The following is a 231,156-nucleotide window of genomic DNA, read 5'->3' on the forward strand; positions in this document are numbered from 1 at the left end:
CTTCTTTGCCTAATGGAGTCCGGGGACTGAGTGCCAGGGCTAAAATAATAAGAGAAACACAAATATGATAGGGTTTGAGTCTGAGCTAATCGACCATGTAGGCTGGATGCTCTCAAAACTAGATTGAAAACAGAGTAAGGTCAGTTTACAGTAAATGCATGCATGTCTGTTTGTATTTAACCCTGTATGTTATACCAGTGCCAGTGGAACAGCCCTAATCAGGTGGGAGGGCAGAGGACATGTTCAAGGCAAAAGTGTTATTTAAAAGTTATTCTTGCTTGACACATCAAAGTGAACACTGTGTTAAAGGAAAACACACTGAGCTTGTTTGCCACCAGAGGCGTGCATTTTAAAGGTCCAGCATGTAGAATATAGGGGGATATATTGGCAGAAATAGGACATAATATAATATTATAGAATAGAATATGTATGTTTTCTTAAGTGTATAATCACATCTGCAGCAAGCCAAATAGTGTAGGAGAACCAGACTTTTTTTTTTTTTTTAAGTGAAATTGCTCTAGTTAGTGTTTTTTTTACTGGTTTTGATCACTGGTTCCATTCGTTTTGAGAGACCTTGGTGGATAAGTCAGCTCCCAGAAAAAATCTCCTGAACAGTAAACAGTGAAGGAATCCTAGCCAGGATAAGTTTTAGCTGGTTACAATTTGCAGTTCTCACCAACAAGTGCCACTAAATCCCCCTAAATCTTACACACCACTCCTTTAAATGATATAGTGAATGATTATGCTGCATTTAAAACAGTCTGATAGTTTTATGAGATACTACTTTGAAGCAGGTTAATTGGACAACATAAGTGGATGCAAATGTTTAGAAAGAACTCAAATCAAACATTAAGTGATTAGTTTGTGTGTAAGTGTAGCCTGTGTGTTTGTCCATGTCCTTTTGTGTGTGTGAGTCCTTTAGGAGTTGGCCTTGTCTCATCCTTCCATGTAGTGTCCAAGGATTTTCAGGCTGAAGGACTCTGCAGTTTATTTAGATGGTTCATGGGTGTTCATTTATCCTCACAGCTGTCCATAGATAGAGATAATATTCCATACTCAGTTTGTCACTGGGGATAGATTTTTGGACTTGTGATCTTTATGTACTGTAAATGCAAACATGTATCTGCATGGTGATAATCCATGCCCACTTATTTTACATCCATCAATGATGTCCACAATCGCTGTATTATATCACTATACGTTATCTGCAGATGCTTTCAGCTTTGTGCGGCACATATCAACGTAGATACAAACATGACCGTAAATGTATCTGACTTCAGATGTTGAAATTGAATTAGAGTTGATGCTAAGTGACTTATAGCCAATCTAATGACTACACTCTCTCAGGGGCCATGAGGACACAGAAAGAAACTTAAAAGGACAAAACACAATCCACAAGGGTGCATACACACAAACACACACAGATACACCAGCTGAGCTCAGCGTCACACATCAAGGTGACCTACTTTGTGCGTGTGTTTGTGCATATTGCATGCAATGTGTGCATGAAAAGGCACAAGGTGAGAGTGCAGCGCTGTAAAGGTTTTCATAGACAAGTGCATCAGTGAGGAATAGAGAAGTGTAATGAAACAGAATCTGTTTGAAAATATGAAAAGCCAATGTTCTGTCAAAACACATCCCATCATCTATTCATGGAGGAAAGACTGGAAATAAATTTTATATCAAGGTAGTTAGATGACGAGATGGAAGAGACACGAAATCACTGAAAATGATTTACCATATGAGAATATGAAAAATGAGGTATGTGACGCTTTAACTAAAATCCTGATTTATACATAAAATGTCAGTGTAGATGTGCACTGTCAAAATGAAACAATACATCTTACATGCATGATGAATGCATAATGAGCTCACATACTCTAGATAAGATGCGAGCATATTTCACAATATACACTTCCCATAGTATAAATAGTTTAGCATAGATTTGGCAAAAGCTGTTATTCATTCAAATCTTAAATTGAAATCCTACGACCCCTGTGTCCAAAAATGAGGACATCACATTTTGGGATTGCTGAATTTTTTACTTCATACTACTTGACTTAGACCTGTTGTCCTAATTTGTGGAGACCTTTTGGTGCCTTCTAGTGGTAGAAAAAGCACAATACATTAATCCATATTAAAACAATTTGGCCATCTTTGCCAATTCAACCTTCAATGATTCTGACACAAAAGTGAACAAGATACAGAACCTGATCAAATTTTAGGGTTGAAACCTGTTTTTTTTATGCTTAATATGGTATGAAAAATGTGAGCAGAAGTAGCAAGCTAAGATGCTGTTAATTAGGAAGTTTGAGGACATTAGGCATTAGACTTTTTTTTTACTGTATTATTACAGTTTCACACAGGCCAATTAGGCAAGACAAACTGTTCCTATGGACCAAGGACATTCCTAGTTTGGAATATGCAGCAAGGAAGTTACAGAGCTACAAAATGAGCGAAACACAAATAATTTTTTCTTTTTTTTTTTTTTTGTATATATTTTGTTAGGTTTGAAACAAACAGTTTTGAACAGTTTTAGACTTTAAAAGTGACCCCTAACCCACAGTATCACAAAACATTTAACAAATGTTGCACTGTTTGCAATTTGCCTTTGTATAAAGTGCTCAGGCATTGAAATAATCAGTTAAATACTTTATTATAGGCCTACACTTATGACTATAAAAAGTAAACCCATTGTCCCCATATGAAGATATCATTTTCTGAAAAGTACTAACTGTTCAAAGTCAATGCTTAATTTTTCATACTTATCAGGTGCTTATAATCACAAATAGTTAGACAAAATAAAAAATGCAATGGTATGCAATGCATACCAAATGCATACCAAACAAAAGCTGGAGTTTCAGGTTATGGCTCTGAAAATCCACAGACGGAGACTCTAATTTTCGATGATGAACAACTTAAAAATGACTATGCAAACCCAAAATAAGTTAAAATAAACAGATAACCAATACGCAAACCAGTTAACATCGAAATAATATCATCAACTATGGATGTAGTCCATATCATGCTTATTATCATTTATTTTGAACTTTTAGCTATAATATATTGTTATTATTGTTTGTTGTTACAAAGATACATAGTAAATTGTCACACAAAATGTGCACTCCATTTTGTAATTTTGTTATGGCAAATTTGCTATAGCTACCATGGCTAGCTGTAGGTGTATGCCTCTGAAATCTGAGTTCTCTGAGTCAGTAGACTTGTGCTGTGTCAATGGTAAAATTCAAGACGCTGATCGCATGTCAACAGTGAATCACAAACAGAACATCCACTGTCTACTGAATAAAATTAGACCAAAGAAATATGTCTCTCCATCTGCACACTGATACACATCCAGAGGTTTCTGCCTCCTGATACATCACGCACTTACTGGTTTATCCTGTGCAAACCTGTTTGGTAAACACTAACACTATCGGAGCACTAACAGAATTTTCCATTGTTTTCATATTGTGAAGTCCTCTGTAGAGAGAGTTATGGTAAATTAAATCTGTGAAATGAGGCCTGTTATGACCAATATTGTTCTTGTGTTAACACAGAAAAAGGTGTTTGCTAAAACCTGACATTTTCATTATGGCATCTACTCTCATTGCTGTGTCTACTTCAATAAACATTTAATGGAGTCTCTTGAAGTCAAATGAAATTACATTAAAATTAATGAAGCGAGGGTTTGATTTGAGAATAACAGTCATCTTACAACATCTAATAAATCATTCATCCGTAATATTGTCTTGGAAATGAAAGTGAAACCATGGGAATGTTATGACGTAAAACCTCATTGTGCCTCTGCCTCAATTCATCTGGACCATGAAATGGAAGCAGCTAATCAATGATGGATGACTGTGATATTCTGTATAAATACCCTTCAAATTCATTAATAATGTACAGTATTGTACATATGCTCATATATCTGCATACACATTTGCACAAATCACATTGCCATAACTCTGTTGCTTACTGGCCTCTGGTGGTGCATCCTCAATTTAGCACAGCACAGTTTGTAACTTTGAATTGTAGAACTGCTGTCTCCCCCTCCTTCCCTCTGCCACCAAACACAAATCCACCCACACCTGCACGCACACCACACACAGCTTGTACACACAGAGTCTAAGTGCATCATTATCCTAAGTCACATCAAATATTAATGAAGCAGCACTTGACACAGAGATACAGAGACAGAAACAGAATGGAAGATCATATTTGCATAAAAGAGAGAAGTAAAACTGAATGAGGACAGGAGGATGGATAGTTAGTGCCATGCATTCATAATGACTTAACCTCTCTCTGCTGAGGTGCTTGTTGGGGTGCAGTATTTGAAATACAGTGCATGTTGGGGTTATTTAAATGCTGTTTTTAGAGTTAGACTGAATTTGAGAACCAAAGTATACTTGGTGTAGTAGGGAAAGAAGAGCATGGTGCTGTGTCATGTATCTTTTGTCGTGCTGAAACCACAGAAAATCATCACTTAACTCTCCAAGGCTCTGATAAATCCACTTCACGCTACCAGGACCAAACATTGCTGAATAAATATTAAAGAATATACCAAAAATATTGCTAGAGCAAGGCATATTTTCTACGAGTTGGTGGTGGAGACCAAAACTAAGCTAAAAGGATGAATGAATATTGGACATAAATGTATTAGGTGAACATAAACATCAATATAATGCCCAAGCCATAACTTTAGTCTGTATGTCATACATGGTGGCTGTTTATATCCCAGTTTGTTTAGATGTCTTCTGCCCCTCAGTGGCCAAAGGTAATTCTTCTCTAGATTCTACTTCTTCTTCACGTTGCTTTACTGCCTCAGACAGATAGAGACTACTTATTGTATTGTATATTGATGTGTTGAGTAAGCAATAGATTATACAACATATTTTGCTCAATACAGACATAGTAGACTTAAATTATTCATGGTAAAAGGTGTTTCTTAAAAACTCCCATAGAGCGCTTTAAAGTATTATGAAAATACAACAGTGTGTGTGAATTTGAAATATAAATGAAACTGAGTTGAGAGTGAAAATAGTTGTGCCCACCTGAATGTGTTTGATGTATTCTCCAATTCTGACCCAGCATTTGAATTATTTGTACACGAATTAAACTGGAATTTGAAACCTCTTCTTAAAATATAAATTTTTTGGCTTTTTGATAGCACCAGTAGAGATAAAGTAGAAAATGCAACAGGAGAGAGAGGTGGTTGGAATGCAACAAGAGCCCTTGCCCACAGTTTGACCTGGGGGTGCTGCAATTAAATATGCATCTTAACCAGCAGAGCAATCAGGCGCCACCTTCAGACTACAGCATCTAAATTTCAAATATGAAGCGTACAGGTGCATCAAATGCATCTCTCTCTATCATTTTCTGAAAAAAAAAAAGGAAAAACAACAAGAAATTCAGACATTTAATTTAACAGATGTTCGTGCAAATTTTGAAAGCATAATTCAAAGTCAAAGTCAGAAGATAAAATTCAAATTTGTTTGGCAATTCTTTTAACCATACATTTGGGTGTGAATACATATATAGACAGGTGTATGCCATCAAGTGTGCGTGCACCTGTATGCTTAGTCACCGATACTGACTGTGAAATTGTACGTGTGTATGTGACTAAACATAACATGCACATGAACAACTGTCATCTATGATACGAGTCAGTGTGTTTAAAGGTTATGCACATTTCCCTTACTTGATCTATTTATTGTACTAAAATAAGGGAAGTTAACAAACGGAGTTTGAGAGGGACAATGTGTTTCTCTGTGTTCATTTATGTTGAGAGAAGTGTGTGTGTGTGTGTGTGTGTGTGTGTGTGTGTGTGTGTTTGTGTAGGCCATTCCAAGCCCAGCCATCGCCAGAAAGTTGTGTTCAACAACAAATAATCCACAGCACCTGTTTCCACGGAAACACGGACTGGAGTTTGTGGTCATACACAAACACCTTTTGCCCTCCACTCTCTCTCTCTGTTTTGTTTAGTTTGCATCACCACTAATTGACTCAATTTGAATATTCATTTTCTACCTTTTCGAAAAGTGTTGCGAAAGTGACTAATGGCGTGCAGAAGAGAGGAAGGTGACATCCTCATCAGTAACCCAAACTGCATCCACACAACTCTCTTTGTAACACTGATTTTAAGGTGAAATGAGTTGGGAAATAGAGCAGTACCCATGGAAACAAACACTTCCTGCCTACCTACTAAAAAATACTTGAACTGATTTATTCAAATTTAACCAAGGTGAGCAATATCTCTTCAAGATTTCAAAGTTTTTCAAAGAGATCTAGTTTAGTGCAGAGAAGGGCTGTTTTGCATTTGCAAAAGTCTTTGCCGCATTGTTGTGCAGGAATAACTGTCACGCAGCTGTTAGAAATGAAGCTGGTGAAACAAAGAAGACGTCAACATGCCATTTGCAAGCCATGGACCCTTGGCTACCCACGACATGTTTTGGCAAAGAAAATTAGAAAATGAGAGATGACAAAAAAAAGTGACTAAATGAGAGCAGAAACATAACAAAGACAGATACACAGAGAAAGGGCATAGGGTTCAGTGTGTGGTTTGATGAACATGAAAATTAAGATCACAACCCAGGTATAGACACATACGGATTAAAGAGCACTCTCTACATCCAAATGCAGGGATAAATTTTAGAAGAATGATGATTAATCCCCCAGTAGAATTTCAGAGACTTTGAGAAATTAAGTCAAGGAGTGCTGACATTGCTCTGTCTTGTCGCAGCCCAGCACCTTAACTTGGCTTTGCATTTAATTTTGTTACCAATCACAAATCCTCTTTTGGACAAACATCTTTTTTCTGTCAATATATGGAACTTTGTACCAACATAACTGATTAATCATGAGTGGGATAATTTTAAACCCACAGCGAAACAGTTTTTAAAGAGGGATCAGTCATGAATGATCTGGGCTATTCGTATTCTCCATTTAGGGAGGGAGCTAGTTTACTGGGAATCCACATCAAAATGGAAGGGGATCATGTGTTCAGCTCACTTGGACATGGAGGTCTTCATCAGGCATTACAAATACTGTAATAAGTTTTTAATATGATAAAAAGACATAAACTTCTGTCTGTTGAAATAACTCTTCAGTGAGAGCCAGAAAAACAACATCAACTTAAAAAAAAGACTTATTTCTGTCACACATTCAGAGCATGTAGATGATTTAGAGTCTGGGGGGAAATTGCCTGCACATGGTTCTCAACATGGAGGTGGCTTAGCTGGCGGCTTGCAACTAAAAGGGCTAACTCAGTAAACAGCACTAACAGCGGCAACAGTGCTGACAGAGCTAACATTGTTAATCTGGGGGAAACAGAGATGTGTACTATGTTTCCGCAACAACGCAGTCTCATTAGCAGTGGTGACTGCCCTATGTGTGCAGTGTAGAGTAGCAGCGATTAGTTGGCCAGTGTTACACTCACAGGGACCTAAATGCAGTAAATCACATTCACGACCAGCACGGCAACCACAACCCCCATACAGAGAGGCTCTGATTGAACAGACAGGAAACTGTGTCTCATGTTCTGCTCAGGACACAATTACACCACTGTAGTTTTAATGCTGTGTTGCTAAATTATTATTCTGAGTGTTGCATAACTTACGGTTAAAGACAATACTCACATGCCCAATGCACATTAAAGTAGTTTTTTCTTCCTTCAATAATTCTTCCTGTTCACACTTTTAAATACCCCATGCTTCCAGTGTGTGTATTATGGGGGATAAAGTCCACACCCAATTTTTTATGCAGAAGGACACTCCAGTGTTGTTATTTTTCAAAGTAATATGAATAGCCTACAGAGGTCTGGGTTAATCAGAAAGAGTGGATATCTTAAGTTACTTTTCCCCCCTTTTCCTCGATGTTATTTCCTTGCTGAGCCACAGTGAAGTGATGTAAACAGAAAAAAATACGTCTTACTAAAAACAGTGTAAATATGACCAGGAAAAAACAATTACAGCAAACAAAAACTGTTTCTGTGTGTAATGGATACACTCAACGATTGTTCTAAGAAAGACTTGTAAAATTGTAAACCTTTCCTTTAAGTATTATTTGGTAAGAAATTGTTTCATATTTGTCCACCAGATGGACCTATTGCACTGTGGAAAAGCTGGTCTGTGTGTTGGACCAAAGTCAAACAAAGTCCAGTGTAATGGATAACTCAGAAGGAAGCAGGTGTAACCACTGTTTCCTAAAGTTTTTATAAGCTCAACAAAGCCACAGCAAGACAACAAAAAATGTCTTCTAAACCCATATCCGCTTCCCTGCAGTACTGTAATCTTGTTAGTGTGATGTGAGGATGCTGGTGTCGCTCTCTTTGTCCTCACTGCAGAGGATTCGGTGCAGCTTCAGGTGGGTCACTGCTACACTCCTACAGGGACAGAAATGATCAAGGCATCTGATTGTAAAGAAATGTGACAAATTAACCCTTGTTTTTTTTTTTTACTATCTCTCTCAATGAATCCTCCATCCCATCAACCTGTGCCAGACTAATCAGCATAATGAATTCCTCCAGCATGCCTGGCTTAATGGAATCAATTACTTGTAGAAGAAGAAAAGATCTGGCAAGAAAACAACCGGCACAGAATAATTTACCTGGATGGTTACAGAGAGAACATTAAGGCAAACCTACATAGCTTGTCTGAGTATTTATGCAGAAAAACCGATGATAAACTATCATTTGTTTTCTTTGTTATTAGAGTGAAAGACAGAATTAAGTGAAGGGAGAGAGAGGAGATAATAGGGAGAGCATAAGGAGGGGATGTGACAAACCCATCTGTTTTTACGTGTGTGTGTGCAACCGTTGAGTCTTGTTTCCCTTCCATGACTGTGTTCATAATGTGTGTACATTTCTACATTAATGAGCAGACTGGAGATTTTCATTAAGGCCCCATTAGTACCTCTTTTTCCCTCTGGGCCCCATCCCACTACTGTGCTCTCATTCATTCTGATGCAATAACCATAAAGAGGCAGACAGAGTGGCAGCAGACATGGCTCCCTGTCACAGGAATTCAGTAAACTGTGATATATTTGGCATTTTTTTTTTTTTTTTAGAATAAATTGACTCTTTTGAACTCAAACATCAAATGTTTTTTTCATTTTTTTGGTGGGATTAAAAACATCAGCTTGCAATGAAGAAAAGTGGTGAGATGTAAATTATGAAGTGTAATTGCTCATGAAAAAAACATTTATGCATTAGGCATTTTAAATCAAGAACTTAATGTCTGAATAATCTAAAACAAACAGATACAGGATTGCATCCTGGTCTTTTCCTAACTGACATCTATGTAGTAGCTTGGCTATCATCCACAAATTGCTGACAAGCATGGCTGGGCAAACTTTTAAAAACCTTTCAAGCAGGCCTGCTATCAAACCAGAGCGCTCTTCAAAACACTGTGAGTGTTGCAACTCCCCAGCAAGTCAACTGGCAGCAGATTTTATCTTGGGGAACTATGTTTTCAATCTTGGTCTTTCCAATCCAGTGCGCATTTCAGACAGATGAGCAGTTTGAAAAAAAATTTTGGCTGGTGTAAAAAAAAAAAAAAAAATCTTTTGAACATCACTAAAAATAACAAGCGTGTTTCACCACAGGGGTTTACAGTTCAGAGTGGATGTTGCTGTGTTTTCATTACAGAACATTAGAGGGCAGTGGCTTTACATAAAGCACCAAAGCTGCCTCCACATCAACTCAAACCTTTTTAAACACATTTGCGAGGTAGAAAGCACACAGTAGTTAGTATTAACTCTCTGTGCAGCCTGCTGTGTGTTTCACCTTTATGCCGCCTTGACCTTATTTGCTGCATAATTTTACTACTCAACATATGCTCACTTAGTGCTGAAACTTTCAAGAAGATGGAGAAAAAATAGTCCTCTAGTGCCTTTGGGAGTAAAAAAGGAAAGACAAGATGGACAAATTGTCTATGTCTGTGCTACCTGTTCAAAGTCAAGTTGAGTAAAACATTACCTGTCAGAGAATTTAGGAAAGAGGGGAATACAAGAGAGGGGGAGGAAATAGGGTGTGTAAACCCAAATAGAGGTGTAGGAATGTCAGCGGTGGACGACAAATCGTGTTGGGGTGTTAAGACAAATATTGCTTGAAAAAGAACAATGTCCGCTCACAGAAAACAGAGCACCATACAAAGGTGATCGCATTGCCTGTTGCTGTGGACCTTTGTAACAAAGTACAGTACTATTAAACCCAAATTCTGCAGCATTATCTTAAGAAATCACAGTGGTCCTCAATTGACATAAAAAAAAAAGGAAAAGAAAAGAAAACTGTCAGGGGAGTCTGTCTAGACATGCCTCACATTTGATCAGTGGCTGCTTTCAGTCAAACCCATTCTCAGAATCAGGATTAGGATGAATCCCACTGTTGCATTTGCATTGTTATGCGCCCACATTATGCTGTGCCCAGATTCCTGCTGAAACATGTGGCATGACGACAGAACAAATATAAAACGTACAAAAGAACAGGAGCTGTGTCGAAATTCATTGCTACCATAAACAGTTTTTGTGAATGTAGGAAGTGACAAGTTGGAAAAAAAGTAACTGAATAGATTTTTCACACACTTACATACTTTGAGCTTATTCTAAAATACGTGATACGTGAAAAAGGCAAGCACTGTAGTGTATCCAAGATTAACTGTGCTGTTATGTTGAAATAAAATGGCTTTTGCATTTCCCCTTGCTTTCATAACCTCTGCTTAAAGATATGGTGGGAAAAGTGGCTTATTACAAGGCAATGGTGGTGGTGGACGGTGGTCACCATAGTGTAATTGCTGCCCCCTCACTGGCCCTCCTGGGAGAAATAATTGGTCACATTACTTGAAAAGGTTGTGGCACGGTCATTTTTTAAATACTTTTTTTAGCGATAGTAGTCATATGTTATAAAACTAGACAACATAAAGCATCCATCAGTACCAGCAGCGTCATTCCGAACTTGTAAAATACTGCCGGCTTGACAGTGCTTTTAATGTAAGATTGCAACGGCAAAAGCCATCCTGTGTGAAACGCTGCTGGATAGCATCAAGCGAAAATGTGGCCAAACAGAACCAGTCACGGTGTTATTATATGCTGGCGGATGGCTGGACAGCACTTGCCACGTCTGCAAGATATAAGCAGACAGGAGGCATCCCTTGAGAACACAGCTAGAAGGAACCTGTTGTGTCCACATGATATGCCGTTGGATGGCGTCAGGTTGAAATGCTGCTGGTAACAACATACTTCAAGGAATGCGAGGATACTGTACCTATTAGGCAGGTGGTTGGGGTGGTGTATGGGCTCAACAAATCCTGGACTTTCATGCAGGAGTCTGGTGTTGGCTTCCTGTCTGAATGTGATGTGTTTTTTTTCCTACATCTTTTTTCCCTAACTGTAACCATCAGTGCCAGCATGTGAGTTTGTGCATTGGTTGCCATGTGCTTTCGCTGCCTAAACATAACGTGCAGTGCCATCCCACCATGTGGTTGTGTTGACATTATGGTAATGGCATTCCATAACGTAAAGAGCAGACACAGAGGGATACCTAGAATTTAATTTGTAGATGGGGAAGTCCACTGCAAAGAGGCAACATGTGACAACTTGGGATGAGAACGTGTTGAGCGTTGTCAAGTGATTTATTAACCACTGGTAAATACAATATTTACAGCTTTACAATGGGTGCCATATCAAAGCACTTATGCTACTTTTCAACACAAGCAGTCTTTAATGAGTCACTTAATCCAGTATTTCTTGATAAGAATAGCCTTGTGCTGTTTTCCACTTTTTATTGAGCCTTTCTACAAAGAGGAGGGGAAAGGCACTGACACACCAACTGCTGACATGATTTGTGTACTAAAACAAATTGTACAGTAGGTGGACACAGTGTAGTGGTTTATCAGTCTTTGAGAGTCAGGCAAAAAGATGCCTGGGGGTGAGAGAACACACTCAGGAGAAGGCATGCTTAGCGGCTTTGACAGATGATTGCTATCAGAGAGCATTCCTACTTGAAACACTTTCAGCAGACATATGAACACACATGACGTTGCACATACATTGAGAAATAAATAATCACATAATTCGTGAAAAAACGCATGCTTAGTTGTTTAAAGGATCCTACGGGTAAGAAATAAGAGCATGAGAGTATTTCAAAAAGTAAGGCAAGGCCAGACAAATGCAACTGAAGATAACAATTTCTTCATTGCATAGCAGTCTTGTCCCTGGCACTGTATGGAACCCAAAGCAGCAAGAGCAGCACGTACTGTACCAGACTCTGAAAACTACAAGAAGTCATTCCAGGACAACTTATCACTCGAAGTCTGAGATCAAAGAATCAACTTGACCCACTCGACCTCCAGCTGTCAGCATGCGACAGTCTTTAGAGGGACAGTGGTATGTGTTTTAAGTACGTGTGTGAAACTCACACTGTCATTAATGTGATTCACCTGCCAATTCAATATCATCCAACTAAAGAGTGGAAATTTCAGAGCTGCAGTTTTGGACCTGGATTTCCTAAAAAGAGACATTTTGAAATTTTACAATAAGTAGCTTCTAAGTTGCATGGATGGAGTTAGTGGTAGCAGAACAATACTGAGATGTTACCACCTGATAAACTTGTCATAACTGATGTGTAAGCAAACGCTTACACACGCTTGTCTGAGGAAGGGCTAATGCCCGAAATGTCACACATGTGGAGGTAATCTAATGCATTGTTATGGGAGCATGCACTAGTGTGCGGACTTTATTTATTCCTTCATAAGCAAATGCTTATATATTTACCCAACCAGCAGGCACAGAGCAACATTAGCATTAATTTGGAGTCATGTTTCTTGCCACTTGAAGCACATGATGTGGCTCTGTTTTAGTCTTTTAGGTGCTAAATGCTTTACTGTGTTTACCTGCTATTCCCTAACCTTACCTATCTGTTTTTTGGTGCTGGACAGGTAGCACACAGGGGATTTATTAAAGCGTTTTTAGCTTAAAACAGCTGCCTAATGAGGCTCGAGATCAGGCTGATGAGAGTGCTGAGAATGAACCAAAAGACTAATGGCCGAAGAACTAAAACAGTGAACTGAAAGATGCTAAAACACTCTGTTGAGTTTAGTGGGTGATAATTCTCTCATTACTACAGGTGACCCCTTTCACACTGCACATAGGGCTTGACTTATTGTTAAAAACATCCATTAGTGGAATTTAGAATGTTCATATTCTGGGTTCAAATGCAAAGTGTATACATGTATTATCTGGGTGGATACGCATGACATGAACATTTTATGCTGAGTAAATAAATCTATTGTCCTTGGCCTTGGGATGAATTCAACATGTGCTGGCATGCATAAGATAAAAGGAGAGGGCAGTGGAGAGAACTGTTAGGAAAAACAAAGAGACATTTCAAGAGCGTGGACAAATGTGTGAGATGGCACATCTAGTGCTCTGCCCACTGATGAGGGCAGAGCACTACCACTCATTTATGTGTTTAGTGTCAAAATATGTCCATCAGATTTTTTTTCTCAAAGTAGAGTCACGATTGTTTTATTTATAATAAACTAAACTGATACTAAGACTAAATTTGTATTTATTTGATCTACATGGGAGGCTCTTGAAACAGGCTATCCAAGTCACTTGTCATTCCTTTCCACATCAGTATATTCCTAAAGATACCAACTCACTGTGTTGAGGCAAGTGCAGGCAAGTGAAGAGGATTGTAACTGATGAAAGGAAATGTCTCTTCAATTGTGCCTTTGTTCATGACAGTTACTAAACTGATAATCATAAAAGCAATGACGCAGGTGAACACACAGAAATATATGGGGGGGATATGTTTGTCCCACTTATGCATTTAAAACAAAATTGGAAAAACCTTGAGAACATCATCACAAAAGCAATTTCTGCACAAATTATGTATACCAGAAAAAAAAACAAAAACAAAAAACTATTCATTTATTTATGACATTGTGAGGACCATAGCTACACAGCCACAATACAGGGACTCACCTCCCTTGTGGGGACGAAAAGCTTATTCCCATAAGGTAAACCATAAAATATAATGGCTCAAGCTTGTTTTTTGGTCAGGGTAATGGTTCTGATTAAACACTATTGGCTATGGTAGCAAAAATCTCCAAAAAATTAAGCATACAGTGTCCTCTCATGGGAAAAAAACAAGTTTGTGTGAGAGTGTGCCTGAAAAGAAAATGTGTGATCGTCCAGCCTTGCCTCAATTTTGCAACTGCTTCCCATGTGTGTACTTAACTTATGTTTTATCACACATTTTATGTCATACTCAGTCACATAAGTCACAGAAGCGACTGCAAAGGGCTGTAATGCCAGTATCATGGAGCTGTGAAGAACAACAATAGAACTTTCTTATCATGGTGGAATTATTTTCTCGGACACGCTCAAAACATTATTTTCTTCCATCCAATTCCTCACAGATAACAGAAGCAAAGAAAAAAAACCCAACAAACTCTTGGACTGTCTGTGCCACTCTGGAAATATTGAGTAAGTTGGCACTTTTAACCATTTTCCTCTTCTTATCTTTCTGTCCGTTTCTGTTCCTCTTCTTGCTGCCTCATGACCGCACAAACCTCCGTCTGAAAGCCCCTCCATCTGAGTGACAGCAGTGAGCTTATTAATGTGTGTGTGAGTCCTTGCCTGTGTGGGTGTGTTTCTGTGGTTCTGTACTTTGGTGCTAGATTGTACATGTATGTGTGTGTGTGTGTGTGTGTGCGTGTGTGCGTGTGCACTGACAGCAGACTTTGAGCAGAACTGGACAGCCCGTCTGTTGCTGATAGGAGAGTTACTCCCCTGACAGTTCCTGAAGGAGGGGGTGCTGATAGAACAAGCCATCTGAGTGACCTTGATCCAACCAAAGAACCTGATGAAAAATAACTTCTTGGAATTGTGACAAACTTGCTGGCCTGTATGATTCACAAGCATATGTGGACTAAAGGCAAAACTGCTTATTAGTCATGGTGTGTGCCTCCTTGCAAGACTGGTTCTCTGGTACACATTAATCATGTTTTGGAAGGTGGTGGCAAATGGATCATGTTAATTAATAGCAAAACCACAAGGCTGTCACTCAAAACACTGATGTTGCATCATATCTAACATGAACGTGCAGGTGTTGGTTCTTCTTTAAAAAAAGTGCTATTAAACCCATATCTTTCACGTCAGAGAGGCACAGTTTGCATCTTAATGTTACTGACACAATGTGCTTGTTGCTACTTGAAACATGTGTCAGTTTGGCACTGGGTTTCATTGAGAAATACTACAAGACCTAAAGAGTAATGCAGAGTGATTGCAAGTCTGTGTATCTGTGTTTGCACACGTGCGCCTGTTTTTTGCAACAAAAGACTATTTAATACCTGTGTCACCCTGAGCACAGCGCAATTAAAATCCAATACTCTCCAGGAGTCCATAACATGCTGGGTTTACTGACAGCGAACAGAGCTCAAATGGCCAACCAAGAAGGGGTGAGGGGTGTTATTTGAAGAGCACAGCAACAAAATGATGGAAAATATGATCACAGGGGTTGCACTGCCAGCAAATGTGAACATCTTTTACATCCATTGACAGGCGGCTGCTGCAAAAACTGCTGTCAGTTCAGCTTCGTAGATATTCAAAAGATATACACAGATGGAAATTCCTTGGAGGGGAATCATGCTGTTTTTTTTATCAGAACCAATAAAACATGGATCGCATGATGAGGTGACACTAAAATAGGCTTGTATAAGCATTTATTTTTTAAGTTTAGAATAGATAACTGACAATGGTGCTGTAATGAGAGTGAAAAGATGAAATATAAGGGCCATATGAAATGTTTTGGGAGTAGTTCAAGATAGGTTAGAATATAACTTCTTAATTGTGTATCTGTTAATAAAATGTTCTATCAGCAGATGATTACTTCACCTAACGTCCAACAAAACCGTATGTAAGAATTGTAAAAGTTTGAACCTGTGTTTTTTGTTTGAGTTAGCTTGGAGTATGTGGAGGAACACAACAGTCAAAAGCTCACTGCAACACTCGTACTGAAATTTCCACAATATCCATCATTTATTACTAACATACACAACAGCCTTACCAAGGCCAGTTGAACAGCTACTAACTTATGATACATGATCAAAATAGATGCCACACATAACTACTTGGGTTGAGAATTAAAATGAAACAGGAGCTCAGAAACGGGAATCTGTTTGTAGCAAGAGCGCCATCCAACGTACTCAGCAAGATGAGGCACTGTCTGATTACATCACATCTCTCATATCTAGGCAACACAGTCATATTAAGATCCATTTCAAAATTTCAGCTGTTAAAAAGATGCCCATTAGTAAAAACAAAGATGACATGATTATAATCAGCCACGTTATGACAAATTCTTAGTAAATTATCATTAAATTTCTTTGCTTCCACTGCAATTAGGTAATTTATTCTCTGATGTAGTCTTTGCTGTCTTCTCACTTTAATGCTAACTTTGACTTTTGACCCAACATTCTCATGCGTTTGCAGAGTTAATTACTTGGACTGTAGTGACCCTTGGATGAACTTTGGTGTTCAACACTAGAGCAAAAGGCCACATGTAACTTCACAGCAACAAGCAGTATGAATGGATCCAAGTAAATCCTTCTTTGTTATTTTTTGTGGCTAGATTGAGCCATGTCACCATACTGACAAAACCACCACAAAACCACTTGTGTTTTAGAGAAACAAAGATCAAGCAGGTTTTTACTGAAGTAGAATAAAATGTGGTCCTGGTGATGGCCTAAGTCTTTCAGCATGGAAGCACAATGGCAATTTTCTTGGTTTAACCCCTGTTGCAAATGATAACATTTAGTAAATGTTCATAAGATGACACTCCAATATATGTGCAGCAGTTGGCTGCCTCTGTATTTGATGTGTGCTGCTTTGAGATGACATTTGTGAGCTGCAGTAAAGAACCAAAAAACATAGTGATGTGCATGTTAAAGGGGTGTCTGACGGTTAACACTAAATTTGAAGCTTTTATTGATGTTTAGTTTTTGTACACTGCATTGTTCAAACAGAATTGACTATATTGATGTGAAACCAGGTCTTGTCAGTAAAATGAAATATTATCCATTACTTAAATATATTTTTATAGAAGTCATTTTACACCATTACGATCAGTATATTATGTTCCATTCAGAAAATGGTGAAAGGGTTGCATTTAAGGGCCCTAACACACCAAGCCGATGATCTACTGTTGGCCAATGTTGGGCCATCACTTGCTTTTGTGATTTCATTAAGCCATTGCTTAATGAAATCACTTTGATTGGCACTGCAGCTCAGCAAACAAGAAGAGAAACAGAAGTAAGGAAAGCAAACAAATGACTTGATGTCAAGAGGGTGTGAAAGAGGGTGTCACCCTAACTTTATATAAGATATTAAGCCATTGATCTGTTTTGCAGGAACAATACCTAATCAGTTGTGTAATTGCCTGCCAGCACATGGTAAAGATCCCTAGTTCTTTTCACACTGAGTTGTGTTGTTAATGTGCTACCTGGCTAACTAGCACCTTGAGTTTGTCCTTTCAGCCTTCTGGTTTCCCTTTTTAATGACCAAAACTGACTACTGCCACATGCTGGTATGGAGAGTTATTTCCCCTTACACAAACACAGAACATGTGCTAGTTGGCCATTAGCTGCAGTCACTGTGTTCAGGTGCAACTTGAGATGACACAACAATTTGCCCCTGTTGCCAGTAGTTCTTTGATGCTGATTTATTGCACCTAGGCAATAACACGCAAAGCACAACCTATGTTGTTGAGTTAGAAGAACAAGACATACATTGGGGTGGGGATTCAATGCTGTGCTGCATGCTTAGCTGATAATTTCAACTTTCAAAGTCTAACACAGTGCTGGAGTGACACTATGTAGCACTGACAATCAAATAGTTGCCTCTAACAAGGGTTTACATTATTTATTTAATATGACATGTTTCCCAAAGTAAAGCCCAGGGACCTTCAGGTGATCCAACCCCAAAACTGTCTTGCAATGTGTGAACCATAAACACAAGACTCTTCAGTGCAACACAATTTTTAGTAAGGGACTGATAATACCCAGAAACTAAAGATTTATTATTCTTTATGTAAATGACTGTAGGCAACAATTAAATCAGTTGGTGAGAATTAATTTACCACAGTGAGTCCATATATCAATGAATACAACAGGGATTTTGCTGCATTCACTTCCTAACTATAAAGTGCTCTGGATTAAAGGCTACTGACAGCCTTGGGAGTAAGTACACTAAAATATACAACTCATCACTTCATCACACTCCTCACCCGAACCTGCGCCCGGGAGCTTTTTCGGTGTCACTGACAGCAAGTGCTGCTGACAGGGTCACTTCTAAACGCCGCCCTGACGGAGGAGGAAACGACTCGGACGGGGAACTTCAGCTTCACTGCCTCACTATTTGTCATAGGCTGTATAAATATGGGATCTCCCCCCTGTGGATCACGCACTTGACCAATTGCGCCGCGAGTCTGATGGGTCATTTGGATTCAGCGATCCTTTGTGGGTAGATGTGGTTACAGTAGGCTAGGTAGTTGCACAGAAAGGTCTGTGCGTGAGTGTGTGCGCGCGTGTGTGTGGATGTGCACTCCTAGAATAGAAAGCCAAAGGAAGAAGAAGAAGGAGAAGGAGAAGAGAGGCGGGATCGGTGTGTGTGTGTGTGCCTTGTTCAAATCCAGGGTGAAGCCAATACATAGTCTGTAACAGATCGATCAGCACTTTGCGCTCCCTTTGAGGATTTTATGGATGTTTGATTAGTGGATGTGATGCCCATATATATCATCGACCGAAAATTTCCCGACACATCTGGTAAGTCGTTCGCGCACCCCGAGCGCTTCTTATAACGCGGTGCCTTTGGTGTGCGTCTCCATCTCTGTGTGTGTTTGTGTATGTGCGTGCGTACGCGCGCCGTTGAGTGCATTATTTTATTTGCGTGTGCCGGCTGGGTGACACGGGGCAGCGTGCACCAGTTGATCATGCCACCCCCCTTGGAATTCCCGACGTGCAACAGGAGATGAGGATCTGGCACGCATTTGACTGCGTCTTGCTCACCGTGTGTGCTGCAGCTGAATATTTTTATCACACGAGTTTAACACCTATTTGCATTTAGTCCTAGCAGAGCACACTCTGATATAATGTCACACAGCTCCTAACCTTAGTTTGTGATTTTGCATACCAGCTAGGGCACTGGTGACGTTTAAAGTTTGGTGTCATGTGCCTTTAAAAGTTATTTTCCCAATTTCATTCATACTGCTATCAGAAAAAAAAAGTTAGGAAAGCAATTTAAGAGGTGGACTTCATTGCAGCTAGATCACAGCACCTTTGGGCATCAAAAAAAAAAAAAAAAAAGATTTTAAAGTGATTTCACTCTTCAGTGTGCAGCTACAGGCCCAGCGCTGAGAATCATATCCCAGAGAAGGTGTTATTTTAAGTTAAAGTAGGCCACATTCCTGTACTTATTCACACACAATTAGGTACATGACATGTTCATGACTCTCATGTATGGAGGTTGTAAAAAAAAGTGACTTTGTGCAAGTATGTGTATGTGTGTGAAGACGCATGGGTGTTTTCAGGCGTCTCGGTGAATGATGGGTTTAATTTTGAGAGAGTTTGTGATGTCTCGCAAGACATGGGGACTGTTTATGTTTCAGATATATCATGACAGAGAAAAAGAGAGTTTTGACATACGTTCCAAAACACACACACACACACACGCACACACACACACACACACACACACAAAACATTATAAAAACCCTGCACACTGAAAAAAGGGCAGTCAGCAGCAGAAATGACAGCAATAACACACACACAAACACACACACACACATCAGACTTTCCTCCCTCACAGAGCAAACATCCTTAAAGGTATCAGTGTCACGCATGTACTATGCTAACAGCTGATCCACCCACAAGCAATGTTGAGACAATAGAATTACTTTTATTTTATGCATGTATGATTCCTATTTCCTCCTGAGCCATGTCAAGAAGCACAGCAATAAGCATTATGTATGAGTGATGCACAGGAGCATGAGACAGACGTACATTAAGTGCTCCATATACATACTCCAACACTATGGGAGGGAGTCACTTAAACATGATTTAGGACCTCTCAGTGTCCAGAGTTTTTTTTTTCACTCTCTCATTTTTGCACATTCCTTCACTCCGTCTTTATGTCCCTTTTCAGTTTTTACACTTTTCATATTATTTCTTGGCATGAATCCTGTCAGGATTAGAGCAAATGATTGTAATAAACAACCTCTCCAACGCTGACATGCACACATGGTTTTACTGGAAACTGCTGTCACAGTGATGTGTTTGCTTGCACAAAAAAAGTTGACGCAAAGTTTCTGCCCCCTCCTGCCGCCAGGCAGAGGGAGGTTGACAGGAAGTTCTTATTAACTCATCAACTTGTGTCATTCCAATGTCTCATCTCCTGTTTTTAGGCATTCAAATGCTCATTTTCTGCCCATATTTTAAGTTGTCTGTTTTAAAGTCACATAATTCAAAAACTGCAAAAAGGAAAGATATCCGTTGTATGCAGGGCCACGACTGTCCTGTAGTCAATCTCATGACCTGGAGTAAAGTTATGCATGCAGCATTGGTGGTGTGGAATTTGATAAGCAGCCTGTAGAGAGCTGTGGTTGGTGTGTACAGTAATGGCCAATTACCAGCCTGGATAATGACGGTAACTGGGGGAGTTTACTTTATGTTTGGCTATTGTTTAGTCATGAAGAAGAATGATAGGGGCTTTGACATTCAGCGTGACTGTGGTTATGTGGGAGAGTGATGCATGTGGATGTTTCTGTGGCTGTTGGCTCCTTCAAAGAGACTTTGTCCTTTGGTCGGGTGGCGCTCTCATCTCAGCTAGCACGCGGAGAGACCCACCCATCTGCACAGATGCCTCATGACACCAGCTTGTAAAAGTGTGTGTAAGAGCATGGCTGGGGCACGCATGTGTGTGTTTGCGTGTAACATGATTGCGTGAGTGTGTGTGTGTGTGTCTTTCAGTTAGGGATTAATTGCCTTCAGAGACAGACTTAACTGCTTGTTACATGAACTTTGTAAAGTTCTCACTTGGCCCCAGAGAAGAAAACAACACAGTGTAGAAAGGAACAGAGGAAAGGTCCCTCTTGTTTTCTGTTCTTTAGAAGTGTGTTTCTTGTTTTTTATTTTTTTATTTTTTGGTCTGGAGTGTACTGTCACTAGAGGGTAAGAACTTTCATTGTTCTCACCTTTTGCTGCAAGGTTTTAAAAAAATACTGTTTGTCTGTTTAGCTCAATGACTTTCCTATCACTGCCAGGTGTCTTTTATATCCCTTACACTCTTTGTATTTTCTTTCCTCGGCTTGTGTCTAAAGTATCTGGAGATTTAACAAAATGTTATCTTTATCTTTATTATTTGTTAAAATTTATATGTTTTTATTGAAAATAGTATGTTGCCAAAGTGCCAGAACTCTCACATTCGAGAAGCTGCAAGCAGCTAATGATTTTTGCTTTATGCCTTCAAAGGTTAATTATAAGAATAGGATTTTTAAATCACGCTGACATGATAAAAAGGCATGTTTTTAGAGACCCTTTGGACTGATTTATTTTTATTAATCTATTCAGTATAGTACACGTTTCTCAGTATCCAAAGTGACACCTAAACATTGCTTGTTTTGTCCCACCGACAGTCCAACACCAAAAATCACACATTTTACATAAATACAAACCACTGAAAAGTAGCACATTCTTATATTTAAAAAGATGTTACCTGCAAATGTTTGACATGTTTGCTTGATTAATGATGATTAATTGATAACCAGGGAATATCTTCCTGTCATCGGAATGGTTTCAGCTGGTTCTTCTTTCCTCAGGTGAGTATATACAGCCGGCAGCTGAAGGAGGAGACCTGAGAATGACAGAGACCAACACCCCCAAGTCGGCTAAGAAGCCCCGTTGGACTTCCCTGGAGGTCGGCCTCATTACTATCGTTTCCTTGCTCTTCATCGTCATTGTCGCCCTCATCATCCTCTTTGCCACACAGAAGACTGGTGAGTGACGAAGAAGGAACAGAGTGAGAAATTTATGAACACAAGTGGCTTCTTGAAAAACAGACTTATGTTGGTAAAAGACCAGCCCCCCCCCCAAAAAAAACAAAAAAACAAGAGTGATCAGAAAAAGTCTATCATGTAATTAAAAACTTTGATTACTTTTATGGGGAAGTACATTCTTTGTTGTTTTCTTCTAACCACAATATTAAGTGAGTCTTTCAGACCTTACGAAGCTTGCCTCTTTTAAACTGTGTACATGCACTGAGTCACTTCCAGCTGACTACTTGTTTAATGACAACCGTGAAGGCGCCTGCTGAAGAGCAGCATTTTGCTCAGGTGAACAGAAGACACCCGAGCTTTAAAGCATAGTGCAAAAGTACAACCACTGATCCAGAAAGAAGGAAGCAGTGTACAAAGGTCCTTTTTAGAGTTTCCTTTGCATTTTCAGGCATTTTTTACAACAGTGTGCACCTCAAAATATTGTGCTATTTCACACTCCATACTTTAAATAATGAAGAATTGTGTGTCTCATATTTTTTCTGTAAATGTTGTCAGTTCACAGTATGAGAATTGGATCATTTAAAATGGAAGCAGTAAAAATCGAACATGCACCCCACAATATGAGGATCACATGGGTTTTTTAATCATTAATATCCTGACTCTGCTTGCTCTACTTAGATATTACTACTTATCTACTTATCTACTTAGATATCACATGTATTAAACTGGTACTGACACAAAGTCTTTGTTATGTAACATGTTGATTTATTAATCCCTCGAAAGTCCAAGGATGACCAATCACTGCGATGTGGTAACAAGCTATCTACTAGTATGACATTAACATAGATAACAAACAGCGTATTTATACATCTACTGATTAATTATTAACAAGTGGAACAACTTGCAAGTTCAGCAGGTCAAGAACACAAAAAACTGTCAAACAACACCGTTCTAATGAATTCTAATGTCATGTGTGTGTGTGTGTTATGTTTTTATTATTTTCTGCAATCTTGTGCTTGATAAATGTGCAAGCTGCTATGTCAGGAAAATGAGAAAGTTTAAATACTTTGTCTATGTTGGACCTATGTGTGCTCTCAACTGTGTGCACACCACATGCATTCTCATGCAATGCATGTGGTAGTGTATTTTTGGTCAAGTGACAGCTCACTGGTGTGTATGCGTCACCTGATGTCAGACTGAATTTGATTAACAGTTTAGCACAGAAATTATTCCTGACATAGTGAAAGCAACACTTCTAAGTAGTTTAGGGTTATTAAGAGAGCAATGGAAAGAGATAAAAGAGAAGAGAAAGAGGAAGGAGACATTGAGTATTTGACATAATGACTGATGACTGAAAAATCCCACTGAATAATGATTTGTTTTGCATTTTCTTATAGATGAGATCTGCACCACAGCTGATTGCACGCAGTCAGGTAAGCGCTGTGTGTTTGTTTGTGTGTGTGTGTTTTTTTTTTATTATCTCATTCGGAAAGCTTTGATTTTTCTCAGAGGAGGACAGAATGTGAAAAGTGAGGCTGCTGCAGAGAAACGGGAATTTCAGATATACTCAGTAAAAATGGCTACTTCAACTGTGAATATGTTGCCTCCAAGTCAAAACAATGATCAAACAAACAGAAACTGTCCTGATCAGCAGAAACATGCTGCAAAGAGTTATTGTTCTCAGATCACCCCTGAAATACTGTATGAGAGGCTGAGAAACTGGTAATGGGTATAAGAATGTATATACAGCTTAAGCATATCCACCAGAATGCATATGTACATCGTGTTTCCAAAACTGGAGTGATATATCATAAAAGGTTTGTTGATTTCTTTAAACTGCAAATGCTTATTGACTACATGCCCAGCAATTTCTGGATCGTCTCTTACTATAAGTTGGCCATTTTAGCATAAACATGTGTCCTGACATTATCTATCTATATCTTTAAATATTTTTGTTTTTTTGCAAATAGACCGCCCCCCACCTCATTAATCATTATCACTTCATTTTCTCTCCTAACAAAATTTTGTGTTCATAGGAGAACAGTTTATTTTCTTGAAAACACTACCATCTATAGTAAAATAAAGATTTTTCCTCTAGTCTCCAGTAACAGACGGCCATTCATTTCTGATGCATTTTTGGGGAACCAATGTCCCAATTCAGTCAGATTTGACAGACAGCCTTGTCACAAGAGATCTCTCAGCTGCCTCATGTAATTTAATTGCAGCTCAGAAAAGTTCACACATTTCCAAGAATGGTGCAGAACTTCACCCAATTAGTGCCGTTACTGCTACTACTGTTTTATTTTAGCCAATGGATTCATATTACATGTTTTTTTTTTTTTTTTTTACATAGATGTGAATGGCATTTTAATGAAGTTAATCATCTTTTAATGAGTTTTTGGGGAAAAATGTGTTATTCCATGCTACTAAAAGAGCATGGGATATTTTGGCAAACATCATAGGGTTAAGGTGGTCCATTTTTTTAGCTGTGATAATTAGATAAGATAAATTCTGCTCTTATATTGAAGGTTATAATATTGTAAACCTAGTTCTATTAGCCAAGGTGAAGCCCTCTACAGGACTCTGTGGGTAATACTCTCCTCCAATCATGAGCATGCATTCACCAACTGAAATTTGAATAAACACAGCCAGGCAATCAGGGTGTGCCTACATAAATGTGTGCAGAACTTACAGTATATAAGGCAGCACATGATGCTGTCCACCATCCTACACCCTCTTTAGCTACTGGTGTAGGGACCCTTAAGTAGAGGGCTCTGCATGTGCTAATAGTACAATATAGGAAAGTTTTTTTCTCACACAGGCTCCTCCCTTTACCGGACTCTATGGGTAGACATTTGACCACTGACAGTGCTTTCACTCTATTTGTCACATTCACCCATTCACAGACACATGTGCGAGGCTACTGCACAAGGTGCCACCTGCTACTGAGTTTTTTAAACACTGATACACACTCACACACCAATGGCACAGCCATTAGGAGCAATTTGTGTTTAGTATTTTGCCCAAGGACACTTTAGACACGCAGACTGGAGGAGCTGGGGATCAAACCTTCTTCCCTCCATCTCTAAAACCAAGGCCACTGCAGCAGAGAAGTAGGTATGAATTGCTTTGAGCCATGCCCTTACCCTGCGGAGGTCGAAGGACAAGCAATAGATACCCTGCACACCACACTGTCAAGGTCATCAAAGAGCATGGGAAATGTAGGTGTATCATGCCCAGAGGGGAGTCAGGTGCAGCACAACAGCTGGCACACACCAACTGTTTCCACCAGTCCTCTGTTGTTTCAAAAAGACAAACAGACCCTGAGGAGGATCGTAGAATCTTATGAATTGATAGAGAATAGACCACAGTGCTGCTGTACATATGTTCTCCACACTGTTCTCATAGTTAATCTCATTGCCTCCCATATTACCATATTTTACACTTCAGTTTTTGTAATGATCAGAAAAAAAAACAAAAAACATGAGCTTAGTGAGCTTTAGACATGCTGGTGGGCCGATTTTTTTACACTTAGTCAAAGCTTGTTTCCCTATTTTTCCAGTGTTTAGCTATGCTAACTGGCTACTGACTGTATAGCCTACAGGCACATATGCATTTGGTATTGATCTTTTCATCTAACTCTATGGATAAAAAGTGAATAAGCATATTTCCCAACTATTAAATGATAAAATGAAAGGCATGGTCTCTGACCTCCCTCAAACACTTGTATGTCCATAGAACTGATTAGAGTACAATTCACTTATGTTATGTCATAATGCAAAGATTTTTAATATAATTTGTGTTGGTTGGTTTTAAACAGCCCTATTTCCTGCAGCATGTTATTGTTTCTCCAGTTTTCAGAACTTGTTTCCTCTCTGTCCCTGCAGCATCTCGCCTCATTGAGAACATGGATACTAGCGTGGACCCTTGTGACAACTTCTACCAGTATGCCTGCGGAGGCTGGCTAAAAAAGAACATCATCCCTGAGACCAGCTCTAGATACAGCACCTTTGACATCTTACGAGACGAACTGGAGGTTATTCTGAAAGGTCAGACACCTACACACATCCACACAAACAAACCCAAATCCACAGTCAGAGAGAAAGACACAGACAGACAGAAGGACTAATTTGTCAAAGCTGTGGAGACCCGTGATACCTGTTTTTATTAAAGTAATAACATTATATCTGGTCCATGATTAAGAGTTGTAAAGCAGCTGAGATTGGTAAGTCTTCTTTTCAGCCCAGTTGCTTTCTAAGAGGACGGAGAACAACTTGATTCAGTAGCTTGAGAATATGAGCTAAAGAGGACTGTCCTTCAGGGACTACCGCTCTATAGATATCACAGATGCCATGGGAGTTTGGCTTCAGTAATACCATGTGAGCAGAGTTTGTCGACAGAGCTGGCATCATCAGTGTGTGTGTGTGTGTGTGTGTGTGTGTGTGTGTGTGTGTGTGTGTGTGTGTGTGTGTGTGTGTGTGTGTACGTGTGTGGACATTGCTTTGAGGCTATTTCTAAAGATGTCAACACAAGATAGTGAGAAAAACCTTAATTGCAAGTGTGTATGTCTGTATGTGTCTCAGGTTTTTAGCCAGCTTTAGCAAGCATTACAGTTCGTGTCCTTGTGGCATGGTTGCTCCAGAGAGGGTCAAGTTACATTGCATATGTGTGAGCGTTTGTGGATTTGTGTGTGTGTGGGTCCATACTTCACCTCAAGTTGTCTGTAAGAAGGCCAGTAGGGTTCTTAGCAGTAGGTGCTAAATCTTCAAGGGGCACAAACTTTCTGCGGACAACTGAAACTCTTCATCTACCATAAATTTACAATTTATATGCCGGCCCCTTCCACTCTACCAACGACAGTGCAGATTGGCTGCAGGAGAAACAGAGGGGAGTGATTCAGAGGGGTGAGAAAGATTGATCCTCAGTGGGAAAGGAAAACCAGGGTTTAAAGTGCAGCCTGTCTTGTGGACTCAGATAATTTGCACCAGCCTCAAGCACTTAATCTGTCCGATCTTGATGGAAAAACACACAATCTTGTGTCTAGGGACATCTTTTTTTTTCTTTTTGTATCTGCCCTGGTGATGACATGCAGATTATGTTCACAAAAACTAACCTGAAGGGTTCTTTATTCATGCAACAATAAAGGAAGCTCTGTATGATATGTGGAGCATAATTATGATTCAGAGATTGTCTACACATGGCTCTCAACATGAAAGTGGCTGAGAGCTCATTTATGCTCAATGTTAGATATAGAGATGGACAGATCCCTCTGTCCATTCTCTGCGCTCATTTCATCCATATGTGTGCCTGTTTTCTGAAAGCTTACAAATGTGGATGAAGTGGAGCAGTAAAACTGAAAATCATGGCGACGGTGTAACAAAATTTAAGCAAAATACGGCCGAGATGAAAAATACATTTAAATAATGGCCGAATGGAGCAAAACAGTAATACATCGTGATATATAGTGAAATTTGTGAAAAGAATTCTCTGTACACATAGGGATATATGGATGCACAGACCTTGGCTGTATACCACGCTCTCTCCATCATCACCTTGTTTGTTGTTGTGAGAAACATTTGACTTTGCCCTTTAGGGTGAATAGATACATCATTTGACATTGATGTATCTATTTTCATGTGTAAATAAGCCTTAAGTTGGTAGTTGATGGTGCTAACAGTGTGAAAAGTGCCATGGCTAAAGACATCTGATGGTTCACTATCCTTCCAAACAATAATGTGTTATGAGCAATAATTGTGAAAAGCTGATGGTGCTAACAGTGTGAAAAGTGCCAACAGCAACAGTGCTGAGCGAACGGTTCGTACAGCTATCATTGGTAACCATCAGAGCACAGTGCAGAGCTGCGGTGATTAGCTAGCCAGTAGTACACACCCACAGGGACTTACATTCACAAACATGTATGCACAGGTAGACCTTCTACCAACAAAACGAACAGAGAAGTTTGAATTACAACACACACACAGGTAGCTTGCTTTCATTCCCTGCTCAGGACGCCACAACACCACTATATCTTTGCATAGCAAATAGTTATTTGCTGCTATAATAATGCTCTGAATATTATATAGAGTTCCTTTAAATATGCATGATATTAAGCTTTTCACAATTATTGCTCATAACACATTATTGTTTGGAAGGATAGTGAACCATCAGATGTCTTTAGCCATAAAAATGTTAACTTTTTTCTTAAACTTTAAACATTTTTCTTCATGTACTCACAGCTCTCAGTGCCCTCACTTTCCATTTATGTCTTGATTAAACACCCTTTTTCAGATCAATAGAACAGTCATTAGTGTTCAGATATTGCTTTTAATGTAGTCAGCATTCATTTCTGTACCCTTTCTTTGCTCATAGTGGTATCTTTATTCACACTGTGTGGTGTTAAGTACGGTAGTAAATTTTGGGCTGTTATTCCTGATGATTTTCTTGAACATGAGACTGTATGATTTAGAAATTTATGAATGGCTTTTTAACAAACAGGACATGTTGATAAAGAATTATAGGAAAAGGCATATCTGCATGTGTGAGAATTGTCAGAGAAATGATGCATAATAGCTTCTTATTGCATTCAACATTGCTGAGAACTTATAGCCCATCTGTTCTGTTCTGCTCTCTTCCCCTCTGTTCTCATTGGCTAACACCCATAAAAATCACACACGGGGGGGGGGAAAGGAAAATAAACATTGCTAAACTAGGGCTTTTTGTTGCCGTATGTACATTTACGTATATAGCATGTCTCTGTGTAAGTGTGTGCTGTCACTTTACACTACCTTGTTATATTTACTGTGATTGAGCAGATTTATCAGAGATCTCACAGTATTATTTGCTGCCTGTCTTAAAGCAGAGATAGAGAAAAAATACACTTCTGCAACTGATGAGGAAATATTGGGCTAAAGTGCAAAGGTTGATGTTTTAAAATCGTTGGCTTAAGTGCTCTAAATGCTGCATTTATTGCATGAAGGAATAGAGCAGCCAAAGAAGTGGTCTTAATCATTCAATAGCTTAAATCCCCACCAACCGTCAGTGTTATGCTCATCCCTTCGGGGCATTGGGCTTACCAGTCAGAGTTGGAATGCCTCCGACTGTACTGTATACACACATTTTCTGGTTTACTTTGTGTGTGCAAGTCTGTGTGTGTTTTAGAGAGAAATAAAAAGAGAATGCTGTGTATTCAAGATCAGACTTTATATTCCAAAACCAAGGTATGTTTGCATTCTGCTTCCTTGAAAACTTGCAATACTCACTCTCAGATTTTACTTTTTTCATGTAACATGTGACCTCTAATGTCTGGACTGGCTGCTGCCACCTGCTTAGATACCACCGCCCGCTGCTGGACAGATCCCTTTTCCTGTCAACAGCTGCAGGGGCCTGGAAACACCTGGACACTGAAGTGCTCCAGGGCTGCATGACAGCAATAAAAACAACTGTGTGCATGTGTATGTGTGTGAGTAGCTGTGTAGATTTGTGGCTGCTTGTAAATGCCTTGGATTGTTCTCTGCTGCTGTAAAAGGCCATAAATGATTCATAATGGGGATCTGTATACTGATTGTTGCCACCGCTTTGTGTGTATGGGCATGTATGTGCCTGTGTTAGTTTATTTTTCCACCTCCCTATACTCAGGTGTGGCATACTGTGCAATAATGTGCTCAACTGACAGTGAGCATTTTCATTACAAATAACTAGGAGAGAGGTACAACAGGCAGAAGAAGGTAACAGAGAAGATTTTCATACAAACTAAACAAAAAAGTGATTACTGAGTTGAAATTAAGGGCAACAGGAGAGTGATAGAAAAAACAATAGGTGAGATCCACACGAAATGGGGGTTCTGTAGCCGGAGGACAATGGCATAATGAGAGGAGCTTTGAGGATAGGTCAGGAAATGTGAATCAGCATGTGGTAGTCATCTCCAAGCTCTATATGCATACATCCATCTGTGCTTGAGCACATATGTGTGAGCTCACTGCTGTTCTTCTGTACTACACCAGGTGCCTGTTACATGATTCCAGGTCAAAATCTCATTGTACTGAGAAAATTCAAGCAGGAACCGTGCAACACAGGAACCAGCTTAAAGAATTTGTCCAGGAATCACCAAGAGCGTCAAAGCTATCTGTGACGTCAGAAAAGTGTTTAGATGTGAGGTGTTGTCAGGCATACTGCTAACAGAGACTGAATGTCTGTGTTTTTCCTTTGATAACAATAACTGAAAAAGAACTAATGTCAAACAATACTGCCTGCAATGCAACTTTTGAGACAAACAGTTTGTTCACATGACCTCTGTGATATCAAAATTCCACTCAAAACCATTGCACAACACCATAAATACTGTATTTCCCGTAAACATATCAAATAAAGATAGCAGACCAGAGGTTTGAGGCCAAGTAAAATAATATGAATATTAATGCAGAAATTCTTGGCCAACAAAAATATATCGAATAAAAGATCCTGAATCAAATGTTTTTGCCAGCAAGGATGCTTGTGAATAACAGGAAAGACTTCAGACCTCCACCAAGGTAAGAATTTGCCCTGTTGGCTGTTTCACGGCCAACACTGTGCTGGGTACATGACAGAACTTTTATTTTCAGTAAGACTAGCCAAGGGGCATAACTTTGATTGACAACATGGTGCTGAGTCAATGACAGAATTGGTATATGGTGTACAAAGTCTGTCTGGATGGCAGGGCTAGTGGAAAAGTCAGGAGATGACCAAAGTCAATAGTTATATTCTTGCTGTGAACCTGAAAGGACACTGTTGAGCGAGATAACCGTTTTCAGCAACCACTGCAATGATTTTAGCTGACACCATAGTTATAGGATTTGAGATGAGCCGCTGGTTCTGGAGGTATTTCCCCTACTTCTCTTTTGATATTAACCACAGTGTACTTCAACAGCATTTGTTTCTAAGAAATCTGACAAATGTTTTTTTTTTTTTTTTTCCTGGCAGTTAAGTATGGCAGATGACTGTAAGATACCCAATGCAGAAGCCAGTCAGAGGAGCGGATAAGTGCTATAGCAAATACATACTCCCTTTTCATTACCATTTGGGACAAAACTCAATGACACAGTTGCCAAATTCATTGAAAACTAACCCCAAATCTAACAATGTCAAAAGTCTGATTATGTTTATGCAAAAAGTAAAACTAAGCTTTTAGTTCTATATTATTGCAAAATGAACACTGGAAGTTGTAAAAGACCCCTTTCTTTTATTTTTATGAAGACAGACTTCATGCTTATTATAAAAGAATTCAGTTTTTTCACTTTTTTGCTTCTCTACCTTAAATAGTGCCTTTCATTTCACAACTCCAATAAGCATATATGTAAGCATATCCTTATACAATGGTTTGTATAATGTCCTACGTATTAGCGCCCCACGAATGATGTTAGGCACTTAACGTAATGTTACAAAGATTAGATGTAGTAGTAGTATAGTAGTATAGTTACTGTGGGTAGGTTTAGGAAGATATTGTGACAACATGCCTTAAAAGAGTTCACACCAATTGATGACCAGTCTCTTAGAGAAAGTCCTGGCGGTAAGTCCTGTGTTCGTCTTTAGTTCTGTCAGTCCATTAGTCATGTAATTACAGCCTTCTGAAATGCGTGGGTTGTACACGAATTAATGATTTTTTGAGATAGGTATGAATTTTGGTGCATTCATTTTTTACGACAATGCACAAACAGTTCATGAAAACAGTCTTCAATAAAACACCAAAGACCTCAGAATACAGTAAAAGTCAACACTTGTATTGCAAACAAAAATCTGACAACACTGATTATTATAATACATAAACAATGAATCCGTAAATTATTTACAGCTTCATTAAAATAGTTAAGGGAGTTCCTAATGAGCTGTTGTACTGGTTTGAAATTTAATTTTAAACTTCTTCTATTTTTTTGTTGTCAAATATTTTTCCTTTTAATGGGGTACTGCCACTGCAGAAGAAGAAGTAGAGCTAATATCTGATGGAAAAATAGTTTTTGTATACCACACAAAACAGTAAACAGTTTTATTGTTGTTTGATTGACACTCTTTACTCTGATAAAGTCTCAGCCCAGTTCACTTTCAACTTCATTTACAGCCTCTATGTGTAATGTACTCTAAATATATCCTTCATAATGATGAATTGAAGGCAGAACTCTAGCTGAAAACACTGCAAGTGAAATGTCATGTGGAACGAGAGGCAGTCGAGGATAAAATGGCAATGCAGAGAGAAGAAACTCAAAATTTGGATTCTGTATCATGCTGAGTGGTTTGGCTCAAATTGACGTGATGTCTCAAACAAACATCAGGTGGCACAAAATCCATTTTCAAATAAATCCAAACACGCACACACATGGGGAGAGAGAGAGAGAGAGAGAGAGAGAGAGAGAGAGAGAGAGAGAGGATGTGTGTGTGTGAGAGAAAGAGAGTTAGGGGGTAAGCCTTTGCTGTGGTTAAACATAAGCACCAGGCAGTCAGTAATCCAATCACACACACATGATCTGTGCCCTTTTGCAGGAAGCGCCCTGTGAAGGGTCCCTATCTCAGGACTTCATTAAGATTAAATGAGCACATAAATAGTGCACACATGCTAATGAGAAAATGGGTAGATTAGAAAAATGAAAGGGTAGAAAGATATTCAAGTGAAAGGCAGTCATGCAAGGAGTAAAACAAGTCCAAGTGAGGGAAAGAAATGACTCAAAGCAATGAGCAAATGAAAATAATTGCAAAAGACTATGATATAATATTGAATTAAATTAAGAATATTAAAGTTCTGCTAAGTTGGATGAGAGTGGATTTTTCATAAATTATGAACAGAACAGGTGTGTTTAAGACACTGATCTGATGTGACATTAAATTAAATTGGAGATTAACGAAAGGGATAAACCATCTTTTATATACGCTTTGTCTTACTGTCTTTGTTGTGATTGGCCCTGCCAGTAAGTCCCAAAAATGACAAAGAATTGGAAAAAAATCTAATTTCCTTCATCTTTATCTTTTGATCCAACTCATGGTGACATGAGTGATGGACTCAGGGGAGAGTTTCCTGTCAGTTGGCTGTGTAATTCAAGATCCATCCTCTTTCCTGTATTGATCTTGACGCTGCATTGAGATGTGCAGTTTGTTGGTGTGTATCTGTTAATCCTGATCCACACTTTTATAAGAGATCATTTTATAATTGACAGGACAGAATTGTGTGATTGTTTGTCAAAGTCAAATTGTCCTACTTACATGAGACCATTTTAGAAGGGTTCCTTCTTATTGGTAATGGTATTTAAGTTCATACTTTTCTTAAAATACACTTTCCTGCCAAAAGTCAGATGAAAGGGTTGATTAAACAAACAAGCAAACAAAAAAAAAAACTGCCCACGAGCACTTCTAAAGCTCTGTAATTAATATGTTTCATCTGAACAATCTGATCTGATTCACTTCATACGGGGGTTATGTGCTGGACTATTTCTTTGCCAGTAACATTAGCTTCCTGGAGTTCCTGCTTTTTTTCCAAGAAACAGTGCAGCAGATAACTCTCCATCAAACCATGAATTCCCTTTGTTTCACTTGTGTTTTAGTACAGATAAACAAATAAGATACATGAGTTTTAGAGGTGCTGATAGATGGAATTTGTCATCTTTAGACAAAGCCAGGCTAGCTGTGTCCAGTCTTTGTGCTAAGCTAAGCTAACCAGCTGCTGGTTGTAATTACATATTAAATGTGCAGACATGAGAGTGATATCAATTTGTAACACATTCTCTCTCCCAACTAATTAAATATGGCAGTTTGGTCAGTGGTCCTGTGCTTCAAACTACAACACTCTATGTATCCCTCTCAGTTTTGGATATGGTGTCAATTTGTATTAAAAGTAAACTGTCATACTTGTAGGAAACATATAGGTTTTGTTTTTGTGTATTTTAGGTTAAGGCAACAAAACTACTTGGTTAGGTTTAGAAAAAGGATCACAGCTTGGGTTAAAATGAGAGAACTATGCTATTGTTCTGACGGGCCAAAACTCCAAAGTCCTATTAGTCTGAAAAATGTCTCAGTGGACAGAGAAGCAGTTTCTCTGACAGCCCATTATCCCAAAAACAAATGGCCGTCACTTTGAAATCCCATTTCTCTGAAAATACACACACATCCCACAGTTACTTTCAATTTCTCAGTGGCATTTGAGCCACCTATTCCAGGTGTTTTTATTGACCTGTCCCTGGGTGTTTGAAGTCAATAGATATTTTACTAACCATAACCAAGTGGTTTTAGCGCTAAATAAAACCATATTCACCACGGTGTCGTTGACAAATGTAACATAACTGTGGTTTACAAAAACATACAATGCATTTTTTTTTTTTTTGGTGATAAGGTTGTGTAACTGCAGGGATTGTGTATTTTCTGAGAAATGGGACTGCCGAGCAATGGGTGTTTGTTTTTGGGCTAGCAGCCTGTCAGAGAAATTGGCTTTCAGTCTGCTGGGACATTTTTTGGACTAAGGGGGCTTTGGAATTTCAGGCTGTTAGAACAATGGGCAGTTCTCGAAAGGTACTCAGTACATTTGTTTTTAGTAATTAAATAATGTTAAATGAAGCATGTGACCTATGTGAAGCATGTCATGTGATGTATGTGACGTACTTGACACATGAAAAAAAACCCAAAAGTCAACGTTGACCTTTGGTTTCACACCGACACGAATAGATGTGGTAAAAGACCTGTTTGTTTGACAAGTCCACTATCCCTCCCTGCCACCCTACATGGACTTTCTCAGTCTTTATACAACAGCATTCCCGCAGATGGGTTTTTACATTGGAGTTATTTTAAAGTCCAGTGTATCTCATACAGACACTAAAGGGTGTCCTGTGCATCAGAATACGATGCCAATGACCACTGACCAAGCGACTGTATTTGATGACCTGGAAATGAAAACAGGTTGCAATCTTGTCATATTTTTGACTACTTTTATTTAAAAATTTAATTTAAACAAAGTGAACTGTGGCTTAATTTATTCAAGTACATTGTATTGCAAAACAGGCAGAATTAGTTTCAGGCAGATTGAATTAGACATACCTTGTTTGTGTCATGGATTGTCTGGCAAACTGAAAGCCAAATGTAACTTTACCGTAATCCAAGTTTTTGAAGAACTGATACAGTCATTGAGACTGATACATGCATTGTACTGAATCACACATTGTTTGCACAGCTTTGCTAGCTAACTTGGTGGATGTCAACATCTGGCAGCTTTTTGAATGTAAAAGAGAAGCATGCTGCTAAACTAGTTAAAAGGCTACTTATGATTTATAACATTTTCAAACTTGCATTTACAGGAAGTTTACACATGTTTAGATATTTACAACATCTGTTATTTATGATGCAGAAAAAGCAAATAGACACGTTACTCCTATGTAGTCAATGTAATAATCCAAAGACTTTCAGATAATAAGCTACAACATAGCCTATATTTTTTCAGAAGGAGAAAACTGTTGAACCTAAAACAAAAAAGAAAAGACAAAACACAGGGCCAAGAAGTAACTGTTGTACTGTGTACATGTTTTATTTGTTGATTTAGTGTAACCAAGCCAGGTGTTACAGATTTCAAGGGATCATCAAAACCTTACCAAATCTCTCCGTATGCCCAGCTGAATAGGTGTGAAGTTTATTTATTTCGAGATTCAGAGGGCACCACATTTCTACCACTATCACAACAAAACACCTGCATCCACCAAGGGTTTTTTTTTTTAGCAAACAGCAAAATTGCCATGAAGGTCTTAGGTTGAATGTTGATGATTACTCACTCTCATGTTCGATGCCACTGAAAAGCGACAGCACATCCTGAGGGGATGGTTAAACTTTAAAGCTACAATATGCAACTTTGTGCCCAGAGGCAACACAAGGAAAGTGTATTGTTGGTCCCATTCTCCTCCCCCTCAGTTGAGCAAGTTTACACACCAACACTTATCACTCATTTTGATTAGCTGTCTACCTGGAAACACTATCTAGCCTTAGGCTGAGCTAACTGGCGTCCATATGCCCACAACAGGTGTTGAGGAGGCAATGAATGCAGGCAATAAAGCAAGCAATGGCATTCACTCTTGTTTTCAAATGGCCTTTTACTGCCACACCTTCAGCTTTGTTGCTCCTTGGTTTTGTTACACCTTATTTTTGCTTTGACTGCCATGCTCTGAGGTCAGCAGCCGCCCCTTGATTACCACTGCCATGTTAAAAATTCAATTTATAGCAACCAGAGATTAAAATATGCATTGCGTATTGTAATTTGAAGTCTATATGACAGCGTTGACCTCTACAACAAATGACCTAAATAATCTTAGTCACTCAAATGAAAAGATTAATTGCACTGTGACTAATAAAAAGTTCGTGTTTAATCATTTATTCAATCCTTCACAGGAAAGTTTGGCCGCCATGCACAGTACAAAGGAACATTTTATGATTGTGTACTTGTATGGTAGCTATTTTTATGCGCTGCTGGTTCCTGGTCCATCAATTAATCAATGCAACGTGCCAGTGCATTCAATGTTGGATAAAACGTTTGATCTTTTCAAAAGTTGGCAAGTGGACTTGATATGATGTTGCAGAATTGCCAGAATAGTGAACACTGACTGCTCAGTGAAGGAAAGTCAGGATTAAAGTTTCGTTTGATCTCTCTGCAAACCTTAGACACCTTCATAACAAAAATTCCATTTAAATATTGGTCAGTTTTGTGATTACATATACATTTGGTTATTGATCATGCTGTGTTCATATTACCAGCAACACAGCGACAGACTACAAGTCATTTTTGTTGGAAGCAATTGACATGAAGCTGCAAACTGATGCCCGTCACCTGTCACTGCTGGCGGGTTTGAAGCGCTGCAAATGGAAGTTGAGGTGGCCTCCACATTTTTTAGTGCTCTTATGACGCGGTGAGCATCAACTAATCATACGTTATTCTAGCTGTGGTGCTGTGTTATTTAGCTTAGTCAGTTGCTAGCTTTCTGTGTATTGCGGTGCACACAGGGAGGCAACGAGGTGATGCAATGTGATGTTAATGTGGGGCACAGACACAAAAGCACTTTCTTTGACCAAATGCAATCTTAAGATCACGTTCAGTCAAGGTGTGGATAGTAGCAGACACATACAAGTCTGTGAAGACAACTACGTTTACGAGTGCTTAAGAAACACTTCCGCAGCGACTCAGCAATATTGAAACTAGTCACGCTGTTGCTGTGTTGTTAATCGTCTTTACAATTTGGTGTGTACAGTTAGCTTTTGTACATATTGCACATATTATTTAAAAATATAATTGTTTGTTTTCCATTAGTTTTATAGTATTTCTTAACAGCCTTTGGCAGCTTCGAGGTTGATTTTGAGTCTTTTCACTGTAAAGGCCCCAGCGGTAGGACTCAGGGGGAGGTATTGGCTGAAATTAAATGTAATATTCATACGTTTGTTTTTAACAGTTTGAGGCTACCTTCTTCCAGCCTTGACTTTAAAGGTTCAATTACCTAGGGGCTGTGGGTAAGAAAAGCACAGGGACGTCTTCTCGGTTTCTGGCTCGTTTAAATGTCTGTTGCATCAGAAGAACAACTTATCTCAACTGAACACGCAAGAAGCATCTCTCACATCCCTCTGCGTTCTAAACAATCCTTGCCCTCAAAGGGAAGGTGCACCACATTATGTAGTTCCTTTTTTTTTTTTTTACTTTAAGCAGGAGTACCTTAAAACAACATATTGCATACATTTAGCATTATTGAAATTGACTTGGTTGTCTAAATAAATCAGAGAATAAAATAAGATTATCTACCAAATGAAATAAAACTTCACAAAAAATCTCATATTACAATAGTGTATAATCAGCTGAAACTAAGAATACTGAGAAGTTGGTTTTTTGTTACCTTAGAATGAGCCATTTGTATATGTACATAAATCTGCTTACACAGATATTGTTTTTACAATAGCTCTGAAAGAACAAACCAAACACTGGCTCTGGATAGGTTCATTTGTGTTTATGTGTCAGCCACCGTAGTTCTCCTACACCCTTGGCACATGGGAGTTTCATATGTTTGCACTAATTCCATTCATAATGTCATCCTCTTTTTTAAATAAGGCCATACTGTCTGCTTTGTCACTGGTTGCTAGGTATTTCCAGGGTTTTTGTGTTTATTTTTTTGCATCTATTTTTGTTGGCACTTTTTGACACAGGGACAGACAGCATGCCTAAATTAAAATGATGAGATAGAGCTGGATTCTATTTTGGATCCACAAGGATGAAAAAAAAAAATCCACATTGTACCTGAGGTTATTTACAGGCCTTCCTCTTCCCCCTTTATTCCCCTCCTTTATCTCTCTGTCTTTCCTCCATGCTTGCTGTGTTTTGGCTCTATTTGTAGGTGTCCTTGAAAAGACAGTGGAGGGGGAAGCCACTGCTCTCACCAAAGCTAAGACCCTATACAAGTCCTGTACCAATGAGAGTGAGTCAGCATGCATCAGAGATTATTCATTTTTGTATCTTCTACTTTTCTAAAATTAACATTTTTCTTGCAGTCATCAAAGGTTGTGTTTCTCATTCAGTTTATTGCATTGTCAAATCATCGTTAAATACTGCTATAACAATGGTTGCCAATTATTATTTTTAATAAGAAGAATGGTGGTCTTTCAGCTTTACATCATTTTGTGACGCAAACAAAAGCTGTCTTCAAAAGCATTTTGGCTCAGAAGCTACATCAAAATGCCCCAATATTTGCATAGATTAATTACACTCGATAACAAGTACAATATATGAATAAGAAAAACATTATTTTCTTTTTCTTTTCTGAATTTTGATTGATATTAACTAAATTGTACTATTAAAACAGACTTTTGCTAGTTTGTGTCAATGCTTCATTTCAGCTTTAATTGAGCTCAGAGGAGGGGCCCCTTTGCTCGACATGCTACCTGATGTGTTTGAGTGGCCCATTGCTGTGGACAACTGGGAGACCAACTACGGTAAAATATTCTTTTCTACTATCACACACAGCAGACGTCATGTACAGGCAATTTTTTTTCTGACGTTTCCTTGCTTCTCCATTACTCAGGTAAAACATGGAGGTTGGAGAATGTCATTGCCAAGCTGAATGAGAAATATGGAACTCAACTCTTAGTTAACTTTTTTGTCGGCACTGATGACAGGGACTCCAATTCACACATCATTCATGTAGGTGTGCAACTGTAGCCAGAAAGCCCTTCTCTCTCTATCTCTCTCTCTCTCTCTTTCTCTCTCTCTCTCTTTCACAGACCCACATTCATACAGACACTCACACATCATATCCATCCAGCTGGAAAGTCACCACCTACCACTTTCTTCAAATGTGATTTCTTTGGCTAACCGGTATGTGAATAAATATGTTTTCTTTTCTCACTCTTTGCCAGTTTGACCAGCAGACAAACCTCGGCCTCTTGTCCAGAGATTACTACGCGTGCACCGGACCCTATGCAGAGGTAGGCTCAAGGTGTATAGACATGCACACTCAATGTAATATGATTGAGGCTTTCAAGTGATGCACTATGAAAACAGCTCCATGTGTTCATTTTGGCCAGTGTCACTAAGTCTGGGTTCTATGACCACAGGAGTTTGTTCTGGGAAACATGATAACCAACTAATTGTGAGGGCATCAATTGAAACATCAGCATCTGAACCGACTTCTTGTTTAAATTTGTACACTTACATGCATTTACAAGTGTGTTTGTATGAGATAGGTAAAAATGCGCTCTCTGAGGCAGTAAGTGATGATTAAAATCAGAGGCAAAACAGTAGATTTGATGCGTTTCAGAGCAAACATCCCCTGATCTGGTTTTACTTAACAGTTTACTTGGACTTTTGGTTGATATGCAGAAAGCAGCACTTAACTGCACTTAGCTTGAAGCACAGTGTGTGTATGTGTCTCTGTGTGAGTGCAAGGTGTTGCCTCCGATTTTTTGGTCATTGGTTAAAATTCAACTGACCTCCTTTCCTTCCTGTTAAAGTAACTTCAAGATAAAAATCATGAATGAGTGTGTGTTTGACAGGCATGTCGGGCCTATGAGCAGTTCATGATTGACCTGGCGAAGCTGATCCGCACTGACCGCAAACTGGCCATCAATGAAACCCGCATCAGAGAGGAGGTGACACGTGTTATGGACCTGGAGAGGGACATTGCCAACGTAAGCTTGCATTCACACTTTTATCCAACAGAAGCCAACCGATCTTCATTCCCAACTTGCTAAGAAACGATGCTTGGTCAGTTAACAAAAAAAAGGTATCCTTTAGCATATGTGTAAGATGTATCAGGTTGTGTCAGGTTGTATCTGACACTTTGAGCAAATGCAGTCGTATAAAGAGTGAGAAAGTCTGTGCCAGGAATATGGATGGGTAAAAATAACGTAGGACTTTCACCCAGAAGACTGCTGTTTGTGTCCCAGTTCAACAGAGTTATTTTCAAATGTAGCATAAATGTGTGTTGATGTCACATTGACATACTTAATGTTACATTATGTATCTGAGGTATCTGATGGAAATGGATTCTATGGGTACCCATGAGCCTTCCCTTAACAGACATGCCCACTTTATGCTCGTCCTGGATTTTTGATGCTGTTATTTGATCCCTAATAAAGATAATCTGGTAAGAATTGCTTTACCTTGACAGAATTGACTTCTAACTGTTTTGTAATTCAAAATAATGGAATTTAAAACATGCAACTAAACAATGTGACTAATCGTGATTAACAATTGAAATTCTGTGATTAATTGCGCTAAAAATGATTAACCATTTGGCAGTCCTGGTCTCTTGTCTTTGATCTCAGCTTCACACAGTAGGAGGGTTTTGTGAGCAAATCACTTCTGATAGAATGACCTACCTCTCCCCCATTTCTAACCCAAACCTCTCTCCCCTGCGTGTGTCTGTGGCTCCAGTTTGGAACAGCTGCTGCGTAAAGCGAGCAGTTAACCAACCTGATCTTTACACAACAACATTTCTCAGACATCAACAGGTTTCCAGAGTCCACGTGTGTCATTTTGTGCTGGTTCTGTGCTCTCCTCAGTGCCACGCTTCACTTCCCCTCCACTCGGCTGCTGGCTTTTACAAGGCAGTCACACCGTTCAAGTTCTGACATTTACAGACCTGAAGTCCCCTGGGACCTGAAAGATGTTTGTTGCTACTGGACCTGCACTGCTATTGTACACATGTGTCAGGAAATAGGAGGGTTATGTTGTTACAGCAGTCTTGATTTTCTACCTCTCTTTCTTACTCACTCCAAGGCTACTGATACTCCAGAGGATCGTAACAATCCAGTGTTGCTTTACAACAAGATGGAACTGGGTGATTTGAACGCCAACTTCACCCTTGAGGTTGAATCGCGGGTAAATATAGACTCTATCTTTGTCAGAATTTGCTACTCCTCTTTCACCTTCTACTCTTTCTAATACTCCTCTCCTCTTTGTCTGTGCTTAAACTTGAAGGTATTTGACTGGAGTTACTTCACAGCTCAGATAATGGATACAGTCAACATCAGCGTTACTGACACAGAAAAGGTCATAAACTACTCCCCCAACTATTACAGAAGACTCAACCTTATCTTGGCCAAATACAACAAGAGGTGTGTGTCTCTGTTTGTATTTGTATGAGTCTGTAGTTAAACTGAGTGTTTGTTTATGATTGTCTGTTTGTGGGGGCGGAAGTGAACTGCAGTGAAAACAGCTGCTCACCCATTGTAGCTTTGTATGAGTTAGAGGTTTTCTTTGAACATCCTTCCTCTCCTCACAGGGATTTGCAGAACTACATGGTGTGGCGTTTTGCAATGAACATGGTGGTGGGCCTGAGCAGAAGTTACAGGGATACCAGGAAAGCCTTCCGCAAGGTACACTGCCAAGAACATGACACTGCATGCTTACTATAGTCACCATCTTACAGTAATGTTAGCATGTTACAATTGCTAATTAGAATCAAACACAAACTACAGCTGAGACTGATGGCAATGACATTTGGTTTGCAGGTACACTATTGTGTCATAAATCAAAGTACCACCAAAGTAGTACTAAAGTCAGACATGCTAAATTTAGTTTGAATGAAAGTTGCATTATGACATTAGAATGACGATTTCATTTTCTGTGGACGCTAATATTTTGACATTTTACAGAATTGAGTTTTGTTCGCCATACCTCACAACTAAATGCTGTTATTCTTTGTCAAGATCAAGTTGAAATGAAATGTTTCGAAGATGTTGGATTTTGGTTACTTAATTAACAACACAACTTAAAAGCAACCAAATATCAGTGCATCTGTAGTCAGTAACGTTGAATTTTGGTCACTCACTGTTACTACCTAAATTCAAAGCAATAGCATCATCAAACAATGTTGGTGGCCAGCTGGGAAGTTTTCAAAGTCAAAATTTAACCTGCTGGTTGCACCTGATAAAAAGTTAAAGGACCAGTAAATTCATTAAGTCTCTGGGAGAAATTCTGGTCTGTACCAAATTTAATTGCAATCTATCCATCTAATACTATCCATAGTGTCAACTAGTGGTGTTAATCTTCTGGGGTCCATGGATATCTTTGCAAAACTCAATGGCAATCCATTCTGAAATCAAAATATTTCACTCTGGATCAAATGTGCATTTTAAAGCCATGCTGCAGGCTTAACTTGTTGGTATCTATGTGAAAAATCTATGTAAGATTGTTCCTACATTATGCTGTACTACAATTTATTCCATCTTACCATATTAGCTGACATACACACAGCCATGGAGTCTTCAGTTGGGCTCTAAAAATTACAATAAGTCTGCACTCAACTCCATTCATATTCTTCCTCAACATTTATAACTCTCATTCCGATCCCTCTTCATAATCCAAGAATTTCCCTGATGCCCTATTTCCAACAGTCCTAAGTGTTATTGTGATGCATAATTGAGGTGCAAATAAAGAATTGTCATGAGCCTCTTTAACCAACATGCTGACGGCTTTATCCTACATCTGTAATTGATCGGTGCCTCATTACTTTCCCTGCAGGCTCTGTCTGGTACAACGTCAGAGGCGGCAGTGTGGCGACAGTGTGCACTTTACGTCAACAACAACATGGACAATGCTGTTGGACGACTGTATGTGCAGGAGGCCTTCTCTGAAAAGAGCAAAGAACTAGTAAGTCGATTGAATGAAGGCTAAAAAAAGAGAGGAATTCCTATTAGAGTGTATTCTGTGTAACATACGATTGAGTGCTATGCTCTGTTGTTTATTGACACTTGGAACTGCTACCAGAACATAGAGATTAATCTGCATGGTGTGAATCTTGTGTCTCCAGCACAGTACTGTATTCTCTGCTTGCACCCTGAAAGCAGCTGAACAAGGCATCCTTGTTATCATGTCCGCATCATCCACAACGTAAACCTGAGAGCACTTGTGTGTGTGCATATGTGTCACATTGTGAGTCAGATTGTGTGTGCGCTCATGTATATCTGTTGCAACCCTGAGTAGCCTGTACCCACTCTAACATGTGGATTTCACATTGGGTGCTGACTAAATGTGTTTGTGTGTGTGAAAAGTGGCACACAAGTTTGAGAATCAAGACCCTGGTCCCTAAATACATATTCTGTATGTGTGTAAGTGTGTTGACCTGAGCAGCAGCTGGCACACACGCTACACTCCTCACATACCAACCTTCTCTCAGCCACAGCGATATATTTCAGGTATGATCATTGTGGAATGTAACTAAGTACTTTTTCATAAGTACTCCACTTGAGGAGTATAAGAAAGGGTCAAAACATTTTTTTTAAATGTTATGCACTCTCTCTCATTTTGAGATTCTGGGCTATTTTGCCTCCTTAACATGTCTTCTATCAGATTAGTGGAAAGAAAATGTCCAAAATTCACATTGTTTGTTTTTTTAGTGCAGATCTCTGTTGTGTAGATGTGTGCAAATTTTTTTTATTTAATTAGAAAATGACTCATTTGCATATTTAAACATACTATTTCTTAATATAAGCAACCAACTTGTGAAATTTCATGGCGATGCCTATTAGTTAAACAATTTACCTTATTCACCTGTAGTGCCTTTTTTGGCCTAAAAATGTATTGCATTTTACAACAGATCTTTAAAGGCCATTTCAAGATGATTTTTTCCTCATGCTGTGAGTCAGATCTCCATTCTTGTAAAACTTACATACACCGCACTTTCCAGTTTTATTTCTATCTATATTTTGAAGGTTTTTCTAGAAGGGTTTGTTCATATATCATTCATAGCCTGATTTATTTATCATTTCATTCCATAAAGCATTGCAAAATTTGATTTTTTTTTCCCTGACAGTATTTTCTGATTCATGGGGTTATAAAAAGAGAATCCACAAAATTCCCCCTTTAAAAAAGCCTTTGACTATAATTATGGCAAAGATTTCATGTAATGTGGAGCAGTTGGGCCCAAATACAGGTGACGGCAGACACTGGAATTAAAACAGATAACTCAGTATTTCAGGTCAGAGCATGGAAAAAGCAAGCCATGCGATGACCAAAACAAGGATCAAACAGACTAAACTGAATACCAGGACTTAAATACAAACTAGACTGTCGAGGGGATGAAGTGCAGGTGGAGAAAAAGGGCAGAGTAGCTTAGGTGAGGGGAAAGAAGGTGAAGAGGCAGAAGAACAGGCTGGAAGAAACTCTAGAGTAGGGAGGGACTAACAAGGCTGATGCAGCTGTGTAGATGAGTGAACGAGGGGAAGGAACACAGGAGAGGATAACACAGAAAACTGATACCCAAAAACCAAGAAAACACAATAATCTTAATAATAAGCCAACCAAGTAAAAAAAAAAAGACAGGCAAAAAACAGTAAAAAAAAAAAAAAACCAAAAAAACCCCAAGCAAACAAGTAAACAAACAAACAAGAAAATTATCTCAAGAAACTACTAAAATATATTTTCTTTTTTCTGTTACACATATTTGTTAAACATATAATTAAGATAATAATAAATATATTCTTTTCTCTCATTTTTTGATAACAAATTTTCTAGGTTTACTGAATGACTTTGTATGCAAGACTTATACTTGGAGACAGAGTGAATTAAATCAAACTGAATAGCAGGGGATTAGTGCCCATAATGAGTTATCATTACATTTCAAACTCCCATGATACATACAGATTTACTCGGCTCACCATTGTATCTGAACCCTGCTTGTGACCTATGTAAATTATGTTTGAGCATTTCACATGCAAACCGACTTGCATTCTGCAACCACAAACATATATGCATGCACTCAACAAATGCACGCACGCACTCACACATGCACCCACACACACAAACATGCACGCTGAATGCTAAAAGGTTTTCACAAAGGCCTCATCAGGAAGGTCCCTGGCAGTGGTGAACCACGGCGTGTTGTCCGAGTGATCATGGGGTGTGTTAGCGAGGGGTCTGCTGATGTGATGAGACACTGGAATGTGTCTGTCAGCCACTGCGGTCTCAGAGCACGACTGTGGTTGGACCCTAGAAGGATGACCTTTGCTGTCACTGCAGTTTTTTCTATTTCCCCTTCCCGTTTTGCTTTCATTCTTTTAAGTACTTTTTAGGTACTTTTCTGTGAATCTGTTGTTGTTGTAAATTTGACTTTTCATTGTCCTATGACCGTGGTACAGTACATGGTTTGCACAGCATTATACCATCATGGTGGCGTCAGTCAGTCTGTCTCTCTGTGTGCAGACACATTCTTGTAAATACTGCAACTCAGGAGCGATACATTTTAGAAGCATTAAACTTGCACCACAGGCCCCTGCTGAAAACTGAGCCTTGGATGTGGATTTTGGAGCACCTCATGGTGCAAATTTGCATATAAAAACATAAAATATCATTATCATGACACCCCTACAGTGGTGCCAGTATGTTATGTAAAGAAAGTATGCTGACATGGAAATATTTATGCAGTCAAACACATTTATTTGCTAAAAAAGAATAGCATACCTTTGATTTATTTTACTAATTGTGAAACATTAAGCTCAAATACCTCTTTTATAATTTAGAGTTATAAAGCTTGCAAGATATAGAATGTAAATCAGTACAATCAACTACAAGGGCACTTGGAAAGTGCCAACCTCTGGTCACTATGTTGACGAGAAAAGAAAAATCCCTTTTGAATTCTACTAAACACAATTCTGACTGCCATTGCCTCACTTCTCTTTATTCATACATAATTTTTTTTAATCTTTTTATTATTGCTCCAACCGTCATTTTAATCACATAAAACATTATTACTCTACCGGCAATATTACCCGGGGCCACCACACTTCTACACAGAGGGAACCCTAAGTGCCTTTTCACTGATATGCAAATATATAGTGATAAAGCCTGATTTAGTGAAGTGTATTTTTATGACTGTGTTGCACAATATGTTGAGAAAATGTGTGTGTGTGTGTGTGTGTGTGTGTGTGCTTTCTACCGCATCCTCTCTGCAGATGAGAAAAACTCCCACACTGTAAACAATTTGCACCGACAGTTTTTTTTTCATGGTATACATTTGATTGTGAAATATCAGTGACATATTTGTGACTGTTGTTCTCTTTTTTTTCTGTGTGTGTGTTTGTGTGTGTGTGTGTGTGTGTGTGTGTGTGTGTGTGTGTGTGTGTGTGTGTGCGGGGGGGGGCATCAGATGGAGGAGATGATTAAAGACATTCGAGAAGTGTTCATTACTAACCTTGATGACCTGACTTGGATGGATGCAGAGACTAAGAAAGCAGCTGAGGAGAAGGTATTGGTTATAATGAACCGTCTGTCTATGGAATTGTATTGTATTCAGTTCTTTATGTGACGTTGTCAAATTGTCTCCTTTACTTTTCTTTAGGCCAGAGCTATTCGAGAACGGATCGGCTATTCTGACAACATCATGGATGACGGATACCTTAACAATGAGTACAAAGATGTGAGTGTCTGAAAAAGATGCAATTATGAATGTTTTTCTTCTTTCACCAAATCAGTGTAAAAGAACACAGAGCGGGTTCATCATCAGTACTGTGAAAATATCTCTGTGAATTCTTGGCTTTTATGAGATTTTGCTGCAGAATATAGGTCTTGATATATAAGTATAATGATAATATAAGTGTTGATAGCTCTCATCAGGGCTAATCCTCCTGTTTCTTTGGCTGTGTGTTGGTGTTGTAGCTGAGCTACAGTGCAGAGGAGTACTTTGAAAACATCCTGCAGAACCTGGAGTATGTGCAGAAGAAACGCCTGCGGAAACTCAGAGTCAAAGTCAACAAAGAGGAGTAAGATTTTAATGTAATTCAGGGGGCAGGATTAAATCATTGTTTTGCAAACAGGTTTATTCCAGATGTGTGTCTTTTAAAGTTGTAAGTGTTAACTGTAAATCAATAAAGTAAATGCCTTACTTGCATATGGTGTTACACACCATCACGCATTTAGCACAGTGCATTCACATTCTCCCACACAAACTCCTACGCATGCATACAGTTCAGCCTTCCACTAAGCACAGCAGCAATGCTAATATTAGCTCGCTGTTATTAATCAAAGATTTATTTTAATATCTTTCATCAACTCTGAATTGTGCTGCTCTATTGTGCTCCTTCATTCTTGAATTTCACCCTCCTTATCTCCTGCAGGTGGGTAACTGGAGCTGCAGTTGTCAACGCCTTCTACTCATCCAGCAAAAACCAAATTGGTATTTTTACATGTGCACATGCAAACAGACATATGTTGAATTATTCTACATTCTGTAAAGTATTTTAAAGACAAAAATGATTGTTTTTTTTCTGGTGTCAGTATTCCCTGCAGGTATCCTTCAGCCGCCTTTCTTTAGCAAAGGCCAGGCTAAATCTCTCAACTATGGGGGCATCGGCATGGTGATCGGTCACGAGATCACACATGGCTTTGATGACAATGGTATGATTTTCCATACTGCTGCTCTGTGTTTCTCCTAGACACAGTTTTGGCAGATTATAATACTATTTGGATAAAAATATTTCCCTTTCTGTAACTGGTACCACTTCAGAAAGAAAGCATTTTGACACGCGTTTTCTTTGTGCTGCCTCAGATCATTTTTTCACCATACTAATTTTCATTGGGTTACGTGAAGTTACTCAATGTCAGGATTCGTTAAGGCTTATATTCACAACTTCAAGCCATCCAGAAACACAATAGAAATTGATGAAATGCAATGTAAACATGTAGCCTAATTGATATCAGTATTCATCAGAAGATATCAGTATTATTGATGCAGTTTTTCAGTGTTGTCTCTGGTAATAGAGAGATGTCCCAATCCCTTTTTTTTCTTGATGATAAAATCCAACCAGTCAACCTTTCATGCATTCGGCATCTTTTTTTTAGGTCGTAACTATGATAAGGATGGTGACCTGAAGGACTGGTGGACACCGGACTCTACTCAGAGGTTCCTGGATCTGTCAAAGTGCATAGTCAATCAGTATGGCAACTTTTCCTGGGACCTAGCCAATGGACTTCATGTATGTCCTAGCAGAAAATCTTTCTCCTTCTTTTCTCTCAGTTTGTTTTACAGGATCTACATATTCTCAAATATTATCCCAAACATAACTGTTTTTTTTATTTATTTGCTTTCCTGTTACCTTTGCAAGCCTATTCATTTGCACCTTTCAGTTTTGCAGGCTCATATCCTCTCTGCTTCAGGTGCCTTTAATATCTTGTGTTGACATATCTATCCCTCTACCTGTCTTTGTTTCTCCTCCTATGCCCTGTTGCTTTGAACAATGCTTCTTTTATCCCCTGGGAAAATGATTTCTTGTATCCCAAAAGTGGTATCTGTGATTTGCTGAAATACAAAGGATAAATTACCACCTCCCGCTGTCCTTTTTCCCCAGCAATCTTTGTGTTTTCTCTCCTTATGTCCCCTCTCTAGTTAAATGGTAACAATACCCTCGGGGAGAACATTGCTGACAATGGAGGGATACGGCAGGCGTATCAGGTAATGAGCCCAAAAACAAAGGCGGGAACTTGGTTTAAGAGCCCTGGTTTAAAGATGACAGAGGATGGGCTACAAAGTGTGGTTTGATATATAGACAAAGCACAATAAAGTCCCGCCCACACTGGAGGGGAAAACAATTCATTGCTGTCTATTGACTTTGTATTGCATGACGGTGCCTCCTTGTCACGTATATATCTGCTAGCAGACAAATGCCTTACAACTGATGTGTGGAGGGATGCAATACTAACAGTGTGAAGAACCCAGAACTTAACTGAGATGTGAACCGTTGTCTTATTTTAATGTTGCAGGCCTATAAGAACTATGTGCAGGAGCATGGAGAGGAACCACCACTGCCTGGCATTGACCTTTCCCACGACCAACTCTTCTTTTTAAACTTTGCACAGGTAGTTGATGGATGGATGGATGGATGGATGGATGGATGGATGGATTAGCTGATTGATTGAATTACCAGCCCATTCTCATTCTGAACTCATAAAATAGAGCAACTCTGTCAGTGCTTTTGGGGTAAGTGCACAACATCAAAAGGCACCTTTTGTGTCGCATGAAATGCCACTGGACACCATCAGCTGAGAACGCAGCTGGACAGATCTGGTTGTGGTTTCATTATGCACCGGTCGAAATGTGCACAGGCATCATCACTTGACAGAACTGGACAGAACCTGCCGGGTGTACATGATTATGCACCAAGGACGGCATCAGGCTGTCCGTAACGATGTAATATACGGAGCACGAGGGCACCTACAGGGCAGGCTGGAGGTTCGGTGGATGGTTCCAGCAAACAACAGACTTTCATGTGGGAGTCAGGTGTTCGCTTCCTGTTGACTGTGTATTTTTTCCTACGCCCTACCATGTACCCCATTCCCTAAACCTAACCATCCATGCTAGCATGTGAGTATGTTGATGTTCTGATGTGGGTTGCCATGTGCTGTTGTTGCCTAAACATAAGCGCAGGTAGCATCATCCCACCACGTGCAATTATTGACATCACGGTAATGGCATTCCAGAACGTAAAGAGCAGATGAGACAGATATCTAACTCATAATATGTAGACACAGATGTACACTGACAAACTGACAAGGATGAGAACGCATTGGGTTTACAGTAATGGATGGATGGAATGTTGGATGGATGGATGGATGGATGAATTGAGAGATGGGGTGATTAAACAGATGGATTATTTATGTAAATAATATTAGTCTAATGCAGTGTGTTCTCATCTCTCCTATTCTTTTTCAGGTGTGGTGTGGAACACACCGACCAGAGCAAGCTGTTAATTCCATTAAAGTAGATGTACACAGTCCAGGGAAATTCCGGTAAATTCAAAGGCAAACTTTTTCTCTTACATTATTCAGCCATGTGGGCAAAGGCCAGGAAACATATTACAGTAGTAGCTAACATTTTGAACCCTTGATAAAATGACATTCTAATTTCAAGTAACCTTCTAATACAGCAACTTTAACCCCAACCAACAATCTATTCTGTACAGGGTACTGGGCTCCCTTCAGAATTTCCCAGAATTTGCCAAAGCATTCAGCTGCAACAAGAGCAGCTACATGGTCCCCGACAACATCTGCCGTGTGTGGTGATCCACAGACCTCTGGGATGGGGACTGTTCTGACGTAGGTCGTCCCTGTCCTCCTGCAGTACCTCTCCCCACTGACTGTTGGAGCACTCGTGGGGGGCTACAGGGAAGTGGAAACTCCCCTTAGCTCTTTACTGGATGGACCAGGGCTGGTGGACTGACACTGCAGTATCCACTTCCTCCAAGGAAAGCAGTGGACTATACCCTCATGGACAGACGGAGCACTGTACCTCCGACTCTTGATACTGTAGTTCATTCAATCAGCGTGATTATTCTGCTACTCACCGGATACAATCACTTCTTGTGTTTTTATTTTTCCTCTTCGTTTTCATCTTGTTTTACTCATCATTTGTGAGTCTGCCAATGTATGTGTGAGCATGTGTGTGTGTGTGTGTGAGAGAGAGAGAGAGAGAGTGTTTCAGTCAAAATACTGTACAAGTAGTTGGCAAGAGAGGGGCAGACAGACAAATGTGCAAATCCACTGGCAGATGAATACCACCTACTCACTCACACTCATACACATGTAACAGGGCTGAACCACTGTACTGTATGTGGGACTGAGCTGTATGCCTCTCATCAAACCTCAGCTGGTTTCAGCCTCCATCTATGTGCTGATACACTCTACTCTATTCATAATATACTCTTTGTTAATACTTAGAACTAGATTAGGTAAATTATTACAGAAAATCAGAATTTATTTTGCTGAATAAACCAGTAAATATTTATCTGTAATCACATATTACACAATACTGTTCTATATTTAATAATAATGACTTAACTGCAGTTGAGAGGCAGCTGTCGTTTATTAGCAGTATGTCAAATAAACCCAAATATTTTTTTTGCCTTTAAAACGACAGCTGGTCATGAATCATTGAGCTGACAATCGACAGCCATTAGACCCTTTTTATACATTCACTGAGCCTCTTGTGTGTTTTTTTGAGGATGTACGTCTCTATGTGTTTTCGAGTCTTTTTAAAGGGAAACTCTGCCGATTTTCAACCAGCTCTGTGTCACTGCAGTGCGTGAATTGTCTTCAGATGAGCACTGCGTTTGTCAAATCTGGTTGAAATTCAGCAAAGTTTCCCTTGATCGCTACCTACTCTTTGTCTAGCAAATTGGTATGCCTTACATTATCTGTTTTGCTGCTGTGTCTGAGAGTCTGTGTCTGTGTGTTTGTATTTGCAAGAGAACAAAGGATAAGAAAATGTATCATTAAAGCAATAGTTTGCCTTTTTTTTTAACATTTACACTTATTTGCTTTCTTGACGAGATTTGAAAAAATCGATACCGCTCTCTTGTCTTTATGCAACAGCCAGCAGCAGGTTAGTTTGGCTCAACATAAAGACTGGAAACAATTAGCCTAGCTCTATCTAAAGGTAAAAGAATGTGCCAGCATGCATCTACAAAGCTCACCAAATCCACAATACTTCTCATTTTGTTAATCTTTACAAAAAAACAAAGTGTGAAAACAACTAGATGGGGTTTTGCAGGGTTTAATGATACAGCAATGGAGCAAACTGCTTGGCCACTATGAAAATTCAAAACCTAGCGTACTTCTAAGGGAGCAGTTACTGCATATAGAATCTCTACCAGCAGCCTGGTGTCATTTAACTACAGATAAAACAAACATGATATAACATGTTAATTGGTTAGGTTTAAATGTGCTGAAAGGCAGATTTCGACAGAACCAGCTTGCCTTTTCCCCCCTGTTTCCAGTTTTTATGTTAAGCTCAACTATATTTATATTTAACAGACTTATATGAGTGGTATCAATGAATAAGTGTATTTCACTAAATGTTGAACTTTTCAAAAAGGATCTCTCAGTTTGATCTTCACTTAATCAAGTGCACCATGTCCCATCTTTTTTTATGACTTTTAACACATTGAAGAAAAAGTCAGTTGACAGAAGATGATAAAATTAAGCTTTCAAAGAACTTGTGTATTTCTGTGGGTTAAGTCTGCTGAAAATCGCTGAAATTAGTGAAATCTAATTTTTTAACAGTGCAAGCATTTTTCTAAATGCAGAAGGTATCAAGTCACTGGATCACAGTTTAATGTTTCCTGTTTTTAATGGCTTTATTTTTTACTTAGTACAGAAAGTATAGCTGAGCCTGTAACACAAGGTTGGTAATTGTGGTTTTTTTTTGCCTTTGCTTATGGCTATGAATGATGCACCATGATCATGTAAACCACTTCTTCAGACAGTATACAACACCCCCCACATCCAGCCTTTATCCATTGTTGTTTCCCCATATTCTGGTCTTTTCATTGTTTGTGCAAGCTTCCTATGTCTCTGTCACCGTTGCTCACTCCCTCAGGCTTTCTTTCTCTCTGCCTCTCTCTCTCTCACACTTCACCTGTAAAAAGACAGATATACCTCAGTTGCCTGTATTTAGATACTTTATAATACTGACTGATAATCATCTTGAGAAGCATTTTTTTCTTTTAAAATAAATCTTGAAATAACACGGTGAGCCTGCAGGTGACTGTGGTCCTACAAGGTTTGCTTGTGTATGTGTTGTTTTAGCATCGGAATCAGGTTTGTATTTCACTGCGACCTCTTGAATCAAATACAAAGAAATGTTACATTACATCATAAGTAATTATTTTTGGCATAGAGCCTCAAAATGTGAAACACTTTTAATGCACTGTATAGCAAGGTGAGTGTACAGAATTTCTTGGTGCTTCTCATTTTTTTTTCTGGAGTTAGGAGGCTTTACATATAGAAATCTTATACATCAAAGTAGAAATTCAGCAGCATTTTCCTTTGGTCCTTTTTCTCAAACGCTCTCTGTGATGTTTTTAAAGACGGTTAAACTTTAGAGAGATATTCCTTTTCACCTATACAGTAACAGCTAACTTTAGGAGGCTATTAGGAATATGGGGGTTTAGTTTTATTTTGTAATTTCCACAGAGACAGGAAAAAAAGAAGAAAAAAAAAACAAAGTTAATTTAAATGCAACATTAGTGCGAACTCTTTCCCCACTAATTGGAGCTATAAGCATTGGGGGAGCAGAGGCTAATGTGAGAAGTTAGTCAAAGGCACGATGCAAACAAATGAATGTGCGATATCTTTATGGCTGCTCCCAGGCTGCCCACTGGTAAATATACCCCATGCTGCAATGAACCAACGAGCACATTTCCTTGCATGAGGAAGGCTTGTACCTAGGGCTGAAACTGGAGAGGCAAACACTCAGGGATACAGGGAATAAGAAAAAAGACACATCAAGAAGTCCAGAGGTTAAAAAAATAAAAGCCAAAGATAGTCATAACACATGGGATGTACAGGCCAAGGGTGCCAAATATATCCACACTCCACAAGATGTTACTGTAAAATCTGACAAGTTGATCGGACTTAAAAAAATCTTGGAAACAAAATGCCTTGAAAACGAAAAGCACATATAACTCTAAATCTTAATTCATGTTTACTTTATATTAAAGTGTTATGTTTACTTTAAATGTGTCTGCTTTTACTTAATTTCTAAGTGTTAGCAACTTCAGTAATTAGTCTGTCTTAACTTTAAAGAAAGGAGATTTGCACCTGAAATGCTGAAAGCATCAGGAAATAACGGTGCCGGTAACCACGTAATATAGGAAGTGTGAATGCACTTACAGGGTGGACCGGTGGGGAGGTTGATGGGTCCCACAAACAACCGACTTTTGTGGGGGAGTCTGGAGTTCACTTCCCATATGCATGTGTGTGTGTGTGTGTTGACATCATCGTAATGACATACCGGAACATCATAGGTTGATGCGGCAAGGATACCTAAAATGTCATAGATTGACGCAGAAGGTCACTGATGTGAGTTTGGAGTTAGAACGTGTTGTTTTTCAAGACAATCGGTTTCCTGGAATTTTTAAGTAAAATTTACTTGTCATATTTTACAGTGCACCAATATGGTAGAGTCAAATAGGCCAGCTTCTCTTCGAGACTGCATTTCCTAAAACTTTTCAAATGTTCACTTCATTTTAAGTATGTTAAGTAGAAAAAAAGCCTGTGCTGTTGTCTGTGAGCACATTTCCGCCTGTCTGAGACTCATTCAAGTATTGATTTCAGCTGAATATCAGTTGCAATCTCTTATATACTTCCTGGGTCCCCCTTTGCTTTCGGTGGCTGGTGACACTTAGATTACTGAAGTTTCACAACACCCACTTTCCTCGTGCTCTCACCCTCCCTGTCATTAGCAGCTAAGCTCGCTATCATCACAGCTAGCATTACAACACCTCAGCATGTTCCTGGGAGGCGGAACAGAGTGTTTTGCATTTTGTACACTATAGACGGGGTTGGTTTTAGCTTGAAGTAACATAGTGTATGGGAGATTTTTGGAGCTTTTAAACTTCATAATGATAAACACAACTTGACTAAAAATATATTTGGCAGAGGAAAAAACTTCATAAACACCTTTGCACTTTAAGCCTTCAATCTTGAGGGCAGTTTTAAGAAAGTCACCCGTGTTAGAACTCCTTTTGTTTTTGCTCAATACAAAGTTCTGCTCCCCTCTGTTGCCCTCTGGTCATAAAACGACTCAGTTTTCCTTCGTGTGCCCTTTGGGCGACCCTAACAGTGGGTCCAGTGGTATGTGTGTATGTGTGAGTGGGGGCGGGCATTCAGCCTCTGGAATGCTCACCAGTGTGTGTGTGTGTGTGTGTGTGTGTGTGTGTGTGTGTGGCAGTGTTTGTGGTGTCTGAGGTGTATGAAAAGGGAGTGCAAAACAGTTTTATGTATGCTTGTGCACATGCACCACATGCACAACTCAAAGAACAAAAGTAAACGTGCATAAACACACAAATACGTTCAAATAATGTATTAGGATCATAAGTAAGACAGTGGCGAGGTAGGCAATTAGAGTGGGCACCGTGCTATTGCACACTTGATTTGATAAGAGCTCTTACTGTGAAGTGCACTCTCACTGTGCTGTCTTTGTTAAAGGCCTGTGATAACCAACCATTTCTGATTTTTGAGAGGCTGAATTGGCTGTAAAAGGTTTTAATTGCTTTAATACTGCTACTCTTTTAGGCACTGGTATGAAAGAAAATAATTATTCTGTCCTATGCCATTTGAATGTCTCACCATTGAAGGTCTCTTGATTCAATACATAAATTAAGCGACTTCTTCCACTAAAAAGCATGTTGCTTTTACTTACTGAGCACACAGGCAACAGGAGAAAATGGTGCACCTTTGAATGTCTTTTTTTGAGCCTTTTCAAGGATTTATGTATTTTAAATTAGTTATGTACTATGCATTACAAATGCTGTTATAACCACAAGCAATGCAGTAACCCTTACAGATTTACAGTAAAAATGCAACCTGTTAATATACGAAGAGAGAGGCTGAAATAACCACCTGTTCAAAGCATAAATTTAACAGTCATGTGTAGTAACTAATGAATCCTAGAAATAACAAGTTCACTTGATCTATCTCAGATAACACACAGGATATCTCTGTCACAAGGGCATAATGCGCTCCCTCCATAATTAATGTAAAACAGTGACATCCTGTGGTTAGTCATCATACCTGTGCCATTCAGCTTAGCCTGTGGGGACCGATTTAAGAGTAGCACAAACATTTGCTTACATCAAAAAGACAACATCCAGTCTATTTTAAGCATTACAGATTATTTTGTTCCTTCAAATAGCAAATATAAACAACATGCTCATTCCTGCATTGAATCTTATTTCTTCTTGGCTTTCTCTCAAGACATAGGTACTGACAGCTCATTGGAACCATTAATATTTTAGCAATCTGGAGAAAGCCATTCATGCTTTTTCTTCTCCTCACGTTTTGTTCAGGCTACAGCAGTGCACCTACCTTTTCCTTTCCAATCTCTCCCCCACAATAAAGGTGCATCAATCCCTCAAATCCCAATAAGTCAAGCTTTTATCTAAGACTTTTAGAAGTTTTATCAAGCCAGCAAACGGCTTTAATGAATCAAAACATTCATCTAGAAATCCAATCTTGAATGGGGGTATTGTACAGTTACAGAGACTGCCGCACTAAAGTAACCATCGATCCTCCGTTAGCAGCAGGCAGGTGAAAGATCAGTTTCATTACTTTTACATCTTAGTGCAGTCAGTGGCAGTGTAGACTGTGCAATTCTAATTACTGCTTCAAGTTCAGCACTGGCATGAAGGTCACAGCACTTAATTGGTTCGGCTGATTTAACACTTTTTATGTCACAATGGGAAATGCCATTTCTCTTTGACATGCAGAACTCTGCTGGGCTGCTTTAGGTTACAGGCTTCATTTTGATGCTCTTGTTAGGCCAAATAATCCATAAGCACAGCAGATCAGAGGCATCTTGCATCATTACAAACTGTTATATACAAAGACAGCTGCTTAAAATGATGAGTCACTCGTTAAGAATTACAATAAAGGCATAAACTGCCAGATGTTTTTTGGGGAAATGGCTTTTTAAAGAGAGACGTGCGATCTTGGGCTGTTTTTAATGACTTGAACACAGACTTTTATACTTAAATCTTCTGACCTCTGGACTGGCTCATGTAGTTGCTATGTAGACAACAAATCACGTCACTGAAATTGTGGCTTTTGGGATCTGGATTTATTTTAAGGTTTCATTGATTTTTTTTTTTTTTTTTTAAATGCAGTTGGATCTGGCCTAAAGCTACTGTTATAACCAAGTTGAGGATTCCCTATGAGACAGAGAACAGCATCACGTTCACATGCAAGGGCCTTTCTGTGGCCCCAACAAGTGTAAGACCAAAATAGACCTGATTTTGCCCGAAAAACCCTTGGGCTTTGAACGACCTGCTGTAGCCCGGGTTACTGCATGACCATGTCTAATCTAATCATCACTGGTAGAGCTAACACTATTGCTGTTACCAATTTTGCTGCCACTGTTAAAACATGGAAACTTGAATAATTTTATAGCACATATTTGTTAAGGTATACTATGCAGGATTGTCGGTCACTGTTACTAGATGCTCGTCAGCGACTGAAAGTAGAAGCCAACACCTTACTCCACTATTTTTTGCATTTTTTCAGCGCTGTGTATCGTCAGCTTCTTTTCCGCTCACTACGTTTACATGTACAGTCAAGTCAAGCTACAGTTATAGCTCGATCAGGCCATTTCATTGGACACCTGTCCTTGTCCCAGTACACAAGCACCTTGGAAGAATCGATTGATTGTCTGTCTCCGCCATGGTAGGTGGCTATATGCTCCCTTTCAGCTAGATGCTTTTGGACCTTTTTCCAGTTGGACTATTACATCACATACCAAACAATTTAGCAAGTATCAGCGGAGTTGCATGTTGAGTGGTGGATAGCTTTTTGGTGGTGTACATTTTGTACATACTCTGTGCTTTACGTTTGACCTTTGTCTTTTTTTTTCATCCCTTCTTCTTCTTCTTGTTTTGTTTTACGGCTTTCATCACCAAATTTATTCTGTTTGACTTCTGGGTCAAAGCCCTACGTGGGGACTGCGAAGCAAAGAACACCTAGGCCAGCTCAGATCTGGTTGAGGCGTATACATGAAGGAGTAAATCGACCCCCAATCTTATGTGTGCTGGTCCAAATTAAAAAAAATTAGCTTTCAGTCGGACTTACATGTTTATATGTATTTTAAAAGTCCAGTTTTAGTCAGACTGTCACAAAAAACCCTGCTAACACCTGCTAACACTGTTGTGTAGCAGTTCAAAATGAGGACCCAAATGCAAAAAGAAGAACCAAACTAATCTTAAAACCAAAAAGGATGGGGTGCCTGTTGGCTCAGTGGATAAAGCGGCGCCCCGTGTACAGAGGCTGTGTCCTTGCCACAGCGGCCGCAGGTTTGACTCCAGCCTCAGCCCTTTGCTGCATGTCTCCCTCTCTCTCTTTCTCTCCCTTTCATGCTCACACTGTCCTGTCAATTAAAGGCAATAAAAGCCCCCCAAAAAATCTTTAAAAAAAACCCAAAAAAACCCCAAAAAGGATGAAACAAGTAACACAGGAATGACCTCAAGGAACAAATCTAAAACTGAACATTAGAGACAAAGCAACAGAGCACAGAGCAATGCTATAAACACAGGGATGAACACAATGATGAACACAGCGATGAAAACAGACAAACTGACAAAGGACAAAGAGAAAGACACAGGTGTGTATATATATATTTACAGGGAGCTAATCAATACAACAATACACAGCTGGAGTATGCGGGCATGGGTAAAAGGAAGGACACAGTGATTGGCGAACAACAAGGGTGTGGCAAGGAAGGGAAGCAAACAAGACTAATACAGAACAGGTATGCAGGAAAGACTCTGGGAACAGAGAAGGACTAATGAGACAGAGAGAAGAAAGGTGTGATAGAAAACAGGCAGGAAGTAAAACAAGAAGTAACACATGAGGAGCTTGACTTTCAAAGTAAAATGGAATATAAACTAAATGGATGAATACATCAAACAAAGAAAACCACAACACTTAACAAAAACCCAGAATTGTGACAAACATCTGGATTTTTAATGCCATGGGAAAGTGATTGGCATTCATACCCAGGTCAACTGACTGTGCAGTGATCACAGATAATTATCGCCTCTGGCTCAGATCGGCATTGATGGAAACACAACACCCTGGTGAATGTGTTAATTTTAGCCCCTGCAATGACATGCAGTCACTAATAACTGTCCATCCCCATATAAGCACCGCTAAAACATTTATCCAAGTTAGTCTGCACCAAATTTGAAAGAGGGACTGAAAAATTAAGTAATAAAGAGAAGAAACCACTGTAACATTTTGACAGACCTCAAGCCATATGCTTTCTAATGTTTATATGTTCTTTGGCCTGTCTGTGATTTTGTACGTATCTGCTGCAGAGCTGTGTACAGTATACAGCTTTGCCCTACTGGCAAAGGGAAAGCAGTCAATAGCTTATTTTTAGCAGGTTTACCTATGTTTACGAAACCTGCATGCATGTGCTAACTTTGGTGGAAAAGCTTCTGCTTACGGTTTGGCACCTGGTTGCTACCTTTTAAGAATGCCCTGACCTCACCTGAGAACTGTGGGGGTCACATGCTCATAAGCTGCCCAAACACAGAAACTAAGATTAAAATAACAAATACAGGCAAAGGGCCGAGTCTCTGCATATAAATACACCTCCACACACTAAGAGAGGGTCATTAGTGATGATTAAGATGGATAACTTCTGTATGAGTCCATGCATTGTTGTTTTAGGAGTACATCTTTCAGTTTTTCAGTTTTCATGTTTAAAACAGCTGTTAGTGTGCACAGATTCCATGTATAATAATTCATTAATTGTTTTCACTACACCATGTCATTCTCTAAGCAGTGTGGATATAAACATGAAATCCAAATTGTAACACATAATGTTAATGTACCACACCTGGAAGACATCTTATTCAGCACCATGTGGCGTGCCTGCAAAATGTTCTATTTTGAGGACAGAGATGCCAAATTGAGGCTGGGAATGCCAGGGCAGGGTGTGTGTGTGTGTGTCTTGGCGAGTGGCAGTGAGAGGTACTGTTTGCTGTTGTTGAAGTAAACAGATTGAGCATGTTATCAGCCTAAAGACATAATTATTCTACCAGTTACAACCTGATGCATCTGACGTGTGTGTTAAATATGAGCTTCAGTGTGCATGTGTAAGAGTGAGAGTGACTTTAACATGTTTGCCTGCATTGGGCATGTGTGTGCAAGTGTTCATCACATGTGTTTCTACTAACCCCATCGCATTGCTGTGGTGCAGAAAGTTTCCATCTCAACCTCGTTACACTGTCGGGCTGATGTTTGCATCTGGTGCACATGTTCGACATGACACCACAGCATTATTTGGCCTGCGCAGCATCATAAGGCTTATACCTCTGGCTTACTGGAGAGTGGATGTGGCACAACCTGCAGTAACAACCAGACAATCTAATTCCCTGTTATTAAATGCAGACTTGAAAATGCTCTTTAAAGCTGACAACGCTATTATTACAGATTTGGAGGCTCAGTTGTAATGGCAAGTTATGAACTGACATGTCAAGCAAACAATAGTTGTTTGATTGCTTTGAGCTGGACTCCAAATGCTGAAATCTTAGAGGATGAGCTTAATTCGGCTTCCATCTTTGGCTCTGCAATATTCCAAAAGTAAAACAGTTCATCAAGGGATTACATTTGATAAAACAAATTATGAATAAATAGTCCCCCTAGGCCATCTATGCACATAACAATTAAAAGTGTTAAAGAAAGTGCAGCTCCCCACCTAATTTTCTCGCCGTTGTTTCTCTCTTTACATCCTGTGAGAGTGGGGAACTTTTCAGGAAAAAAAAAAGACAGACTTGTGGTAGCCATGGCAACGACATTGCCAGTCCTAACACTCAATATTTCTGATGCCCAACAGTGTGACATGAATACACAGAGGATGCAAATATGCGGACACACACACACACACACACACACACACACACACACACAAACACACACACACACACTCAGGTAAATCCATCCCTCATTTTACTACCCTGTAGTTATGAAACACTGTCGTATTTCTACTTTATCTCAGAAAAGGCTCTGCTGAGTTGAGTGCAGCAGCCTCAGTACACAAAAACTGGAATGTATCACATCTGACATTGTTCATAGAAATTAGTGGGTGTTCTCATTATGACATCTACTCTAGTTAATGGATTTCAATCTGCAATGCCTAAAAGAGTTATAAATGACAATTTGATGCATTAATTCAAAGGGGAGGAAACCCCCAGAAAATGTCTTTATTTGATTAATCCATAACACGACAGACAGATATTCATAACAAAGGAAACTTCACAGCTAAACATCATTACCACTGAACCATGGAAGATATCCATAGCTCACTTTTATACCAGCCTTTCCACATCTGCGAAAACAGCTGACAGTATGTGTCTTAAAGAGAATTTATATCAAAATATAGAGATGAGCTTTTTGTCCCTACGTCCCCTGGAAAGAAGACTTCATTCTGTGATGAATTCAGTTTCTTCCTTGCACAGTTCTTTTCTGCCAAGAAAGAAAATTAAAACCCATTAGCAGTGAAGGGACTGAAAAAAAAAAAGTTTAGCAAGTAGGCATGTTAACATTTGCTAATTTGCACTAAACACAGAAAAAGTACAACTGAAGCTGATGGAAATGTCACTTTGACCTGGTGTTGGTGCTAAACAAAAAATTAAGGGATTACCCAAGGTAGAAAGAATTCACCCTGAGTGAGACAATAGTTTCTGTACCCATTTCATGGCAATCCATTTAGCTGTCAAAGGTTTGACAAAAATCAAAAGTGTCAGCCTTGTGGTAGAAACATAAATGTCATTTCCATGTCGGTCCATCTAATAGTTAAGATATATCGATAGCTTCACAGACTGACCTTTACCAGAGCCACATCTTTTGATGTGAAGGACACACCAACTGTATATTCCATACACTGATACAAATACATGCATATTATATTAATACTATACTAAGACAAAATTATGTACCCAAACAAACATGAAGACAAAGTAGACAACTGCTGTGCAGCCAAGGATCCATCCGATCATCAGCAGAAGAGGGAAGAGTTTGCGGGATGAAGCTGAGAGACAAATATAGAAACAATAGCAAAGTGTTTGTTGGGTGTGGAAAGATTTATTGCATGAAACTCTGGATCTTTCTTTGCCTCATATTTAGTGGGTGGAATGTGGGTTTCTTACCTCTCTCGGACATGGCACCTCTCTCTGCTCTAATCTCTTTGTTGTGATAGGTGCAACGCCAGACTCCATGCTGTGATGAGTTGACGCTGGCATCCGGCAGGGAAGAGTGGAACAAATCTGGTGGACTTGGATTTAAATCCATCCTTAGCCCTTCTACGGTCCTAATCTAACTTGAGCCTGTTCACTTCTCCTCAACATTCACAAAAAGCATTATTTTAATGACAGAAATATACTTTTTTTTCTCATCTTTTGGAGGTGAGGCCATTCTCGTCACATACTTTTCTCTGTGGACCTGGTCCCAGCTGTGCTGGGCCCTGTGCTCCTCTTCCTGTATTCCCCTGGAGAAACTGATGCAGCTGGGGCTGAAAACTTTGTCTCAAAGGGTTTACTGGGTCTTATTCAGTTAGGTCAATACTATGGGTCTATATCAGTACAGAAACAAAAAGGTACAACAGGATCTGATTAAAATTTTTATGTTTAAAGTTTTATTAGGGCAATGCTAAAATGTCTTGTGTAAATGTAACTTGTCTTTATTTAAGACATGTCTTTTCTAGCTACTTATTGGAGTGGGAACCATGTGCAAGCTATAAATTAACAGTTGACTTCTTCTCATTCCAATGCCTCTAGATGGGAAGGCACTTCTTGTTCTGTACAAGAGAACAGTTCAAGTATAGTAATGTTAAGATAAGGAATGCACAATAATATTGGCACGTCATCAGTATCAGCAGATAGTGGTTTTAAAATGAAATAAAAGTTGTCCAACAACCGAGATATTTTTATATATAGACTGACGCTAGCTAGTGAGCACGCTAGCAGATATCTCTGCAACACAATGCATCGACCTTTTGACAAAACATCAAAGAATTTACTTCTTCACATTCTGATGATAATATAGGTTCATGTTTTAATGTTTTAAACAAAAATTCAGGCCGTGTCTTTGCACATTTACACATTTAAAGGCAAGGGCAACAGAGGGCAGAGGACAGGAAAGTAATTACTGAAGACTCTTCCAGAACCAACAAAGTCTGAGGAAGGAAGAGAGCGATCAGGTGGTCTACAAAGTGGAGGACGCAGGAAGAATGAGTGGACAGGAAGAAAGAGAGAACTGAGAGAAGAGGGCTCTCATGGCATAATTGGATGAACACTTGTCACTGACAGAGCCTGCTCCTGAAAATGACAGCTCTCTCTTTCTCCCTCTAACCCCTCTCATCTTGTACAGGCCACTTAAATCTATCCCTGCTGCTAATTGAACATCTACACAAGCATGCTCATATAGCCCCTCATTAGTTTGGTGAGGTTCAAGAGACATAGGGTGAAATTGATTGCATGATTCCACTGAATCGCCCAACCTCTGCTATAACTGGAGAGTGTGGTCACTCAGGAGGTTTGTATGATCTTTCAGAATAATGGCATTAATGAAAGAAAAGCTGTATCTTATTCAAAAAAGTACAGTGTCATCATGTTAAGCTAGATGGATACTCAGGAAGCGCAGTCTTCTGCAAAAGCCAAATGCCATATCTTGCAATGTGAAAAATAATAAATGAAGCTGCTCTGTGATTCAGGTGTGCTTCAAAATATAGTAACTTTTTCCTCAGCCAGTGTTACACCTGTACTCCATGTTTCATGAAAATCAGGCCTTTTTTTCTGTTGTCCTGCTGACAAACAGACAAACAGAACTGCAAACATAACCTTCTTGGCGGAGGTAATCAGAGAAAGTACAATTGCATCATCTATTTTGAAACTGTTGTCTTGGGCCATCTGAATGAACACACCAGGGTTTTGCTCCATTATGGTGTTAGCTCCAAATTACTGTACCCTGTATCCTCTCCCTTCAATAACAAACTAATTTTCTCCTCCTGCTCAGACACAATCTGATCCGCCTCCCATGTGGCAATGATTTCTGTATATCAAATGCATCGTCCTCCACTTTCTTCCTTCGGTGTGGCGAGAAATAACTTGCTACCACTGATGCTTGAAGTAAGCATCCATCCCTTGTTACTGAGTTCTGGTATTGGTTTGTGTTTTAACAGAAAATAGAATAAGACAGTTAATTTGTAGTATGACTTTTGGATTGGCCTTTGTTTCATCAACAACAGAAAGAGCATTTGATATAAAGGTCACAAACTCTCCAAAGGACATTGTGATTTTTGGCTCTAAATACATTCATCACTTGTATCTGGCTTTATTAACATGCTATGTCTCTTGTGTTACCTAATGAATGTTGTTTATACTTTGTCCTTCATTTGGATTTCCCTCGCTGCTCTCCTATCTACCAAGTGATGCATATCTGTGTGCTGCTCCTCTGCTGCCTCGCTGGGATTATCCATGGGGTTTATGGTGGGGAGCCGTGCCAGCTGATGGTAAATTCCATTTCAGGTAGCGTTTATCAGGCAGGAGATGTAGTGATTGGGGGTCTGTTCCCTGTTCACGTGAAGGCACCGCAGCCTGAGCTGGATTTTCGGATTGAAAAGGTTAATGCCTCCTGTGAAATGTAAGATTTTGAAGAATTCAATATTTTCTTATGTTGAACATGTTCAGCTGAACTAAGTCTGTGCTTAATACACTCTTTTATCATGTGTCTTGATTTCTGATGCTCATCTCTTTTGCTGTTATTTTCCTGTTTCTCCCCTGCTGCAGTTTTAACCAGCGAGCTTATCGCTGGCTTCAGGCTATGATCTTTGCAGTGGAGGAAATTAACAATAACCCAGACCTCCTACCCAACTTCACCCTCGGCTATCTGGCAGCTGATACTTGCCTCGCAGAGAGCACTACTCTGTTAGCAGCCATGGCTATGGTAACTGGACAGGAAGTTCATTTGGCAAACTCAGAATGTGGATCTGTGCCTACAGTGCCTGTTATTGTTGGCGATGCACGCACTTCAGCTTCCATTGTTGTGGCAAACACTCTTGGGGTGTTTGATGTACCCATGGTGAGGATGTGTTGCGAACATAATGATGATTCATGTGGTTGTTAGTTTTGTTGCAAATTATTTCTAATACCGTATCACAGTGCCATATGTCTCTATTCTCTTCTTGGACATTTGTGTTTGGGCTGCAAAGTGCTGCCTGGAAGAAGCTCATTGATTCAAACCCCAATAGGTCTATTTTTGGCTATCTGTTTTCAGTTTCCACGTTCTCTCTGTGTTAACATCTGTCTCTTATGGTTGCTCCTGTTGTCTTCCAAATCAGAGACATACATATTTGGTATTAGACATGTTTCCACAATAACCTTTGACAAAAGGAAAAGCTTTAAAAAATAGAGCTGATTCTTAGGCACTCCTTGACAGCTCCTTACTGCTCATAGACGGGGAGATGGGATCAAATGCAGAGGATTACATTTATTTCTGGTACTACTTGAATATGAGTTAACTCCTTTTTCTTTTTTTATATACTCATTGTCTTTCACTGAACAAATATTTCTTGTCTGTCTGTCAAAAAAACACTCTTGTTCTTCACAGGTGAGCTACTTAGCCTCCTGTATGTGTTTGAGTGATAAGAGGAGGTACCCGCTGTTCTTCCGCACAATGCCCAGTGATGCTGCACAAGCTTGGGCCATGGCTGAACTGCTGCAACTCATGGGTTGGACTTGGGTGGGGTTGGTGTCTGCGGATGATGATTATGGCAGATTTGGGATTCAAATGTTAATGGAAGCACTCGAGGGAACTGAAGTGTGTGTTGATTACCATGAAGTGATTCCAAAGGTACTGTAATGCCACATTTTGAAAGTGTCACTATATATTTCCCATCCTCCTGTCTCATTCCCTCCCTTACAATAATGTCTCATTTCTACAGCTCTCACTTTGATTTTTAATACCTGTCATTTTCATTCCAAGAACTACCCAAAGATGAAAATGCAAAGGATTGTTGAAACCATCCAGAAATCAACTGCCAGAGCTGTGGTGACATTTCTTATAGATCAGGATGCCAAGGTAATGTAGTCATGATTTAGGCTTTCATTTTCACATCATTTAGGCATAGTACAAATATTATGAAGACTAGATGCATCCACTGAGGTACTCAGAATCTGTTTCTGTTCTTTTTGCTAGGCTTTGTTTGAGGAAGTAGTCCTTCAGAACGTAACAGATAAGCAATGGATTGCAAATGAAGCTTGGATTACATATAGTATTGTCTCCACCCCTCGCAACATCCCCTCGTTGGCTGGGACTATAGGATTTGCTATGCGGAAGGCTGATATCCCTGGAGTGGGAGCCTTTCTTACTCGCTTAAATCCAAGCCTGAGTTCACCTGATTCTGACCCTTTCATAAAGGAACTCTGGGAAGCACTGTTTGGATGCTCTCTTAGTGCTGCCCATGGGGGGACAATGTGTTCAGGCTCAGAGGTCATAGGTGATCGTTTAACACATTTCTTGAAATATTTTTAATAGTCTTTTAAATTTAAACCTAGTGGTTTATTGGATTATCTTTCTCTGTGTTGAGTGACTTCCAGGTGTTGGGGAGAGTTTGTACACAGATGTGTCCCAGCCAAGAATCACTTACAATGTCTACAAGGCTGTGTACGCTATCGCTCATGCAATAAAAGATATGCTGGCCTGTGAACCTGGAAGAGGTCCCTTCCTGCAGGGCCGGTGTCCTGATGTCCGGAGGCTGCAGCCTGTACAAGTAGATAAAATTCTACTATCTTTAGATGCCAATAATGTTATCATTTTCAGAGGTAACATGAACCACCCTTTTTTTCTTTCTCAGATAGCCCACTATCTACGAGAAGTGAACTTCACAACACCTTTAAAGGAATGGATGAACTTTGATGAGAACGGAGACCCGCCTGCCTCATACGATATCATCAACTGGCATGTGACACCTCAGGGAACAATAGAGTTTGTCAATGTTGGCCATTTTGTGTCATCCCAAGGGTCAGATGGCCAGTTTCACATTGACATGGACAGAGTGGTGTGGGGAGAAAGCAACAAACATAAGTTGTGTATTTTTGCTGCTTTTTCCCACTATAAGTCTCTCTTTTAACCACTCACAAACTGTCTTAGTTTCTGAATGCTCAGAAAATGATGAAATATTTCTATAACATTACTGATTATGTGATTCTAGGTGCCTGTGTCTGTGTGTAGCAGTCCGTGTCCTCCTGGTACGAGGAAAGCTGTGCAGAGAGGGAGACCTGTGTGCTGCTTTGACTGTCTGCCCTGTGCAGAGGGAGAAATTAGCAACCAAACAGGTGCTTTTTTTGTCTTCATTTATTTGTTTGAACAAAAAGACATTAGTTATCGAACATGTGTTTTTTTCGGTCTGCATTTAAGCAATCAGTGGGGCTGCCAAGCACTTACACAAGATTATTTAACTCTTACTCATCAACTCAGGAATCTGAGGTTAAGGTAAATAAAAGCTGTGACTTAATACTCAACTCTTATGTACCACTTAACATTAAATAGAAGAGAATCTTGTTGGAAAGTCAATCAAATGATGCATAGAGACACAACATGATGATAAGGAGACACAAAACAACCACATAGAGTCGTAAATGAGTTGCAAGACAAATTAACATCTACAGAGAAACATGAACTAGTCACAAAGAGATGCAAAAAAATACAAAAGTTATGGAAAACAACCAAAAGGACACTCAAAACAAATATCAAAAGATGCAAAAGAGAAGTGGAAGGCCTTTTATATGTCTATGCCAAGGGTCCCACCTTCTGAAAATCTGTTTATACTCAATATTTATCTGTGAAAAACAATAATAACACATCTGCTTTCTCTCTTTGTCTTCCTTAGGATCACTGGAGTGCATACGGTGTCCTAAGCGCTTCTGGTCCAGCTCAAACCGAACAGTGTGTGTTCGCCAGCAGGTGGATTTCCTTTCTTACAGTGACACCATGGGAATTGTCCTCACAGTCATCTCAGCTATCGGGGCAGCACTGACAGCTGCCACATTTGCCACCTTCCTCTACCACCGACACACGCCTTTGGTAAAGTATAGCACCATCCCTCATGATGCCAAACTGCATTTTAAAGTATTACATTGCAGTTTCATCATACTGAGAGATAATGCTGTAATGATTTTGCAGTCTCCTGAACCATTAACATCATAATAAAAAAAGAAACCATGTCCAATACCATGCTGTAATTTATCTCTGGTCCTCCTTACACTGAAATCCCTCCCCTGCCTTAAGGTGCGAGCCAACAACTCAGAAGTGAGCTTCATGCTCCTGCTGTCACTCAAGTTGTGCTTCTTATGTTCACTGGCTTTCATTGGAGAACCAGTGGCTTGGTCCTGCAAGTTGAGACACACGCTTTTTGGAATCAGCTTTGTGCTATGTATCTCCTGTCTGCTGAGCCGCACCGTGGTGGTCCTGGTGGCCTTTCGTTCCACGCTGCCAGGTGAGAACCTGATGCGTTATGTGGGTCCTGCTCAGCAGCGGTTTGGCATCTCCATCTGCACCCTTTTACAGGTAATTCTGTGTTTAACCTTTTGAAAGCAACATCACTTTTTGTTTGCTGCTTTCAAATGCTTTTCAGAGGAATTTAAACCTTTGAACTCTGACACATAACATGGGGGAAATGGCAATGAGCAACTTGGTAATAAGTATTCCACAAAAGGCAAGAAATTAGTATTTTGAGTTTTAGTATTATAGTTATGATTTTTTTTTAAAAGACTAGGGAAAAATTTGTAGGAAAAAAAGAAAAAAAAAGCTAGGAGAAAACTGTTTATATACATACACACAAACACACACACACACACACACACACACACACACACACATATATATATATATATATATATATATATATATATATATATATATATATATATATATATATATATATATATATATATATATATATATAATTATCAGAATTACATACTAAAAACTTATGTTACAAATATTATTATATATATTTTTAGAACTTTCCCTGTTCGTTCTCTTAACTTTCTTTGGGCTTTTGGACCTGCACTTCTGTAGTCGTTCAACCACTCAAACTGCTTTCACACTGCAAGTCACATACAACCATTTGCACACACATTCACCTCAGTTTTTGAAACATTCACATGCATGCATACACTGACAAAACAGCCTTTGGGAGCAATTCAGAGTTCAGTATCTTGTTCAAGGATACTTTGACATGTTGACTGGAAGGGCCAGGGACTGAAATGCAACCTTCTGATTAATGAATAACCCTAAACACAGCCACTCCTTGTGTGTGTGAACTGGTGAACGTGGCAAGAATTAAACAGAAGATCTTCACACTGTATTGAAGGCTCACAGTAATTTTTAATCGTGCAACATTTCGATCTAACAGAGATCTTCGTCAGGCACTTTCAAACCATCATCACAAAGCAGAGCAAGCAATATAAAGACACAAACACATCAATCTACCAGGTGATTGCAATCTGCTTGATTGAGAGACAGTTATTCTCAGGTTTAAACAATTAGGTCAATCAGATCAGAGCTGGCTGGCACTCTTTGACACTCCTACATGGGGAACATAACATGTGTCCATGAACACAAACCAAAAACAAAAATACTCCACATAAAGTATAGTATTGCTCTGCCTCAGACAATGATTTGAAAATTCCTGACAAAGATTTCTGTTACATTGCACAATTAAAACTTACTGGAAGCTTTTAAAACAGTGTACAGATCCTCTATTTGATTCTTTCTTTTTTTTTTGATCCAGCACCTGTAAAAGTTTTTTGGACTTGCATGCCCTCCACCCTGCTTGAATTCATGACATGTAGTGTAAAAGTGCTTTGAGTAATCCACTCACTAAGGCACTGTGCAAGTCCATTCATCATGTTATTCATGAGGGACTTATGTGTGACACATACATATATGTCTATTTTTTCACACACACCTCCATATGAGGACAAGGTCAGTTATACAAATAGAGATTCCGTGTCTTGTTCTAGATCCTGCAGGTTGCAAACTGCTTATATGTCCTAATATGCCTGAATTCTCATTTTCTTTGTATTCTAAACAAATCTGCCCAAACTTATTTTCCCAGGTGTTGATCTGTGTGCTGTGGCTGACCCTGGCTCCTCCTCAGCCTGCAGAAAGAGACATTGTGGACCACTGGGGACCCAAGATCATTCTTGAATGTGCGATGGGCTCTGTGGTGGGCTTCTCATTGGTTCTAGGCTACATTGGCCTGCTGGCCTGTCTCAGCCTCCTCTTGGCCTTTCTAGCAAGGAAACTCCCTGATAACTTTAATGAGGCCAAACTGATCACCTTCAGCATGCTGATCTTCTGTGCTGTCTGGGTGGCCTTTGTGCCCGCCTACATTAGCTCTCCAGGGAAGTACACTGTTGCAGTGGAGATTTTTGCCATCCTGGCCTCAAGTTATGGCCTTCTATTCTGTATCTTTGCCCCAAAGTGTTTTATCATACTTCTGAGGCCTGAGAAAAACACTAAAAAACAACTGATGGCAAGATAGTGGGGAATACCAGTGGCTCAGAGTCAATAGATAAAGGCATAAAAGACTTCAAATGAAAATAAAAACTGAATTGGCATCAAGTTTGGAATGCTGTATCGTGTCTATTATAAAATCCACAACAACAGAAACAAAAGAAGGAAAGATGCAATGAATAAATAAATATTATTGAAATTAATAATATTCAATGTCATTTATATTCAAATATTGTCACTTTTTTCTGTGCTCATTTTATCTGTACATAACTATCTAAGCTATTAAATGTTGCTGCTGAATGAGCTGCAGCCAAATATCTGCATAAACAGAAATAAACATATCATCATACTATCATCTCATGAGCTGGTGTGATGCCACCCTGACAGCCCATCAAAGACATTCACTCATCAAACAGTGAGTGTATGAGTGTTTGTGTTGCACACTGTGATAATTGTTTGCTCTCACAGATATTATTCCTTGTGAGAAACTCTGCATCGCTGTCTCTCCATTGCACTCTGTCAACACATTTCTTATCTGTCCTCCCTTTTTAGAACATCATAGATCTGGCGCCTAATTAGATTAGCATAGTGACTCATACGATATCAAAAAAAGCCATCGTCACTATGGCTACTTCAATTTCGGGGGAATTTTAAGACTTTCATATAATTCCCTGCCCTGTATAACGTAGAAAGCCACATGGGCACCAGTGAATGGTGCTATTGTGGCAAAGACCATTAGTTTCAGCCCAGTTTCTATAGAGCCCATCTATTCTGTGATACTGGCCCTCGCTACATAATGGGTAAAAGAAAATTGGAGAAAAGCTACCTGAAAGAGTGGGTTTCAAAAGAAAAAAAAAATACAGAAAGCTAGGCTTCTGGTGAAAGAGATGCCATCATCATGAAAATACCTTTTAGGCCGTGGTATAAATCTGCGCAAGACATAATTCACTCACTCAACACTGCGCCATTACATAATGATTATGCAAAGTCACTGATATGGTCATTTCCTCACCTAACTCTCTGCAGTGCTGCATAATGTACGTTGTACGTAGGCCGTTTTAACAAACTTGAGTTTCTCGCCAGTTAATCTGCAAGGTATCCCGGTTTTGACTCATGTTTGAGCTACTGACTGAAATACTCACACAAGACAGAGAAAAGTTGAAGAGGTTAATCTGAAATTACTAAAATGGCAGGTGAAGTCCTTCCAACTCAGTCCTCTCCTTGTCCACCACTTCTGACTTGATGTCCTATGCCTATTTCAAATATTACACATTATTGCAAGCTATAACACCTGCATAACAAAGCAAAAGACATAATGTAATCCAAACCTATGCAGACTTAATATCATTTTACATGTTTCACCAAACATTTGCATGTCTTGTCATATTTTTGAGACCTTTCCCCTTGTTTGATTGACTCATTTTCAGTATTTATGACTGATGAATCAGAAATCCAGGCAAGAGACATCTGACATCATCATACCCCTGCCGGCTATGTTTGCTTTAAAACTCAAAAATAAAACTGATGCTTGTCAAACTGAAACTGACACATAATGCTAGTTTTGCAATTGTGATGTATCCCCTGAATTGTTGATTTTAGTTTCAAACACTTCAAGATTAGGTGGGAGGAAAAAGGTCTCAAATAGTTGTCAAGTACAAGTCAAGTGGATTGTCAATAGCACTAACTGAAAGATGGTTAACAGAATATTTGCTGAACCACTCTACAAACAGCTTCCCCCAAACTGAATATTAACTTAAGTGACACTTCTCTTCACCCCAAGATATCGTATCACAACTTCATGTTCATGACGCAGCGTATTACTTATCTAATCTCTGTCTTTGATGAGGTAAACCCCCATGTATCCAAACATCTGGTCAGCATTTGGCAAGTGAAAAAAACTCACTGATGACAAGTCATGTCCTCATTACATTTCACAGTTAGTTTCTCTCCTGTGTTTACATCTATGCTTTCATCAAACCCATGTTATCACCTACCTCAATTATTTTTTATCAAAATTTCCAGGAATGAATTTCTGAGAATTCTGTACGTATTCTCCACACTCACTCACGTTTTAATATATTTTTTCACAGCCGTGCACATTTCATTTTAAGTCTGTGTGCCTGTAATTTGAATGCACATTCATTTTATTGAAGAAATTGTCACACAGTATCTCCTCATTCAAATGATCTAACACTCGATAGGGGATGATCTATTCTGGTTTCCTTAATTAAATCAGGCAAATAGTGCGTGGATCTGAAGGATTACTCTTTGAAATGAAACAAAGACAGCCTGTGCACTATGAGAAGAAATCAATCGGCTGTCCTTTAGTCATTGAAATTTATTATGGTGAGGAGAGGAAGGACGAGAGTTAAAAATGCAAAGACGAAGAAGAATGAAGGTTGGAAATAAATGTAAATCGAGTAATACAGTGTCAATAAAGCTTTCCATCTGCCCCTCCCTACATCTTTCCCTCCTGTCTGTCCCTGATGGACGTCAGCGACCCAATGTCTCTCCATCCTCCAATTTATTCTTCTGCCTTGGGAGGAACAACAGATCAATCAGCGGTGGATAATCAATGTTAGCCTGAGAGCAGATGTGGAGAGCTGGAAAAATGTCTGACATTTTAGTTTGTTATTGTAGGGAACAGCCAGGCGTGATGTTTATATGTAAAGGCCTCTGGAGTATGAGGGTTTAATTAACCAATGACAGCTGGGATTTCCACAGAGCATACCTCAGAGACCCTGGGCCTCATCATTCTATCTCAGGTCAAATCAGCATGGACACTGCTGCCAAATTCAATTCAGTGCTAGCAATGAACTGTCCTTCACATTACTATTGAGAGCTTCAAAGAGGTGTCATATAGCTGGAAAAAAAAACAACAAAAAAACATTTGATTTGAGAACAGTATTGTGTTTTTGTAAAGTGTTTGACTGATTTTTTTCGTATTACAGACAAAAAAGCCTATAGGGGGTTTGGTTTGGTTTGATTTTTTTTTTTTTTATTTTGAACATGTAAAAAAGAAAATAAAGAAAATATTATACAAAAACAGACAGACAAAAAACAAAGGTATATTGACCAAATACAAAATGACTCACTTCACATATTCATAAAGGAGTGAGAAGAAGTGAAAGCTAATCCTTCCGCATAAGTCACTGCATATAGGATATCATCGCTTTTTATGGTTATGGACTGTTTTTGTATTGTTACTGTAATTATACTGCCCATTTTTATTTCTGCACCACTCACCAGAAATAAAGTTAAAAAAAAGATTTTAACTAAAGCAAAGATGAGAAAAGGAAAGTGATCTGATATAAAGGTAAATTGTAAGGACATTAGAGAAGGTTCTTGGTTAGGATTACGGTGTGTAGTTGTGCATTTCCCGATGACAGAAGGCAGCATTAATAGCACACTACCACCATCTAGCGGTAGAATGTTACTGTTCATACAGTACAGGACAGGAGGCCTATGAACTGTCTCTGCAACCACTCAGTAATCACCCCCTAAATCACATATTTTAACATGAAATTATATCATTTACACACACACACACACACACACACACACACATATATGTAAAAGAAGTGCATAAAATCTACATTGAATAAAAATGATCTAAAATTTTCCTGTGGCAGCTTTCGACATCAGGTGTTTCCATGTGTTCTTTTCTGGCCTTAGTAGGATAATGTAGCACTTTGGTGCAAAGATACAGCCCAGCAGTCCATAACTGGAAGCCAATATAGCAAACACCTCTGTGGCTGTGGAGTACTTCCCTGGAGAACTAATGTAGGCAGGCACAAAGGCTATCCACACTGCACAAAAAATGAGCATGCTGAATGTGATGAGCCAGGCCTCATTGAAGTTGTCTGGCAGTTTCCTTGCCAGGAAGGCCAAGAGAAGGCAGAGGCAGGCCAGCAAGCCAATGTAGCCCAGGACAAGAGCGAATGCTACGGGTGAACCTTCGTCACACAACAGAATGACAATAAAGCTCTTACGTGGGAACAATCGGCGTGGGCTGGGTGGAGCGACAACCAGCCACACTATGCAGATGATTACCTGCATTAAAAGAAATATGTCTTATTCAAACATTTGAACAAATGCTCCCCTAACAATTAAAAGCAAATAAACAGTCTGCAGTCCTTACCTGGACCAGTGTACACAAGGTAATGATTGCCTTTTGCTGTGCAGGTCCAAACCATTTCATCACATTACTGCCTGGAAGTGTAGCCTTAAAGGCCATTAACACAACTATAGTTTTCCCTAGGATACAAGAGATGCAGAGGACAAATGTGATGCCAAATGCTGTGTGTCGCAGCATGCAGGACCACTCTGAGGGCCGGCCAATGAACGTCAGAGAACACAGGAAACACAAAGTTAAGGAAAAGAGCAGCAGGAAGCTCAGCTCAGAGTTATTGGACTTGACAATCGGAGTGGTTCTGTGATAGGAGAATATGAAGGCCACAACACAGGTGCAGAAAGAGCCAATGAGAGAAATAGCCGTCAAGGTGATGCCCATGGTGTCGCTAAAGGAGAGGAATTCCACCTGTTTGGGGATACAGGCTGTCCTCTCATCATTAGACCAGAAGTCTGTCAGACAGCGCACACACTCTATGGCATCTAACGGAAAGACAAGAAGGTGTTAGCTGCTATACTGTGGCATTACCACTGCGACTGTGGGTCAGATGATCAAACATAATGTAAGAAAGTAGCCTTTCCTCCTCACCAGTCTGATTGCTAATCTCTCCCGCTGCGCAAACCACACAATCATGGCAGCAGATAGGGAAGTTAGGTCTGATTGCCTTCCTGGTACCTGGGGGACAAATGCTGCTGCACACTGACAAGGGAATCTAAGCAAAAGAGGAAATGCATACTACACTGGTCACAAAACATGTCACATAATGAAAAACTTATTTCAGAAAATGCATTTCACAAAACACTATTTTATTATATACAGATCCATACTTGTGTTTGGTTGCCGTTCCATACAATGACACCTTCCTGTATCTGGAGTTTTTGCTTTCCAACTTTAGTAGTCTCATCGAATTTTCCAATTGTGACAAACTCCATATCTCCGTTTGGATTTAGTTGCCAGTTTACTAGGTCATACATGGCTGTAGGGTCGCCATTTTCATCAAACTTGGTTTCATCACCAAATGAGTTCAAATATTCCACCTGTTTTATGTAATGAAGCAGCTAAGGGAAGAAAGTGCATATCTTGTAGTATAAATTCTATCAATAATATTCTTGCATCACTAACTTTTATCTGAATTAATGGAAAATCTGGAGTTGTACCTGCCATGGCTGTATACTGTCTACATCTGGACAGGTCTGCAGATGAAATGGCCCTTTTCCTTTCACACAGCTTCTCATAGCCTCGAGTGCATGGGCAATGGCATACACAGCCTTATAGACATTGTAGGAAATCCTCAGCTGTGACACATCTGAATAGATGTTCTTCACACTCCCTAGCTCTTCAGCCCCAGAGCATGGAGATTTACCTCCACCATTATGTTCTTGACCTTCATTCTGCACACCCAGGCTGCACTGAAACACTTCTTCCCAGAATGGTATCAGGAAGGGATCTGCAAGGGCATCAGTGCTCGAAGGATGCAAGCGAAGCAGAAAGTCTTGCAATCCAGGGATGTGTGCTCGCCGAATGGCAAATCCCATAGAACCCTGGAGGATGTGGTGATGCTTTTTGGGGGTGGAGAGGACAGCAGCTGTGCTCCAAGCTTCACTTGCCAGCCACTGTATCCCAGTGAGCCCCTGTCTAAATTAAAGATATATGAAGATGACATTTTCATAAATTCAAACCCAATACACCAGTATCAACAAAAACCAACAATACATAGTGGGTTTTCATCAGCGATGCATCGATGCTGTGGATAGTAAGCAGAAACAAACCTCCATGCACAGAAATTGATTTTTTTTTTTTTTTTAATGGTAAGTTCTGCTTCAAAGCCCTTTCAGATGGTTCTCTCTTCAAGACCAAAGTTATTTGCATTTACTGTCGATGTGAAGTGAGTTACCACCGGAGTACATTGAGTCTCAAATACCACTTGCTGGCCAAGCCCACAGCTGATACACAGAGCCGTCTTCCCCCTCACCACAGGCAGACCATGTTGGATAGTTTATGCAGGTAGCCAGACAATGGGACACTGAACATAAAGTCAGCACACTGATAGTGCACGCAACATGTTTGCAATGGCCAGGAGGCCCCAGTTGAGTATCAGAGTATGTGCCCTGCATCGCACAAAGTCTCCAACTGGCCATTACAGTTTCCATACAGAAATGCTGGAGTTTCTCTTTCAGCATATTTTTTAAGCATTCAGTACCTTTGAGGTTATTCTAGGGAATATTCTAGAGAGTAATTTTTCTGGATTGTTGCAATAATAATATATGTACATTTGCATAAGGTAAGCATATTTATCCACTCCCATATTGATAAGTGCACAAAAAAAAAATCTTCAAGGTACATTTAAAACAGACTAAAAATGTGCCATTAATTTACGATTAATCGCGAGTTAACTATGGACAATCAAGCGATCAATCGTGATTAAATATTTTAGTCGATTGACGGCCCTAATTAAAATACTATAGTGTTGGGGCGCCTGGTGGGTCAGTGAATAGAGTGGCACCCCATGTGCAGAAGCTGTGTCCTCACTGCAGTGGCTGCTGGTTCGAGACCAGCCTCAGCCCTTTGCTGCATGTCTCCCCCTCTCTCTCTACCCCTTTCACGCTCACACTGTCCTATCAATTAAAGGCAATAAAAGCCCAAAAAATAATCTTTAAAAAAAATTTAAAAATACTACAGTGTTGTGGAAAATTCCAAACTTAAGTGTCATGCCTGAGAGCTTCATCAAACAGTGCTGATGCATCTTGTTCCACAGCAAACACTAGAATCACCCGAGCTCCAGAGGAGTGGATCTTGGAAATGATAGATGAAATGGCGGTCTGTGCTCGGTTCTTAGGGATGATCTCATGAAGGGCAATGCAAGCACCTAACATTCTCACCTAAAAGAGCAACAGGGGAATACATGACAACTTACTTCAAATTATGTTTATGGCGTGTTCAATAAGTTACACATTAAAAATTACAAATTGTCAGTTTATTCTTATTAAATTCATAATCTCAATTTGTGTGTCACCCACCTCATTGGCAAAGATGTTTGCCCCACCATGACCATATGCATCATCCCCTGCTATCACACCCACCCAAGTCCAGCCAAAATGCTTGACAAGTTGAACTAATGCATCTACCTAAGGACAGAGAGAGAAAGAGTTATTTCTGTTGTTTCAGAAATTAAAATGTGGACATTTTTTATGTCTAGAGGTAATGGCACATTGGGAGTAATCTGATTCAGTATCTGCTGCCTCTAACCTGGAAGAAGTCACTGGGCATGGTCCTTAAAAATGCAGGAAACTCCTTTTTATCGCTGAGACAGGCACAGCTGGAGAAATAACTTACCTGCGGGGAAGAAAACACACTTTGTAATTTCATTTTATGATGTACATTGTCCAGCATTAAATGTGTCTTTAATCATTTGGTTGGCCTTAACTTCCAGTACCCAAAGGATAAAGCCACTATGGTGTGGTACACAGTTGTTGAGTAGCTATGACTGATTACCTGTGGCACATGAAAGACTCCCAGAAAATGGGCCACTACGAGAGACTGAGTAGAGCCTCCATCTCCTATCACTACTGGTACAGTCCCATAACAGGTGCCTTTACTCTGTGTTTGTCCTTCAACCCCTGAATCCTTCTCACTCCCCACTAACTCCATGGCGCCCCTCAGAGCTTGATGGGGTGTACTACATGAATCATAGATCTTGTAGCCCAGCGTGATGTTGGGAAGTAGTTTGCCATCTCTGTTGATTTCCTCAATGGCAAAGATCATCGTTTGCATCCAACGAAATGTCCGGAAGTTAAATCTGTAGGAAGAGAACATGTCTTGAAGCACAGTTTGAAGCATTTGCAGTTTTCAATGCAATCATGAGTGCGAAACCTTGTTAAAAAGAAAGAACTTTGATTTGTGCCATATGTAGCCATGTCAGCAGAGATAATAAAGTTACCTAGTGCACTGTGCAGGAGGAGGTGTCGAGCTGAAGGAGACACTGGGCTCCAGCACCATGTCATGAAGGGAGAAGAGTCCCCCCAAGATGATGTCCCCCTTTTTCTCAAGAACAGGCAGGGACTTAGACCCTGGTATTATTGTGCATTGTTGGCTCTCTTCTTGGTGGGTCTTGATGGGACAAATCACACACCATAGGAGACTCAAAAACACAAGCCCAGTCCTTTTCAAAGACAGATTGGACTCTGCTGATCTCATCCAAAAATGACTCATCCTTATTCTATTTTAAGACCCTTGATAGCTAATACATGTTTACACTAGTTCAAGTAATATTTGTTTGGATAACCCAAAGAAACAGTGAAGAATGAGCCAAGTAAGCAAACTGTAAACTGACAAAGCACCAAAAAAATTGTCAGTTGTTGGTAAAAAGCAAGCGCTAAGACAGAGAAAATAACACATTATGACCCAATTGAGATAACACAGTTTAGTACTGCAATAGTTCTAGTAAATTTGGATACAAAAGTCACTGGTAACGTAAACAATTTGTTAGAAAAAAAAATTATATGATTAACCTAAACCTATATTACAAGGTAATGTTCATTTAATGTCTCCCGAGTTCTGCATCTTCATTGCAATAGCAATGCACTGACAAGCTATCCAGTCCTGAGCGTCAAATGGGAGATGATGCCCTGTATCTTATATATGCTACCTGCCACATAACACAACTGTCAATTTGACCTAATTTCCCCCGGGCCTGTGATCAATGGAAAAATAACCCTCCTGTTTCACAGTAACAACAATAACAAAGAACTGGAAAAAAGCACTGACCATAATGGAGAAAGACGTGAGCTGTGTCATGTCACCATGTCATGCCTGAATAGGCCTCAACTCATCCTTCAGTGATTTGAAGTGGCAGGCAGTAGATCTTCATGGTTGTATCAGAACCTTATATGTATTGCTCACTGTGATAAAGTGAAAGAGGTACAGAAAATGTTTACATACGGTGCACACAAATAATGTAAGTGTATTACACTAGAGTATTAACTGAAATATAGTGCAACTTTTAAGTGGTAACATTATTTGTTTCATGGAAACAATAATTTCTTTCTTTTTTTTTTTTTTTTACTTAATGTTTAAGTGCTTTTATAGACTACTGTCCCTATTTCTGTGTATTTCTCAGTCTTGCATCCAAACTTCTTGGATGGGGTTAAACAGGTTTCGTGTAGTGAAATCAATGAGTCATTAGGTTGTTGTGCATATCATTATCAGGACAAACCCTGCAGGCTACAAAACAAAGCAGCACAGAGTGTGTAGCAAAGAGAATTTACATGCTCTTTGTTGTGCTGCCTCGGGTCACATATGTGTCCGTATTCACCTAATATGTCCCTGTGTGACTCTCAGAAGAGGAAGGACAGTGTTGCCCTAAGACAGAGTGCTGAGCTTTATGATACAGTTGTTTCTTTTTCTTTTAAGTTAGCCTTTAACAAGATCTTAGACTCAAGGGATTCTATGCTCTCAGAGGAAAGGGGTCGGCCTCGTGGTTTCTGACAACAAGCTGATTAGAATTGAACAATAAGGAAACTGCAATTGTATCAGAGTTGTCCTCACAGGGCAATTCAAGATAATTAAAACCCCTGAGTATTGGATGCTTCCCTGTATTCTATTATGCCCTTGAATGTGCAGTCTGGCAATAGACAGAAAGACAGACAGAAAAATGAAAAACAAGAAGAAAGACAGTCACATAGATAGAACAGTGAGAATAGCAGTTTAACAGTGATAAAAACAGTCAACATAATATGTTTGAACGCAACAAACATATCATATCACATGAGTTCAAACATAATATGTTTGAACTCAACACCCCTGCTAAATACCATATTATGGTATTTAGCAGGGGTGAGACAATGAATGGGGAGAAAGTGAAGACAGTCTGTCAGAAGACAGATGAGAGTCGGCAGGAATAAGAAAAAGAAATGCAAATCATACAGACAAATCAAGGGGTTCAAAGACAGAATCAGGAGTCATTTCAATACAATACTTTTTGTGGATTAAAATATCTCAGGTTTATTTTTGAAATAAGTCAATTCTGTTCAAGTTTGATGGACAAGATTCCATACACTGTGTGTTGATGGTGAAATATAGACAGTAAAGGATGGCCCACATATTCTTTTGTCATGAAGCTGCACAGTTCAAAGCTTAAGTACCTGCTTGGTTCCTTAAAGTGTGTCAGGACAAAATAGGCCATAATAAAAATAATCTCCACCAAGAACATTTGGTATAGTTTTCAGAGTGAGTGTTATGATAATTTCCCATGCAGGTGTAGGACTGCCACAGCTGTTTTACAAGTTTTACAAAATGCTGAACTGAGGTCTTACTGAGTATATTTAAATGCACACTAATATTCCAATATTATTCAGAGACATAAAAAAATATATGGATTTAAAATAGATCATGTAAATAGCATATTCTGGATATTCCAAATTAGACCTTATTTCTAAATGTAGCAGGAAATGTGGGATCAGGTCAGCTCTTTGCGTCATCATGGATGCATTATACACAAATCAACTTGTCAACAGTTTTAAGGTTGTGGTAGAGATGCATTCCCAAAAGCCCACATTAATGGTCATAAGAAGGCAAACATATACTTTTAAACATTAGAAAAGACTTGGATGTTAACAAAACATATATCAAACCACTAACGTTTTCAAGAAGGTGTTTGAAAGATGAAAGACAGACGCCATGTTTACATTATTCAATAAGTCTATTACTGGTGGAAAGCTTTGAAAAAATCTTGGCCCAAGTGACAGCCGTTCCACTTTTCCATATTTTGATGTGATATATGACATTTTAGGGCACATGAATTGAAGTATGTACAACAGCATGTCAACTGGAATTTTAGTGGAATATTCATTTTCATTAGCCGTGTAAACAGTTAAATAAGAATATTATATTTCTTGGAATAAAGGCAACAATTCGGATATTTTGCCCGTGTGAGCATAGTCAGTATTACTGTCAAACCTTTTTGCCTCTACAGCCTTATGCTACTAATCTAGGCCTAATTTTGTCAAACCTTTTTATGGGAAATGCTACAAATAAAAATAAGAAAAGACCTGATTAAAGTTTTGGGATGTTCATATGGAAAGGTAGCATGACACATATGTGTCTATGTCTATGCTTGTTTGTGAACTTGTACAGTTTGACAGTTGTGTGTGAACTTGTTCAATAATAACATGCACTGAAGCAGAACACACACCGATTGGGGAACACTTAAGGTTGTTATTGTGCATATTCTGGAGGGGAAGTGGCATTATGGCATCATCCTAAACCTGCCAATTTACCTTTTACCCAGGGGGTTTAGGGAGAACAAGGGGATAGCTGGGCAAGCAAAGACAAGCAAGTGTTTTCGACAAGACTGATGACATCTGGGCCTGAGGCTGTGAAACAGGAGCTCACCAGGTGTTATGTTGGAAATTAATTAATTTTGATGTTTAATGGATGGTGAACTCAGCTCTTTCAAAACAAGCTGCTTACATTAATTAACAAGACTACAGCAGACTCACTATTCAGTATCAGCTATGCTAACTACTTTGATATTGGAAAAAAGCAAAATCTTTAGGATCTTTTAATGAGACAAATAGCATGTCAGAGCCTAATCCTAATGCTATAATTCTCCATCACATGGTGCTTATCGAAAACACAAATGGTTTTCCCCAGAGTTTCTTCAGATAGTTCACTCATTATGAGAGATTAGAGAAAAATATTTAGGTAGCAGTTCATTGGGTTATAAAGGGGTCAACATTCTAATTTTGGAGGCAGCAATCTTGATGCTTTATTAAAGTTTTGATGTTTCTTGGCCTGATTTACAATCGTCACTCACAGAATTCAGTTGTAACTCTGAGTTGTAACTCTAAGATAATATGTAATTTTAATGGAGTTTACAGTGAATGGGCTGACCGCATAGGGTCTGGATGATCATCAGTCCGCAATTTAGATCCCACGTAGACTGTATGACATATATAATTTCTCTACTGTAATAATTGGTTATCAGAGGACAGCAGCAATTTTGCTATTGGTTTTGTGTGGGCAGCCTAGAGTTTGGCTTGCCTGTGGGTGAGTGGCATTAGGTAAGGGCTCGGGGACCTGGGGCCAGGCCTGGGGATGGGAACATTCTGGAGGTTGGCCTGGGGCTGCAGAGTTAAGGTGAAGGGTTGAGAGCCAAGCCCGGACACAGGAGATGGTCATGTCCACCAAGTGTCAGCATACAACCATGGCAATGACTGGATGATTTTTTTGCTGAGCCACAAGCGAGTGAGTCAGTCAGTCAGTCAGGCATTACGTTTACATGCACAGTTAATTCCAGCTATGGTTATAGCTCAATTAGGCTATTTTCATTGTCCAAGTATACAAGCATTGTGGGAGATTCTCTTCATTGACTGAAATATGTCCAACTCTGCCACTGAAGGTAGCCAGTTGCTATTTCTGGTTGACCTATTAAATCACACACCAAACATGTTAGCAAGCACCAAATAGGTTGCATGTCGAACAGTGAAACCATGCATAACTTTGTCGGTGCTATACATTTTGTACATACTACTGTACACACTTCTTCATATTCTTTTGTTTTTCCCAGCTGTTGTCTTTGAATTTATACTTTTCAACTTAAGGCATGGTAAGGTAATGCAAGTTAAGGTAGATTTATTGGTCATTTTTTGAACAAAAATTAAATGTTATTGGTTCTTGATCCTGCTACATCTTTTAGTTGAAAGTTGAGTCGATTAGAATGAGCAGCCACTATGAAGATTCCATCCAATTGCCTGGTGTTGTTGCTGCTGATGGCATCGTTCAATTTCTGCAGTGCATTTTTTGAACTTGCATCAGAGTCGTTATGCCTCCTAACAATGTCTGCCCATCCAGTGCAACAGCTTGATCCTGGATATTAGGGGTTAATCAGGACTCCATGGAGATGTGCGCAGAGCAGTCCCAGATCCCCTGCTGCTGAGCGAGCCAAAATCACACCGATTGGTGGTACCAATTCTTCTCCCTCTTTTTGTCCGGTTCTTTCAGTTTCATTTCTCCTCTGTGGTCTGACTGGCTTGTTGGTGTATGTTGTCAGTGGGGACCCTCTCGTGGTCTGCTGCATTCAGTCCAAGCACCACACTTGGTATCAAGAAAATAGAAAAATATAGCGAAAAAGTAGCAATGATTTGTGGAGCTACTGGCTGCATCTACATATGCTGCCGTCGCCATAGCAATTGGGTAAAGGCCCAGCAAAGTGACTATTGGTCAGACCTTGAGAAATAAGACTGGTCATTCAGCTGTCCTTTCCTTTAATTTTAATTGCCCTTTGTTGTTTGTTTCTTGCAAATGATCAGATATATTGATGAAATGGAACCTTTATACTTTCATCTATTAGTTTGTATTTATGTATAAATTGATATCCATATTTATATTTGTGTCTTATTATTTTTATGCTTTTTTTCATATATTGGCACTTTTATTATGTGTTCAAGGACACTTTATAAACTGCTTATTACTACTACTACTACTGCTCCTACTAAGAAGAACAGGCGGAAGAAGAAGAAGAAGAAGAAGAAGAAGAAGAAGAAGAAGAAGAAGAAGCATTGCTATAAATAGTAAAATCATGATCTCCAATTTAAGTCCTGCCTTTCAGCAATTACATAGTAATACCAGGAGATGGCAACATTGCCTCTGCTATTGGGATAGTCCATAGTTTACAAGGCAAAGACTTTTCTGTGACTATGTGTGTCCCTGTGTACTTGTAGTAAACACAGTGTGGCAACAAAACAAGGTCACAAGGTAAACAATTAGATTTTATTTATTTATTTTATTTTATTTCATTTTTTTAGAGTTTGGTCAACCTAAAATTATTACTTCTACCACTCTTGGTGGCAGAAGCTGGAGTTTTCAACCATAAATGATAATTGTAACTGTTGTAACCAGAGGGTGGCTAATGTACATGTTATTACAAGTACTAAATCATACCATTGAAAATCTTTGTACATTCTGAATTCCCACCTAACACAAACATCTGAATATTTTTTTTTTTTCAAATCAATACCCCACAAGCTACTAGTGCCCCTGATTTGGAGTCACTCTTTTAGATAATAATATACTTCCAACTTTTTTGTACTAGTTTTGTGAAGGACCCTCCCTCTTTGAACTTGACAATGTTGTCTTGCATAAGCCCAGCTCCATGATATTGGGAAAAGGGTGTAGAACAACATGACCTGGCCAGCTTAAGGTTAAACCTGAATACAGATTTTAAGCTAGGCTGTATCGTCCAACATCCGTGCCAAAACTACTAATACACTTGTGGCTGAATGGGAGAATATCACTGTGTTTAGAGATCCTGTGCGCAGTCCTCACAGGAGAGTGTAGTAGCTGCATGTTGGTGAAGATTCTGAATAATCCAGGTCGTGGTAACCCTGGGTTCAACTGGGCTTGCTTGAGTTTCTTGAGGACATTTCACCTCTTCTTCAGTTCTGACTGGTGGGGAGTCAAAGGCTTTAAACCCTGTGTTCAGAGGTGTTAGGATCACATGTGAGTCATTGACCCACCTGGACAGCATGAAGCATCGTTATGGTTAAGTGGGTCCATGTGTGAATGGTTATTAAGCTGTCTGGGAAGGGGAACTCTGGTCTGTTCTGAACGTGGATGATAAGTGTTGTGGTCCACCTCCTAAGCCACCAGAGGAGGTAGCCTATGATACCATTTATCACCAATTTACAATGCTTTTAGATGAGAGGTGAAAAGTCTTAATGAAACTCAAGCAAGTCCTGTTGCCTACTATAGAAAACTAAACTATAAGTTAGTAAAAGTTGTAGCTTTCACATATTTTGATTGCTTGGTTTATGAAAAAGCAAAAGAAACAGTCCACAAACCTCTACCATAACCTCACTGTTTTGTCACAATCCCAAGTATGGCTGCATCCACTGTTTTCTTCATGGCTCTGTGCTGCGCCATGATGTCGAGTCAGTAAGCCTATCCACCACATGCGGAAGCTCTGAATTCAGTTTATATTTCACTGCAGTATTAGCCTAATGTAAGTTATAGCTGACTATAATGTTAAAAGGGCAATGTTAATCAATTCAACCCTGTTTGCTTCATTGGCTTTTACAGTTTTAAACAAGACCTGGTGTGACAGTAATGACTCACAGAGCATTAAATAAAACTAGAAAATGCATGTGGATGCTTAGAGCTGAAATCAGTTTAAAACCATGGCAGAAAATGTAGAAATATATATTGCTGAAAATGCAGTAATATATTACAAATTGTTAGAAAAAAACTGGCAGAAATTAGAGCTGAACTGCTTTAAACTGAAGAAGCTGTGGGTAAAGTGTGTCAAAGAGTGTCAAAGGAAGAAGTTGATGTTAACTTCTTCTAGTACTAATAGTAGTAGCAGTAGTTGAAGTAGAAATAGAAGTAGTAGAAGTAGCAGTAGTAGTTTTTTGTTCTAGTAGTGGTAGCAGAATAAGTAGTAGTACTTATATTAATACTAGGAGTAGTGATAGTAGCAGTAGTATCAGTTTCAGTACTGGTAGTAGTGGTAGAAGTAGAAGTAGTGGTATTAGTAGTAGTAATAGTAGTTCTAGTACTACTAGTAGTAGCAGTAATGGTAGTAGTAACAGTAGTAGTGGTAGAAGTAGTAGTAGTAGTAATAGTGGTAGCAGTAGTTGTAGTAGAAATAGTAGTAGTTGGAGGTGTTGTAGTAGTACTAATATAGTAGTGGCAGCTGTAGTAGTATAAGTTGTTGTATTAGTACCAGCAGTAGTAATAGCAGTGGTAGTAGAAGTCATAGTATCAGAACTACTACTACCAGTTTGCTAGTAGTAGTAGTGGTGGTAGTAGAAGATGTAGTTGAAGTAGTTGTAGTAGTAGTAGTAGTAGTAGTAGTAGTAGTAGTAGTAGTTGTTGTAGTAATAGTAGAATTTGTTGTGGTTGCAGTAATACCACAGAAACAAACAGGAGCTGATGGAGGTCTGACCTGCTAATCAGAGGCACCTGTGTGTCAGTCTTGAAGTGATGAGTTATTGGCAGATCTGATAAAACACAGAAAAGTACTGCTTGAAAAACACTTGCAACAACAAAAACATTCAGTGATGTTGTTGAAGTGTTCACAGTGTGAACTGAGAGCACCATGAGATGTTACTGAGGAGATCGATATGTCAAATATGTGGATTAACCCTTAGAGGGCTGTTTCATCAAGATGTGACTTGTGTTTAAATGAGCCTAACAAATCAGTTTGTTTGATAAAAACACTCAGAGCTGATCAGAGCCTGAATTTAGCAAAACGTTTCAGAGGAGGAAATTAGTCCAAACTGGACCAAAGTTTTGACACACGGTTGGTTCTTTCAGGACAGAGTGTATAACCATGTTGTTTTACTGTTGTTTTGTCTGCTAACTTGTCTGTGAGAGTCAGTTCATGATAAATAAATCAGATAGTTTAGTTTGTAGATAATTGGTCTCATTTTCTGAGGGTTTTGGGTACAAGTCCCTCCTTTAGGTTTCTCTCAAGTTATATTATATCACAATAACACTGTAAAATGTTTCATAACACACAATTTCATTTATAATTCATTGTGAAGTTACTGTCAAAACTAAAATGTATGGTCTATTTTAAGAATTGACCTGACTAACTGGATGATTTCTGTCAACCTTTCATTGATTCCACTTCACACACAAAAAAACCCAATGCCAAACAAACTTTTTTTCCCTTTTATTTACTATAAAAGTTTGTTGAGGTAAAAGGCAAGAACATGGTCAATAACAGTGTCATATGCTGTCTCGAAGGCATAACCTTATCAAAGCCCTCAATTTCTCCAGTAGAGATCTTAAGGGAATCATGATGCAACAGCTCTGAAAGAGTTTCCAGTGGAACCTGAGAGGACACCTGTGGAGACAGGCTGGAGACACTGTGAACTCTAAAGGGAATTTGTAAGTTTGTTAGAGCACTTGTGAAAGGGAAAAGCCTGAGGTGTAAGTCATGGTCAGGCCTGAGGCATCTGCACTTCACCACATGTGTTCCCACTAAATCAGCCCCCAAAAGACATATCCTCTGGGGAGATCTGAAGTCTTTCATTTAACCAACAAGCATCTCTACAAACACACAAACAACAATTTCTTTTTTAATTAAAGATATCCTAAGAGGCATATCAGCTGACTACTAAATGTCCCTTTGGCTGACAAACAACAATAACACCAAATTAAATATCACACAGTCCAATGCCTCTCTAAATTAGGTGTATCGAATTGTTTATTTTGATGTGTTGTCAAAAGTCTAACTTTTATTACCTCATCCAAATGCAGAACTTCCTAAAAATGATGTAACATGTTGGGGACTCACCTGCATACGTGACAGGACCGTTGTGTATCAGCCAACAATAGATAGAAAGTTGCCTAGATCACTAAGTTTCTCTGAGTGACTATCACTTGGTTTTAAAGTCAGTAAGATGTAGTTCCACATATATGAGAATTACAAACGATGCCTTAAGTGTTTCAATGATGTTTATATCAAGGATTTATGATTTCACGAAACATGGATTAATACACTGAATAAATATCACATTCTGAATCAACTATGTATATAACCTGAATGACTTGTGCTGTCATGTTAAAATAGTAGAGTCTATGCATGTTTTTTTCATGGCTGTGAATTAAAAAAAAAACAACATAACAACAAAATAAGACTATACATGTAATGCAATGTTTAAATTTTATTTTCATTTTCTTGATACATGTTGTAGAAGCGCATAAATTGTGTGAGTGTATATATATATATATATATATATATATATACACACATATATATATATATATATATATATATATATATATATATATATATATATGTTCAATTAAATATGTGTGTGTGTATATATATGTATGTATGTGTATATATATATATATATATATATATATATATATATATATATATATACACACATATTTAATTGAACATGGAGATTCATTCTTGACCATAAGATCACAAACTCAAATATAAGCAGCTGAAAAGGTTTAATTGTTATTATTGGATCTCCCTGAGCCTGTTCCCATTCCAAAAAACATCATTTACTATCACTTTTGCTGTGCTTGCAGCATAAGATTTAAAACCCTGATGCCAAAAGCCACCTTTCGTGTGCACATGATGAGAAAATGGCCAGACAGAACCATTCACAGTGTTGTGCACTTGCTGCAGCAGCACGTCATATGGACGACTGCCGTCAGTTAAAACGACGGTCAGACAGAACCTGTTGTGTATACCACTGGATGGCATCAGGCTGATACACTGCCAATAATGATGTATTATAAGCAACATGAAACATCCTATGGGGCATGTGGGAAGAGTGGTGGATGGATCCAACAAACCCTGGACTTTCATGTGGGATTGTGGTGTTTGTCTAAATATGATGTTTTTTTTTGTTTTTTTTTTACCATGCAGCTCTTTCACCGAATCCTAACCATGTGCTTGTGTTGACATCACGGTAGTGGCACCCCAGAACATCAATAGTGGATTTCAAGAGCGTCATATGTTGATGTGGAAGTTCACTGCAAAGTGGTAATATGTGACGACTTGATATAAGAACATGTTGGCCAAGTACATGAGAAAAAATATCTTCTAAATTACAAGTTTTGATTGGATTCAACACTGCATGTCCTCTGCAGATGTTGCTTATGCTTTACAGCCTGGTGGTAAGTGGAGTACTTGTGATATTTAAAACAAATTTCACCACCCTAAAGTAAAAATCAATGCAATGCCAGTGCTACTTGCACTCTGGTTAACAATTTATTATATGAAAAATACATTAACACTAAAAAGCCTTTCCCACCATAACGTTTTTCGGTTTTCAGAATGATTTTGGTGCCCCCTTCCCCATCATATTCTTTTTTGTATTTTTCTCAGGTTTCAGTAATATTATATAACATTTTGGAATAAAAATACAAATGAGCAGTCCAAAGCTTGAGGCCAGAATAGCAAATATTTCCACAGCAACACTGAACTTCCCAGGAGAGCTGACATACGCTGGGATAAAGGTGATCCATACTGCACAGAATATCAGCATGCTGAAGGTGATAAATTTGGCTTCATTGAAATTATCAGGCAGTTTCCGAGCCAGAAAAGCAAGTATGAAACACAACATGGCCAGAAGTCCTATATACCCAAGTACAGCCCAAAAGCCTACAGCTGAGCCCAGAGCGCACTCTAAGATAATTTTGTCCTTAAAGTCTTTAAAATTCTTGAATGGAAAAGGAGGAGAGATTGTCAACCAGAGGATGCATATGATAACTTGTATTAGAGTGAAACCCAGGACACTGAGTTTCTGCTGTGCAGGCCCAAACCATTTCATCACATTACTACCTGGAAGTGTTGCCCTGAAGGCCATTAACACCACTATAGTTTTCCCCAGAACACATGAGATACACAGAACAAAGGTGATGCCAAATGCTGTGTGTCGCAGCATGCAGGACCACTCAGAGGGCCGACCGATGAAGGTCAGAGAACACAGGAAACACAGAGTCAAGGAGAAGAGCAGCAGGAAGCTCAGCTCAGAGTTGTTGGCCCTGACAATAGGAGTTCTCCTGTATCTGAAGAAAATGAAGGCCACAACAGCAGTGATGCATGTTCCAAATAAGGATGCAGCAGTGAGCAGTGCTCCCATTATCTCCTCATAAGACAGAAACTCTGCCTCCTTCTTTACACAGGCATCTCTTCTCTGATTTGACCAGAACTCAGGGTGACATTGCACACATGTGATAGAATCTGAAAAATAATATGCAAGGAAATGTTAGACTTGTTCAGTATATTTGTCTTTGTTTTGTCTCTATGTCACATCATGTATCCAAGACAGACATGAAAAATTGATTATTCTGATAGTTGCATTGCGTCATTGTGAGTACACTCCCAAGAGATATTATTTATTGATTTGTGGTCAAAATGTTTTCATTTTCTAATTCCAATTTTCAGTCTAGTTCCACATGCACTTCAGTTCACTCTCAATGCGTTATCACTGTTTCAGAGACAACGAGAGATAAATCTCAGCACCTCAGCAGTGAGACCAATATCGCATGATTGGATACCACTAGGGTAAGGTGTGAAAATACAGTAGGCCTTATTGTTATTTGTGTGAATTATCACTTTCATAGTCAGGTATTAGACTTGCTTAGTACATTTCTCTTTGGTTTTGTCTCCATATGGGATCTTTCCCATGAATAAAGGACAGACACTATATGATGATCTTCTAATAAATAGATAGCCATATGACAGCTCCATTGTTCTCTCATTAATGATTTGAATTCTGTGCAGTTAGGGGTTGGGATTACGGTTAGTGCTAAACCCTAAACACAACATATGGTATAAAGCAGAATAATTCACTAGTTTAACCCTTTCGTGATCAATTATTATTGACTCAACCTATGATTTGTATCAATGTGTTCAAGATATTTTTTATTTTATATTTGCCTTTATTTATAATCCCTCAATACTTCAAATTCAAATTACAAAACAGTTTGTTAACATTGCCATGCCAACTTTAAAACCTCTGTTTAGTCTTGCATTTAATTATACATTACCTGTAATGTTGCTTATTTCTCCCTCTGCACATCTTATACAGTCATAGCAGCAGACAGGCTTTCCTTTCTGGAGAACCTTGCGAGTTCCTGCAGGACACTTCTCACTGCAAACTGACACAGGCACCTGCAAGAAAAATATGAACAAGGTCAAAATGTATAGGCATTCACTTTGACAAGATTTTGTCAGTAAGTCTCAAAACTGAACACAAGAGTTGAGTAGCAATGAATAATAACTTACCATATACAATTATGACAATTCAAATAGACTGTAATCAAAAATTACGGTGGCCTACCTGTTGTGAGTTTTTTGCCCAAATTAAAGACTTATTTTGCAGATTTAGCTGTTTGTCTGCAGGTAAAGACGCATCATAAAGACCAACTGTGACAAAGTCAACAATGCCATTTTCTGTTGGCTGCCAGTTTATTATTTCATACTTTGCTGCAGGGTCTCCATTTTCATTAAAGTAAACCTCATCTCCTTCCTTTGTTTTAAAACGAATCTTTTTTATGTGTTGTAAGATCTATGAAGATATGCATTGATATTGATTATTAGTTTAAACAGTTTGTGGGCCTATCAGCACAACAACATGGTCAGACAGATAGCAACAATACATCTATCAAAACATAAAGCATCAAATAAAACAGCTTGTCAATGTGACTAAATGTAAAAACTATAAGTGAAGTCTTTCATGTTTAACTCACCGTATATGGCTCTAGCTGCACCCTGTTGTTACATGTTTTATTACAGCTGAGAATACTATGAAGAGCATGGGCCACAGCATACACTCCTTTATAGACATTGTTAAAGATAGGCATGAGTGACATTTCAGTGAAGCTGTTTTGCACTCCAGTCAGATCTTCATGTCCAGTGCATTCTCTCTGATTCACTGTTGATGACTTTGAATGCTTGAACTTGCATCCAAACAATGTCTCCCAAAACTCTGTAAACAGTTCATTACTAGATGAATTAAGTGGCTTCACATCCAATATGAACTCTCTCATGCCACTGACATGTGCTTTGGGGATGGACAGGCCTATGGCACCATCCAGAATATGATGCTTATCCATGGCTGCAGTTTGGGAATCAGAAATCCAGGCCTCAGTCCCTACCCACTGGTACCCAGTCAAGTTTTGGCGAGACAGCTCGTGTATTAGCAAATCAATGTCCATGTGGGAAAGGAAAGTGACAATTACCTTAGAAGTGGAAGCCTTGATAATGTCAATTATCTTTCTTATTTTGTCTGGTGGATCTGTCCTAAAGAAAGACACAGAGTATTCAAGACAGATTCCCAGCTGCTGGGCTGTTTCTGTGAATGTGGCCATGCCACTGTTGCCATAATCAGCATTTGTTCTAATCGCTCCAACCCAAGTCCAGCCAAAATGCTTGACCAACTGGGCCAGTGCTCTGCTCTGGTAGTAGTCACTGGGTATTGTCCTGAGGAAGGATGGGTACTTGGTTTTATCACTGAGACAAGCACAAGTAGCAAAGTGGCTGATCTAAAAGAAAAGAAAGAAGTGAAGTCCCAATAAAACAAGAATATACACAGCATACTACAATTGAAGCATTAAAGAATAACAATTAGTTACCAAAAATTTAATTTGATTTTTACCAACATTACCCACCATCGGGACATGAAAGGGTCCAATGACAGTAGCTATAGCCATGCAAGGAGAGGAAGAGGTCTCTCCCATAATGGCCTGCACTTGTGCAGGTCTGGTACATGGTTCCTGGGAAGGTGTAGATAACACCTCATTACCATTAATCAAAGCCAGTGTAACCCTCACACCTCTGGCAATTGAGCCACAGACATCATAGATCTTGTAGCCCAGAGAAATGCCAGGCAGTAGGTCTGTACTGTTATTAATCTCCTCTACAGCAAAGCGCATAGCTTGGGCATATTGGAAACCTCTGAAATTCAAACTAGATGCAATATGCGGGAATTAACCAATTTGTCTTTCAAACATACAAATGCGTAGTACATAAAAGCATTTAATGGTATATATACATACAAGAGGGACAATTGAAATCTAAATAGATTTATAATTTACCTGATGCATTGCAGTGACAGTGGTTTGGCCATGTAGGATTCCTTTCTTTCTTTCCAGCTGCTGTGAAACGAGAAGATTCCCCCCAAAGTAATGTCCCCATTCTTAAATAAATGAGGGTTCTCAGGATCTCCTCTCCGCCTGCACACCAACTCCTCAGCTTGAGAGAAACTTGCCACCAACAACAGCTGTAAGAGTGCCCAACCCTGCTCTGGCCACCTCTGTGTGGGCGTCATAATGTCTAAGAGAGTTAAATCACTGGTTGGCATCACATCTACCCTAATGAAAATGAAAAGCTTGCACTGGTATTTATATATTTTGCAGCATCATTAAAGATGATTTAAAAATAACCAACAAAATAAAAAGCCCCAACAACAAACCATCAAATAAAATGGGGAGAGAGAAAGGAGGTGACAAAACAAAATTTGTTTTGGGGGGCCTGACATATTTCAAATGCTTTGCAAATATTTCTCTCTTTTTTTAAAAAAAAAATAAAGATGCATGTTATCAGATATCTGTTAATACAGTTTTTCTGTATAAATGATTTCCCATTTTTACATTCCCATTTTTATATTCTAGGTGAGGTGAAATTTATACTTTTTTTCTCCTGCATGAGTCTTTTCAACTTTTAATGTAAGAGTGGGCCTAACTAATCAGCCTATACTTATTTGGATATAGAAAGAAGAAAGAAACTGTACAGCACATGCTGTTGTAGGCTTCAACTGGCTTCTTTAGACAGACAAGTATTCATTTGGATCTCTTGTGCTCTGTGATTTAAATACGTTTTAACACAATACTTAACTCAAGAAGCTTTGCAACTGTCAGATGTGGTTCTCTTTGTAAACACTGCCACAATCCACATCAATGTATATTCACCATTGTGTCGGCTGATTTAAGCCGTTGATAAGTAAGGTGGAGAAGTGACACACATAAACACATCTATATGATTTAGGGCAAACAGAAACCCACTCATCTATAACCAGTCTGGTTGAGAATAATTAGCAGAGGAGTTTTAATACTTAATAAACTTTATCTTAGATGCAATTGAAGGCTCTAAATCAGAGTTTCCCAAACCTCTGCTTGAGTCCCACTTGTCCTGCAACACAGCTGACTGAAATGATCAGTTGTTATGATCATTAAATTTGACTGTGTTGCAGCAGTGAAAGATCTGCAGGAAACATGGTACTCAAGGAGAGGCTTGGGAAACAATGAAGACAAATGAGAGTGGCAGACAAGGCCCTAACCGTTTCAACTGCATTTTCCTAATATGTTGATATAGTCTCTCTCTCTCTCTCTCTCTCTCTCTCTCTATATATATATATATATATATATGTAAATCAGGGTCTCTACAAACACAACAAGAGTGTACATTTGATTTGATGCAGTGTTTTGACTTTATTTCTTTTCGGTTGATACACATTGTTGAAATGTAAAGTATAAGATTTTATGCTTTTATAGCCATGTCCATACGAAGATGAGTTTAGGTGTATCCGCAAAAGTTTTTTATTGTATGGACATTTCATCCACAAGGAATAGGCGGTTTGGGAGCACAAATATGCTAATTTTTTAAACAAAGTGCTGAAACAAGTGAACAAATCTGAAGACATCAGCCTTGTGTTTGCATGTCTACATCCCATATGCATCTTTCCTGAACCGATGACGCCATAGTTCCACCTCTCCCTTAAGCTGCATGTGCTAACTCCGCCAACAACAACAACAACAACAACAACAACAATGGTGGATTACAGCGTTGTGTTTGTGCTCCAGAAGCTACTGAGCATGACATGGCTTTTACAGCAAAATTCCTGCTTCACACAAATGTCTCCTTTCTAGCTTGATTCGTATTCTCTGCCATCGTCTTCTTCGTATGTTTGTTTACATTGCACAAATTCTATTTGCATGTTCCCTGTCTTATTCTCTGTTTTTGGTGTATTTCTGTGGCAGCGTTACAGCGCTGCTTACAGGCCTGGCATATGTACTACAGCATTTTCAGTGGTTTTGTGTGGACACACATTTCTTGAGACGATTCCGTGTTTACAGAAAACTGTTTTTGTATCAGAGGAGACTTAAGAGGTAACAAACTTATATGAGATCTAACTTTCTAACACCAGGTGCATCTTCATCAGTTATAAACACAACTGTTTTTGTGGTCAAAATCTCAAAACAGACCTTTTTTCATAGATAGTGTGACCTCAGAGCTCATGTTTCCTCAAAAATACTTCATTTTAAGCATATATCTATAAACTAAATAAAGACAGAAAGAAGTAAATAAAGAAAGACAAAAAAAACCAAATCTATTTCCTGCTCTTATTAAACAAATAAATTAAATTGCTCTTGGGTTCCCTTTACCAATTAAATGTTTCCTTGTATTGTCCTCAGGCCTTAATAACATTAAAAAGCATATATTCCATAAGTGGAGGCCAGAATAGCAAATATATCCACAGCTACAGTGAACTTCCCATTTGAGCTGGCATATGTGGGGATATACATGATCCAGACTGCAATAAATATCAGTATGCTGAAAGTGATAAATTTAGCTTCACTGAAATTATCAGGCAGCTTTCTTGCCAAAAAAGCAAGTAGAAAACATAACACAACTAAGAGTCCTATGAAAAATACAATAACACGAAGAAGCCCTTCCCACCATAATGTTTTTCGGTTTTCAGAATGATTTTGGTGCCCCCTTTCCCATCATATTCTTTTTTGTATTCTTCCCAGGTTTCAGTAATATTATATAACATTTTGGGAAAAAAATACAAATGAGCAGTCCAAAGCTTGAGGCCAGAATAGCAAATATTTCCACAGCAACACTGAACTTCCCAGGAGAGCTGACATACGCTGGGATAAAGGTGATCCATACTGCACAGAATATCAGCATGCTGAAGGTGATAAATTTGGCTTCATTGAAATTATCAGGCAGTTTCCGAGCCAGAAAAGCAAGTATGAAACACAACATTGCCAGAAGTCCTATGTACCCAAGCACAGCCCAAAAGCCTACAGCTGAGCCCAGAGCGCACTCTAAGATAATTTTGTTCTTGAAGTCCTTCAAATTCTTGAATGGAAAAGGAGGAGAGATTGTCAACCAGAGGATGCATATGATAACTTGTATTAGAGTGAAACCCAGGACACTGAGTTTCTGCTGTGCAGGCCCAAACCATTTCATCACATTACTACCTGGAAGTGTTGCCCTGAAGGCCATTAACACCACTATAGTTTTCCCCAGAACACATGAGATACACAGAACAAAGGTGATGCCGAAAGCTGTGTGTCGCAGCATGCAGGACCACTCAGAGGGCCGACCGATGAAGGCCAGAGAACACAGGAAACACAGAGTCAAGGAGAAGAGCAGCAGGAAGCTCAGCTCAGAGTTGTTGGCCCTGACAATCGGAGTTCTCCTGTATCTGAAGAAAATGAAGGCCACAACAACAGTGATGCATGTTCCAAAAAATGATGCAGCAGTGAGCAGTACTCCCATAATCTCTTCATAAGACAGAAACTCTGCCTCCTTCTTTACACAGGCATCTCTTCTCTGATTTGACCAGAACTCAGGGTGACATCGCACACATGTGATAGAATCTGAAAAGTGATTTTAAAGCAGGTATTAAGCTTGCTTAGTATATTTGTCTTTGTTTTTGCTCCATATTAGATATTTTCTATGCATAAAGGACAGACACTACATGATTGTCTTCTAATAAATAGATAGCCATATGACGGCTCCATTGCACTATTATTTATGATCAGTTAGGGGTTGGGATTAGGGTTATACTAAACCCTAAACACAACATATAGTGTAAAGAAGAGTCATCCACTAGTTTTATTCATTTAATTTATTTGTTAAATGCATTGCACATATTAAAATGTCATGCTTGTGTATTTATCAAACAACAATTATGATGTGCTGTTCAATAAATAGGATCTTTTTCAATCTTAGTGCATTTATAGTAGGATCAGAGAGAGATGTCAAAATTGTGTGCATGCTCAGATACTACTACGCTGAAGTAACGATATACTGTAAGCTGTTTTACAATTTGAGTGATCTGACCCTTTCGTGATCCATTTTTAATGACTCAACCTATGATTTGTATCAATACGTGTCCAAGATATTCTATGTTAGACTTTTTTATTTTATATTAGCCTTTATTTATAATCCCTCAATACTTCAAATTCAAATTACAAAACAGTTTGTTAACATTGCCATGCCATCTTTAAAACCTTTGTTTAGTCTTGCATTTAATTATACATTACCTGTAATGTTGCTTATTTCTCCCTCTGCACATCTTATACAGTCATAGCAGCAGACAGGCTTTCCTTTCTGGAGAACCTTGCGAGTTCCTGCAGGACACTTCTCACTGCAAACTGACACAGGCACCTGCAAGAAAAATATGACCAGGTCAAAATGTATAGGCATTCACTTTGACAAGATTTTGTCAGTAAGTCTCAAAACTGAACACAAGAGTTGAGTAGCAATGAATAATAACTTACCATATACAATTATGACAATTCAAATAGACTGTAATCAAAAATTACGGTGGCCTACCTGTTGTGAGTTTTTTGCCCAAATTAAAGACTTATTTTGCAGATTTAGCTGTTTGTCTGCAGGTAAAGATGCATCATAAAGACCAACTGTGACAAAGTCAACAATGCCATTTTCTGTTGGCTGCCAGTTTATTATTTCATACTTTGCTGCAGGGTCTCCATTTTCATTAAAGTAAACTTCATCTCCTTCCTTTGTTTTAAAACGAATCTTTTTTATGTGTTGTAAGATCTATGAAGATATGCATTGATATTGAATATTATCTGGCAGTTGCTCTCTGTCTATCATTGCACAACACCATGGTAGACAGATAGCAACAATACATCTATCAAAACATAAAGCATCAAATAAAACAGCTTGTCAATGTGACTAAATGTAAAAACTATAAGTGAAGTCTTTCATGTTTAACTCACCGTATATGGCTCTAGCTGCACCCTGTTGTTACATGTTTTATTACAGCTGAGAATACTATGAAGAGCATGGGCCACAGCATACACTCCTTTATAGACATTGTTAAAGATAGGCATGAGTGACATTTCAGTGAAGCTGTTTTGCACTCCAGTCAGATCTTCATGTCCAGTGCATTCTCTCTGATTCACTGTTGATGACTTTGAATGCTTGAACTTGCAGCCAAATAATGTCTCCCAAAACTCTGTAAACAGTTTATTACTAGATGAATTAAGTGGCTTCACATCCAAAATGAACTCTCTCATGCCACTGACATGTGCTTTGGGGATGGACAGGCCTATGGCACCATCCAGAATATGATGCTTATCCATGGCTGCAGTTTGGGAATCGGAAATCCAGGCCTCAGTCCCTACCCACTGAAATCCAGTCAAATTGTGGTGAGACAATTCTTGTACTAGTATTTTAATATCAGTGGGGTTGAGGAAAGTGACAATCACCTTAGAAGTGGAAGCCTTGATAATGTCAATTATCTTTCTTATTTTGTCTGGTGGATCTGTTCTAAAGAAAGACACAGAGTATTCAAGACAGATTCCCAGCTGCTGGGCAGTTTCTGTGAATGTGGCCATGCCATTATTGCCATAATCATCATTTGTTCTAATCGCTCCAACCCAAGTCCAGCCAAAGTGCTTGACCAACTGGGCCAGGGCTCTGCTCTGGTAGTAGTCACTGGGTATTGTCCTGAGGAAGGATGGGTACTTTGTTTTATCACTGAGACAAGCACAAGTAGCAAAGTGGCTGATCTAAAAGAAAAAAAAAAGAAGTGAAGTCCCAATAAAACAAGAATATACACATTACACTACAATTGAAGCATTACAGAATAACAATTAGTTACCAAAAATTTAATTTGATTTTTACCAACATTACCCACCATTGGGATATGAAAGGGTCCAATGACAGTAGCTATAGCCATGCAAGGAGAGGAAGAGGTCTCTCCCATAATGGCCTGCACTTGGGCAGGTCTGGTACATGGTTCCTGGGAAGGTGTAGATAACACCTCATTACCATTAATCAAAGCCAGTGTAACCCTCACACCTCTGGCAATTGAGCCACAGACATCATAGATCTTGTAGCCCAGAGAAATGCCAGGCAGTAGGTCTGTACTGTTATTAATCTCCTCTACAGCAAAGCGCATAGCTTGGGCATATTGGAAACCTCTGAAATTCAAACTAGATGCAGATGCGGGAATTAACCAATTTGTCCTTCAAACATACAAATGCATAGTACATAAAAACATTTAATGGTATATATACATACAAGAAGGACTATTGAAATCTAAACAGATTTATAATTTACCTGATGCATTGCAGTGACAGTGGTTTGGCCATGTAGGATTCCTTTCTTTCTTTCCAGCTGCTGTGAAACGAGAAGATTCCCCCCAAAGTAATGTCCCCATTCTTAAATAAATGAGGGTTCTCAGGATCTCCTCTCCGCCTGCACACCAACTCCTCAGCTTGAGAGAAACTTGCCGCCAACAACAGCTGTAAGAGTGCCCAACCCTGCTCTGGCCACCTCTGTGTGGGCGTCATAATGTCTAAGAGTTAAATCACTGGTTGACATCACATCTACCCTAATGAAAATGAAAAGCTTGCACTGGTATTTATATATTTTGGAGCATCATTAAAGATGATTTAAAAAGAAAAACAACAACAAAAAAACCCCCAACAACAAACCATCAAATAAGAGGGGGAGAGAGAAAGGCGTTGCCCAAACAAAATTTGGGCCTACCATATTTCAAATACTGCAAATATTTCTCTTTTTTTCATCAAACAAGGACGCATGTCATCAAATATTAGTTAATACAGTTTTTCTGTATAAAAGATTTCTCATTTTTATATTACAGGTGAGGTGAAATTTATACTTTTTTTTCTCCTGCATGAGTCTTTTCAACTTTTAATGTAAGAGTGGGCCTAACTAATCAGCCTATACTTATTTGGATATAGAAAGAAGAAAGAAACTGTACAGCACATGCTGTTGTAGGCTTCAACTGGCTTCTTTAGACAGACAAGTATTCATTTGGATCGCTTGCGCTCTGTGATTTAAATAAGTTTTAACACAATACCTAACTCAAGAAGCTTTGCAACTGTCAGATGTGGTTCTCTTTGTAAACACTGCCACAATCCACATCAATGTACTGTATATTCACCATTGTGGTGGCTGATTTAAGCCGTTGATAAGTAAGGTGGAGAAGTGACACACATAAACACATCTATATGATTTAAGGCAAACAGAAACCCACTCATCTATAACCAGTCTGGTTGAGAATAATTAGCAGAGGAGTTTTAATACTTAATAAACTTTATCTTAGATGCAACTGAAGGCTCTATATCAGTGTTGCCCAAACCTCTGCTTGAGTCCCACTTGTCCTGCAACACAGCTGACCATCAGCTGATCATTTAATTTGGCTGTGTTGCAGCAGTGAGAGATCTGCAGGCAACATGGTACTCAAGGAGAGGCTTGGGAAACAATGAAGACAAATGAGAGTGGCAGACAAGGCCCTAACCGTTTCAATTGCATTTTCCTAATATGTTGATATAGTCTCTGTATTGTGTTCTGCACAACATTTCCTTGTTATTATGTAGTTTACTGAAGAAAAAAAAAATGTATATCTTTTCTATATATTTATATTTATATGTCTTTATATATACACACACACACACATATTATATATATATATATATATATATATATATATATATATATATATATATATATATATATATATATATATATATATACACACACACACCACAGCAAGAGTGCACATTTGATTTGATGCAGTGTTTTCACTTTATTTCTGTTCTGTTGATACACATTGTTGAAATGTAAAGTATAAGATTTTATGTCTTTAAGTTTGTTCCTTATGTTGCCAACACATATATACAGTGATAAAAATATAAACACAAGCTTGAAAAAAAGCCCATTTTTTCATAGATTTAGTGTGACCTCAGAGTTTATTTTTCCTCAAGATTACTTCATTTTAAGCGTATATCTATAAAATAACAAATGACAGAAAGAAAAAAAATCCTTTTACTGCTCTTATTAAACAAATAAATTAAAGGGCTCTTGGGTTCACTTTACCCATTAAATGTTTCCTTGTATTATTCTCAGGCTTTAGTAAAATTATATAGCACTTTGGCAAAAAAATGCAAAACAACATTCCATAACTGGAGGCCAGAATAGCAAATATCTCCACAGCCACAGTGAACTTCCCAGGAGAGCTGGCATATGCTGGGATAAATGTGATCCAGACTGCACAGAATATCAGCATGCTGAAAGTGATGAATTTAGCCTCATTGAAATTATCAGGCAGCTTTCTTGCCAAAAAAGCAAGTACAAAACATAACACAGCTAAGAGTCCTATGTACCCTAACACAGCCCAGAACCCTACAGGAGACCCAAGGGCACACTCTAGAATAATCTTTTCTTTATAGTGGTTCATATTTTTGAAGGGAAAGGGAGGGTTTTTTGTTAGCCAAAGTATGCAAATTACAACCTGCACTAGAGTGAAACCCAGAACACTGAGCCTCTGCTGTGCAGGCCCAAACCATTTCATGACAGTACTGCCTGGAAGTGTCGCCCTGAAGGCCATTAACACCACTATAGTTTTCCCCAGAACACATGAGATACAGAGGACAAAGGTGATGCCAAATGCTGTGTGTCGCAGCATGCAGGACCACTCAGAGGGCCGGCCGATGAAGGTCAGAGAACACAGGAAACAAAGAGTCAAGGAGAAGAGCAGCAGGAAGCTCAGCTCGGAGTTGTTGGCCCTGACAATAGGAGTATGCCTGTAGTGGAAAAAAATCAGGGCTATAGTCGTCGAGAGGCAGGCACCAAAGACCGAAAAAGTGACCAATAGTATACCCATCAATTCCCTGAAGGTGAGGAACTCAATAGCTTTCAAGTCACAGTTATTCCTCTCTTCGTTGGACTTGTACTCAGGAAGGCACTTGTCACATTTCACAGCATCTGGAAGCATAAATATGTTTAGGCTGTACAGCACACACATCTTCAAATAGACCAGTAAAGTGCTGGCTGTGATTTTGCCCAACAGAAACATGATGAGTGCAAGAGTAAAGGCCAGGAATCCTGCTGTCTCACTTGTACTGTTGCTGAACTCCCCGTCAGCACAGGTGATGCAATCAAAACAGCAGATAGGCTTGCCCTTGACGAAAGCCCGGCGGGTCCCTGGCAAACAGCTCTCACTGCAAACAGACCTTGGCACCTGCATCACAGTGACAACATTAAAAATATATTCATTATAACTTCCAGACTCAAATTGCTTTTGGCTACTTTTACTCACATACTAATTATTTATTACTCACAATAAAAAGGAAAAAATGTTACTACATGATATATAAAAATCAACAGAGCTCATTAGGACAGGCCGTCTACATTTACTTACTTCACGATTCTCGCCTGCCCAGATGGCTCCCACACCTACTTTCATCTCAAACTGCTGACCTTCAGGCTGGGAGGCATCGTAGTAACCAATGGTCTCAAAGACAATGTAACCTGTCTCATCCATCTGCCAGTTCACGAGCGCATAACGTGCCACAGGGTCTCCCCACTCATCAAAGAACACATTTTCACCAATCTTGGTAGTGAAATTGACCTGGGTTAGGTAATGCAGCACCTGCAGGAATGTAATGATATTGTTAATTAACAACATGATCATTAATATATACAGATATTTTGATTTCGGCACAGCATTTTGTTTTTACCTGCCATGGTTGGACATTTTCCCTGTCAGCACATGTATTGTTCTCAAAAGGCCCCTGTCCCTCTTTGCACGTATACAGCATGTGCAATGCATGAGCAACAGCATATGTGGCCTTGTAAACATTATTTAACAAACTGGCATCTGAAACATCTGTGAAGCGTGTGTTTGTGTCCCACAGAGACTCCTTCCCAGTGCAGGCTGTGACAGAACCCTCAGCTTGAGTCTCTGCTTGGGGAGAAAGGGTGCAGCCGAACACCATCTCCCACAACTCCACCAGTCCCTGATCTCCTGGTGTGGTGGAGGGCCTGCTGTAAGCCAGGAACTCCTGCAGTCCCGGGATGTGAGCATTAAGTGCTGCGAAGCCAACTGCACCCTGGACAACAGCGTAGTTTACTGTAGAGGCGATATAGCGATAAGTTATCCAGCCCTCACTGCCCACCCACTGCAGGCCTGTCACATTCTGAGCATGCAGCTCTTTAATGAGTATGTCAAGGTCTGTGCCATCAGCAAATGCCACTATAACCTTTGAAGTGGATTTCTTTATAATGTCCACCACCTCTAAGAACCACTTTCTGGGATCAGTTCTGTAAATAGCCACTGAGTACTCAACACATACACCTTCTTTTTCTGCCGCTTCGAGAAAAGTAGCCATGCCACCATTCCCATAGTCACTATTAGTTCTGATAGCCCCGACCCAGGTCCAGCCAAAGTGTTTCACAAGCTTTGCTAAGGCTTTGCTCTGGTAAATGTCACTAGGTATGGTTCGGAAGAAAGAGGGATAGTCTCTTCTGTTGCTAAGACATGCACAAGTGGCTGAATGACTGATCTGCAAGTAAACACAGAAATAGCTTTTTCTCAGTCTTCACATTCAAAATAAAAACATTCTTACATATTACTTCTCATTCAAAAGCACAAATTCATGTGACAGTTAATGTGATGCACGCCCCCCACACTCACCACAGGTATATGGAAAGGTCCCATGGTGCGTGCAATACCTATTGTAGAGGTGGATGTGGTTTCCCCTATGACAGCATGCACATTTGAGAGTTTGTTACAGCTGCCCTCCCCGCTCTCATACCTATTCATCAGGTTTAGCGATGCCCTGATGGAAAGAGGGATACTGGGGCAGGAGTCAAAGATCCTGTAACCCAGTGTCACTCCTGGTAGCAATTCTGAGCTGTTGTTGATCTCCTCTATGGCAAATATCATAGTGTATGCATACTGAAGCTCTCCTGGGTCCAGTCTGAAGAAACAAGGACCGAATTGTGAGAAGTAAAACATGTGAAACACAAAAGTGTTTACACAACACATCATGTAATAACATTTACATTTATATATTTTTTTTCCATCCCTCTCTTACCCCTCACACTGGATTGTTCCCGGGTTGACCTGGAGATCTGGGTTGACACTGACTGGGTTCTGATGAAAGGAGAAAATTCCTCCAATGTTGATGTCTCCCTCCTTAGAAAACTGGGACTGCTCTTTTGTCCCATAAGTCTGACACTCTGGCTTCCCTCCTCTGACAACCAGGAGGGAAAGAAGCAGCAGATCTGCTATCAGCAGCATCGTTGGTCACCTCAGCATTTACCAACCAAGGTCCAAAGATCAAACCGCTCAACTCTGAGCATTTTATAGGGGTCTTCCTCTAACTATCACACAGCCATAGGGCCCCTGTGTACTACCTGTGTGAATTATTTCTGTCCACCAATGGCAGCACTGGTGGTGTGACTGACAGATGGATGGGCCTATTAGAGGGCCTACTACATATGTCCTCCTTGTTTTTATCATAACCAATTTCTTACAATGATATTTTCACAGACCTGTCTCCTTTGGGATATCTGAGCTGTTGTTGTAGACTGAATATTCTTTTTCAGTTTTGAATTTTAATTTCCAGCTAAATAATAAAAACACACACATATAAGACAATGAGTCAACAAAAAGGGGAGATAATTTTTGCTCTGAAATTAGCAGAACTATCCCATCCCCCCAGGGAAGCTAAAACAAATTTTCCAAACAATTCTGCTGAAAATATCCAAAGTTAAACAGCATCTTAGACAGACAGATTTTGATGTTTTGCATGTGTCTGTGTTTCCCCTTTAACTGTACTACATTATTAATATAATGCAATATATTATTTTACCTTTATTTGAAGGTGTGTAGGATTTTGTGGTATCTACTTTTGAGGTTGCAGATTTGAAACTTCTCCCATGTGCCAAGCATGTAGAAGAAATATGGTGCCCAAGAAGAAAATGTGAAATATGTCTCTATCTAAAGCCAGTGTTTGGTTTGTCTGTTCTGGGCTATTGTTGAACAACATGGCAAACTGCACGAAAGACACAATGGTTCTTATTTTTTAGGTGATTATACACTAAGGAAAACATAGTTATTTGGTATTAGAATATTATATACCATGTCTGTCAATACATGTCACCAAACCCTCCACACTGGACCTTTAATACACTTGATAATAATGAATTAATAACTTAGATTCAGGGAAAGTAATGCACTGAATTTGTATTTAAAAACTGCAATCATGGCCAGTCCCTTTGTGCAATAAATAGGTGCACTGTTTACATTAATCAAAGGACTACATATGAACAAGCAAGTAATTTGCATATTGCTAAACTGACAACAGAGACACAACAAGTCTTTATTGGACCATTCTCTGCTCGTGGCTTTTAAGGTCATATTCAATCCATAGCCTTTAATAAATTGTTATAACTTTTCAATACACTCATTTATGGTGACTTGATAAGCTCCTCCCCATCATATCCTTTTTAGTATTTCTCTCTGGTTTTAGCAGTAAAATATAACATTTTGGAGCAAATATACAGAAGAGCAAGCCAAAGCTGGAGGCCAGAATAGCAAATATCTCAACAGCTACAGTGAACTTCCCTGGAGAGCTGACATATGCTGGGATAAAAGTGACCCACACTGCACAGAATATAAGCATGCTGAAAGTGATGAATTTAGCTTCGTTGAAATTATCAGGCAGCTTTCGAGCCAGAAAAGCAAGAATGAAGCATAGCACAGCCAGGAGTCCTATATATCCCAGCACTGCCCAAAATCCTACTGGTGAACCTAAATCACACTCTAGAATAATCCTTTCAGTGGCATAAGCTGTATTTTTGTAGGGGAATGGTGGGGCAAGAGTTAACCACAGCACACAAACTATCAGCTGCAGTGATGTACAGCTGAGAACACTTGTCCTCTGAAGCGGGACAGAACACTGACGAACTGTGTTTGCAGGCCTTTTAGCCTTGAAGGCAATCACTACTGCTATGGTTTTGGCCAAAATACAAGACATGCACAAGGCAAAGGTTATGCCAAAAGCAGTGTGCCGCAGCATGCAGGACCACTCAGAGGGCCGGCCGATAAAGGTCAGAGAACACAGGAAACAAAGAGTCAAGGAGAAGAGCAGCAGGAAGCTCAGCTCAGAGTTACTGGCTTTGACTAGAGGTGTGTGGCGAAAACGAAAGAAGACACATGCCACCAGTAGTGTTAAAGTTGCTCCAAACAATGAAAAAGCACTGAGGAGGGCGCCCATGGTTTCTCCATAAGAAAGGAACTCGATCACCTTTGGTACACACTGGCTGTGATCTTCATTCGACCAGTACTCCAGTGGACATCTTGCACATTCGGCAGAATCTGAATGGAAAACATGATATGCTAAAAAGTTGTCAAGCTGTAAGCTACAAGTTATGAGAGCAGAGCGTAAATTATTTATGGAAAATAAGCACTGGCTCTATTTAAAGGAACACCTCACCCACCAAATGACCGTTTATGTATAACTCATTCCTACTGTGTAACTTTGAAAACATCATGATCTCTGTTAACAAAGATTCCAAAAAGGGCATACATTATTGATTAATTGGAGTAATTAATTGGAGAACTACAAAACTACAAATTTGAACACAATTTGTACAGTATAATACAAGTCTTGCTTATTCAGTCATATGCTCAGTTCTTTCCAAACGGTTGCCATCAGACCTTTCTGAATGGGAATAAAAGCAAATATACATTTCACTTTTAGTCCCAGTCTTTGATTATATCGCATAAGTTGTGAACCAGATGTTTTTATATAGTTTTGCTATTGTTAAGCTTGCCCCCATTTACTCTAATTAATCAACAGTGTTTGCCATTTTGGGATTCATCATTCACCAGAGGTGAACAAGAAGTTTCCTTCACAAATTCAAAAACAGCATGAATAACTGATGTATAAATGGTCATTTTGATTTTGTACAAATATTTCACAATAAATTACAGATAAACTCACTGCTGGAGTTGCTGATCTCTCCAGCAGCACAGGCAATGCAGGAGAAACAGCAGATGGGTTTGCCTTTAATCACAGCCTGCCGGAAACCTGGCAGACAACTCTCACTGCAGACAGACTGTGGCCTCTGAAACAATTCCACAACTCATCAGTTGATCATAGTTTGTTGCATCTGTAATTCAGACTTTATTTGGTTTTATTTAATTAGCATTAGGTTCTTTTTGTAGGGTCTCTAAAAACTCTAGTTGAAGATTTATATCTTGATCTTAAGCATCAATTTATAGAAGCAGACTGGCTCTTGGTATGTCATGTAATATTCTGCCATATATGTAATAAAATGCTGACATGACCTCCTGAACAAAGCAGAATGGAGCTCTTTTTCATGACGTACATGGCTCAGAAAACACTTTGAATATAAAACCTTCACAGTGACTTTTTCATACTTAACACCTTTGATACCTTGGAGGATTCGGCAGCCCATGTTATGTTTACTCCATTCATGGTAAACTGTTTTCCTGTAGGTAGTGAGGCGTCATAGCTCCCTACAGCCACAAACACAGTGTCTCCCGCTTGGTTTCTCTGCCAGTTCACCAGCTCGTAAGTCGCTGCAGGGTCTCCATTTTCATCAAAATACACTCTTTCGCCTGACTGAAGAGTAAAATTTACATCTCGGAGGTGTTTCACAACCTATCAACAGAGAACACTTGTGAATAAAAGGGAATTTTTATTGAAACTATATACATAATTCATGATGGCAGATTCTAACCTGTTTTGGCTCCAAATCATCTCTCCAGATACACATTGAATTTCCCGCTTCATCACTTTGCCCACACTTTAGCATGTTATGTAGACTATGAGCCACAGCATACACAGCCTTATACACATTGTTAGATATCCTGAGCTCTGACACATCGGTGAAAGGATTATTGATGTCCCCTAGTCTCTCAGAGCCAGAGCACTGGGTCTGACCATGAAGACTGGGTTGGAAACTGCAACCAAATGCAGCTTCCCAGAACTCTCTCAGGAGATTATTTTTGGGGTCTTGACTTGGGTGAACCTGCAAAAGAAACTCTTGCAGGCCTGCAATCTTTGTTTTTCTGATGGTGAAGCCCAGAGACCCTGCCAGGATTCCTGAGTACCTCTTTATGGCCAAATGACCTGCTGTAATCCAGGACTCACTGCCCACCCACTGCAGCCCAGTCAAGTTCTGCTTCAGAGCTTCCTCAAGCAGAATGTTCATCTCACCCTGAGCTAGGAAGGCAACTAAAATCTTCGCATTGCCACTTTTGATGACTCTGACCACCCTGGCAATGTGCTCTCTGGGGTCAGTTCTTGAGATGGCCTCTGAGTACTCTATACAGACCCCCTCCTGGTTTGCAGCTGTGATAAATGTTGCCATACCGTTGTTACCATAATCATTGTCGCTTCTAACTGCTCCGACCCATGTCCAGCCAAAGTGCTTTACCAGTTTTGCCAGGGCTCTGCTCTGATAGTGGTCACTGGGGATGGTTCTGAAGAAGGAGGGGTACTCATTTATGTTACTCAGACAAGCACAAGTGGCAAAGTGGCTGATCTAGAAGAAAATGAGGGGAACCAAAGAATATTTACAGAAATTGAGTATTAACCCTCTGAAACTTGGAGTCACATCAGTTTTCCTTGGCTGCTTTTCGATGCCTTTCACAAGTATTTAAACCTTTGAAACCTGAGCATATCAGTTTGATTTTTTTCAAAAATGTGGGAAAAGGCAGTGAGCAACCTGGCATTTATAATTATCAAAATTACACATTTAAAATGATGTTACTGAATTATTACAATTTTTAGGCACCTTTTCTAGGTCATCCCCTTGTTTTATTTTATTTTATTTTATTTTATTTTACAAATTTTCAGGTAGTTTTCTTGTACTTTTTATGAATTTCTTGGTAATTTTTGTGCAGTTTCTTCATTCACTTCTCATTGCCCTCTGCATATGTTATTGAAAGAAATCAGGCCAATTTGTTTTAAATGGTTAAGGCACAAAACATAGGCAAAAGATAATTTGGCCCTTCATCTCACTTATGATCCAGTTTGCATTTGTGCAAACCCTAGAAACCTTAAACCCTAACCTTGGCCATAATACTCCTCATCAGAATTCAGTCTTTGTTGATGGTTACTATATAGTAAGTTGATCATTAGACTGTTCCGCATCACTCCAAACCTTTTGTTAAAAGGAACATGGCAAAATCAGTCAACATGTGAAAACAAATATTAGAAATATTTACCACTGGTATTCGGAAAATCCCTGATATTTGTAGCATCACAATAGTAGAAGAGGACTCAGAGGCTCCAATGATGGCATGAACAGATGACTGTCTGGAGCAGGTTTTTCCCAAAGTCCTTTCCTGCCCATTCATCAGACCCATCACTGCACGCGTTGAAGGTAGTGTTGAAACACAGCTGTCAAATATCTTGTAACCAACTGAGATATTAGGCAGCAGGGAGTTACTATTATTGATCTCCTGGATGGCAAAAATCATTGTTTGGGCAAAACGAAATTCTCTGAAATTGATCCTGAAATCAGAACAGTCCTCATTAACATTTTTACTTCATGTTGCTTTTCATTGATTAAAAAACAAATGAGAATGTACCTGGAGCATTTGATAGGTTCTGGAGTATCTGTGAAGGAGAGCGGAGGCTGTGATATTTTGCTATGGATGGAGAAAGCTCCACCAATAGTGATATCTCCTTCCCGAGATAACAGAGGAAACTCTGGGCTCCCCAGCATCTCACAGAGCACAGTGTCTTCCTCTGCTCCATAGACTCCCACAAAAAACACAAACAGTAACATTACATAGACACAGGCAGACATCTTGTATACAAACAAGCACATACATGCACACACAAACCTGTACTATGTGATGAATTCTTCTATCCCAAGCCAAAACATGTCTTCTTCCAGGGGCAGAGCTTTATACTCTACAGCAGATGATGATGATAGAGATCCTCTCATCAAATTACTAAATGATGATGTCACATCGCTTTGCTATTCTTAATTTGAGATGGTTTACTCTGTGATCATTTCGTCATTATCACTGTGAGTGGAAAATAAAATTGTAGGAACATGTTATGAGGGGGAAGAAACAGCACTGAAACATTTTAGTTGCAAACTGAGGGTATCAAGGGGTTTATATAGAACCTTGAGAGGCTTTTTTGTTTGCAGCTGTTAAGTTGGGAAAAAAAAAGAAAATCTGGCATCAAACTCAATAATCAGGAAAAGATCTGGAAAAACGAAAACGTAAAATGATTCTTATTCAGATAAATATGGGAACCAAAATGTAAGGTATTACATTAATTACATAGTATTTAAAATAAGTTACTGGAGTTTGGATTCTGTTACAGACTTGCAAATAACATTCACTTTTTTTTTTTTTAAATTTTCCATATCCTCAATGCTTCCCAAAACCCAATTAAGTGTTTTAGTTGCTTAACCCTAATAATAATATAACCATAATTCATTTATCATAACCACAATCGTTTTTTATCAATGTAATAGTTCTGCAAATACTGTTGAAAGGGAAATTGTTAATTGGGGCTAAACCTAGTGCAGCACTCTAAATAACTGTATCATATTAAAAGTCTTATTTGATTGAGTTGCATACGTATACACTAAATAGAGGACAACCCAGGTAACAACTGAGCCTAAGTACATCTGAATCTAATTTAGCTCTCAGATGTACTAGACTCCCTGAAATACAGCTTACACTGCTGTATTTTTGATAAAGCAGAGCTTAGCTTGATGAGCTTGATCTAAATTATCCCAGTCTAAGTATGAACAATTATACATTTTTCCATACTAATGCTAAGATCTAAGAAGAACATTTTCTCTCGATTTTTCATCCAACCAACATTTTTTTTTTCTTGTGTGTACTACTACAGTCCCAAGTCTGGCCCTGCTATGTTGGAATGAAACCATGAAAATGTGATCTATATATTTTATATTTTATATTTTATGATATATCTTATGCTTGCTTGTAACTTTTGGATGCAGGTTCAATCCACAGACCACTGATGTGCCCTTGAGCAAGGCGAAAGTGCTCCAGTGCAGCTGTGCACTGCTGGATTCAAGGTGTGCATGTTTGTAACTGGTTGAGTGTGAGCAGAACACTCATGAAAGAGAAAGCCTGGTTTGCAATGACACTTCCATGAATGAAATTGGGATTGAGGTCGTTATTTCATTAGCCTCTGTGTATATTTTGGGGAACTGAAGACGGATAAGTCTGTGTGGGAGAGGTTAGCGCAGTGATACCTACGGCCAAGCATTGAAAAAAAAGCCCATCAGAAGATCCCTTGACAGAGATCTGGGGTAATTCTTCAATATCTTTAAATTCTAAAACTAACCTGTGCAGGGCTGCTGCAACTGGACTTGCATTTTGGCACAGTTAAGTGAGGTCAGCAAACATCAAATGGTTGAAAGTAAGCAATTCATGTATTATATTTATAATGTTTGTTTATTAACTGGCCCCTGGCATTCTGTCAATTTGCAAAAGTGCCCCCCGAGCTAAGCAAGTTGAGCATCCCTGGGTTAGTGTCTAGTTTAAATATCTTTCAAGTATTTTTATGATGACAAAATTGTTTGCGGCATGTTCTTTGATAATTTAATGAATGTGCAAATTATGCTTGTTTGACACCAGTGTACAAGGTGAGGTCATGAAGAGTAGACATCGAGTCTCTACTGTGCAGGCCCTGATGCGACGGCCCCTGCGAAGTGAAATTAAGAGACAGGAGCTCATGAATAGCTTTAAAATGTATTTTTAAATGATTTATATGAAATAAAACTTACTTATTTTTTGTGTTTTTAATTGTATTACTAGAAATGTAAGATTCATTACTTAAATTTAAAAGACAAAGTTCTAGGGCCACTTCAAATTTACATCAAAGCCACAGGCCATAAAATAAAAAAAGGCTGTCATGTCCTTTCATCTGATATTGAGATTTAATCGGATAATGTTTTTCCCATCAGATGTTTCTTTGTATTCAGTTCAGGTTTGAGTATAATAATGAAGCATTTTGGTGCAAATATACAGAGAAGTAGCCCATAACTGGAGACTAAAATAGCAAATATCTCCACAGCTACAGTGAACTTCCCAGGAGAGCTGGCATATGCCGGGATAAATGCTATCCAGACTGCACAGAATATCAGCATGCTGAAAGTGATGAATTTAGCTTCATTGAAATTATTAGGCAGCTTTCTCGCCAAAAAAGCAAGTACAAAACATAACACAGCTAAGAGTCCTATGTATCCTAATACAACCCAGAATCCTACAGGTGATCCTAAAGCACACTCGAGAATAATCTTCTCTTTATAGTGTTTCATATTTTTGAAGGGAAACGGAGGGTTGATTGTCAGCCAAAGTATACAAATAAGAACCTGAATGAAAGTGAAACCCAGAACACTGAGCCTCTGCTGTGCAGGCCCAAACCATTTCATCACATTACTGCCTGGAAGTGTCGCCCTGAAGGCCATTAACACCACTATAGTTTTCCCTAAAACACATGAGATACAGAGGACAAATGTGATGCCAAAGGCTGTGTGTCGCAGCATGCAGGACCACTCAGAGGGCCGGCCGATGAAGGTCAGAGAACACAGGAAACACAGAGTCAAGGAGAAGAGCAGCAGGAAGCTCAGCTCAGAGTTGTTGGCCCTCACCAAGGGAGTGTCCTTATAGATCATTAACACGGTGGCCACAGTTAAAGTTAGGATCACACCAAACAAAGTGAAAAATACAAGTATAATACCCATAACCTCAGTAAAGTAAAGGAACTCAACATTTTTCAGTACACATGCGTCTCTGTTTTGATTGGACCAATATTCTTCAGGACACTTTCTGCAGTCATTTGAATCTGGAATAGAAATATTATCACTTTTATTGGGATTTATTCAGTTATATCCTGAAAACATTTATAAGAGACCGTACTATAATGACCTTTAACATGATACATAGAGTGTGGCAAGCAAACAACGTCAGGTATGTAGAACATATACCTGTGGTGTTGCTGATTTCTCCCTCCGCACATGGTAAACAGTCATAGCAGCAGACAGGCTTTCCTTTCTGATGGACTTTATACGTTCCTGGATGACAGCTGTTACTGCACACTGAAACAGGCAACTGAATCAAAATGACAAAAAAGACAGATGTTAAGTTTAAAAAATAATCTAAGACAAATTATTGTCAAACTGCAGGTCACACATAACATAAATGTGAATTGTGCCATCAGTTATGATATTTGCCTCTGTCTTTTCTCCAGGCCACATTATAGCTTCAGTCTTGAGTACAAACTTCTGTCCAGGAGGTAGCGAGGCATCATAATAGCCGACAGGTTTAAACTGGATTGAGCCGTCTGATCCAAGCTGCCAGTTCACCACCTCATAACGAGCCACAGCTGCTCCAGTACTGTCAAACCACACCTGGTCCCCGTTCTTAATGGTAAAATTCACCTGCTTCAAAGACTCCACTACCTACAGACAAAAAATATTTAGATTTATAAATGAACCAAGCTAAATAACAAATACTTAAGCAACCAGTTCACCTTTTAATGAAGATCAAGTCTATAAAGCGTTTTAAGGCCATCCATAACACATTATGAAGCTTATAAAAGGCTTTATAAAAACTCTCTGTAAATGTTTAGAATCATGAATGACAACTTATGAGAGGTTTAAAAAATTTTACATGTGGTGGACATAATGTAATAGAAGTACAGCACCCAGACCAAAGTGCATGGAAGACAAATCTGATTTCTGTGTTACACAGCGCATTGCAAATACCATAACTTTAGCCAGTTATAAAAACACAGATAACTGCTCCATTGATGATAACAGATTATCAATTCTAGGTTGCTGAAATGGAATAGTGTCTTATACATGACGACAATACAGTATGAAAGGACTCTGTGAGCTATAAGTATAATAACAGCACTGTATAAACTCATTAGCAATCAAATGATACTATAACACAATTATGAGGATTTTGAGCAGTATTTCCTGGCTGCATTTAAAGTGTAAGGCAAACAAAAAAATCACAGTGATTCTCAAAACTATGTTAAGTATTTACTTTCCAAAACACACAGCTTCGTGTTTTAATTAAAACAGACAATGGAACCAAACACAGTGACCAGTGGTATAAAATGGGGGTAATATTGGGCAATCTCTCAGGACAGATGTGAATCAGAGGATGTTGCAAGGTGAGCATGTGAGCTCAGCAAACCTGCACTGAGTAAATGCAAGTTAAAAAAACCTAAAAAAAACAACAACAACAACAAAAAAAACAGAGAATAACCTTTTAGAGACCAAAATCTGTGCAATCTATTTGTGACTTTTCCTGACCAATGGATTAAACTGTGACTGTTCTGATTTTTGTTTCTAAAGAGTTACTCTGTTGTCACTTTGGATTGGAGATATAAGGCATCACACTTACTGAACTTATAATACATTGTGTCCACCACTTATAATACTCTATAAAACCTGTTATAAGATACCATGCATAATCATAAGCATTTATAGTTTAATAATGCCTCATTTATGCATGATAGACGTGACTTTCATATCAGTTCTTTTTACCTGCCAGGGAGTAACCTTTACAGTCTTGTCACACCCCTGACTTTCAGAGCACTTTAGGATGCTATGAAGAGAATGAGCCACAGCATATATGGCTTTGTAGATGTTACTGGAGTATCTCAGCTCTGTCACATCATCATTATAATCTTTGAGCTCAATTAGATCCTGGTTTTCTTTGCACTGTGTTGTCTCTTTTATTGTATTCTTGTTCTCCTTCTTGCACTTAAACTCTGTCTCCCAGAAATCTTTGATCAAAAAATCATCCAGGCCACTGATATTTGCCTTTTGCACAGCAAAACCAAGTGAACCTCCCAGCACACTGAAGCTGGTGGGAGTCACAAGACTATCAGCCGTGATCCAGGCCTCCACACCGACAAACTGCAGGCCTGTGATATTGTGTAGACTCAACTGCTCTAGAAGGTTGTTCATCTCCACGTGGGCCAGGAAACCAACAATGACCCGGGCAGTGCTCCTCCGGATCACTTCTACCACTTTCATGAGTTTTTTTGGGTCTGCCCTGTGAAATCTCTCTGTATACTCTACACACACTCCTTCCTCCTGGGCCGCAGCGAGGAAGATGGCCATGCCATTGTTGCCATAATCGCTGTCACTGTTGACTGCCCCAACCCAGGTCCAGCCAAAGTGCTTGACCAGCTGGGCAAGGGCTCGGCTTTGATAGAGGTCACTTGCAATGGTTCGGAAGAAAGAGGGATACTCTTTCCTGCTACTCAAACACTCACAAGTAGCTGAATGACTTATCTGAGAGTACAGAAAGAAAGAAGAGAAATAAAAAGAGTTTGCATTTGATATACACATTTATACGCACAGACATCGCCCTTACCACTGGTATTTTGAATGGCCCAGTAGTGCGTGACAGCACAATGGTTGAAGAGGATTCTGACTCCCCAATAATAGCATGAACAGCTGATTGACCAGAGCAACTTTTTCCCACACTCCACTCATCACCATTCATCAGGCCCATCACTGTACGCATTGATGATAATGTTGAGCCACAGTTGTCATAAATACGGTATCCGATCGACACATTGGGAAGAGGAAATTCACTTTTGTTTATTTCGTCAATTGTAAAGATCATGGTCTGGGCAAAGCGGAATTCCCGGAGGTTGACACTGAGAGAAAAAGAGCAAAATGCAAACTTGCATAAATTTTAACAGATGTCATGAGGAAGGACTTTTATACAAAGCTCATATTACCTGGAACATGTGAGACGTGTTGGTTTCTCTGTGGAGGAAAGTTGAGGCTGTATGATTTTGCTGTGGATAGAAAAGGCTCCTCCGATCATGACATCTCCTTCTTTCGACAGTAAAGGAAACTCAGGACTCCCCAGAATCTGACAGAAAGGGGCTTCCTCATCTGCTGCCCCAAATGCCAAAAGGAGCCCCATGAAAACCCTCCCTGTTATTTCTTGTAACATTTCCACCATCAGATGCTTATGGGGCAGAGCTACCCAGCCAGGTTGGGTTCGAGGCAGACTTGAATGTGACATTTTATAATCTTAAATAATGGTAGGGCTCACTGGCTTCTTACTAACCAATCAGCGATAAGCGATATGACAGCGTTGATTGGTTCTTGCCGTTCAATTGTGTTTAATTATTATTCACTTACAGCTGCATTTGCTAGTTACTTTGCAGAATTTATGAAATATGATGCATTGTAATCAACAAATTGTCCAACAGTTTAGAAAAAAAGGAAAAAGAACTTATCCAAAGTAATCAATTTATATTAAAATATAACACTCTTAAAGGGGCCATTGTGCACAAGTGGTACCTTTTCGTAAGTATAGTTTGTGGAAAACAGGTTTGAAAACAATTTGAAATCCACTATAATGTTTGGCTTAGGCCCCAAAACACAGTAGGACAGGGGACGGTCTTAAATGATTTTACTTATGAAAACACTTTTGTGGTACACATCAACACATTCTCACCCAAACTCCTCAAATATTGCCACTTGGTCAGTACTGTTAATGTCTACATAGCACAAGGTATCTTCCTGTGTCTGCTGGTGATGTTCTGGTGCAGCATGTCAATTAAGGACTGTTAAATGCATTGTGTCTTCTAAAAAGACACTTTCCTTTTTACGGGAATTGTACAGGTTCTGATTATTAGATAAAACACAATCAGTTAAACACCTACTATTTACTATTATTTCATTGTGCAACACAAGCATATGACACTGTCGGTGTATTGTACAGCTGCAACAGTTGCCGTCTGGCCGCATTGTATATTGACACTGTCTGATGGTACTGCTGCAAGAGGTGCCTTCTAGACCATTGGTGTAACCCTGAAATCACTTACCAAGCAGTGGGATTTGACGACTTTGGAATCAGTATGGGCTGTATACTGTATATATAATATGAACATACCTACCAGTACATCTTGTGTAAAACAATACAACTTGTTTAATAATCATTAAAGTAAAAAAGAGTATAGACATCCTCTTCTGAAAATATGATGCTGCTTTGTGCAATCCATTCTTTGCAAAGTACATCATGGATTAAAAGATTGCGCTACATGAGTTTTGTCACCCACAACACCTCAGTCGATGCACTTCGCAGGCAGTAAATTGACATTTGGAGGGCTTATTTTTTCTTATTTTTGCCCTTTCTTTCAAATATATCTGGACTGGCCAGTAAGATTGAACTTAATAACTATTAAAAGCTGTAAATGTGAAACAATGTGCTTACACAATTATCATCCTCATCCATAAATTACTGTTACGTGATCTGCACATAAACACTTAATTTTCTATAATTTTTCCCTACATGTCACATCATTTTTAGGGAATTCTGGAAAGAGAAATTAAAGTTTCACTTTTGACAGCTGATCAAAATAAACATGTTAACACACTTGAATGGCAAGGCATTGGGCCATGTAATATTTAATTTGTGTTGTTATTTGTCAGCCAAATGGATGTTTAAGATTCAGCTGATATGCCTCTTAGGCTCTATTTAATTAAAAAAGAATTTGTTGTTTGCGTATTTGTAGAGATGCTTGTTAATTAAATGAAACACTTCAGATTTCTCCATAGGATATGTCTTTTGGGGGCTGATTTAGTGGGAACACATGTGGTGAAGTGCAGATGCCTCAGGCTTGACACGACTTACACCTCAGGCTTTTCCCTCTCACAAGTGCTCTAACAAACTAACAAATTCCCTCTAGAGGTCTCCAGCCTGTCTCCACATGTTCTCAGGTTATACTAGAAAGTATGTCAGAGCTGTTGCATCACGATCCCCTTGAGATCTCTACAGGAAAACTTGAGGCCTTTGTCAGACTATGCCCTAGAGCCCGGCATATGACACTTTTATTGAACATGATCTTGCCTTTTAACTCAATCACATTTAATGAATAAAATACAGGTATAGAATTAAAGTTTTTGTGATTTTATTTTTAAAACATGAAAAAACAAAATGGAAGAAAGGACCCAACCATATGGTCTTTGCCTTTTCTCCCTTTTCCTTTTTTTCTCTGAAACAGTGTATTAGCACTATTGCCTACCTGACATGGCCAAAATAATGTAGTTACCCAAACATTCAGTCCCTCCACGTTATTTCACAGCAATTAACTCAAACTCCACTAATCCCTGTGAACTGTCCATGTCCTTACAGTTTTGTCCAATCACTGCAACTTTATCACAAATTTGACTATTCAAAGCAGGTCATATACTTTTTTTCAGTGGAGGTGCTCACAGCATTTTGATCTGCTCAGCCCCTGTGTTTATTATGAGACTACTGCTGTGCCTGTCACACACAGTGACCACTGACCGGGATATCTGGTGGTACCATACGGCTAATGTTACCCAAGATTTAGCAATGGGTTCAATGACTTAGTCAAGCTTTTTTGTTGCTGTGTGAGCAGCACCATAAAAAGTAAATGCACGAGGCCCACCTGCAGCTTACCACGAGAACAGCCCTTTCCCACAGCTGAAGTAGGTGCACTTTGACATCTGTCATTGTGAGGACACAAATAATTTCAAATGCACAATGAAATTTAAGAGACCACTTTAGAACAATGGAAACAGATTATTGTATTGAGAAAATGTTGGAGCTCTTTAACTTCACAAATTATACATCCCAACCACTGTCAAGCTGTTGGAGGCACACCAGGCTCTCTCACACCTGGCGGTGAAGCTGTTGGAGCTACACGGTGGTCTTTCTCCCATCTGATGCCCAATCTAAAGTGGCGTCTTCCTCATCTGTAATGTAGCCTATTCATACTGTTGATCACTGTCTTTACAATCAGGTATCCCATTCCTGTTTCATCATCATGGACCTCCCTGTTGCCCCATTAACATTTGATGGGTAAATCTTACTGGCTCTGATGCAAAATGTTTATTTTATTTTAAATTCATGTCATTATAGACAAACACATACAAAAAAAAAATATTGTAACTTAAACCATAGTTTTTGTTTTTTTAGAAAAGCTGCTGTGAAATCAGGTGTTTCAGGGTGCAACAATGACAAAAGCAGCCCAAGAAATCCTAGGAGGACTGATCATTACATCGTTTCATTTTGTGCAAAAACCATGGACAATAATAAGCACCTTTGAAGAGGAGGATTTCTAAACTTGGCAGCAGGAATTTTCTCCCTTCATCCATAAGCGTAATAATGAGATTGGGCACTGATGTTGGGTGATACTGCCTAACTTATCGTGGCTCAGAGCTTGGATATGCTTGGATCAGAGCTACATGCAGGTTAGGTCAAATTCTTTTATACCAGTCTCTTGTTATCAGCTTGGCTTTATGAAAGAGACCACTGTCATGTTTAAAGAAGGAATGGCTTTGCCCAACTGTATTAAACAACTGCATAAAAATAGTGTGGTGCCCATGTGAGCAAATGTGACTTCAGTCATTAGTGTAGCATCTTCAGTTGTTTACAATGAATGTGCCCTGCTGCAGGCATGCTATGGCATACATGGCAAGCCACATCTGTGCCCCATATATTTCAGAAAAAAAGGTCACCTCATGGAAGGAGAAAGCAATGTGTGGAGGCAATCTTTCTAAATTTTGAGGCTTAAATGAAACTTACAGCAGAATGTCATCTGCAAAGCAATGATAAAAAAAATACCTTTTAAATGACTTATCTCTGTAAGGGGAATAATATGCAAGGCAAACAGAATTGGGCTAAGGACTGAACCTTGGAGAAAACCACAAAACAGATTTTCAGATCAGGAGGCATAGTTGTCAACTGGAAACTCCTATCATAAAGAAAGAAAGAGAATCTCTGCAGGGCTGACTCAGAGACACCAACTAACTGCCTAAGTTGGTGATCAGACTACTATGGTCTTCGAGAACTTTTTTGAAATATGCATGGACAAAAACAAATTTAAGAATTATCAGAGGGGAAACAGGGACCGACAGAGCCAGTGAAATGTTTAAACAGAGATCTAGGTAAGATTTCACAGGAATTGGAGGTAGATTTCATACAGATAACCATGTGTTCTAAGACCCCAAACTTTTTTTTTCAGTTTGGGCACCTCCTTCCTCTCGCCCCACCTTGTAAGTCCCAAAATATTTCACATGCTGTTCCAAATTGTATAAGTATCAGTGCAAGTTTCATTAGGTACATTGGATGCCACCCAGTCGTTGGCTCTATTAGGCAGTATGACAGCCACACAGAGCTGGCCAGAACAGGGTTGGGCACTCTTACAACTGTTGCTGGTGGCATCTTTCTCACAGGCTGAGGAGCCGGTGTGCAGGCAGAGAGGGGATCCTGAGAACCCCCAGCTATCCAAGGATGGGGACATTATGTTGGGAGGAATCTTCTCTTTCCACAGCAGCTGGAAAGATAGACAGGACACCTACATGCACAAACCACTTCCTCTGCAATGCACCAGGTAAATTATACTGTGGAAATCTATTCAATTTTTTAAAATCTTAATAACAGTCAAAAAAAAATTATTCACTGTTGTGTTTATTAATACAGTCACCAACTTCCATTTACTTTGTTATTGTTTCTATTTCATGGATAAATTCCAACTATATCTTCCTGTATCTAGTTTGAATTTCAGAGGTTTCCAGTATGCCCAGGCTATGCTCTTTGCCATAGAGGAGATTAATAACAGTACAGACCTACTGCCTGGCATCTCTCTGGGCTATAAGCTCTATGATGCCTGTGGCTCAACGGCCAGAGGTGTGAGAGTTACACTGACCTTGGCTAATGGGAATGAAGTGGTATCTATACCCTTACAGGAACCATGTACCAGACCAGCTCAAGTGCAGGCCATTATGGGAGAAACCTCTTCCTCTCCTTGCATGGCTATAGCTACTGTCATTGGACCCTTTCATATCCCAATGGTGGGTGAGATTTATAAAATGAAATGTTATTTGTCAAAAAAGAAAAAAGTATTCTGTAGTTCTTCCGGGTGGTCATCACATCATGTGGTTTAACTTACTTCAGCTTTACTTCTAGCTGGCCATATATATCCTTTATACTTCTAATCTTTTTTTTTTTTCTTTTAGATTAGCCACTTTGCAACTTGTGCTTGCCTCAGTGATAAAACCAAATACCCATCCTTCCTCAGGACAATACCCAGTGACTACTACCAGAGCAGAGCCCTGGCCCAGTTGGTCAAGCACTTTGGCTGGACTTGGGTTGGAGCGATTAGAACAAATGATGATTATGGAAATAATGGCATGGCCACATTCACAGAAACTGCCCAGCAGCTGGGAATCTGTCTTGAATACTCTGTGTCTTTCTTTAGAACGGATCCACCAGACAAAATAAGAAAAATAATTGACATTATCAAAGCTTCCACTTCTAAGGTGATTGTCGCCTTCCTCTCCCACATGGATATGGATGTGGTAATACATGAGTTGTCTCACCATAACTTAACAGGGTACCAGTGGGTAGGAAGTGAGGGCTGGATCTTTGATTCACAAACTGCAGCCATGGATAAGCACCATATTCTGGATGGTGCCATAGGCCTGTCCATCCCCAAAGCACATGTCAGTGGCATGAGAGAGTTCATGTTGGATGTGAAGCCACTTAATTCATCTAGTAATAAACTGTTTACAGAGTTTTGGGAAACATTATTTGGCTGCAAGTTCAAGCAGTCAAAGTCATCAGCAGTGAATCAGAGAGAATGCACTGGACATGAAGATCTGACTGGAGTGCAAAACAGCTTCACTGATATGTCGCTCATGCCTATCTTTAACAATGTCTATAAAGGAGTGTATGCTGTGGCCCATGCTCTTCATAGTATTCTCAGCTGTAATGAAACATGTAACAACAAGGTGCAGCTACATCCATATACAGTGAGTTCATGAATAAATCACCAGTCTATCACGGTGTTAAGCTACAAAGTGTATGTCAGATAATGATTGACATGGATGCATATCTTTTTAGATTTTGCAGCACATCAAAAACGTCCATTTTAAAACAAAGGAAGGAGATGAAGTTTACTTTAATGAGAATGGAGACCCAGCAGCCAAGTATGAAATTATAAACTGGCAGCCAACAGAGAAAGGCATTGCTGACTTTGTCACAGTTGGTCTTCACGATGCATCTTTATCTACTGACAAACAGCTGAATCTGCAAAATAATTCCATAATTTGGGCAAAGAACTCACAACAGGTATGCCACCATGTAGTCTCTGTAGCTGATGATTACAGTCTATTTCAGTTACTATAAATTATCATTATGATGCAAACATGAATACATAGATAAAAGCTTAAAAAGATAAAATCTTGTCAAAATGAATGCTAAGACATTTTGCTCACAACTGTTTTGTTCTTGCAGGTGCCTGTGTCAGTTTGCAGTGAGAAGTGTCCTCCAGGAACTCGCAAGGTTCTCCAGAAAGGAAAGCCTGTCTGCTGCTATGACTGTATAAGATGTGCAGAGGGAGAAATAAGCAATATAACAGGTGATGTAAAAATATGTCTGTAAAGTCCATTTTAAAAATGCCATTAAAGAGCTACATCACTCTTTGTTTATTTAGAATATAAATATACAAATCTACAATATTGTTATTTTTTTGTCAGTGGTATTTGAGCATGCAAATATTTTTGGTCTCATCTGTTGAGCTTTTTTTTCTTTCTATTTTTTTTTGACATCTCTCTCTTGCTATAAATGCATTGAGGGTGACTGAAACTCTGTCTGTGCTACTGCACTAAATTTTGACTTTTGAATGACACAGTAGCATGATACCCTTTAAAAAATAATTTCATAATGAACAAATGAACTAAAATGAATGAGATGTAGGATGTCGATCATGTAGAGCCTGCTTTGCATGCACAGAGAAAGTGTAACATGAGGACAAAACCAAAGACAATTGTACGGAGGAGGTCTAATACCTGCTTTAAAATTACTTTCAGATTCTATCACATGTGTGCGATGCCATCCTGAGTTCTGGTCAAATCAGAGAAGAGATGCCTGTGTAAAGAAGGAGGCAGAGTTTCTGTCTTATGAAGAGATAATGGGAGCACTGCTCACTGCTGCATCATTATTTGGAACATGCATCACTGCTGTTGTGGCCTTCATTTTCTTCAGATACAGGAGAACTCCTATTGTCAGGGCCAACAACTCTGAGCTGAGCTTCCTGCTGCTCTTCTCTTTGACTCTGTGTTTCCTGTGTTCTCTGACCTTCATCGGTCGGCCCTCTGAGTGGTCCTGCATGCTGCGACACACAGCTTTCGGCATCACCTTTGTTCTCTGTATCTCATGTGTTCTGGGGAAAACTATAGTGGTGTTAATGGCCTTCAGGGCCACTGTGCCAGGTAGTAATGTGATGAAATGGTTTGGGCCTGCACAGCAGAAACTCAGTGTCCTGGGTTTCACACTCATACAAGTTATCATATGCATCCTCTGGCTGACAATCTCTCCTCCTTTTCCATTCAAGAATTTTAAGGACTTCAAGGACAGAATTATATTACAGTGCGCTCTGGGCTCAGCTGTAGGCTTTTGGGCTGTACTTGGGTACATAGGACTTCTGGCCATGTCATGTTTCATTCTTGCTTTTCTGGCTCGGAAACTGCCTGATAATTTCAATGAAGCCAAATTTATCACCTTCAGCATGCTGATATTCTGTGCAGTATGGATCACCTTTATCCCAGCGTATGTCAGCTCTCCTGGGAAGTTCAGTGTTGCTGTGGAAATATTCGCTATACTGGCTTCCAGCTTTGGACTGCTGATTTGTATTTTTATTCCAAAATGTTACATTATCTTACTGAAACCAGAAAAAAATACAAAAAAGAATATGATGGAGAACACCAAAATCTTTCTGAAAATGTAAAATACTGTGATAGCAAAGGCATTCAAGCAACATCATCTTTTGTACATAATAATTTATAAAATAGATAACACTTTACAATAAGGTACACAAAAAAGAGTAGTTACTAAGGAATTAATAAGGGATAATTGAGTAACTACCTTTTAGTTAATGGTCAGTTCTTGAATGACTCACAATGTCATACAGTAGCTAATTATTAGTTAATGATTAGTTAACTGATATGACTGAGGGAGCTGAATGAGTAACTTACTATTAGTCAATGGTCAGTTCTTGAGAAACTCAGAGTCAAATGCCACACAATAGCTAATCAGAGGTTAATGATTAGTGTACTGATAGTGACAGAGGGAACTGAATGAGTAACTAACTATTAGTTAATGGTCAGTTCTTGAGTAAGTCCCAGTGAAATGTCATACAGCAGCTAATCAATGGGTAATCGGTAGTCAATGAATAATGACTGAGAAAATTTTTACGTCATTCCTTGATAACCCTTAGTAACTTTAGTAAATCCTTAGTAACTACTCTTTTTTGTGTACCTTATTGTAAAGTGTTACCCATTTATCTGAAATTTATTGAAAACTTGTATTGTATTTTCCCAGTATCTAAAATGACAGCACTTTATACAATGTAATATACAGTCATATCAAACAACATATTTTGGTTGGTCTATATTTTTAATGGTGATGTGTATTTTGTTCTTTAATTGAGACTTTGACATTGTTGCTCTGTTTTGGCATTACAGCTCACAGGTACTGCCCTTTAATGGACTTCATGGGTAATACTTTCTAACAATAAGATGCACGCATACGCTCACTGAAGTTTTCACAAATGTAACTGGCCAATCACAATGGGCCTACCCAAGAATGTGCAGACTCCACAGTTAATAATGCAGTCCATGAGACTGTTCACTTCAGTAACAGCGATGTACTAACTGATCGACTTTCTCCCTTCGTAACTTTAGTAAATCCTTAGTAACTACTCTTTGTTGTGTACCTTATTGTAAAGTGTTACTCCACAGTTAATAATGCAGTACATGAGACTGTTCACCTCAGTAACAGCGATTTACTAACTGATCGACTTTCTCCACTGATGGAGTAACAGTTTCAGGAACCTCTGTGCAGTCCAGTCTAATCCAGTCCTACATTCTGTTAGCACAGATGGATCCCTCTACCCGAAGGCCCTGACGCTCTTATGGCACTTGCTGAAGACGGTGTGGGATGGCATTTTGTGTTGCCTTACATACTAGGGCTCCTCACGTATTTGAGTAGATACATCCTGATTGGCTGACTTCGTTTATGAAAATTTCAGGGGGCGGAGGAGTGTAGGACCCATGGAGTCCTTTTTTTTAAATATAACTAAATTAACAATAACCTTCATTGTGACTTTATACATTTTGACTTTTATGGTGGATACTGTCACCATTCTCTGGCGCAACAAACTGTATCCTTTAAAACAAATGTAAAACACCAATGTACACGATCTGCCCATTATCAAATGTATGACCAATAAAGTTAGCAACTAACTTGTTAACATACTAGGGCAGTTTTTCCCAAAACTCTCCTCAAGCACCATTTGTTTTGCATGTTTTAGATCTCTCTCTGCTGCAACACAGCTGATTCCAATGATCAACTTGTCTAGAACTCCTGAACCTGCTGAACAAGCTGATCATTTCATTCAGCTGTGTTGTTGCAGGGAGAGACCTAAAACATACAGGGAAGGAAGTACTCGAGGAGAGGTTTGGCAAATGCTTTATTAGGGTATTTAGCAACTAAATAGTTAGTGGAGACAAAAACAGAGGAAAAAGGATTGGACTTGCATTCATCAGGCGGACACAAACACGCATCCTAACAAATGCCAATATTTACATGTGTCTCCTCACTGTGTAAATACGCCAACACCTGCATCCGAAATAGCCATATCAGCCCTATAAGGTCATAATAGTGTATGTAATGATTGTTGCATTGCTATCAAGTCACCCAAAAAGCAGAACAAAAATAGTCAAAATTAACGTAAGATAGTACTGTTATGGGGCATTTCAGTGAATCCAAAAGCTCTAATTTTCTCAGTTTTACATCATTTTAATTCTGCATTATTTTTCACCATTATTTGCAATATTAACAATAAGTTTTGCCTCATAATGTTAAAATATAAATGTAAGATAGGGAATGCTTTTGCGCAGCACAACTGAATATTCTTATCACATTACACTCTCAGGATAATTAAAAAAGGTGAAGGCCCAAAATTATTTTCTCTCTTTGAGTGTCTCTTTCCTCTCGCTCCACCTTGTAGGTCCCCGGAGATAACACATCACTGTCTTATTACTATTTTTTTATACTGCTCCAAAAATATTTAAATACCAGTGCAAGCTTTTCATTTACATAAAGGTACGTGTGATGCCATGCATGGTTTAACTCTCTTAGACATGATGTCCATGAAGAGGTGGCCAGAGCAGGGCTGGGCACTCTTACAGCTGTTTCTGGTGGTGTCGTATTCTCAGGCTGAGGAGCTGGTGTGCAGGCGGAGAGGAGATCCTGAGAACCCCCAGCTATCCAAGGAGGGGGACATTATATTGGGGGGAATCTTCTCTTTTCACAGCAGCTGGAAAGAAAGACAGGACACCTACATGCACAAACCACTTCCTCTGCAATGCACCAGGTAAATTATATTGTAGCAATGTATTTGGATTAAGTGGGAGTGGGTACCAGTACAAATAAGGTACAAAAAGAGATGTCAAACTAAGTATAAAAAATATATATATATTTATATATTCCATATTATGTGTATTGGTACCATCACATGTTTGCATGCATTATACTACTGTGTCTTTTTCAAGGAAAAATTCAACATTTTTGTACCTGTCTGCTTCTAGTTTGAATTTCAGAGGTTTCCAGTATGCCCAGTCTATGCTTTTTGCAATAGAGGAGATTAATAACAGTACAGACCTACTGCCTGGCATCTCTCTGGGCTATCAGATCTATGATGTCTGTGATTCAATCGCCAGAGGTGTGAGATTTACGCTGGCCTTGGCTAATGGTAATGGACTGCTAACTGTACCCTCCCAGGAACCGTGTGCCAGACCTGCACAAGTGCAGGCCATTGTGGGAGAAACCTCTTCCTCTCCTTGGATGGCTATTGCTACTGTCATAGGACCCTTTCATATCCCACTGGTGGGTAAGAGTGGTAAAAATGAAATCACACTAGTTAAAATATTTGGTAATTCTCAAAAAGGATACTTTAAAATGCCTTCTAAAATAAAAATGCTGCACTGTCTAAATGCTTCATATTTTTCATCTTTATCTGGGGATATATATATATATATATATATATATATATATATATATATATATATATATATATTTTTTTTAATTATTATTTTTTCTTTTAGATCAGCCACTTTGCAACTTGTGCTTGCCTCAGTGATAAAACCAAGTACCCATCCTTCCTCAGGACAATACCCAGTGACTACTACCAGAGCAGAGCCCTGGCCCAGTTGGTCAAGCACTTTGGCTGGACTTGGGTTGGAGCGATTAGAACAAATGATGATTATGGAAATAATGGCATGGCCACATTCACAGAAACTGCCCAGCAGCTGGGAATCTGTCTTGAATACTCTGTGTCTTTCTTTAGAACAGATCCACCAGACAAAATTAGGAAGATAATTGACATTATCAAGACTTCCACTTCTAAGGTAATTGTCGCCTTCCTCAATCACATGGATATGGATGTGCTCATACATGAACTGTCTCACCATAACTTGACTGGGTACCAGTGGGTAGGTAGTGAGAGCTGGATCTCTGACTCCCAAATTGCAGCAATGGATAAGCGACATGTTCTGGATGGTGCCATAGGCCTGTCCATCCCCAAAGTACATGTCAGTGGCATGAGAGAGTTCATATTGGATGTGAAGCCGCTCAATACATCTAGTAATAAACTGTTTACAGAGTTTTGGGAGACATTATTCAGCTGTAAGTTCAAGCAGTCAAAGCCATCAACAGTGAATCAGAAAGAATGTACTGGACATGAAGATCTGACTGGAGTGCAAAACAGCTTCACTGATATGTCGCTCATGCCTATCTTTAACAATGTCTATAAAGGAGTGTATGCTGTGGCCCATGCTCTTCAACGTATGCTCGGCTGTAATAAAACATGTAACAACAAGGTGCAGCTAGATCCATATATGGTGAGTTGAACAACAATGACTTAAAATTGTTTTTGCTTTGTTTTATTTTGTTTTGTTTTTGTCACATTGAAAGGGATTACATTTTACACTCCGAAAAACATTTTTTGAGTCTGTTTATCATTCTGTTGAGCCAACAGGCCTTAAATAGTGCATCAGATAATGACTTACATTTATGCATATCTTTTTAGATGTTACAACATGTAAGAAGGGTTAATTTCAAAACAAAGGACGGAGATGAAGTTTACTTTAATGAAAATGGAGACCCTGCAGCAAAGTATGAAATAATAAACTGGCAGCCAACAGAAAACAACATTGTTGACTTTGTCTCAGTTGGTCTTTATGATGCATCTTTACCTGCAGACAAACATCTGAATCTGCAAAACAAGTCCTTTATATGGTCACAGAACACACAACAGGTAAGCTCCATGTGATCACTGTTACTGTGAATTGTCGACTATTTAAGTTGTTGTAACTGTGTAAACTCTTTGCCATGTTTGGTTTTGATGTTTTGTTCTTGCAGGTGCCTGTGTCAGTTTGCAGTGAAAAGTGTCCTGCAGGAACTCGCAAGGTTCTCCAGAAAGGAAAGCCTGTCTGCTGCTATGACTGTATAAGATGTGCAGAGGGAGAAATAAGCAACATTACAGGTGAAATAACATTTAATGTGATACAAAAGTTTAAATGATGTCATATCAGTTTTAGAAATGTTAGCATAGTTTTGTAATCTGATTTCAAAATAATGTAGTTTTTCAAGCTAACAAAATTAAATATCATTACATCTAAAATTAATTCATGAAATATCCTAAACATATCCATCACATAATTCTGAAGGCAGCTACATAAATGAATGCAGAGTCTTGGAAAGGCATATCAAGGTTATATCCCCAATGTGAAAAATATATAGAACTCAAGTGTATTTAAAATTACTCAGATTTTGTTGTTTACTTGAAAATGAGAAATCTTTGAAAATATTACAGCCACCTGTATTGTTTTCAGCCAAATCATTCCTTGGCTTCATTAGTCATATTCATGGAGGGAGAAAGGAGGGATTGTGGCATATGTTATCCACAGTGGTGTATGTTACTAAGCAATACAAGTCATAAGGTCAGATGTTGTTTCAGTTTGAGTATGCAACACTGAGATCTTTTTTTTTGTTGTTGTTGTTGTTTTAAACCACTATTTTCTATGTAAAGATATAGTGGATCAATGGCGTCCTGAGAAGAGAATAAAGTCACACTGCCTCTGAAAGTGTTTAAGTGTGAGCTTCTCTGTGGTTTGTTGTGGTATGCTAGTCCAGCCCTGTGTGCATGTTAGTGCATGTGTACTGAACTGCTAATTGCAATTGCGCACTGGGTTTAAACAGTGGTTACCACTGATATCTGGACAGCGCCATCGCAGAAACATACTGCCCGCTCTCGGGGTCCCCTGTGGTGAACACCATTAGCTCCGTCAGCACTGTTAATACCGTTTAGTGCTGTTTATGAAGTTAGCACTGGTGAGGACCATTTATACTCCCCTAATGTACAAAAATAGACACGACTGTTTCAAACGTTATAAACGTCACTGCCCTTTTACTTTAATGTGTCGTCTATGATGGCATAGATAAGGCTAATGGATGGCACTAGAGGGCAGGGTCAAAACACAGCAAATGAGGTGACAGGGGAGGAGGCCATTCCTTTAAAAGGAGGCAGCATTGTAGGCAGTGGTGGTCTGTGAAGCCATTAAATACATTGGGACATGTAAAAGGAGACTTCTTTAATTACTTTTACTGTATACTAATATAAATTATTATATATTGCCAATTTGTTCCTTTCTGCTCTTACTTCAACTTTTTTGTCTTCCTCCACAATTTTGTCTCACAATCACAAGCCTTCTTGGATTGACTCAGGTATTACCAAACAGACCAGGCAAACAAAATGATAAGATAGGGCTCTAGCTGGACCACACTGAAAGTGATAAAAGCTAAGCAGGTCACAAGTATGGTCTCTGACCTGTGAGGACCAATATCTTAGAGCCAAATAATTTATGACATGACATGTAGCTGTCATGAGTTTATTCATGTATTTCATGGGAATCATCTATTGTATTGATGCAACAATGGCACAAAAAAGACAAGGCAAGTCTAACACCATAATCTAATTTTTCAGATTCTATCACATGTGTGCGATGCCATCCTGAGTTCTGGTCAAATCAGAGAAGAGATGCCTGTGTAAAGAAGGAGGCAGAGTTTCTGTCTTATGAGGAGATAATGGGAGCACTGCTCATTGCTGCATCCTTATTTGGAACATGCATCACTGCTGTTGTGGCCTTCATTTTCTTCAGATACAGGAGAACTCCTATTGTCAGGGCCAACAACTCTGAGCTGAGCTTCCTGCTGCTCTTCTCCTTGACTCTGTGTTTCCTGTGTTCTCTGACCTTCATCGGTCGGCCCTCTGAGTGGTCCTGCATGCTGCGACACACAGCTTTCGGCATCACCTTTGTTCTCTGTATCTCATGTGTTCTGGGGAAAACTATAGTGGTGTTAATGGCCTTCAGGGCCACTGTGCCAGGTAGTAATGTGATGAAATGGTTTGGGCCTGCACAGCAGAAACTCAGTGTCCTGGGTTTCACACTCATACAAGTTATCATATGCATCCTCTGGCTGACAATCTCTCCTCCTTTTCCATTCAAGAATTTTAAGGACTTCAAGGACAGAATTATATTACAGTGCGCTCTGGGCTCAGCTGTAGGCTTTTGGGCTGTACTTGGGTACATAGGACTTCTGGCCATGTCATGTTTCATTCTTGCTTTTCTGGCTCGGAAACTGCCTGATAATTTCAATGAAGCCAAATTTATCACCTTCAGCATGCTGATATTCTGTGCAGTATGGATCACCTTTATCCCAGCGTATGTCAGCTCTCCTGGGAAGTTCAGTGTTGCTGTGGAAATATTCGCTATACTGGCTTCCAGCTTTGGACTGCTGATTTGTATTTTTATTCCAAAATGTTACATTATCTTACTGAAACCAGAAAAAAATACAAAAAAGAATATGATGGAGAACACCAAAATCTTTCTGAAAATGTAAAATACTGTGATAGCAAAGGCATTCAAGCAACATCATCTTTTGTACATAATAATTTATAAAATAGATAACACTTTACAATAAGGTACACAAAAAAGAGTAGTTACTAAGGAACTAATAAGGGATAATTGAGTAACTACCTTTTAGTTAATGGTCAGTTCTTGAATGACTCACAATGTCATACAGTAGCTAATTATTAGTTAATGATTAGTTAACTGATATGACTGAGGGAGCTGAATGAGTAACTAACCATTAGTCAGTGGTCAGTTCTTGAGAAACTCAGAGTCAAATGCCACGCAACAGCTAATCAGAGGTTAATGATTAGTGTACTGATAGTGACAGAGGGAACTGAATGAGTAACTAACTATTAGTTAATGGTCAGTTCTTGAGTAAGTCCCAGTGAAATGTCATACAGCAGCTAATCAATAGGTAATCGGTAGTCAATGAATAATGACTGAGGAATTTTTTACGTCATTGCTTGATAACCCTTAGTAACTTTAGTAAATCCTTAGTAACTACTCTTTTTTTGTGTACCTTATTGTAAAGTGTTACCCTGAACTTTATTGAAAACTTGTATTGTATTTTCCCAGTATCTAAAATGACAGCACTTTATACAATGTAATATACAGTCATATCAAACAACATATTTTGGTTGGTCTATATTTTTAATGGTGATGTGTATTTTGTTCTTTAATTGAGACTTTGGCATTGTTGCTCTGTTTTGGCATTACAGCTCACAGGTACTGCCCTTTAATGGACTTCATGGGTAATACTTTCTAACAATAAGATGCACGCATACGCTCACTGAAGTTTTCACAAATGTAACTGGCCAATCACAATGGGCCTACCCAAGAATGTGCAGACTCCACAGTTAATAATGCAGTACATGAGACTGTTCACTTCAGTAACAGCGATGTACTAACTGATTGACTTTCTCCCTTCGTAACTTTAGTAAATCCTTAGTAACTACTCTTTTTTTGTGTACCTTATTGTAAAGTGTTACTCCACAGTTAATAATGCAGTACATGAGACTGTTCACCTCAGTAACAGCGATTTACTAACTGATTGACTTTCTCCACTGATGGAGTCACAGTTTCAGGAACCTCTGTGCAGTCCAGTCTAATCCAGTCCTACATTCTGTTAGCACAGATGGATCCCTCTACCCGTAGGCCCTGACGCTCTTATGGCACTTGCTGAATACGGTGTGGGATGGCATTTTGTGTTGCCTTACATACTAGGGCTCCTCACGTATTTGAGTAGATACATCCTGATTGGCTGACTTTGTTTATGAAAATTTCAGGGGGCGGAGGAGTGTACAACCCATGGAGTCCTTCTTTTTAATATAACTAAATTAACAATAACCTTCATTGTGACTTTATACATTTTGACTTTTATGGTGGATACTTTCACCATTCTCTGGCGCAACAAACTGTATCCTTTAAAACAAATGTAAAACACCAATGTACACGATCTGCCCATTATCAAATGTATGACCGATAAAGTTAGCAACTAACTAGTTAACATACTAGGGCAGTTTTTCCCAAAACTCTCCTCAAGCACCATTTGTTTTGCATGTTTTAGATCTCTCTCTGCTGCAACACAGCTGATTCCAATGATCAACTTGTCTAGAACTCCTGAACCTGCTGAACAAGCTGATCATTTCATTCAGCTGTGTTGTTGCAGGGAGAGACCTAAAACATACAGGGAAGGAAGTACTCGAGGAGAGGTTTGGCAAATGCTTTATTAGGGTATTTAGCAACTAAATAGCTAGTGGAGACAAAACAGAGGAAAAAGGATTGGACTTGCATTCATCAGGCGGACACAAACACGCATCCTAACAAATGCCAATATTTACATGTGTCTCCTTACTGTGTAAATACGCCAACACCTGCATCCAGGATAGCCATATAGGCTCTATAAGGTCATAATAGTGTATGTAATGATTGTTGCATTGCTATCAAATCACCCAAAAAGCAGAACAAAAATAGTCAAAATTAACGTATTCTTAAAAAGACTGTACTGTTATGGGGCATTTCAGTGAATCCAAAAGCTCTAATTTTCTCAGTTTTACATCATTTTAATTCTGCATTATTTTTCACCATTATATTGCAATATTAACAATAAGTTTTGCCTCATAATGTTAAAATATAAATGTAAGATAGGGAATGCTTTTGCGCAGCACAACCGAATATTCTTATCACATTACACTCTCAGGATAATTAAAATAGGTGAAGGCCCAAAATTATTTTCTCTCTTTGAGTGTCTCTCTCCTCTCGCTCCACCTTGTAGGTCCCCCGAGATAACACATCACTGTCTTATTACTATTTTTTTATACTGCTCCAAAAATATTTAAATACCAGTGCAAGCTTTTCATTTACATAAAGGTACGTGTGATGCCATGCATGGTTTAACTCTCTTAGACATGATGTCCATGAAGAGGTGGCCAGAGCAGGGCTGGGCACTCTTACAGCTGTTTCTGGTGGTGTCGTATTCTCAGGCTGAGGAGCTGGTGTGCAGGCGGAGAGGAGATCCTGAGAACCCCCAGCTATCCAAGGAGGGGGACATTATATTGGGGGGAATCTTCTCTTTTCACAGCAGCTGGAAAGAAAGACAGGACACCTACATGCACAAACCACTTCCTCTGCAATGCACCAGGTAAATTATATTGTAGCAATGTATTTGGATTAAGTGGGAGTGGGTACCAGTACAAATAAGGTACAAAAAGGGATGTCAAACTAAGTATATATATATATATATATATATATATATATATATATATATATATATATATATATATATATTTTTTTTTTTTTTTTTTTAAATTCCATATTATGTGTATTGGTACCATCACATGTTTGCATGCATTATACTACTGTGTCTTTTCAAGGAAAAATTCAACATTTTTGTACCTGTCTGCTTCTAGTTTGAATTTCAGAGGTTTCCAGTATGCCCAGTCTATGCTTTTTGCAATAGAGGAGATTAATAACAGTACAGACCTACTGCCTGGCATCTCTCTGGGCTATCAGATCTATGATGTCTGTGGTTCAATCGCCAGAGGTGTGAGAGTTACACTGGCCTTGGCTAATGGTAATGGACTGCTAACTGTACCCTCCCAGGAACCGTGTGCCAGACCTGCACAAGTGCAGGCCATTGTGGGAGAAACCTCTTCCTCTCCTTGGATGGCTATTGCTACTGTCATAGGACCCTTTCATATCCCACTGGTGGGTAAGAGTGGTAAAAATGAAATCATACTAGTTAAAATATTTGGTAATTCTTCAAAAGGATAAGGACAAATAAAAATGCTGCACTGTCTAAATGCTTCATATATATATATATATATATATATATATATATATATATATATATATATATATATATATATATATATATATATATTTTTTTTTTTTTTTTTTCTTTTAGATCAGCCACTTTGCTACTTGTGCTTGCCTCAGTGATAAAACCAAATACCCATCATTCCTCAGGACAATACCCAGTGACTACTACCAGAGCAGAGCCCTGGCCCAGTTGGTCAAGCACTTTGGCTGGACTTGGGTTGGAGCGATTAGAACAAATGATGATTATGGAAATAATGGCATGGCCACATTCACAGAAACTGCCCAGCAGCTGGGAATCTGTCTTGAATACTCTGTGTCTTTCTTTAGAACAGATCCACCAGACAAAATAAGAAAGATAATAGACATCATTAAGGCTTCCACCTCTAAGGTGATTGTTGCCTTCCTCAACCATATGGATATGGATGTGCTCATACATGAGTTGTCTCACCATAACTTGACTGGGTACCAGTGGGTAGGAAGTGAGGGCTGGATCTCTGATTCTCAAACTGCAGCCATGGATAAGCGACATGTTCTGGATGGTGCCATAGGCCTGTCCATCCCCAAAGCACATGTCAGTGGCATGAGAGAGTTCATATTGGATGTGAAACCGCTCAATACATCTAGTAATAAACTGTTTACAGAGTTTTGGGAGACATTATTCAGCTGTAAGTTCAAGCAGTCAAAGCCATCAACAGTGAATCAGAGAGAATGCACTGGACATGAAGATCTGACTGGAGTGCAAAACAGCTTCACTGATATGTCGCTCATGCCTATCTTTAACAATGTCTATAAAGGAGTGTATGCTGTGGCCCATGCTCTTCAACGTATGCTCAGCTGTAATAAAACATGTAACAGCAAAGTGCAGCTAGATCCATATATGGTGAGTTGAACAACAATGACTTAAAATTGTTTTTGCTTTGTTTTATTTTGTTTTGTTTTTGTCACATTGAAAGGGATTACATTTTACACTCCGAAAAACATTTTTTGAGTCTGTTTACCATTCTGTTGAGCCAACAGGCCTTAAATAGTGCATCAGATAATGACTTACATTCATGCATATCTTTTTAGATCTTACAACATTTAAGAAGGGTTAATTTCAAAACAAAGGAAGGAGATGAGGTTTACTTTAATGAAAATGGAGACCCTGCAGCAAAGTATGAAATAATAAACTGGCAGCCAACAGAAAACAACATTGTTGACTTTGTCTCAGTTGGTCTTTATGATGCATCTTTACCTGCAGACAAACATCTGAATCTGCAAAACAAGTCCTTTATATGGTCAGAGAACACACAACAGGTAAGCTCCATGTGATCACTGTTACTGTGAATTGTTGACCATTTAATTTGTTGTAACTGTGTAAACTCTTTGCCATGTTTGGTTTTGATGTTTTGTTCTTGCAGGTGCCTGTGTCAGTTTGCAGTGAAAAGTGTCCTGCAGGAACTCGCAAGGTTCTCCAGAAAGGAAAGCCTGTCTGCTGCTATGACTGTATAAGATGTGCAGAGGGAGAAATAAGCAACATTACAGGTGAAATAACATTTAATGTGAGACAAAAGTTTAAATGATGTCATATCAATTTTAGAAATGTTAGCATAGTTTTGTAATCTGATTTCAAAATAATGTAGTTTTTCAAGCTAACAAAATTAAATATCATTACATCTAAAATTAATTCATGAAATATCCTAAACATATCCATCACATAATTCTGAAGGCAGCTACATAAATGAATGCAGAGTCTTGAAAAGGCATATCAAGGTTATATCCCCAATGTGAAAAATATATTGAACTCAAGTGTATTTAAAATAACTCAGATTTTATTGTTTACTTGAAAATGAGAAATCTTTGAAAATATTACAGCCACCTGTATTGTTTTCAGCCAAATCATTCCTTGGCTTCATTAGTCAAATTCATGGAGGAAGAAAGGATGGATTGTGGCATATGTTATCTGCAGTGGTGTATGTTACTAAGCAATACAAGTCATAAGGTCAGATGTTATTTCAGTTTGAGTATGCAACATTGAGATCTTTTTTTGTTTGTTTTTTGTTTGTTTTAAACCACTATTTTCTATGTAAAGATATAGTGGATCAATGGCGTCCTGAGAAGAGAATAAAGTCACACTGCCTCTGAAAGTGTTTAAGTGTGAGCTTCTCTGTGGTTTGTTGTGGTATGCTAGTCCAGCCTTGTGTGCATGTTAGTGCATGTGTACTGAGCTGCTAATTGCAATTGTGCACTGGGCTTAAACAGTGGTTACCACTGATATCTGGACAGCGCCATCGCAGAAGCATACTGCCCGCCCTCGGGGTCCCCTGTGGTAAACACCATTAGCTCCGTCAGCACTGTTAATACCGTTTAGTGCTGTTTATGAAGTTAGCACTGGTGAGGACCATTTATACTCCCCTAATGTACAAAAATAGACACGACTGTTTCAAACGTTACGAACATGTAAAAGGAGACTTCTTTAATTACTTTTACTGTATACTAATATAAATTATGATATATTGCCAATTTGTTCCTTTTTGCTATTACTTGAACTTTTTTGTCTTCCTCCACAATTTTGTCTCACTTGCACTATGATGCACTGCCTTCACAATCTCCGGTGGTTTTCTCCGCATCCTTAAGTTTTCAGAAAATGGCACAACGACAGACTACCACCTAGCATAACTAAACCCCAAGCTGCAAGCTGACAGCTCAGGCGCCTGAATGTTAAGAACTGTGACTCATAGGCCTACACTGTGAACTTCAGTGGCTGCAAATTACAAAAGCACTTTATAAAAAAAAGAAACATATATATAATAATTAAATAATAGGTAATAATTTACAAAAGGCTATTGTTGTCACTAACCTAAAATTCAAGTATTGTATCATTGCCTTCTTGTAGTATCTGTGCATGAGGAGAGTTTTGATCATGTGATCAGTACCAATCACAAGCCTTCTTGGATTGACTCAGGTATTACCAAACAAACCAGGCAAACAAAATGATAAAATAGGACTCTAGCTGGACCACACTGAAAGTGATAGACCCTAAACAGGTCACAAGTATGGTCTCTGACCTGTGAGGACCAATATCTTAGAGCCAAATAATTTATGACATGACATGTAGCTGTCATGAGTTTATTCGTGTATTTCATGGGAATCATGTATTGTCTGTCTTCTATGCATTGAAAAGATGCAACAATGGCACAAAAAAGACAAGGTAAGTCTAACACCATAATCTAATTTTTCAGATTCTATCACATGTGTGCGATGCCATCCTGAGTTCTGGTCAAATCAGAGAAGAGATGCCTGTGTAAAGAAGGAGGCAGAGTTTCTGTCTTATGAGGAGATTATGGGAGCACTGCTCACTGCTGCATCATTATTTGGAACATGCATCACTGCTGTTGTGGCCTTCATTTTCTTCAGATACAGGAGAACTCCTATTGTCAGGGCCAACAACTCTGAGCTGAGCTTCCTGCTGCTCTTCTCCTTGACTCTGTGTTTCCTGTGTTCTCTGACCTTCATCGGTCGGCCCTCTGAGTGGTCCTGCATGCTGCGACACACAGCTTTCGGCATCACCTTTGTTCTGTGTATCTCATGTGTTCTGGGAAAAACTATAGTGGTGTTAATGGCCTTCAGGGCAACACTTCCAGGTAGTAATGTGATGAAATGGTTTGGGCCTGCACAGCAGAAACTCAGTGTCCTGGGTTTCACTCTAATACAAGTTATCATATGTATCCTCTGGCTGACAATCTCTCCTCCTTCTCCTTTTAAGAATTTTAAGGATTTCAAGGACAAAATTATCCTAGAGTGCGCTCTGGGCTCAGCTGTAGGTTTTTGGGCTATACTTGGGTATATAGGACTTCTGGCCATGTTTTGTTTCATTCTTGCTTTTCTGGCTCGGAAACTGCCTGATAATTTCAATGAAGCCAAATTTATCACCTTCAGCATGCTGATATTCTGTGCAGTATGGATCACCTTTATCCCAGCATATGTCAGCTCTCCTGGGAAGTTCAGTGTTGCTGTGGAAATATTTGCTATTCTGGCCTCAAGCTTTGGACTGCTCATTTGTATTTTTTTCCCAAAATGTTACATTATCTTAATGAAACCAGAGAAGAATACAAAAAGGGATATGATGGGAAAGGGGGTACCAAAATCATTTTGAAAATTTAAAGTATCATAATGGCAAACACGATTAGAATTTTTAGATGATGATTTGTTAACCAGACTGTTAAACTTGAGTTTTACTAAATAAGTATTTTTCCACTGCACAATCTTTAATTTGAGACAGCAGCTTCTACTACAACTTAATAAACACTTATATTAGCCTTTTAATTTGACAAATATAGTTTACTTTGTGTGTGTGTGTGTGTGTGTGTGTGTGTGTGTGTATTTTATCCTGTATTTTGTAGTTATCTATTACAATTATTGAACTGTGAGGGAGAATGATGGACAAGATGACTGGTTGAGGTGAGGGGTGATCTGTATTCTTGTAGGTTTTTTTGCCTGGAGTTGTGGAGAGGATGCCTATAAGGGAATCCTGGCAGAGATCACAAAATAGGTCTTAGCCAAAAAGCAAACAAACAAACAAACATGCAAGCAGGCAAAAATGGAAAAGTTCTGAAAAAGAGCTTGACTTGTCTTACAACAAACCATGTTTGGCAACAATCCAGCAGGGAATGATTGTCAAGCTGGCTCTCCTGTAGGTTGTGGGCTTTGATTGCAGGCAGGTGTGTGGATTGATGAGTGCCACCAGGTGTGTAGAATGAAGGACTGCCAACAAGGGGTGGGGGGAGAAAAAAGAAGAGACAACATGGAATGGCTTAACTCTGAGCTCCCTCTGGAAGTCTCAGCTTCTCACCAAATCTCAAAAGATGAACCTAGTCACCCTACAGGGGGAATGAATTTAGGCCACTTGTGTCTGCGGTCTCACTTTTTTGGTCACTGGCCAAAGCTTATAACCAAAGGTGAGGGTTCTTTAAATCGAAAGCTTTGCATTCTTACTCAACTCCATTTTCTAGACAACAATATAGTGAACAGTCCCCATTGCACTGCAATGATCCACGTGTCCACATGGAACTTCATTTAACCCTCACTAATAATCAAGACCACAAGACACTTGAGCTCCCTTGCTTGGGGCAAGAACTGGCTCCCAATTCAGAGGGAATAAGCTACAATTTTCATGGCTTCAGACTTGGAGGTGCTGATTCTCAATCCAGTCACTTCACAGTCTGCTGCAATTAACCCCATGCATGCTGGAGATCACAATCTGATATAGCCAATAGAACCACACCATCTACAAAGAGGAGATACACAGTTTGGAGGTCTCTGGATACTCTCCTGACACTGAATGTGCCTTGATATCCTGACCATAAATATCACAAATACAATCTGTTACAAGAGAGGAGGTCTGCACCCATCAAAAAGGTGTTTGACTTTGTACAGAAGATGCTGTGGTAATAATATAAGGATTGAATGGCTTGTAGCAACCCCGGCACTTGTCTGCTGCTTCAGCATCCATGCCATCCATGCATGAAAGGCCGCCTCTTTCAACTTGATGGCCTCCTTCACCTGCCAGCATGTAGTGAATTTAGCAGATGAGAGTCAGTGGAGACCAAAGCATAGCTAAAATGAAAGTAAATGTGGGATTGCCATTCAACCTTCTGGTATCATGCTCAAACTTTTTTTAAGGGATGTCAGCTTTCAAGCTGTTCTCCAGCACTAAAACCTTTTTACTACAAAAAGTATTGCATCAAAATTTGTACATATTCCATGTAATCCTATTTTTCACGTTTGTGCATAATTCACATATTTTGGAAGGCTACGATCAAGTGACCAATGCCCTGATGGGAGTTTAAAAGGAAGCAGTCCCAAGTGGGTCCAAGCCATCTTCGTATGGATGTTGGTTGGGTTGGTGGAGGGGTCACAAAACACAGGACTTTCCCCAGAAGATCATTGTTTAGAACTATGTGAACTTTCAACACCTTCTCATCCCAGCTCATCACATAATGCAGCTTTGTCAGTAGACTTCTGTGTCTACATATTTCAAGTTAGGTATTCAGATATCCTTCTGCATCTGTTGTTCACACTCTGGAAGCTGCTACTGTGATGTCAACAAATGCACTTGATGGGATGACACAGCACTTGGTTGTGTTTAGGCAACAAAAGCACAGATGGTTAGCTTTAGGGAAAAGAAAATTATGAGTAGGGGTAGAAAAAAAACCCATCAAATTCAAATAGGAAGCAAACACCGGAGTCCCACCCGCCTTATAAGTGCCCTTGTGCTTCTTATATTACGTTGTTTCCAGTAGTGTTTCCACCTGACACCATCCTGGCGTGTTTCATGCGCACATGACATACGCCACCTATGTGCGTATCATGTAGACTTGGCAGGCATTGTCTGGCTGTCTGCCAGTGTATAATAACACTGCACCCAATTCATGCCACATTCTCAGCTGATGCCATCCAGTGGCATTTAATGTGCATGCAAAAGGCGCCTTTTGGCATCATGCACTCATGGAACTTTAAGTCATTTTAAGGTATGTCATCAGTATGTTTCTTTCCGGAACCTTACCACAATTGTTTTACTTGCCTAAGCCTAAAGATGCCCAATCATGTTTCTTTACATAAACCTAATTACGGTAACTTTACTTGCCTAAACCTAACATACATAATTTTATGTTTATTACATAATTTCAAATAAATTGCATAACATTCATGGGCTGCATATTAGTAGAATATCATATGAACTATGTGCATCGTTGTCAGAGAATACACTGCTGTTTTTGAACAACTCTGAAGGCAAAAGTTAGGTCGCAACACATCAGGCTGGGTTGTTCTTTTTTAATTTATTTATTTATTTTTTTAGCTGAACAGATTTCCAGAAAACTTGCAGCCCCTGTTGGCTGGTCAAGGGCAGTGAGGAGTCATCAGTCAGTATAGAACAGTCAATAAAAAAAGGTTTTTGCAACAATTGTGAATCACCACAACCACTAACGGAACTTGAACATGAAGTCAAAAATGTGCAATCAAAATATCAGAATGATTGGTCTAGTAGTAACTGAGATTTTCTGTGTACAGAAAGATTCACACACACTCACACACACACACACACACACACACACAGACACGCACACGCACACACACACACACACACATCTACTTCTGGCTTGCAACTGATGGAGATAATAAAGAAACATTAGTCAAAGTACTGTTAACAGGACTGGACTATTGTAGGGTGTTTCTGGTGTCTTTAACTTTACATTACCTTTATCCTGCATTATTTTTCAATTTTTAGAATTACAGTTATCATCTCAAGTATAAATGGCACGTTCATAACATTGAATATTATGGTACAAAAGGTTTTTTGCACTACAGCTGAATATTCTTATATGATCATTTAAACAAGAAATGCATCATAGACTAAGGCCAAAAAATGTTTCTGTTTGGAAATCCTCATCGTCTTGCCCCACCTTGTAGGACTACCGAGATAAAACATCACTGTTCTATTTTTTTTAATCTGCTGCAAAATGTATAAATACTGGTGCACTTTTCTAATTTACATTTAGGTAGAGGCGATGCCACTCAGTGGTTTAACTCTCTTAGACAGCATGATGTCCACACAGAGGTGGCCAGAACAGGGTTGGGCACTCTTACAACTTTTGCTAGTGGTGTCGTTCTCTCAAGCTGATGAGATGATATGCAGGCGGAGAGGGGATCCTGAGAACCCCCAGCTATCAAAAGATGGGGACATTCTGTTGGGGGGAATCTTTTCTTTCCACAGCAGCTGGAAAAACAGACAGGAATCCTACACGAATATTCCCCTGCCACTGCAGTGCATCAGGTAAACAATTGCAGAAATGTATTCAGTATCACCTCTTGTGTGTATTAATACGATGACATGCTTTCATCTCCTGTGTTACTTTGTCTTTTTTGAGTAAAAATTTTTTGTAATTCCAAATATTTATAACTGTCTACATCTAGTTTGAATTTCAGAGGTTTCCAGTATGCCCAGGCTATGCTCTTTGCCATAGAGGAGATTAATAACAGTACAGACCTACTGCCTGGCATCTCTCTGGGCTACAAGATCTATGATGTCTGTGGCTCCATTGCCAGAGGTGTGAGTGTTACACTGGCCTTGGCTAATGGTAATGAAGTGGTATCGGAACCCTCAGAGGCACCATGTACCAGACCTGCTCAAGTGCAGGCCATTATGGGAGAAACCTCTTCCTCTCCTTGCATGGCTATAGCTACTGTCATTGGACCCTTTTATATCCCAATGGTGGGTAAGATTTGTGAAAAGGTGTGCAGATACAGTGTGTTGTGTAAATGCTTTAGGCTATCTATATTTATCATAATATATAATTTCTCTATTCTTTTAGATCAGCCACTTTGCTACTTGTGCTTGTCTCAGTGATAAAACAAAGTACCCATCCTTCCTCAGGACAATACCCAGTGACTACTACCAGAGCAGAGCCCTGGCCCAGTTGGTCAAGCACTTTGGCTGGACTTGGGTTGGAGCGATTAGAACAAATGATGATTATGGAAATAATGGCATGGCCACATTCACAGAAACTGCCCAGCAGCTGGGAATCTGTCTTGAATACTCTGTGTCTTTCTTTAGAACAGATCCACCAGACAAAATTAGGAAGATAATTGGCATTATCAAGACTTCCACCTCTAAGGTGATTGTTGCTTTCCTATCCCATATGGATATGGATGTGCTAATACATGAACTGTCTCACCACAAGTTGACTGGGTACCAGTGGGTAGGCAGTGAGAGCTGGATATCTGACTCCCAAATTGCAGCAATGGATAAGCATCATATTCTGGATGGTGCCATAGGCCTGTCCATCCCCAAAGCACATGTCAGTGGCATGAGAGAGTTCATGTTGAATGTGAAGCAGCTCAATTCATCTAGTAATGAATTGTTTACAGAGTTTTGGGAGACATTATTCAGCTGTAAGTTCAAGCAGTCAAAGTCATTAACAGTGAATCAGAGAGAATGTACTGGACATGAAGATCTGACTGGAGTGCAGCACGTATTTACTGATATGTCGCTCATGCCTATCTTTAACAATGTCTACAAAGGAGTGTATGCTGTGGCCCATGCTCTTCATAGTATTCTCAGCTGTAATAAAACATGTAACAGCAAAGTGCAGCTAGATCCATATATGGTAAGCTCAACAACAACAATATAATATAGTTGTTTTTAGGTTGATTCACAGAAAAAGGAAATATTTTACATTTTGACAAAGTTAATTGTTGCAGTTTGTCTATTGTGGTGTTGAGCCAATAAATGTTTGATGTCACATAATCATCTGAATTCTTGCATATTTTTGTAGATTTTACAACACATTAAAAAGATTCAATTCAAAACAAAGGAAGGTGATGAAGTTTACTTTAATGAAAATGGAGACCCTGCAGCAAAGTATGAAATAATAAACTGGCAGCCAACAGAAAATGACACCACTGACTTTGTCACAGTTGGTCTTCATGATGCATCCTTACCTGCAGAAAAACAGCTGAATCTGCAAAACAAGTCTTTAAACTGGGCACAGAACTCACAACAGGTAAGCTGTCATGTAATAATTATGATTGTCTATGTTAATTGTTAAAATGGTATACATAACAAGTTATTGTTTTTCTGTCATAATTGTTTCAGATGCATCAACATTAATAATGGAACCTTTCAAAGACAACATTTGTCAAACTGAAAGTCCAAACATTTTTCATGTTCATGTTTTCATAGTCATTTTGTCCTTGCAGGTGCCTGTGTCTGTTTGCAGTAAGAAGTGTCCTCCAGGAACTCGCAAGGTTCTCCAGAAAGGAAAGCCTGTCTGCTGTTACGATTGTATAAGATGTGCAGAGGGAGAAGTAAGCAACATTACAGGTAAAGTGAACTTATATTGAAGAAAGGCTATTTAAAAGATTGTTATGAAAGGGACAGTTCATACATATAACAATAAGGCCTACTGTATTTTTACACCTTACCCTAGTGCTATCCAGTCATGCAGTATTGGTCTCACTGCTGAGGTGTTGAGATTTCTCTCTCGTTGTCTTTGAAACAGTGATAATGCATTGAGAGTGAACTTAAATGCATATGAAACTAGACTGAAAATTGGAATTATAAAATTACATTATGAGCACAAATCAATAAACACCTCTTTGCAGTGTATATTGTACTTATTAAATCTAAATTATTCACAATGACACAATGCAACTATCAGAATATTCAATTTTTCATGTTATGTCTGTCTTGAATGCATGATGTGACATAAAGACAAAAACAAAGACAAATATACTAAGCAAGTGTAATACCTGCCTTAAAATTATTTTTCAGATTCTATCACATGTGTGCAATGTCATCCTGAGTTCTGGTCAAACGAGAGAAGAGATGCCTGTGTAAAGAAGGAGGCAGAGTTTCTGTCTTATGAAGAGATTATGGGAGCGCTGCTCATTGCTGCATCCTTATTTGGAACATGCATCACTGCTGTTGTGGCCTTCATTTTCTTCAGATACAGGAGAACTCCTATTGTCAGGGCCAACAACTCTGAGCTGAGCTTCCTGCTGCTCTTCTCCTTGACTCTGTGTTTCCTGTGTTCTCTGACCTTCATCGGTCGGCCCTCTGAGTGGTCCTGCATGCTGCGACACACAGCTTTCGGCATCACCTTTGTTCTCTGTATCTCATGTGTTCTGGGGAAAACTATAGTGGTGTTAATGGCCTTCAGGGCCACTGTGCCAGGTAGTAATGTGATGATATGGTTTGGGCCTGCACAGCAGAAACTCAGTGTCCTGGGTTTCACTCTAATACAAGTTATCATATGTATCCTCTGGTTGTCAATCTCTCCTCCTTCCCCTTTTAAGAATTTTAAGGATTTCAAGGACAAAATTATCCTAGAGTGCGCTCTGGGCTCAGCTGTAGGCTTTTGGGCTGTACTTGGGTACATAGGACTTCTGGCAATGTTGTGTTTCGTTCTTGCTTTTCTGGCTCGGAAACTGCCTGATAATTTCAATGAAGCCAAATTTATCACCTTCAGCATGCTGATATTCTGTGCAGTATGGATCACCTTTATCCCAGCGTATGTCAGCTCTCCTGGGAAGTTCAGTGTTGCTGTTGAAATATTTGCTATTCTGGCCTCAAGCTTTGGACTGCTCATTTGTATTTTTTTCCCAAAATGTTACATTATCTTAATGAAACCAGAGAAGAATACAAAAAGGGATATGATGGGAAAGGGGGTACCAAAATCATTTTGAAAATTTAAAGTATCATAATGGCAAACACTATTAGAATTTTTAGATGATGATTTGTTAACCAGACTGTTAAACTTAAGTTTTACTTATTAAGTATTTTTCCACTGCACAATCTTTAATTTGAGACATAGTGTATTAAGTAAGCAGCTTCTACTACAGCCTTTTAATTTGACAAATATAGTTTACTTTGTGTGTGTGTGTGTGTGTGTGTGTGTGTGTGTGTGTGTGTGCGTATTTTATCCTGTATTTTGTAGTTATCTATTACAATTATTGAACTGTGAGGGAGAATGATGGACAAGATGACTGGTTGAGGTGAGGGGTGATCTGTATTCTTGTAGGTTTTTTTGCCTGGAGTTGTGGAGAGGATGCCTATAAGGGAATCCTGGCAGAGATTACAAAATAGGTCTTAGCCAAAAAGCAAACAAACAAATAAACCAACAAACACGCAAGCAGGCAAAAATGGAAAAGTTCTTAAATAGAGCTTGACTTGTCTTACAACAAACCATGTTTGGCAACAATCCAGCAGGGAATGATTGTCAAGCTGGCTCTCCTGTAGGTTGTGGGCTTTGATTGCAGGCAGGTGTGTAGATTGATGAGTGCCACCAGGTGCGTGGAATGACGGACTGCCAACAAGGGGTGGGGGGAGAAAAAAAGGACAAGGACAAGGACAAGGACAAAACCAAAAACACATCAGACACACTAAATACACAAAAGTGACTGGAAAAAAATAAATAGAAATCACACTCACACAGACATACAGGAGTCACCTCAGGCCTTTTGTTACATTCAGAGCATTAATGTGGCAGCAAACAACTAGATGCTATGTAAAGACATAGTGGATTATTGGCATCCTGCGCAGAGATTTGGTCAGGGCCCCACTGTGTGCTGTAACCTAAGATTCTTTGTAGTGAAAACTGCACTGGCTGTGTATGCATTTCAGTGCATGTCAGTCCCTGTGTCTGTGTCCCCACTGTCATTATTTATTGTTATCTCTTTGGCTGAAACATGGTTAGTAATAAAATTGTACATTCCACTGACTACCTAATCCCTACTGCAGATAAACCCATCCAGATTTGAGGTGTTGGATAGCTTAATTGTGGAAGCATAATACCTCTCACATACAGAATGTGTCACACTTTGCTGAAAATTGCCCAAATGCATGCTAAAGGTCACAGTATTGTGAAGTTAGTAGATCCACATCATCTTCAAAGAAAAGACACGGTATTCATAGGACCCTAAACTGCAGTCTGGCACCTGTTAACTACCTTTTCATAATGTCGAGACCTCACCTGTGCCCTGTGGCCAGGAATGTCCCAAACATGGCAAAGTAAGAAGAAAATACAGGCAGAGGGCAGGGTGTGGGGTCTGGAAAATCCCACATATACCTTGAAGATATTCAGAATAGGATATGGCAGAAAACTCTTTTTCTGTTTGAACATCTTTTTGTCTCTTGCTTCACCCTGTAAGTCAACTGGGAGAAAACATCACTGTTCTATTTTTTATACTGCTTCAAAATACATAAATACCAGTTTGAGCTCCTAATTTACATTAAGGTATGGTGATGCCACCCAGTGGTTTAGCTGTCAGACAGAATGATGTCCACACAGAGGTGGCCAGAACAGGGTTGGGCACTCTTACAGTTGTTGTTGGTGGCATCTGTCTCTCAAGCTCAGGAGCCAGTGTGCAGGCGGAGAGGGAATCTTGAGAACCCCCAACTATTCAAGGGTGGGGACATTTTGTTAGGGGGGATCTTCTCTTTCCACAGCAGCTGGAAAGATAGAAAGGAAAGCTACATGCACAAGCCACTGCCACTGCAATGCACCAGGTAAATTATACCATACAAACATTTTTAAATTTCAGTTATCTAATTGGTAGTTGGTACAGATGCAAAACAGGTAGCAAAGGGCATCAGGCTGAGTATTAAAATTATAAATATTTCATGCTATGTGTATTATTACTTTTAAATGCTTCCGTGCTTGTTTGCAATTGTAATATTGATATCTATATGTATGTAGTTTGCATTTCAGAGGTTTCCAGTATGCCCAGGCTATGCTATTTGCCATAGAGGAGATTAATAATAATACAGACCTACTGCCTGGCATCTCTTTGGGTTATAAGCTCTATGATGCCTGTGGCTCAATTGCCAGGAGTGTGAGTGTTGCATTGGCCTTGGCTAATGGTAATGAAGTGGTATCGGAACCCTTGGAGACACCATGTAACAGACCTGCTCAAGTGCAGGCTATTATGGGAGAAACCTCTTCCTCTCCCTGCATGGCTATAGCTACTGTCATTGGACCCTTTCATATCCCAGTGGTGGGTAAGATTAGTAGAAAATTAAGATATATTTGTAAAAAAAAAAACACATGTCCTGTAATCCTTCCAGCTGATCATGACAAAAGGATTTCTTAAAAATTTACAAATCATTAGGAAATACCTAACATAGTATATAAAATGTCATAGAGTATGCAACAATAAACTGTTAAAATAACACAGTTAGGCATTACTAATAAATTGTTAATATTGCTATAATTTCATTGTTTGCAAAGCAAAAAAATAACTATAGACTTAAGTTTAATTAACTTTAAGTTTGCCATTAATAAATGATGGTTATTATGACATGCATCCAAATTGTAGTGTTCTCTGTAAATGTTTTACATTTTATATCATATTATGGTATATCATTTCATTTCTATTTTAGATCAGCCACTTTGCAACTTGTGCTTGCCTCAGTGATAAAACCAAGTACCCATCCTTCCTCAGGACAATACCCAGTGACTACTACCAGAGCAGAGCCCTGGCCCAGTTGGTCAAGCACTTTGGCTGGACTTGGGTTGGAGCGATTAGAACAAATGATGATTATGGAAATAATGGCATGGCCACATTCACAGAAACTGCCCAGCAGCTGGGAATCTGTCTTGAATACTCTGTGTCTTTCTTTAGGACAGATCCACCAGACAAAATAAGAAAGATAATAGACATCATTAAGGCTTCCACCTCTAAGGTGATTGTCACTTTCCTCAACCCCACTGATATTGAAATACTAGTACAAGAGTTGTCTCACCACAATTTGACCGGATTTCAGTGGGTAGGAAGTGAGGCCTGGATCTTTGATCCTCAAACTGCAGCCATGGATAAGCATCATATTCTGGATGGTGCCATAGGCCTGTCCATCCCCAAAGCACATGTCAGTGGCATGAGAGAGTTCATTTTGGATGTGAAGGCACTCAATTCATCTAATAATGAAATATTTACAGAGTTTTGGGAGACATTGTTTAGTTGCAAGTCCAAGCAGTCAAAGTCATCAGCAATGAATCAGAGAGAATGCACTGGACATGAAGATCTGACTGGGGTGCAAAACAGCTTCACTGATATGTCGCTCATGCCTATCTTTAACAATGTCTATAAAGGAGTTTATGCTGTGGCCCATGCTCTTCATAGTATTCTCAGCTGTAATAAAACATGTAACAACAGGGTGCAGCTACATCCATATACAGTGAGTTCATGAATAAATCACCAGTCTATCACGGTGTTAAGCTACAAAGTGTATGTCAGATAATGATTGACATGGATGCATATCTTTTTAGATTTTGCAGCACATCAAAAACATCCATTTTAAAACAAAGGAAGGAGATGAAGTTTACTTTAATGAAAATGGAGACCCTGCAGCAAAGTATGAAATAATAAACTGGCAGCCTACAAAAAGTGGCATTGTTGACTTTGTTACAGTTGGTCTTCATGATGCATCTTTACCTGCCGACAAACAGCTGAATCTGCAAAATAATTCGATAATTTGGGCAAGGAACTCACAACAGGTATGCCATCATGTAGTCTCTGTCGCTGATAATTACAGTCTATTTGAACTAGTTGAATTGTTAAGTTCGTGTTTGTTACCACTTATAGTTGGTATTAATCTTGTCTTTTTATAGTCAGTGCCCAAAGAGTTCAGAGTTGCTTTGTTCTTGCAGGTGCCTGTGTCAGTTTGCAGTGAGAAGTGTCCTCCAGGAACTCGCAAGGTTCTCCAGAAAGGAAAGCCTGTCTGCTGCTATGACTGTATAAGATGTGCAGAGGGAGAAATAAGCAATATAACAGGTGTAAAAATACTAAAATCAGTAGGAAATTTTAAAAAATGTCCATTAAAGGCTCAGCTCACTCAAATAACAAAAAGGCCAATAGTATTTTCACACCTTCATTGAGCTATCTGAGCATGTAGATTTAGTCTCATCTGCTGAGGTTTAGACATTTCCTTCTCACTCTTTGAGGCTACAAAAAATTACATTTAGAATGAATTACATTTCTGATCTGTAAATAGACTTTTGAAAAAAGTAACAATTCTTAGGTAAAGAAATTAAAAAGAAAACAACTTAAACCTTATGAATAGCACCTTTTAACACTGTTTCTTGTACCTATAACATCCAAATCATTCAATATGATACTGAGCAACCGTCAAGTGGTTGTACATTTATTATCTGGTAAACATGCAGTGCATGTCTTGTACACATAGAAAACACACAATATAGACAAAAGAAAGACAAGTCTTCTTTTATATCACTTCTCAGAACTTTTATATAACTTTGACCTCACTGCTGAGGCGTTAAGATTTCTCTCTTACTGTCTCTGAAACAGCAATAATACACTGAGAGTGAACTAAAGTGCATGTGCAACTAGAATGAAAATTGGAATTATAAAATTACAACATTATGGGCATAAATCAATAAATAATACCTCCTGGTCGTGTATATTGTACTTGAGAAGTCCAAATTATTCAAAATGACAATATGCATATATCAGAATATTCAATTTTTCATGTTGTGTCTGTCTTGAATGCAGGATATGACGTAGAGACAAAACCAAAGACAAATGTACTGAACAAGTCTAATACTTGCTTGCATATTATTTTTCAGATTCTATCACATGTGTGCAATGCCACCCTGAGTTCTGGTCAAATGAGAGAAGAGATGCCTGTGTAAAGAAGGAGGCAGAGTTTCTGTCTTATGAGGAGATAATGGGAGTGCTGCTCACTGCTGCATCATTATTTGGAACATGCATCACTGCTGTTGTGGCCTTCATTTTCTTCAGATACAGGAGAACTCCGATTGTCAGGGCCAACAACTCTGAGCTGAGCTTCCTGCTGCTCTTCTCCTTGACTCTGTGTTTCCTGTGTTCTCTGACCTTCATCGGTCGGCCCTCTGAGTGGTCCTGCATGCTGCGACACACAGCTTTCGGCATCACCTTTGTTCTCTGTATCTCATGTGTTCTGGGGAAAACTATAGTGGTGTTAATGGCCTTCAGGGCAACACTTCCAGGTAGTAATGTGATGAAATGGTTTGGGCCTGCACAGCAGAAACTCAGTGTCCTGGGTTTCACTCTAATACAAGTTATCATATGTATCCTCTGGTTGACAATCTCTCCTCCTTTTCCATTCAAGAATTCTAAGGACTTTAAGGACAAAATTATCTTAGAGTGCGCTCTGGGTTCAGCTGTAGGCTTTTGGGCTGTACTTGGGTACATAGGACTTCTGGCCATGTTTTGTTTTGTTCTTGCTTTTCTGGCTCGGAAACTGCCTGATAATTTCAATGAAGCCAAATTTATCACCTTCAGCATGCTGATATTCTGTGCAGTATGGATCACCTTTATCCCAGCGTATGTCAGCTCTCCTGGGAAGTTCAGTGTTGCTGTGGAAATATTTGCTATTCTGGCGTCAAGCTTTGGACTGCTCATTTGTATTTTTATTCCAAAATGTTACATTATGTTATTGAAACCTAAGAAGAATACAAAAAGGAGTATGATGAGCAAGGGAGCACCAAAATCATTCTGAAAACTTAAAATAATATGACAGCAAAGGCACTGAATTGTGCCATTATAAATTTTACAAAATCATTTGTTTACCAGACTGTTAAGTAGACATATAGCTTTATCATCTTCAATGCTTACATTATACTAGTATTGTGTTCCCACTGTATATTATTTAATTTGTGACATGAACATAGACTATTGAGATAACAGTTTACAATATTATATAACCTCAATCAACCAACACACAAATAAATGCACAAGCCTACTGATTTAACAAAATTGCATACAGCTTATAGAATTGTAATTCAAGAATAAAATCAACATTTTAACAGACAAAAGCAACTTGTTTGGTTTTCTCTGGTCTCCTGAGGGTTTTGTTTAACCATGACAACTTCCCCCTTGTTGTTGAAGGTATATAAATCCCAGCCATGAGCTCTAAAGCTGATTGGCCCGGCCTCAAGAGCAGAACAGAGCTATGCCTTTGTCAAGGCTGCTCCTCTTGGTTTTGCTAATGGGAGAGGGAGAGTCTGTGTGCCGACTGCAAGGCTCATCACAACCACCTGAACTGGCCCAAGATGGCGACATCATTATTGGAGGCATTTTTTCATTTCGCACAGGGCAGGATTATGTGATTAACACATTTCAGGCAATTCCGAAAGAACGAAAATGCAAGAAGTATGTGTTGCTTGGGGTGTTTTAAATGGTTAATGTGTAGTTTGTACTGCATTTGAGACTAATATATTTAATTCTGTCTTTTACCAACCCAGTTTCAATTTTAGAGAATTCAAATTTGCTCAAACTGTAATATTTGCTATAAATGAGATCAACAAAAATCCTGATATGCTTCCTGGTGTTAAACTTGGCTACAAGATCTATGGTAACTGTGGAACTATGGACATACTGAGAGCTGCACTGGCACTGGTGAGTGGACTAGAGAGAGAAGTGCATGAGGACAATTGCACTAAAACTGAGTCAGTGCAAGCTATCTTGGGACATTCAGGATCAAGACCAACTATTGCGTTTGCACAAGTTGTTGGAAGGTTTCATGTACCAGTGGTAAGTCAAAAAAACAAACAACAAAACAGACCAAAAAAGTTTAGAAATGCCGCTAGAATCAAGTGTGTGTGAAGCGTTTTTTGAAAAATGTACAGTTTATGACAATGTTCTGCAAAATTTCAACTGTTGGATGGATCTAAATGGCCATTATGCCATAATGTTATATATTTACTTGGTTACTGCCATTAATATGTTTGTCTCTTTCTCTGCAGCTCAGCCATTTTGCCACCTGTGCCTGTCTGAGCAACAGAAAAGAGTATCCCACTTTTTTCAGAACTATTCCCAGCGACTACTACCAGAGCAGAGCACTGGCAAAGCTGGTCAAGCACTTTGGTTGGACCTGGATTGGGGCTCTAGCTGTGAATAATAAATATGGCCTCGGTGGCATATCTGCATTTATCCAAGCTGCACAAGAATATGGAGTTTGTGTTGAGTATTCTGAAGTATTTTCATCATCAGATCCACCTGGTATCCTGCAGGGAATAATCAAGATCATTAAGCATGCCACTGCCAAAGTGATTATGGCTTTTATGTCTCACAGAGAAATTAAATTGCTTGCAAAAGAGTTGTACAGACAGAACATTACAGGACTGCAGTTTGTTGGCAGCGACGCCTGGATCACAGATCATTCACTGACTGACGGTGAGGGACACAGCATCCTTGTTGGCTCACTAGGCTTCACTGTCAGCAAAGTTCAGATCCCCGGGCTGGAGGAGCACCTGAGGCAGCTCCACCCCTCACAGTTTCCTGACAGCGGGTTTGTCAGAGATTTCTGGGAAGATGTGTTTGACTGCACTCTGAATGACACTGCGATCACACAAAGAAAGCCATGCAGTGGTGCTGAGAGCTTGCAGAATGTTGACTCACAGTTCACTGATGTGTCTGAGCTGAGATTCACCAATAATGTGTACAAGTCAGTTTACGCAGTGGCTCATGCTCTTGACAATCTGATAAAATGCAAGGAAGGTAAAGGGCCCTTTTCAAATGAGAGTTGTGTCAGCACCAGAAACATTCACCCAAGACAGGTGAGGAAGCATCAGTTAAGAGTGATGCAGTAATAACGGCAGGAACCTGTCATTTAATCCCTATGCAATTTCTTTACTAGGTCTTGCAATATCTCAGCACTGTGAATTTCACTACCAAGGCAGGGGAAAGGGTTTATTTTGACAGTAACGGAGACTCACCAGCAAGATATGAACTTGTCAATATACAAATGACAAGCAAAGGAACCATGGAAGGAGTAACAGTAGGCATTTATGATGCTTCTCTTCCAGAAAGTCATCAGTTTATTACCAATAACATCTCAGTTGTCTGGGGAAATGGGCTGATTGAGGTAAAGCAGATACTGAGGTTTGGCCTACTTAAAAATGTTCTATGTTTTGTATTTTTGATGCACATTTAACTGTAAATATTGTACATATTGCACACATGTTTTTTTCTTGGTGTGTAGGAGGTCCCTCTGTCAGTTTGCAGCAAGAGCTGTCTCCCAGGAACTCGTAAGGTCCTCCAGAAAGGAAAGCCAGTCTGCTGCTATAACTGCATACCCTGTGCAGCAGGCGAAATCAGTAATTTAACAGGTATATTAACAATGTACAAGTATTTTATTTGCTGTTGGAAATGCCATGAAACATTTCACACATGATAGACAAAAAGGGAAAATTAAACAGAAAATCAGTTGGCAGTTTTACAACTCATTACCTCGAGAACCATAAGTCAGCTGAACTCTTGGAAATCTTGATAAACATCAGTTGTCTTGTGCAGTTGTCTTTCACAAGCATTTAAACCTCCAAAGCATGAGCAACTTAGTTTGATTTATTTCAAAAACATGGGAATAAGGCAATTGGTAACCTTGCATGAAATGTTCCACAAATTACAAAAAAATAGTAAAGGGTGACAAAAAATATGTATTTGACTATATGTGAATATGAAAGAGAGATAATTATTAGAGAATTATCAAATAACTGGGGGGGGGGTGTATATTTATGATTATGCATTTTAATTATGTATTATAATTTTATTAATATTACATTCATTTTTTTGGTTCATTTCAGGCAATTTCCTGTTGTTTTTTTTATGATTTCAGGTAATTTTCTTGTAACTCTCTACCCATTTTTTGCTGATTTTTTTTGGTGTTTGTTGTTAAGTTGCTCATTGCCTGTTTTGGTTTTTTTTTTTTAAAAATCAAGTCATTTTGCTCAGGTTTCTAAGGGTTAATTCCATATTTCTATGTATTCTTTTTTTTTAATTATTTTGCAGATTCCATACACTGTATGAAATGCCCATCAGAGTACTGGTCCAACGAGAAAAGAGATGCCTGCATCCTTAAAGCAATTGAATTTTTGTCATATGATGAAATTCTAGGAACATTGTTAGCCTTGTTTTCTCTGCTTGGAGTTTTTCTTACTATGATCATAATGCTAGTCTTCTATGGCCACAGAGAAACCCCTCTAGTGCGAGCCAATAACTCTGAGCTGAGCTTCCTGCTGCTCTTCTCCTTGACTCTGTGTTTCCTGTGTTCTCTGACCTTCATCGGTCGGCCCTCTGAGTGGTCCTGCATGCTGCGACACACAGCTTTCGGCATCACCTTTGTTCTCTGTATCTCATGTGTTCTGGGGAAAACTATAGTGGTGTTAATGGCCTTCAGGGCAACACTTCCTGGTAGTAATGTGATGAAATGGTTTGGGCCTGCACAGCAGAGGCTTAGTGTCCTGGGTTTCACTCTAATACAGGTTCTCATTTGCATACTTTGGCTGACAATCTCTCCTCCCTTTCCCTTCAGTAATTTGTTGCTGTATAAGGACAAAATCATCCTAGAGTGTAATCTTGGCTCAGCTATAGGGTTTTGGGCTGTGTTAGGATATATAGGACTTCTAGCTCTATTATGTTTTATTCTTGCTTTTCTAGCAAGAAAACTGCCTGATAATTTCAATGAAGCTAAGCTGATCACCTTCAGCATGCTGATATTCTGTGCAGTATGGATCACCTTTATCCCAGCATATGTCAGCTCTCCTGGGAAATTCACTGTAGCTGTGGAGATATTTGCCATTCTGGCCTCAAGTTATGGTCTCCTCTTCTGCATTTTTCTGCCAAAATGTTTCATAATTTTGTTTAGGCCTGAGAAGAACACCAAGAAACACATGATGGGAAAGACATCGAATAATGAAATACATCAGTAACCTTTGTCCAAATGACTTGTCGTGTCATTTTCCTCTTTTACATTAAAAATGTAATGAATACATTTTTAATCATGTTCAAGTTCAATCATGTTATTTTTCATTAATTTGACCCCCAAGCACGCATGCACGCACGCACGCACACACACACACACACACACACACACACACACCATCAAATCTGAGTGTTTTAGCCTCTGACATTATGACACATAATGAAATACAAAGAATATTTCTCTACCTCATGAATGATGATTAAGATTCGAAACACCTTCATTTGTCTCAGAAAGGGAATTAAGTTTAATAATCTACCCAGACCATACACAAATCCACAAACAGAAACAAACAGCAATGGTGTGAGCCAAGAAGAAGACTCTTCTATTGCATTAAGGCCACGTTACCAAAGTTCATATGATAACACAGTTTGACTTTAAAGTGACATGACAAAAGAAACTATTAATCATGGAAATACTATGCAAACATAGTTTACACACCCAGAGTTTATAAATACTTCTTGTAGGCCTCTCTCACAGGAGACATTTCGACATGTCATAATAGAAAAAGCACAGGTGTCACTAATAACAGCCACGGCAGCTCTGTTCTATTCAGATGCCTCAGTGAAAGTGACGATGAGAGAGCAGCCAGGTTACAAAGATCCTGGGATCAAAGCAGCTGAATGGCATTTAGCCATCGTTATTTTCATTATTTACACCCGTGCTCTTCCTACTATGACATGTCTGTGGAAGAGGCTGATTACTCCTTACTTCTGGACAAAAAAAATAGACTGGGTGTGTAATGCCCAGTGTAATGTGTAATACAGCTATAGTTGATAACTTTTATGAAAATAACTTTTTGTAGTACTGAAACTGCCGCCATATTTTGACAGTACATACATGAGACAGATAGTCTGTGAAAAAGTCCATCCTCCTCATCCAATTGCTTCTAGTGGCATTTGCTAAAATTGACCGCAGCGCACCAAAAACAATTACTCTCTTACGCAGCTGTCAATCACCTCATGAACTAGGGTCAAACAAGGCAGCACTGATTAAATATGAATAAATATTGTGTTACTGCATTGCACATTTCTTGCCTGAAATGTTTTCAAAAAAACATTTTTAGTCTAGTCATTAGCTTTCTCAATTACTTGAAGCAAATCAAAAAAAGTTTGAATGCAACAACAGTGGATAAAAAAAGGTGAAGGCGAAGTAAATTAAATTCCCACTGCTACTCTCAAGTTCAAATATACAATGATGCAATGCGGCAAAAACAAAGGTTACATGTGTACACACACAAAAACAACACCAAAGAAAAACAGTGCAAGATAAATAAGTCCCCATCTGTTGTAAGCATGACTTCATTACCTAGTGGCTTGACTGAGGTGGAAAAGCTGCCGCAGGGCTCTAAAACACCGACACCAGAGAATAAACATTGCAGATTGCTTCATCCTTTTACTCAACAACAGGAACAGCAGGTGGCACATTGCTTCAAGCAGAAAAAATAGGCTCTGTTAATTAACATCCTTGTCACAACATGTTAATGTTACATTTCAAATCAATTGAGAGTTTGTTTTGATCTTTTTTCTTCCGCCTTGATTATTGTTTTTTTCCTTTTAGCTCTGAGATCAGGTCTGCTGTACTGTGCCAGTGTTTACCTCATCAGCAAACTAAAATAAATGTTGTATTTTCATCTGTTAGCACTATAGCCTATAATATATATATATATATATATATATATATATATATATATATATATATATATATATATACATATATATATATATATATATTTGTCACCTTTGACCATGTTTCAGATTACTTACTCTTTAGTTAGAAAGACATAAAGGCCCTAAATCATCTGTCAAATGTCCCAACAACCAGGTGCTGTCATGAAGTGCTTAAACATAATGCAATACTATGATTTATTCTTAAATTTTAGGAAGACAAGTCTAAGCCCCGATAAATGCATGACATCATACAACATGTCCTGTTAGTTCTGATGTGCAGGTACAGGTTGTCACACCTGTATGACACCACATATGGAACACTATCATTGAAATGCCATCTTCGCCATTTTTGAAAATTCATAATGTTTTTTTTTTTCTTTTTATCCTCATAGCTAACAATAAAATAACTGGCAATAAGAAATGAAAGAGCAGTTCAACTCTACACCCATCTTTGGCTACACTTTTTGTAGACAAATCGGCTGACGTACACTATACAGACCTGGAAAAAATTGGTGCTGACAATATTGATTCGGAAAAAAAACTTCATGGTTTGGCTTTATATTCATATGGGAAGCAAGCACCGTGCGTATCATGCTGCCATGAAAGGTAGCTTTTGGCACAAGTGTCTGACATGGAAATCACTGACAGATTTCTAAATTGCATTTTTGACCACAAGAGGTTATTTTTTTAGTATTTTTGCACAAAACACCAACTGAAACATAATATGTAATCAAGACACCCCCATACCTATGACAGAGGGTTGATTGCCAATGACCCCAAAATGATGTATATAACCAACACGTTGTCATCCCAAATCGTCACATATTGCATCTTTAACATTGGAAGCCAACACCGGACTTCCACCGCCATATAATGCCACGACCAGTTTTGTCCAGCCACCTTCTCACCTGACGCTCTGCAGCAGCATTTCATGCACACACGAAAGGTACCTTTTGGTGTTGCAATCTTATGTGAAAAGCATAGACAAAGTTGTGATATTCTATGAGTTAAGAATGAGAATTGTCTGATATAACCATAGAAGAATACCAGTGATAGGCATACATATTCATAGAACTTGACTTACATCCAGTAACTACTATTTGACATTTTGAAATATACGCAGTTTGGTTATGTTTATGCAACAAAACTACTTTGTTAGATTTCATTATGTGTGTTGCATAAGGTAAGTTATATACATAAGTTACATTGGGTGTGTGAGTCAAGCATGTTATGTAAGTCAACTTGTGGACTCAAGTTAAAATGCGTTAATGTCTACTTTTACTTTCATATAAGACACAAACAGTGGTCTCCCCAATAAAAGTCCTGTGATTGTTCGACCTACCCATCAACTCTTGACATTCCTCATATGCTGACTTTGTCACTCTTTGTACTACACCACCTGACTTGCTTCTTTCCTCCCCTCACAATATTTGGAGCCACTAGAGACTGCTGTCAAACAATAAACAAAAATAATGGTCCTAATGCAAATACAGGACAACAAACAAAACAAACAAAAAGACATCAGGGTCAGCACCAAAAAGCAAATACACAATCATGGAAAATAGCATATGAATGATTTATTACTTCACTGACATAATTTCAGCATTACATAAGAAAATAGTGTTTGGGTATGTTTAAAAATGCCATTTCCCAATTATTAAGAATGATTTAAAAAGTCCTGAGCCTGTACCTGGCTCTGGTTTTACTTTGACTTATGATTTAACCTTCTGCCAAAATTGAGATATCCTGCTAAGTAAAAAAACAGTCTAACTAAATTGGACAGGTCATTTGACTACTCTATGAAGGACACAAAAAAGCTTTAAAAGGTGTGGGTTTTAGCTAAACAAATCAAATCTTGGCTATTCCATACTCTATTGCTGTATACCACACCTTTTTTCCTCTGTCCCTGTGGAACTACTTCATTTTCTTTACATGCTAAAGCAGCAGGTCTTGAACTAGGTTGAAAAGGCTTAGACAGGGTATAAAGAGTTGAGACAAGGGACAGGAGTTAAAGAGGACAGTCTGCAGAGAGAAGCAATGCCACTACTGAAGTTAGTCCTCCTGGTTCTTATGATCCAGAGGGCAATGCCAGTGTGCCGGCTGCTGGGCAGAGCACAACCCCCCGAGATGAACAAGGCTGGAGACTTCATCTTAGGTGGCATTTTCACCTTTCGGACCGGGTACAGCGGCAGCGTGCCCACCTTTCACACGATACCCAGTCCTCCAACGTGCCTGAAGTGAGTATATGTTTTTGATTTTGTTCAGTTATGTGCTTTCTTGTTCAAAACATTTCCCTGAAAATCAATTGATTATTTTTTTCTTTTTGTTTTTTTTCTAGCATTAATGTAAGAGAATTCAAATTTGCCCAGACCATGATCTTTGCAATTGAAGAAATAAATCAAGATCCTGCTATTCTTCCCAACCACACACTGGGCTACAGGATATACAATTCCTGTGGAATGACAAACATTATGCAGAGTGCCATAGATTTAGCCAACGGGCGGAGAGAGATCATAGACGAGAGGAACTGTACAAAGGCCGACACTGCACAGGCTATACTCGGCCACTCTGCCTCTGCACCCACAATGGGATTTGCCCGGATTATAGGAAGGTTCCAGATACCAGTGGTAAAAATGTTACACTTAATAAGTGTGTACAAAAAAATATGAAAGGGGTTGTGTAAAGCATGTTTCTAAACCACTGTCATTTGAGTTATAGTGATTTTAAATAATCTTATTCTGAATTTCAAAGACTGACTAACTTGAATAATAATATTAATCCTTTCTTATTTTCTTGTAGATGAGATTTTTTTGTAGATCAGCATTCCCAAAACTTCTTCTCAAGTACCACTAGTTCTGCATATTTTAGATCTCTCCCTGCTGCAACACAGTTGATTCAAATGATCAGTTCATTATGAACTCCTCAAGCTGCTTGATAACGAGCTGCATTGGAGCAAGGAGAGATCTAAAACATGCATTGTACAAGAGAGAGGTTTGGGAAATGGTGCTCTATATGATTATTGTGTAATAAACATATTTCTGTCCTGTCTTGCACAGCTAAGCCACTTTGCAACCTGTGCATGTCTCAGCAACCGAGAACAGTTTCCATCATTCTTCCGAACGATCCCCAGTGACCACAATGCCAGCAGAGCCCTGGCAATGCTGGTCAAACACTTCGGCTGGACCTGGGTGGGTGCGATTAGTAACAGAAATGACTATGGTATCAACGGGATCGCCGCATTTATGCAAGCTGCACAAGAAGAGGGGGTGTGCGTAGAGTATTACCAGGCGTTTGAGCAAACAGGTCCTCTTCATGAGCTAACAAAAGTAGTTGAAACTGTGAAGCACTCCACCTCGAAAGTCATCGTGACCTTCATGTCCCATAGAGAAATGAATGTGCTGGCAGCTGAGTTGTACAGACAGAACATTACAGGACTGCAGTTTGTTAGCAGTGACGGCTGGATGACAGATCATTCACTGACTGACGGTGAGGGACACAGCATCCTTGTTGGCTCACTAGGCTTCACTGTCAGCAAAGCTCAGATCCCCGGGCTGGAGGAGCACCTGAGGCAGCTCCACCCCTCACAGTTTCCTGACAGTCAGTTTGTCAGAGATTTCTGGGAGGATGTGTTTGTCTGCGCTCTGAATGACACTGCGATCAAAAAAAGAAAGCCATGCAGTGGTGCTGAGAGCTTGCAGAATGTTGAATCATATTTCACAGATGTCTCTGAGCTGAGATTCACCAATAATGTGTACAAGTCAGTTTACGCAGTGGCTCATGCTCTTGACAATCTGATAAAATGTGAAGAGGGTAAAGGGCCATTTTCAAACGGGAGCTGTGCTAATGCTGAAAATATTCAACCATGGCAGGTTAGGAATAGAAAACAAAAAGGGCATTTGTCTTTTGAATTCATTGATCAAATTGGCTTGATTTGTTTGGAAAATGTGGGAAGAAGGCAACAAAAGAAGTAATGACCAAACATTAGCAGGAAATTACTAAAAAAAGAAAAAAAAGAAAAGGTGGTAGTGGAAATAACCAACAAAACTTGCTTAAAGCATGCTTAAAAATTATAATAATTATGTAATATAATTGTCAATATTATAATTTTTGTTGTTGTTGTTATAGTTGTTTCCCTGGCTTTTTAAAGCTTTTATTAATTTAATTTTCATAATTTTCTAAATTTACTAATTTCTTGCAGGTTGTGAAGCATTGCTCATTGCCTTTTTTCCCATTTTTTTCTTTTTTTTTTAAGAAATCACACTAATTTGATCAGGGTTAAAAGTTTGAATTACTTGTGAAAGGCATCTGTAAGCAGCACAATAAAGATGATGTCACTTCAGGTTTCAAAGAGTTAATTTATTCTTCTTCTCTACAGGTGCTACATTACTTACAGAATATCAACTTCACAACAAGTCAAGGGGAAAGAGTGACTTTTGACCGAAATGGAGATTCACCTGCAAAGTATGATCTCATAAATTTACAACATGTGACTTCAGGAACCACACATGTTGCCACAGTTGGTGCTTTTGATGCCACTCTGCCCCGTGAGCGTTGCTTAATAACAAATGGCATGAAGATATTGTGGGTAGGAGGGAGTGACACGGTACATTTTCATATTGCTTTGTTCTCAAATTTCTGGGTTGTTAGCCACTATGCCATTCTGCATAATATTTCATAATATACTAGAATATAGCCTCATTTAATGTGTCTAAGAATGAAATTCAAATGATGTGAAAACCAATAAAATTAAACAGTGAACACATTCATGCACCAGGTGCCTGTGTCAGTGTGTAGTGAGAGCTGCCCCCCAGGAAAACGCAAAGTCCTGCAGAAGGGAAAACCTGTTTGCTGTTACGACTGCATACAGTGTCCAGATGGCGAAATTAGCAACATAACAGGTTTGATTTACAAACAGTCATTTTTACACACTGTGTCTGGAATGTTGCATTCCCTTTCCATGATTAGTTTATGAGCTAATCAGTTTTTATTGTCTCTTTCACAAACAGACTCTATGGATTGCTACAAATGTCCCATTGATTATTGGTCGAATACCAGAGGAGACACATGCATCTTGAAGGAAATTGAATTTCTGTCTTATGCAGAGATCATGGGGATAATTTTAACATTGTTTTGTTTGATGGGGGCCAGTTTGACAACAGTGATAGCATTAGTGTTCTTTCACTTCAGAGAAACTCCTATTGTCAGGGCCAACAACTCTGAGCTGAGCTTCCTGCTGCTCTTCTCCTTGACTCTGTGTTTCCTGTGTTCTCTGACCTTCATCGGCCGGCCCTCTGAGTGGTCCTGCATGCTGCGACACACAGCATTTGGCATCACCTTTGTCCTCTGTATCTCATGTGTTCTGGGGAAAACTATAGTGGTGTTAATGGCCTTCAGGGCGACACTTCCAGGCAGTACTGTCATGAAATGGTTTGGGCCTGTTCAGCAGAGGCTCAGTGTCCTGGGTTTCACTCTAGTACAGGTAGTAATTTGCATACTTTGGCTAACAATCAACCCTCCATTTCCCTTCAAAAATATAAACCTCTATAAAGAGAAGATTATTCTTGAATGTGCCCTGGGATCACCTGTGGGATTCTGGGCTGTTTTAGGATACATAGGACTATTAGCTGTATTATGTTTTGTACTTGCTTTTCTGGCTAGAAATTTACCTGATAATTTCAATGAAGCTAAATTAATCACGTTCAGCATGCTGATATTCTGTGCAGTCTGGATCACATTTATCCCGGCATATGTCAGCTCTCCTGGGAAGTTCACTGTAGCTGTGGAGATATTTGCTATTCTGGCCTCAAGTTATGGACTTCTCTTCTGCATTTTTATCCCCAAGTGTTATGTTATTTTATTGAGGCCAGAGCAAAATACTAAAAAACATATAATGGGCAAAACAAAAGATATTCACTGTTAATTTTACACTGTTGTCATTCACTTCTTTTTAATTCTTCTTTATGTATTATTATTATTATTATTTTTTTTTTTTTTTTTAAAGGTTATCTTTGGAAAATGTGGCAGAGGCAGAGACAGAGGGGGAATGACACACAGCAAAGGGCCATAGGCTGGAATCAAACCTGGGCCACTGCAAAGGCCTCAGCCTGCAGGGTGCACACTCTAGCAGGCCGCCCCCTTATGTATTATTATTAAACAATTACTCAGTTACTGTTGAAGCTCTAAAATCATGGTTTTTTTTTCACTTATTATGTAAGGGAACCTGTCATTCTTCCTGACAAACTGATTTCCTAATATTACAAATGTTTTATGTAATGTTGTATTTAATGATTAATCATTAATCAATAAACAATCTTTATTTACATTGCATAAATACTTGAGTATCCCAACTTATTAACATATATTTCTTATTTCTAATTCACACCTGTGCACATGTATGGCATGTATGCTATCATATTATGATAAGAAATCATGAACAGTTTCCAGCCTTATGAAATTAGTTTGTTCAGTTTAACTAACAAATGACATAACTTTACAGTAAATTAACCACAATAGTATGTAAGCAACATCAGTTCTATAGATTGTGAGGCTCCTTTTCACATGGCTGAAAGTGCCCACATATGGCACTTAAAATGATATAATATATTGTGATACAGTATTATAAGCGAAGTCTTTGACTTGTCATTGTAATGACTTTAAGAATATATTTTTGTTTCATTATTTGCGCCTTTGCTTTTCCTGGTGCAATTTGTCATAATGGTTTCCCTGAAAAAGGCCTATATAATGCATTTAGAAGGGCTTTACTGCACATGTGGACACAACATGCTACAAGCATTAGATGCTAGTGCAGACAGGTTTTTGCCAGTTATCAATTATCGATTTTGTTTTTACTCATGTTAGCCCATGGTATTAGAGTCTACTCAGAACCTTAGGTGAAAAAAAATGAATATTCTAAATTTACCACTTGGCAGAAAGAGCTCCTACTTTTTATGTGTGTGAACATCAGTCCTGACCCGTTCAAACATTTACATAAGATGTCTTCAGTGCACTACAGTCATAAACATGCATTTGCTATCTACTGCTGGCTTACAGAATTCAATATAAATATGTAAAGGCCTCACCAAGAACTTAAAACATTTATGATTGATCATTATTAGGAAACAGGGCCCATGGGTACTGCTTTCAGAATCATTCTTCATGCCTGACATCCTTCAAATCACAAAAAAAAAAAAAAAAAAAAAAATGCAAAAATTTGCATGTACCTCTGAGAATGGACCACCTACACCTGAGTAGCAGACAGGAAGCTATAAAACACATCCATACAAGAATCCTGACTGTGCCAAAGGCGAGACTCTGAAATGATAGCAGTAACATTTGCCTTCTTAACACTGTTGACTCGGATGGCGTCATCCGACACATGGCTTCAACTGGATCAGTGCACCGAACTCAGTCAATACAATGAAGAGACAAAAAGCTGCTGCTCAAATGTATCATTTAAATATGCTTTTGTTCATGACAAAACTAAAGTCACATGTGAGAGGTGAGTATGGAGTTTTCTGTTTTCTCCATTTCATTCATTTGTATGTTGCTCATTAACTTGCTTTGTGTTTCTTTTTAAGGGCCTGTGTGATTTCCCATAGATTTACCAGCAATTAACTTGTAATTTAATGATTTCCTCAGTGGAGAACCAGCCTAAATTATGGGGGCCTAAACACCAGATTTAGAGACCCCTCCAAAGACAATTAGAAAATCTCTAGAGGAGCTTTTATGAGTCAATTATAGTTTGAAGTAATTTTACTGTAATTATAGGGTAAACACAGTCTTACAATTGAGTTATTGTGGTTTTCACATTGCACTGTTTGATTTGAAGATGCTGCTATGCAAATTTAGTCTTCTGGCAAATGGTGTCAAGTTTACTTAATACTGTCACAATGCACTGTGTGAAAGTAAAGGGTTATGCATATGTGACAAGTTGCTGCATAATGTGGTCATGAATCAATATTTGTAACTTTATTTGTCACCTGTTTAGATCTCTTGCGATGAGTTTCCCCTCAGAAAGGATTTTCACACAGAACAGGATCAAAAAAGACTGTACCCTTTCTCCTTATGTGACTCTGAACTGCACGATCCTTAATGGCTGTGTGAACTTACGGCAAACAGTGAAGCAAAACAGGCATGCCTGCAAGAGTAAATTCAGGCAGTTGTTAGTGTATTTCTTGTCCGGGACCAGATGTCTGCTACTTACACTAGAGGTGAGCACCAGAATTACATGATAAAAGGAATTATGTGTATCATATTATATGTGCAATAATATTTGAATTTGAATTTAAAACAATGCACTCAACAATTTTTGCCTTTTGTGTGTGTAGAAAATGTATTTCTGCCCATGCCAGATTATTCTGAGATATATTAATGATCTTGCCTGTGATTTTAATCCATACAGGAAAAAACTGGTGAACGCAGTGCACATGTGAATCACAGAAGTATCTGCCCTCCTTCTGCTTTCATGACAGATGTGGTTCACTGCTCCCACATCATTACCCTTGTTCAAGTGGACCACTACAAATTATTGGATTGTATGCGCATCTGTGAGTTATGCAGCCTTGAGGTCAAAATCCCACTTGGCTTTTTGTACAGAGAACTCAGACCTGCAGAATTCCTTATCTTCAGCCTGCATGAGAGCCAAATAAGGCTGACATCCTCAGAAGAATCAAAGGAGGCATCTGTCAGGATCTGCTATGTGGAGGTTGGTATTTCTTTGCGGTGCCTTAATTGAGCCTTAGTCTCTCTAGAGTGTTGTATTTCACAGCATCATCTGTGCCCATCCCTGCTGGATGAGCTGTACAAACATAATACAATGTAACGTTTAGGTTATGGTTTAGTGTAATTTGTTATTATTATTATTATTATTATTATTTTTTAATGTGATACATTTAGCATTTTATTGTCAAAGATAGATGTGAAAAATCTCTTGATACAAGAGGAATGTGAAAAGATCTTGCTGTGTATGTGCAAAGAAGTATATCTTTTTAGGTTTGTTTAGGCATTCTGGATGAAATCTTGTGTATATTCTTATATTGTGATTTATATTTATATTTTGATAATTCATTGGAAATTAAAATGAGAAACTTCAGATACACAATATAAATATCTATTATCAACTAATTATGTGAATTTATATACAGTGTTACAAATACTGTATTCTATCGATCTAATATAACATAAAACAGTTACCACAGTGAAAATGGTTCAGAAAACTCTGTTCACGGATTACAAAATGATCTCATCTCACTGTATATTATTGTCATATTGCCTAACTATATTTGCGTGAATGCATGATGCTTATGGGGTAACTTATTGTAATATCTTGTGAACAGATGCCATCAATGTCCTCTGCACCACATTGTCCAAAAGAAGCAATTCTGACACAAGACGGTAACATAAATATGTAAAATAAACAAAAACAAAAACAAAGTTAAATTTCAAGATTCCTTAAAAAGTTAAATAATGAAACACTTTTCCCCCCACAGATGACATCACATTTACTGTCTTCACAGGCAGGGTGGAGAGTGTGCGGCCTGCAGACACCAGCACATGGGTCGCAAGATATTTCGGGGCAGCTGTGTTACTGCTTGGAATCTACATGACAAGAATAAAAACATCACCGAAGAGAGTCAGTCTTGTTCAGGGCAGTAACTCCACAATGGTGATACTTTTTACCATGACATTGCGCTGTTTTTCAGCATCAGTCACCATCCATCAGCCCTCTGAGTTGTCTCAGATAGCTGCCAGGATCTCTTTTGTCGCATGCCTCTCTTGTGCTTGGGGGAGAACTGTGCATGTGTCAATAGTGTGCAGGGCAGCTCATACTGTCATTAAACTGTTTTGTCCCATGCAGCAATTTAAGGCCCTGCCTGTTACTGTGTTGTTCATCTGGTTGACTTTTAGCCCTCCTTTTTTAAACAAGAGCATCAAACACTGGTTTAAAGACATACTGGCCGAGGGTTATATGGGATCAACACTAAGATTTTGGGCTGTGTTTGGGCACATAGAGCTACTGCCTGCTCTATACTGTGTGTTGGTCTCACTTTCCAGGTTGAAATCAATCCTGACTAAGCTGAATGTTTTGAGTGTCTTTTTACATGTGCAACTGGTAACCTGTCCACAGAATTCAAGGATGCCAAGAAAATATGTACTGGTCATTAAAACAAACAGGCTAATATAAAATACATACCATTTTACTTGCTAAACTATGTCTAAATTTGAATATGATGTGACAATACTGATTTTTAAATTTAACCTGTATGTAAACAAAGCAACATTAAAAATGTCATGGAGTGTGCTAGCCCCATTAACATCCTCACAGCTGAGTTACTGGTGCTCTTTATTTGTTTTTTAAGATAATTTCATTTTAATTTTACACAAGATAGCAGAAACTCTGAAGTGACTAAAGTCAGTGTAATAAGTGTCTCTGGCCACATTTTATAAGCTCTGCTACACATTTTATACAATTCTGACTGTAAGGAACACTTGTTCAGGGCTCGTTATAAGTATATTAAAGATTTCTTTCTAGTGGAGATGTCTCCTGTGTGTTTTTTTGTAGAAATATTATATTATGGCATAATGATGTACAACCTATATACACTACTGCCTGTTACTAAATCATATTTTAAATGATTCCTCTACATTTCAAAAGGCACTTAAATGACCTTAGATATGTAATATACAATGAAAAATTGTGATATTCAATATAAGGAAAAAAAGTTTAACTAAAGATAAATAGGGGTTTGACATGACATCGACCACTTATCAAGGTCTTCTTGAAGTATATATCCTTAAAGTTGTTCGTTTGTTGCATGGTGTTGCAATGATTACATCTGCCGCATATAATAAAGCCTTGTGGTTTGCCACCGAGCCAAGTGTCCTTTTTGTCTCCCAGCAGATAGTTGTGAACGAGCTTGTCTTCGATAGTAGCAGCTTCTTTTTAAAACTAAAAGCAAAGCGTTCCATATATATGAAAAATATGTGTTGTGATAAAAGAAAAGTTTATCTGGGTGTTTTTATATTAAAATAAGGTGACTGTCAGATGTTTTTGATTAATTATGCTGAATTTGCTGGTCTTTAACATACTGGTGTCAACTGTGGGGGTTGACCTGATTGTGTGCACACTCACTTCATTGATTGCACCTGTGACAATTATCCAGTGCTCCTCTGATTACCTGGCACCTGTCTTGATGTATCTGAGCTGCCACTTGTTTTTTCATGCCCTGATGAAAATGTGAGTGGAATAAGGAGGCTTTTAACTTCTGCAAAGCAGTGTGCCTTGGTTTTTCTACTTATGACTTATTAACCACAAGGCAGAGTACAAGTCTAAGCCCTCTCAACTCTTTAAGTTGCACATGTCCTTGGATTCAAAGAGCACCTGTTATTTTATGTATTTATTTATGTATTGGGACATACTCAATCTTTTTTCTGGCAAACTAAATAATATGGTAGTATGGCTATTGGAAGGCAGGGCAAATACACAAAAGAGACTGGAATAAAATAAACCCCCAGAAAATCACACTCACGCAGACACACAGGGGTCAGTCAGGGCCGGTCGTGACAATATTATAAAGTGCAACCAAAATAAATTTTTCATTTTTTTAAAATAAATAAATGATAAAAAGTTTGGCCAGTTTATAGAAAAAAATTAAGTTTTAAAAAATAATTTAATGGACAATGAGTGAATTCTCAGTTGCCCTGATCTGTAACCGTGCGTACCCACCAAACGCGATGAAAATTATTTCATCGCGCCTCAAATGAAATCGCGTCGCGCCGGACGCTCCAGTTTTGACGCTCGTACAAAAACCCCAAAATGGGACAAAATGCGACGAAATCGCGCCGCGCGTCGAGCCCGCCCAAACAACAACATTTCTTCCGCCATTTCATTCTCTCGTTGACCATGCCTGAGATAACCACGATCGCCGCTGCACTGCACCTGCTCTGGAGAAGTTCCCAGCGTCGTCTGCGGGCTAGGCGCCGACGTCGGTTCTGGGTGCATGCTACCCTACGGAGGCGGCGTGAGCTCGGCGAGTTCCACCGTCTCCTGCAACAAGGGACAGGAACTGTCATACAGCTCTGGGTGAGCGGTGACGGCGACGATAAGCTGTTCCTCCATTGTTTCTGGCGGTTTGATTAGATTTTGCGAGGGAACACCAGGACGTCCATACGTCAGCACGTCGATGACGATCTCAACGCTGATAGGCTGTCGCGGCGCGTCTTCACGCGTCGACGCCGCAAAAGTTCAATTATTTCAACTCGAGCGTTGGACGCGAGGCGAATTTCGCGTCCAATGCGTCCAACGCGCCGCGCAATCGCGTCCATCACGTCGCCCGGCAAAATGAGGCGTCAAATCGCGTCTTTGCATTGACTTTGTATGTAATCTTGAGGCGCGATCATTTTTAATCGCGTTTGGTGGGTACGCACCGTAAGAGGTGAAAAACTTGCATTACACTAATTCTTAATTAAATTCATTTTAACTGAGCTTAAGGGTTAGGGTCAGGTGTTTGTGACCCCTTAGTAACCCTAACCCTTACCCTGTTAATTTTGCCATTTACCTCCAAAATCAGAATCAAGCAGGCCTTCAGATGCCATAGAGCATTATTGGATGTTAACTGATTAATTGCACCATGCAGAACACCTGTGTGGAAGCATCTCCACTCATTATATTTCCCTTCTTCTTGATTTAAGTTTTAATTTGTCACCTCTTCTTATACACACAAGGTAACTTCAATCCAAACATGAGCCAAGGAAAGGACATTAACAAGTCTCAGTGATTACAATTACATATTGTAATAATTAAACTCTTAGTGCATAGTATGTTTTGTGTTTTTATGCTTTAACATAAGATTTTCATTAGCTTTAAAATATTAAGTAAGACTGATACCACGTTTGGAAGATTCATATACAAAATATTTAAAACTCAGGGATGGCTGTGGGTCAGGTTCAGTGTCACATCATTTGTTTAGGGCATAGCAGTTCGATCCCCAGTTCTTCTTAACATTTGAAGGGTCTAGCCTATTTGCAAAAACAAAATTGCCTGTTTTATTTCTAAATCTCAATTTTTTTCCTTCTGCTAAATAGTGTTGGGTTTTTTGTGTGTTTTTGCAAATGAACATTCCTTTATTGACATGTCCTTTAAAAAGACACTGAAACCCTATTGCTCCCAATAGGAAGGCATGTTTATTGTATGATAGAGTGCTGCCACATGGATGAACAACATGTGTATGAGGCTTATCCCGGTCATGATCATATTCGAGATATGGTGTTTACATGAGCACAGAGACATCAAGTTACTCATATTCCCTATGCACATCCCGGCTTCTTTCAGAGTATTCAAGTTAGCATATTCAGGTTTCTCATAAACAGAATATGGTGTTGCCACATCACAAACAGGTTTTTCATGTCCGTGTAAACACACTCAGTGATGCATGAGAGAAACTAAAAATAAACTAAATGTATTGTTTATCCTCAGTTCAAATGTGAAGTAAGAACTTTTCTCATGAATAATTACCAAAAAATATTATCTCTATTCTAGGATTTCCATAATTTATGGATAATTTGATACTTGACTGTAGAAAAAGGTGACCAGGTCTCAGAAACAGAGATGTCAGTGGGATAAAACACAAATTTTTCACATTGATAGTCATATGGCACAGCTGGGTCTGGGGACTGCTTAAGATAATATTCAGTTTATTTTTTCATGTTTATAAAAATACTGAGCCTGTCAGCCTTTTTTGATAAAATAAGAAGTCTAACAATTACTATACATGTCCCTACAATTTGTTCAGTGGTTCATTATCTTGAAAGGGGTTGTGTTAATTCTAAGAAAAAAAGGTAAATCAGGCCCAGTGTCTTCCACATGTCAATCAGCAGGATATTTCTGTGCAGTGATGCATAAAAAAACAAAATAATCTTTCGAGAATTCAGAGTGTGCTTACATTGGCTGCTGATGTTTCTCATATGATAGGAAAAAGCTATAAAGGTCAGCTTCCAGGTCAGAATTACTTCAGAAAAGGGGAGGGTCGCTCATGATGGGTTGCATCACTATTGTCGTATTCACTCTGCTGGTAAGTGCAGGGTCAGCAAACCAAACATGCAAAGTGATCGGGCAGACCGGATTCATGGAATTTTCACAAGATGGTGATCTTTTTCTAGGAGGAATTTTTTCAATGACCAGTACACGCAAACTGGTAAATAATGGCTACCAGGCATTTCCACATACATACTGCACAAAGTAAGTGTTTGAAATATGTAGAAATTGAATGCAATATTTAAAAAGACTTACTTTATGTGAAAATCTGATGTGTCAAAATGATCATCTGTAATAATTTGTTTATTAGGAATGTTGCAAAACCTAACACTGTGTTTTTAGGTGGAATGACAGGGAATTGAAGTTTGCACGGACAGTGATGTTTACTGTGATGGAGATCAACAGAGACACTAAGCTCCTTCCCGGAGTGACTCTAGGCTATAGGCTGTACAATGGTTGTGGGAGTGAAAACCTGATACGAGCGGCCATAGAAGCGGTAACTGGAGATGATTCAAAGGGCTGCAGTGGTCAGATCCAGGCTCTCTTAGGCCATTCATCCTCTGGAGTGAGTGAAGACATTAACATCATAATAAGCCCGCTATCCATTCCACAGGTGTGAAAAATAGAACTGTAAACTGTCTGGTTTTCATTGACATATTTGTTTATATATATTTTCATCTTTAACGGGTATATTTGTTGTATTTAATGTATTTTTTTATGTTTGTTTGTTTGTTTTGAAGGTAAGCCATCTCTCAACCTGTGCTTGTTTGAGTGACAAAAGACTTTACCCCACGTTCTTCAGAACTGTGCCAAGTGACCGCTTCCAAATCATGGGTCTGGTGCAGCTTATGGAATACTTTGACTGGCGCTGGGTGGGGATTATTTACTCTGAAGGTTTGTACTCATCAAAAGGTACAGCTGAATTCACTAAGGAAGCAAAGAAAGTTGGTATATGTGTTGAATACACATTACCTTACTCTAAGATATCTCAAAACAAGTTGGATGCTATTGTAGAGACTCTAAGGGAATCCTCGTCAAAGGTGGTCCTGTTGTTTATGTCCTTGTCTTATACCAAATCGTTCCTATCAAAAATTGAGAATTATAACATAACTGGAAAGCAGTGGCTTGGCGGTGAAGCTTGGATCACACAAGCAGACCTAGCTTCCATCAAGAGAAAGAACATTTTGCAGGGGGCAATGGGCTTTGCACTCCCTCAGGCATCCATACCAGGCCTTAGTGAATTCTTACTCAGCTTGAAACCTTCAGATGAACCGCAGAGTGCTATAATTAAATCCTTCTGGGAGAAGTTCTTTGATTGCAGCTTCTCTCCATCAAATACTACGACCATGTGCACTGGCACAGAGGATCTCAGGACAGTCTCCAGTGACTACACAGACATTACACATTTCAGGGCTGAGAATAATGTGTACAAAGCTGTGTATTTGATGGCATATGCCCTACATGCACTATTACAATGTGAAAATGGCTCAAATCCCACCACGGGGAAGCCCTGTGTGAACAAGAATGAAGTTAAGCCTAAGCTAGTAAGTTTTTATACTTATTTAGTAATTAGTGATTCAGTAATGTTTTATGGTTATTAATAATAATAATAAAAACAAAAAACTAAAATGTTTTCATTTTGGCAAGCAGTTGAATATGAAATGACCTGAGTGTTTGTTAAAACTGGCCAATTGTCGCTCTCTAGGTGTTGGAACACATAAAGTATGTGAACTTCACGACACAGAGTGGGGCCAAGGTTTTCTTTGATGAAAATGGAGACTCAGTTGCCCAGTATGATTTAGTTAACTGGCAGATGAAAGAAGATGGCTCTGCTGAGATTGTAAATATTGGACAATATGATACATCTTTTTCAGAGGGGAAAAAATTAAAACTGAAAAACAATACCAAGATAGTTTGGGGCGGAAACAGTAATAAGGTAAAACTGAACAGAAGTTGCATGTGTAACCCAGGTTCTCTAAATAGAGAGACTATATCTCCACCCTGCATAACCAACATGTATAGTATGTGTGTGTGCGTGCGTGTGTCTGTGTGTGTGTGTGTGTGTGTGTGTGTGTGTGTGTGTGTGTGTGTGTGTGTGTGTGTGCATGTGTAGTGATGGACCCTCATCAGCTGCTCTTCAGAGGCCATACCCCTATACTTATGGAATATGCAGGGTTGAGAGATAGTCTTGACACAATAGATTGATATTCATTCAAATTTGGTCCTTTCACAGTTAAATGACAATCTTTAGTTCATACTGTAGGAACACTGCAAACATTGCAATGTCACTGAAATCCAATAAAGCTGTTGCATTACTGAGATCTTACATGTCTTGCCTTATTAGGTGCCAAGGTCTGTCTGCAGAGAACCGTGCCCACCAGGGACACGTAAGGCCACAAACAAGTTAAAGCCTGTGTGCTGCTTTGACTGCTTTGAGTGCCCCGAGGGAACAATAAGTAATCAGACAAGTGAGTGAGGATTTCAAAATTGCATTTATTAATTTGTATTGTAGTAAAAACCAAATCAAAGATTGATAGAATAGAAAAGATTGATAGAATAGAACAACAACAACAAAAAATAATAATTTTGGAGTGATGATGGTATCTCTGTATAATTTCTCTTCCTTGACAGATTCTCCAGATTGTTTGATCTGTCCACCTGAATTCTGGCCAAATGAAACGAAAGACAAGTGTCTCCCAAAACCAACTGAATATCTTTCCTACAAAGAGATCATGGGAGCACTTTTAACTGGATTTGGCTGTGTTGGCATATTTTTATCTCTTCTGACATCCATTATTTTTGTGACTCATAAAGAGACTCCCATTGTAAAAGCCAACAACTCTGAGCTGAGTTTCCTGCTGCTATTCTCATTAAAACTGTGTTTCTTGTGTTCTCTGACCTTCATCGGCCGGCCCTCTGAGTGGTCCTGTATGCTCCGACATACAGCATTCAGTATTACCTTTGTCCTCTGTATCTCTTGTGTTTTGGGGAAGACTATAGTGGTGTTAATGGCTTTCAGGGCGACACTTCCAGGCAGTACTGTAATGAAATGGTTTGGTCCTACACAGCAGAGGCTCAGTGTTTTGACCTTCACCCTCATCCAAGTTTTGATTTGTATTCTTTGGCTTACAATCAACCCCCCATTCCCTAAGAGGAACATGAAATACTACAAAGAAAAGATCATCTTAGAGTGTGCCCTGGGTTCAGCTATTGGATTCTGGGCTGTGTTAGGTTACATTGGACTTCTTGCTCTCTTGTGTTTTATACTTGCTTTTCTTGCTAGAAAACTGCCAGACAGCTTTAATGAAGCCAAGTTGATCACCTTCAGCATGTTGATATTCTGTGCAGTCTGGATCACATTTATCCCGGCATATGTTAGTTCTCCTGGGAAGTTCACTGTAGCTGTGGAGATATTTGCTATTCTGGCCTCAAGTTTTGGTTTGCTGGTATGCATTTTTTTCCCCAAATGTTATATTATTATCTTCAGGCCAGAACAAAACTCAAGAAAACATTTGATGGGGAAAATACCAACAAGAACACTTTAGCTTGCAATGCAAAAGTGCACTTCAAAACAAAAAGGCTGTGTGACAAGTAATCCGACTTTCCAACTTTATGACATTACCAAATTTTGCAGAAACTCAAGACATTCTTGTATTTTTTTTTTACTTGTGATGTGTTGAATAAACTGAATACACTCTTGTTCCATTTTATTTGATAATAAATACTGTAGAGTACACACTTCATAAAATGTAGCTTGTAACACAACACACAGCTTGTATAAGATTCATAATTAAAATTTTGTTCTAACATTTTGTTAGTGGTGTAACTTCAGTAAGGGACAGGCAAAGGACTATTGTAAAAGATAGGGAACACAAAATGTATGACTCTCCTTCTCCCTCTATTTACAACTGCTACCAATGTGTCCATGAGCTCAAAAGTTATTCATAAACTTTGTTGTGTATGCAACCAGTGGCCCAGTTTGCGTCGTGTGTGGTTTTATGGTTGCGGTTTTTATTTCTACACCTTACCATGTGCCTCTTTTGCCTTAGCCTAGCCCTCCATGACTTTGGTGCGTAATCCCAACCATAGTGATAGTCCTTGCAGTTGTGTAAACAAAGGGACCGTGCAGCATTGTTTTCCCACCACATGTGCATTTGTTGACATCACGGTAACAACCTGTGTCATCCTACCATGACATCACCACATTAAGACATCCGGGAGCGTAAACAGCTGACGCACAAAGACACCTAAAACATGATAGGTTGACGAGCTGCACCATGTGACAAGTTTGGAGTGAAAATGTGTTGAACTGTGTTAAACACCTGTTTCTTTAAAGTTCCTTCAAAATGGTTTGAAAAACTGGAAAGCTTTCATTTGCAATGACTGCCACATACACATACTGGCAGCTGAAGCAGTCACAGATTGCACCTGGGTTTGTATGACAAGAGAAATGGATACAGTAGTCCTTTGTCCAACTCTTGAGAAGTAAATTATATGTCACTGCTGTCCAATCGGATACTCAGAACTTGGACATGGAATTCAGGTTTAATCGCATTTACACATATTTCAGACCAATCTTTAGTCATAATTAGTAAAGAACATACAGTGAATGTCATTTTAGTGAGAACTCTTTCAAATTAAGCAAATTAAGGCAACTGTATATGCAAAACTTCATATGTTTATAGTCATACATGCAGGGTCATGCATCAATTTATTGATTAATAATAAGGCTCTACAGTTATTATAATTGTTTCTTTGCTGGTATTATCCTGACACTCCCCATACTGAACTAACCAAAACTTCCTCTGGGGAATATTCATTCGTGTAAGCATCTGATTCTCTAAGCATCTGATTCGCCAAACACACTCATGCCGCCTTATTTAAGCTGCTCTACCTGCCTACACTTCGCTGCTCCCTCTGCAAGCTGCTTTTGCACCCTCCTCCTCCCCGCCTCCTCCTTTGTGCTGTTCTGACTTAATCAATGTCGTTGTCATTTTTTTTTTTTTTTTTGCTGCTGTTCTCCCTGCCTCAGGCTTTCCTCATATGCACAGGAAGGGCAGGAACGTGTGCTGTTCCTGCTTAATGCTTTCCACATAAATGCTTGGTAGGGCAGGGGGACCCCAGAACAGATCCATACCACCAAATATCAATAACTGCAAAATTCCAATTTTTTTATAACTGTGTATAAAGCTTAATATAAAGTATAGGTTTTTCTTGACTAAGTGGTCCTGACTGAAATAATTTTTTGTGAGCGTTAAATCCCCCCCGCAAAATGTCGTCTATCACTGTCTAAATGTAAACCATCCAGTTCCAATTTTTTAGACCGCCATTCAAGCTAGCAGAAGTTACCCACTCAGGCACACTCAGCTACATCCAGATGCCCTTAATCTCTACTATGCATGCTCTAGTAGATCCGGGTATTTTACACATTTCTAGACCCGGAGAAAGTGCTTTTTCTGCTTCCTGCACCAGTAAGCAGCTCTCATAGGACTGAACGAGGCCTGGCCCCCATAGCTATGTCCAGACTTCCCTATAATACATCCATGGTTATTATCCCAACTGATCACATATTGCTTCTTCGTCAGTGAAGTAATTATTATGCTCTAGTTATCCTTCTGCATCTAGTGTTATGCTTCAGAATGCTACTTCTGTGATATTAACAAATGCACAAGGTGGGATGATGCCACATGTGGTTATGTTTAAACAACAACAGCACATATCAACCAAAACTGAAATATTAATAAACGCTCATGTTGGGCACAGATAAGTAGGATTAAGGGAAGGAGGAACATGGTAAGGTGTAGAAAAAAACACAATTTTCAGACAGAGAGCAAACACCAGACTCCCACAGGGAAGTCTACTGTTTGTGGGGCCCATCCACCACTCCTCTGACCCATCCTATAGGTGCCCACGCGCTTCTTACATTATGTTGTTACTGGAAGCATTTTGACCTGACGCCGTCCTGCAATGTTTAATGCACACACGACAGGTTTCATTTGACCACGCTCTCAAGCAACGTTGCCTGGATAGGGGGGGTTTTCCTGGTTTTCAGCAAAGACATTAGTAGCACTTCCACGTTTGAGAGTAAGCCAGCTGGAGTGAAGTGTGCCGGGTTAGTTTTATTATGTCTAACTTTATACATGCTCCTCTTATCTTACTAACTTGCCATTGTATGTAGATGCATAGCAGCAGCTCTGTAATTTTACAACCTATTCCAATCATCTAAACTTTTTCAGATTTGATATGAATGCTGCCAAACATATCCCTTGGCTATAGGATCCTAACTCTTATGCCTCTGCGACAAACACTTTGCATGCTGCAATAACATTTGCTAGTGGTCCAGGGGAGACAGAATTGACCTCCCCTTGTCCTTTAGTGCTTGTTTTGTGACATGTTTGGTGCTCTTGCTGTAGGTAAGTTACTTCTCAACATCTGCATGCCTAAGTGACAGAGCTAAATATCCTATATTTTTTCAGACAATCCCCAGCGACTACTTCCAGAAACAGAACAACCCACCCAAAACACAAAACACCACACCACCAGCCCCCGCAAAGTACCAGGCACCACAACATACACTATGGATAAAATTCTGGATGTTGTGGAAATGATCAAGCAGTCAAACGTAAAAGTCATTCTTGCTTTTGTACCAGAGGGTGACTTTTACCCTTTGATGAAAGAGGTCGTGAAACAGAACATTACAGGTATTCAGTGGATTGCCAGCGAGGCCTGGATAACAGCACCTCGACCCTCCACACTGGAAATCTACCAAGCTTTTGATGGAGCCCTCGGATTTGTTGTGCTAAAACAATCTATTACAGGCATAAAGCCCTTGTACTGATCCAAGTGTAGCCTTTGTGAAGGATATCTGGGAGTTTGGAAGTGTGTTGGGCAAAACTATTGTTGTCATTACAGCTTTCAAAGCCACATTTCCTGGCAACAAAATTGCAGTAAAATTTGGTCCTGCACAGCAAAGAATCATAGTGTTCTCTTGCACTTTAATTCAGATAGTGATATGTGTGTTGTGGCTTAAGTTAAGCCCACCTTTCCCAGATATGGATTTTAAATACAGCAATAAGAAGATCAATTTGGAATGTAACACAGGCTCTGAGGCTGCTTTCTATGCAGTGCTGAGGTACATAGGGATCCTTGCAATGATATGTTTGGTCCTGGCATTTCAAGCAAGAAATTTGCCCGATAAATTTAATGAAGTATTCAAGTTTATCACATTCAGCATGCTCATATTTTGTGCTGTCTGGATCACTTTCATCCCAGCATATGTCAGCTCTCCTGGGAAGTTCACTGTAGCTGTGGAAATATTTGCAATTCTGTCATCAGCATTTGGCCTGTTCATTTGCGTTTTTGCACCTAAATGTTACATAATATTGATCAAGCCAGAGAAAAATACCAAAAAGCATGTCATGGAAAAAATAATTTGAACCAAAGAAGTACCATATAAGTAAAACAAGATTCTTTAGCATTTATATAAAACAGTGTTCTCTTCAATAGGTCTGATATTTAATTTATAACTGTTCCGTATATGGTATGACATTAAAAATAAAGAATGATAATTTCGTACTGCATATTTAATCATTATAATTTTACTTGTCGACTTATTTATTAATGTAATACCATGCATTGTTGATTATTTCATGACAGGGGATTTGCGTGTATGTATGCACTTTTATGGAAAATGTACATTTTGATAACATAAAGAAGACCTGTGTGATAAGAATCTGAAGTTTTCATGGAATACACTTGTGTGCTGTGATGTGTTCAGGCTTGGACTCTTAAATAGCATGTCAAGTTTGGGAAAAATTAGACTTAATAAGTCAATTTACAACAGCTTCCTGTATCATGGTGAAACATGCAAATTGCTTGCCTTGCCAAGTGCTTGCCATTTTGAGAAAACACAAGAGCTTCACAATTTTGCATTGTGAAGGTCTTGAGATTTTGATTACCAGATTTTAGATGGATCTGCTGAATCCTGTAGGAGGAGTTAAACAAAATGTCTTAACCTGAAGGCCTAAAATGGCTTGTCTCACATTAACTATGACATCATAATTCAAGCAATGAACTTTTCTGTTGTGGTTTAGTACCCAAATGTTTAGAGAGCTATACTAATCAAATTTGAAATGGATAAGATAAACCCTTAAGGATGAATTAAAGAGAGTTTGCATATGTTTATATTAAAAATACAAAATTTCAAATGGCTGAGATCTGAGCGAATGGAGCTGATGAGACATGACACATGACATGCCATACTTCATCAACATGAAATATATCCAAACTGATTAGAGCAATGTGCATACAAAATTTTGTACATATCAGAGCAACTTTGTCCCAACTAGGCCTTCCAAGCATTAAGGGGTGCTGTGGAGCCTTAAATACACATTACCCAATTTAGTTTAGTTTAGTTCAAATTTATTCATGATTACATGCAAAGTGTGTGTCCTCAATATAGCAATCACATTTCCCCGATGCAGTAATCTTACTCTTCTGTGCCCTGGGGGAATGAATCAACCTTTTAAGAAGAGAGACGGTCTGCCTCTCTCCGACACAGTAATAAGAGCTGTGTCATCATTTCTATCAAAAGGTGCCAAGCAAACATGCATGAGCTGCAGAGAGCTGTTGTTTTTTCTCTGTTTGTTTTCTACCAGAACTCAGTTTCTGGCTGTGAATTGCTCAGTGGCTTTAATATGTCAAGCTTGTTCCAGCAGGGAGAAATAATGATAGGGGGCATTTTCCCGGTTTTCAACAAAGAGATTAGTAGCATTTCCATGTTCAAAAGCGAGCCAGCTGGAGTGAAGTGTGCTGGGTAAGTTTTATTACATCTGACTTTTTACATACTACTCCAAACTTGGAAATTTGCCAATGCATGTATTACAGCAGCAGCTTTATAATTCTATAACACATTTCAATCACCTAAACCTTTTCCAGATTTGACCTGAGAGCTTTTCGATGGACTCAAGTGATGATATTTGCAATTGAAGAAATCAACAAAGATCCTGCTCTCCTGCCAAACATATCTCTTGGCTATAGGATCCTTAACTCTTGTGCATCTCCAACAAACACTTTGTGTGCTGCACTAACATTGGCTAGTGGACCAGAGGAGACAGGACTAACCTCCCCTTGTCCTCCAGCTATATCTGCACTTATAGCGGAGTCAGGATCATCTCAGTCTTTAGCTGTGGCTGCAACTCTTGGACCGTTTCAAGTACCAATAGTAAGAGATTAAATAACATGTGTAATTGCATCAGTGCTAAATGATATTTGACGTGTTTTAGTGCTTGTTTTGTGACATTTTTGGTGATCCTGTTGTAGGTAAGTTACTTCTCAACATGTGCATGCCTAAGCGACAGAGCTAAATATCCTACGTTTTTTCGGACAATCCCCAGTGACTATTTCCAGGCAAAAGCTTTGGCAGCACTGATCAAACACTTTGGCTGGCAGTGGATTGGGGCCATACAGTCAGACAATGACTATGGGCGAAATGGGATCCTGGCTTTTACTGAGGAGGTTAAAAAGCTTGGTGTTTGCATTGCATTTGTCGGGACAATTCTACGTACATACACTATGGATAAAATTCTGGATGTTGTGGAAATGATCAAGCAGTCCAATGTAAAAGTCATTCTTGCTTTTGTACCAGAGGGTGACTTTTACCCTTTGATGAAAGAGGTTGTGAAACAGAACATTACAGGTATTCAGTGGATTGCCAGCGAGGCCTGGATAACAGCACCTCGACCCTCCACACTGGAAATCTACCAAGCTTTTGGTGGAGCCCTCGGATTTGTTGTGCAGAAGATGGCTATTCCAAATCTAAAACAATTTCTTACAGACATAAGCCCTTATACTGATCCAAGTGCAGCCTTTGTTAGGGATTTCTGGGAGATTATGGTCGGCTGTAGACCTGTTTTGCCTGGGGAACACACAGGTACTGAGGCAACAAGTGAAATATGCACACGCGATGAGACATTAATGAATTCCCAGCATGTGTTCTTCAATGTCACAGAGCTTAGAGTTTCCTATAATGTTTACAAAGCAGTTTATGCTATTGCACATGCCCTACACCAGCTGGTATTCTGCCAAGCAGCTGCAGAGAAAACAGCGAGGGCATGCTTGAATATATCAGAAATTAAGCCCAAAGAGGTAAGGAATTGTGCAAGTAAAATCGACAATACTTTCTGCAAATAAGCAATGACTGTATCTGTTTACAAGTGATCTTGTGGATATGAACACATAAACATATATATTAAATAATATTCATGTCTTTTCTCAGGTCACTGATCACCTCCAAAGAGTGAATTTTAGGAATCGGTTTGGGGATGATGTGTTTTTTGATGCAAACGGTGACCCTCCTGCTTCCTATGATATTATTAACTGGCAGCTGATAGATGGGCAGGTGCAACACGTCACAGTGGGTCATTTTGCTTCTGCTGCAAATGGTGATTATGAGCTCAGTATCCAGGAGGAAGAAATTGTGTGGAGGACAGGGAAAACAGTAAATGACTTTTTAATGCAAGAACTCACAGATTCTGTTGGAACATGAAATCAGTTCTACAACACAATATCTTGCCTTTTTTTCCCCTCAGGTTCCAATGTCGGTTTGCTCTAATGTTTGTCCAATGGGAACCAGGAAAGCTCAGATTAAAGGAAAACCCACCTGCTGTTTTGACTGTATAACATGTGCTGATGGAACTATAGCCAACTCAACAGGTATTTCAAGCACATATGCCATATTTAAACAAACATACATTATCCAATATCAAAGCAAGCTTTCAAGTTTTGCATTTGTACTGACAAGTTCTGAATGTGAATCTCAGAAAAAGCTTATTTTATGACACCTGTAACCTAAATGTCAAGGGAAATGCAGTCAGCAACCTGTTGTTCAAACTTGCACTCCATAGGCACGTGCAAGGACTCTGACCTGCCAAAACAGTGATGTTACATTCACTTACATTCACTTCAGCTGCAAAATGTATATAACGAAAACACAGCATGTATGAACTTTCTTTTGTAGTGGTATCTTGTAGGTTTTGATATGCACTGACTTCCTTTCTAAGTTAAGTTAACCACTGTTGCATGCTGTTAGCACTGTAGTGTAGCTGGAGAGGCACTCAATTCTGCACAAAAGTCACATCCTTTGGATTTTCCCATAATATTTGTCTCAGTTACTTTACATAGAAAATAGTCTGCTGGTTGTTTGAGGCAGATGAGAAAGTCAGTAGGTCTTCATTTGGAAGGTGTATTACAATCCATTCCATTGGCAATAGAAAATGATTAATTCAAGTAAAAAGTTCCATACATTACATTTGAGGTACAAGATTTTCTGCAAACACAGACCTGACTCTTCCTGTTTATGCTCAACAGGTGCAGCAGACTGTACACCCTGTCCACAGGAATACTGGTCCAATGAGAAGAAAGATGAGTGCATTCCTAAAACAATTGAGTTCCTGATGTATCACGAGCCGATGGGAATAGCTGTCACAATTGTATCCCTGCTAGGGGCCTTCCTGTCACTGGCTACAATGACGGTCTTCATCTGCTACAAAGAAACTCCTGTGATAAAGGCCAGCAACTCAGAACTGAGCTGTTTCCTCTTGTTCTCTCTTTTTTTGTGTTTTCTCTGTCCCCTCACTTTTATGGGCCGACCCACTGTCTGGACGTGCATGCTGCGTCACACAGCTTTTGGTGTGACATTTGCACTTTGTATTTCCTGTGTGTTGGGCAAAACTATTGTTGTTGTTACAGCTTTCAAAGCCACATTTCCTGGCAACAAAATTGCAGTACAATTTGGTCCTGCACAGCAAAGAATCATAGTGTTCTCTTGCACTTTAATTCAGATAGTAATATGTGTGTTGTGGCTTAAGTTAAGCCCACCTTTCCCAGACATGGATTTTAAATACAGCAATAAGAAGATCAATTTGGAATGTAACACAGGCTCTGAGGCTGCTTTCTATGCAGTGCTGGGGTACATAGGGATCCTTGCAATGATATGTTTGGTCCTGGCATTTCAAGCAAGGAATTTGCCCGATAACTTTAATGAAGCCAAGTTTATCACATTCAGCATGCTCATATTTTGTGCTGTCTGGATCACTTTCATCCCAGCATATGTCAGCTCTCCTGGGAAGTTCACTGTAGCTGTGGAAATATTTGCAATTCTGTCATCAGCATTTGGCCTGTTCATTTGCGTTTTTGCACCTAAATGTTACATAATATTGATCAAGCCAGAGAAAAATACCAAAAAGCATGTCATGGGAAAAATAATTTGAACCAAAGAAAAAAAATAATGATAATGTAAGAAAAAAATAATGGTTCTAATACTCATACCTTTCATAAACTACTTATATACTACTACTATCAATAGTAGTATATAAGTAAAACAAGATTCTTTAGCATTTATATAACACAGTGTTCTCTTCAATAGATCTAATATTTAATTTATAACTGTTCCGTATATGGTATGACATTAAAATAAAGAATGATAATTTCGCACTGCATATTGAATCATTGTAATTTTACTTGTCAAATTATTTATTAATGTAATACCATTTGTTGTTGATTATTTCATGACAGGGGATATGTGTGTATGTATGTACTTTGTAAAAGAAAATGTACATTTTAATTACATAAAGAAGACCTGTGTGATAAGAATCTGAAGTCTTCATGGAATACACTTGTGTGCTGTGATGTGTTCAGGCTTGGACCCTTAAATAGCATGTCAAGTTTGGGAAAAATTAGACTTAATAAAGTCAATTTACAACAGCTTCCTGTATCATGGTGAAACATGCAAATTGCTTGCCTTGCCAAGTGGGAGGTGGGGGCTGGGAGGGGCTATAGAGCCAACAGGCAATGCACAACTGCCCCACAAAATTATAATAACTGCAGAACGTGCATTCAAAGTTTTGAGCTTTTGAGAGAGTTTCAAAGATCTTGGTTATCCTAAAGTCCTCACACGTGTTTGTTTCATGAAAATTATTACATAAAATCCAAAATGGTTGACTTCCTGTAAAATGAAAAAATCACAGTGACCATTGGGCCCTGTTCTTTTTTTTATTAAATTAAACTATATATGTATTGTATTAACTATCTGAGTATAACATATTATCAAGAGATGCATCGTTAGAGAAAAAAGTGAAAAATGTGTTTGCTGACATTGGGGAAACAGTATTTCAAAAAAGGTATGCTTTATTGTGTTTCCATCATAAATCTTTAACAGCTCAAATGACAACACATATATTTCATTGACATGACTTCTTGTGTGTGCAAATGCTCAAGCAACACATAAAATGTATTGTCATTTTGATCTTTGCATCATGTTTTTCTTGCTGTTTTTATTCGGTTTCAGAATTATGATGTAGCACTTTGGAGCAAAAATGCAAAAAAGGAGACCAAAAGCTGAGGCTAGAATAGCAAAACTATGGACAGCCACTGTATATTTCCCAGCCGTGCTCACATAAACTGGAATAAAAGTAATCCAAACTGCGAAGAATATCAGCATGCTGAAAGTGATGAATTTTGCTTCATTAAACTTATCCGGCAGCTTGCGAGCCAAAAATGCCATCAGAAAGCACATGCAGGCCAAGATGCCAATGTATCCAAGAACACACCAGAAGCCGACATCTGAACCAGTAACACACTCAATGATGATGGAAGCATTGTAATCTGTGTTGCTGTTGGCATGAGGTGGACTGGTGAGCAGCCATATAAGACAGATTATTACCTGAGTGAAGAGAAAAACAGGATGTTAATTTTTATTTGACACAGCTGAAAGCATATTTATAGAGTTGACTTATGAAAAGTAATTCTACCTGAACAACAGTTCCTAAAATTACACTGGCTCTCTGCTGGCTGGGTCCAAACCACTTCATGACATTATTCCCTGGCAGTGTGGACCTAAAAGCCATCAGGACCACTACTGTCTTGGCCAGGAGGCATGAAATGCAGAGGGCAAAACTGATGCCAAATGCAGGGTACCTGATACGGCAAAGCCAGTCTGAAGGCTCACCAATAAACAACAAGCCAACAAGGAAACAAACAGCAAGAAAGACCAAGAGAAGGAAGCTTAATTCCATGTTGTTGGCCCGAACCAGTGGTGTGTCTTTGTATTTGAAGAATATGGCGAGGATGGAGAGAGAAATACAAGCTCCAAGGACAGACACAATGCACAGCACAATACCCATTGACTCATGGTAAGACAGGAACTCAGTTGTCTTTGGGATGCAGAGATCTCTAACTTTATTTGGCCATGTGTCCTTCGAGCAGCGTGAGCACTCTAAAGAATCTGGAGATCGGGAGAGAGAAGAACTTTTAAATTTAGGAAGGCAATATCAGATATAAGTGGGTTAGCACAAAGAAGAATGGGTGATAACATCCAGAACACAACACACCAGTCTCATTACTAACTTCTCCCTCAGCACAGGGGACACAGTCGAAGCAGCAGATTGGTTCCCCTTTTCTCCTGGCGATGCGGGAACCTGGAGGACAACTGTTGCTGCATACAGACTTGAAAGCCTGAGAGGGAAAGTTCAGCCACTCAGAAAGACACTGATTTAAAACAATTTTCACCTGTGTCTTTGTTTGTACTGGTCTCTGCCAGCCCATTCTCATTCCAACGTCGTCAAGTACATCTCTGTCAGTGGCATTGTTATTACATGCTGGCGGACGGCCAAATGGCACTGGGCATGTCCACATGCAACACGCATGGGCTGCGTCACTTGAGAATAGAGACGGATGGAACCGGTTGCATGTGCATGAAAAGCTGAAGGACAGTGTCAGGTAATAACACTGCCGGTAACAACATGATAAAAGGTATACGAGTAGGGTAAGCGGGTGGAAAGATGGATAGGTCCCAAAAAGTTCCTTGCAAGAGTTTGCCTGTGGATGTGAGTTTTTTCTATACCTTAACTCAATGTGCCCCTTTTGCCTAAACCTGTCTGTGACTTTGTTGCCTAATCCTAACCATCGAGATGTCTGTGTTGGTTACCATGTGCTGTTGTGTAAACATAAGGACCTTGCAGTGTCATCCCAGCATGTGCATTTGTTGACATAACGGTAACAGCATCCTGCAGCATAAATAGCTGATGCAGAAGGATACCTAAAATGTCATAAATAGACAGAGAAGGTCACTGACAGAGTGGCACCATGTGACAAGTTGGTATGAGAATGTGTTGTCTCGGCAGACTATTTCAAATACAAACCTTAATAAGTAATTACCTCAGCTATGCAAATACACAATTCACAATATTAGCCTTACAGTAGTGGTGCTTCATTGCAAACTGTCAGCACAATATTATACATGTTATTTATGAGGCTTATGGCTATAAATTTACATGCAATTGATGACAGTTTGAACTTGTTATATTTAAGGGTTATATTTTCTTTTGTTTGTTTAACAATAAAGTACACTGCACATGAGCGAGAACAAATTAGCTGATGTGTTGATCAAAAGTACATACAACAGCCTAAGAGGTGAACATGGTCTTAAGCCTGTTTGCAGAGAACACACCTGCTTCCCAACAGGCCACTGAATCACTGACTCATTGATGACTAGGCTGCGTCCAGGTGAAGAGGCATCATAGAAACCGACTTTTACCAAATGCAGTGAGCCATCAGGCCTCCTTTGCCAGTTCATGAGATCGTAATAAGCAATGGGGTCACCATTGTGATCAAAGTTGACTTTCTCTCCCAGCGCAGAAAAATTAACTAGCCTCATGTAGTGAATTAGCTGAGGGATTAAGGAAAACAGGTTATCAAAACAAAATCTGTACTGCAGGTGACTTTTTTCTCATCGTTATAATATCTTTTTTTTTTTTTTTACTTCAGAATTTATGCTATAATTAGGCTCACCTGCCAAGGTTTAACATTCTTTGGGTCTGCACATGCACCATTAAGGAAAGGCCCCTCTCCGACTATGCAGTTACTCATATCCTGTAAGGCATGGGCCACCACATATACAGCCTTGTAGACATTATATGACACTCTTAGCTGCGTCACATCAGAATAAGGAGAGTAAACATCATTTAAATCCTCCGTCCCTTTACATGGCAATCTGTCAAGGTAGTTGTCGCCACTGTGTGAATGGCCATTCACAGACCCATTCAGTCGGCAGTTAAACATCTCCTCCCACAATTCTGTGAAGAAAGCTGATTCATGAATATTGGACGATCCAAGACTGGCAAGATGTTTTCTCAGCCCTGGAATCACATCAGCTCTCTGGATTGCAAATCCTAGTGTTCCTGTTAGCAGATCTTTAGACTTTTCCCAGAGAGATTTGGCAGTGGCCCAAGCTTCACTGGCAATCCACTGCAGGCTGGTTATATTCCGACGTTGCATCTCGCTCAGAATGCCCTTCATTTCTGATTCACTACTAAAGTTAATTATGACCTTTGAAGAAGCCATCTAAACAGTGGAAATATAGGTATGGTTGATACTTAATGAAATAATGAAATTTAAACAATTTTATAACTTTAATTAGGTGATGATGTGTTGGACCTGCCATTCAAGCACCCATTAAAAACTGATTATACCAGTGGTCTGCCCAAGTCATCTTTTGGCAGCCACAAGTAAGTCTAAAGTCTTTGCATTCAAGTCTCACGTCAAGTCCTAAACTTTGAGTTTCTGGTCTTATACAAGTCATAATGTGCTCTTCATCAAATGTATTGCAATTTTAAGAACAGAGTAATAATATACTAAATTTACAACAAGCATGAATGCTTTTTAAACTTTTGATTTGTTTGTTAAAACAAGTTTGTTAACAGCTGTTGCATCTTTGTCTGTAACTGACCTGCACATTTTGCATACTTTTTTTCTTTTTTTCAGTTGGAACTCTGTAACATAATGATAGGTATTTATGGTTCTCTGCCACTTGATTGGGTCCTGTCAGGTCTGATTGGTTCAAACAAAGTGGATCTGGGAAACTAAGTGTTTACTCACTTGGAATTAATGGCATTAATGTTAGAAGATTAAGGAAATAAAAGGAAATTCATTGGTCCATGGTAAACTTTTTAAACACTGCACTTTTTAATCTTTGGGTGTGGGAAGTGGTATGGAGTATTTACTTGGGTCAACACCTCTGGATCATAGCACTTAATACTACTACAATGATAAATAATTTTTTAAAGATAAATAAAATGTATATGAACAGGCCAAAATTGTGCACAAATAAATAAGTGAATTAACAGGAACACATTATATAAAAAAACCCACTGGCTAAAGAAACCCAGATTTAATTGTGTCTCCTAAATACACCCTATGTCCTTGACGAAACACTATCACATTACAGCCTCAAAAGACTTAACATTGATTTAACGGTATCTTTACAAAGCTCATTTTTTTAGCATATTTAGAACATTTGTATTGACTCATCAGTACCTGAATTACATCCAGGAGCTCATCTAGAGCATGCTGACTCAGGATTACAGGGTAGAAGTGAGTATAGGCAGCACACACTCCGTACTGCACTGACTCCTGCAGGAAAAGCTGGATAGCAAAGCGAGCGTAATCAGATTCCACGCCAATGACCCCCACCCAGGTCCAGCCAAAATAGCTAACCAGCTGGGCCAGAGCTCTGATCTGAAAGGCGTCACTGGGCATGGTGCGCATGAATGTGGGGAACTCTCTCTGGTTACTCAGACAGCTGCAGGACGCAAAATAGCTCACCTGGTGTTACAGAAAACAATTGTTAGCCTTCTCACCTGGCTCACTGAAAAGGCTGTTGAGCATCAAATTTCATCCAACAATACTACTGTCTTTCAAGCATTCAGTGGTGCAATTTTCTGTGCATTTGAAATGAAAAAGTGTAGTGTAGAGTACAGTGACTCACTCAGTAGTAAAATGGGAAATGAGTTAATACTAATGATAAAATATGGACATGTTTTTTAAATTTCTGAAAATACAATATTGTCATGTTACACTCCTAGCACAATACTCTAAATGTACAAATAAAGGGCTGTATTCTTAAATGTCTGATCAACAGTAAGGAATCTTTGTCAAGTGAAAACCATGTTCTGCCAAATCCAGTAAGTTTGAATAACTGGAGGTTTGAGTGTTTCTATATGGGTAAATAACATTCCTTTCATTTACACAAAATAAACTATTTTCAAAAACCCCATTGGAGTATATGCAAAATACATCACTAATTATCACTAAGACAGAATGGGCCTGCTGTTCTTGTCCCTGAAAAATTGACACGAAGTATGGTTTTAACAATACAGCAATGAACTGCAACTGTGTGGCACTACAGACAGATTAAACATGACAAAAGACAAGTATTATAACACTATGACAACAAAAGTACACAGACTATCAGGCAGTCTCACCAGGGGGATATGGAAAGAACCCAGGCTCCGCAGCAGGGCCATCGACACCCCAGAGGCAGCATCTCCTATGATTACAGGGGACACAGTGCTTTGGACAGCAGCACAGCCTAAATTTGAATTATTGTTTCTTTCCAGACCTTTGTCTCTGTTCTCACTCTCAGCTCTGATGTCTGCCTCTGGCTGTCCGTTCACCAACAGCAAGGATGCTCTCAGAGACACAGGTATGTCATCACAACTGTCACGAATGTGGAAACCCAGCTTAAGCTGTGGCAGGAGGTCACTACGCTGGTTGATCTCTTTGATTGCAAAAGTCATGGTCTGCATCCAACGCACAGCGCGAGAGCTGAAACTGTACAGAAGTGAAACGCAGTTCATCAAACAGCACCAATATATGTAAATGAAAACACACACACACACACACACACATATATATACATTCATAATAAAAAAAAAACATTGGTAAGTACAAAACAATTTACTGTGTACTGAACTAGCCAACTACTATCAAATACATTAAAATATTCACTTACTACTTATACATAGTAGGTGCTGGTTTTGTTGTGTATGGTTGAAGAGATGCCACAGGGCTGTAGTGTAAAGGGAATAAGCCCCCTATAACAACATCTCCATCTTCGTACAGACTGTTTTTCTCGTCTTCTCCCAAGAAAACACAGTTATCTAGAGCAGCCGCTGAGAAAGGTTTGCCCCCAAAGAGAGAAAGAAACAAAAGAAACTTTGCAGCTGGCACTGCCATGGCTGATCCAGGTTTTAGGGAAAAAAAGCTCATAAGTATTTCAATGGTAGTATACAGAAGAGCAGATGCCCTTTTTCATCACATACAAAGGATTATGATATTTCAGGGTGCAAGTGATTTATATACTGTAGGTAGCACACAAAAATCTCAGGGCACTGCCCACATAAAGTTGTGACATCATTCCAGGTAACACCTTAAGTTCCTGATGTGGGGGAAAACAAACAAACAAAAAAAATAGTGTCTTTCAACAGAATGGATATGCCTAAATAAGCCACTGAGGGGGGATTTTTTTCAGACCTGTGTTCTAGTCCAAACATTAACCAATATCTTTGGATTTGGCAATTTATCTACAGTTTGCTATATGCTCACCTTGACATAGGTAGAGAGCAGTGATGTTCATATTCAACTGCAACGGTGTGTTGGTGCGTGTGTGTGCAGATGTTCCTCAAAATTATTTTGAGTTTTACGTTACTACATGAAGAATGCAATGCATTTGTAAATACAATTTCTCAATGTCCCTGATTGATTTTTGCAAGTTTCTCATAATTGTGTGTGTGTGTGTGTGCATGTGTGTTTACATTTGTGCATGTGACTGCCGCAAGAAGGGCTGGAAGGCTAAGTGTATGCACATCGAGGTTGGCTGCAGAGGGCTTGCGGGGCAATCACTCAACAAAACCTTGAGTGCACTGAGCATCACTGGAGCGGAGAGGAGAAGAGCCATCAAGAACATCACGGAGGAAGCAAAGAAAGCCTTGAGATGGCTCTGGATTAGGACAGGAGATCCATGGGGGGTAGCAGATGTCACCTGAACATAAGCCAGGTCTGATCAACCATGGCTGTGTCGCCCTGAGCGAGGGTGCCTGATGTTGAAAGACCTGAAACACCCGAGGACCCCAGGTTACATCACTGATGATGTGTTCAGGAGCATCCAAGAGATATATTCTATCACTGAATTTTACTTTACTACATGAAGAATGCAATGCATTTGTAAATACAATTTCTCAATGTCCCTGATTGTTTTATGCAAGTTTCTCGTAATTGTGTGTGTGTGTGTGTGTGTGTGCGTGTGTGTGTATGTGTGTGTGTGTGCCTGTTTGTTTACATCTGTGCATGTGTGTGTGAGACAGAGGTTCCTATAAGTATTTGAGTGTCAGCTGTTAAGTCAACAAAGCAAAACTTGAGATTTGTGAGAGGGAAAAACATATATTTCCTAAAACGCATTGACACTAATTGAGAATGACTCATGAAGTAGATGTTTTCATGTGCTGTATGACTAATAATAGTGCTCTGCAACTTTTATTTATATGAAGTACATATATGGTATATACTATTTATAAAAGATAGTAATAGGAATCCTGCCTGTGTGATATTCTATCAAGTTTCTCTTCATGTGCTTGGGTCCACTTCCTGTTTTATTTTGAAATGTGTTCTCATTGTGTTTAGTGCAACTTGTACTTCCTGTGTTTTCCTGCCTTTTTTGATTGCTTCATGTCTTTCACCTGTGTCTTGTTTCATTCACCTGTTTGCAGTTAGTAGTCAGCCCTTGTGTATTTAAAGCCCTGTGTGTCCTTAATTCAGTTGCCAGATTGTCATTGTTGCCACAGTGTGTTTGTGCTTTCCAGCTTGTTTGTTTACCTGTTTTTTTGTTTGTTTGTTTGTTTGTTTTACACTACTTGGCTTTTTGTAATTAGTTACTTTTGTGATTTCCCAGAATGGAATTTTCTGCCTTCGCTGACTGGCTACATGTTTATGACCCCTGCTTCCTTCAGTAAAGATTTGGATTTGATAAACTGTGATTGGTGTTTGGTGCTTTTCTCTGCATCTGAGTCCCAGTTTCATACTAAAACATTACACTTTGACCATTAGTAAAGGTGTGATTTCCTGTATTATCTAAAAATTAAAAGTTGGTAGACACTCGCCCAGAGTATTTCAGTATCAGATCAAAGAAAAAAAAAGGGGGGGGGGCATTGTCACATTTCTCCTTACCATACTAAATACAGTTTTTGGGCACAAAAAATGGGTAAATTTGCAGTGTTTTAATTCTTAACACATTGTATACATAATAAGTCTGGGCTGGGTCAGATTGACTTGCCATTTGGTCTACACCTTGGGTAAGACTTTAAGGAAGCCCTGCAAAGCTACATGATCTCAAAAGTTTTTGATTTATTTCAACACCATACATGTTTAGAAAAATTGAATGTGTTTAGGGATGCATGAAGCTGGGAGTGAGAGAAGAAAAATATGAAGTGATAAAGGTTAGGTTGGTAATATTGACTAAAAACTTCAATGTACTTTCACCCTCAACTGGAGACCAGCCAATATAGTGGGCACTCTCAACTTCTTGTCAATGTCAGGCATCAATGTAGAGTCAGCACTTCTGCTTATGACATTTAAACATTTCAGTTGGATTTTGCTACCCAGCACTATTTTTTAAAACTCATGAAGCATCACGGCCCAGCAGTCAAAGGGCCATCAAGTCTTTCACAGAGGCAGGCAAAGTGGTGTCAAGATATCTGTGGATTAGGGAAAGAGAGTCATGGGTCTTGGAGTTCCATATGGAGTCAAGCCTGAGCTTGATTAAGCTCAACAGGGTTGCTCGGGCAAGGGTGTTTCATTGTTGAAAGGCCAGTAACACCCAATGGCCCCACGAAACTGATGTGTCCAGGTACATCCCAACATGTAATATATGTTACCTAGCAATGGGGCAACAGTATTGGGAAAAAAAAGGATTGCACTATTGTGTTTAAAGCATGAATATTTAATAGTTCATATCACATAACAGATATATTGTATTAAATGTCTTTCTTATACACAGAAATGATTTAGCAACACATTTAATCTACAATCATTTTCACCTTTGCATCATGTTTTTCTTGCTGTTTTTATTCGGTTTCAGAATTATGATGTAGCACTTTGGAGCAAAAATGCAAAAAAGGAGACCAAAAGCTGAGGCTAAGATAGCAAATGTATGGACGGCCACTGTATATTTCCCGGCTGTGCTCACATAAACTGGAATAAAAGTAATCCAAACTGCAAAGAATATCAGCATGCTGAAGGTGATGAATTTTGCCTCGTTAAAATTATCCGGCAGCTTGCGGGCCAAAAATGCCATCAGAAAGCACATGCAGGCCAAGATGCCAATGTATCCAAGGACACACCAGAAGCCGACATCTGAACCAGTAACACACTCAATGATGATGGAAGCATTGTAATCTGTGTTGCTGTTGGCATGAGGTGGACTGGTGAGCAGCCATATAAGACAGATTATTACCTGAGTGAAGAGAAAAACAGGATGTTAATTTTTATTTGACACAGCTGAAAGCATATTTATAGAGTTGACTTATGAAAAGTAATTCTACCTGAACAACAGTTCCTAAAAGTACACTGGCTCTCTGCTGACTGGGTCCAAACCACTTCATGACATTATTCCCTGGCAGTGTGGACCTAAAAGCCATTAGGACCACTACTGTCTTGGCCAGGAGGCATGAAATGCAGAGGGCAAAACTGATGCCAAATGCAGGGTACCTGATACGGCAAAGCCAGTCTGAAGGCTCACCAATAAACAACAAGCCAACAAGGAAACAAACAGCAAGAAAGACCAAGAGAAGGAAGCTTAATTCCATGTTGTTGGCCCGAACCAGTGGTGTGTCTTTGTATTTGAAGAATATGGCGAGGATGGAGAGAGAAATACAAGCTCCAAGGACAGACACAATGCACAGCACAATACCCATTGACTCATGGTAAGACAGGAACTCAGTTGTCTTTGGGATGCAGAGATCTCTAACTTTATTTGGCCATGTGTCCTTCGAGCAGCGTGAGCACTCTAAAGAATCTGGAGATCGGGAGAGAGAAGAACTTTTAAATTTAGGAAGGCAATATCAGATATAAGTGGGTTAGCACAAAGAAGAATGGGTGATAACATCCAGAACACAACACACCAGTCTCATTACTAACTTCTCCCTCAGCACAGGGGACACAGTCGAAGCAGCAGATTGGTTCCCCTTTTCTCCTGGCGATGCGGGAACCTGGAGGACAACTGTTGCTGCATACAGACCTGAAAGCCTGAGAGGCAAAGTTCAGCCACTCTGACAATCAAGACACTGATTTAAAACAATTTTCACCTGTGCCTCTCTTTTGTTATGCCATACTGGTCTCTGCTAACCATTTTTCATACACAGGTGTGATTTTAAAAAGCTGTGACACAACTGAAAATTGAATACAGTTACATTAGTTACCTACTATTGTGATACATATATAACAGGTTCATGAAATTGTGTAGACAAGAAGCTCCTAACCCTGGCCCTGAGTGCTGAAGGCTTTAGACATTGTTGGACTCTCTTTGTTGACAGTATTGCATCCTGAACTTCCATTGTCTTGTGGATGTCAAGGACAGTGCCTTTCGGGTTATCACACTGCTCAGCTTCCCTGAGAAAACTTATGCCAGGGTGCTTGAAAGGAGACTGCAACCAGTTTTTGAACCTCAATTCAGGAGGATCAATTTTGATTCGGTCGGGGTCATGGGTGTTTGCTTATCCAGTCAGCATGTGTTTTGTGGACTTGGAGACGGATTACAACTGTGCTCCCTAGAAGAGTCCTGTGGAGGCTAAATCGGGATTATTGGGTACTGGGACCATTGCTTCAAGACACTTAGCCATTATACTATAACTAAAGTAAGAGCTGTGTCCATAATCCCGACACAAAGTCAAACATGATCTATGGGAATTGGCCTCAGCCAGGGTGGTTCCTTGTCACTGATTTGTTTGTAATATTCATGGACAGGATTTCAAGGCACAGCTGTGGGGAAGAGAGTGTCTACTTTGGGGACTCCAGAATTGCAACTCTTTTGTAGATAATGTGGTTCTGTTGGATTTTTTAGACCATGATCTCCAGCATGCACTGGACATTTTACAAACAAGGTTAAAGCGGTCAGGATGGGAGTCAGCACCTAACATTCTGACGCCATGGTACTCTGTCCGAAAGTGGTGGCTTGCCTCTTCTGGGTTGGAAGTGAGTAATTTCTTAAAGCAAATTTTAAGTACATCGGGGTCTCATTCAATTGGACAGGTTTGGTTTGATGTCACCAATGATATAGGCATTGTAACATGTTTGTGGTAAAGATGAAGCTGAGCAGGGAGGCAAAGCATTCAGTTTACCAGGTGATCTATGTTCCAACCCTCATAAGCTTTGGGTATTGACTGAAAGAATAAGACTACAATGAGTTACCTCTGTCGGGTGGCTGGGCTCATTTTCAGGGAAAGAGTAAGGGCCTCAGACATCTGAAGGTAGCTCAGAGTAGAGCTGTGCTCCTTCAGGTCAACAGGGGCCATTTGAGGTGGTGCAGACATCTGATCAGGATGCATCGAGGGTGCTTCCCTTCAGAGGTTCACCTCTGGTAGGAGACCCCAGACTAGACCCAGAACATACTGGAGGAATTCTATCTGTTATCTGGCCTGGGAATGCCTCCCCTTGGGGTTCTCCCAGAAGGAGCTGAAAAATGTTGCAAGGCAGAGGAGCATCAGGACTACTTTGCTTAGCCTGCTGTAACATAAAAGATGGATGGATGCAGATTTGTTTTCAAATTGATGGTGGTTTTCAAATATAATTGTGTTTGGTCTATTTGCATGCAGTTTCATAATTCTCAGGGCCACTGTACTTTAGTGCAAATTGTTATCACAAAATTGGGCAATTAATGTGTTTTATGTCTGCAAAATTAACATGAATTTGATGTCAGGTTGAAGAGGTTATATTCAGAGGTGATATTTACTTCTGCTTGTTTGACAATAAAGTAAATTGCACACTAATGAGAACAAATTATCGGATGTGCTGATCAACAGTTCATAAAGCAGCATAAGAGGTGAACATGGTCTCAGGCCTGTTTGCAGGGAACACACCTGCTTCCCAGAAGGCCACTGAATCACTGAATCATTGATGACCAGGTTGCGCCCAGGCGAGGAGGCATCATAGAAACCAACTTTTACCAAATGTAGTGAGCCGTCAGGCTTCCTCTGCCAGTTCAATAGATCGTAATAAGCAATGGGGTCACCATTTTGATCAAAGTTTACTTTCTCCCCCAGTGCAGAAAAATGTACTCGCCTCATATAGTGAATTAGCTAAGGAGGGAAAGAAAAAGGATATCTCAAAACAACACAAACTACACAAAACTTGACTTATTTTTCATCTTTGTCTAACATTTTTTACCCTGAAATGATATTTAAGGCACAATCAGTCTCACCTGCCAAGGTTTAACATTCTTTGGGTCTGCACATGCACCATTAAGGAAAGGCCCCTCTCCGACTATGCAGTTACTCATATCCTGTAAGGCATGGGCCACCACATATACAGCCTTGTAGACATTATATGACACCCTTAGTTGTGTCACATCAGAGTAAGGAGAGTAAACCTCAAATAAATCCTCCGTCCCTTTACATGGCAATCTGTTGTTGTAGTTGTCACCACTATGTGAGTGGCCGACTGACCCATTTAGTCGGCAGTTAAACATTTCCTCCCAAAATTCTATGAAGAAAGCTGATTCATGAATATTGGATAGTCTGAGACCAGCAAGGTGTTGTTTCAGGCCTGGAATCACATCGGCTCTCTGGATGGCAAATCCTAGTGTTCCTGTTAGCAGATCTCCAAACTTTTCCCAGAGAGATTTGGCAGTGGCCCAAGCTTCACTGGCAATCCACTGCAGACCGGTTATATTCCGACGTCGAACCTCTCTTAAAATACCCTTCATCTCTGAATCACTACAGAAGTTAATGATAACCTTTGAGGACGCCATCTAAAGAGTGAAAATATAGGTAAAGTAAATGCTTTAATCTTTGAAAATGTAATAATGTTTTAAGAGCTTTATTTAAGAGTTGTTGGACAAACACCTATAATAATACAGATCAAGGCACTTTGAAACATTAATGAAAATGTACATGAACAAGCTATGTGTATGGGGCATGCAAAAATAAATTTGATTATAGGAAAATCAATCCTATGACAATCCTTTCCAATATATCACCCTGTAATCCCTTTTGTTAATTTGCGAGACTTAATTGTGTCAGAGAGGTGTTGAATTACCTTAATAGTATTTTTCATTGTATTTGGTGTTTTAATACTGTTAATGCTTTGTGAACCCAAATTCTTTTTGAAGACAGTTAACTCTAATACAACACGTCTGCAACTGAACATAAATCACAGTTTTTAAAAAAAGCACAGGGCAGTGCTCCTAAGACAAGGATGCAATTTTAGTGGTTAAAACTATATTGTAGTTTTTGCATGTATTATTTACTTTAAGGATATATCAATTTCATCTGTCTTGCTTGTTGGGGATGTAAATCAGGAATAATACTACCTATATAATAAAATATTTGTTTTGGTTATTTGTGCTTATAGAAGACAGAGATACCAATTTAATTGAAATTTATATTTATGGTGGTAAAAATGTACATATGAAAATTCCACCATTGATCCTTACTAGTCAGTACACAGTATTCAAAGTACAACAAGCTGCAGCCTCAATAACAATTGAGTTGAACTGACACCTTTCTGAAACAATACTAAGAAACATTTGAACGTATGAGCTTCACAAATGTATTTTGCAGGTGGTCATGTAATTTTGTCTACCTCTTGTATGTATGAAAAAAAAATGTATTGACTCATCAGTACCTGAATTACATCCAGGAGCTCATCGAGAGCATGCTGACTCAGGATTACAGGGTAGAAGTGAGTATAGGCAGCACACACTCCGTACTGCACTGACTCCTGCAGGAAAAGCTGGATAGCAAAGCGAGCGTAATCAGATTCCAACCCAATGACCCCCACCCAGGTCCAGCCAAAATAGCTAACCAGCTGGGCCAGAGCTCTGATCTGAAAGGCGTCACTCGGCATGGTGCGCATGAATGTGGGGAACTCTCTCTGGTTACTCAGACAGCTGCAGGACGCAAAATAGCTCACCTAGAGTTACAGAAAACAATTATAAGCCTTCTGCACAGGTTGGCTCAATGAAAATGATTGTAAGCATTAAATTATAATATAATAATAATATAATTTGGAGTCAAGTGACTTTATGTAACTACCAGGCTGTTAAAATGAAAGATGACTTAACACTGCTTTTTTTTAAAAATTTTGACATGTTTTCTACATTTCTGAAAGTACACTTTAAATTTACAAATAAATAGCTGTATAGCTTGATGTGTGATCAACAGCAAGCAATCTGTGTCCAGTGAAAAACATGTTCTGCCAATTTGGTGTTTTTTAAATATTTGGAGGATTAAGTGTTTCTCTGTAGGTGAAGGAAATTCCTTCTTGTTAAGCCATTTAATCCATTTTAAAAACCTGTTTGGGTATCTGAAAACTGCATTATCAGAAAGAGCAAATGGTGCTGCTGTTCCTTTCCCCCAAAAGTTGTGAGAAGTGTGATTTTAACAGTAAAGCAATGATTGGCAAATCTGTGGCACTAATAAAGAGACCTGCAAAAGACCGATTTGATATGGTAGGACAAATATACATATTGTAGACATTATCAAAAGTAAATTACAAAGACTCAGGCAGTCTCACCAGGGGGATATGGAAGGAACCCAGGCTCCGTAGCAGGGCCATCGACACCCCAGAGGCAGCATCTCCTATGATTACAGGGGACACAGTGCTTTGGACAGCAGCACAGCCTAAATTTGAATTATTGTTTCTTTCCAGACCTTTGTCTCTGTTCTCACTCTCAGCTCTGGTGTCTGTCTCTGGCTGTCCGTTCACCAACAGCAAGGATGCTCTCAGAGACACAGGTATGTCATCACAACTGTCACGAATGTGGAATCCAAGTTTGAGATGTGGCAGGAGGTCACTGCGCTGGTTGATCTCTTTGATTGCAAAAGTCATGGTCTGCATCCAACGTAAAGCACGAGAGTTGAAACTGTACAGAAAATAAAAGCAGTTCATCACACAGCAAAGGTACTGTATTTATGTATATTAAAATACCCCAAACACAAATACAATAGAATATGATCTGCTCTGTACGACACATGCCAACAGCTATCCAATGCATTCATACATTTACTCACTACTTATACATAGTAGGTGTTGGTTTTGTTGTGTATGATTGCAGAGAAGCCACAGGGCTGTAGTGTAAAGGGAATAAGCCCCCTATAACTACATCTCCATCTTCATACAAATTGTTTTTCTCCTCGTCCCCCAAGAAAACACAGTTTTTCAGAGCAGCAGCTGAGCCAGGTTTACCCCAAAAGAGAAAAAGGAATGTAATAAGCTTTGCAGCTGGCACAGCCATGACTAAATATATAAGTAGTGTCTCCCTTTCTAATAACATAGAAAGGATATGATATTACAGGTCTCAGCTTATTTAAACACTGCAGTTAGCACACGTGATCTAATGGTACCACCCAGATACAGTAGCTGTAACACCATTAAAGGAATGACCTGAAGTGCCAGAGGTAGCGGGAAAAAATAGTACCCTAAATAAAATAATAATAATAATAATAAATTGTCACAGTCAGCTCCAGCCTTTCATCACAAGACCACGACAAAAATGTGAATTAGTCTGGAACCTCTCAGTTTATTTTATTACTACTGGTTCTAATGTTATGGCCAAAATACAGGGGACACATTCGTACACGTCTTGCCTAATGTTAAGTCAGTAATTTGAGTATTAACCCAACTATTCGGGAAGACTGCAATCATGTGATCAATGCGCTGGAGTAAGGAAGAACGGCCCCTTTTGATTCCAAACTCATCAAATAGCTCTGCTCCGTCACTGCTTTCAGCATAATTGCGTGAAGCCAAATGGCAACTTCCAAATAAGCATGTAACATCACTGGACAGCTTCAGTTGAGAATGCGGTTGGTCAGTACCTGACGCGGTGATATTATACGCTGACAGACATCTGGACGACTCATTGCGCATCCATCTGATACGGGCATGAACAGCATCACTTGAGAGAGCAGCCAAATGGAGCCTTTTGCATGCGCATTAAACGCCTCAGGACAGTGTCAGTTTGGAATGCTGTCGGTTACAACGTAATACAAGGGCAGGAGGGCAAGTGAATGTGTCCTACAAACCTGGACATTGATGCGGAAGTCTGGTATTCTCCTCCAGTTTGAATGTGCTCTTTTTCTACACCTTATCATGTGCCTCCTCCCCTTAAACCAAGCCATCTGTTCTGTGTCATCCCACCATGTGCCTTTGTTGACAAAATGAAAGTGGCATCCTGGAGCATAAACAACAGATGCAAGAGGATATCTAACTTGTCATATGTAAGTTCATTAGCAAAGCTGCAACATTTGACAATTTGGGATGAGAACATGTTGGGAGGGAAGTGGTTCCTGTTAGTATGCAGGTTGGGATGGTGGATGCCTCACAAAAATAAGACTTTTCCCCAAGTCTTTCTCCAGGAGATCTGTGTTCATAACCATGCGAACTTTGAATATTTATGGTTCTTCTCCAATCTCTAACCTACGTAAATTCACTTGCTTAAACTGAACCTATGTTACTTGACGTTAAATGCATGAATTTTTGTAGTACAACATGTCATCCGTGGGGTATTAATTTGTATGACAACATGCACACTGTTATATGAAGATATGTTAATGTATCCTTTTTGTTGGGTGACAATATGAAGGGAATTATGGCGTGGATATCTGAGACAATCGATAGATTGCGTGAGCAAAAGCCATTATTGTCATAATCATCTGTTGAAAACATAAATAGCACCTCACACACACACACACACACACACACACGCACTTGAATATTTCAACAACTAGTTGCCATACAGTAGCTAGAAGAGGCGCCGCTTAGGCTTTTTTGGGCAGAGATGGTGTACTGCATAATGCCTTATAGGGTTTTTTTTTGTTGTCTTTGCAAAATGTGCCTGTTTCAGTGGCCATTGGGGGCCCTTTTTCCCAACCATTTGCCTGGTTGGCCTCACATCTGGGATTGTGGATGCTTTAGATTTAGTGCGGAAAGACTCATAGAGATAGATGGGCTCTAAACTGATGTGCAGTTTATTTTTACAAATTATTTGCTTTTGGGGTGAAAGTACTGTATTTGTTTTGCCATTAAGTTTTTTTTAAGCTTGTTTTTTTTTTAATAGGACATTCTATCTTGAGTATCATTGTCCTGCTACATAATTTACTTTTATGATGTAGTCTGCATTAACTCACATTGGTAAATAAATCAGGCGGGGCTGCTGATCCAATGTCACTCTGTCACTCATAAGATGCACGAATGAGAATGTCACATACTATATAACTTGCCCATTTCCTTGCTCTCTCTCCCTCTTTGGAGAAGTGTGACAATATGACTCTGCTTGTATTAGTTATCTTGCTCCATTCTTTGTGTGTCTTTACAATAACTCATAACCCGATTTCCAGCTTCAGTCCCTCACCCCTATCTGCAGCTGATGTGTGCACACTTCAAAACAGCTTTCAGCCAAGCTTTGTGGCCAAGGGTGACTTTGTCATCGGGGGTATCTTCCCTCTTCATTATAACCAAGAGATGCCAGACCTCAACTGCACCTACAGACCACCGCCAGTGAAGTGCAATGGGTAAGTTTGATGGATGTAGAAATCATAATGGAGGTGTTTAACTTAATGACATCATTTAAAAGGTGTCTGATTGTTGTGCAAACATGTTTTTTGGTACAACTCTTGTTTAAATGAATGGACTATGCAGCATATGTACCAGATTTTAGTTTATTGTACAGCAATAATTTAGCCTGACGTGACAAAAAAATGAATGTAAACATTGATGGCTTGAACTGACATGCGCTTTGACTTTAATTGCAGAGGTTTTAAAGAAAAAAGGTCCAGACACACACACACACACACACACACACACACACACACACACACACACAAAAAGTCACGATAATGCTTTATTTTGTGACTGTGTGAGCCTCTAATTCTTTCCAAATAATTCCCAATTAGTCAACTGGAAAATAAATGTAATTTGGTACTATTTAGATTTGGAAACAGTGTATCAATTTTTCCTAAAATTTGTTCCAAATCACATGGGTCTTTCAAGTTAACATTTCAGAAATAATTAGAAACTTGGAGACCTTAAAAAAAAACATTACCAAGGGCATACCTTGTTAATATTAAAATATGGACAGAGCAAGAAGAAACCACTCAATCATTTTATTAAAGATAAAAAGATGCAATTTAATGCCAAAATAAAAACATAATCTCTGCATTTAATGTGACCTTTTTTCCACATGTGCATTTGTTCATTGTGTGTGTGATGTGTTTCTGTGTCTTCTGGATGACAGCTTTGATCCCAGGGCTTTCCGCTGGGCGCAGACCATGAGGCTGGCGGTGGAGGAAATAAACCAGAGTGCAGAGCTACTGCCCAATTACACCCTTGGGTACAAAATCTTTGATTCATGTGCATATCCACTGACAGGCCAGAGGGCTGCTCTGGCTGTGTTGAACGGGCTGAGCGAGGACAGCTCTCACATGTGCAGAGGTGCCTCTCCTCTACTCGCTGTAATAGGGGAATCTGGTTCTGCTCAGTCAATTGTGGTGTCAAGAATCCTGCAACGATTCAGAATCCCAATGGTAATGATGACTTTTTTCCTCTGTAATTCTTCCAAAACATTAGCATGTTACCCTATAATGTGTTTCATTTTCTTTTTTATACAGATCAGCTATTTTTCTTCATGTGCATGTTTGACTGACAGAAGAAAATATCCCAACTTCTTCAGAGTAATCCCTAATGATGACTATCAAGTGAGTGAGGCCTCAGATTAACTCTTTGAAACCTGGAGTGACATCACTTTTCTTGTGCTGCTTTTAGACATATTTTAGAGGTATTTTAACCTTTGAACCCTGAGCAAAACGATGTGATTTCTTTCAAAAAATATGGGAAAAACATTAGCAACTTGGAAAGAAATGTAGATTTTTTTTTTTTTTTTTTTTAAATCTAGGGGGAAACGCTTTGTTTGTAATTATAAAATCAGAAGAATTCATATAATTATGTATTTGAAATTATGTTGCAGGTAAAAAAACATTTATAATTGATTCATTTGATTTTATTTGTTGTTTCTATTTTTACTAATTTGGGGGTAATTTATTTGTACTACTTGTTACTAATTTCTCCATTTATTGCTCATTGCCCTCTTCTCATTGAAAAAAATAAATAAAATGAATCAAGTCATTTCTCTCAGGTTTAAAGAGGGGTTGATAATCTTTCAGTGCTTTCACAGTCAAAATACTTTTTTATAAAAAAAATTGCAATATATTAATGTGTTGTCTGGCAGTGCTGTATATGAGCAAATAACTTCTAATACAAAAAATAAAACTATGTCAGATAACTCTTAATGTCTGTTTTGAGTCCAAGTAAGTTGGTACTCTTTTATGATAAACCCAGGTGAAAGCCATTGCTCAGCTGCTGGTGCGCCTCAACTGGACTTGGGTTGGGCTGGTGAGAGGGGACCATGAATACGGGCGCTTTGCTGTCCAGGGTTTACTGAGAGAATTACAGGGTACCAAGGTGTGCGTAGCATACCAGGAAATGATCCCTCTGCTCTACAATCGCCAGAGGGCTCTGGAGATCATGCAGGTAGATACAAAGACACGCTGAGTTAAGTTGTCTGGCTTGAGAAGATTTTAAATCCCCTTAATCCCCCACCCCCACTCCCCCACCTCTTTTAATGTAGGTGCTTATTACTCAACAGTGCAATTAAAGTCCCTATGTGGATATTTTTTTTATGTTATTATGTCATAGAAAGTATACAATTCAGTTGAAATTTGCTGCAGTCTGTTATGCTTTCAGCCCTTGCATGACAGAGTCCCCTGGTTGGCTCCTTGTAGGGGAGGGGAAGGAGTATTGCTGTTTGCCAAGTTTCTTTTTTTTTAAAAAATAACACTAGATGTCACCATATTAGGAAATATTTAAATCTTACATGTTGGGACTTTAGAAAAAAAAATGCAATCATTTCACATTATTTGATTCTTGCTAAGTTTCACTTAACCTGCTTTATTTTTGCCTTCTCTCTTACTTGTGAAACTCTTTGCTCCACCATCATATACCTCTCTGGAAAGGTGATGCAAAGCTCTTTGGCAAAAGTGGTGGTGGTATTTTCAGCCGAGGGGGAGATGACACCTTTCTTGATTGACTATATGACACAAAACATCACTGGAATCCAGTGGGTGGCTAGCGAGGCCTGGGTCACAGCATCTGTCTTTACAGGGAGCGAGTATTACCCCTACCTAGGGGGCACAATTGGGTTTGGCATCAGAAAAGGTCACATCTCCAGACTCAGTGACTATCTGCAGACAGTCAACCCACAGATGTATCCCAATAATATTCTGGTTAAGGAGCTCTGGCAGGCCCTGTATGGTTGCAGATCCTCTCCGTTGCCTGACTCCCAGTTGCCTCCCTGCTCAGGGCAGGAGTCCCTGCTGGAGCAGCATTCAGCCTACATGAATACATCAAGCCCTAGAGTGGCCTATAATGTCTACAAGGCTGTATATGCAATTGCTCATTCCCTGCACAACCTCCTTCTCTGTCAACCAGGAAGTGGTCCTTTCCAAAACAACTCATGTGCTCAAAGCAGCAACATACACCCCTGGCAGGTATATTTCAACTTTCGTACAGTTATTGCACTGTAAATTATATTTGATTCTTTTAAAGAATATTTAATGTGATCTGTTGGTTTTCAAGCTTCAGTACTACCTCCAGGAAGTGACATTTAACATTGCCGGGGAGGAGGTGAACTTTGACCTAAAGGGCGACTCTATACCCTATTATGATGTTCTCAACTGGCAGAGAGGCACAGGCGGGAACATTGAATTTGTCAGCGTGGGGTTGTTTGATGGAACCAAGCCGCCCGGGGAGGAGCTGGTCATCCAGGAGAACAGGATAATGTGGGCAGGGCATCAGAGCGAGGCAAGCTGCTCAAACTGTGTTTTTACCTTCATCAGATGCCAACTGTTGAAGTTCTGTAGGTTGAGGTGGAGGTAAGTCAGGTGGGCAGGACAGGCTGGGTCTGATGTGAGTTCCTTTGCAATCATACAGTAAACAGTAGAGTTCAAAGCCTGTTTAACACTCGCTGTTGAATTCCCAGTGGTGGAATTCTTCAACAACAAAAGTATTAAATTGCATTAAAATGAAACACTGTATGTATAGCATAAACAAAGGCACAAGGTGTTTTTCTTCCAAATTAAATCCTGAAATGGAATGTTGGCTTATTCGTACAATATTCTAGTTTGACACACTTGATTTATAGTGATGTTCAGCACATCCTGACATTTAATATAATAATGGTATAACCTTTTTTTTTCGGGGGGGGGGTTGGATTGATCAAGGAATTGACGAATAATTTCAGCTTACTCTTTTCACACAGCAGAGCTGAAAGACAATATATGCTCCCTAGGTGCCAGTGTCTGTATGCAGTTCCAGCTGTCTTCCAGGGTCCCGGAAGGCTGTCCGTCGTGGGGAGCCTGTCTGCTGCTTTGACTGTGTACCATGTGACAGTGGCAAAATTAGCAATCAGACAAGTGAGCTTAAAACTAAACAACATAAAGCACAATTCAAATATATTTTCTTACATAAAGGTAATATTTGACCACTGAGCTACTCCCTTTTGATTCTCTTCCCTTTAGATTCAGTAGAGTGCACGTTTTGTCCCGAGGACTTCTGGTCAAACAATGACAGAACCGCCTGCATCCCTAAGAAGGTGGAGTTCTTGGCCTATGATTCCTTAGGTATAGCCCTAACAGTGATCTCTGTGGTGGGTGCCTGTATCACTATTGTTGTCTTTGCAGTCTTTTTCTACCATAGAAACACAGCCATCGTCCGTGTGAATAACTCTGAACTTAGCTACTTTATCCTCTTTGCTTTGACACTATGTTTCCTGTGTTCCCTGGTGTTCATTGGTGAGCCAACATCGTGGTCCTGCATGTTGCGCCACACTGCCTTTAGCATCACATTTTCACTTTGCATCTCTTGCATCCTGGGGAAGACTCTGGTGGTGTTGGCCGCTTTCACTGCCACCAGGCCAGGGGACAACATCATGAAGTGGCTGGGGCCCAAGCAGCAGAGGGCCATTATCTTCACTTGCACTCTAGTTCAAGTGATTATCTGTGCTGCCTGGCTCATTGATGCTCCCCCTTTTCCATCCCGAAATACAGAATACGAACGCTCAAAGATCATACTGGAGTGTAGTGTGGGCTCCAGCCTGGCGTTCTGGTGCGTTCTGGGATATATTGGTCTGCAGGCCTGTCTGTGCTTTGTACTGGCTTTTTTGGCCCGTAAGTTGCCGGGAAACTTCAATGAAGCCAAGTTCATCACTTTTAGCATGCTGATCTTCTGTGCTGTGTGGCTAGCATTCATCCCTGCTTATATCAGCTCCCCTGGAAATTATGCCGATGCAGTGGAGTCTTTTGCCATTTTGGCTTCCAGCTTTGGCTTGTTGTTCTGTCTGTTTGCTCCAAAGTGTTACATTATTTTACTGAAGCCAGAAAAGAATACAAAACAGCACCTAATGGGAAAAGAAAAGAAGTAACATGCTTTAAAGAGGTTCATATCAAACACATTTTTGCTGCTTTAAAAAATGCCTACCTAAAAAATCCAATATCAGCCTAAGAGGATGCTGTATTGAGAGTGTTTTCAACATTAAGTTTTGTTTCAGTCCCGTAACAGCCACTTACAGCACTTTCTGACCCAAACAGCTGACCGGCAGCGAATGAGAAATGTAGTGCCAAAGGAAAAGGCTACATGAGGGGGAGGTAAAGCGTTAAGTATACTCGAAATATAGCATCTATCTAGACTGATATTGATCTTTTAGGTAGGCCTTTTTCAAGCAGCTAAAATATGTTTTGATATCAACTTCTGCGGGGTGCGCGCCTGCAAACTATGAGTGTGTCAACTGCCAGCTACTCTATGTAATGCAATGACCATATATAAGTATCTCATACAGCCTCACTCCTAAAATCCCAAACTATCACTTCAAGTTAAACTTTGAAAATGTTTCAGTTTTCTTTTCAATGTTTAATGTAATCTAAAAATAGTTAGCAAATTATAATTTATTACAAGTTTGTTCTGACATGAGTTGTTGTGTGTTACACTTTGATGTATTAATAAAGAAAGAATGATATTTATGCATAACTATTTGTCATTTCTGAAGCTCAGTATGTTAGGGAAATATCTGATGCTAATTTACCCTTCTAAACTTGTGAGCTTAAGTTTTGGATTGATTCAAGCTAAATGGGGCACTGGACAAAAAATAATAAATATTCTGTAATTATTTATGAAAAAGACTCAAAATTCTGTGTTTATTGTAACATAGTCAATCTTTTGTCCTGAGGGAAAAATAAGGCAAATATGTGCAGCGAGTTGAGGTTATTTCTTAATTAAATTTATTTGTTATTTTAAACCCAAACTATGTTACCTTCACCCTGCTGCAAGAAGAATGCAGCTAACCCAATACTTGCACTTTTCAGTATAATCATTTAAAATCAGTCTTAGAAAACCATTTTGAACCCTGCCAATCCAACCCATGTCAAATCCAATGGTATTCTGTCAACTTTATGCTCATGTATTTGTGTCCGGTTCCTGTTTTATTTTGAAATGTGTTGTCATTGTGTTTAGTGCTACTTTTACTTCCTGAGTTTTCCCTCCTTTGTTGACTACCTCATGTGCTTCACCTGTGTCTTCTGTCACTCACCTGTGTGTAGTTAGTAATCAGCCCTTGTTTTTAAAGCCCAGTGTTTCTCCCCATTCAGTTGCCAGGTTGTCATTGTGGCCATTGTGTGTTCATGCTTTCCAGTCTTTTTCTCATGTTTGATTCCCTGGTTTTTGACACTGCTTGGATTTATGAACTTTGTTTCTGTGTGATTTCCCTGCAAGGATTTTCCTGCTGTTGTTGACTGCCTTCACGTGTATGACCACTGAGCACCTAAGTAAAGATTTGGATCCAGTGAATTGTTGTTGGTGTTTGGTGCTTTTCTCTGAAACTGAGTCCAAGGTTTCTAATAAGTCATTACAAATGCATTACTCTCAGCAATTAAATAATTATTTCTCAATTTTCAGAGATGCTTTGGTTTAAATGAGTTCTTTAAGGGAAGTCCAAATCTTCTTTCTCAGATTTTCAAATTTAAAGGCCCCCAAGGAATGTGCAGATACTGACACCTAACTTTTTTACTGCAGTCATAAGAAGTCTAATAAAACAAATCTCCCCAGATAAAGGGTTATAGACTAAGAGACATTGTACAATAACAGGTAAAGTTCCAGCACAATCCAGTCTTTTTTACAGAAATGAGAAAAAATTACAGTCAAGTCCCTACTTGAGACATTTTTATTAACATCACAACTTGAAAAACAAGTTTCATTTGATAATTTATTTTTGTTTCACATGCAAATATTCAACCTTTTTTATTTGACTATGATTTATGAAAAAACGTATGTGCTTCTGTTTGCTTGATGGCCACTTAAAATGAGCACCTACAACATAAATATTATGTTCATGACAGATATTTTCCAGTCATGCCTTTCTTAATGTTTCTCTGAGGCCGAAATAAAATAATATAACATTTGGGTACAAAAATACAAAGCAACAGTCCTAAACTGGATGCTAATATAGCAAAAACTTCAACAGCCACAGTAAACTTCCCAGGGGAGCTGACATAAGCTGGGATGAAAGAAATCCACACGGCACAGAAGATCAGCATGCTGAAGGTGATGAGCTTTGCCTCATTGAATCTATCAGGTAGCTTGCGTCCGAGGAATGCCAGGAGGAGGCAGACGAAGGCCATTAGACCGATGTAGCCCAGGACGAGATAAAATCCAGGGGGCCATGGCTCCTTACACTCCACAACAATCTATATTTGTCCAACAGTAAAAAATACAAATCATTTAATAAATTAGTTCATATTGTTCAAATAGTTCCTTTCTGATTTCAGTGACAAACATGAAAGCCACTGTGTCTATGATTTTGCATTTCTGACTTTGGTTACTTCTGATGGTAGTATCAAAAAACATTCTCTGTTTGACACTAGTTCAAACAGGTTTTCATCCCAACTCGTCACATGTTGCCGCTTTGTGAGTGGACTTCTGCATCTATTTTTTTACCCCTCTACGTCTGCTATTAATGCTCCAGGATGCCACTACCGTAATGTAACAAACAAATGCACATACTGATTTGATGGCGCACATGGTTATGTTTAGGGAACGACAGCACATGGCAACCAAGGCCAGACTGGCATGGATGGTTAGGTTTAAGTAACAAAGCCATGGATGGTTGGGATTAGAAGAGGGAGGCTCATGGTAAGGTTTAGAAAAAGAACATCAAATTCAAACAGGCAGAGAACACAAAACACAAAATTTCTAACTTCAAACTCTGGATTTGTTTGAACCATCCACCTTCCCCTCCCTCCGGCCCCATAGGCACTTGTGCTCCTTGTATTACGTCGTGACAGGCAGCGTTTAAATCTGACACTGTCCTGCCACATTTCATGTGCATGCAACCGGTTACATCCAACTGCATTCTTAAGTGATGCTGCTGTGGCCAGATCATGCAGACATGCCAGGTGCCGTCCAGCAACGTAACACCGTGACCAGATCTGGCCGAACTCTCAGCTGATGCCCTCCAGCAGCATTCTTTATGTATGTAAAAGGTGCCTTTTTGCATTGTGCACTTAAACAGAATGCACTGATAGTATGGTGTTATACAACTAAGGGATAAGCTGCTAGTTCTTACTTTTCCAGTTGAGGCTTGGTAGTTTGGATTCTTGAATGGGAAGGGAGGTGCTCCTAAAATCCAACCAGCGCAAAGACACACCTGAGGGCAAGATTAAAAATTATGAAATTCAAAAAACACAAACATTTGAAATAGTCAACAACTGAGGTAAAAGATAGTGATGGCTACATGGCCCTACCACCTGAGGGGTTGTAGTGCAGAGAATCAGGGTCCTCTGTTGAGAGGGACCAAACAGCTTCAGAGCCCTAGAACCAGGTACATTAGATCTGAAGGCCAAGAGAACCACAATGGTCTTAACAAGGAGGCAGGACAGACAAAGGACAAAACTAATCCCGAATGCTGCCTGTCGAAGCCTACATGTCCACACAGACGGCTGGCCAACAAACAGCAGGGAACACAAGAAGCAGAGTGTGAGTGACAGGAGAAGCAAAAAACTTATTTCTGAGTTGTTGGCCTTGACGATCGGAGTGGAACGGAAATGGTGAAAAACAGCAGTGATGATCGTTGTCAGGACAACACCAAGTAGTGTGAGTGCGACCAGGATGATGCCCATCGTATCATGGAAAGACAGGAATTCCTCGACACCGGCCACACATTTCACCTTATCCTTGTCTGACCAGAAGTATTCAGGACATTTCGTACACTCAGTGGAACCTTTGGAGACACACAGTACTTGCACACTTGTAAATGCACAAAACTCAAATTCTGCACACCAAGATTTTATATTGATACAACATTTTTTGATGACTCTCCAGGTAATTTCCTAACAAGAGTTAGAGAATATATAAATTCAGAAATGATCCATGGGCTACCAGTATGGTTGCTGATCTCTCCATCTGCACAGGGCAAACAGTCAAAGCAGCAGTGGGGCTCCCCAGGACGTCTGGCCTGCCTGCTGCCAGGGGGACATGGGACACTACACTGAGATGTAGGCACCTGAATTAATAAAGGTGTTAAAATACACAACAAGATTTACTTATTTATATTTTTCATGTGGAAAAAAATACAGCAATTTTAATTATCAGGTAATACTTAAAATGCTCTATCCTGTGAAGAAAATAAAATCATTTTTGAAACATGATTTAATTTTAGGGGACAAAAGACCTACCTGTGACTGTCCATTTGTCCATACAACGGTACTCTGCTCTATCTGCAACTGTTGTCTCAATGGTGCTGAACCGTCATAGCTTCCCACTTTGATAAATCTGAACACAGCATGAAATTATTTCAAAATGCAATCATGCCAAATCTTATGAGTAACACTTTTATTTATTTTTTATCACAACTCAGCTGAATGCTTCAATAACAGTAATAAACATATAGCTTCTTAATCATGATTTCTTAAAAGGACAGGCATATGCCTGTGCCGCGAAGTATAATGCTCCACCTAATTTCACCCTTGGTGTCCTTCTGCCAGTTAATGATGTCGTAGAGAGGGACCGGCTCTCCATTGGAGTCAAAATATACCTTCTCCTCAAACTGGTTGGTAAAATTCACTGTTTTTAGATGATGCAGCAACTGTGGAAAAGGAGGGAGGGAGGAAGAAAAAAAGATCAAAAGGCCAAAAGATGATGCAACAACACAAAAAGTGACATATATATATATATATATATATATAAAATTTTATTTTTTTTGCAGTGGTCTAACTTACCTGCCTTGATGTAAATGGCTTATGTGTCTCACACATTCCCTTGTTATGTCCTTCAGAGTCACAATTCAGTAAAGTGTGCAGAGCATGGGCGATGGCGTATACAGCTTTATACACATTATATGATATTCTGACCTGAGATACATCTGTGTAACTGCTGGCAGTGTACCTAAGATCCTCTGAACCAGTGCATGTAGGCTTTCCAGGAGCACCTTTATAGTTTTCATCAGTTGACCCCGTTAATCTGCTATTTTTTCCTACAATTGGCCTGAGCAATGAACCAGAACTGTGTTGAGAGTCTGATTTGTAGCCAAAGACATCCAATTCTCCATTATCGACAATATTTGTGACATTTTCTTTGGACCTGTCTCCTATAAATTTTAGCCTGCAGCCAAACAGCTCTTCCCAGAACATGTTGACAAATTCCATCCCAGGTTTGGGAGAAGGGCGAACATTCAGCAGAAACTCTTTCAAGCCGGGGATCCTGACCCCAGGGAAGGAGAAGCCCAGCGTGCCCTCTAAGAGAGAGTGAAAGCGAGGTGAGCTCAGCAGGCTAGCGGTCACCCAGGCTTCACTAGCTACCCACTGGATCCCTGTCACATTTCTTTGAGCCAACTGCAAAATAAGGCATACTTAAATGATGTTAAGAAAGCACACAGTTGAATATGAGCACCAATATTATTTCAATATACTTCATTCCCACACTATTACTTTAAATACTGCATTTCCATATTTTATGCAAATGTAAATACATTGACTTTGCTTACCTCTATAAGCAGATCCAGCAGTTGTCCCTCTGTGGCAAAGACCACCACTACCTTTGCGGTTGAACTCTGCAGCTTGTCTGCCATATGTTGTATCTCAGTCACTGTGGGTGATTTTGGGATAGTCAGATGAAATTCCAGACACCCTCCTTGTTGTCTAAACTGATTAGAAAATGCTTGGATGCCATAGTGACTGTAGTCATCCTAAAAAATATAAGAGAAAGGTTCTGTAAATTATGTGTGTTTGTTTAACTGACATATAGTGGGGTAAAAGAAGTCCTTATCTCACCATGGTCCCGATTGTGCCCACCCAGAGCCATCCTAAAAAGGTGACCAGCTGAACAAGACCTTGAACTTGAAAGAGATCACTTGGCACAGTCCGCATGAATGATGGGTACATATGCTTGTTAGTCAGACAGGCACAGGTGGCAAAATAACTCACCTACAGGTGTTATTGAGATAGGAAAAATGCCAGACACAAATCCTCATTATTATGTACATTTGTCTTGGAAAATTGTTAACAAGGACGGAAATAAATTGCCACTACCATTCACACAACAATATGGTGGAAAGGAAAGCTAAAGTGAAAATAAAGAAGGGTTCATATTTCTGAGTTTTTATTCCTTTCTTACCAACGGGAGGTTGAAAGGACCAAGAGTTTGAGCTACAGCTCTTGTGGGTGAAGAAGATGCAAGGCCGATCACAGCAGGCACATGACATATGGGCGAATATTCAGATTTTGCACTCCCATTCATTTTCTCCTGTGTTATATTTCCCTTTACATAATTTCCATAATCTTTAAGCCAGTGAGGTTTTTCTTTACCAATTTCAGTGTCTGTCTTTTTCAATGTGCTCAGCATCCTTTTCTTTCTTTTTATTTCCTTTGTCTTTACTGCCTTATATCTGGTAGACCTATCCTTTAAGATATCTGATCTTTTTTCTGTTTCTTTCATATGTTTCAGCTTAGTCTTTACAGTGTTGGAATGACTGACAAAAGACAAAAGAGCTTGCAGGCTGGTGTGGACATGGTCACAGCTGTCCATGATTTGGTAGCCCAGTTTAACACCTGGTAACAGCTTTGAATTCTGATTAATTTCCTCCACTGCGAACACCATGGTCATCATCCAGCGGAAGGCTCTGTGGTCAAAGCTGTAGGTAATTCCATGAAGATGAATTCAGTCTATGTCATTTTTAATGAGGCATAAAACAGTATCACACCACAATATCAATCAAGGCATGGGGACAGACAAACATATCAATCTAATCACAGCAAGGGGAAATGCTTTCACTTATTTGTGTTAAAATGCATTAATTATTAATTGTGGGTTAAAATCGGATATCAACAGTATCCTGACACTTACCCACTGCAAGGCATGAGCTGAGGTTTGCTGAGGTAACTGTGCTGTGGCATAGGAGCTATGTAATGCAGAGGAAAGAGCCCTCCAATCACAACATCCCCTCCCAACTGCAGGGCCAGATACTCATTGTCTGCCAGTTTTACACACTGAGGTAAGCTAGAGCCAACACCACTCACTCCCTCTATCCCTAAATCACTTAGTCCCTTTGTCTCTTCTCCTTTCACCAAACCTTTCTTTAGACAAAGTCTTTCCTTTTCCTTCAAACTCTTAGTTACAGAAAACACTGGAAAAAGAAGGCTAAATAACGCTAAAAGAAGCAGCCACTGAGAAGCCCCCAAAAGGGTATAATGCAGTGTCCAAAATGACCCCATGAAGACTGTGCATGCCAGAGATGCTGATTTTCCAACATAGTCTCTGAAAGGGTGATGAAGTAAACTATATGAAAACTGTGATGCTTGCATCATTTCATTGGTCATATGAGTCATTGCCGGATCATCCAATCAAAATGAAACATAATTGCACAGGTGAGAGGATTATACATGGATCAAGTTCAGTATGAGGCTTAGCAATGACTATGTTATTTATATTATAACTATATTATATTAAAAAAAAAAACCATGGCCACAGTTTAATCCAAAATTTGCAATAAACATATAAAACAAATTCATGCTGCAGAGAGGAGCAGTTCTGGTTCTTTCTTCTAGTCAGGCAGCTGTTCGCTTGTTATGCTTACTATCTATTTGTAAATCTCATTTGTAATTAAAACAATAACTATAAAAACGTATATCATGTTAGTATTAAAGACTAAAGAATTCTGGAGTTCTTAACACAGCAGGGGTTGGCAAATCATTCAGTTTAGAACATTATTAAACACACAGCAAGATTCCCAAAAACGTTTATTCAAAAGAAAGAAAGCAATAATTAACATGCAAATATACAATCTAAATAAAGTGAACAACAGACTAAGACACAAAAGGAGGCTGGGGGTGGGGGATGAGGGGGTGGGTGACTGTTTTAAAGGTGCATTTCAAAGCTCTAAACTTGTATACCTCAAGAGCTCCAAACTGTTGCCATCCTCACTGTTTCAAATTTATTTCTATCTTTGTTCATTAAATGTATCTTGGTGTTCTTCTCTGGCATGCACAATATGATGTAACATTTTGGAGCAAATATACAGAGTATTAGTCCAAAACTGGAGGCCAGAATGGCAAAGATCTCCACAGCCACAGTAAATTTCCCAGGAGAGCTGACATATGCTGGAATAAATGTGATCCAGACAGCACAAAATATCAGCATGCTGAAGGTGATGAGCTTGGCTTCATTAAAATTATCAGGTAGTTTTCGGGCAAAGACTGCTAGCACAAAACAAAAGACAGCCAGTAGGCTGACGTACCCAAGAACAGCCCAGAACCCAATAGCTGAGCCTAATGCACACTCCAAAATGATTCTCTTCTTGTATGTGGTCAGGTTTTTCACTGGAAAAGGGGGACTAACAACAAGCCAAACGGTACATATTAAAACTTGAATGAATGTGAAAATGACTACAGTCATTCTCTGCTGTGGAGGACCAAACCATTTCATCACATTACTGCCTGGGAGTGTAGCTTTAAAGGCCATTAACACTACGATTGTTTTTCCAAGAACACAAGACATACAGAGGACGAAGGTGATCCCAAATGCTGTGTGGCGCAGCATGCAGGACCACTCAGAGGGTGCTCCAATGAAAGTTAACGAACATAAGAAACAAAGAGTCAGGGAGAAGAGCAGCAGGAAGCTCAGCTCAGAGTTGTTGGCCCTGACAATCGGGGTTGTCCTGTGACGATAAAACACTACTGCTGTTATAATGGCAAGACAGGCACCACCAACTGAGAATACAGTCAGGATGATTCCCAGGATCTCGTTGAAGGAAAGAAACTCTACAGGCTTGGGGAGACAAGTGTCTCTTTCTGCATTAGGCCAGAACTCTTTGGGGCACGAGAAACAATCAGGGGAATCTGAAAAACATATAACAAAAATGGCTTAACTTATTGTGTATTTAATGTCATTGACATGCATTAAGAAGTAAAAGTACCTGTAGCATTACTCATCTCCCCCTCAGGACATGGTATACAATCATAACAGCAGATGGGTTTTCCTTTCTGCAGAACTTTACGAGTTCCTGGAGGACAGCTGACACTGCACACTGACACAGGCACCTGTCACATCGATACAAACAAACATACATATTCAGATGCGCTATAATCCTTTGTAGAATAACGGTTAGGCTCATATTTGTCGAGTGCCTTAAAGCAATACTCACATATCAATATGTGTATTGTGTATATGTTTATTGTCAGTGTTTAGGTACAAATTACACAGTACTCATTTTGTGTAAAAAAAAAAAAATCAGATGAGGCTAAAACAAGGCTTTTAACATTTCCAACGTTACAGTCTACACAGTAAAAACATTAAAACTCACTACTTGCTCTTTACCTGTGTGTTGCCATTCACCCAGGTGAGCTTCCTGTTGATCCTGAACTCCTGGCCCACTGGCAGTGATGCATCATAGTGCCCTACTGTCACCAATTCAATGCTCCCACTCTCACTTTTCTGCCAGTTAACCAGCTCGTATGTGGCCACAGGATCTCCGTTGGCATCAAATGACACATCATAACCATTCTGGGAAAAATTTACTTTCCTCAGTTGACTAAGAACCTTTTAGGATGAGGTTGAGTTACACAGTGAGGAAGAGAAATTTAACAATGTAAAATAAATTGAATGTTTAATTTCATACTGTAGCAAAAATGAACATTGGGGTGTTCAAATATTTGTTTCTACTGACCTCTTTGGAGTCTATCCTCGTGAATTTATCACAATGAGCTGCAGAATTAGTGTCCTGGCACACTGCATTATGGATGGCATGTGCTATTGCATAAACAGCCTTGTACACCATGTTAGTGATTCGCAGCTGTGATGTATCAGTGTACGGGGTCTGGAGCTTTTGTATGTCTTCAGTTCCATCACACACACTCACGTCTGTGGCTGCACCTAAAACATACATAACAGAAAGCTGATTTTAGAGTTGACAATGATGTTACATTATAATTCATCTGTATATGTTCATTATCCTTTTTTTGAGTTTTTGTTTAAACTACCAAATATGTATTGTACAAAATCAAATACATACTGTATACTGTATTAATTCATCTATTAAACATGATTGTTTCACATTTAATTTCAAAGCAGTTTCCTCACCATCCTGCAGTTGAATGCATCCTCCCTGGTATCAGTAGCATTGTTAAAGTGAGCCTGACATCTAAAAATGTCATTGCGTAGTACTACTTCTCTGTAATTGTTGTGCATTTACCAATAAATAATTAGAATCTTGAAACAAATAAATGACTAAAATACTTCAATCAGAAGTGTAACTGATACATGCTAGTAAGTGAAGTTGCAGCAATTTGTTAGTATTTTGTTTTGCTTGGTGGCCTGGAGTCTGTGTGTACTTGTGTTCAGGACATTATTAACGTTGTGAAACAACTGCAGCAAAGTTCACACAAAGTATTTTCCAAGACAGCAGAGTGCCTACACATGACTGGAAAATTATTCAATCAAATGAAATTATGTACAGAGATGCAATTTGTGTCTTTGTTCAATGCCAGTAAATTCCCTTTCTGGGGTCTGGTCTAAGAGTGGCATCACACAATCATCAAAACAACACAGCATGACCACAATGACCAAACTGTGAATGTTACATGTGTCAAAAATCAGCATAACTGTCTCACTTTTCCCCAGCCTGCAGTTGAAAGCATCCTCCCAGAACTCAGTCAGCACTGGAGAGGCAGACACTTTAGAGGGGGAGAGGTCCAGCAAGAAGTCTCTCAGACCTGGGATGACAGATTGCTCAATACCGAATCCAATGGCTCCAGCACAAAAGCTGAAACCCAGCATTTCTGGGTCAGTTACCCACGACTCACTGCCTATCCACTGGCGAGGTGGAGAAGGCTTGAGTGACAGCTCCTCCAGCAGGATCCTCATGTCTCCAGGAGAGGCAAATGCCACAACAACCATAGCTGTGGACCTGGAGAGACAGTGCATAATATTATACAAGTATAAACATAACATTGAAATTGAATTGAGATAGGAAACAGAGACAAACATGAAATATTGTTTACTTCAGTATTTTTTCTCACTGACTCATTTTCATTACTATATCAATGCAAAGATATTAAAAAAAAGTCTCATCTTATATTTTACAGAACATTTTTGCACAATCAGTGATGTAGAAACCTCCGGATAACATCTGCCACTCTCTGGATTCTGCTACGTGGGTTTGTCCGATAGAAAGCCTCTGAATATTCCACACAGATTCCCTCTTTGTGTGCTGCTTCCAGGAAAGTAGCCACGCCATTATTTCCATAGTCTGAATCTGAATGGACAGCACCTATCCAAGTCCAGCCAAAGTGTTTCACCAGCTTGGCCAGAGCGTCAGCCTGGAACTGATCACTGGGGATTGTTCTGAAGAAAGTCGGGTACTGCTGCTTATCAGACAGGCATGCACAAGTGGCAAAGTGGCTCACCTAAAGGAAAGCAACAGTATAAATATTCAAAAGGAGAGATGAAAAACCAGTACTGTATATTAAACATAGTTTGCCAGAAATTCAAAATATTTACTTGAGGAATGTTAAAGGACCCGATGATACGTGACATGCTGATGGATGGTGTGGATCCAGACTCACCAACAACAGCCATCACCATTCCAGATCGTGAGCAGTTATCATCGGTGTAAAACACAGGGTCCAGACCACTTGAAAGCTGAAATGCCACATGCACTGCCACAGGCACAGAGGCGCACGAGTCATAGATCTGATAACCGAGTTTGATACCCGGCAGCAGCTCTGTGCTGCTGTTAATTTCTTCTATGGCGAAGATCATTGCACGTGAGAAGCGCAGTTCACGGGAGACAATTCTGCATACAGACACTCGTGTCACTGTTCACACTTACAGTTCATAATTCTCACAAAAATACATAATAAAAGATGACCGTTATTCATAGATACAGTGACTGCACTTTATGTATGGATCAAATACACACCACAGAGTTGCCTGAACAACAAAATTTTAAAAATAAATGAATAAATAAAACAAAAAAAAAAGAAACTGGAGTAATCATCAGATCGAAATTCATACAGATCTTAATCCACAAAAATAACAATTGTCAACTAAATGAAAGTTCTTAATTTGTTTATATACTTTAAAATAGATACAAAGCAGTTTTTAAACACTTACGTTTTCAGTTAAATGCACAAGTATGCTTTTTTTTTTCCACATTCTACTGTTTTTATGAATGTTATACCTGAAATTCATATGGTCAAATATTGCATTGGCATCAGCTGTGAAATAATAGACAATTTGTTTTATTTTTTTTAGTTTTCAGTACTACCACAAACTTTGCAACATGGTTGTAAGCATGTCATGAAAATTAAAACATTTATATCCTCGCACAGTCAAACATCCTCTTATCCCCAGGTTGTTCCCTTTACTCACCTCCCTGTGCACCTTAGTGGCTCAGGCATGATGGTGTAGTTATGCTTAACAGTGTGCATGTAATGGTGTAGGGCGAAAACACCACCAACAACATAATCACCATCCTTTGAGAAGGCAGGTAAACGAGTGCTACCTTGAAGTTTACATTTCACAGATGTCGCTTCAGTGTTGACTGCAGCATTGGTCCGATCCTCTGTAAACCCAACCCTTTGTTTCAGACCATCCCCAGAACCATCTAAAGCACGAGCTGAGTTTAACTTACACAAAAGGAGAGTCAGGATGAGGCCAATAAAGAGAGCTGACGCCTCCATCCCTCAACTATCTGCATGTGATCATACTGTGTGTTATCAGTGGTTTATATAGATTTTTGGACAAAGCTCACCACCTCTTGGTGTATGTCATGTTACTGTATATCAGAAAGAGGATGCTATTACCCAGTGGTGTTTGAATAACTCTAATCCAAGTATTTTTTTATGGGGTGCGTGTACAATGTATCCTGCATTAAGTGCCTGTGTGTCTTTTCTTGTCTTGCAAAGTTCTAATTGTAAACACCAGATATCTATCCTGCTAATTTTGTACACCATCAGATTTTTTTCCTTTGTTTTTAGAGCCTGTTGAGCCTAACAAATATGCACCTTTAATGGCTTGCTTTTGATGTTTACTGCAATTTTAAATAATGCAGACATGAAGATATTGAAACAACAATGATTATTTGAAATGTTTTCAAAGAACTAGTACCACACTGTTGTTTTTTTTTAATAAATGTGACTTTATTAATTAACTTTGTTTTATATTTTCAGGCCAAGGGGAAAAAAAATCGAATCTATCTATCTATCTATCTATCTATCTATCTATCTATCTATCTATCTATCTATCCATTTTCATCTGCTAATCCACAACTGAATCACATAGAGCAGCAGGCTAGGCAAGGCAGTCCAGACATCCCTCTCCCCGGCAATGCTTTACAGGTCCTCCTTGGGGATCCCAAGGTGTTTCCAGGCCAGATAAGATACATAATCTGTATAGTTTTGGATCTACTCAAGGGTCTCCTACCAGTTGGACGTGCTCCGATAACCTTTGATGGGGTTGTCCAATAGGCTGCTTGTCCAGATGCTTAAACCAACTTAAGTGGTCCTTCCGACACTCCAAGCTCCCTCTGGATGTCTGAGCTCCAAACTCCAAGGCTGAACCCAGCCACTCTAGGTAGGAAACTCATTATGGCCATTTGTATCTGTAATCTATGTCTTTTGATGACTACTCAAAGCTCATGACCATAGGTAAGGCTCGGAATGTAGATGTACTGGTAAAGCAAGAGCTTTGCCTTCCTGGTTAGCACCCTTTTCACCAGGATTGTCCAGTGCCATGCCCACATCACTGCTGGTGCTGTAACAAACTGCTTGTCCATCTAACGCTCAATTTTAACCACCTTACACTCGGCTCCATACAACCCCAGTGCTTTCTGGAGATCTCTGTGTAATAAAGCCTAAAGAACCACATCATGGACTTCCGGTCATGGTGGACGCAGAGTAAGCGCTTCACCCCCGCTCTCCCACACGCTTTGCAATTTTTTACTTTTTCAAGCCATCTCTCCTCATCTTACTGCTCACAGAAGCATCACAGCGTGACTACAACACCACGACACATCCTGGAATGGCAAGTAAGCACGCAAAACAAAATAAAAAAGACTCTACGCTCCCCAACGATGCCGCTGCTAGCGAGATTAGCGTGGCCGTGCTAATGAGCTTCTTAGAAACCCACAAGGCTGAGCTAGCATCGGAGTTTAAGATATCTTTCTCAGCTCTGGAGGCCAAGATGGACCTTGTTCAAACCACTGTATCCAGCCACGGCCAACGCATCGCCTCATTAGAGACCAACGCTGACTCAGTAGACGGTTGCCTGGCTAGCCTTGAAGCTACGTGTGTTGAGCTAACCGCTGTTAGCGAGAAGCTAAAAGCCAAGGCGGCTGACCTAGAGGCTCGCAGCCGCCGCAATAATATCCGAATTATTGGACTTCCCGAGTCAATTGAGGGCCCACGACCAACCGACTTTTTCTCTGCACTGCTGTCCCAACTTTTGGGCGATTAAATACTACCGACACCACCCGTGCTGGATCGAGCACACAGGTCCCTGGCCCCAAAGCCTAAACAAGGGGAGAGTCCGCGACCTGTCATCGCCCAGTTCCATGATTACCAGACCAAGGAAAAGGTTCTCCACGAAGCCCGCAGAAGGAGGTCAGAGCTGCAGTATTTGGGGAAACCTGTTGTCTGAGGTGATGGCGCAACGGGCTGTGTATCGAGAAGTCATGGCCCTCCTCTACAAACGCAGGTTGAAACCCAGTCTCCGCTATCCGGTGAATCTATACATCACTGTGAGCAACGGAGAAAAAGTTCTACTCTCGTCGGTTGAAAAGGCTAAAGAATACCTTTCCAGTGAAAACACTTAAAAGGACCCTTGGTCACACAGTAATGATGCCCAGCTTTCTGGCCGTCTGTCATTTTGCTATTTGTGAACATATATAAATGTGGACTCCACAATGCTAACGGCATGAATATTTCACAAGCAACGGATAGCTTGTTCTGCCTAAGACTGATTGTTTACGCACAGATAATCCCCTTTAAGCTGAACATCTTTATACTGTGTTGAATGTACCAGTTGTACTTCATGTTCAGGTTTGTTCATGTCGAATTTTTCATAGTCATTAATAATAGTAAATATTTGTGGAGGCACAGACTCCCACTATAAGGTTAGTATATATATATATATATATTATTTTAAAGCCTGAGAGGCCTATTTTTCCATCAGCGCTATTTTTAGTGCTACTGATCCTACATGTTAAAGAGGCTTGTTTTATAATTACACTGCATTTCTCAGTAGAGAGAGATTACCAGGCAATTGTGTATCACAATACCTCTCTCCTTTTATTTGTGAATCTCTCTTTAAATTTTGGGTTAAATTTTGGGTTAATTTTGATCAGTGCAGCCTCCCCACTATACACTGTGTTCTTGCTCACTGTTTTTCAGTGAGGCTGTTCTGTATCATAAGGTCCTTTGGTTTAAGGCCTGGAGAATTAGAGTCAAGTTCGGTCAAAATGTATTATGTTCTGTTTCTGTTGAAGCACTCCTATGTTCATAATCTGGAGAGTGGTCGAGCATTGCTTCTTCTTAGTGGGAACGGGGTTGTTTGAGCGTGAAGCAAGAAGCAAGATCTGCATTGTATCCAGGGAGATACTCAGGGTTTCCATTCCTACGAGGATTGGGATTTTCTGTATTTTTGTATGCAGGTATGTATGTGTGTGTGTGTGTGTGTGGGAGTCTGGTGTGCCACGACTTGGGTGTACCAATCACCGTCTCTGAAGTTAAAGATGCAATAAACTCTCTACAGAGCAATAAATCACCAGGTCCTGATGGTTATACTTCTGAATTCTATAAGACCTATTCTACAACCCTTTCCCCGATATTAATTAAGGTTTTCAATGATGCTTGGTTAAAGGGTCGGTTGCCATCCACAATGTCAGAGGCTTCAATTACACTGTTGAAAAAAAAAGGATAAGGATCCGCTTCTTTGTAGTAGCTATAGACCGATTTCTCTCCTGAATGTAGATTTTTAAATTCTAGCAAAAGTTTTAGCTGGCTGCCTCCAGAGAGTCATACCATACCTAGTCAATCCTGATCAAACTGGTTTCATTTCAAGGAGACATTCATCTTCAGACACACGCAGGTTACTTAATATTCTCTATTCTCCCTCTACTGATTCTCCTGAACTTGTTTTGTCCCTAGACGCTGAAAAAGCCTTTGACCGTGTAGAGTGGAGATATCTTTTTTATATTCTTGATAAATTTGGCCTCAGCCCTGACTTTGTGGATTGGATAAAACTCCTCTATGCCTCCCGCGTAGCCTCTGTCAACACAAACTGTATTAAATCACGCTTTTTTTCTGTACATAGAGGCACCCAACAGGGCTGCCCCCTTTCGCCGTTGCTATTTGCTCTGGCAGTCGAGCCCCTGGCCATTTGGTTGCGGAGTGAGAGCGGGTTTGAGGGTGTCACACGCCATGGACAGCTTCACAAAATTTCCTTTTACGCTGATGATCTTCTTTTATACATATCCAACACTACCTCCAGTCTATTTTTGAGAAATTTGGGAAGTACTCTGGTTACAAATTGAATTTGGGAAAAAGTGACTATATCCCAATCAACTCTGCCGCTGACCTTCTCCCCCATGGTCTCCCGCCACCCCTTTAGGAAGGCTGTAGACAGCCTTAAGTACCTGGGAATCCTGGTGACAGAATCATTTTCCCAATTATTTGCCAAAAACTTCAACCCATTACTCGAACGGTGTAAATCAGATTTGGCCAGATGGTCCTCTCTCCCACTCTCTTTGGCTGGGCAGGTCAACCTGATAAAAATGTCGCTACTTCCTCAATTCCTTTACCTCTTCCAGCATATACCCATCTTTATAAGGAAATCTTTCTTTTCAAATCTTGATCAGCTGATTAGTTCCTTCCTTTGGGGTAATAAACAAGCACGAATTGGTCGAACAGCTCTCCGACTTCCTAAATCCTTAGGAGGACTAGCGCTTCCAGACTTTCGCTACTATTATTGGGCCTGTAATATCAACATGCTTCTCCTCTGGAACACTGGTAAAGCTGTACCCGAACGCCCGCAGTGGGCTTTGCTTGAAGTTTCCTCCTCACATTTCTCTCTCTGGTCTGTGGTGTGCTCTCAACTACCAATGTTAATTAAACAGGTTAGCCCTAATCCAATTGTAACAAACACACTGATGATTTGGAATCAGTTCAGAAAAGCTTTTGGCCTCCACACTCAGTCTTGTCAATCCCCAATTTCTCGCAATCATCTGTTTGCGCCTTCATGCTCTGATCCAGCCTTCCGTACCTGGTCTGAGAAGGGTCTGGCAATGCTTAGCGACATTTTTATTAACGGTGTTTTTTCCTCATTTACTGACTTGGCTGCAAAGTTTAACCTACCAAACACTCACATTTTTTGGTTCTTCCAAATAAGACATTTTGTGAAATCTTGCTTCCCTCAGTTTCCTAGCAGTCCTCCAAACTCTCTTATTGACCAATTTTTAACCCTCAATCCCAGGAAGAAAGGACTCATAGGGATCACATACAAACAAATTCATATATTGCCCTGGTTTCATCTGGTTTCTCTAAGAGCTACTTGGGGTCAGGACCTCGGAGCTCCCTTAACCGATGAGCAATGGGAGGTGATATTAAATAATGTTCACTCCTCCTCTATTTGTGCGAGGCATGGCCTTCTCCAATGTAAAATCCTGCATAGAGCCTATCTCACTAATGCCAAGCTGGCCAAAATCTACCCTGACAGAGCAGACACATGCAACAGATGTGGGCAGGCTACTGCAGACTTTGTTCAGATGTTTTTGTCTTGCCCTAAATTATCTGAATTTTGGACAGCAATATTCGAAACACTTAGTAAAGCAATAGGCCGAACCATACCCCTTGAACCCCTTACTGCCCTCTTTGGATCGTACTCCTCACACAGTGTGTCCACGCAAAAAATCACAGCGTTCACCACATTACTTGCTCGAAGACTCATTCTTCTGAAGTGGTCTCATGCCTCTTCCCCAACTCATAATAAATGGATACAGGACGTACTGCGGTATGTTACATTGGAGAAGATTAGGTTCTCCCTGAAAGGCTCCTCAAGCAGTTTCTATAAGATATGGCAACCATTCCTCACATACATAGACTCTCTGTCTATAATAGCAGAAACCAACTGAGCCACCCCCCCCCCTTTTTTTTTTCTTGTTTCTTCATCACTACTATGTGAACCCACAACAGGCAGGAATAGGCATTGGGTTGAGGTGCATTGTGAGGCGGGTAATAAGCAGGGGCAGGAATCTAGGAATCTAGGTGATCTTTGACGTTTCACACTGGCTCTAGGGACTTTAAACGTTACTTCTTTGTCAGGAAAAAAAACGGAGCTAGTGTGGGAGGTAGGGTAGTACCAATAAGAAATAGTTGGGCTCATCATATATATATAGTTGTATATATATGTACATATTTAATATAACTACCACTTGGTAATTACGTACCACTATGCAATTAATACATATTTATATTTTGCCTTAGTATTATGTCTACTCACTTTTTGTTCCCCTGTTTATAATTTGTGTCTTGTCCTATGTCTGTCGTGAGAGTGAATGGATTGAATGCGTACAGTTCAGAGTGGGCGGGTAGGTGGGTTGACGGGTTGTTCTGGGTTGGGATAGGTTAAAGAGAACTATTAACTTGCTATAGAACTACTGTTCACTGTAAGTACTAAACTCCTGCTTGTTCTATGCAAAATCCAATAAAGAAAGTTTGGATAAAAAAGAACCACATCATCTGCAAAGAGTAGAAATGAAATTCTGAGATCACTAAACTGGACAATCTCCTCCTCCTAGCTGCACTTTGAGATCCTGCGCATAAACATCATGAATAAAAGTGGTGATAAGAGACAACCCTGATGGAGGACAACACCCACTTAAAATGTGTTTGACTTTGTGCTGAGTGTGCAGACACAACTCTAATTTTGGCATCATCCACCAGTAAAACTCTACAATAAATTAATTTTAACCCCTTTTCCCTTTGTCTTGTGATCTTGCTCTTGGGTCCAGTTTAAAACCACAGTAACCCGTCACAACCCAGCCAGCAGTAGTCCAACCCCTCTTCAGAAGTTTGGGTCCAGAGTTAGTCTCTTGCATAGAGATGAGCCCAACTATTTCTTATTGGTACTACCCTACCTCCCACACTAGCTCCGTTTTTTTTCCTGACAAAGAAGTAACGTTTAAAGTCCCTAAAGCCAGTGTGAAACGTCAAAGATCACCTAGATTCCTAGATTCCTGCCCCTGCTTATTACCCGCCTCACAATGCACCTCAACCCAATGCCTATTCCTGCCTGTTGTGGGTTCACATGGCTCAAGGCCTTAAATAATACATTAAAATATTAAAAAGACATTTTGAAAATGAAAGTATTGAATGTAAAATAGCTTGTTAACGTCAATATTTAAAGTAAAAAAATGAAGACAGTATAGAAAAAGCAAATCTTTAACAATATACTGCATGTTGCCATCTGAACAGTTTACAAACTTCAGATGTCCTACAACTGATTTTTATTCATTAAGTGTTTTTTGGTGTTCTTCTCTGGCTTACACATTATGATAAAACACTTTGGAGCAAATATACAGAGTATTAGTCCAAAACTGGAGGCCAGAATGGCAAAGATCTCCACAGCCACAGTAAATTTCCCAGGAGAGCTGACATATGCTGGAATAAACGTGATCCAAACTGCACAGAAGATCAGCATGCTGAAGGTGATGAGCTTGGCTTCATTAAAATTATCAGGTAGTTTTCGGGCGAGGACAGCTAGCACAAAGCAAAAGCCAGCCAGTAGACCTATGTACCCGAGAACAGCCCAGAACCCAACAGCTGAGCCTAATGCACACTCCAAAATGATTCTCTCCTTGTATGTGGTCAGGTTTTTCACTGGAAAAGGGGGACTAACAACCAACCAAATAATACATATTAAAACTTGAATGAATGTGAAAATGACTACAGTCATTCTCTGCTGTGAAGGACCAAACCATTTCATCACATTACTGCCTGGGAGTGTAGCTTTAAAGGCCATTAACACTACGATTGTTTTTCCAAGAACACAAGACATACAGAGGACGAAGGTGATCCCAAATGCTGTGTGGCGCAGCATGCAGGACCACTCAGAGGGTGCTCCAATGAAAGTTAATGGACATAAGAAACAAAGAGTCAGGGAGAAGAGCAGCAGGAAGCTCAGCTCAGAGTTGTTGGCCCTGACAATCGGGGTTGTCCTGTGACGATAAAACACTACTGCTGTTACAATGGCAAGACAGGCACCACCGACTGAGAATATAGTCAGGATGATTCCCAGGACCTCATTGAAGGAAAGAAACTCTGCGGGCTTTGGGAGACAAGTGTCTCTTTCTGCACTAGGCCAGAACTCTTTGGGGCACGAGAAACAATCAGGAGAATCTGTAAAAAGAAAAGATAAATAAAAAGGAACATTTAGCAGTGTCATACTTTATTTTGGATGTTGTACAGTAGTTATGTGTTAGAGCAACAGAGGTACCTGTGTCATTGCTGATCTCTCCCTCAGGACATGGTATACAATCATAACAGCATATGGGTTTTCCTTTCTGCAGAACTTTACGAGTTCCTGGAGGACAGCTGTCACTGCACACTGACACAGGCACCTGTCACACAGATACAAGCAGATTCACACATATTCAGGTGTGCCAGGAGCCTCTGAGGATTAAAGGACAGGTACACATTTTCCAGTCTGTCTTAAAAAAACTTTCATGTCAATATGTGTATTGAAAGTGTTAATGGTTACTGCTACCTCTAATGGAATTCATACTGGCTGTGACAATAACTTCTACCTTTTCAGTGGAACTGCTGGGGGACAAAACTTTTACTTTGACAAATCCAGTTGTTATCTTCCAAAGTTAGCCTTTTTAGCTCAAATTATCTCTTTGTGTTTGTAGCTCTCTGTCACAGGTATACAAGTGAACATACTTGAAAAATACAAAAGGGTAATTTCATGATACAGCCAGTATGACAAGGAAGATTACGGACCAAAAACACAAACTGTATCATTTAAAATAAATAAATAAAAAATTGAATTTTTGATGTAAAATTAATTTGTTTGAGCTCCTTACTTGTGTGCCACCCTCCACCCAGGCGAGCTTCCTGGTGATCCTGAACTCCTGGCCCACTGGCAGTGATGCATCATAGCGCCCTACTGTCACTAACTCAATGCTCCCACTCTCACTTTTCTGCCAGTTAACCAGCTCGTATGTGGCCACAGGATCTCCGTTGGCATCAAATGACACATCATAACCATTTTGGGAAAAATTTACTTTCTTCAGCTGCATAAAAACCTGTGAGGACAAATGAAAGACAAATAAAAAAAGTCATATAAAATAAAAATCAATGCTTCACTAAAGGTGCATTTTTTTGAAGAGGTCATTGGAGCATTGACATACTTCTGTCGACTGACCTGTTCGGGCTCTATCCTGGTTAATTTGTCACAATGAGTTGTAGAATTAGTTTTCTGACACACTGCATTATGGATGGCATGTGCTGTTGCATAAACAGCCTTGTACACCATGTTAGTGATTCGGAGTTGAGATGTGTCAGTGTACGTTCCCGGGATCGTCTGTATGTTTTCAGTTCCATCACACACCCTCTTTTCTGTGGCTGCACCTAAACACACAGAGACAGAAGATTTTTTTTTTTTTTTTGTCTATTGTTGTTTTTTTACAATGACATGATCATTCTTTTTTGTGTGTTGTTATTCTTCTGATGGCATGAAAGATGTACTTTATATCTAAACTAATATATTGATATTGCATAAATCATGCCTGTTTCACATTACCTTTTCTCACCTCAATATACTGTATATGTCAGCTCACTATCACAGACAATAAATAATATTAGAAAAAGGTGAAACACTGCTCTCCTATGATTTAATACAGACTTCACCTGTTTAATGCACTGACAATAAAATGAATAAATAAATCATCTGAAATCATTCTCTGTATAATAGCCTAGTTATACATGTATATATGCTGTAACCAATACATGTTAGTAAGTACATTTTTTGTATCTGTATTCAGCTTGGTCACCTAGATGTTGTCTATATTCAATTTTCTCACTTTTTCCCAGCCTGCAGTTGAAAGCATCCTCCCAGAACTCAGTCAGCACCGGAGAGGCAGACACTTTAGAGGGAGAGAGATCCAGCAAGAAATCTCTCAGACCTGGGATGACAGATTTCTCAGTGCCAAATCCGATGGCTCCAGCAAAAAAGCTGAACCTCAGCATGTCTGGGTCAGTTACCCAGGACTCACTGCCTATCCACTGGCGAGGTGGAGAGGGCTTGCGTGACAGCTCCTCCAGCAGGATCCTCATGTCTCCAGAGGCTGCAAATGCTACAACAACCATAGCTGTGGACCTGGAGAGAGATTAGAGCATATAATATAATTATAAACATAAGGTTTTAAGTTATCTACAAAGGTAGTTAAAACCAGCAAAAATGTGAGATGCCTTAATATGTGGCTCCACTGACTGTATTTTTTATAACCATATTAGTAATTGTGAGAGAAATACAAACCGAAAAAGAATATGACTTATTTGCAACTAAGAAAATAAACAATTTGCTGTCTTCCATTTTACAGAACTTTTTTTTGTGGTTTTGTTTACATGAGGCCAGTGTCAAAACAGTTAACAAAATCACAACCATTGATGTAGAACCTGCGAATAACATCTGCCACTCTCTGGATCCTGCTGCGTGGATGGGTTCGATAAAAAGATGCTGAGTATTCCACACAGATTCCTTCTTTGCGTGCTGCTTCCAGGAAAGACGCCATGCCATTATTGCCATAATCTGAATCTGACCGGACAGCACCTATCCAAGTCCAGCCAAAGTGTTTTACCAGCTTGGCCAGAGCGTCAGCCTGGAACTGATCACTGGGGATTGTTCTGAAGAAACTGGGGTGCTCATGCTTATCAGACAGGCATGCACAAGTGGCAAAGTGGCTCACCTAAAGGAAAAGCAACAGTGTTATTCTTTAGTTAATGGGACAGATAAAAAGCACTCTATATAAAACACATGATTTTCAAAAAATTAAAAATATTTACTTGAGGGATGTTAAAGGACCCAAGGATGCGTGACATGCCGATAGATGGTGTGGATCCAGACTCACCAATGACAGCCATCACCATACCAGACTGAGAGCAGTTGTCACCAGTGTAAAACACAGGGTCCAGGCCATTTGAAAGCAGAAATGACACATGCACTGCCACAGGCACAGAGGCGCATGAGTCGTAGATCTGATAACCGAGCTTAATGCCTGGCAGCAGCTCTGTGCTGTTGTTAATTTCTTCAATGGCAAAGATCATTGCACGTGTGAAGCGCAGTTCACGGGACTTAATGCTGCACACAGACAGTCATGTCACTTTTCAAATGGCCAAGTCACAATTAAAAAGAAAAACACATTGTAAAAGAAAATTGTAAGTCATAGTTATGTGTTATAACTGATAGTTGCAAGTGCATCTTTGAAACAAAAATAGGCCTAAGGAGTTGACTGAACAACAAAGATCGCAACAGGGGGTTGGATATCAGGTAAAAATTCATAGGAATTGTAAAGGATGGATTAACATCCTATTTGTATTCATATATATCCTATTAACATATAGATATTGGTTGTTAAACACATTTATACTTTCAGTAGAAAAAAAAAATCTCTTTCATACAGTGTACTTTGTTTACATTTTCTGTTAATACCTGCAATTGTTTTATCAACAAACTGGATTTGGACTGTGTGAAAGAATAGAATCATACAAATCAAAACATTTCAATCCCT

The 231,156-nt window shown here is 39.3% G+C and overlaps 25 protein-coding genes across 27 annotated transcripts; 14 read left to right on the top strand and 11 right to left on the bottom strand.

Annotated features, from left to right (window-relative positions):
• Positions 1 to 18,427: 18,427 nt before the first annotated feature.
• On the top strand, positions 18,428 to 53,028 carry LOC121943722 (neprilysin-like). Of its 2 annotated transcripts, none has more exons than XM_042487313.2 (23): positions 18,428 to 18,821; positions 21,872 to 22,048; positions 23,446 to 23,481; positions 25,936 to 26,097; positions 38,407 to 38,487; positions 38,906 to 39,001; positions 39,091 to 39,209; positions 39,425 to 39,493; positions 40,061 to 40,195; positions 41,289 to 41,390; positions 41,490 to 41,626; positions 41,794 to 41,887; positions 43,035 to 43,163; positions 46,657 to 46,755; positions 46,849 to 46,926; positions 47,166 to 47,269; positions 47,624 to 47,682; positions 47,784 to 47,903; positions 48,348 to 48,481; positions 48,892 to 48,957; positions 49,266 to 49,361; positions 50,215 to 50,291; positions 50,465 to 53,028. In XM_042487313.2, the coding sequence occupies exons 1-23, from the start codon at positions 18,779 to 18,781 to the stop codon at positions 50,562 to 50,564; spliced, it is 2,313 nt and encodes a 770-aa protein (XP_042343247.1). In that variant the 5' UTR covers positions 18,428 to 18,778; the 3' UTR covers positions 50,565 to 53,028. The 2 variants fall into 2 exon arrangements, with proteins under 2 accessions (XP_042343247.1, XP_042343249.1); XM_042487315.2 differs by lacking the exon at positions 18,428 to 18,821 and adding an exon at positions 21,038 to 21,224.
• Positions 53,029 to 58,717: 5,689 nt separating this feature from the next.
• Positions 58,718 to 70,675, top strand: LOC121943067 (extracellular calcium-sensing receptor-like). The gene is made up of 11 exons (XM_088078321.1): positions 58,718 to 58,800; positions 64,844 to 65,135; positions 65,664 to 65,906; positions 66,039 to 66,134; positions 66,252 to 66,552; positions 66,653 to 66,825; positions 66,910 to 67,132; positions 67,265 to 67,390; positions 67,945 to 68,138; positions 68,343 to 68,621; positions 70,177 to 70,675. The coding sequence occupies exons 1-11, from the start codon at positions 58,718 to 58,720 to the stop codon at positions 70,603 to 70,605; spliced, it is 2,439 nt and encodes an 812-aa protein (XP_087934447.1). The 3' UTR covers positions 70,606 to 70,675.
• A 3,514-nt stretch (positions 70,676 to 74,189) lies between these two features.
• Positions 74,190 to 78,759, bottom strand: LOC121943063 (extracellular calcium-sensing receptor-like). 2 transcript variants are annotated; one of them, XM_088078276.1, is made up of 10 exons: positions 78,647 to 78,759; positions 78,202 to 78,505; positions 77,956 to 78,042; positions 77,727 to 77,834; positions 77,409 to 77,588; positions 75,867 to 76,340; positions 75,537 to 75,767; positions 75,298 to 75,421; positions 74,719 to 75,191; positions 74,190 to 74,630 (listed from the first exon to the last, which is right to left on the bottom strand). In XM_088078276.1, exons 6-10 carry the CDS (start codon positions 76,242 to 76,244, stop codon positions 74,190 to 74,192), a joined length of 1,647 nt encoding a protein of 548 aa, XP_087934402.1. In that variant the 5' UTR covers positions 76,245 to 76,340; positions 77,409 to 77,588; positions 77,727 to 77,834; positions 77,956 to 78,042; positions 78,202 to 78,505; positions 78,647 to 78,759. The 2 variants fall into 2 exon arrangements, with proteins under 2 accessions (XP_087934402.1, XP_087934403.1); XM_088078277.1 differs by having other exon boundaries at positions 75,867 to 76,250; positions 78,647 to 78,738.
• A 10,751-nt stretch (positions 78,760 to 89,510) lies between these two features.
• LOC121943440 (extracellular calcium-sensing receptor-like) lies at positions 89,511 to 93,135 on the bottom strand. Its single transcript, XM_088078278.1, has 5 exons — positions 92,857 to 93,135; positions 91,936 to 92,730; positions 91,527 to 91,754; positions 91,234 to 91,357; positions 89,511 to 90,424 (listed from the first exon to the last, which is right to left on the bottom strand). The coding sequence occupies exons 1-5, from the start codon at positions 93,118 to 93,120 to the stop codon at positions 89,511 to 89,513; spliced, it is 2,325 nt and encodes a 774-aa protein (XP_087934404.1). The 5' UTR covers positions 93,121 to 93,135.
• Positions 93,136 to 95,941: 2,806 nt separating this feature from the next.
• On the bottom strand, positions 95,942 to 99,765 carry LOC121943442 (extracellular calcium-sensing receptor-like). The gene is made up of 6 exons (XM_088078279.1): positions 99,575 to 99,765; positions 99,150 to 99,447; positions 98,227 to 99,021; positions 97,817 to 98,044; positions 97,525 to 97,648; positions 95,942 to 96,855 (listed from the first exon to the last, which is right to left on the bottom strand). The coding sequence occupies exons 1-6, from the start codon at positions 99,604 to 99,606 to the stop codon at positions 95,942 to 95,944; spliced, it is 2,391 nt and encodes a 796-aa protein (XP_087934405.1). The 5' UTR covers positions 99,607 to 99,765.
• A 1,568-nt stretch (positions 99,766 to 101,333) lies between these two features.
• LOC121943062 (extracellular calcium-sensing receptor-like) lies at positions 101,334 to 104,210 on the bottom strand. Its single transcript, XM_042486439.2, has 5 exons — positions 103,959 to 104,210; positions 103,003 to 103,827; positions 102,684 to 102,914; positions 102,380 to 102,503; positions 101,334 to 102,247 (listed from the first exon to the last, which is right to left on the bottom strand). Exons 1-5 carry the CDS (start codon positions 104,208 to 104,210, stop codon positions 101,334 to 101,336), a joined length of 2,346 nt encoding a protein of 781 aa, XP_042342373.2.
• Positions 104,211 to 105,735: 1,525 nt separating this feature from the next.
• On the bottom strand, positions 105,736 to 110,119 carry LOC121943444 (extracellular calcium-sensing receptor-like). The gene is made up of 6 exons (XM_042486965.2): positions 109,899 to 110,119; positions 109,533 to 109,821; positions 108,041 to 108,847; positions 107,734 to 107,961; positions 107,278 to 107,401; positions 105,736 to 106,649 (listed from the first exon to the last, which is right to left on the bottom strand). Exons 1-6 carry the CDS (start codon positions 110,117 to 110,119, stop codon positions 105,736 to 105,738), a joined length of 2,583 nt encoding a protein of 860 aa, XP_042342899.2.
• A 2,124-nt stretch (positions 110,120 to 112,243) lies between these two features.
• Positions 112,244 to 116,228, bottom strand: LOC121943065 (extracellular calcium-sensing receptor-like). The gene is made up of 6 exons (XM_042486442.2): positions 116,077 to 116,228; positions 115,704 to 115,992; positions 114,866 to 115,621; positions 113,540 to 113,767; positions 113,294 to 113,417; positions 112,244 to 113,151 (listed from the first exon to the last, which is right to left on the bottom strand). The coding sequence occupies exons 1-6, from the start codon at positions 116,163 to 116,165 to the stop codon at positions 112,244 to 112,246; spliced, it is 2,394 nt and encodes a 797-aa protein (XP_042342376.1). The 5' UTR covers positions 116,166 to 116,228.
• A 4,253-nt stretch (positions 116,229 to 120,481) lies between these two features.
• On the top strand, positions 120,482 to 124,110 carry LOC121940604 (extracellular calcium-sensing receptor-like). The gene is made up of 7 exons (XM_088078322.1): positions 120,482 to 120,714; positions 120,877 to 121,174; positions 121,340 to 122,134; positions 122,176 to 122,184; positions 122,226 to 122,453; positions 122,619 to 122,742; positions 123,194 to 124,110. The coding sequence occupies exons 1-7, from the start codon at positions 120,482 to 120,484 to the stop codon at positions 124,108 to 124,110; spliced, it is 2,604 nt and encodes an 867-aa protein (XP_087934448.1).
• Positions 124,111 to 126,992: 2,882 nt separating this feature from the next.
• Positions 126,993 to 131,345, top strand: LOC148189371 (extracellular calcium-sensing receptor-like). The gene is made up of 5 exons (XM_088078323.1): positions 126,993 to 127,271; positions 127,490 to 128,284; positions 128,473 to 128,700; positions 128,805 to 128,928; positions 130,429 to 131,345. The coding sequence occupies exons 1-5, from the start codon at positions 127,008 to 127,010 to the stop codon at positions 131,343 to 131,345; spliced, it is 2,328 nt and encodes a 775-aa protein (XP_087934449.1). The 5' UTR covers positions 126,993 to 127,007.
• Positions 131,346 to 133,806: 2,461 nt separating this feature from the next.
• On the top strand, positions 133,807 to 138,812 carry LOC148189372 (extracellular calcium-sensing receptor-like). The gene is made up of 6 exons (XM_088078280.1): positions 133,807 to 133,997; positions 134,266 to 134,563; positions 134,763 to 135,557; positions 135,746 to 135,973; positions 136,078 to 136,201; positions 137,899 to 138,812. Exons 1-6 carry the CDS (start codon positions 133,966 to 133,968, stop codon positions 138,810 to 138,812), a joined length of 2,391 nt encoding a protein of 796 aa, XP_087934406.1. The 5' UTR covers positions 133,807 to 133,965.
• A 3,487-nt stretch (positions 138,813 to 142,299) lies between these two features.
• LOC121940082 (extracellular calcium-sensing receptor-like) lies at positions 142,300 to 145,903 on the top strand. Its single transcript, XM_088078281.1, has 6 exons — positions 142,300 to 142,490; positions 142,631 to 142,928; positions 143,029 to 143,823; positions 143,992 to 144,219; positions 144,416 to 144,539; positions 144,990 to 145,903. The coding sequence occupies exons 1-6, from the start codon at positions 142,342 to 142,344 to the stop codon at positions 145,901 to 145,903; spliced, it is 2,508 nt and encodes an 835-aa protein (XP_087934407.1). The 5' UTR covers positions 142,300 to 142,341.
• A 1,631-nt stretch (positions 145,904 to 147,534) lies between these two features.
• On the top strand, positions 147,535 to 151,715 carry LOC121938572 (extracellular calcium-sensing receptor-like). Its single transcript, XM_088078282.1, has 6 exons — positions 147,535 to 147,725; positions 147,916 to 148,213; positions 148,599 to 149,393; positions 149,485 to 149,712; positions 149,866 to 149,989; positions 150,802 to 151,715. Exons 1-6 carry the CDS (start codon positions 147,694 to 147,696, stop codon positions 151,713 to 151,715), a joined length of 2,391 nt encoding a protein of 796 aa, XP_087934408.1. The 5' UTR covers positions 147,535 to 147,693.
• A 489-nt stretch (positions 151,716 to 152,204) lies between these two features.
• LOC121966478 (extracellular calcium-sensing receptor-like) lies at positions 152,205 to 155,925 on the top strand. The gene is made up of 6 exons (XM_088078324.1): positions 152,205 to 152,368; positions 152,461 to 152,749; positions 152,962 to 153,774; positions 153,855 to 154,082; positions 154,200 to 154,326; positions 155,006 to 155,925. The coding sequence occupies exons 1-6, from the start codon at positions 152,205 to 152,207 to the stop codon at positions 155,923 to 155,925; spliced, it is 2,541 nt and encodes an 846-aa protein (XP_087934450.1).
• Positions 155,926 to 159,983: 4,058 nt separating this feature from the next.
• Positions 159,984 to 163,761, top strand: LOC148189373 (extracellular calcium-sensing receptor-like). Its single transcript, XM_088078283.1, has 5 exons — positions 159,984 to 160,272; positions 160,702 to 161,514; positions 162,021 to 162,248; positions 162,420 to 162,543; positions 162,652 to 163,761. Exons 1-5 carry the CDS (start codon positions 160,018 to 160,020, stop codon positions 163,563 to 163,565), a joined length of 2,334 nt encoding a protein of 777 aa, XP_087934409.1. The 5' UTR covers positions 159,984 to 160,017; the 3' UTR covers positions 163,566 to 163,761.
• Positions 163,762 to 166,107: 2,346 nt separating this feature from the next.
• LOC148189374 (uncharacterized) lies at positions 166,108 to 168,106 on the top strand. Its single transcript, XM_088078284.1, has 3 exons — positions 166,108 to 166,349; positions 166,981 to 167,038; positions 167,134 to 168,106. The coding sequence occupies exons 1-3, from the start codon at positions 166,110 to 166,112 to the stop codon at positions 167,826 to 167,828; spliced, it is 993 nt and encodes a 330-aa protein (XP_087934410.1). The 5' UTR covers positions 166,108 to 166,109; the 3' UTR covers positions 167,829 to 168,106.
• Positions 168,107 to 171,678: 3,572 nt separating this feature from the next.
• Positions 171,679 to 175,222, top strand: LOC148189375 (extracellular calcium-sensing receptor-like). Its single transcript, XM_088078325.1, has 6 exons — positions 171,679 to 171,725; positions 172,020 to 172,290; positions 172,418 to 173,221; positions 173,383 to 173,613; positions 174,022 to 174,145; positions 174,309 to 175,222. Exons 1-6 carry the CDS (start codon positions 171,679 to 171,681, stop codon positions 175,220 to 175,222), a joined length of 2,391 nt encoding a protein of 796 aa, XP_087934451.1.
• Positions 175,223 to 178,254: 3,032 nt separating this feature from the next.
• LOC148189376 (vomeronasal type-2 receptor 26-like) lies at positions 178,255 to 179,113 on the top strand. Its single transcript, XM_088078327.1, has 2 exons — positions 178,255 to 178,378; positions 178,527 to 179,113. Exons 1-2 carry the CDS (start codon positions 178,255 to 178,257, stop codon positions 179,111 to 179,113), a joined length of 711 nt encoding a protein of 236 aa, XP_087934453.1.
• Positions 179,114 to 180,403: 1,290 nt separating this feature from the next.
• LOC148189377 (extracellular calcium-sensing receptor-like) lies at positions 180,404 to 183,946 on the top strand. Its single transcript, XM_088078328.1, has 6 exons — positions 180,404 to 180,492; positions 180,615 to 180,900; positions 180,999 to 181,571; positions 181,954 to 182,076; positions 182,267 to 182,390; positions 183,051 to 183,946. The coding sequence occupies exons 1-6, from the start codon at positions 180,404 to 180,406 to the stop codon at positions 183,944 to 183,946; spliced, it is 2,091 nt and encodes a 696-aa protein (XP_087934454.1).
• Positions 183,947 to 184,971: 1,025 nt separating this feature from the next.
• On the bottom strand, positions 184,972 to 190,748 carry LOC121942994 (extracellular calcium-sensing receptor-like). Its single transcript, XM_042486331.2, has 9 exons — positions 190,528 to 190,748; positions 190,132 to 190,343; positions 189,995 to 190,101; positions 189,048 to 189,335; positions 187,524 to 188,075; positions 187,183 to 187,401; positions 186,065 to 186,188; positions 185,486 to 185,958; positions 184,972 to 185,397 (listed from the first exon to the last, which is right to left on the bottom strand). The coding sequence occupies exons 1-9, from the start codon at positions 190,746 to 190,748 to the stop codon at positions 184,972 to 184,974; spliced, it is 2,622 nt and encodes an 873-aa protein (XP_042342265.2).
• Positions 190,749 to 193,599: 2,851 nt separating this feature from the next.
• LOC121943064 (extracellular calcium-sensing receptor-like) lies at positions 193,600 to 199,634 on the bottom strand. The gene is made up of 7 exons (XM_088078329.1): positions 199,296 to 199,634; positions 198,405 to 198,692; positions 196,981 to 197,529; positions 196,640 to 196,858; positions 194,687 to 194,810; positions 194,108 to 194,580; positions 193,600 to 194,019 (listed from the first exon to the last, which is right to left on the bottom strand). Exons 1-7 carry the CDS (start codon positions 199,617 to 199,619, stop codon positions 193,600 to 193,602), a joined length of 2,397 nt encoding a protein of 798 aa, XP_087934455.1. The 5' UTR covers positions 199,620 to 199,634.
• A 945-nt stretch (positions 199,635 to 200,579) lies between these two features.
• LOC121943066 (extracellular calcium-sensing receptor-like) lies at positions 200,580 to 207,252 on the top strand. The gene is made up of 10 exons (XM_088078330.1): positions 200,580 to 200,584; positions 202,118 to 202,291; positions 203,014 to 203,302; positions 203,387 to 203,473; positions 204,114 to 204,305; positions 204,788 to 205,057; positions 205,118 to 205,321; positions 205,410 to 205,634; positions 206,122 to 206,245; positions 206,351 to 207,252. The coding sequence occupies exons 1-10, from the start codon at positions 200,580 to 200,582 to the stop codon at positions 207,250 to 207,252; spliced, it is 2,472 nt and encodes an 823-aa protein (XP_087934456.1).
• A 1,957-nt stretch (positions 207,253 to 209,209) lies between these two features.
• olfcu1 (olfactory receptor C family, u1) lies at positions 209,210 to 214,699 on the bottom strand. Its single transcript, XM_088078331.1, has 14 exons — positions 214,622 to 214,699; positions 214,218 to 214,321; positions 213,845 to 214,005; positions 213,489 to 213,652; positions 213,146 to 213,298; positions 212,860 to 213,060; positions 212,444 to 212,707; positions 212,096 to 212,290; positions 211,832 to 211,962; positions 211,553 to 211,649; positions 211,257 to 211,380; positions 210,626 to 211,098; positions 210,445 to 210,525; positions 209,210 to 209,566 (listed from the first exon to the last, which is right to left on the bottom strand). Exons 1-14 carry the CDS (start codon positions 214,697 to 214,699, stop codon positions 209,210 to 209,212), a joined length of 2,583 nt encoding a protein of 860 aa, XP_087934457.1.
• Positions 214,700 to 215,232: 533 nt separating this feature from the next.
• Positions 215,233 to 219,143, bottom strand: LOC121940070 (extracellular calcium-sensing receptor-like). Its single transcript, XM_088078285.1, has 7 exons — positions 218,868 to 219,143; positions 218,484 to 218,773; positions 217,979 to 218,274; positions 217,036 to 217,241; positions 216,687 to 216,908; positions 216,286 to 216,409; positions 215,233 to 216,208 (listed from the first exon to the last, which is right to left on the bottom strand). The coding sequence occupies exons 1-7, from the start codon at positions 219,126 to 219,128 to the stop codon at positions 215,265 to 215,267; spliced, it is 2,343 nt and encodes a 780-aa protein (XP_087934411.1). The 5' UTR covers positions 219,129 to 219,143; the 3' UTR covers positions 215,233 to 215,264.
• Positions 219,144 to 226,859: 7,716 nt separating this feature from the next.
• On the bottom strand, positions 226,860 to 230,707 carry LOC148189378 (extracellular calcium-sensing receptor-like). Its single transcript, XM_088078332.1, has 7 exons — positions 230,432 to 230,707; positions 230,045 to 230,334; positions 229,450 to 229,745; positions 228,792 to 228,997; positions 228,451 to 228,672; positions 227,862 to 227,985; positions 226,860 to 227,764 (listed from the first exon to the last, which is right to left on the bottom strand). The coding sequence occupies exons 1-7, from the start codon at positions 230,690 to 230,692 to the stop codon at positions 226,860 to 226,862; spliced, it is 2,304 nt and encodes a 767-aa protein (XP_087934458.1). The 5' UTR covers positions 230,693 to 230,707.
• Positions 230,708 to 231,156: the final 449 nt, after the last annotated feature.

Source organism: Plectropomus leopardus, chromosome 6 (assembly GCF_026936395.1).
Source record: "Plectropomus leopardus strain MGB_pleo_1.0 chromosome 6, ASM2693639v1, whole genome shotgun sequence".
Lineage (NCBI taxonomy): Eukaryota > Metazoa > Chordata > Actinopteri > Perciformes > Serranidae > Plectropomus > Plectropomus leopardus.

What these genes read in the sequence shown, in the direction of transcription:
- LOC121940082 (XM_088078281.1), top strand. Translation starts at nt 142,342, where the DNA reads ATGATATGCAGGCGGAGAGGGGATCCTGAGAACCCCCAGCTATCAAAA. An exon ending in CTGCCACTGCAGTGCATCAG is followed by an intron (nt 142,491 to 142,630) that starts GTAAACAATTGC and finishes GTCTACATCTAG; the next exon opens with TTTGAATTTCAGAGGTTTCC. An exon ending in GGGCACAGAACTCACAACAG is followed by an intron (nt 144,220 to 144,415) that starts GTAAGCTGTCAT and finishes TTGTCCTTGCAG; the next exon opens with GTGCCTGTGTCTGTTTGCAG.
- LOC121943722 (XM_042487313.2), top strand. Translation starts at nt 18,779, where the DNA reads ATGCCCATATATATCATCGACCGAAAATTTCCCGACACATCTG. An exon ending in ACCTAGCCAATGGACTTCAT is followed by an intron (nt 48,482 to 48,891) that starts GTATGTCCTAGC and finishes TCCCCTCTCTAG; the next exon opens with TTAAATGGTAACAATACCCT. An exon ending in CACAGTCCAGGGAAATTCCG is followed by an intron (nt 50,292 to 50,464) that starts GTAAATTCAAAG and finishes TATTCTGTACAG; the next exon opens with GGTACTGGGCTCCCTTCAGA.
- LOC148189375 (XM_088078325.1), top strand. Translation starts at nt 171,679, where the DNA reads ATGGGTTGCATCACTATTGTCGTATTCACTCTGCTGGTAAGTGCAGG. An exon ending in GGGGCGGAAACAGTAATAAG is followed by an intron (nt 173,614 to 174,021) that starts GTAAAACTGAAC and finishes TTGCCTTATTAG; the next exon opens with GTGCCAAGGTCTGTCTGCAG. An exon ending in AACAATAAGTAATCAGACAA is followed by an intron (nt 174,146 to 174,308) that starts GTGAGTGAGGAT and finishes CTTCCTTGACAG; the next exon opens with ATTCTCCAGATTGTTTGATC.
- LOC121943067 (XM_088078321.1), top strand. Translation starts at nt 58,718, where the DNA reads ATGGGTAAAAGGAAGGACACAGTGATTGGCGAACAACAAGGGTGTGGC. An exon ending in ACAAGACTAATACAGAACAG is followed by an intron (nt 58,801 to 64,843) that starts GTATGCAGGAAA and finishes CCCCTGCTGCAG; the next exon opens with TTTTAACCAGCGAGCTTATC. An exon ending in TTATAGATCAGGATGCCAAG is followed by an intron (nt 66,135 to 66,251) that starts GTAATGTAGTCA and finishes TCTTTTTGCTAG; the next exon opens with GCTTTGTTTGAGGAAGTAGT.
- LOC121943442 (XM_088078279.1), bottom strand. Translation starts at nt 99,606, where the DNA reads ATGGCCAAACCACTGTCACTGCAATGCATCAG. An exon ending in CTGTCACTGCAATGCATCAG is followed by an intron (nt 99,448 to 99,574) that starts GTAAATTATAAA and finishes ATCTGCATCTAG; the next exon opens with TTTGAATTTCAGAGGTTTCC. An exon ending in AGAAATAAGCAACATTACAG is followed by an intron (nt 96,856 to 97,524) that starts GTAATGTATAAT and finishes ATCACTTTTCAG; the next exon opens with ATTCTATCACATGTGTGCGA.
- LOC121940070 (XM_088078285.1), bottom strand. Translation starts at nt 219,128, where the DNA reads ATGATCTTCGCCATAGAAGAAATTAACAGCAGCACAGAGCTGCTGCCG. An exon ending in GTGGCAGATGTTATCCGGAG is followed by an intron (nt 218,275 to 218,483) that starts GTTTCTACATCA and finishes CTGTCTCTCCAG; the next exon opens with GTCCACAGCTATGGTTGTTG. An exon ending in CAACTGCAGGCTGGGGAAAA is followed by an intron (nt 217,242 to 217,978) that starts GTGAGACAGTTA and finishes TGTATGTTTTAG; the next exon opens with GTGCAGCCACAGACGTGAGT.
- LOC121943066 (XM_088078330.1), top strand. An exon ending in GGGCTCTGGAGATCATGCAG is followed by an intron (nt 204,306 to 204,787) that starts GTAGATACAAAG and finishes CTCTCTGGAAAG; the next exon opens with GTGATGCAAAGCTCTTTGGC. An exon ending in GGGCAGGGCATCAGAGCGAG is followed by an intron (nt 205,635 to 206,121) that starts GCAAGCTGCTCA and finishes TATGCTCCCTAG; the next exon opens with GTGCCAGTGTCTGTATGCAG.
- LOC148189371 (XM_088078323.1), top strand. Translation starts at nt 127,008, where the DNA reads ATGCTTTTTGCAATAGAGGAGATTAATAACAGTACAGACCTACTGCCT. An exon ending in GACCCTTTCATATCCCACTG is followed by an intron (nt 127,272 to 127,489) that starts GTGGGTAAGAGT and finishes TTTTTCTTTTAG; the next exon opens with ATCAGCCACTTTGCAACTTG. An exon ending in AGAAATAAGCAACATTACAG is followed by an intron (nt 128,929 to 130,428) that starts GTGAAATAACAT and finishes CTAATTTTTCAG; the next exon opens with ATTCTATCACATGTGTGCGA.
- LOC148189372 (XM_088078280.1), top strand. Translation starts at nt 133,966, where the DNA reads ATGCACAAACCACTTCCTCTGCAATGCACCAG. An exon ending in CTTCCTCTGCAATGCACCAG is followed by an intron (nt 133,998 to 134,265) that starts GTAAATTATATT and finishes GTCTGCTTCTAG; the next exon opens with TTTGAATTTCAGAGGTTTCC. An exon ending in AGAAATAAGCAACATTACAG is followed by an intron (nt 136,202 to 137,898) that starts GTGAAATAACAT and finishes CTAATTTTTCAG; the next exon opens with ATTCTATCACATGTGTGCGA.
- LOC148189374 (XM_088078284.1), top strand. Translation starts at nt 166,110, where the DNA reads ATGACAGATGTGGTTCACTGCTCCCACATCATTACCCTTGTTCAAGTG. An exon ending in TCAGGATCTGCTATGTGGAG is followed by an intron (nt 166,350 to 166,980) that starts GTTGGTATTTCT and finishes TCTTGTGAACAG; the next exon opens with ATGCCATCAATGTCCTCTGC. An exon ending in AGCAATTCTGACACAAGACG is followed by an intron (nt 167,039 to 167,133) that starts GTAACATAAATA and finishes TTCCCCCCACAG; the next exon opens with ATGACATCACATTTACTGTC.
- LOC121943444 (XM_042486965.2), bottom strand. Translation starts at nt 110,119, where the DNA reads ATGTCTGCCTGTGTCTATGTAATGTTACTGTTTGTGTTTTTTGTGGGA. An exon ending in GGATTTTCCGAATACCAGTG is followed by an intron (nt 108,848 to 109,532) that starts GTAAATATTTCT and finishes ATTTTCTTCTAG; the next exon opens with ATCAGCCACTTTGCCACTTG. An exon ending in AGAGATCAGCAACTCCAGCA is followed by an intron (nt 106,650 to 107,277) that starts GTGAGTTTATCT and finishes TTTTCCATTCAG; the next exon opens with ATTCTGCCGAATGTGCAAGA.
- olfcu1 (XM_088078331.1), bottom strand. Translation starts at nt 214,699, where the DNA reads ATGACTCATATGACCAATGAAATGATGCAAGCATCACAGTTTTCATAT. An exon ending in ATCACCCTTTCAGAGACTAT is followed by an intron (nt 214,322 to 214,621) that starts GTTGGAAAATCA and finishes CTGGCCCTGCAG; the next exon opens with TTGGGAGGGGATGTTGTGAT. An exon ending in GAGACAGGTCCAAAGAAAAT is followed by an intron (nt 212,291 to 212,443) that starts GTCACAAATATT and finishes GCTCCTGGAAAG; the next exon opens with CCTACATGCACTGGTTCAGA.
- LOC121966478 (XM_088078324.1), top strand. Translation starts at nt 152,205, where the DNA reads ATGGGAGAGGGAGAGTCTGTGTGCCGACTGCAAGGCTCATCACAACCA. An exon ending in GGGGAAATGGGCTGATTGAG is followed by an intron (nt 154,083 to 154,199) that starts GTAAAGCAGATA and finishes CTTGGTGTGTAG; the next exon opens with GAGGTCCCTCTGTCAGTTTG. An exon ending in CGAAATCAGTAATTTAACAG is followed by an intron (nt 154,327 to 155,005) that starts GTATATTAACAA and finishes ATTATTTTGCAG; the next exon opens with ATTCCATACACTGTATGAAA.
- LOC121943064 (XM_088078329.1), bottom strand. Translation starts at nt 199,619, where the DNA reads ATGCAGACCATGACTTTTGCAATCAAAGAGATCAACCAGCGCAGTGAC. An exon ending in AGAATGTTAAACCTTGGCAG is followed by an intron (nt 196,859 to 196,980) that starts GTGAGACTGATT and finishes TTCCCTCCTTAG; the next exon opens with CTAATTCACTATATGAGGCG. An exon ending in TTTTAGGAACTGTTGTTCAG is followed by an intron (nt 194,020 to 194,107) that starts GTAGAATTACTT and finishes CTCTTCACTCAG; the next exon opens with GTAATAATCTGTCTTATATG.
- LOC148189376 (XM_088078327.1), top strand. Translation starts at nt 178,255, where the DNA reads ATGGATAAAATTCTGGATGTTGTGGAAATGATCAAGCAGTCAAACGTA. An exon ending in CGTGAAACAGAACATTACAG is followed by an intron (nt 178,379 to 178,526) that starts GTATTCAGTGGA and finishes ATCCAAGTGTAG; the next exon opens with CCTTTGTGAAGGATATCTGG.
- LOC121942994 (XM_042486331.2), bottom strand. Translation starts at nt 190,748, where the DNA reads ATGGCAGTGCCAGCTGCAAAGTTTCTTTTGTTTCTTTCTCTCTTTGGG. An exon ending in GAGTGAGAACAGAGACAAAG is followed by an intron (nt 190,102 to 190,131) that starts GTCTGGAAAGAA and finishes ATTCAAATTTAG; the next exon opens with GCTGTGCTGCTGTCCAAAGC. An exon ending in TTTTAGGAACTGTTGTTCAG is followed by an intron (nt 185,398 to 185,485) that starts GTAGAATTACTT and finishes CTCTTCACTCAG; the next exon opens with GTAATAATCTGTCTTATATG.
- LOC121943062 (XM_042486439.2), bottom strand. Translation starts at nt 104,210, where the DNA reads ATGATATTTGCCATAGAGGAGATCAACAACAGCTCAGAATTGCTACCA. An exon ending in GACCTTTCCATATACCTGTG is followed by an intron (nt 103,828 to 103,958) that starts GTGAGTGTGGGG and finishes GTTTACTTGCAG; the next exon opens with ATCAGTCATTCAGCCACTTG. An exon ending in GGGCAGGCGAGAATCGTGAA is followed by an intron (nt 102,504 to 102,683) that starts GTAAGTAAATGT and finishes ACTGTGATGCAG; the next exon opens with GTGCCAAGGTCTGTTTGCAG.
- LOC121940604 (XM_088078322.1), top strand. Translation starts at nt 120,482, where the DNA reads ATGACAGCCACACAGAGCTGGCCAGAACAGGGTTGGGCACTCTTACAA. An exon ending in CTTCCTCTGCAATGCACCAG is followed by an intron (nt 120,715 to 120,876) that starts GTAAATTATACT and finishes TCCTGTATCTAG; the next exon opens with TTTGAATTTCAGAGGTTTCC. An exon ending in GACCCTTTCATATCCCAATG is followed by an intron (nt 121,175 to 121,339) that starts GTGGGTGAGATT and finishes TTTTTCTTTTAG; the next exon opens with ATTAGCCACTTTGCAACTTG.
- LOC121943440 (XM_088078278.1), bottom strand. Translation starts at nt 93,120, where the DNA reads ATGCGCTTTGCTGTAGAGGAGATTAATAACAGTACAGACCTACTGCCT. An exon ending in GGGCAAAAAACTCACAACAG is followed by an intron (nt 91,358 to 91,526) that starts GTAGGCCACCGT and finishes TTTTTCTTGCAG; the next exon opens with GTGCCTGTGTCAGTTTGCAG. An exon ending in AGAAATAAGCAACATTACAG is followed by an intron (nt 90,425 to 91,233) that starts GTAATGTATAAT and finishes ATTATTTTTCAG; the next exon opens with ATTCTATCACATGTGTGCAA.
- LOC148189373 (XM_088078283.1), top strand. Translation starts at nt 160,018, where the DNA reads ATGATCTTTGCAATTGAAGAAATAAATCAAGATCCTGCTATTCTTCCC. An exon ending in GAAGGTTCCAGATACCAGTG is followed by an intron (nt 160,273 to 160,701) that starts GTAAAAATGTTA and finishes TGTCTTGCACAG; the next exon opens with CTAAGCCACTTTGCAACCTG. An exon ending in AAAATATTCAACCATGGCAG is followed by an intron (nt 161,515 to 162,020) that starts GTTAGGAATAGA and finishes TCTTCTCTACAG; the next exon opens with GTGCTACATTACTTACAGAA.
- LOC148189378 (XM_088078332.1), bottom strand. Translation starts at nt 230,692, where the DNA reads ATGATCTTTGCCATTGAAGAAATTAACAACAGCACAGAGCTGCTGCCA. An exon ending in GGTCCTTTAACATCCCTCAA is followed by an intron (nt 230,335 to 230,431) that starts GTAAATATTTTT and finishes CTTTTCCTTTAG; the next exon opens with GTGAGCCACTTTGCCACTTG. An exon ending in CAACTGCAGGCTGGGAAAAA is followed by an intron (nt 228,998 to 229,449) that starts GTGAGAAAATTG and finishes CTGTGTGTTTAG; the next exon opens with GTGCAGCCACAGAAAAGAGG.
- LOC148189377 (XM_088078328.1), top strand. Translation starts at nt 180,404, where the DNA reads ATGATAGGGGGCATTTTCCCGGTTTTCAACAAAGAGATTAGTAGCATT. An exon ending in GGCAGCTGATAGATGGGCAG is followed by an intron (nt 182,077 to 182,266) that starts GTGCAACACGTC and finishes TTTTCCCCTCAG; the next exon opens with GTTCCAATGTCGGTTTGCTC. An exon ending in AACTATAGCCAACTCAACAG is followed by an intron (nt 182,391 to 183,050) that starts GTATTTCAAGCA and finishes CAACAGGTGCAG; the next exon opens with CAGACTGTACACCCTGTCCA.
- LOC121943063 (XM_088078276.1), bottom strand. Translation starts at nt 76,244, where the DNA reads ATGGGATTTGCCATTCGGCGAGCACACATCCCTGGATTGCAAGACTTT. An exon ending in ACAGTATACAGCCATGGCAG is followed by an intron (nt 75,768 to 75,866) that starts GTACAACTCCAG and finishes TTCTTCCCTTAG; the next exon opens with CTGCTTCATTACATAAAACA. An exon ending in AGAGATTAGCAATCAGACTG is followed by an intron (nt 75,192 to 75,297) that starts GTGAGGAGGAAA and finishes TCTTTCCGTTAG; the next exon opens with ATGCCATAGAGTGTGTGCGC.
- LOC121943065 (XM_042486442.2), bottom strand. Translation starts at nt 116,165, where the DNA reads ATGATCGGAGGAGCCTTTTCTATCCACAGCAAAATCATACAGCCTCAA. An exon ending in GGCCTGGAGAAAAGACAGAG is followed by an intron (nt 113,418 to 113,539) that starts GCAAATATCATA and finishes ATTTTGATTCAG; the next exon opens with TTGCCTGTTTCAGTGTGCAG. An exon ending in AGAAATCAGCAACACCACAG is followed by an intron (nt 113,152 to 113,293) that starts GTATATGTTCTA and finishes TTTCTATTCCAG; the next exon opens with ATTCAAATGACTGCAGAAAG.
- LOC121938572 (XM_088078282.1), top strand. Translation starts at nt 147,694, where the DNA reads ATGCACAAGCCACTGCCACTGCAATGCACCAG. An exon ending in CTGCCACTGCAATGCACCAG is followed by an intron (nt 147,726 to 147,915) that starts GTAAATTATACC and finishes ATATGTATGTAG; the next exon opens with TTTGCATTTCAGAGGTTTCC. An exon ending in GGGCAAGGAACTCACAACAG is followed by an intron (nt 149,713 to 149,865) that starts GTATGCCATCAT and finishes TTGTTCTTGCAG; the next exon opens with GTGCCTGTGTCAGTTTGCAG.